The sequence below is a fragment of the Rhinatrema bivittatum genome, chromosome 1 (genome assembly GCF_901001135.1).
Source record: "Rhinatrema bivittatum chromosome 1, aRhiBiv1.1, whole genome shotgun sequence".
In the NCBI taxonomy this organism is placed as follows: domain Eukaryota; kingdom Metazoa; phylum Chordata; class Amphibia; order Gymnophiona; family Rhinatrematidae; genus Rhinatrema; species Rhinatrema bivittatum.
In genome coordinates, this window is record NC_042615.1 from 46,368,296 (window position 1) to 46,610,997 (window position 242,702).

Here is a 242,702-nt window from a genome sequence, read left to right on the forward strand (position 1 = left end):
TCGCTTCTTCTAACCAAGTCTGCCACCTGGATGCTCCAGCCGACATCTAGCAGGCTAAACTCTCCCACCCACACCAGCAACCAGCCTTCCTTCTTTTGAATGTCCTCAGCCAGATCTCTGCCCAGTTCCTCCACCTGAGTCTGGGGTGAGTAGACCGCCCCGGTGTAGATGGAAGTGTCATCTCCCCTTTCCAATACAAACTTCCTTCTTTCCCCACATCCATTCGTTTCTATTGCTTTGTTATCATGTTTTATATAAAGAGCCATTCCTCCCCATATTTTTTCTTTTTTTTTTGTAATCATGTCCTTATTAAACAGATTATAGCCCAGCATGGCCATATTCCATTCATAGGAGGCATTATTTTGTGTCCTGTTGTGTGGAATTTTATTATGGTTATCATTCATGAATACATTAAGCTAACACCAAGAAGAGAAATGTTGGTGGAATGAACTAGCATGAAAAAAAAAAAGCTACAGCTCAAGATAGCCAACTATACTGAGCTACTCAGTTCAGGGCTATAGTGCTATTATATAGTGCCAGCCAAGCTTTGAAGAAAAACCAACCTTCCTCTCTCTCCCTCTCCTCCCCACCCCCGAAAAATGTTACTTTTCTTTGTACAATTTATCTGCCTTCTACAGTTCTCCTAATCCTGCTTTAAAAGTGGGGCATCAATATATCCATTCACTTTGGGTCTCTGTTTACTCAGCGTGTTCTTCTGGGGGGGAAATAGTTAGCGGGGTGGGGTGGAGACTTTTTTGCCTGTCTGTGACCCTCAGCTCTATTTAACATTTAAAATGGAATTTGTTTTACAATTTCAGTTACTGCAGAGTGAAATTAGAATATGAGGTTCAGAATGTGTCCCATCCGGTGTCAGCGGCATCCAGCAATAGGAGAGATACCATCCAGTACTCTCTCTCTCTTCTGATTTCCTGCTGACAGCAACTGCTGATGCAATGTCGTGCATGAAAAACCGTGCGTCCAAACTGGGCGCCTGTTTTTTTTCAGCACGCGCACATCCATCTCCCCCGGGGTGCCCGATGCAGTATTCAAATGGAACAGAAATGAAAAGGGCGCCAAAAAAAATACGTGGTGTTCAAGAAAGTGTGTCCATAGCACTACCCATTTTATTGCATTGGACGTCCATGTTGCATCATGCGTGCGCCATGTGGACGCGCATACATTCTGTCAAATGGAATATGGGGAATGTTTATTAGAAAAATTAAATTTTGAAATTGAATTGTGCACCCCCCACATGACGTCTTGATGTGTAGTCATAATCCTGCCAGCATCTGGAGGCACGGACGAAGGACATCCGGAACATGAAGACGAAGCTGTCAAAGCAGGAGAAGACCACGGAGGACCTGGACCGGTTAGAAGACACAGACAACTGTGGAACCTGATCCAAAGGCCTGGAGTGACTGAAGAGGAATCCTTATAAATGGCTGAAGCAGGAAGTTGTCATCAGGGGGGGCCTGGGGCATATCCGGCCGTGGGCCCTTTAAATACAATGAAGAGGCACACGTTGGTGCCTAGAAGCAAGCAGGAACAGCACCAGGGACAGTGGCATCTGCCTGCACGCAGACGTGAAGGAGCAAGCAGGCTTTGGGGCGGCAACCAGGCCTCGAGCTGCCGTTGGAGCGGCAGCGGCTTTCCCCTGCCGCTCGAAGAAGAGGCTGATGTGCGGCTCCCTGCTGTGAGAGGAGCTGATTTGTGCGGCCTCCAGGCCGCATGAAGATGGTGGCGGCGGCGGCTCTGCCGCAGAGGCCCCAGTGTCGGCAGCAGCAGCACTAGCAAGGCCGCAAAGACGGAGGCAGAGCCCGGCAGCACGGCGGACCAGGCTGCATGAGCTTCAGCGGCTTCCCAGCCACATGAGAGGTCCTGGTGGTGTGAAAGGTGAGAGGCCTGCTCGCAGAGAGTAGCTCCGCGGGCAGGGATTGTAACACTTCGGCCACCAATTGAAACTCCTGGAATAAATTAGAAAACAATTAGATTTTTGCACAATAGCAGTTTGTTTATTCCAGACAACATCAATATCTCTGGGGAAAGGAGAGGGCTTATTGGTATCATTGGTAAGAACTTACATGAGAATTAATCAGCAATGACCTTTCGGTGAACCTCGGAGCCTCGCATTGTGGGGTACACCTCTGCTGCTGGTTGTAGCGGTGGATCTGGTGGCAAGTCATCGCAACCTCCTCTTCCAGCCCGAAGAGCAATGCAATGTTATGTAGCATGCAGCAGGCCATAACAATGCATGCAACCTTTCGCTCAGTGACAGACCCCGTGCCAGTATGTGCCTCGTTGTACCATCTTTCAGCCGCAGTGTGTGTGGCCAGCCAAAGCCTCTGTCACCTTTAAAAGGAATAACCAATATTGCATCAAAAACAATGGTGTGATATCACCCCATACTAATATAGTACTACCAAAATAGTTTAATAAATAATCAGTATGCAATGACATACACCATTTTTTAGGTACAACAATGATCTTGTACTAGATCCAGCGTCCCTCTATCCCACCTGGCTGTTTATAACCCCTCCCCATATCCACATTATTGGTCCATAGCAAGTGTTACTTACTGAGCAACCAGCCATCACAGTATTTCCTCTTGGGAAAATTGGTTCCAAGTACCGAATGGGCAAGGATGAAGGAATCATGGCATTTCCCAGAAAATCTTGACACTATGTTCAGGATTCAAAGATTTGCATCACACACAACCTGCACATTCATGGAATAGAAGTGCTTGTGGTTGTGGAATGCACTCTCCTATTCTGACTCTGGGGTTAGTGTGATATGGTGCAGTCTATAGTGCCCAACATATTGGGCATCCCAGCTGTTTCGTAGAACCCACACTGGATCTCCTGGATTTGCATAGAGTCCTGTGGATAGTAAATATACTGCCTCATGTGCTTCATCATTGCCCTCAAGATTTGTCCCAAGTGCCGCGAGAATGAGGACTGATTCAACCCGCCGAGTCCAACCATATTCTAGAAACTTCCCGTTGTGAAAAAATGCAAAGCGCACAGAAGTTTCACTAACCCAGGGATGGCATGGTTGCAAGAAGCGAGGGGGTCAATGTCATTTCACAGATCCTCATAAAGGGTTAAAAACTGCCTGAGAGTTGAGATGGTATCTTTGCACCGGGTCTGTCTCGGGCAATCCAAGGAGGGTTATCCATGGCCGAATGATAAACTGCCTGCAGGGTCTATGGATGGCTCGGGGCTGTACCTAGGAACATAAGAACATAAGACATGGCACACTGGGTCAGACCAAATGTCAATCACACCCACCATTCTGTGTCCAACAGTGGCCAATCCAAGTCACAAGTACCTGGCAAGTACTTTAAATAAATCCCAAACTACTATTTCATATTGATTAATAGCATTTTATGGACTTCTCCTCTATGAACTTATTCAAACCTTTTGGAAACCCTGTTATACTAAACACATCCTCTAGGAAAGAATTCCAGAGGTTAATTATGCATTGAGTGAAAAAACAATTTCTCCGATTTGTTTTGCTAACTAGTGCCTGTGCAGCCGCATGGTTGATGTGGCCCTCTTGTCTTCAATCGCTATTGTTTGAATGAACAATTACCCTCCATTGTCTGGCAGTCCTTAATCTGGCTTGCACATTTAAGAGAAAAGTCAGCAGTACAAAGAAGTGCAGGGATTCCATGGTTTCAATGGCAGGGAAGCCTTCACGAACAATCAACTATCGTTAGCGCTAGTAAAATAACGCCAAGGACAGGGCTGGTGCAAAATTTCAAAGTAAAAAAACATCGTTATGGACGCATACATTTTGGACGCACATTACTGCATTGGGAGGTAATAGCTAATGGAGTCATTTAAATGAAATTCAAATATAATCGGTGCTATTTGGCATGCGCTAGTTTGCATGCGCGTTATGGACGCGCTAATTCCTTTACCTCATGGGGTGCTCATTTCGTGTGTCCAAGCGCAAGTTAACCAGTGCACTAGACTGAGCACAAGATATTGCATCTGAATGCCTGAGCTTTTGTTTGTGGAGTAACAGAGTTTGTAAAAAAAAAAAAAAAAAAAAAAAAAGGTGATTGTAGCTGGTAAACTGAGCAGATATTAGTTGGGAGTCACAGAAAAGATACAGCCAGTAAACCGAAGGCCTCCCTTTGATGCCCTGACACTTCCACCAGAGGGACTCTTTTATTAAGAGAGCTTTTCCAGATTTTCTGAGCTGCAGTATGTTATCATGTGGCTTCCCAGAGGGTCCACAGGCAGCCTGTAACGAAGTGTGCATTTTGAGTTTTAGGAACCAAGATGTCACAGAAATAGAATTAGTCTCTCTGCTCACAAGCGGCAGAAGCATGGGAGAGGAAACAGCACGGCCACCCCCCCCCCCCCCCCCCACGTGCACAAAGTCGCAGATCACAAGAATGCCAGTTACAGATCAGGTGATGCTAATCAGCAGCAGCTCCAGTTCCTCTCTGCTCTACACTGTGACCCCCATTGTGCAAAGTCAGCGTGTGAACCGTATCCATGACTCTGCTTCCTCTGCCAGGCAAGTGGCCAGAGACAACAACGGGCCCCAGCTTCCCACGGCCTCCATCATGAAGTAGTTCCATCCTCCCTGGCTCAGAAATGGTGCGCAGTCTCCATCCCTGCCCATCAGACCCTGATGCCTGCTCTCCCCACCGGTATCCTCCCATCTTGTTGCCATCTCTCCTCACAGTAAGACGGGTCGTGGGCCTTCTGCTCCGCTGCCCCTGCTCCTCTCAGCCTCTGCCAGCTGTTGCCAGAGTGGAACACAGCTGGGCATGTTCATCTTTTTTTTTTTTCTTTGCTTGTTTTCAAAGGGGGTTTCCTTTGAAGAACCCCAGTGGAAGTTTTATTTACAAAACTCACTTTCTGAAATAGAGAAACACATATTTGAAGCCTACTGTAATTCTCACAATACCATCAAAATAAAAATGTACTACCCCTTTTATTGTGCTTCTCTTTTTCTGCTTCATTCTCTTCTCCATTTTAATTGTCTCCATTTAGTCTCTCTGGTTTCCTATTGGATTTTGTCTTTTCTTTCTCTTTTGATCTCTCTTTTCCCCCGTACATTTTATATCCCCTCCTTTCCCGTCACCTCTTTTTCCCCTTTCTTTCTCTTTCTTCCTCCCTTCTGTGGCTTTTCTCTCCTGGTGGTGACACAGGAATTAGAGGAAAGAGGATCCTGCTCTGGGTGACCCATGGGAGTAAGATTGAAGGCTCCCCCTCCCCTTGCAATTCTAAAAGGCACCTACAGAGGAAGATGTTCCCGGGGTGGGGGGTGAATTGATGACAGAAGTGCAGCACCCCCCAGCAGCATTATAAGGTTCTGAGTGGGTGGGGAGTGGACAGAAAGAATAAAACTACTGCACAGTTGATAGGGTGGAAAGAGAGAGTGCTGGGCGGATAAGGGTGGAGTAGAGAGAGGATGCAGAAGGAGAGCAAAGAGACTGGAGTGATTCTTGTATGCTAGGCATGGAGTGGAGGGGACAGAGGAAAAGAGAAGAGATATGGGGCAGGAAGAGCAAGAGGATGTTGAGCACTATAAGTGGGGGGGGGGGGGGGGCAAATTAAGGGGAATGTTGTGCCAGAGCAAACGCCATCAAAGAAGGGAGCGTTGTGCTGGAGCTGCTGCCCATTCATAAGTCAGGAGATGCAAGACCAAAGGTTCACCTAGGGCACTTCTTCTTTCTCCTCACATGCTGCCTGCAATATCTGCTCCAGCCTCAACCCCTCCCCTCTTGTGAGGATTAGAGGGGAGGAGGTGAGGCTAGAAGAGACACCTCAGAGTAGAAAACAATTGCACAGCTCCCTTTTCCAGCCCCTCTTCTCCTCCTGTTTCTTGCATATTGTCTGAAGGGGAGGGGCTAGAGCAGCCATTAAACCAGCCCTGAGTTTTCTAGTGTCCTCTTGGTAATTTATGCAAATTCGCTGAATCCCAGGTGCAACCCAAAGAGTTCTCAGGTATGCCTAGAGTGTAGTTGAATCAAAGAAAAGAGAACCCAAGGAGAAGAAAACGTAGAGTATTTTTATCTTCACCTTGTATGGCAATTAAAGCCCTACTTATTAAGCAACATATGGCAACTCTCATTCACACTACAGTTACTTCTCAGCTGGATTACAGCAATGTCAGCTCTGTGTGTGCTTAAGCACTGCCAATATTCCTGTTGCTGGCATGGACCCTTAGGCCAAGGAGGAGTTGGCGCAATCTGCAGGGAGGAGCCCTGCAGATCCCCACCATCAGCAGGTGAAACTGGCTGAAGCAGAGGCCCAACAGGCCCGCGGACCACCATTCGCAACAATTGCCTTCTGCACTCTCATGGATTGAGACCTGAGAGCTCTATGCTGCAGAGTTGTGGAGGAGGTGGCTACTGTTCCCACCTCCTCTTGCAGCCCATTGGCTGACTGTGGAATGTCTGACCAATGGGCTGCAGTAGGACCAGAGAGCAACAACAGAGTATGATAGGCAGGTTTCCTAGTCATTGTTCTGACTTGATGTACAGTGGAGATGGGGAGGAGTACTGCTAGAGAGTCTGAGAGAAGGCCAGAGGATCTATGAGTGGGGTGAGAGAGGAGCTGAGAGAACTACTGTGAGATGGGGAGAGGAGGAGAGGGACTGCTGGCTGGGAGATGGAAAGATTGGTTGTAAATGGGGATACGGGCTGGAAGAGAGAATACTTCTGTGAGGGTCTGAGAGAAGGAATAAAAGAAGGAATTCTGGTTGAGAAAGGAACTGTGAGGGGAAGAGGGGCTAGAAAGGGGCTGATAGTGGCTCTGAGAGTTTGTGTGGCTATCAGGACCTGTTTTGCTGTCATTGCAGTTGCTCTTTGCTGCCCCACACAAGCCAACGCCCTGGGTGATCACCTAGTTTGCCTAATGGTTAAGCCGACCCTAGGGCTATGAATAGTTCTGGTACTGTATATCTCCGTGATCACATGTGATGTTATGTGCTGCACATTTCCCTGAGGTTTCAGGAAGCTTCTTTACTCAGTAATCTATCAGTTAAAGAGGCACATTGGAGTTGAACCCATCAGAAATCATTTTCATATTTTGTACCTTCACTCTAGAATAAGCTTCCAATTGAAATTTGTCAGCAGCATAATTAACTTTCTTTCTTCTATATTTTGAAGACCTGCCTCAGCCTCCAGTCCTGCATTGCCTCAGTATCCGGTTCTTGTCTCCAGCCTGTGTTTCCAAGTTCCAGCCTTCACCTTGATTCCAGCCTCAGCCTAAGTCTTGCCGGCCTCCAGATCCCCAGGGCTCAACCTGCAGGGGGAAGTGTCTGGTACAGGCAGATGATCCTCTCTGCCACTGTGGGGGTTCCCCAGCTTTAGCTGGACCTTCTGTTGTGACAGTTATATTGTTAATGATATCTGATTTTATGCTTCTGGAGTGCATATTGTATTATGATTGGAAGTTTTTAGTATGATTGTGAGCCTTATGTTATGCTTATGTTGCTTTCATTGTATTTGAGGATCATCGGTTGTAATGATTATTTTTTTCTTTATGCTGTTTCTTGCCTTGAGCACTAGTGAAAATGGTGAGTAATTGGTAAATAAGAGAAAAGCAGAGCTCAAGGTAAGAGGAAAGAGAAGCCCAAGGAAAGGCATAATATGAAGAGGAGAAGACAAGATTCCTACTAGGCAGGCCTAGCAGCAGATGTTAGTGAAAAGATAGAAAAGCTCACAGTAGCTAAAAGCAACGCTTGCCTGGATATCATGTTTTGCTGAACTGAAAAATGTTCGCGGTTATCGAAATAGTGTGTCCAGTTTGGGTAAGCAAAGGAAAGCAAAAGAGCCAGTTCTCAAGTCCTTTCCCCTTCTAGAACTTGCTGTACTGTGCAAGGATTTGAGTTTTTATTTTTCGCAAGATTCTGGCTGCAGCCAGATCCTGGCTGCTCCTGCCATCTGTTCTTTAATTGACAATATAGTATATGGCCCTGATGCAATTAAAATGATTTAAGTGTAACCTTTCAACCTCAGCGGTGCTGCCTGTGATTCCGACCCTTGGCGACATGGCACTGGTCAGAGGGATGCCTCTGGAAGCAGAAATGGAAGGAAACCAATAAGAGCATCATTTTATTGTGAATCACTGAAACAAATGAAACGGATTAGCGTTCTGTTTATTTTTTGTTACTGTTTTCTTTTAACGACAAAAACAAAAAGTAATTTGGCTTCCAACCATTGGGGGCGTGGGGAGGAGAGTTACATCTTCCCGTGAGTCGGCGACTGCAGCTCATCCTGGTCCGCTGTGGTTTGTTAGAATGGCTCGATTCTGCCCCGTCCGGTGGATGAAACGCAGCTGCCTGCCAAGGGGCCACTCTGAAAGCTGTGCCCTCACAAAGGCAAAGCGGCGTGCAGTGCAGCAGCAGACCAAAAGCCTCCTGCCGCCGTAAAGCATTCGTAAAAGCGGGCTCTGACTGCAGCCGTTATTACCGTTGCACTGTGTGATGCCCGGACTGGCAGCCTGGGTAGCAGGCAGCTCCCTTCGCGACCACTGGATCCGTCCTTCTTATGAAAGGAAAGGCAAGGCCCGAGATGATTTGGCACCCCTCCCTCATACTTTTTGGAAGACATTTTTTTTTCACTCTGTTTGCGATTCCTGCTGCTGCATGGCTTGTGAACAATCTGCCGCCTGTGGCAGGAAGGCCGAGAGGCTGGATGCTCAAAGAGAATCTATTTTGTACTTCGCAAATCATTTCATAAGCAATCACCTTTTTTTTTTTGTCTTTTCTTGAGCAATTGAAAAAGGCAAAAAAAAAAAAAGGTGACAAATTGTTAGAAAAATCTATGCTGGCTGCTAACAAACCCAATGAGAAATCAATAGGCTATTGCTAGTACGCTTACATGTACGGACACAGTGTGATTCGTAAATTTAAACTAGCGAAATGTACTAGAAAGGATTCTAATTATATGAGAGGTTGTATATATCTGTGAGTTAATCCCCCCACTCCAAGTAAACTTACAAGAAAGTGACCTTTGATACCTCCTCAGATGGGCCACCTGAGAGTGAAGCATTATAAGACACGGCTTTTTATACATCATGGTTCGATAGTGAAGAGAGGGCGGGGGAACTGGAATAATTGCAGGGAGAAAGTACAACCACAGATCTGGACACTGTTAGCATCCCGATTTCAGACCAACCAGAATCAGTAATCATCAATTTGCCCAATCCGTTCTCTCATCACCTTTGAGACTGCCTTGTTAGCCAAAGGTTTATCATTTGTACCTTCTGCAGCATATGATCCTCTTCAGTTTTGGGTGGATTTAAACCAGTTCATTGGGACATTAGGATCAAAATGATATTGTCATGAGCATCCCTCTCAATCCTATTCATCCTCTCTGGTCAGAAATCTTTCTAAATGGGGTACTTCTGGGCCAGTGGATCCTGTTCTCTTTTGCTTTGGAGAGTGGATCTTGAGCAATATATCATGTTTACAATCCATCAGATTCTGGTGCAGGTTTCATTTATCTAGAGCTGAAGGATTGCCATTATGACGTTTATCCCGAGATACCTCCAATGTCTTTGCAGCAGCTAATAAAGGATGTGCGATTGTCATCCAAAATTGGTAGGCTTATGTAACAACTGGTTGACCAAACTTATTTATTTTACCTTTTTATAGTCTGCTTTTTGGCACATCAAAGCAGATCACATTCAGGTACTGTAGGTGTTTCCCTATCCCCAGAGAGCTTACAATCTAATTTTATACCTGAGACAACGGAGGGTAAGGTGACTTGCCCAAGGTCACAAGTAGTGAGAATGGGATTTGAATCCTGGTTTCCCTGGGTTGTAGCCCACCGCTGTAACCACTAGCCTACTCCACTTGTTATAAACTTTCACCAGTGGATGCAACTCCAACATTACTCTCTGCATCAATGGCAGGGGGTGGCAGGGAATTTGAATCAAACAGTTACCAACAAGGGCCCTGAACTTGGTGGCTGGGAAACAGATAAGTATGGGAAAATAAGTGTGGGAACTTGCTGGGCAGACTGGATGGGCCAATCGGTCTTTTTCTGACGTCATTTCTATGTTTCTATGCTTCATACTAAATGCTTACAGATACAGATCGAGCACCTCATTTCTCCAGCCTTAGGAAGTGTTTTTTTTTTTTTTTGACAACTCAAGAACATGATTTTCTTAATGTTACTTATCCCAGAATTCCTAAAATATATATTTTACCTAAAATACATAATTTTTGAGAATCCTCCTGGCTGACCAATTATTTCAGCCAATAATTTTCTTCTTGAACCTTTATCTGTTTTTGTGGACAAATTTCTTAAACCATTTGTTTTTTAGGAGGTCCATATAAGGAGAAATTACTACTTACCTGATAATTTTGTTTTCCTTAGTGTAGACAGATGGACTTAGGACCAGTGGGTTATGCTCCCCTGCTGGCAGAAGCTGACATCACAGTATATATACTCCAGCAGTGACCCCAGCCTGCCAGTATTCTCTTCAGAAGCAACTGTGGTCAGACTAGCAAAAAAAAACTTGATTAAAAACAGTCAACCATAACTGTACTCAACCAAAAAGAAACACTGAACTCAAGCAAGGAATATATGTACCCCAGTCTAGGGACTGGATGAACACTTATCAGTAATCCCCTGGAACACGTAGTCCCACAGGAAGATCACTGACACAACCATGCAGCGCCGAGGGTGGGAAACTGAGTCCATCTGTCTACACCAAGGAAAATGAAATTATCAGGTAAGTAGTAATTTCTCCTTTCCTAGCGGGTAGACAGTTGGACGCAGGACCAGTGGGATGTACCAAAGCTATTTCTAAACAGAGTGGGAGGCTGCTCACAGTCCAGTCAACACCACACGTGCAAAGTCTGCATCCTCCCAGGCCTGCACATCCAGATGATAAAACCTGGAAAAAGTATGTAAGGAGGACTACGTTGCAGTTCGGCAAATGTCAACAGGAGACAATAATTTAACCTCCGCCCATGACACTGCCTGAGCTCTAGTGGAATGAGCCTTTACCTGAGTAGGCCACGGCTTTTCAGCATCCAAATATGTGGCCGTGACTACCTTCTTAATCCAGCGAGCTGGTTCACCCTGCTTCCTTTCACCATGAAGGACAAACAGGTGATCCGTCTTTCAGAAAAGTTCAGAAACCTCTAGATACCTTACAACAAATCTCTTGATGTCCAAGGGACGCAGGAGGCAATAGTCCTCTGCATCCCTGACCTTTTAAATGAAACTCCAAGACCACCTTAGGCAAGAAGGATGGAACAGTATGCAGCTGTAATGCTCCTGGAGTCACCCGAAGGAATGGCTCCTGGCAAGGCAAGACCTGCAGCTTGGAAATTTGATGCACAGAACATATAGCCACCAGGAAAACTGTCTTCAAGGTCAATAACCACAAGGAAAGGCTATGCAGTGGTCGGAATGTAGGGACCCTGTTGCGATTGAGGCATTGTGGACCCTTGGTCGCAATGGAGATGACTCCGCCCACAGGGAGGAGCCCTGTGGGGAACCACAGCGATTGGCTGACACAGGTAGCTGACACAGAATGGATAGAGTCTTTATTGTACTGCTGTAATAGATGGTAATGCAGGAAGGTAAGGCACTGATCCACGAGGTGCCAATACGCTCAACAGGCTCAGTAGTGTAGTCTCACCCAGATGTTCACGATAGGCAAGAGCCCGCAGAGCGGGTAATGCTGCAGCTGCTCGGTGGAGTTGGAGCGCCGGTTCGTAAAGGTACTCACAGAGAGACAGCGTCTTCCTGGTGGTAGAATGGTGGGACCAAAGGTCTGTGATGCAGGATATGAAGAGGATAGGCCCTCGAGCGAATATCCAATGGTCCAATATCCTGGAAAGAATTAGCGACAAGACCCCCGAGGAGTGGTTGTCTAGGTTAGTGAGGCCCCGAAGGGTAGTAGGAAGCGAGGGACCCCCGAGGAGCGGGTGTCTAGAGCTTCTGCTGGAGCGAGGCCCTTAGTGATAGGAAGCATCTAAGCTGGCAGTTTAGAGCAGGCAGAGTAGCGAAGTGAAGTCTTTGCTAACTTGTTTAGGTAGCGGAAGTGGAGGCTAGTTATACCCGGAGGTACTGACGTCATGTGGTGGGGCTGCCAACAAGGTTCCCGCCATCACGAGAAACTCATAAGAACATAAGAAAATGCCATAGTGGGTCAGACCAAGGGTCCATCAAGCCCAGCATCCTGTTTCCAACAGTGGCCAATCCAGGCCATAAGAACCTGGCAAGTACCCAAAAACTAAGTCTATTCCATGTAACCATTGCTAATGGCAGTGGCTATTCTCTAAGTGAACTTAATAGCAGGTAATGGACTTCTCCTCCAAGAACTTATCCAATCCTTTTTTAAACACAGCTATACTAACTGCACGAACCACATTCTCTGGCAACAAATTCCTTGTCTCCTATCCCATAGTTTCTCTCAGCAGGCGAGAACCGCATAGAAAAGAAGGAGCAAGGATGGAATACATTGGATTCGCTGTACTGACTTAGAACCGCCCCCACACCTACGTCGGATGCATCCACCTCCACGATGAAAGGACGGTGTGGGTCAGTGTGGTGGAGACACGGCTTCTTTTGAAAAACCTCTTTGAGCGTCAGGAAGGATGAGATGGCTGAGATGGCTTCAGGAGACAAGTTGGCAGGGTTGGCTCCCTTCTTGGTCATAGCAGTTAGAGGGACTGTCAATGATGAGTAGTTTTTAATGAAGGATCGATAGTAGTTGGTAAATCCTAAGAAGTGATGTAATGCCTTCAGGCCTGTGGGTTGAGGCCAGTCCCGGATACTCTCAAGTTTCTTAGGGTCCATTTGAAAACCATTCTTTGAAACGATATATCCCAGGAAGGGTACAGCTTCTTTGTGAAATTCACATTTCTCAAGCTTTACGTAAAGGTGGTACTCACGCAGACATCTTAGGACTTTCTTAACATCCTCCTGATGACTTTGTAGATCCTGAGAAAAGATCAGTATATCATCAAGATATACTATTACGCATTGATACAGTAAGTCCCATAAGATGTCATTCATCATATTTTGAAAGACTGCAGGTGCATTACTTAAACCGAAGGGCATGACGAGGTATTCAAAGTGACCATCACGGGTGTTAAAAGCAGTCTTCCATTTGTCTCCTTCTCGAATGTGCACCAAGTTGTAAGCTCCTTTTAGGTCCAATCTGGAAAATATTTTGGCCCCTTGGAGTCTATCAAACAGTTCAGATATTAAGGGCAGGGGGTACCTGTCCTTGATGATAATTTCGTTCAGACCCCTGTAGTAGATGCAGGGGCGTAAGGTGCCATCTTTTTTCCCTACAAAAAAGAAATCTGCACCAGCAGGGGATTTGGAAGGCCTGATAAAGCCCTTTTGTAGATTTTCCTGTATGTAGGTAGACATAGCTTTGGACTCAGCTACAGAAAGAGGGTAGACTCTTCCTTTGGGAGGTTCTGAATTTGGCTTCAGATTTATGGCACAATCGAACTCTCTGTGTGGAGGAAGCACATGAGCTGCTTGCTTAGAAAAAACATCCTGAAAGGAGGCATATTGTGGAGGTAAGCCAGGTAACGATGGAGTGGTAAGCATGGAAATGAGCGGTGAAACTTCAGCAAGACACCGACCATGACAGTCTGGTCCCCACCGGGGCAGTTCCAAAGTGGCCCAATTAAATTGTGGCATATGGTCTTGAAGCCACGGCAACCCCAACACCACCGGATGCATGGCTTTGTCCAACACTAGAAAGGGAATTGATTCTGAGTGAAGGGCTCCAGTGCGCAGGCCAATGGCCTGGGTGATCAGTGAAACTTCTGCAGGAAGTAGTTCTCCATGAATGGACGACAATAGTAGAGGCTTGTCTATAGATGTGGTAGGAATCCTCAGATGTTCGACCAAGCACTTCAGAATGAAATTACTTCCGGCACCGGAGTCAATGAGAGCGAGAGTCTGGAACTCAAGGCCTCCGCAGAGCAAGGATACAGGTAAAGATAATGGAGGAGTAAGAGAGGTAAGGACCAGGAGAAGTCCTCCTGCAGATCCCGGGCCTGTCAGTTTCCCAGACAAATGGGACAAGTTTGGACTGCGTGACCCGATTGGCCACAGTACAAACACAGGCCCATACGCTTGCGGTGACATCTTTCCTTAGAGGTCAAGTGACTTCGACCTAGTTGCATAGGCTCTTCCTCCTCTAGGGGTGTAGACGGTAAGCTGGAAGCAGTAGGCACAGGTTTTGGACGGTTAGCCCCTACTGTAGACTTTCGTAGACTCTTAGCCTCTTGAGTACGATCGCGGATACGGCGTCAATTCTCCCTGCTAGTTCCATCAGGGCCCCAAGGGATTTAGGCAAATCACGAGCCACTAGTTCATCCTTTATACGGGAGTTGAGACCCTCCAAGAATATGGCACGTAAGCATCCTGTATCCCAATGCAGTTCAGATGTTAGAGTCTTAAATTCAATGGCAAACTCTGTAAGTGGCTTGTTACCTTGCTGAAGGTTAAGCAAGGTGGATCCAGCAATGGTCTGGCCAGCCGGGTCATCAAATACAAACTTAAACAGTTGTAGAAATCCTGATAGGTCATTCAGGCTCAGTAGTGTAGTCTCACCCAGATGTTCACGATAGGCAGGAGCCCGCAGAGCAGATAATGCCGTGGCTGGTGGGTGGAGTTGGAGCGCCGGTTTGTAGAGGTACTCACGGAGAGACGACGTCTTCCTGGTAGTAGAATGATGGGACCGAAGGTCCGTGGTGCAAGATATGAAGAAGTTAGGCCCTTGAGGAGGAGTACCCAATATTCCAATATCCTGGAAAGAATAAGAGACAAGACCCCCAAGGAGCGGTTGTCTAGGCTAGTGAGGCCCTGAAGGGTAGTAGGAAGCAAGGGACCCCTGAGGAGCGGGTGTCTAGAGCTTCTGCTGGAGCGAGGCCCTTAGCAATCGGAAGCGTCTAAGCTGGCACCTTAGAGCTGGCAGAGTTGCGAAGCGAATTCTTTGCTAACTTGTTTAGGTAGCAGAAATGGAGGCTAGTTATACCTCGAGGTACTGACATCATGCGGTGGGGCCGCCCCTGAGGTTCCCACCATGACATGCATTTGAGCATCAGAGATGTGCGCACTCGCGCCCTAGGAGACCACGGGAGTGAGCATGGTGGATGGGGACGCCCATGCTGGTTGGAGAACGCAGAGGCCCGCGGCACTCGGCACCAGAGACAGCCATCTTGCCCAGAGAGAGAGAGAAAGGGGAGAAAAAGAGGTAAGGCAGAGTGGTCACCACCATCTGCGACTGACGGATGCAACAGCCGCTAAGAATTCCAGCACCAAATTAAGACTTCACAATGGAACCGGTAACCTCAAGGGAGGCTGAAGGTGCTTCACTCCTTTCAAAAAATGGAACACATCAGGATGAGATGATAAGGAATCACCATTCACTGGGCCTGTAAAACAGGCAAGAGCCACAAGCTGTATCTTTAAGAAATTAAGGGCCAATCCTTTATTTAACCCATCCTGCAACAATTCCAGAATGAGCAGGATCTTAACCGAATAAGGGAGAACACCTTGATCCTCATACCAGGCCTCAAACATTTTCCAAACTTCACATAGGCCAAGGAAGTGGAGAACTTCTGAACATGGAGCAAGGTAGCAATCACCGCAGAAGAATATCCAAGCTTCAACAAGTGAACTCTCTCAAGGGCCAAACCATAAGACAAAACCGAGTCAGATCTTTGTGAAGGACAAGTCCCTGTTGCAACAGATTCTTAGGTGGTGGAAGACAAAGGGGGGGGGGGGTGTCTCCACCAGGAGTCTTTGTAGGTCTGCATACCACGGTCATCTGGGCCAATCCTGTGCCACCAGGTGTTCCAGCCCCCTGTGGTCTTCGATCCTGCAAACTATCCTGTCCAACAAGGGCCACGGAGGAAAGGCATAAAGCACCTTGTCTTCCAGCCAGACCTATACAAGAGCATCTATGCCCAGGGACCACGGATCTCTCCTGCGACTGAAGAATCGAGGAACCTTCGCATTGCGAGAAGTTGCCAGCAGGTCCAAGAATGGAAGGCCCCAATGATATACTATAAGCTAAAACACCTCATCTGACAATACCCATTCTCCTTGGTCCAGATTCTCCCTGCTGAAAAAGTCTGCTCTGATGTCATCTTTTCCTGCAATGTGAGAGGCCAAGATCATCTGTAGACGTCCTTCCGCCCATTCCATAAGATGGTCTGTTTCTTGCGATACTTGCTGGTTTTGGTTCCTCCATGTTGATTGATGTAGGCCACCATCGTTGCATTGTCTGACATCACTTGAACTGCTTGACCCTGCAGTCTGTGGCTGATCTGCAAGCATGTCAACCGGATCGCCCGGGCTTCCAGGCGATTGATATTTCAGAGGGACTCTTTGGCATTTCAATGCCTTTGGGCCATCAGCTCCTGATTCGCATCTGTCATGAGTATCAACCAGGTCAGGGAGGTCAAGGAAACATCCTTTCTCAGATGAGCCTCCTGCAACCACTATTGGAGGCAAGAGCAGATTTCCATCGGCAAGTGGAGCTGAACTGAATAGTTCTGAGACTGCGGGTTCCAAGAGTCAGCAATGAGTGCTGAAGAGGAAGCATATGCACTCTCGCCCACGGCACTACTTCCAGTTTCCCATCAAACCGAGCACCCACCCATAGATAGTACCACACTGTCGGGTGTATAGTGCTCACCAACTATCGCACCTGAGACATCAATTTCTGAATCCGAACTCCAATGACTGAGAAGGCTGAAGACTGGTCTTGACCAGGTTCTATGGAGCAACCAGTCTAGGGAGTTCCAAGATCCGGTGTTCCTCCAGACAGAGCCTTAACCAGACCATCATCAGGCTGGGAGGATCTAGGCTTAGCGAAATCAGAGGAAGCCAACTCTCCTTGAGCCTCTAAACAAAGCTGACACATGTTTCAGGACACGTCAGGCTGAGATGCCCGAATATGACAGGCAACACAGAGAGAAAGGTGCTTAGGTTTCTTGCTTACCAGCACCATCAATACACAGGTGATGGAGAATGTGCATTCAGCCGGCTGGTGCTGAAAATCTTTCAAGCGCATATTTATGCGCACAAAAATTAGGATCCTCAAGAGTAAGCGCCACAAAAAACACATGCACCAACTGTGTGTCAAAGCTTGGGTGCACAACCATACTTAAAAATTTGTGCATACAGAAGGCGTGCCTAAAACTGAGCACACAACGCGTGCGCCGAGCAGATACACTGCACACATCAATGTCCTTTAGAGGGCAGTAAAGCACGCTCAGAAGCACACAAAAACACTGCCTCGGCCTGCCAAATAGTGTGCAGGAAAAAGGCCTAACTGCGGGGCCTAGCCCTCAAGGGCCGCTCAACCTGCCAGGGTGCCCACTTCCCCTAACCCCCACGGGTGCAGGAACAAACGCCGGATCGGTGCATCGAGCACGGAGACAGAAGGAAGTCCTGCAAACCCTTCTACACTGTCTCTGCCTCTAAATTCTTTTTTTTTTTTTTTTTTAAACTTATCCGAGCTCTGACAGCGGGGAAAGAGGCATGTGCATTCTGTACCCGCAGCTGTATAATCAGCTAAGCTCACGCTGGGGAACCCAGCTACCGGACCAAGGCACACATCTGAGGGACCACGAAAATCACTTCAGGAATTTTCAACTGGTGGAGGGATCATCTGGTATCACCGTAGGAGAGTGGGGCTTTTCTTTTTCAATATTAAATTCTCCTTCCAAAACCTGAAGCAATCCCCATAGGGATCTGCTGGAGACAGAGAATACTGGCAGGCTGGTGTCCCTGCAGGAGTGTGTATATATACTGTGACATCAGCTTGCTCTATTTCCATCTACTGGCAGGGGAGCAAACCTACTGGTCCTGAGTCAATCTGTCTACACGCTAGGAAAAAAAGCATTTAGCCGGCTAGCTCCGCTGTTCCGGGTGCATAAATGGTGCGTTCCAGGTGTGTAACTAGGAGGAGTTGAGTTAGCCAGCTAAGTTATCTGGTTAACTCTGATATTCAGAGTTAGCCAGATGACATACCCAGTTAAGTCTTTTTGGGCCAAAGAGCTGTCCTAAAGTTAGCCGGCTAACTTTAAGGTATTCAGTAGTGTGGCTGCACTATTGAATATACCTCCAAAGTTAGCCGGATCAGTTTATCAGGCTAACTTTGCTATCTGGACTGTGTCTGAATATGGACCTCAGATTTCTTCATATATTCAGGATACCACTCATTTCATTCAGTTGTTACAGAGTTTAGTTGAAGATATTTGAGATTGTTATTTGGTCAACTTGGACATCAATTCTTTGTAAGATAGCAATCTTCAAGATGAATCTTTATTGGTTACTGTGCAAAAATAGCTTTTATTGTGCAGAAAGCATTTCTATGCGCATAACTCATATTTTATACACGGAAAACATGATTTGTACACATGATCGTTGTTTTCTGTGCATAAAATATGAGTTATGCGCATAAATCATGTTTCGCCGTGAGCTAAGCCTTTTCTGTGTGCACACTTTCTGGTTTGTGTGTACTTTTTAACTCTCGATGCATTAGCGTACCATTAGCTGGCTGCATCAGGAGTTTAAAACAAATTAGCTTGTGCATTAAGAAACTGCATTGAATTTCAGCACACAGTTTTACCGTGCATGGCTTTTTGCATCGGCCCCATGCTCTGTGGTGATGGAAAGTGAAGGGTTAAACCTTGTGCACACAGGGGGATGAATGGGTCAAGGGATGTCTCCCATTGTGTATCTGGGGGAAGAGTGCCAGGGACATATGGCCCGTGGGTGTTCCATGTCAGCAGTTCATCAACAGGATGCACCGGGTAAGGAGTGGCAGAAATTGAAATGGCTCTGCAGTGCTACTAGATCTAGGGAATTGGAAAAAAAAAAAAAAAAAGCATCTGCAGCTGGTTGCCCTGGAGACAGATGGGTGGGGGGGGGGGGGGCTGGTGCAGGTGTGAGCCTGCACCCTGGAGTGCGATGTGTTGTGGCAGCCCTTGCAATGACAGATGAGCAGTCTTGTCTTAATCTGTTTTTCATTCTTGCAGGGGTGGCTGACCTGGTGAGCCCACATCAGTGTTTGTTTCACTAAATAAAAGCTGGCTGCTCCGGTGTGTATCTGTGTGAGGAGGCAGTTTTAGGAGCATCATCATTCATCTGAGTTTCGCTAACACCATTCAGTGTGATTTGTATTTACAGCCCCGAAGCAGTGAACAAAAAAAAAAAAAAAAGTTTTCTTATCATCAATAAACTAGGATAAAAGAGAATAAACTACTTTATGCAAAGTCCCAGAAAGAGTAAATGGCAGAGCTGAGACTGTAACCCATAAGTCCAAGGATTCCACATAATAGAAAATACATGGGAGGGGGGGAGCAAGGGGGATCGGGGGGGGGGGGGGGGGGCAGTCGTCAAATCGTTTGTCCAGCTACGTTTGGGACTCTGTGATCTGATTGCCTCCCAGGTATCTGGCTAAGTATTTAACTGGATAAAACTTATCTAGATAACTTGGAGATGTTCTGGAGCGGAATTAAGAGAGCAATCCTAAGGTTAGCTGAATTAATTTATCTAATACAAAACAATCCACATAAGCGAAAGAAGTTATATCAATATCTAAAGATTCTCCTTATAGTGAGTTTAGACTTAGAACAATATTGGTCATAAATCAAACAGTGAAGACCATCATAAATTATAAGATAATAAATCACACTCATAAAAATAGGGCCAAAATGCCTTATGTAGTCTGCATCCTTTAGTATAATCATTGGTCTGTAGAATATCTGTTTCTGAAAGTCTTTATATTATTTTTTAGAAAGTGTTTTTAGTGCAAAAAAAACCCACACTTCACTTATGCACAATTGAAGGTCCTCAACGGCCGTACTGCCACTTGAATGTGCGTAGTCAGAACACGTCTTTCCATTTCATTGACAAAACACTGAGCAGTGTTAGGAGACACAATCAATTTGCGGCGGGCAGCACATTCTGGGTCAGGCAGGCCGAGGCCCCAGCATTGGGACCTGGCCTCCCAGTCGGGTTGCGGTGTTGAGCCTGGACTCGGGCTCTGGTCTAGGTCCAGGCATCAGGACCCCACCTCTGGGTCAGGATGTGGCGTCTGGCCTGGGCTCAGGCTCTGGTCGAGGCCAAGGCATCAGGACCCATCTTCTGGTCAGGTCACAGTGCCGGGCCTGGATCTGGGCTTTGGTCTACATTGAGGCCCCAGCATTTGGACCCGGCCTCGGGGTCAGGTCACAGCATCAGGTCTGGGTCTGGGTCTAGGCTCCAGCTTAGGCCAAGTATCGGCCTTGATTTGGCGAGGCTGCAGTGAGCTAATACAGCCTCAGCCTACACAAGTCCAAGGCTTTGGCCTACTCCTGGCTGGCAGATCCCCACCGAACCAGGTAAATGGGGGCTGGGGAGATTCTGTCCCCAGCATTTTTTGGGAGGGGGGGAGGGAGACCTAGTTTTCGTTTTTGGCTGTTTTGGGGTTGTTTTTTTTAAATGTTTGATTTGTTTTTTTCACACGAATGAAACAAATCAAGCAATCCTCCCGAAAACAAACTGAAAATGAAAGCACGTTTTTTTCCCCTGCACATCCCTAGTATCTGAGTAACTTTTGGTGTGAGCAGTAAGTGGTGCATCATGTAGAGTAACCTTAAATGAATTGCCTATAATAGTTTGCTTTGAGGCCTATGGGTTGGGGGCTATTTCAGGATAGTTTTCAAAATCTATCGATCCATGCATAGGCCTTGTTTAGAAATAAGGGGAGTTCCTCTTATTTGAAAGAACATTTTTCTTATTTTGCATATAGGTGGTGCTTGCAGGGTTTCTGGAGGACTTGCTTCACATGATCTTGGTGTTCTTGCAATGATTTTGAAAACACTAGGATATCGTCCAGATATACCACCTCACGGGAGTAGAACAGATCCCAAAAAATCTCATTAATCATAAATTGAAAGACCATGGGGGCAGTGCATAACCTGAAGGGCATTACCAGTTATTCATAGTGTCCATCCCTGGTATTAAAAGTAGTCTTTCATTCGTCTCCCTCTCAGATCCTAATCAGGTTGTATGCCCTCTACAGGTCAAGCTTGGTAAATATCTGTGCCCCTCTGAGGCGGTGAAAGAGTTCTGTGATCAGTGGGAGAGGATATCGGTTCTTCTTGGTAATTACGTTTAACCCATGGTAATCGATGCAAGTGAATCGTCATTATTCCCCACGAAAAAAAGTTGGGTCTGGCTGGTGACAAAGAAGGGTGAATAAACCCTCTGTCCAGATTTTCTTTGATATATTTGGACATGGCCTCTGTTTCTGGTACAGAGAACGGGTCATCTCTACCCCTGAGTGATACCTTCCCTAGAATTATGTCAATAGGACAGTCATAGGAGCGATATGGTGGCAGGACCTCTATCTGCTGTTTGCTAAACACATCTGCATACTCTGCGTACTGCGTTGGCAGACCCGGTAGCTCCAGGGTGACTGACCGGGCGAGGTGTACAACAGGAAAGACCTTAACGAGACATTGCTGATGGCAGCGAAAGCTCCATCTGGTGATCTGTAGAGGATCTCAATCGATGTGGGACTGGTGCAGCATTAACCAAAATAGACCTAAAATGACCGAATTGACCACTTTGGACAGCACAAATTAAATGATCTGCTCTTCATGCAGGTGGCTTGTCTGCATAGCGAGCGGAATGCTGGCCCTCGTGATATGTCCAGGTAAGGGTTCTCCATGAACTGCTGAGATTCTGAGCACAGTGTCCAAGGGATCAGTCAGGATTCCATTGTGAAACACCAAGGACTCATGAATGAAACTGCCTCCAGCGCCGGTATCAAGGAAAACTAGTGTATCACCATGAGTGTGCCCAAATGAGAGACGTACTGGTACTAGAATTTGTGGAGCAGTACATGTTGACTTAGGGTGGCCTGTCCCACTAAACCTAGGACCTAGATTTTCCTGGCTTGGCCGAGCAGCAATTTGCAAAGTGCCCAAGGGTGGCACAATAGAGGTTCAAGTTGAGGCATTGGTGCTTCTGCTTCTCCTCAGGGATAACTTGAGGCAATCTATCTGCATGGACACCTCTTGTACTGGTCTGAACTACCTAGAACCACTAGGTACTGGAAGCTAGGGGCAAGGTGAATGGGATACCAAGCTAGGCTCCTCTCTTGAGCCTGTTCTTGGAATCTGAGGTCCAGATGTATGGCCAAACTAATTAGCCCCTCCAAGGTATCACAGGCAGATCCCGGCCAGCCAGCTCTTCTTTGATATGCTCCGACAGCCCTTGCCTGAAGACAACTATTAGGCTATCGCTGCCCCATTGCAGTTCAGATGGCAGCGTATGAAAACAAACCATGTAATCTACAACAACCCAGAAGCCTTATCTGATGTGAAGAAGCTCAGTGGCCATGGATGACATGCGGCCAGGCTCATAAAAAATCATGCAAAAATTCTTGCAGGAAGTTGATTAGATCCCCTAGGAGCAGGTTGTCTCTTTCCCGGAAGGGTGAAGCCCAGGCTTGGGTGGAATCACCCATCAAGGACAAGATGTATGTAACTTGACATTATCAGAGAGGTGCTTGCAATTCAAATTGCATCCAGTATTGATTCAAGAAGTCTCTACATTTGGTGAGATCCCCATCATAACCTCAGAGACAGAAGCAAATGAAGCATGAGCATAGTAGACTGTACTGGAGGTGCCAAAGCAGGTGCCACCGGAGCTGGATAGGCGGCCATACCCTGCAGATAATTGGCCATCTTATTCAGTTGGTCTTGCTGTTGTTGTAGCTGGTGAACTAACCCAGCAATGGTGGAGGTCTGGGACAAGTCCATCAAGCTGTTGGCCTCACAGACTATGATGACTGGAATAGATTGTGAGCTCTTTATGCTATGGCATAGTTGACGCAGCCTCATAGGCGATTCTATGATCCTACACTGACAGCTGGTGAACGTGCTTGGAAGTGGTACAGGCTGGAGCTTTGCCTATACCAACCACCTCCCCTGCACATTGAGCCCTTGGGTTCTGGCGGCCAGCAGGAATTAGGTCCCAAGGGCGGTATAGAGAGCAAACGTCCAAGGACATGCCAGGGTCAGGACAAGCAGCAGGCAGGAAATACCAGGACAGGCTAAGGGTCGGGGAAGGCAGCAAACAAACATATTCAGGTGGCAGGCAAGAGGTGAGGTCCAGGCAGCAGGCAAATGTGGTCAGCTCCAAAGCAAGAGAACAGGTCCAGGTGGCAGGTAATCATGGTCAAGTCCAAAGCAAGAGGTCAGCATCAGGAAGTCAGGCCAAGGATGGACGAAGAAGCACAAGAAACACTGGATGAGACAGCTGGGCAGGGCAAGGCTGACGAGACAAGGCAGGGCAGGATAAGGCTGGACGAGGCAGGCTGGGATAGGCAAGGCACAGGAACAAGGAACCAGGAACAATGGGGAGCGCAGGAGCAACTTGCACTGCTCAAGGCAGGAGATCCGTTGCTGAAGTGAGGCAATGCTGCAGGGCCCTTGCTTAAATAGCCTGACCGGGCTGATGTCATCAGGAGGCACTGCTCTGAGTTTCCCACTGCAGGGCCTATATTAAGTGTGCACCTAAAGAGAGGCGGAAGCCTGGCTGGGACGGCTGCATCAACAGTGGTCCGTCAGCATGCAGTGATGGCAGCGTCCTGCTGCGACCGGAGGCCTCCAGCAGCATCGGGAAGCAGCTAGGGTGAGTGTGGCAGCTTGCAGGGCAGTCCCGTGAGCCACCAAACGTAACCCAGAGGAACCTGAGAAACTAAGAAGGACAGACTTGAACTGTAAATGTGCTGACTTTAAGTGTATTAGCTTATTTTGTATTTAGAGTCAGTTAGAAACTGTCAGTTTCAGTTCCAGGCAGGAGAGCCTGAAGCTTTGCAGGTGGGGCTGGAACTCCATAGGAGAGATCCCTGAATCTAGACAGGGGTAGGCGGGATGGAGCACCTCCACGAAGATAGGCTGGAAGGGCTGGTGATATCCATCCACATCTGATCAGCACCACGAGTGAATCAGTGGGCTGTGGACTGAGCCAGCGTCCCCATGGCTATGGGTAAATGCAGCACTGGGAACTCAAAGCAGTGGCGTAGCCAGAATTGATTTTTTGGGTGGGCACAAGGTTAACATGGGTGGGCTGTAAGCATGCAGGTCTACTAGTTGTTTTTTTACTGATAAATAATGCCAAATTATGCAGCATAGCATTCACATCTACGCCTAAGTATGAGGTTTACTTAATGATACAAACATAATTCACGGTGATTTGTGGTACTTTAGCCTTCTTATTATTACGATTTTATACACGGCTCCTACCTGTCCATAAATTTTGAGAGAGCGGTTGTGTTGCTTATATTTAAATTGCTAACATCTCAAAATATAGATATATATTTTTACCTTTGTTGTCTGATCTTTGTATTTTTCTAATCAGTTGGTCCTGGTCTCTTTTTCCCATTTTTTCCCTTATAGCTCATTTCCTAATTCCTTTTCAGTGTCTTTCTTCTATTACTGTCTTCTTCCCTTCCACACACACACACACACACACACACACACGCTTTCTCTCACAGACTCCCTCTCACACACTCAAGCTGTCACTCTCATATGCTCTCCCCCCCCCCCCCCCCCCCACAAGCTCACATTCAAGTTCTCACTTTCTCACCCCTCCCCAGGCTTATATTCTTATGCACACACAGACGCACATCCAGGCACCCATTCTCACCCACACACATAAACCCAGACTCCCATTCTCACCCACAAACCCATGCTCCCAGTCTCACCCACACATATTCAAGCTCCCATTCTCATCCATACATATACACATTTAAGGTACTATTCTCACCCACACATACACACATTCAAGCACCCATTCTTATCCACATATTCAAGCTTCCATTCTCACCCACCCACACAAACCCAGGCTCTCATTCTCACCCATATATACACACATTCAAGCTCCCATTCTCACCCACCCACAAACCCAGGCTCCCATTCTCAACCACACATACACACATTCGAGCTCCCATTCACCCACATATTCAAGCTTCCATTCTCACCCACATACACACCCAGGCTCCAGTTTTCACCCACACACACTCCCATTCTCATCCACACATACACATTCAAGCACGTGCACAGCTTCCGCTTTCTCCCCCAGAGCAGGAAGATCAGCTGCCTCTCCTGCTGCCACCGGACTCCTGCTATCTTCGGGCTTCGGGCCGTACTGCCCGCCGAACTTCCTGTCGGGGGGGGGGGGAGCGGAAGCGCAGCGCACAACGTCCGCTTCCTCCCCCCCCCCCCCAAGCAGGAAGATCGGCCTGACGCCCGAAGATAGCAGGAGGCCGGGGGCAGCAGGAGAGGCAGCTGATCTTCCTGCTCTGGGGGAGAAAGCGGAAGCTGTGCGCGGCGCTTCCGCTCCCCCAAACAGGAAGTTCGGCGGGCCGTTTGGTCCGAAGATAGCAGGAGAACGGGTGGCAGCAGGAGAGGCAGCTGATCTTCCTGCATTGGGGGGAGGAAGCGGAAGCTGCGCCGGCGCTTCCGCTCCCCCCCCCCCCGAACAGGAAGACCGGTTGGCCATACGGCCGCAGCAGCGCTTCCCCACGTGTGCCGTGATGGCGCGCGAGGCGTGGGTTCTCTTGTTCGCTGTCGCGGGGATGGGATCCCGCGACAGCCTTGCAGTTCCGGTGCCAGTTGGGTGGGCCTGGGTCTAAGTTGGGTGGGCACCTGCCCACCCAGGCCCACCCGTGGCTACGCCACTGACTCAAAGGGACTGGGTTTTTGGGGACACAGAACTGTGCATACGAAATAATGTTTGTTGATCCCACCTCAAGCTTAAACCCATTATTTTTTTTACATATTTTCACTAAACCCATGGCTTCAGGAACAAGAAAGAGAGAGAAACCTAAACATGTAACAGTATCTGACTGGTGTAACCCCCTATCCATTGGGGATCACCTTCTCTGCTTTGGGGAGCCAGGTGTAACTCTCCCAAAGTGAGAAAAGTAATCTGGGCTGCGGGCGGTCAAGCTGCAAGGCCAAACTGGGCACAGGGAACACGCACAAGCACTTAAAAAAAAACCCCCACTGTCCACATCCAAATTGTGCTCCAGAAAGAAAGGATGGTTTATTCAAGTGTCTTCAGTTACCATAGAAAAGAGTACAGCTTTCAGCTTCCCAGCAAATCCAGCGAGACTTTCAGCCTCCCACACAGCCTCAGACTCATCAGCCTGTACTGGGCCACACTGTTTAAATTCTCTTCACAACCACCACATTTCAATCTACTCACTTTCTATCTGGGATGGCTGCAAGCTACTTGTTGCAGGAGGAAATGGGAGACTTTCAACCCTCTTTCCAGGATCCAACCAGGCACAGGGTTTTCTTTTCTGATCCCGACTGCTCCCTTCACTGCTCCTTTCCTTTCCACAACTTTTAAATCTTAAATCCAAATTCCAATCACTTCACACAGGCTCCCTGAGACACTGCTGGAGTATCTCTGCCAAGCTCTCTCCTCTTTTCCCCTTGAAGTCCCTGGATAGGGTCCCAGCTGCTGCCTCCTCCTCACACGGTGACTCTGGGGCAGCCCCTGCTTGCTCTGAGCAGGGTATTTTTCCCAGCTAGTCTGTCTGTCCAGAGATTCAGAACCACCCCTTGACCAACAGTTAACCTTTTACCTGCTGGAACCATCCCTGCTCCTTTGCACTCTCTAGGACTTCCCATAGGGGGGAAATCAAATTAACTACACGGGCTGATACAGTACAGTGCGCTCCGGCAGAGCGCACTGTTAACCCGCATTTGGACGCGCATTTTCGACGCGCTATCATGGCGATATTAAGTCGGAGGTCCCGAAAGTTTTAAAAAAAAAATTTGAAATCGGCCCATGGCTCGCGGGTTGAAAACCGGACGCTCAATTTTGCCGGCCTCCGGTTTCCAAACCCGTGGCTGTCAGCGGGTTTGAGAACCGATGCCGGCAAAATTGAGTGTCGGCTGTCAAACCCGCTGACAGCCACCACTCCTGTCAAAAAAGAGGCGCTAGGGACGCGCTAGTGTCCCTAGTGCCTCTTTTTACCGCAGGCCCTAATTTAAATACATTAATTTACTGAATTGCACGCACAGGAGAGTGGCCTGTGCACACACCAGGAGAGAGGGCGCTTGCCCGCTCTCCCGCGATTTTTACTGTATCGGCCAGTACACTCTGCACATTACACTCTGCAATTGTTCCTGTGGCACACAGGGGCCACACTGCAAATAGGGTTCTCCAAACTCTCCTCAGCTACCAGACTTTCAATATCCCCTTCTTGTTTCCACTAGAAACCACTTTCACTTTACGTTGAAAGTTAGTAGATCAGAATAAATGATAACCTAAACCTTCTTCTAACTCTTCACATTTCTCACACGATTCACCTGAATCAGGGGGTTCTGCAAAAGTCTGCTGCAGGCACTGGTCAGGAGCAGGGAGTGCTATGCCAGCTTCGGCTACTGGCCTTCCTATTCCTAGCACACCCTATACTGCTGCTGCAACCCTCCACTGAATCTGCCTTTTCCTTCCCCCCGCACCATGCTAACAACGAGGCTGGGGAGCAGGTGGCCACTCTTCCAGCTTCTCAGTCAACCCTGCCTTTCTAGCTGTTCCTCCTACCCCCCCTTTAAAAATAAAATCCCTTCTGAGCTGGGTAGGAAGGCTCCTGGTCCTCATCCTATGTCTGTCATCATCACCACTTCTATCTGTGCTGGCCCCAAGTCTCTATGAATTTCACTCATTGCCATGTTTGCCTTTTGATGCCCGGGACGTGATGGAATTTATCAAAACAGATCACTAGTGGATATAGGCTTTAAGTTTTATTCATGTATTTAGATTTATACTTTACCAGTAATCCAAAGCGGGAACAATACATTTTGTATAAAGGTTACAAACAGGCAAAACCAACAATTTCACCAAGAATACAATATGAACATAAAACCTGTCACAAACACAACTATACAGTTAAAAAAAAAAAAAGAAATGTGTATCGACCAGCAGTACATAAGACAGAGAATCATCTAAATGTTTTCTATAACAGACAACATTATAGGAGCAATAATAAGAAATGTTTGTACCCCTAGTGTGGACACACACAGACAGCAGACCAGCCACAGAGCACAGTGAGTAAAATGCCTGCTGAGTGACTGTGTACACTAAGGAAATAAGTCAAGCTTAGTGCAACAATCACACACAGGCAAGAATCAGAACACTGTCACACTCACTGTTGGGACTATCCAATTCCGGAAGTGGATCCTTAGGCCGACCCACCAGGAAGGGCGGCTGGGAGGCAGAACACACACTGGGCTGACGAGACTTCACCTGGAAACCCGTGACCCCTTCAGAGGAGCTGTAGGGTCCCGGGTCGCTAGGGCTTAGGAGTCTTCACCCTGGAAGTCCGTGGTCCCCCCAGGAGGAGCCCGTAGGGACCCGGACCGCTGGGACTTAGGCGGAGAACTGACGAAGCCCAGAAAGGTGTACGAACCGGAATCAAGGCAGGCAGCAAGCAGGCGGAGTCGGAGTCACAGGCTGAGGTCGAGGCAGGCGGCAGGCAAGCGGAGACGGAGTCACGGACCGGAGTCAAGGCAGGCGGCAGGCAAGCAGAGTCGGAGTCACAGGCTGGAATCAAGGCAGGCGGCAGGCAAGCGAAGACGGAACCAAAACACAAGCTGAATTTCAGGAACCAGGCGGCAAGCAGGAAACAAGGTCAGGCAGGCAGGATTCAAGACAGGCAGGCTGGAATCGGGAACCGGATGATCAGGACGGCAACTAGCACTTCCAGGAAGTAACCTCGTTGCAAGGCAAAGTCAGAGTTCCCGGGTCCCGTTTAAATCCCCTTACCGGCGTCTGACGTCATCAGGAGGCGGACCCTGACATCCAGGGCTGGGAGCAGAAAACGCCGGTCCTCGCACGCGTGCGTACCACTCCAGGGGGGCGGAGTCTTCGGCAGCGTCTCCCTCATGGAGACGCCGCTGCCACGCGGCTTGAGAGGCCCAGGACCCGGTGGTCTTCAGCCGCTGCCACGCGGCTCGGGAGGCCCAGGACCCGGCGATTCGCGGCGCTTCAGGAGGAGGTAAGGGCCCGGTCACTGCTCCAGTGACCGGGATCGCAACACTCACTCTTTTGCTCAGAGAAAGCAGAAAGACCCCACATGCCACAAGAAACTGATAATAGGGATGTACAGACCCGAACTTTTTTATTCGGTTCGTTTTAACTAGCAATATTCGGTCATAGCCGTGTAAGTTAAAAGCATTCATGCAATCCCTATTCTATATTACAAAATTGTGAGTTATTTTGGTGAATGTAGGATATTTCACCTTGGCATTGAAACCAATGCCCCATTTATTACATTTTTCTTATGGGGCAAACCGTTTTAACTTACTTTTCAACTTAGGATGCAGTTTTCAGGAGCCAATTGGGTCTAAAGTCCAAGGGATTTCTTGCAGCTCCCAAACAATGTGACTTATTTCTGGGACAATTATTATAAGAACATAAGAACATAAGAAATTGCCATGCTGGGTCAGACCAAGGTTCCATCAAGCCCAGGCCAGTATCTTGTTTCCAAAAGAGGCCAAACCAGGCCACAAGAACCTGGCAATTACCCAAACACTAAGAAGATCCCATGCTACTGATGCAATTAATAGCAGTGGCTATTCCCTAAGTAAACTTGATTAATAGCAGTTAATGGACCTCTCCAAGAACTTATCCAAACCTTTTTTGAACCCAGCTACACTAACTGCACTAACCACATCCTCTGACAACAAATTCCAGGGCTTAATTGTGCGTTGAGAGAAAAAGAATTTTCTCCGATTAGTCTTAAATGTGCTACTTGCTAACTTCATAGAATGCCCCCTAGTCCTTCTATTATTTGAAAGAGTAAATAACTGATTCACATCTACTCGTTTAAGACCTCTCATGATTTTAAAGACCTCTATCATATCCCCCCTCAGCCGTCTCTTCTCCAAGCTGAACAGCCCCAACCTCTTCAGCCTTTCCTCACAGGGGAGCTGTTCCATCCCTTTTATCATTTTGGTTGCCCTTCTCTGTACCTTCTCCATCGCAACTATATCTTTTTTGAGATGCGGCGACCAGAACTGTACACAGTATTCAAGGTGTGGTCTCACCATGGAGCGATACAGAGGTATGACATTTTCTGTTTTTGTTATCCATTCCCTTCCTAATAATTCCTAACATTCTGTTTGCTTTTTTGACTGCTGCAGCACACTGAGCCGACGATTTTAAAGTATTATCCACTATGATGCCTAGATCTTTTTCCTGGTTGGTAGCTCCTAATATGGAACCTAACATCGTGTAACTACAGCAAGGGTTATTTTTCCTTGCACTTGTCCACATTAAATTTCATCTGCCATTTGGTTGCCCAATCTTCCAGTCTTGCAAGGTCCCTTCCAGTCTTGTGTGGAAGTGATTATATCATTCACAGCAAACTATATGATGCCCCTTGAGATATATATATATATATATATATATATATATATATATATATATATATATATAAAGATTACCTGGATGCCTGAGAGAGAGGTCCCTGTTGCCTTGCTGTACACAGTATGGAGCAGGGAGCGCCTACTGCTTGTGTAAAAAGTGCTGCGGCATTTGCTCAAATCCAGGACTTACTGGGATTATCTCCTATTCATTTTCGGCTTTATGCCCAGATCAGAGCCTCAAACCACCAATTTTTGAGGGGAGTCGAAGGCCCAATTTAAAGTACTCAGTCCACTTTTCTTTTAAGGATTTGTGAGTCGCATTTAGGCTCTCTTTCTCATTTGTATATTTTTTTATCAAAATATTTCTCCTCATAAAATTTTTGAAACGTTGCTTGGTAAATGGCAAGCGGATATCTCTGAGGAGCTAGATCTACAATTGCTTAGGGACTGCTATCTCTCGATTTATAAGAGCATTAAGAATGTAAACTTGCGAGAGATGCAGATCAGAGTCTTCTATAGAATAGTGCATTCTCCTGCCAGGGCCCACAAGATGGGCCTTATTCCCTCGAGTATATGTCCTAAATGCAGCCATCCATGTGCTTCCCTTATATACTGCTTTTGGCCCTGTGTTCCCAAACAAACATTTTGGGAAGTGGTCCGTAAGTGGACTTTGTTGTGTTCTGCTATGAATATCCAATGGTCTTGTTCACTTTGACTTTTAATTAATAATGCGGGTGAGGTGTGTTTAAATAATGACAATGTGGTATTTTTTTCCAAGGTATGTCTCATTGCAAAAAAATGTATTGTACTCAATTGGTTAAAACCACAAGCTCCTATTCAGGAGATGTGGAGATCTCTTATCACTGATCTTTTCCAGCTGGAATATGGATCCTCCTTTCGTCATCTATCTCCCAAGAAGAAAATCCTCTTCAAAGACACCTGGTTCAATTACTATAAATCTCTGCCAAGATCCCTGCAAGACATATTTCCTTTGGAGTCTAAGACATAAGGTCATCCTTCATATTATGTAGAGTTTATAAGAACATAAGAAATTGCCATGCTGGGTCAGACCAAGGGTCCATCAAGCCCAGCATCCTGTTTCCAACAGAGACCAAACCAGGCCACAAGAACCTGGCAATTATCCAAACACTAAGAAGATCCTATGCTACTGATGCAATTAATAGCAGTGGCTATTCCCTAAGTAAACTTGATTAATAGCCATTAATGGACTTCTCCAAGAACTTATCCAAACCTTTTTTGAACTCAGCTATACTAAATGCACTAACCAAATCCTCTGGCAACAAATTCCAGAGCTTTATTGTGCGTTGAGTGAAAAATAATTTTCTCCGATTAGTCTTAAATGTGCTACTTGCTAACTTCATGGAATGCCCCCTAGTCCTTCAGCTACACTGGATATGGACGTTTAGCATCAGGTGGGGGAGGGGTTTGTTATGGAAAATCGTTTTGGAGTGTTGTGCAATTCTATACTGTATCAATGGTTGCATTTTGCATCTTTATCTGTGTTTATTGTACAGCATTCCTAATAAAAAAAACATTGAAAAAAAAAAAAAAGTGCTGCGGGACTCAGACACCAAGCTCAGCAAAGTATGGGGAAAGTTAGACCATGATATTACCTGAAAGAGAAGCCCAAATGGCAGCTGAGCGCCTCAATGGCAACAGGCCCAAAGCAGCAGGAAGGCCAGGAAGAGGAGGAGACGGCAGCAGTGATGACTGCAGTTGGCTATGGAAGGAGGCCAGCATTGCTGTCACCAGATGACTGGGGCTGGCAATCACGGGAATGGCAGCGACCCAGGTGTGAAGGGCAGGAGAGATGCAACAGTATGGGCCCCATGTTGACGGCAGACCCGATGAGAAGCGGCGTCGGTAGGTGTCGGGTGAGTGCATGGAAGAACAGCCGAGGTTTAAACGAAGCCATGATCAGCATTGACAGTTAGGCTGCGGTCCTGCCGACATCACCGATGATGTTGGCGGGACCTCTGGTTCCGAAAAAAGGGGGGGGGGGGGCATGCATTTAAAAAAAATAAAACAAAGGAAGTTAAATTTAAAGAAAATAAAAGTGGTGACCAAGAAAGGGAACCCTGGCCACCTGACCAAGCCCATCTCTCGACTTACAGAGGGTATTTTAAAAAGTAAAATTGGCCCAGTTAGAGCCATGATACGTTTAGCAATTTAAAACACTTAAAAAAGTCCCTAAAACATGGGGAATATGAATGGTGAACACCAAAGAAGACCTAGAGAACTCCTGTGAAGATGTTGGTTAAGATAAAGTGACAGATTTGAGGAAATAAACGTTATAGTGAATAGAAGGAAAAAGGAAGACGTTCAAAAATAAAAAATGATAGTATTGGGCATGAATAAATCAGAGAAAAGTTACTGATGCCCAGGAAATTATTTTAAAAGCAGGGTGAAGGAGTAACGTTTAAATGGTTGATGCAATGGTAGTCTCCGAATATCCCTATACTCAGTGGTCAGCCCCAAAGCTACCTGGAGAAACTAGGACCACCATGGCAACCAACATTGGGATCAAAGCCGTATCCCGGGAAACATAGCAACAGCTTTCCTAACAGCAAGTAAAGAGGTAGGTGCAGCATCACTTAAAAAGGTCAAAGTGCAAAGAAAAATAGGAAAATTGAAAAAGGCCACACAAAAATTAAGACTAATAAAAATGAAAAATTAGCATTACCAGAAGACCCAACTAAGAAATATAAGCTTTAAACTTAATCTAATGAACAAACTAATGAGTGACAATGACAATTCTCCCCAGTGACATCAACAAAAGCTGTAATCCACTAGGATGTAAAGACAGGAGTCTAGAACTGGAGGAAAAGCCTGGTGAGGTTTGATGCGAGTAGGAGCACGTTACTGTAGCTCGTCCATAAGGTTGCAGAAACACAATAAAACTGACAAGGGCGGTGAGGAAAGAAGTGAATGTGTGTATGAATGAATGAAATGTAATATTTAATGATAAATACCAGTCAAGGTAAGGTATCAATGAGAGATAGTTAATGAGTTGCTGACTCACGAATGCTAGCGCGTCAGCTAAGATAGGCTGCTGTATGAATGAAAGCAGTGACTGTACCAAGAACTATTGAAGACAGAAAAAAAAAAAAGAAACATTGTTTTAGAGTAACCACGATATAAGGTGTCCTTGAAAGGATGAAGGAGACTGCTAAGAAATAAAGGTTACTTACAAGTTATACTAAGTAACTAAAGTACAGTGCTCCTAACAAGCCACAACCCTTCATGACAAGAGCCAAGTTGTTCAGGGTGATTAAAAAGGGACATTTGCACATAGCAACACTCATCAGTTACAGCTTGATTAGAAGAACTTGTAAGAATGGTTGAATGTAGCAACTGGTAGGGACCTGCCCTTGTCTATAGATAGGGAAACAGTTGTTTATCACAGAGTTTCCAATTAACTAGAGGAAGGAGGCAAGGCTGCCCACTTTCGCCGATGTTTTTTTATTTTAACCTTGGAACCGTTGGTCCACATGTTGATGCGACTAGTGGATGAAACAGGAGGTATGTCAAACTACCCTTTCTCCAAGGTTCTCTTATTTGCTGATTACATTTTGCTCTTTCTACCTAAAGCGAGGGAATTCTTGCCCAGAACCCTGGAGTTATTTCAATGGTATGGCAGTTTTTTGGGTTTAAAATTGAATCTAGACAAATCGGAGGTATTAGACCTATGAGGCTCCTTAGAATCCTCTTGGCCAAATTTCCCTCTATGGTGGGCGGTCAATAAGATAAAATATCTGGGGATCCACATTCACAGAGACCCTAGTAGATAGTACACGGTAAATATTCCCCCCTTGATTGACAACTTCCAGAAAGTTTGTGAGAGATGGATGCACTTTCCGGTGTCCCTTATGGGAAGGATAGCATTAATAAAGATGATGTTGCTGCCAAAGTTGCTATTTTTGCTGCAGATGTATCCAATTATATTATCCAGAAAAGATACTCTTTTGATTCTCAAAATTTGGGGAACGTTTGTATGGCAGCGAAGATGACCTAGGCTGGCCTGAGCTAAGTTAATGATCCCTAAAGAGGAGGGCGGGGGAAATCTTCCTAACATTTGGTATTACAATCTCATTTGTCTCCTTCGACACATAGATGATTGGATAAGTGGTAAGGGGCATTACTCTTTCTTTACTTTGCCTTCTCTATTCACCTCAATCTGCTCTCCCGAGACACTTGGCCTCCTCCGTATGGGTGAAGGCAGCTAGGTTAGCCTGGAAAAAGCTTAGGACTCGCCTGTCACTGCCATGGAAGAAATCCTTCCTACTACCATTTCGAGGTAATTTGGAGTTCCCTCCTGGGGAAGTTGGGGCAACATTCACAGAATGGGAAGTAACGAATAAAGCAGTGGTTATGCCATTTATTGATTTATAATCTCAGTGCATATACTCTTTCCAATACTGAATTTTTCACTTGGAGCTACAAAAATGTCATTATCTGGTTTATAGGCAGATTCACAGTTATCTCAAAGCTATTTTTCAGTTATAAACAGTACATCTGATCCTTTTCAAAGGTTTTATAGCTTATGCATGGGGGGCGGTCACACGCTCTCCGCTATTTATAAATTTTTACACGCTATTACCAAATATTCTTTGTTGGCACAGATAGCACAGGACTGGGGAAGGAACTGTCTCTCAGCTTAGACGAGGATGATATGTTTGTTTGTGTCCAAGACAGTTATGCATCTTCAAAAGGGGTGATGTATAGAGAATTGCAATTTAAAATTCTAAATAAACTGTACTACTCCCCTCTGCAGACGTTTCAAGTGGGGGTAACACAGCACAGTAAATGTCTCAAGTGTGGTCACCTCGATGCTACGTTGAGTCATGCCTTGTGGGAATGCCCAGTGATTCAGGTCTTTTGGGCTGAGTTCTTCTTAGAAATGGTACAACGGTGGTCGGCCTTGTTGAAGGGGTCAGCTGAGGTGTGTGTCCTGGGGAAGAAGGTGGACTCTGTACACTTGGGTAAGGCGGGCAAACTACTAGTGTATAAAAGCTGTTTGGTAGGGAAACAATGCATATTAGCTTCCTGGTTGGGAGAGATAGCGCCAAAAATGAAGACTTGGTATAAGAAACTGGATAACCTGATGTGTTTAGAACTAAGGTACATACAAGCCCAATCAATCCTCAAGCAAAGATCTCTGTTGGCTATATGGAAAACATTTTTATGGTCTCTTCCAATGGATATTCAACGTCTTGCTCTCCGCAGTGTAACCCTGGATGATAAAAGGCAGAGGGTTTAAACGTAGTTGGGGATATGGCTTATGGAAAGAGTTTATGTCTCATACTTTTGCGATGCTCACTGATGCTAAGTGATCTATACCATGTTGAACTGGATTGTTACTGAATGGGAAGACTTGGATGGTAAGAGGAGGAAGGGGAAGGGTAGGAGATTGGGTTTGGGTGGGGCTATAGGGGTTGTCTGGTTTCCTACTGTACTTATGTGAGTATTGCTGTGTAATTGATCTCCCTCAGTGGGGGAAGTTTGTATTTTATTGTTTGTATTGTTTAGTGTTTATCTGAAAATCAATAAAGATCTTATGGGAAAAAAAAGAAGAGAAGAAGAGGAAGAGGAAGAAAGGAAGAAATAGCAGATAGATAAGTGTGTGCACACACCACCTCTTCATCACACAGATAAGAGATAAGCACATCAGAATAGAAAAAGAATAGAAACAGAGCCAATTAAATATAAAGATCAGAAAGAAGAGAAAAGAAAGTAAAGAAAGAAATACACAAGAGAATTAAACTTACCAAGGTGACATTTAAAATATCTTGCATACCTGGAGAACCATCCTTTTATTAATAAGTTTTGTTTTATATTGAAAACGTTTTTGTAATTTTTCCACCGATAAATATCATTGTTGTTTTATGATGCTTTTGTTATGTAAACCGTTGTGATGTGCCTTTCGAATGACGGTATACAAAACTTTTTAAATAAATAAATAAAGGAGAAACAAAGACTCAGTTTCTTATGTAAATCTATAGCATTCATAATATTTGAATGCATTTAATGTTTCATGAAAAAGATAAATAAGAAATATTGTATTTATCTGAAATTTTCTCACCTGTAGTTTTTAAGAAACCAGTTCTAAGATTAAAATTGTCAGTTAATACGTGACACATATAGACACCTTACTCTTTCTTTCTTCCCACTCTTCCTCCCTACCACCGGGCGACTTGATTGGGTGGACTATGGGCCCCTTTTTATATAAACCTAATAGAAGAGGAGACTTCTGGTAGTGACCCCCTTGTGAGCAACATCAAGGAAGCCCTACATTTAATAATAATTATCGGCCAAGGACACCATTAAGGCGGCCATGGACATCTGACAAGGCGGTTTACATTTGTACCACTCTTTGTTCCATATCCATTTTTTTAAATTAACAGGATGCTCCAGACCTGGCTGCACTTCATTACATAAATGAACTCAGTGTTCCAATTTCCATTAATGAAGCAGGACTCTGCGTCCATGTTTGAAATGCAGTAAAACCAGGAGTGGCTCTACCTGTCAGTAAGAACTGGAGCCGGCTGGCAACCCCAGTTCTGGTGTTCCTAAAAGCCTCCTCCTGCCTGTCACAATTCTTCTGTCTACACTAACTAGAAGGGATTCTCCTGTATCTCATATATTATCCCCTCCCCCCTCTCTTTTTGGCACATACTTTTTAATTATTTTGGCTGTCCCACCCATCCTCACATGGGTTTCCATGCACATCAGTCATCGCTCATGCTGACTCCGGGCCAGGCCCTTGGGGTGCAGTCGCACACCTGCACTCATCTCGTTTTCTCTCTTCATTTCTCTCCAGGGTTATCACTTGCAAACACCACATTCGGTTACGCCCTGACCGCGTTTCATGCCATTTTTCTTCACTGAGACATTAGGAAGAATGGGAAAACATGTCTGCATGCATTGCCCTGTCTGTGCCTTGTGCAAGCAGCGGGAAACGTGCCCTCCCCATCTCCCAGGGCACTGCAGGTGGTGATGTCCTGCTCGGCATGGCCAGGGGTGGGGTCTCGCCTCAGAGTACCAGGGCGACTGGAAAACTGCAATTTTGCTGGACCTGTGGGCTAGTTTTACAATAAGTAATTGTGCTATTCATTTCTTAGTCACATATAATTCTACATTTCCACTTTCTCCTACCCCTGTCCCCTTTCCTTCCCCTCCCTTCTCATTCCTTCCTCCTTTCTTTTCCTCTTCTTCTCCCTTTTTCTTCCATCCCTCCCATCTCCTCTCCCTCCCCTCCTTCCTCTCCCCTTCCCTGTCTCCTTTTTTCCTTTTTCCTTTCCCCTTTCTCCTTCCCCTCTTCCCTCCTCCTTTGTCCTGCATTCCCCTTCCTCTCCTTTTCTTCCCCTCATTGTCCCCTTTCAACTTTTCCTTTTTCACTTTTTCTCCTCCCCCTTCCCTTCCCCTTCTCCCCCTCCTCTCCCTTCTCCTTCCCCTTTCCCTGTCTCCCCTGAATTTCTTTACATTTTGATTAGAAGGATTGTGTCCATTTTATAGCAGAACCCTCTGGTGTTGCAGCTGGATAAAATGAACTTGCTGCAGCACCCACAAGTTGAATCGTAGTGGCTCCGGCTGCTGCATGATGCTGCTGACTATATGCTCCATTTGCTTCACTTTTAAAGGTGCAAACTATGGATCTCAGTCTTTTTGAGGACCACATTCAAAAGCATTTAGCCAGATAACTCAGAAATTATGTGACTAAATGAATATCTGGGCACTTACATGTCTAAATTTTAACTGAATAACTTAGGGGTATTCTGGGGGCATTTCATGGAGGAGTTACATTAGCCGGATAAGTTATCCTGGTCCAAGAATGGGACAGAAGCACAGCACCTGATAAGCTTTGCTTTTTTGGTATTGAAAATTGTGTTCTCTCCTCTCGGGGTGGCGATTTTGCTCATTTCCTCCTTCAACGGAAGCAGAGATGGATCTATACTTTAAATACTGTTTTTCCTAATAGACTCAGTTCTGAAATGGATTGGTCAGTTTTCATGTAATATATTTTTCTTCTCTAGTTCTTCCTTCATTTTGACACCCTGTGAAGGAGCATGTACGGAACTCCCTCAGAACACCTTAAAAGGACCGGCTACCGCTATCTGTACTGGTCCTCCTTAAGTCCCAACCTAGCAAGGGATTCTGGGTAGATCACTGCAAGCGGGTATAAGAGATCAGGGCCAGAGGGGTGAGGGAGGCCCAGGGAGAGAGACGGAAGCCTTGAGAATACCAACTGTAAGTTACAACTGTTTTTGTTGAACTGAACAAACTGGCTAACTTGTTTTGTTTACTATTGCTTAACAATAAAGAAACTTATAAAGATGGTTGCCAGAGTCCAGCCTGTAGTCTATTGTCTGGATCAGCAATTCTAACCGGTGTGTCGCCAAGCACTGGCAAGTGTGTCGTGGCTCCCGGTGTCCCATTGTCCGGTTCTGCTTCCCTTCTCCCTTTTTCCTGCCCTCATGGACCAATGGGAAGCTTCCCTTCTTCCTGCCTTCACTGGCCAATAGGAAGCCTCCTCCCTTCTTTCTACCCCTGCGGGCCAATTGGAAACCTCCTCCCTTCTTCCTGCCAGTGAGAGTAGGAAGAAGGGAGGAAGCCTCCGATTGGCTGGTGGGGCAGGAAGAAGGGGCATCCCATACCAAAGAAGACGAAACCCATGAAGCAAGGCCTCCATGGGAGCTCATCACCATGACGATGAAGAGGAAGCCTGACCCTGCAAAGCAAGGCAACCACAGGAGCTTATCCCCATGGCAGCGAAGAGGAAGCCCGATCCTGTGAAGCAAGGCCGCCAGGGGAGCCAATCCCCATGGCGGTGAAAAAGAAGGCTTGCCAGAGTAAAGCTGTGGTACAACTGGAGTCCAACCCTGCAGCAAAGGAAGAAGAGGTTTGGCAGTGAGGCCCGGTGCATGCATGTGTGAATGGGAGCCTGGGTGTGGTTGTCTGTGTGTGTGTGTGTGTATATATGTGTGAATAGAAGCCTGTGTGTGTGTGTGTGAGAATGGGAGCCTGGGTATGGTTGTCTGTGTGTATGTGTTTGTGAATGGGAGCCTGGGTGTGGTTGTCTGTGTGTATGTGTTTGTGAATGGGAACCTGGGTGTGGTTGTCTGTGTGTATGTGTTTGTGAATGGGAGCCTGGGTGTGGTTGTCTGTGTGTATGAGTTTGTGAATGGGAGCCTGGGTGTGGTTGTCTGTGTGTATGTGTGTGTGAATGGGAGCCTGGGTGTGGTTGTCTGTGTGTATGTGTATGTGAATGGAAGCCTGGGTGTGGTTCTGTGTGTGTGAATGGGAGCCTGGGTGTGGGTATTTGTGTGTGTGTGTGTGTGAATGGAAGCCTGGGTGCATGAGAGAGAGCTGTGTGTATGGTAGAATGGGAGCGAAAGCATTTGTATGTGATTGAGAGCTTATATGTAAGTGAAAAAGCATATGTGTGATTAAGAGAGAGACTGGTTAGGGAGGTGATTGGTGTGTAAGAGAGAGACTGGTCAGGGAGGTGACTGGTGTATGTGAGAGACAGAGACTGGTCAGGGAGGTGTCTCTTACACACACTGGTGTGTGTGTAAGAGACAGAGACTGGTTGTGGGCCCTAAGGAAGAGGACCATGAGGACAGAGCTTCAGCAGCCACTGCTGCTTCTGGTGAGTGCTTTTGGCCTGCAAGGGAAAGGAGTAGGAGAGTTGCTGGAGAGGGTAAGTAAAGATGGCCTTTTAAGTTTATTTTTCTTGATTGACTGTCATTTTAATTATTGGGTATTATGTGATGTCTGCTGTTTTGAAATATTTTATTGATATTTGTCCATTTTTTAAATAATTTTTATGAGTTTTTAATTGTCTGTTATTCTGTTCAGCAGCTGTTTTGTAACATTTATTGGTATAGCTTTACAATTATTTCTGTATGGGATTCTATAGCAGCTTGCCTATTCTGTTTTCCTAATAGGAGGTGTATTAGTGTTTAGGGCCTGGTTTAATAGTTGTATTCCTTAGATAGGGTTGTTACTGTCTGAGTGTGTTCCATAATGCAGGTATAACTTTGTGCGGGTTAGTTTGTGTGCATTATTGCAGATCCTGGGACTATGTTAGGTGCTATATTTCTCTTTCCATTTCTCCAGGTTTGCGCTGCATGCAGAGTGGCTTTTTTGGGTTTCCATTCCAGTTTCTGTCTCCATATTTATAATTTGTGGTCTTTCTGAACTTGGTGAAGGTCAGTTCTGGGAGTGTGACCAAGGTGAGCTATTTTACTAGCATGTAGGCATTTGTATCAATGTTTTTGTTGTGTTTTCTCAATAGGATAGGTTTCACTGGTCAGATTTTCTCATTTATAATATAACCATATGTGTTGCGATCCTGCCCGCGAGGAGCGCGGGCAGGCTCTTACCTCGTGCGGCCAGTCGGGCCGCTAACGCTGTTGCCGCCGCGCCTGTCTCTCCGCGGCCTCCGGGTCCCCCTCCATCCGCCTTCAGTTCCCTGAGCGGGGCCGACCCGCCGCGAGCTCTCCCTCGCGGTCGGGACCCCCGCTGCTGCTTCTGGCTCTCCCCGGCGTGCTCTGCCGCTCCCGGGGCCCTCGGCCGGCAGGGAGGCCGTCCCTGCCGGTGCCTGCAGCCTCTCCAACTTCCTGCAGCCGGCCATCGCTGCTTCCCTTCGGCCCCGTGGCAGGGCTATGCCGGCTGCTCTGCTGCTTCGGACCCTGCAGCCTTTGGCTCTCCCTGGGCTCTTCGTGGCATGGAGCCGTCCCTGCAGCCAGCTTACCTCACTCCTGCGTCAGTCTTCACGGCTGGGAGCCGCTAAGCAGCCTGCCACCTCTCCAGCTTCAGGGCAGGGCTGCTCCGCTGCCTGCCTGTCTTCTTGGATTCTCCACGTGGCCGGGAGAACGCCACCAGTTATCAGCTTGCCTCTCCAGCTTCCTAGGGCGCGGGCGCGCGCCTCTCTAATGAATCTAGTATTTGGGGATTTGATTGATCAGCCTGGTTATGGTGGGTACATAATATGTGTTTTTGTTCCCTTTATGCTCACAGCAAATTCAATTTCCATAATACGGACAGGGCTCGACAATCCTAGTGGCTGGTTAGTTGGGCTCTCCTCCACTGCAGGGTTTGCCCATTTTCCATTGTTCTTACTTTCTCTTATTAATTTTTTTTATTTTTAACTCTGTTTTTTTGTCATTCATTTTTTAGTTTTATAAATCATCATTCTAGTGGTTGTGGTTCCGCTTCACAGAGGTGATATCAGAGAGGAGGCTGGAAGTTACAGGCCAGTTAGCCTCACTTCAGTGGTGGGAAAATGAATGGAGACTCTGCTGAAGGAAAGGATAGTGAACTATCTACAATGCAGTGGGTTGCTGAACCTGAGGCAACATGGCTCCACCAGAGGAAAGTCCTGTCAAAGGAATCTGATTGATATTTTTGATTGGGTGATTAGAGAATCAGATAAAGGAAGAGCACTCGATGTGATTTACTTGGATTACAGCAAAGCTTTTGATATGGTTCCACATAGTAACATAGTAATAATGGCAGGAAAAGACCAAATGTCCACCCAGTCGGCCCAGCAAGCTTCTTATGGTAGTAACTGCCGCTCCATGCAGGTTACCCCCCTGCCTTATATTAAGGGTAATAACATTAGAAATCAAAACCAACCAACTGTCAAACCCACAACAAAATTACTGCTAGCAATATTTTTACAGGGTGAGAAGCCTTCCTGATAATTCAGACAATGCTGCTCTTGAACGTGCTTTGCTTTTGGACTTGGCCGTAGAAGCAGTCCTGTGCTTTTTCCCTAATGTCGGTGCAGCAGTACCCTAGACCGTAAAAGTCAGGCCCAGCGTTGGTTGTGGTCTGAATCCAATTCTCCTTTTCTCCACCCACCGCTGTCAAAGCGGAGAGCGATGTTGCAGTTGCGTCAAAACCATGCTTGCTAATTGGTTTAGGATAATAATCCCCATGAGTAGTCTATGGCTGTGCCCAATATGTGTTAGTGCCTTTTTACCAGACTGGGCACAGCATTAGCAATAGAATAACTTTGGCCACCAGAAATGTGAGTTTACTCCACAACAGACCAAAGTGTAAGTTCTCTGGGGCTTACACCTACAGCTGAACAAAACATAAGCTCTCTTGGGAAGGTACCTTCAGCTGAATAGTATGCACTTGGTGTTGTGCATCCTGACTTTGAAGTACTGTTCAGCAGTAGGTGCCTGCCCAAGAAAGCTGACATTGGAAATGTACACAGTATTCAAGGTGCGGTCTCACCATGGAGCGATACAGAGGCATTATGACATTTTCCGTTTTATTCACCATTCCCTTTCTAATAATTCCTAACATTCTGTTTGCTTTTTTGACTGCCGCAGCACACTGAACCGACTATTTCAGTGTGTTATCCACTATGACGCCTCGATCTCTTTCTTGGGTTGTAGCACCTAATATGGAACCTAACATTGTGTAACTATAGCATGGGTTATTTTTCCCTATATGCATCACCTTGCACTTATCCACATTAAATTTCATCTGCCATTTGGATGCCCAATTTTCCAGCCTCACAAGGTCTTCCTGCAATTTATCACAATCTGCTTGTGATTTAACTACTCTGAACAATTTTGTATCATCTGCAAATTTGATTACCTCACTTGTCATATTTCTTTCCAGATCATTTATAAATATTGTTCAGAAGGGGTGTTTAGTGTGCCCTTGGGCCTCAGCCCGACCCCAGACACGTCCAGGACCGAGCCGAGGGTTGGCGGCGGGCTCCAGCATGGCTGACAGTCTGACCCCCCGCCAGGCCTGCAAGCTCCCAAAGCCAACACTCGAGGATGTTGGAAGTTGAATGGTCCTCCCACCATTCCGAGCCCTTTCGGACCTGCTGCTTGGAACAGCATGGAGCAGAAGGCCTGGCCCGAGGTTGAGGGCAGACGGAGGCCTTGACACGTAGACAGGACTATGATTGATGCAACGGCATCACAGGCAAAGACACTTGGGTTGATGCAACGGCATCACAGACGAGACTTGGAACTTGATAACAGCGGGGAGGAAGGACACTGGCACTGTCTCTCAGGGCCCCCTACTCAACCCACCCGCGGGAGTGAGTCGCGGACCACCCTGTCCCACTGCGCGCCCTACACAGCCCTAAGAGGCAGGTCACGGACCATGAGGAGAGCGGGACAAGTGCAGGGAAGACCCAGGCAAGGAGGAACTCCAATGACGGAGCCGATGTCATCTGAAGCTCCACCTATGGCTGGCAGGAACTGAGGCTCAGAAGCACAGGGACCAATCTCACCTGCAGGCCACTCCATTCTTGGGCACGACCTCATCCGAGAACCACAGCTCTACAGGAACAGAAGGCTCAGGAGCACCAGATGAAGATGCAGGGAAGAACAACCAGACAGACAGGCACATCAGGACATGGAAGATCATGACGGGATATCAGGACATGGACAGGGACCTCAGGCAAGACATCAAGACACGAAGACATGGTACGAAGGCAGACGAGATGAGGAGCTCCACGAAAAACAGGAGACCTTACAAGGCTCTGGCAGGCAGGAGCCTCCAGAAGAATGTCATTCCGTTGCAAGGCCCAGACAGACTGACGGAGTAGCCCTTTATAGGGCTGAAACAGGAAGTCCACTCCCTAGGTGGGGCCAGCACACTTCCTGTGCCTGGCCCTTTAAATTCAGTGAAGAGGCGTGCGCCGGCACATAAGAGAAGGCAAGAGAGCTGTGCAGGACCGCGGACAGCAGCCTGCACCGACGTCGACGTGGGAAGATGCAGGGCTGGGCCTAGACGCAGGCCCTGATGCCAGCAGCGGCTCCTGCTGCTGCAGGAAGCCCCGTGGGTGGCTCCAGCCGCCAGGAGGATCCCGGGGCTTGCGGCCTAAGCCGCGAAGATGGTAACGTCGGCGGCGGTCCTGGCCGCGCAGGGGACGGCAGGAAGTCCGTGGCTCCAGCCACAGCAAAGAGGAACCTCTGGTGTGGCCTCCGGGCCGCGTGGTGAAACGAGTCCATGGCTCCAGCCGCATAGAGAAGGCCCGACGGCGGCGTCCATGCCACGTCGGAAAGCAGCGGCAGCATGGTGAGTGAGTCTGCTCGCGGGTGAATCCGCGGGCAGCACGGTTCATAACAAATATATTGAAAAGTAAGGGTCCCAATACAAATCCCTGAGGCACTCCACTGCCCACACCCTTCCACTGAGAAAATTGTCCATTTAATCCTACTCTCTGTTTCTTGTCTTTTAGCCAGTTTGTAATCCACGAAAGGACATCATAAGAACATAAGAACATGCTATACTGGGTCAGACGAAGTATCCATCAAGCCCAGCATCCTGTTTCCAACAGTGGCCAATCCAGGCCATAAGAACCTGGCAAGTACCCAAACACTAAGTCTATTCTATGTTGCCGTTGCTAGTAATATCAGTGGCTATTTTCTAAGTCAACTTAATTAATAGCAGGTAATGGACTTCTCCTCCAAGAACTTATCCAATCCTTTTTTAAACACAGCTATACTAACTGCACTAACCACATCCTCTGGCAACAAATTCCAGAGTTTAATTGTGCGTTGAGTAAAAAAGAACTTTCTCCGATTAGTTTTAAATGTGCCACATGCTAACTTCATGGAGTGCTCCCTAGTCTTTCTATTATCTGAAAGAGTAAATAACCGATTCACATCTATCCATTCTAGACCTCTCATGATTTTAAACACCTCTATCATATCCCTCCTCAGCCGTCTCTTCTCCAAGTTAAAAAGTCCTAACCTCTTTAGTCTTTCCTCATAGGGGAGCTGTTCCATTCCCCTTATCATTTTGGTAGCCCTTCTCTGTACCTTCTCCATCGCATTTATATCTTTTTTGAGATGCGGCGCCAGAATTGTACACAGTATTCAAGGTGCAGTCTCACCATGGAGCGATACAGAGGCACTATGACATTTTCCGTTTTATTCACCATTCCCTTTCTAATAATTCCCAACATTCTGTTTGCTTTTTAGACTGCCGCAGCACACTGAGCCGACTGCCGCAGCACACTGAACCGACGATTTCAATGTGTTATCCACTATGACGCCTAGATCTCTTTCTTGGGTTGTAGCCACCTATCCCATGATGCCTAGATCTCTTTCTTGGGTTATAGCCACCTATCCCATGACTTTTTATTTTCCTAGAAGCCTCTCATGAGGAACTTTGTCAAATGCCTTCTGAAAATCCAAGTACACTACATCTACAGGTTCACCTTTATCCACATGTTTATTAACTCCTTCAAAAAAGTGAAGCAGATGTGAGGCAAGAATTGCCTTGGGTAAAGCCATGCTGACTTTGTTCCATTAAACCATGTCTTTCTATATGTTCTGTGATTTTGATGTTTAGAATACTTTCCACTATTTTTCCTGGCACTGAAGTCAGGCTAACCGGTCTGTAGTTTCCCGGATCGCCCCTGAAGCCCTTTTTAAATATGGGGGTTACATTAGCTATCCTCCAGTCTTCAGGTACAATGGATGATTTTAATGACAGGTTACAAATTTTTACTAATAGGTCTGAAATTTCATTTTTTAGTTCCTTCAGAACCCTGGGGTATATACCCTCTGGTCCAGGTGATTTACTACTCTTAAGTTTGTCAGTCAGGTCTACCACATCTTCTAGGTTCACCGTGATTTGATTCAGTCCATCTGAATCATTGCCCATGAAAACCTTCTCCAGTACGGGTACCTCCCCAACATCCTCTTCAGTAAACACCGAAGAAAAGAAATCATTTAATCTTTCCGTGATGGCCTTATCTTCTCTAAGTGCCCCTTTAACCCCTTGATCATCTAACAGTCCAACTGAAACCCTCATAGGCTTTCTGCTTCGGATATATTTTAAAAGGTTTTTACTGTGAGTTTTTGCCTCTACGGCCAACTTCTTTTCAAATTCTCTCTTAGCCTGTCTTATCAATGTCTTACATTTACGGTAACTTGCCAACGTTTATGCTTTATCCTATTTTCTTCTGTTGGATCCTTCTTCCAATTTTTGAATGAAGATCTTTTGGTTAAAATAGCTTGTTTCACCTCCCCTTTTAACCATGCCGGTAATCGTTTTGCTTCTTTCCACCTTTCTTAATGTGTGGAATACATCTGGATTGTGCTTCTAGGATGGTATTTTTTAACAATGACCACGCCTCTTCACACTTTTTACTTTTGTAGCTGCTCCTTTCAGTTTTTTTCTAACTATTTTTCTCATTTTATCAAAGTTTCCCTTTTGAAAGTTTAGCACGAGAGCCGTGGATTTGCTTACTGTCCCCCTTCCAGTCATTAAATCAAATTTGATCATATTATGATCACTGTTGCCAAGCGACCCCACCACTGTTACCTCTCTCACCAAATCCTGTTCTCCACTGAGAATTAGATCTAAAATCGCTCCCTCTCTCGTCGGTTCCTGAACCAATTGCTCCATAAAGCTATCATTTTTTCCATCCAGGAACTTTATCTCTCTAGCGTATCCCAATGATACATTTACCCAGACAATATTGGGGTAATTGAAGTCTTCCATTACTACCGCACTACCAATTTGGTTAGCTTCCCTAATTTCTCTTAGCATTTCACTGTCAGTCTCACCATCTTGACCAGGTGGACGGTAGTATACTCCTATCACTATAGTCTTCCCCGACACACAAGGGATTCTACCCATAAAGAGTCAATTGTGCATTTAGTCTCGGGCAGGATGTTTATCCTGTTGGACTCTATGCCATCCCAGACATGAAGCACCATACCGCCTCCTGGGTGCTCCTCTCTGTCATTGCGATGTAATTTGTACCCCGGTATAGCATTGTCCCATTGGTTGTCCTCCTTCCACCATGTCTCTGAGATGCCAATTAAGTCTATGTCATCATTCACTGCTATACATTCTAATTCTCCCATCTTACTTCTTAGACTTCTGGCATTAAGAACATAAGAACATGCCATTCTGGGTCAGACCAAGGGTCTATCAAGCCCAGCATTCTGTTTCCAATAGTGGCCAATCCAGGTCATAAGAACCTGGCAAGTACCCAAAAACTAAGTCTATTCCTTGTTACCGTTGCTAGTAATAGCATTAGCAGTGACTATTTTCTAAGTCAACTTAATTAATAGCAGGTAATGGACTTCTCCTCCAAGAACTTATCCAATCCTTTTTTAAACACAGCTATACTAACTGCACTAACCACATTCTCTGGCAACAAATTCCAGAGTTTAATTGTGTGTTGAGTGAAAAAGAACTTTCTTCGATTAGTTTTAAATGTGCCACATGCTAACTTCATGGAGTGCCCCCTAGTCTATTATCCAAAAGAGTAAATAACTGATTCACATCTACCCATTCTAGACCTCTCATGATTTTAAACACCTCTATCATATCCCCCCTCAGCCTTCTCTGCTCCAAGCTGAAAAGTCCTAACTCTTTAGTCTTTCCTCATAGGGGAGCTGTTCCATTCCCCTTATCATTTTGGTAGCCCTTCTCTGTACCTTCTCCATTGCAATTATATTTTTTTTGAGATGCGGCGACCAGAACTGTACACAGTATTCAAGGTGCGGTCTCACCATGGAGCGATACAGAGGCATTATGACATTTTCCGTTTTATTCACCATTCCCTTTCTAATAATTCCCAACATTCTGTTTGCTTTTTTGACTGCCGCAGCACACATTTCAAATTTTGTTTTTTGTTTGTATTTTCATTCTGCTTTTTAATTTATAGGGATAAGTTAGAATTTTTTAGCTCAGGTGAGTTTTTAGTTACAGGCACTTGGACTACTTTTCTTATTGGAACCTCACTGTCGGGATGCCCTAAATCTAATGCATCATTAGTATCCTTTGAAGATACCTCTCTCCGAACCATGCACTGCTGAGTGACTGTCGGCTTTCCCCTTTGTTCTAGATTAAAAGTTGCTCTATCTCCTTTTTAAAGGTTAGCGCCAGCAATCTGGTTCCACCCTGGTTAAGATGGAGCCCATCCCTTCGGAAGAGACGCCCCCTTCCCCCAAAAGGTTCCCCAGGTCCTAACAAAACTGAATCCCTCTTCCTTGCACCATCGTCTCATCCACACACGATGAAAACCACGCATCGTTCTAGTTTTTGTTTGCATATTTCTGGTTTTAATTTTTGATCACTTATTTTATATTTATTGAGGGTTATTTTACATGTGTGACTAAGATGAAGTATTCTGCTAGCATGTAATTTCTATGCAGGGATCTGTAGAGTTTTGTTCATTGTGTTTTCCCCAACAATAGATCTATTGGTGTTGTAGGGGCTGGAGTAATATTTGCAGTGCTGCCAAATTACAGGTGGAGTTGTTGTTTTTGGAATCTTGTGAATTAGTGCTACTATATAGTATGGCAGGTTTGCTACATATGCAGAGTTGTCACCCCCCCAGGATTTTGTATTTTATAATGTGCCTGACAGTGGAGGAAATTTGTGCTTCTGTTAGTTAGATGACAGCAGAAGTTTCTTGTATGATGAGGTATAGGAGAAAATATCCTGCTCTGCCCCCATTATTAGAGGGTTGTGCGTGTGTATGTTGGGGAGTGGTCCGAGATGACAAATAGTCACTTAGTACTGACATTTCTGTTAGTAATGCTGTTTTTGTCATTTTCTTCTTTACAATTATATCTGGTTTTCTAGCATCAAGCATTTAATTGGTCTGGGAATGAATAGATAACTAACTAACACCACAAGTAATGTGCAAACTTGGCAGTGGAAATGTGGGCGGAGCTTGGGGGTGAGTCTTGTGCATGGCCCCACTTGGAAAAAACTGTTGAAACCTTAACTACGGATGCACAAAATCCAACACAAGGACCAGTGATTGCAGTATTGCCCTGCCTTTTCTCAGGCAGCTTGACCATTTTTTTTTCAGCCTGATGGGGGTTCTCTCAGACCCTAACCGTTTTCTTTTTTTTTTTTTCATTTATATTTTATTAAATTTTTCAAAATTATAACATTACATTATAAATGAAATACAGGTATCATAGATAGAAAATTTTCATCAATATACAACTTTAACTATTACCAATACCATCAAACCTAAACCTATTATTCCTAGTAAATACGAGCTATTCAAGGAAAATTGAGCAATTACATTAGAACTATAAGGGTCTACTCCCCTTTTCAACAAAGAAACTGAGTTTTCACTGGGTTATATTACTTGCTTCTAACCATTTCCTGTGGTTCCTGGGGCATGAGAGCTTAAGAACTTTTGGAGCTGAGTCACCTCATAAAAAAACATATTTATGATTTAAATGATATAATTCACATCTACATGGAAATTTAAGAAACATTCTAGCATTAATTGCTTCTATAGCAGGTCTAAGATTCAAAAAACTTTTCCGTCTTAACTGAGTAGACCTGGCCAGGTCTGGATAAATCCAGGTCCTTTGGCCATGAAACAATTGTGATCAGTGTTTCAAAAACAATCTTAAAACTGCATCTCGGTCTGCTATAAAGACAAAGGTCACAAATAATGTGGCTCTTGTCTTTATTTCGGTATCGATCGATATCTCCAAAACTTCAGAGAGATCGATCGGCTCCTCTGTTGTTCCCACTTCAGCTGAAATACCAGGTGCAGTCTTAATTGGCATATAATAAATTTTTGCAATTACCGGCATATTTTGTTGTTGCATCTTCAAAACTCTTATCAAATATCTATTAAACATTTCCTTTGCCGATGTCAATCTAATCATTGGAAAAGTCAAAACCCTGAGGTTTTGAATTTTCCAAGTATTCTGACTTTTTATCATTTATTAATTCCACTTTTACAAATTTTTGTTGGAAAACTTCCACCTGTTCCAAATGTTTTTCTGACTTTTCTATATTAATTTTATTCAAGGCTACTGAATTTTCCAATTTAGAAAAGTTTTGTTGTGTATTAATAATATTTTGAGATAAATTTACTATTGCTTTCTCTAGGGATTTTATTGCGGTCCATATAGAACTCATAGTGATCTCAGCTATATCAAAAGGTATAATTCTACTCATCTCCTGCTTAAGCTCACCTTCCCCCACCTGAGGTTGCTCTCCTCTCGTTCCTGAATCTATTACTAAAGATGATAAATTATCTGGGATAAGTGACCCTACTAAAGAATCAGTATGTTCCTTGTTCATTTGCACAGGAGGTGAGGGAGCGTTAGGAGCTCCGGGGCTTAATGATATTGTCTTTGCCAATAGTATTGACTCCCGCTCCAAGTCTGATGCTAAAGCGGCCGTGTCCTCTGGATTTAAGCCCTGTGTAGATGCAAAGAAGGTCGATATCCTTGGCTGAGATGTTACTAAATCAGGTGTAGAAGTCACAGCTTCCCTGATCTTAGCCTTTCTTTTTGTGTGGGGCACGCTTCTTCTAGGCAAGCCCTACATCAACATATGTAAGCTGAAATAATATAAAAGTGCTCCCTTGCAACTTACTCAATTTAATTTAGCTTGTAGGGGCTATTGGAGATATAAAAATTAAGGAAACACAATAACTCACAAAAATAGTTCTCAAATAATTCTCTAAATCATCGCTGAAGAAGAATAGATAAATCCAAAGCGCTTCTAATTAAAACAAAGCCGCGTGCCCCTTTGGCACGCACCGGCGGCGGCTTTGCGCCGCTGGAGGAGCTGTTTTAAAGCTCTTCCGGCTCCTCCCCTTTGACATCAGGTAGGCGGGGAAACTCAACCGGGACTTGAATCCTTACCCGGGAGTTTCCAGCTGGTACAGCGTCAAGAAATGATGCAAATTGCAACACAGGAAATCAAAAGGTAATCAGTTCTCCTTAGCCCATCCTAACCGTTTTCTATATCTCGGTGGTTTTCATCGTGCGTCTTGGGAACCCTGTGGGGTCCTGTTGTTTGCTCTCCTGGTGCTTGGGCTATGAACTGTGGGTGTCGTTTTCCATTTTAGACAGCATCTACTCAACACCTCTGCGCTCCTCTGGTGCTGCCTTGATTTTGTATCATCTTAAATCTCTATTATGTGATTGTTTCTCTCCAAGGGTTTCCCCTGAGAAAGCTGGTTTCAGTGAAACAGGGCCTTGTTGGGGACTCAACTCCTATACCCTGAAAGTCTGATAATTATTGAAAGCAGATTGATATGGGTTCTGACATCGTAATAGTGAGCATGTCACATTCATAAGGGAAACTTTTGTTACGATTCTACCCGTGGCCAGAGCTGCGGGCAGCCTCTCACCTCTTTTTTCTTCTTTTCTTTGTGGTCCGGAGACCGCCGATGCTCTCTTTCTGCGGCTGGAGCCGCCCTGGTGCAGCTCTTGCAGCCTGGAGGCCACTGATGGCGTTTCCACGTGGCCAGGAGGCTACCGATGCCTTCCCTGCACTAGCAGGGCTGCCGGGGGTTCCTTGAGCACCGGGAGCTGCTCTCTCCGGGACCTGCTCAGTGGCTGGAGCTGTCCTCAGTTCTCTCCTTTGCGGCAGGAAGCTGCCTCTAACATCGGGGCCTGTGCTGTGGCCTGTTCCTGCTTCCTGCTTCACTCAGCGGCAGGGACGCCGCTCTCCAAGGACCTACCTCTTCCTCCTTAGGCCACGCCTCTCTTCGCTTCTTAAAGGGCCAGCGTGGGAGTGGTCCTCCTGATGATGTCATTGTGGGAGCTCTCTTCAGCCCTATAAGAAGTGTCTGTCTTCATTGCTTCAGTGCCTTCGCAAGAAGCCAGTCCTCCTTAGGACTTCACTGCATCCCAGCTTCTCCTAGGCACTCTGTTCCATGTTGGAATTCCATGTCTTCGTCCTCATCTTCGTCAAGGTCTCTCGTCGGATCCCGTGTCTTCGTTTGTCCAGTTCCTGATGTTCCAACATCCTTCTCTACAAATCTCCTGATGTTTCATTCTTAAGAGTCCCTGAAGTCCTGATGTCCTATTCTCCTCATGTCTTCTTGTTCAGATGACCTTGTTATGGTTATTGATGTTTGGGTGGATCCTTGGACACTGTGGCAGCTGACCACACCCACGGGGGCAGTCCTGTGAGGGACCACCGTGTCAGGCTAGACTCTGGACACACAAACATAGATTTGAATCTTTATTTAAATAGTTTTGGAAACCACCAGAGATGGCAGTACTGAGTAGTAGATGTTGAGCCCATCTGGGAGAGTATCCCACAAGACGCTGGAACAGCACATCCTCTGCTTGGCAGTTCACAGTGAGAAACATACAGAGTCCCAGGTAGAATAGGAGAAGCTCCGAGACAGGGAGAGCAGGCCCTCGAGGAGTGAGTACCTGATCCCTTAGAGTAGAGAGACTCAGTGGTATTGTACTCACACAGCGATTCCACTAGATGAGAGGTCTGGCACTGGAACAGAGGGCAGGCCCTCGAGGAGCGAGTACCTGGTTCCAGGGAAACAGTACTGTGGAATAGATGGTAGTTGTACTCACAGATGGAAACTGTTAGTGAAGTCTTCCAAGTAGAAAGGGTTGTAGATGCAGGCAGCGACTCAGGGAACATGGGCCCTCGAGGAGCGAGTACCGGTTTCCTGATAGCACCTGAAAGAAGCAGAAGAAGCCCGTGAGGAGCGGGTACCTCATTAGCAATAAGAGTTCCAGATAATGCTGGAGTGGCAGAGTAGCTTCAGTACGGAGAGCGAATCCCATCCGTAGAATTCCAGTTGCTAACTCGATTAGCTAGCAAAAGTGGTAGGCTTAAATATCCTGGCAGCGGGACGTCATCTCAGGGGGACACCCCTAAGGTTTGTGCCAACAAAAAAATAAAGATGAGGGCGGAGTGCGTGTGCATGCCCTATGGTACCTTGGAGGAGCATGGCAGGAAGCAGCACCAAAACCGGTCCGGGGACGCCGGATAGGTCAGCAGACAGACGCCGTGGCAGCCAGTAGTCTGAGGTGAGCGGGAGGAGCTGCAAGAAGAGTGAGGTAGGTGGGGCGAAGCCGTCACAGACCGACAGTCGCAACAATACCCCCCTTCAAGGGGCGGACTCCAACTCTTATACCAGGTCTTGGTTTCCGAGGATGCATGTGGTGAAACTGATGAAGCATCTCTTTATTTAGGATATTAGCCATTGGCTCCCAAGAATTTTCGGGGCCGTAACCTTCCCAAGACAGAAGGTATTCCCAAGTCTTGCCACATCTTCTTACATCTAGAATGGCTTCGACCTTGTATTCTAGGTCTTCTTCTGCATTGATAGAAAATGGTGCAGGAGACTTGGATGAGAACTCACTGAGAATGAGTGGTTTCTGAAGTGAAACGTGGAATGCGTTGTGAATTTTCAATCCAGGCGGTAGCTTCAGACTGTATGTAATGTTGCCAAGATGGAGGACTGGAAATGGTCCAGTGTAGCGAGGAGCAAATCGAGAGGAGGGTAACTTTAGTCTCAGATGCTTAGTGGATAGCCAGACTTTGTCACCAGGTTGAAAACGAGGCGCTTTAGAATGGTAAGCGTCGTAGGACTTCTTTGCTCGATCACCTGCTTTAATTAGCATTTCTTTAGTCTGAGTCCATAGTCGATGGATATCATCAGCAGTGGATTGAGCTGCCGGGGATGACACTAAGAGCTTCAGTGGAAGTGGCGGTGAAGGTAAACGTCCATATACCACTTCAAAAGGTGTTGATCCAGTGGACGATGCTGGATGTGAATTAATGGTGAATTCAGCCCATGGTACAGCTCGGTCCAGTTATTCTGACGGCAACTCACATAGGCCTGAATGAACTGTTTCAGGGTCCTCTTCATCCTTTCAGTTTGGCCATTTGATTGTGGATGATAGGCAGATATATAATCGAGAGAGATGTCAAATAGCTTGCACAAAGCCTTCCAGAATCTTGCCGTGAATTGAGATCCTCTATCCGAGACTATGTGCTTTGGTCGGCCGTGAAGGCGAAAGATGTGTGCGATGAAGAACTTTGCAAACTCCAAGGCTGAGGGTAAGCTAGGCAGCGCCACGAAATGAGCCATCTTGCTGAAACCATCAACTGTGACCCAGATGGGATTCATTCCTCCAGAAAGAGGTAGATCAACTACAAAGTCAGTAGCGATGTGAGTCCATGGCTGTTCCGGAGCTGGCAGCAATTGTAGCAATCCCCAAGGCTGACCAGATGTAGGCTTATGTTTGGCACAGTTGGAGCATGACGCTACAAAGGAGTATGTGTCTTCCTTGATAGTAGGCCAACAGTAGTACTTCTGTAATTTCAGCAGGGTATGGCATTGACCAGGATGGCCAGCCAGCTTGGAATCATGAGCCCAGTATAGAAGTTTCTTTCTGAGGTCTTTTGGCACAATTGTTTTACCAGCAGGCACAGAATGGATAGCCGCCAAGATGACTTTCTTCGGGTCGATGATGTGCTGAAGTTCTTCAGGAACATTCTCAGAGAGGAAAGAGCATGATAGGGCATCAGCTCTGGTATTCTTGCTCTGGGGCGATATTTGAGCACGAAGTCAAAGTGATTAAAAAACAAGGACCATCTGGCTTATCTGTGGTTAAGACGTTGCGCATGACGAAGATACTCTAGATTCTTGTGGTCCATGAATACGGTAATTTGATGTTGGGTGCCTTCAAGCCAAGGCCGTCATTCCTCGAATGCCAGTTTAATAGCCAGGAGCTCTTTATCTCCAATCCGATAGTTCTTCTCTGCAGGAGAAAAGCGTCGCGAGAAGAAAGAGCAGGGATGTAAGGCCTTAGAATCTCCGGTTTGGCTTAACACGGTCCCTACTCCAACATCTGAAGTGTCAACCTCCACAATGAAGGATCTATTGGGGTCCGGGTGACGTAGCCATGGCTCAGTGGAAAAGGCAATCTTTAATTCCTCGAATGCGGAAATGGCCTCTGCAGACCATTTAGAAGCGTTGGCCCCTTTCCATGTCATTGCAGTTAAGAGCACAGTTAAAGAAGAGTAGTTCTTTATAAAGCTTCTATAGTAATTTGTGAACCCCAAAAATCATCTCAGGGCCTTCAGACTAGTAGATAATCTCTAATTTTTGGGGATCCACCCGGAAGCCTTGTTTTGACACAATATAGCCAAGGAAAGGCACAGAATCTTTATGAAATTCGCACTTTGACAGCTTGGCGTAGAGGCGGTGTTCTCGAAGTCTCAGTAATACTTGCTTGACATCTGCTAGATGAGTAGGCATATCCTGTGAAAATATCAGGATGTCATCTAGGTAAACAACAACACTTTTATACAAAAGGTCCCGCAGAATGTCGTTCATCATGTTCTGAAACACAACGGGAGTTTTGCATAGGCCGAAGGGCATTACCAAATATTCGAAATGGCCATCTCGACTGTTGAAGGCTGTTTTCCACTTGTCGCCATCGCGGATGTGAACCAAGTTATAGGCTCCCTTTAGGTCAAGTTTCGAGAATATCTTGGCTCCTTGAAGTCGATCAAACAGCTCTGAGATTAGAGGTAAGGGGTATCGGTCTTTAATCATGATCTCGTTCAGACCTCGATAGTCGATACAAGAACGCAGAGTACTGTCCTTCTGTTGCGACCATCGCTGCCCGACGTCTCCACTATGCCCACCTTACCTCTTTGGCGACTCCCTCTTTGCCTGTTGGAGGTTTGGCTGCTGCGGCGTCATCATGCTGTTCTCCTCCGGCGTCCCCGGACCGGCTAGAGGCTGCACTATGCCATGTTTCTCAGCAGCCTAAGGGCGCGCGCGGCATGGCCCCGACTCAAGTACCAGCAGTGGCGCAAACCTCAGGGGCGTCCCCCTGAGGTGACGTCACCCTCACCAGATATTTAAGGTCTCTGAAATCGCTAATGAATCGAGTTAGCAAGGGCTTTCCTCCAGGTATCGGCAGATGGGATTCGCTCTCCGCATACCTTGCTACTCTTCCTACTTGGACTTACCAGGGGTACCCACTCCTCGGGGGCCTCGCTCTCTCTTTTGCTTTTCAGGTCGCAGTCTGGAACCGGTACTCGCTCCTCGAGGGCCCACGTTCCTGGACTTGCTAAGGAATACCACTTCTGCCAGGAAGTCATCACTGCCAACTACATCAGTGAGTTACCTTCTCTCTCTCAGAGCTTTCCCTGGAACCAGGTACTCACTCCTCGAGAGCCTAACTCATTCCAGCTCCTGGGCTGCTTCTAAGAGACGATTGTGTGAGTGTTACCATCAAGGTTCTATTCCTGAACTCTGCATACCCTGCCTACTCACTATATTCAGTTTCTCTGCAGCTCAGGCATCCTGGGATCGCTGTTCCAGTGCCTGAGGGACTACAGCCCAGCTGGGCACTTCCAGCTCACTACTGCCACCTCTGGTGGTTCGATATACTGTTTAATAAAAAAACTAGTGTGTGTCTGTCTCCATACTCTGAGCCTGACCTGTGGTCCCTCTCAGGATCTTTCCCCGGGGGTGTGGTCATCTGCTACTGGCTCAAGGATCCACCCAAAATTACCACAAACACTAACACCTTCTTCCCCATGAAGAAGAAGCCTGCACCCGCAGGAGACTTAGATGGTCTAATAAAACCTTTTTGCAAGTTTTCCTCAATGTACTCGGACTTGGCCTTGTTCTCTACCACTGAGAGTGGGTAGACACGTCCCTTAGGAGGTTCAGCATTAGGTTTCAGTCTTATGGCACAGTCATAAGATCTATGTGGCGGAAGGATGTCAGCAGCTTCTTTGGAGAAAACATTATGGAATGAGGCATACTGAGGCAGCAGCCCTGGCATCACTGGAGTTGTAGACATTTGCCATGACATTCTGGGCTCCAATGGGAGAGTTCCAAAGTAGCCCAGTTGAATTGTGGCATGTGCAACTGCAACCAAGGTAACCCAGGAATGATAGGGTGCATGGCCTTCTCTAACACAAAGAAGGAAATTGACTCAGTATGGAGGGCTCCGGTGCGGAGGACTAACGGTTTGGTACAACTGGTAACATTGCCCGGTAACGGCTCTCTGTGAATAGACGATAGGAGTAGTGGAATCTTCAAAGTGGTGAGGGGAATCCTCAAATGTTCCACAAGTCATCGTAGAATAAAATAACCTCCTGCCCCTGAGTCCACCAGTCAAAATTTATCATATAGTGATATAATTTAATATTGTAAATTTTATTTCAATTACAAAAAATATTTTAATAAAGATCTTTTCACAATAATGTACATATTGAATATACAAAGGAATACATATTTCCAAAAAACAATTAGATTAAAAAACAGTCACACATTCATCCACACACACATTAAAAATACTTATTGATTATCTCTCTCGTAGTGAAATTATTTTTATCCATTGTTATTATTGAGAAAACTCTCTTTATCCTTCTTTGCAAGACTTTATAATACTTCTGACATGTTTCGCCTTCTCAAAGGCTTCTTCAGGAGAGAATGTTTCATTTCACTACTGGACCCATATCTTTCAAACGATCTTTCCAAGTATCCCCATGTATTTATATTCTACAAAAAAATTTTTTAAAATAACAAACATTTTCATAATCCTTCAACAACATTTTTATAAAAAACTTTTAGTAATTATATATGTTCCCAATATCCCATAAGCACATATATAAAAGACATACCTCAAATCCCAACTTTTATTTCTCAAACAATTCCACCAAATGAGTGTTCAATTCTCACTTAGCTTTTCTTGCTTCTGATTGTTTCCTCTAAAAAAGATAAACACAATCCATATTCCCCAAAAAAGCAACAAAAGGGACCACATGAGAAACTGAAAGAAGCAAATGACTCGCCCTCCAACAAGCTCACTTCCAACTGATGCCTCAAGGGACAAATAAACTCGCGTCTTTGGACAATCCTACTCATTTCTTCCTTAGCATTTCATCGCCATACCTCTCAGGCATTTAAACAAATAGCAAACACCAAAAAAGCCCAACCCCCTATTTAAAGGGCATCAAAACCAATCCAAACTCAGCATTTCAAAAACATGCCGGCCAATCAATCTTGTCGTTAAGCCCAGTCGGCGCCAAAGACTTTAAAAAGAATATCCACCTTTGTTCTGCTCGTAACAGCATTTTATTCAGATCTCCTCCTCTTCTACTCTGCATGTCATGCACAACAAAGAACTGTAGCTCATTGACTAAATGCTGGCTCTCTTGCCACTGTTTCACCAAAGAGGCTGTCTCTGTGCCAGTTCAAATCCTACTACAGTGCTCAGAAATCTGTGTTTTAATTTTTCTTGTTGTTTTCCCAACATATAATAAATTACACAGACATTTTATAATATAAATTACCGATGCCGACTCGCAATTAGTGTGTCAGGCAGGATCATCAAAAACGGATTTGAACAAGTCCATAAATCCGTCAATATCCTGGAGTATAGGATCTTTGCGTTCCCACATCGCGGAAGTCCAAGACAAGGCCCTTCCATCAAGATAAGATAGAATGTAAGTAGTCTTGGCGTTTATGGCTCTCTCAGCCAAAAAGGTTCCTGACCCCTGGCCATAAACGCCACATATTTTAAAATGTAATTCCATGAGAGCCATACAATATGTTTAAAACTAAATATAAGTAAATGTGTGCATTTTATGTAAGATCACACTTTTAAAGTACAATAAGTCTCTGAAAATATTACACCAGGCCTTAAGACACCAATACATCTCCTATTAGGAAAACGGACCAAGTCAGGCTGCTATAGAGTCCTACACAGAAACTACACGCCAGCAGAAAAACTCACCTGAATCACGTGCTGTCCCTCACCTAACATAGAATAAAGAGACCAAAACGCATAACAAGAAGTATGCAGAAAAAAATGAATTGGAAACTGCAACAAGCCAGAGTCTCTGTATGCAGTGTAACAAAGGAAAAAAGAAACATCACCCATCCTTATAAAACAAATCAAGAAAGATAAAATCATCAGCAGTAAAACTGTACTAACAAAAAGAACATATTTCAAAACAGCTGATGAGTGGAATATCCAATAATTAAAAACTCATATAAAACATTTCCAGATACCAACAAAATATTTCAAAATAGCAGACACAAAGATCCAGTAATGAAAAATAATAAGGATACAAAAATTCTTTTGCTCTGCATACCTGGGAACGTTTGATATCCAGGTGTCCTGAGATTGTTCTGAATTAGCAGGAGGCGGGGTGGTTTGCTTGGAACTTTCTCCTCTCTCAGTCACATACCAGCGCTCTCTCTCACACTGGCTCTCAATGACACACCTATACACACATGCTCTCAGTACTCACATATACACGTCTTTCTCTCTCACTTATATAGGCTCTTAATTACACATTTACACACATGCTGTCTATCTTTTCACGCTTACACACACACACAGGCTTTCAATCACATAAATACATGCTGTCTTTTTCTCTCACACACAGACTCATTCACATGCTTACAAACATGTCCTCTCTTTCTCTCATTTACACACAGGCTCTCAATCACATACTCACATGCTCCCTCACCTAAATCAGCTCTCAATCACACACAGACACACATGGTCTCTCTCTCTCATTTAAACACAAGCTCTCAATCACATACTCACATGCTCCATCACCTAAACCAGCTCTCAATCACACACAGACACACATGATCTCTCTCTTACTTATACACACAGGCTCTTAATCATACATACACATGATTTCTCTCACACACAAAGGATCTCAATCATACACACATACTCTTTCACACAAACAGGTTTTCAATCACAAACTTACACATACAGGTTCCCAATGGTAAACTTACATTCATGCTCTCTCTCTCACAGGCAGGCTCTCAATCACAAACACACTCTCTTTCACATGTACAGGCTCTCAATCAGTCACATACATGCAATCTCTCACTCACACACACACACACACACACAGGCCCCTGCCCCGCCGCGGCCCGGAAGAGGAAGTGGAGAGTATCGGGTGCGTGCGCGGCAAGAAGAGGCCACGCTAGTGCGCTCGGCATCGGCCCGAAGAAAAGAAGACTGCAGGGCGGCTCGGAGGAAAATGAAGAGGTTCAGCCGCGGCCGATGGGACTCCGCCTCCGCGAGGGCTGAAAATTAAGAGGTTAGCGTTGGGAGGAGGTGGCTGCTGCCGCGAGTTCCCGGGGTGGGGGAGAGAGAGAGTGAATGAGCGAGCAAACACACATGCTTGCTCGCTCATTCATTCTCTCTCTCCCCCACCCCGGGAACTCGCGGCAGCAGCAGCAGCCTCCTCCCAACGCTAACCTCTTCATTTTCCTCCGAGCCGCGCTGCAGTCTTCTTTTCTTCGGGCCGATGCCGAGCGCACCAGCGTGGCCTCTTCTTGTCGCGCACGCACCCGATAATCTCCACTTCCTCTTCCGGGCCGCGAGGGGAGGGGTGAAGAGAGCACGCCGGTGCCGCTGACTCCAGCTGTCCTGCCGCGTTCCGCCCGGGCTGACAGCATTTTAAGCCCGGGCGGAGGAGGACCGGGGAGCAGCTGGGTCAGCGGGAAAGTGTGGCGACTGTCTGCGAGCCAGATGCAGCCCTCAAAAGAGCCATATCTGGCTCGCGAGCCATGGGTTCCCGACCCCTGGCGTAGGCTGTAGGGAAGTGAGAGGGTTGTAATGCAAAATGCATGCAGCACTGGTTTAAGAAGCCTCTAGTTCTTTGAATCTCCCCAGAGAAACAAACTGGAGCAGCAAGAGGCACAGTAGTCTTTACAGTTATTTCAGGTAACTGACCTTCATTACTGGAAGTAGAGCCTTGATTCTTCTGTCCATGCAGCTGATGAAACGCAGTAGTGAGTTTCTCTAATGCGTCTTGTTGTTCAGCAATGCGCAGGGCCAGGCCTGGGATGGCCTGCAAGGCATTGAGCTGAGCCGGATCCATGGAGTTAGCAATCTGTTATGGTTATTGATGTTTGGGTGGATCCTTGGACACTGTGGCAGCTGACCACGCCCACGGGGGCAGTCCCGTGAGGGACCATGGTGTCAGGCTAGACTCTGAACACACAAATACAAATTTGAATCTTTATTTAAACAGTTTTGGAAACCACCAGAGGTGGCAGTACTGAGTAGTAGATGTTGAGCCCGGCTGGGCGAGTATCCCACAGGATGCTGGAACAGCGAATCCTCTACTTGGCTGTGCTGTAGTGGAAAGAGACTGAGAGTTATAAGTACACAGTGAGAAACATACAGAGTCCCAGGTAGAATAGGAGAAGCTCCGAGACATGGAGAGCAGGCCCTCGAGGATCGAGTACCTCGAGGAGCGAGTACCAGGGAAGCAGTACTGTGGAATAGATGGTAGTTGTACTCACAGATGGAAACTGTTAGTGAAGTCTTCCAAGTAGAAAGGGTTGTAGATGCAGGCAGCGACTCAGGGAACATGGGCCCTCGAGGAGCGAGTACCGGTTTCCTGATAGCACCTGAAAGAAGCAGAAGAGGCCCCCGAGGAGCGGGTACCCCATTAGCAATAAGAGTTCGAGATAATGCTGGAGTGGCAGAGTAGCTTCGGTACAGAGAGCGAATCCCATCCGAAGAATTCTGGTTGCTAACTCGATTAGCTAGCAAAAGTGGTAGGCTTAAATATCCGGACAGCATGACGTCATCTCAGGAGCACTGGAAAAAGACAGGAATACAGGAACACCGGAACAAGACAGGAATGCAGGAACACTGGATCAGGACTGGAACAAGGAAGCAGGAGGAGAATACTGGAATGAGGAACAGCAAACTAGCTACACTGAAGGTGTTGACCCGATTGCCAAGGCGAGGTTCTGGGGACAGGGTCTCGCCTTAAATACAATGCTCAAGTGATGTCATCATCAGGTGCCGCGGACTGGTTTTCCCGCGCTGGGCCCTTTAAAGGGCCGAGCAGTCTGCACGCGTGCACCTAGGGGCGGGGCCAACGTCAAGGAGGATGCTGAGCCCCGGCATGAGGAGTGCTGCGAATCTGAAGGCCCCGACGGACCTGGGGACGCCATGGAGCGTCGCGGGCGAGAGGAGCTGGCTGCATCTGCAAGGGAGGATGGACCAGGACCTGCCTGAGCGAGGGGAGCAGGCCTGGCTGCGGCACTAGCGTGGCCGGGATACGCAACAAGAAAGGACTGTCAGGCCGACCTAGGGGTTATTACAGCAATTGCCAGCCCCTAGGGAACACTGTATCCACTTGTTCACTGACTTCATAGTGAACCTCCCTTTCTCAGTTGGCACCACTGTAATTTGTGTGCTGGTGGATTGCTGCTCAAAGATGGCTCACTTTATTATATTTCATGGTCTCCCTTCTGCTCCAGAGCTTGTACGCCTACTCATGCTCCACATCTTTCGTTTACACGGTCTAACCAAGCACATCGTATCAGACTGGGGAGTAAAATTCATGGCAAAATACTGGTGTTCGCTATGCAACAATTTCGAGATCACCTTGATCGCATATCACCCCAGAGGAATGGGCAGTCCGAACGAACAAACTGAACACTCAACACCTTCCTTCAGGCCTATACCAATGAATTCCAGGATCATTCATTGGTATAGGCCTCCCTGATTCCACCATTAAACCACTTCAAATGCTGTAAAATGCCGCAGCTTGAATACTATCTCTCGCAAATCAGATCACATCACCCCCATCCTCAAAGAGCTCCACTGGCTCCCAATATCTTCCCGTATCCGCTACAAAAATCTCGCAATCATACACAAAACCATACACAACTGCAATACTCAATGGCTTGGCAACTCCCTACGCCTCCATTCCTCCAACCGCCCCACTAGAACAGCATACAAAGGCACCCTTCACACCCCCTCCCTCAAGACCTACTGCCTACTCGCCAAGAAAGAGCACGCCCCCTCGATTGCAGGACCCACGCTCTGGAACCCCATGCCGCCAGACCTTCAGCTAAAGCCATGCACGCAAAAATTAAAAAAAAAACTAAAGACATGGCTGTTTAAACAGGCCTTCCCGGAATAAGTGCCTCCCCTTCTGTCCCTAAATAGTGAACCTCCTCCCCCTCCCTCCTCCTTCCACACCCTTCCCTCCTCCCACACCCTTCCCTCTTCACCCCCCCTCCCCCTTCAGACCCTGATCACCTACCCTTATCAGAGCTATATTTGTAAGATACCATGCGCTATATTGGTAAGATGACATGCATACTTTGTTTCCCTCTCTGAGTTTTTAGCCTGCCTGTACAATTATTGTCGCCTTATTCGACATATAATCAAGTTTTATCTGCAATGTTTCCTATTCCTTCTTGTTTTTTTCCCCCTCCCAGTTATTGCACCCTGTTCTATGTACTTCTGTTTTTAAGTTCCATGTAAACCGATATGATGTTCTCACGAATACCGGTCTATAAAAGCCTTTAAATAAATAAATAAATAAATAAATAAATAAATAAATAATGGGGCCTCCCTGCTGCCCTCGGCAGAATTTTATCTTAATTCTCATATTTGCAGTGCCATTGGAGCTTTGCCTTTCCAAATAGTCTACAAGAAAGAACCCCTGCCTCTGCTATCTCTCCCCGTGGCCATTCCGTCACCAGCAACTCAGGTCTCCTCCCAGGAGCTTCAAAATCTCTGGACCTGTACCGACGACATGATCAAAAGAGCAGCCGAAAAAGCCAAAAGGATCACAGACCCGCACCAAAGTTCAAGGCAGGAGAAATGGTGAGGCTAAGCACATATGCCTTAGAATGCCATCCATGCATCTTGCACCAAGTTAAATTGGATCATTTATTATTATTATTTTTTTTATATACCGACATTTGATCTGATATCACATCAGTTTACATTCAGGTACTGTAGGTATTTCCCTATCCCCAGAGGGCTTCCAATCTAAGTTTTGTACCTGAGGCAATGGAGGGTAAAGTGACTTACCCAAGGTCACAAGGAGCAACAGTGGGACTTGAATGCTGTTCTTCTGGTTCACAGTCTATTGCTCTAACCACTAGGCTAATCCTCCTGCATCAAGTGGGCCCTGTGACATATCAACTGTGGTTGCCACATACTTTGGGTATCCACAACGTTTTCTACGTGTCCTTGCTAAAACCCGTGGTAACTCTCCTGGCTATCCAGAGAACTACCCAGACCTGAAGAAGTGAGCATTGAGGACATCATGATTTATGAGGTAGAAGAGGTCCTGGATTCTTGAAAAAGAGGTAAAAGGTGGGACTACCTCATTTCTTGGAAAGTGAATGGTCCAGAGGAAGACACATAGGGAACCTGCTTCCAATATCCTGGACACCAACCTGTTAAAGGAATTTCATGCTATGCAGCCCAAGAAGACAAGACCCTCAGGGAAGGGGGTTTAAGGGGGGGGGGGGGGTTGTTGCGTCCGGTGCTCTGCGAGGCAGGCCCCCAGAGCACTGTCCTTACTTCCAACCTCGAGCCTGGCAGGTTCCCTGTAGGCGGCAGGGTAGGCCTACGGATGTGTGCGGTTAGCTGCCAGGTTTTGCCGAAACCCCGCCACTCCAGCTGATGATAATGCATGCCTTTCTTCCTGACAAGCAGCAGGCCACCACTCACTATCTGCCTCCGATGCTGCTGCATCCCTGGCTCCCCCTAGGCATACTCGCGCCCAACCTGATTCCCCTTAAAGGGCCTGTAGCAGGAATCTACCCAGCAACTCTCGTTGATGACATCACTATCCTGGAGTATAAGGCCACTCCAGCTCTTGCTCCTGTGCCTCAGCAATAGGTTAACTATCTCCTGGTAGAGCTTATTGCCTCAGTGTGTTCCTTTGTTCTTGATCCTTGTTTCTGAGTCTCTGGTCCTGTGTTCGTTGCTTTGTCTCTAGTCTTTTTTCACTTCTAAGTAGACAGTCTTCAGTTCCTTATCTCTGGTCTTTGTCTCCTCTTCATGGTCAGTCATCAGTCCTGTTCTTCAGCCTTCTGTCTTCCAAGTTTCTTGTCTCCTGCCTGCCTCTCCTGCCTCGCACCTTTTGGTTGGATCTCTGGTTTTGATGTCGGCTTGCCTCTTCACCTTGATTGAACTCTGTCTTCCCACTGACCATTGCCTGGACCAAGACTTTGCTGAATGCCACCTGCCATGACTGCTGCCTATCTCTGGCTCTGCCTGTCTTCAGCCTGCTCTGTACACTGGCCTATGAGTCGACAACTTTGATGGATGTTCACCTCTACTGCACAGGCCCATGCCTAAATTCTGCTGGCCCCGGCATCCGAGGGCTCAACCTAGTAGGAACGAGGACTGATATAGGTGAAGATCCCATTGGGCCTCTGCCAGCCAAGGGTGGGGACCTGCAGGGCTCCTCCCTGCAGGTTATGTCAACTCCATCTCGGTCCAAGGATCCTCGCCCACAACAGTATAGGATTGGAAGGCAGTACTTGCTGTGACAGGGATCCAGAAGGCAACGGATCCTTACCCACAAACTCACACATGCTTTCACACACACGCCTTCCCTCTCTCTCACTCTCAGTCTTTCACACCCACATCTACACCCACCCTCACATAGGCACTCTCTCTCACACTCATACATATTCAGACTATCGCACAGGCTCTCTCACTTTCTCACTCACACTCAGATTCTCACTCCAGGCTTTTCCATCATTTCTGGGCCTCTTCTGTAGACGCTGCAGGATGGGATCTGTGGTATCCACCAGGCCTCTTTAGCCATTCTGGGAAGGGATTTGAGTGGCTGTTAGATTTCTTCTTTGGCTGATGTGGGATGGCATCTATGGTGGCCCTGCAAGATCACTTCTTTGACCATTGCAGAATGAGATCCATGGTGACCCACCAGGCATTTTCAGTCACTAGGCTGCCACTGCAGTGTCACAAAAAATAATCTTGTGTCCCACTGATCTCACATGTGCTGTAGGTTGCCAACTTCTGTTTTAGATATTTGGCCAAACTTGGCTTCTTTTTCAGTATTTTAATTATTAACTGGTAATTATATTTTTTATATATTCTCAGTATTTAATTAAACATTTATTTTTGTGAGGATTTCTAACTATTAACTAGGTCTTGTAATTGCTGTAGTTGGCTCTGAGTTAGGGTTTTTTATATTATTTGTTTTGTATGGTGTTTGCTATTTGGTGTATTTTATTATACTATTAGTGTACTGTGTTTTATATTCATTTGTTTAATATTTATGTTTTTATGTTAATGAGAATTATCAAGGTATTTTTTAAATTGTAAACTACTTGGATTGTCTTCATAAGCAATGCATCAAGTTTAATAAACATAAACAAAAATAAATATGAGCTTGGTCCAGGTTAATAAGGGGTGGGTGCTTTGGAGATGCTAAACTTAGCCTGGCCAGAGCTGTATAATGGCAGCGGGACGAGCAATATGGAGACATTCCCTTCACCTCGACCGATATGCGTTTTGGCAGTGGGGTGGGTAGTTTGGACACACTCCCTTTAGCCTGGCCTCAACTATGTATTGGCAGTAGGGTGGATAGTTTAAAGATGCTACCTTAGCTTGACCCATGCTGTATAATGGCAGAGAGGTGGGTATTTTGAGAACATTCCCTTAAGTCTAGCCGAGCTGTATATTGGCAGTGGGAAGGGGAGTGTGGAGATACTCCCTTCGTCTAGCCTTAGCCCGGGCTGTGTATTGGAAGCAGGGAAGATAGTTTGGAGACATCCCATTAGGTTTGCCAAGCTATATGTTGTCAGGTGGGGAGGGTAATTAGGTGACGCTGACTTCGACTCAGATTGGGCTGTGTATTGGTAGCAAGCAGGGTAGTTTCTCTTATCCTGGGCTGGGTTGTGTATTAGCAGCAGGGAGGATAGCTTGGAGATGCTCACTTGGCCTGGCTCGGGCTGTGTAATGTAAGTAGGATGGATAGTTTAGAGATGTTTCCATGGCCTGGCCTGGGCTGTGTAATGGCAGCGGGGTGAGTAGATTGGAAATACTCCAGTAGCCAGATCGGGTTGTGTATTGGCAGCAGTTGGGTATTTTGGAGATGCTCCCTTTGCCCTTCCCAGGCTGAGAATAGGCATCAGAGCAGGGGGTGGGTAGTTTTCAGACAATCCCTTAGCTTGACCCACACTCTAGGCAGCGGGGCAGGTAGATTGACGACACTTCCTTAGCCTGACCTGGCCTTGTCTGTGTATTTACATAGAGACGGGAAGTTTGGAGACATTCCCTTAGCTTGTCCCAGATTGTAACGGCACCGGGGCGAGAAGCTTGGAGATGCTCCCTTAGCCTGGCCGGGATTGTGTATTGGCAGTGAGGCAAGTAATTTGGAGATGCTCCATTAGGGTGGCTGGGCTATATATTGGCAGTGGGGAGAGTAGTTAGGAGACGTTCCCTTAGCCGGGCCCCGGCTGTGTTTTGGCAGCAGGTAAGTGGTTTGGAAACTCTCCCATAGCCTGGCTGGTGCTATTTTTTTTTTTTTTTGTAGTAGCAGAGGTAGTTTGGAGACACTCCCTTATTCTGGACCGGGATGTGTATTCGCAGCGGAGAGGGTATTTTGGAGAGGCTCCCTCCGCCTGGCCCCTATTGTGTATTTGCAGCGGGGGCGGGAAGTTTGGAGACGCTCCCTCAACCTGGCCCAGGCTATGTATTGGCAGTGGGGCGGCTCCGACTCCCTGACGCCAGCGAGACCGGATCAATCCAGCTAGCCGGGCCAGGAGAGGGGGGAGGGAAAGAGGGAGGAGGGAAGGAAGGAAATAGGAGGAAGAAGAAAAGCAGCTGTGGCAGGAGCAGCCTTAGGGGAGCGTCGGAGACGCAGCACGGAGTGGAGGGAAAAGTTTGGCTGGGCCGCTCTTCTGCTTTGCTCGGTTAGTTTGTCTGGGATCGGAGCTGGAGAAGGGGAGGGGAGGGGACGCCGGGGTGGGTGGGTGGGGGGGGCCCGCTCGGTGCAAGCATGATGGCGCTGGCGTGCTCCCTCGCTCCCGGATGCATAGGGAGCTGCTGTCGGGACGGGGGATGGAGGGGAGGGAAGGCGCTCGCACCTCTGTCTCCGTCTTTGTGCTGCGGGCGCACACGAGGGACTGCCGTCTACTTCTGGCTAATCGTGCGAGTCCTGGATTGCTCCGATTTCATCCCCTCCCCCAGTTATTCTGTTCCCACTTTAACAGCTCGATCAAAATGTTGTTGTTGTTTTCCCTCCTTTCCCTTTTTAATGTGTTTTCAGGCTGCTTCGTCTACCTGTTTTTATGTTTGCTGATTTGGGGTGGTGAAATGTTCTGATCCGCTTTAACCTTTTGCGTGTTGCAATAGTTGTTTGGGCTAAGCCGAGCATGAGACTGTACTATCATGGTTTGGTTGTGTGTGTGTGTATTTAAAAGCAACTTTAGTGTTGGCGTAATTTGCTAGATCTTGTTTTTGTATAAGATTAGAAACCGGTTGTTTCCTTTTGATCAGGAATTGGTGGTGTTTTTGTGAGATTTTCATTTAACGTGCCCTTGCTGTTGTAGATTTTGTAAACCATGAAGAGTGAAAACAAATAATTAAAAAAAAAAGTGTAGGGAAAAGATTTACTTAAAGGGCTCGGAGGTGCATTTTAAACTTCACACTTGCTTTAGGGTTCTGAGGACTGGAGAAAGCTGCTCCTGCAGCTTTAGGGACTGCGTCCTGTGCATCCTCTGCTGTAGAGATCCGCTTAGGTTTCCCAGTCTGGAAGAAAAGGGACATGAGGTGCTCCAGTAGCCCTGGTCCGGAGAAGATGGGCTCAGGGTAGAGTAGCGACCATCCCATGCCTTTCAGTAAGCAATCGGATATGCATTTTACGCGCTTTAGTCTCCACTTGTCATTTTTAAGTCCCTTGATGACCCGATCATTGTTGTAGAGAAGGGTGGCTTTCGTGAGTGGGGGTTGTCTGCCCTTACAAATTGTGATACCCTGAATTCATAAAGCTGGTAATTTATCCCGAAGACGTGTGTGAAGAAAATTCTGTAGCTGAAGTCTAGGTGCATTTTCTCATTAAAAATGAGCCATTTAAAAAAAAAAAACAAAAAAAAACCTTCAAGTTCATTAGGCAGATTGACTTTTAGGGAAAAATTAGTCATGTGTTGGAACTGTACCAGAATGTAGAAATAAGTACAAGTTCTATTTAAAAGGGTCTCATCTGAGTAGCCTTCCAGGGCTAATGGAGGCATGATCCAGCCTTTATAAATAATGTAGTCTGGCTATAATGGGGAGTCTCAGGAGACTGCAGAGAGAGCAGCGTTAGCAGCCTCTGCAGCCTGGTGCTCCAGATCTCAAATTGATTTACAGCACAGAACTGGTGCAAAATGATACATCAGGCTGACATGGGGGGTCAAGCTGTAAAAGTCTATGATGTGAGCCTGTTAGTTCACTCATCGTAATTAAAGCATATTACAGGGGCAGGAAAGCGAAGTGGGATGGGGGGAGGCTGAGGCATGGAGCGCTGAAAGCTCAGACAGGGCATGTCTGGGATATGGGCATCTGGCCAGAGGTGCCAAAGAGAGAAGCCTGCTTCCCCTCCCCCGCCGGCCCCATCTTAAGGACCATGCACCCTGAAAACCCGCTCTCTCTCTCTCTCTCTGGGGTCCTGCCTGTGGTCCCCGAAATCTTAAATCCAGTTCTGAGCCTTGTGAGAAGCGCAGTGCCAGGGGGTACATGAAAAGGCCAGCGTGCTATTTTCAGTTGGTCTGAAAATGTTGAGAGATGTCTAAACTCAGCAGTGCTAAGAGTGTGTGGGGGGGGACCTGTTTGAGTCCCTCGTGGTTGATATTAATACAGGATGATAAATCGTGGGGTGGGGGAGGCTGTAAAAATAAATATTCCTGGGGGGGGGGGGATAAATATGTGTATTGGTTACAGAAGGTAAGGAATAATTTTTTTTTTTTAAATGAGAGGGTTTGATTTTTTTTTTTTTTCCCTTCCACTCACTGAGACCTCCACTTTGTGCCTTGGATGAGAAATTGGTGCATCGATGAACCCGCCCCCCCCCCCCCCCCCCCAGTTGCTGTAAGTGATCAGTCGCCATGGCCACCTCTCATTGGCCAAGGATGCGTAACACAGCTGCCGCCCTTGGCTTGTCCTTCCTACTTGTCCTAGGGGGGGTCCCAGCTTCTGTGATGATGAGAAACAAAGCTAGGTGGGGCAGAATCCCAAGGGGCAGGGGGCAGGAAGGCAGCTAGCTTGCCCCATGCGGCAGGTAAGGAGTGGGAAAGCATGAAAGGTCCAGGTCGGGGGGGCCGTCTAGGCAGGGACCCCAGCAGAGGACTTTTTTTTTTTTTTCTATTTGCCATATACTTTTAGTATAAGGGTCTAGAGCGAGGCGTGTGGGACTCCCCAATCCAGTGCCGCCAAGAAGATCCGGAGGGGGCGGTGCGTCAGCCTGGCCCGGAATGGCGAAAACAGGAGAGGAGTTTGGTCTTCAGTGCGGGGGATGCGTAGCAGCCGGATATTTGTTTTATATTCTTCTGCCTTTCAGCAACTTCAGAGCGGATTATGTTCCGGTACTGGAGGTGTTTTCCCTCTCCCCAGAGGGCCCACAATCTAACTTTGTACCTGAGGTAATGGAGGGTAAAGTGATTTGCCCAAAGTCACATGGAGGGGGCAGTAAGATTTGAACGCCAGTTTCTCTGGTTCCCAGCCCGCTGCTCTAAGCATTAGGCCTACTCCTCCACAGGGGGTGGCCTGAAAGTAAGCCTCTTCTAATGAGCAACCAACAGGACCCGGAAGACGCACGCAGATGTGTGGAACTGGGGCAGCCCGGTGCAGACCAGGCGGAGTGTGCGTTTTAGGTTTTATTTTTTTTTTTCCAGTTACTACCTGAAGTTAGTTTCAGTAGGACAGCAAAGTCCGTGAGGGGAGTAAAGAGGGAGCAGATAAAAATCAGAGTCTCGGGACAGCGAGAGATCAGGAAGGGATGGCACATAACGGCGAGGGACCCGAGAGAGATGCAGGATGGTGGGGGACCAGAGAAGAAGACGGGGCACAGAGCAGCGGGCACCAGAGAGAGATGCAGGATGCAATGGGGACTCCACATAGTGATCGAAACCTGCTAGGTGGCGGTGTAGAGGGCTCTCCCCCCGGCACAGAGATCCAGCGGCCAGGAGGAACAGAGAGCGCGGGTATATAGGGTATGTGTGCGCGTGTATATGCACGCACAGGCTGGGGGAGGGGTAAGAGAGGGATACTTCTAAGATGATTGCCTTCTTTTGAAAGAGAATGATGGCGAGAGCTTTGGGTATATCGATTTGCTGAATGTATGTATTTATTTAAATTCTTTTAATATACCGCTGCTCAAGACAAGGTCTTATCCTACCGGTTTACAATAAACTAGGGGGGTAAACCAGTTAAACCAGTTAACACTGAAAGCGAAAGTTACATTACAACAGGGAATGTATAACAAGGCTTTTTGAAGAAAAATAAGGGATAGATTAACAATTTCTAACTGGTGGGCAGCGCATGTAAGCAGAGAGCAGTTGCTTACATGGTAAAATTATATACAATATATACAGTGAAGTCGATTTAGGCGAGTTACAAGAGAGCGTAATTAGCCGGACAACAGATCCTTTGTGAGGCGAAAAAACAGACGCTACTGAGGGGTGTTGGACCGTGTGGGTTACCATATAGTTTCTTCAAGGAAATGCTTGGGCGAACAGCCAGGTTTTTAATTTTTTTTTCTAAATGTGAAATGACCATGTTCCTGGCGGAGATCTGGCGGGAGATTGTTCCAGTGATGCGGACCAGCAGTTGATAGCGCTCGTTTTTCAGTTGTGTTGTGTATCACTGATTAGTTAGGAGTCTGTAGGGAGTCTCTGTATGCCGATCTGGTCGGTCTTGCTGAGGAGTGTGGTTTGAGGGGTATGGTGAGTTGAGATGATTGCTGAAATATAGTTTTGTGTATGATGGTCCGTGTCTTGAAGAGGATTCTGTAGTGGATGGGTAGCCAGTGAAGCATTTTAAGAATCGGTGTGATGTGGTCCATGCGGCGAGAGTTTGTGAGGATCCTGGCTGCAGAGTTCTGCAGCATCTGAAGAGGTTTGGTAGATGAGGCCGGAAGACCACGCAGAAGCGCATTACAATAATCAATCTTCGAGAATAGTATGGCCTGAAGGACTGAGCGGTAATCATGGAAATGTTAGAGGGCTCTTAACTGTTTTAGGACCTGTAGTTTATAAAAGCCTTCTTTGGTGGTGATTGTAGGAGCAAAGGTGTGCAGGGATTAGTTAGAGGCCTTTAAACTGGCTTTTGGAGATTCTGATCCTGGGAGCTAGGTTAGAACGGGGTAAAATGCATGTAATTTTTGTCGTGTGTGCTGTTTCTTGGGTTTTTTTTTTTTTTTTAAATTAGGTATATTTTACTGTAAACCGCCACGATCTGTGGAGCAAGTGGTCAGAAACAATCCTAAATAAATGAATAAACTGTGGCAGCATGTGGAATGGGCATTGGCAACTAGCCAGGAGCAGTAAAGCAGATAATCTGAATTTGCTGGTAGTGCATTGCATAAGAACCTGTTGTAGATATATGAGGGCCTGCTAATGGATGGGCTCTCGACAGGAATAACAAACTGCATCTTTTCTGTAAGAGAATCTGACTGGTAGCAAATTCACCAGTCAGGGATTGTAGGAAGAACCTGATAACGTCAAGCACCATGGGGGTTTATATTCAGGGGCATAGAGGGTGTATATATATATATATAGAGGGATGTGTAAGTATCTAATATCATGTGCTGCATACAGAATTTACATAGCAGTGATGAGAAGTAACTTTTTTTTTAAAGGATTGTACTATATCCTGAGGGTCCATAGAACTTTATTTCTGGGGCAGCTTCTGACACTTCCTCAATTCTCAGGGTCCCAAGGAATGGGTTCTTTGCTACGGGTGGGGGGATTGACCTTCTGGGCATAAGTGGTCATGAAATCTTCTTTCCTCTGCCTGTGATGGTGCTGCAGGGACCAGACAGGTCATAGTGTTTGGGTGTTCAAGATTAGAGTTTGTGGTGACTTTTTTTTTTTTTCTTTTTTCAGAAAGAAAAATACTCGTCCCAATGCCCTCTTGTGTTCAGTTATCTTCTCTCTATTTCTGTAGGTGTCCTCAGGACAGGCTCCTGGGATAGAGCTTATCTCAAAGAAGTGAGAGAATAAGAGATCCCAGTTGGGGGAGGGGATCCGCTTAGACTCAAAAGCGGACCTGAGCTCAGCCTGTGTCCCAAGGGGTGGAGGCCCAGTCGTGGGTCTCCTGAGATCTTGGCTCCTCTCTGTTACTCTGCTCTCCTGACGACACTTGGTGTGACCTCTTTCTGGAGGAAAGGTCTGATGATGATGATAGGAGCCAAGACTATTACAGCCCAGCTCCACTTTCAAAGTCCAAAATGCCCTCTGAGGGGATGACTCTCTCCACAGATTCTTCCTGAACTGCAAAGGGACTTGAGCAGATCATCACTGCCTCTGGCCACCAGATCTGGGGGTTTACTTTCTCCAGTAAGTACCAGGGCTGATCTCAGTCTCTGGGAAGTACAAAAAAATAAATAAATCTCCAGAATTCTAACAAAAGTCTCTCTTCCAAAACGGGAGGTAGATCCTCGCAGGCAGGGAGTGCACTGAAAGGTATTTCCTCTGTCTGAGTTGGGGCCTACCCACCTAACTTCGACAGAGGTTAAAAAGAACAAAAAACCCCCCAAAAAACAAAACATAACTCCTCATCTCTCCGGAAGCCAAAACCAAAAGACCACACTTGCTGCTCACCTAGCCCTCCTCCCCCCTTCCGGGCTGGGACTAAACCACCACAGTAATTCTCTAAGGGGGGAGCTGCTGTCGGGAATGGTTTCCCCCTGCTAGCTGGCTAACTAAAAGGCAGGGATCTAGGGCTTCTCTACGTAGGCATATTTAATAAACTTTTCATTGTTGTCCTCCAGACCAGTGCAGATGGTTGGGGTTTTTCTCCCCCCTACCAGCAGATGGCGACACAGAAGAGGAGCTTTACTGTGCTGTTGGTAATTAAGTTACTGTGCCACCCGCAGTCGCCCAGCGCTCGGTCTTCAGCGGGTGGTAGAGGTGCCTAACCTGCAGTCGGACTTCGAGAGTAAATTGCTTCCAGGGGTCTTAGGTTCTGATTCTGGGACCAGCTTCCTGGTGGAGTAGAGCAGTGGGGGTCGATTACGTTTGGGGGGGACGGGGGGGGACGACGACAGGGGACTTGCACCCTGTCCTTGAGGAGGCTTTGTTGGCCAGCGAAGCCGGTCCCTTCACTCCTTAGCCTCCGTGCTCTCTCTGTCTCTGGCTGAGTTCTGCCTGTCACCCTCTGAAGACTCCTCCATAGGGGGAAGTATTTCCTCCTTCTTCTTATATCATTTATAGGTGGTGGTGGTTTTTATTTCAAAGCATTTTTCCCTTTAAGAAACTTGCAAAAAAAAAAAAGAGGAGAGGTCTGTCAGGCAGTGTGATTATCGGACAGCTGCAGGGAGTACAAGCAGAATCGGCAGGCCCTGCTGGCGACATGAGCTGGTTTGGGACTGTTTTGCCGTATGGAGAGCTGCAAAGGTTGTCTGTAAGTACTTGGGGGGGGGGGGGGGCCACGTGCTGAAATTGTGGCTGCTGCCGTCGAGCGCAGGAAGCGTTACCTGCCCTGCGGTGGCAGGAAGGACACAGACTGCAGGCCTCGGGTGTATGTGCGCCGGCGTCGGTGGTGGCGAGGGTGACTTGGGAGCTCTCCCTTCCTCTGCTGAGGTGAAAAGCTGACACAGGAAATAGCAGTCCTGGGGTACAGAGGTCTGCTTCGTGGAGGATGCAGGAGCCCTGGGAATGGCGGCCATTTTTCCTTCTTCTCCCAGAGACCGTACTTTCTTGGGGGAGGGTCTGGCTGATCTCCAAACGTTGTCTACCATGGCAGCGGGAGGAGACTCCATTTGAAAAGGAGACGGAGTGACTTAGAGCTGGTATAGCCTTTATAGCGGATGCCTTGTATAGCTTACTTCGGACGTTGTCCGGGAATATGGTATTGGCAGTTTCGGCTAGAAGACTGCTCGGGCTGCATTAACAGGACTGCAGATGTGTGGTCCAAGTCTCCGCTTGGTAATCTCCCCTTTAAAAGCAAGCTGCTGTTTTGGGAAAGATTTGGACCAGTTGGGGATTTGGAATGCCATAAATTTCTGGAGGATAAACCCAAGGTGGCCTGAAAGACTTTCCCCAGTAGAGCTCTGTTGGGGAAATTAAGCTCTGGAATTTGTTGCCGGAGGATGTGGTTAGTGCAGTTAGTGTAGCTGGGTTTAAAAAAGGATTGGATAAGTTCTTGGAGGAGAAGTCCATTACCTGCTATTAAGTTCACTTAGAGAATAGCCACTGCTATTATTACTGGCATCAGTAGTGTGGGAGAGACTTAGTTTTTGGGTACTTGCCAGGTACTTGTGGCCTGGATTGGCCACTGTTGGAAACAGGATGCTGGGCTTGATGGGCCCTTGGTCTGACCCAGTGTGGCATTTTCTTATGTTCTTATGACAGAAGTTTAGGACGCTAGGCATTAGCAGCCAGGAAAGGGTTCTTTGCAGTGACAGTTTGCATCTAATTTGCAGTCCTTTTGAGGAATCACAGGGGGTCTCGAGACTTCCGGTCCTGCTTCCTGGTGGGGGAGGGGCTTAAGAGTTCTCAGTGAGGCTTCCTTGGTCCACTCCCCATGTGTGTGGTGGGGGGAGGGGCGAATGGCCTGCTTCTATAAGGAGTGTGACCCAAGACACCTGACCAGTTGGTTCTGTCTGTGGTAAGCGACAACGATGCCTTAGAATTTGCTCGCCCAAGGGGCAAGGTCCTCACAGTATCCTTGTGTGCTTCAAGGATGAAAAAGCTGGCGATGCAGTCCACGTTGGAGCATTTGGAGGGTTTTTTTTTGTTTGTTTTTAGATGCAGTGGTTCCAGTGCTGGAGCAGGAAAGAGGTCCAGGAAGGGACTTCATTTACTACAAACAGGCCGATACAGTACAGTGCGCTCCGGCAGAGTGCACTGTTAACCCACGTTTGGACACGCGTTTTCGACACGCTAGCTTTACCCCTTATTCAGTAAGGGGTAATAGCGCGTCGAAAACGTGCATCCACCCCCCCCCCCCCCCCCGAAACTAATAGCGCCCGCAACATGCAAATGCATGTTGATGGCCCTATTAGTTATTCCCGCGCAATTCACTAAGTAAAATGTGCAGCCAAGCCGCACATTTTACTTTCAGAAATTAGTGCCTACCCAAAGGTAGGCGTTAATTTCTGCCGGCACCGGGAAAGTACACCCTCTGACTTAATATCATGGCGATATTAAGTCGGAGGTCCCGGCACCGGGAAAGTACACCCTCTGACTTAATATCATGGCGATATTAAGTCGGAGGTCCCAAAGTAAAAAAAAAAATAATTAAAAAAAAAAAATCTGTTCGCGGGTTGAAAACTGGACACTCAATTTTGCCGGCGTCCGGTTTCCAAACCCTTGGCTGTCGGCGGGTTTGAGAACCGATGCCGGCAAAATTGAACATCTGCTGTCAAACTCGCTGGCAGCCACTGCTTCTGTCAAAAAAGAGGCGCTAGGGACGTGCTAGTGTCCCTAGCGCCTCTTTTTACAGCGGGCCCTCATTTAAATACTGAATCGCTCGCACAGGAGAGTGGCCTGTGCACGCGCGCCGGGTGCTCTCCCGTGACTTTTACTGAATCGGCCTGAAATTAATTATAGGTTATAAACAACTTCAATTCCTAGCTCAAAACCTAGTGTACAGAAAGTGGTTTTGGATATGTTGGAGGTTGGGGCCATGTATGGAGCAGTAGAAGGTTGTATGGTAAGGTTGTTCTACGTTTGTCTGCAGCAGGAAAGAGGATACTAAGTGAGAAATTCAAATCCTAAATTTTCATGCATTTAAACTTCAGAATGGGGGCGGCAGGAGGTGGCCAATTAAATTGACGTCACTCCTAAGTGATACAGGAAATGGGAGGAGAAAAAAAAGCAGAAACGGTATCTAGGAAGTGCAGCAAATCAAGGGTCAAAAATTGTAAAGCTATGACCGCAAATGCTCGTAGTTTTGGGCAGTAAAATCGCAGGCCCATAATGGTGGAGGCAGATTTGGACATTGTTGTTATGGAGACATGGTTCACAGATTCTCATGATTGGGATATGGCCATCCTGGGCTATAACTTAAGGGAGGACAGGGAGGACAATATGCAAGGGACATGGAGTAGAGAAGAAGTGTTATGGACCTAATAAATAAATAGTGCATCCATTTTTACTCCAATTGAAACAGAAGAATTGGACAGAGATCTGATTGAAGACATCCGAAAGGTGGGAAAGAAGGAAGAAGTGTTGCTTGATGGAGATTTTAATCTGCTGCATGTAGACTGGAAAATCCCTTCTGCAGAATCTACAAAATGTAGAGAGATAGTGGATGCCCTCTGAGGGACTCTGCTCAAACGAATGATAATGGAACCCATGAGGAAGGGTGTGATACATGACCTGATGCTCACTAATGAGGATAATGTCTCTCATCTCCAGGTGGATGCCCACCCGAGAACCAGTGATCATTAGACAGTATGGTTTGATATCGCAAATAGAATACAGAGAAGTCACATGAAGACCCGAGATTGGAATTTCAAAAACACAGACTTTGTCAAAATGGGGACATACCTGAAGGAAGAATCGAAAGACTGGGAGAAAATGGGGGAGGTGGAACAGTGGGCAAAATTAAAAGGAACTGTTACAAAGGCAACAAATTATATAGATTTCCTGGTTTTCAAGAAGAACCTAAAGACCTGGCTGTTCAAGCAAACATACAAGGGTTGACTATCGAAAATGGATTAAGGCTCACAATATACGCTGAAGCAGAAATAAGTTTCTCTTAGAAGCTTTTTATTTATTTATTTTTAGAATTTTACATTTTAGTTGTATTTATATTTGTGTATAGTTGTTGGATGTTTTGCTTTATAACTGTAAATTGTTATGATTGAATACAGAATGATGGCATAGAAATTTAATACATAAACGTTAGAAAAATGAACAAATGTACAAGGAATAAGAAACCGATCTCAGAGGAGGTGGCTGAAAAATTAGGCAAAAAGAACAGCATTCAAGAAATATATAAATGATCCCAAAAAGAGGAACACAGGGAAGAATACCTAGTAAAACTGAGGGAGACTAAGAAAGAAATCAGGAAAACAAAAGGTCAGGTGGAAGGAAGGATTGCCAAATAAGTAAAGCAAGGTGACATTTTAGGTATATCAGAGAACGGAGGAAGTTGAAAAGTGACAAGGAACAATGTGTGGAGAGAGATGAAGAAATGGTGGAAATATTAAATACTTCAGTGTTCACCTAAAGACCCTGGAGGAAGACCATAGATGAGGGTGGAGTAGATACATTCTCTTCTGTAAACAGGGTTGTATGGGAATGGTTAGGAAAACTGAAAGTGGACAAGACCATGGGGCCCGATGAGGTACATCCCAGGATATTGAGGGAACATAAGACCTGTTCAGTAGATCTCTGGAAACAGGAGTGGTGTCGCAAGATTGGAGAACAGCGGCAGTGGCCCTGCATCAGAAGAGTGGGAGCAGAGAGGAGGCGGGAAACTGGAAAGGAAACAGAGCCTGGGGGGTCACAAAATGAAACTCCAAGGGGGAAGGCTCAGAACCAACATAAGGAAATATTTTTCATGGAGAGGGTGGTGGACACCTGGCATGCCCTTCCAGAAGACGTAGCGAGGATGAAAACAGTAAACTAATTCAAAAGGGTATGGACTAAACACTGTAGATCCCTAAAGGCTTGTAAATGATAACGAAGAAAAAGGTGCATGGTGGAAGAGCGGCAGGGAGCAGCAGTTAGTACCCTTAATAGAAAGCATGTGGGATTAGAACTCTTAACCAATTAGCTTTGATGCTTTTGACGCAACTTCGCTCTCCGCTTTGATTGGGGGGGGGGGGGGAAGAAGGGGTATTGCATTTTGAAGACAGCCAATATTGGGCCCAGACTTTTACGGTTTGGGGTACTGATGCACTGACATTAGGTACAGAGGACAGGACTGCTTCTACGGCTTCAAGTCCAAAAGCAAAGCACTTTCAAGCAGCGTTGTCTGAATTATCAGGAAGGCTGCACACCCTGTAAAAATGTTGCTAGCAGTCATTTTGTTATGGGTTTGACAGTTGCTTGGCTTTGATTGTAATTATTTCTGTCCTTAGCATAAGGCATGGGGTAGCCTGCACGGAGCGGCAGTTCCTACCTTTAAATTTGCTGGGCAGACTGGATGGACCATTTTGGTCTTTTTCTGCCGACAAGTCTGTTACTATGTAGCCTGCAAAAAAGGGCACATTTCGGCCTATCCAAGATCTCAAGAAAATTAAATGCATTCTGTGGGTTACCTCATTTTCACATCAAAACTCTGCATTTGGTGATCACAACAGTCAGGAAAAGAAGAGCTTCTAGCATCCTTGGACTTCTTGAAGGCCTATCTTCACTTCCCCATTCGGGAGGAATATAAAAAATTCCTCAGGTTTGCAGTGCTAGGTGAGCATGTCATTTCGAGCATTCCCTTTAAGGTAGGCACCTGTTCCTCACATGTTTTCCAAGGTAGGAATGATGCTGCATGGGAAAGGTATCCTGGTGCATCCCTATCTGGACATCTAGTTGATTTCATGCAAAAACTAGTGTGAATTTCCAGCAGTCCATTCACAGGGTAATAATGCTATTGCATTCCTTAGCCTGGGAAATAAATTTGCCAAGCACAAACTGGTTCTGGCACAGACCTTGGAATATGTGGGAGCTCAGTTTGAGAGACATATAAACAAGGTGTTTCTTACAACGGACAGGAGAGTGAAAGTACAAGAGCGGGTCTGTATGTTGTTGGGATTATCTGCAGGTCTAGGCTTCATGACAACTACGCTAGATCTAGTCCCTTGGGTGGCTGTTCCTGTGAGACCCCTGCAGACAGCCCTCCTTTTGTACTGGAGCTTGCAGTCAGAGGATTTCGAGATCCGTTTGCCTCTCAGAAAGCCAGATCAAGTCTATTCTGGTGACTGTAGCTGGTCAACTTGTCAAAAGGAATGGAGTTGGAAGTTGCAGATTGGGTAGCTGTGACTACAGATGTCAGTCTGAGCAGCTGGGGAGCTGTTTGTCGTAATCAGAACAGGGCCTATGGACCGGATGGAGGCGTCTTGGTCCATGAATAGCTTGGAGACCAGGGCAGTCAAGAGAGCCTTTGTGTGCTTCCAGTCCTTAGTCAAGGGCCAGGCAGTGAAAGTATTGTCAGACAGTGCGATGGTAGTGGCATCTATAAACAGGGAGGAACCAAGAACCCAGCGGACTCCTTGAAAGTGGTTCTGGTTGCTCAGAGTGGGCCCTGAAGGCTGTGGTTTGCAGTTCTACTGAATCTTGCAGTTATGACTGGACCCCCATCTTCTTGGAGCAGACAGATTTGCTTTTGTCTCATGGCCTCTCTTGAAAGGAGAAGATTGAGAGTAAAAGGATATTTGGAGGAGGTTATTACGACTTTGCCGCAGGCCAGAAAACCTTTGACTGGTCTGGAAGGTGTTAGAGTCCTGGTGTCAGGAGTTGGGTGTCCTTGCTTCTGGCCTCCATTCTGGTGATTTTAGGTTTCTTGCAGAAGGGGTTACAAAAGTGTTTATTTAGCCTTGTATTCTCTCAAAGTGCTGGTGGTGGTGTTGGCCTCTTACAGATGACAGGTGCATAATTCTTCTTTAGTGTCTCATCTGGATATGGTGAGGTTTTTATGGGGAGTTCAACATCTGCATCCACCAGTTAGGCAGGTGGCTCCACCGTGGAATCTTAATTTGATGCTAATGGTCTTGTGTAAGGTCCTCTTTTTAGCCCATTTGGTGGGACTCTTTGAAGGATCTTAATGCTGAAAACCTGTCAGTGAAACGTATCTCTTGAGTTGCAGGCTTAGTGTAGGGATCCCTTTCTCCAGTTTTTGGAATCGGGGTTATAGTGGGCCCCCCCCCCCTTCTCTTTTTTTTTTTTTTATAGTTTTGCCTTTTCCCCTCAGTCAGTCATTTCAGTTGCCTGGTTTTTGGAAGGTGTATTCTTCTCCTGCACACTCTGAGGAATGTCATGTTTTTGGATGTGCATAAGGGACCCTTCTGTAATATTTGAAGGTAAGTCATACCATCTTTTCTTGTACAGTGTTAGAAATAAAGGTGAAAAGGCTTCGAGGGCCTCGATAGCAAGATGGATTAAGAAGGCAATAGCGCTGACCTGCATCTGCAAGGGTTTGCTGGTGAGTCTTGGAGAGCAAAAGCAGTGCCTTGGGCAGAGGGTGTTGGTGTTGCCGCAGGAGATTTGCAGGGCAGCAGCAGCTTCATCCGCGTTACACGCTCTTTCCGAGCACTGCCGGTTGGACGTGTGAGGCCCGGATGTCGCGTGGCGTGGCACCTGCGTTGCGAGTGGGATCTTGCAAGTTCCTGCCCGGTTTAGGAGAGCTTGGCTATGTTCCAGTCGCTGAACTGGTCTGAGGGACAGTAAAGAAGGGAAGATTGAGTGTTACCTGCTGATTTTTTTTTTCTTTCCTTGAATCCCACAGACCCAGTCCAGATTTCTGACCTTGGTTTCTCAGCACGTGTGCGTGCACGTGCTTGTGTGCATGCTCTTGGTGTTTAAACTTAAATCCTCTTGTAAGAGGAGTTTCATCTTTGGTGTTTACCTATGTGTGTGTTTTTTTTCTCCTGCTTGAAAGTAAGTAGCTAGGTTACAAGGATATATATTGAGCAACTGCAGGTGGCACAGTAACTTAAGTACCAGCAGTAAAGCTTTTCTTCTGTCTCCATCTGCTGGTAAGGGAGAAAAACCCCATCATTTGAGTTGGCCTTTGGTACTCAAGGAAAGAAAATTAGCAGATAACCAATTTTCCGTTTACTAAACTTGCCTAGAAATTGTATTCTTCAAGGAGTTAACTTTTTAAATAGCAAGACATACAGTACAAGAAAATAAGTTTTGCTAGACTTGTGGAGAAGGTTTCTTTAATCTTACATTATGACTTCAAGGGGAATGTAAAAACATGTAGTTCTAAAGTTTCTGAAGGAGACTGATTTACATTTATAATACCAGTAGTTTTTCAGTGACTTAGCAGCTTAATTCATAGTTGATTTTCTGCAAGAAAACATTTGCACCTCCTAAAGATTATAGATTGAGAGACCGGCATTTCATTTACAGAGCTAGGTACTTCCTGCCTCCTTTCAGTAACATTGGACAGGTATGACGTCAGCACTTGTGAAGACAAAAGGTTGAGAATAACGAATTCTCAGTTTGGATGGAGGCTCACAACGTGCTTTAGGAGCTAACATGTAAGACTGGTTATACTATTGTATGACAAAAGTTGTTTCCAGAGTAATGCATTGGAGCAGACACAAGAACATAAGAGATGCCATACTGGGTCAGACAAAGGGTCTATCAAGCCCAGCATCCTGTTTCCAACAGTGGCATAGCCAGTGCCCACCCAACCGGAAGAGGCTTGTTGGAGCAAGGCCAGCACAGGATATCCATCCCTGTGTGGCAAAGAGGAGGGCTGGAGCAGGATCCCATTCCTGCGGTGGCAGAAATAGGACTTTGGCTGTACCTAATGAAAAGGCCTTGTGTGTGTGGGGGGGGGAGTGGGGGTGAGATGGGAGGAAGGGAAGAAGACAGTAGGACAATGAAAGGGAAGAAGACAGTAAGTAGGACAATGAAAAGGAATTAGGAAATGAGAAACAAGGGAACAATGGGAAAGAGACCAGGACAAACTGATTAGAAAAATACTAAGATCAGACAGGATTTTTTTTTTCTTTGCTATTTTGAGTTTTTAGCAATTGGAATATGCCATCTTTGGGAATATGCATTTCTTATATTTTTTATTTTGTTCTTCAGTATTCCACTGTTCAGAGTCTGGTTTCTCAGGCTTTCTATTTCGGTTTTGTCTGCATGTTTCTGTTTCTAATTTGTAGTCTCTTAATTGCTATATTAGGTAAAGGTAGGTCTTTCTTGCCTGTGTGTGAGACTGAAGTGCAGTATTTCTGCTCGCATGTAGTTTCTCTGTAGTAGTCCAGCTTGTTCTCTTATTCCAGTAGGTGATGTATTAATGTTCTAGGGCCTGGTGTAGTATTTGCATTGCTGCTTTTTCTTAAGGTTGCTGCTGTTTGAATCCTGAGAGTCTGTGCTGTGACGGTATGGCAAGGTTCTGGATGTCTTTGCAGGAGTTTGCGTTATCCCTCCACTGTTATTTTGTGAAATATTTTTTTTGCTGAGGTGACACCAGAATTTTAATATATATTTATTCGTTTGTTGTAATGTGAATTGTCCTAGCTCTGCTCTGCACCTGTTATTATAGTTATGATTTCTGGCTTTCTGCATAGAGGTTTCATGAAAGAATACATTAACTTTTGTTTTATTACATGATTGGATCTGATTGTTTTTTCTTTGCTTTTTACATGATATACTTGTGCATTTATAAACTGCAATAAATATAAAATGAATACAGATTAATAAGGAATTTTTAATGCTGGTAAGTGCTTGAAATAATTGAGGTAAAATTATTTTAGTTTCATGCATGATGCATAATGACTGTTGCAAACATCTTAGAAAACCATTGTAGGATGGCATTATTTATCAATAGGAATAAAACTGAGGTCTCAGACCTGTGGGCCTACAGCCCACCCATGTTAACCTTGCGCCCACCAAAAAATCAATTCTGGCAATACCATTGGGGGCAGTATATCACATCTTTACCAGCTTTTGCAAACTGGCTTCAAAATTGCCTTTGGACATGCTGTATGGATGCAAAAATTGGAAACTAACTGCACTGTAATAGGGTATATATGACATTTAAAATTTGAGCCGGGATATGTAAACTACAGGAAGCCGTGGAATTTATCAACTTAATGGATGGGGGTCACAGTGTTTTCTGCAGAGCACTGACCAACAAAAGCATTCAAACAAAAGATAATTAACTACTACTTGTTAGGTAATAAAGCCAGAGACAAGAGGCCACATACTAGCAAACAATCCATTGACCATATGCTAATGGTGGTTGGAGATACAGGAGGAGATAAGGATGGAAATAAAGACTGGGAACTATTTTGTATGCAAATGGCAAAACCAGTCAGGCTGTGAAGTTTAAGTGCAAAGCAACATTTGATATTTTAAAACTTTTGGGGGAGATCAATCCATTCTGATTTAGCTATTTTGAGGCACAATTAACTTCTGCTTTGATCTAATGTAGATAGGCAGTCATTATGTTTTATATACTGTCACTTCATGTGAAAATCACTAGTTCATAACGGTGTACAGGTTTGACGTGCATAAATAATGAAAGCATAGGTAGATGAACGTACAGACAGTAAACTAGGGAAACATTTAGAGACAAAGGGAGCATTTCAAAGACTTAAGTTTAGGAAAACGCTGAGTTATAGAGAGGGTTAGGGTAGAGGGGAAAATTCAGTACATATTTGGTTGTGCCAATGGTAGAATCATAATTTCATCTTATCTATTGGCTGTAAGTAAATATACAATTATAGGTACAAAAAAGGCATTGTGTCTATGCATGCATATGTATATAATGCACTTATTCCTTCTTATTTATCAGAATCCACCTACAAGCATGTAATCGGTCTTGTTCAGAGTTGTGGCTACAATTTAGCTACAGGCTGACGATGGGGAATAAAGCCGTCTTTTTTCAGAGTCTGGCATTGGTAATCACAATCCTAGCTGAGCTCAAACTAAGGGCCTTTTGCCGCGGGCTCATAATAGTAGTAAGCTGCATCCTACATGTGAGATAAACAAAGACATAAATCCCATTCCCCATATTCCAGCATGCTGCTACTGCTATGTGAGAAATGGGATAGACGTGTTTTAGAATAACTGCTTGCTTTTTTTTTTTTTTTTTTTTACAGCAAAAATGTTATGCTGACCTGTTTCTAGTTGTCTTATTGCAGGTTACTGACATCTGAGGCAGCGGGGTGAGCCTTGAGGATCCCAGCATGGTGATGGGGTCTGGGATTCATGGAGTAGTAGCACAGAGTAAAGCAGGAAATTTATGGAGGGGCTACTTGGGAAGTCTAGAAAAAAAAAATGTAGTTATTTATTTGGCTATACATACATATGGTGATATAAGCACCTGGGAGGCTCAATCTATTCTTTTTTTTTAATTGAAAGTTTATTATCGCTGTAGCAAACAAACATACATAAACAACAGCATAGGAAACCAGTACAGCCACCTGAAGCAGATATCATTACAATAGGTATATCAGGATAAAAACATACAAGCAACAGGGTATTTAACTTGTTGAACATTGATCCCCCCCCCTCCCCCCCGCATGTCAGTTAAAGTCTAAAGAAAATTGGTTGGCTTATCGCCACCTCCATCACTTTTACTCCAAAACAGTTCCAGACCAAAGGCAAGCAGCTAGATCGGCCCATCACGGCTTGATGAATGTCAAAGGTCTCCATGTGATGTAGGGCTGCCATATTGTGAGAAATTTGGGTAGGCGTTGATATTTCAGAGCCGTGAGACGGTACAAAGTGCAGGTGTTATCCAGACGGCGAAGTAGCTCTGACGCCGTAGGTGGCAAGGGTCTTTTCCAGCGGAGTGCAATTTCCATTTGGCCGCTGTGCATATCTGCTGCACCAGTAGTTGCCCTGACGGAGCTAGAGAGTCCTCTGACGCAAACAATAGCGCCTGGTCCATTGTAAGAGTACAGGGGGGTCTGAAGAAGTTGTGTTAATAAGGTAGAAACGTAGGTCCACAGCGGTCTGATAAAGACACAGTCCCACCACATATGCCGAAAGGTGCCCCTGTGATGACAATTCCGCCAACAGAAGGGATCCAGATGAGGATAACAATGTTGAAGTCTGACCGGCGTAAGGTACCACCGAAATAGCATCTTATAGTTGGCTTCTATGATCCGTGTGGATATATTGGTAAATATAACAGTCCATTCCTCTTCCGAGTAGGGCCTCCCAAGGTCCGCCTCCCACGACAGCATGTGAGGAGATTTGGCAAATGGTCGAGTGGATAGTTGGCTACTCAATCTATTCTGATCACTGTTTTGGTCCCTAGCTATGTTGCCAGTCCCAGAAAAGCCAGGAGAAGTTTCAGTAACTTGGACATATCTACCTTGAAAATATCAGAAATCAAAGCTGCTTTGGGAGGCTATGAGGGTCCAGAATGTATAAAAAAAAAAAAAAAATTAATTAATTTTGGGTAGCGTCTCTGGCAAGTATTGAGGGAGGCATTGGCGAATGATCAGATTATGGAATTAAGGTGGTGGTGTTACAGGTGACTAAAACCAAATGTATATAACAGAATACGGCTGCTAACCTTCACATTTATTCTCTTAAAACAGAAGTAACAAGGCCCGTGGGAAAAGACTTAGGTGGCAATGACACAGCAGCAGTAGAATCTTAGATAAAGTTTTAACAATTGTTTAAACAGGTTATGATGGCCTGGCCAGGGGAAACATTTATGTAAAATACATTTGATCAGACCATGGTAGGAGTGATCTGGTTCTTTGGGGTATTTTAAGGTTAGTGAGACGATGCCAGAAACCAGGTATGCAATTCCTGACGCTAGCAGAAGGGAATGTGCTGGCGGGAGGAACAATCCTGTCGAGGTAGGGCTAAGACACTTCAAGATAGTCTAATACATTGTTATAACCACCTTTCAAAATAAACCTAAAGTGGTTTACAATAAGCTACATAACTAAAATCCAATAAGATACATAACGTAAGTACAATAATAAAATCCACACATAAACAGGCAAAAGTTTTTTTTTTTTTTTTTTGTTTTTTTTTTTATGAAAAATTGCAAACCTAAAAACATGACTTGGGTAATGGCAACATAGTCCAAAATATTAACGAAAGCTGGATGGAGCCATATTCAAGTCATTGGGTAAATGCTTGTTTAAAACCCAGTCATAATTGCTTTTCAAAAAACCATGAAAGAGAGGGGGGGGGGGGGGGGCAAGAATGGTGGTGGTGTTCAGGGAAGGTGACCCCCAAAAAATGCTCAGTTAAGGTGGCCTCTGAGGCATGCATGATAGATAAACTGGCGGGGTGGATGAAGCCCTCGAATAACTAAGGGCTGGAGGAGACCCATAACGAGCACCTATGAGGGAGGCTCTGCTCAGGGGTAGCATGGGATAGTTATGAGGCCAGGTTATTTGGGGGCAGCATTGCTAACCATCAGGCTGATACAGTAAAAATTGCAGGAGAGCGGGCAAGCGCCCGCTATCCTGTGCGCGCGATTCAGAAAAAAAAAAATTATTCAATTTAGGCCCGGCAGTAAAAAGAGGCGCTAGGGACACTAGCACATCCCTGGCGCCTCTCTTTGGACAGGAGCGGCGGCTCTCAGCGAGTTTGACAGCCGACGCTCAATTTTGCCGGCGTCAGTTCTCAAACTTGCTGACAGCTACGGGTTCGGAAACCGGACGTCGGCAAAATTGAGCGTCCGGTTTTCAACCCGCGGGCCGATTTAAAAAAAAAAAAAAAAAAAAAAAAAAAAAAAAAAATTTGATTTTTTAACTTTTGGGACCTCAGACTTAATATCGCCATGATATTAAATCAGAGGGTGCATAGAAAATCAGTTTTTACTGCTTTTCTGTGCACTTTCCCGGTGCTGGCAGAAATTAACGCCTACCTTTGGGCAGGCGTTAATTTCTAAAAGTAAAATTTGCGGCTTGACTGCACATTTTACTTAATCGTGCGGGAATAACTAATAGGGCCATCAACATGCATTTGCATGTTGCGGGCGCTATTAGATTTGGGGGGGGGGGGGGGTTGGACGCGCGTTTTCGACGCGCTATTACCCCTTACTGAATAAGGGGTAAAGCTAGTGCGTCAAACGTGGGTTAACAGTGCGCTCCGCCGGAGCGTACTGTGCTGTATCGGCCTGCGTGTTCTTTGGGGCATTCAGGGCTAGCGAAGTGGTACCTGAAACCTGTTCTGGTCTGGCGCTAGCGGGAGATGTGTATTTGGAGGAAGACCAGGGAGAGGTGCGGCTGCAACAATCCAAAATGGATAGAAAAGAAGTAATACTATGATGGACTTGGACCAAGGCATTATGCCCAGTTCGAAAGATGGAGAAGAACAGTTAACCAAGGATAACAGGGGGGAGGATAATTCCTTAAGCACAAGGATGGGACAGTGCTTTCGAGGTTCCTGTTGCAGAAGGTGTGTCAAGATGTCCCGAGATTGTGGGCAAGGACCCCAGGAGATATGGGACACACTCTCTCTCTCTCTTTTATTTTTTTTATTTTTAGGTTTGGGGGCTGCTTCACTTGCCGAGGAATTGGGTATGAAGGATAGGCAGATGCTAGAAGTCAAGGCACACTAAAAAGCTATGTAAGGGGTGAGCAGTCCTGGCAACAAATATGCTTTATCTTGCGTTTTCTTAATATGTCAGGAGAGAGAACAACTCGTGAACATCGGCCAAAAATGGTGTGACTTGTAGGCTACTCCTTTATACTTTGTGCCAGAAAATGAGCGTCACCGAGATCAGGTGGTGAAGCATTGGGCTTACCTCAAGAAAAGGTGATCGTAAGATGGATGGGGTGGAGAGGTATGAAATATAGGGCCAGCTGATTCCCGGGCTCTGTCAGGTGGCCAGGGGATATGCTGTCACATGTTTGGGGGGGAGGGGATAATGACTTGGTATCGCAAAGAGGAATCAACTTGATAGCAACAAAGAGAGACCTAAGGCTAATTAGAGCTCAGTGGCAGGGCTTAGTCATCATCTGGTCCTGTATCATCCCTAGGTTAGTATGGAAAGAAGCCAAGAGCAAAAAAGTAGAGAAAATAGGAAAAACTGAACAAAGTAATAGACCAGAATGTGAAGGAGCTGGGTGGGGTCCAAATACAGTATGCTGAAATAATGTGAGAGCTTATTTAAATGTAGTATGCTGAAATAATGTGAGAGCTTATTTAAATGTAGTATGCTGAAATAGTGTGAGAGCTTATTTAAATGTAGTATGCTGAAATAATGTGAGAGCTTATCTAAATGTAGTATGCTGAAATAGTGTGAGAGCTTATTTAAATGTAGTATGCTGAAATAATGTGAGAGCTTATCTAAATGTAGTATGCTGAAATAGTGTGAGAGCTTATTTAAATGTAGTATGCTGAAATAATGTGAGAGCTTATTTAAACCACATGGGTTCCAGATCGTTTTGGACATTTTCCCAGTTTAGATTTGCAGACAGCAGTTGAAGCTTGCATGGGATCCTAGAAAAGGGTGGGGACGGGGTTACTGGCCCCTCCTGTGGCAGCAGCTCACCAACCTAAAAAGGGGGGCACCTGTGCTGGTGGTGGATATCAGTGTTAGTCCATTTCAGACGGCCCCCAGGTGGGTGAATACATAACTCAGGCCGGGATCTGGCTGGCCTGGGAGCGTGGCGGGGATGGTAAATGGAAGGGATTGCACAGGGCGACTTGATGAGGGGCAAAGAGGTGGCTACCAGTCTAATTGGTCCAGTTCTGAGATTGATTTTTTTTAGGTTATGTTGGAAGTGAGGAACTTTGGATTTGAAACGGATGCCCCAGTGTTTGTTGGTTGGAGTGGGAAGGATGAGTGGCGCGGTCTCCCTGTGTTATGTTGTCTTATCTCCAGCAGAGTTTGCTCTGCTCATGTTAAGCAGTTGCTTCCTTTGCCGTAACTACCCTAATCTTAACAGAAAAAATACATTGTATTTTCCTAATTCAAAATGCAAAGTAGTATGATAGGCAAAGACTATATTTATTTATTTATTTTAACTTATTTTGATAGTTTTTAAATCGGTGGGGATTTCTGGTGGGGAAAGATTAGGTCTCCTTGAGCAGTATTTTACTGAGGAGTTGTAATTTAATTATGTATCTGATGCCTGCCTCCAAACGTTTTGTTCTCTTATCGAGAGAGTCCTAGGGCCCTTGCCTCTTGAAGGGTCAGTGTGTATGAAAACCGAGCCTAGCCAGCGTGAAACGCATCTGCATTTGACTTGACCTATTCTGTTGCCTCCGCCGACTCTGGGGCTGATGCAATTAGGTGCGAATGGTAATGGTACATTTTTTACCTGCAACTCTAGGGCCAATGCAGCAAGGAGTTTTGGGGTAGATTTTATAATTTTGCGCGAGCGCGTACTTTTGTTCGCGCACCAGGCGCGAACAAAAGTACGCTGGATTTTATAAGATACGCGCGTAGCTTATAAAATCCGGGGTCGGCGCGCGCAAGGGGGTGCACACTTGTGCAACCTGCGCGCGCCACCTGTGCCCTCCGAGGCCGCTCCGATTTCGGAGCGGCCTCGGAGGGAACTTTCCTTCGCCCTTCCCCTACCTAACCCCCCCCCCCCCCCCTTACCTTTGGCAGATTTACGCCTGCTGAAAGCAGATGTAAATCTGTGCGCGCCAGCGGGCTGCTGGCGCGCCATCACCCGACCCAGGGGCTGGTCCGGAGGCCTCGACCATGCTCCCGGGCCCACCCCCGAAACGCCGCATCACGCCCCGTCATTTTCGGAGCGCCCAACACGCCCCTTTTACGAAGCCCCTGGACTTACGCGCGTCCCGGGGCTCATTCAAGAAAATATGGAGTGCTTAAAGGTTTGGCAGTTGAGATTCAAAGCCAAGAAGTGTAGAGTCGTGTATTTGGGATGCAGGAATCCAAAGAAGCTGTACATGATGGGGGGGGGGGGGGGGGCGAACATCTGATATGTATGGATTGGGAAAGAGACCCTAGGTGATAGTGACTGGTGATCTGAAGGCGGCGAAGCAATGGGACAAGATGGTGGCTAAGGCCAGAGGGGATGCTGAGCTACATAAAGAGAGGAATAACCAGCAGGAAAAGAAGTGATGATGCCCCTCTACATTGGTGAGGTTTCATTTGGAGTACTGTGTTCAGTTCTGGAGACCGTATCTCAAAAAGGATAGAAACGAGAGGAAGCACCCAGAGAGGCAATCAAAATGGGGTGGGGTCTGCATCAGAAGAGTTATGAGAAGAAATTGAAGGAGCTAAATATGTATAAACTGGAGGAGAAGAGGGATGGCGTGATATGATGCAGACTTTCAAATACCTAAAAAGTATTAATGCACAAGAATTGAACCTTTTTCAATGGAAAGAAAACTGTAGGACAAGGGGTCATAATATGAAGCTCCAAAGGGGTTGAGTCAGCACCAATGCCAAGAAGTATTTCTTCACACAGAGGGAGGTGAATGCACAGAATACCGTCCCAGAGGAGGCAGCGAGGATAAAGATGGTAATGGAATTCAAAGAGCATAGGATAAACAAAGAGAATATAATAGTGCTGGGCAGACTGGATGGACTGCTTGGGTTGTCTTCTGCTGACATTTACTATGTTATATTACTATGATGGCATTTATTATTACTCCAATGCAGAGAGATGTGCTGGTTGACCTCCTGTTTTCTCAGTACTGAAAACTTAGCTTGTAGAGACAAAGGCACACCTCTTTGACCTCACCCTGGGCTATAAGGGGGGGTGTGGTCCTAGTTGGTTGCTGATAGTCTCTGTCTCCAGCAACTGTGGATCACAAGCTGCCAGAGCTAGGTTCAGCCCTGGCCTAGCAGAGCTGCTTTGCTCCTGGAGCAATGGTAGAAGCCTATCTCCCAGGGGTAACTAGTTTGAGTTCTCCTAAGACTGGTTCCAGCACGCTTATAGGGTTTGTGGATACCATAGAGGAAAAGTTCCATAAGGGCTCTAGATGAGTTAATCTCACTCTCTCGTCACCTCCAGACCAGGGCATGTTTTTTATTTATTTATTTAAAAACTTTTCTATACCGTCGCTAAGTTATGTACCATCGCAACGGTTTACAAATAGGCACAAAATAAGGTATATATAGGTAGTTATCATACATTCTAACAGGTGCCAGATAAGAACGGTTACAATATCATTAATAAAATTAAATTTTTGGGTAGTGATGGATTAATCCATTAAAGTTATTGAGATACTATGAGTTGGTCTACTTCTTAATCGCATTTGTGTATTTATATTATTGTGATGTCATTTACTCTGGGTTTGCCTGATCGGCATGCCATGGACTTTAAAGGATCCTGCACTTCGAATTAAAAAAAAACCCACTCTGCTGCTGGCAGAAGCAGCACTATAGGGAGCAGTTTGAGTACCACAGCAGTAGCAAGCAGCAGAACCACTGTGGGAAGCAACAGTTCCCTGCTGTGGGAGTTAAGCTGCAGCTGCAAGTTAAACCGGAGTGATAATTAACTCTGTTATTTGAACTTCGGTATAGAAAAAGTTATAAATAAATAAGTAGCACCGCAGTAGATGACAAGTAGCCCTGACTCAGTGCCATGTACAGAGGTGTGCAAGTTGCCAGGCTAAGCAGGTCCCCAGCATCATGGGGTCCTTCTGCCCTGTTGGTAGTGCTAGACCAGATCTGGGCTCTCGAGAGGAAGAGGATGCTTCTCGTCCCCTGGTTAAGGAAGAACAGTCAAGAACAGATTCCGCGATTGAACAAGCCCAACCATCATTAGGGGAGGAAAGCGCTTTACCTCTAGGTGGGCAGGTCCCATTAGCTACTCTGTCAGGAGCTTAAGCATGAAAGCCCCTATCCACCAGGGAGGTTTTCTCCTGGAATCCTTGCTGATGATTGGCGCATCAGACGTTTTGTGCCTTACAAAAGCCAGAGGGACCGCCATTGCCTGGGCCTCTGTATGTATATAGTCACTTTCATTTAGGTGAGCAAGGGAGGCACTTAAGATCCCCCCCCCCCTCTCCTTTGGCACTCCTAAGGGAAGCTGCTGGTCAGGAGAGGACTCTGACCATGATTCTCCAGTAGGTTCCCAAGAGTAAGGAGAATGCTCTTCAGAAGAGGAGGCGTCAATGATAGGTCCTGAAAGAAGGGGATTCATCTTTCAGGGGATAAGGAAGCCTTCAAGGTCATTTCCTCCTCACAGCTCCCTAAGGCACATGGTGTTTACATAATGAGACACGTCACAAGGTGGACTTAGAAGAGCCAGGGAGATAAGTGAAATATACCTCCTGCCCCTGGAAGAGAGAGTTTGTTTTTTTTCTTAGAATACTCCAGGTAGACGCTTTGGTCTTTGCAGTACTATGCAAAACAATTTCCATTAGAAGGAGAAATAGCTTTCAAGGACCCTCCGGATAGAAAGATAGAATCCATTCTAAAAGATCTCTTCCACAAATGCCATGATGATTCAGACCTCCATTTGTGGAGGTTATGTGGCATGAAGAGCCTTACACTGGATCCAGAAGCTCCCCGAAGGCACAAACAGTGAAGCTAGAGTCTGGCTTAGCATTCCTGGTAGATGCTATGTACTACTTGATAAGATTGTCCTCCCAGGCATTAGCCTCTGGAGTGGCTCTAGGAGACTCCTCATTTGACTGTGCAACTGGGTGGCAGATTCAGCTTCTAAAGCATACCTATGCAAACTACCCACTGTAGGGGGCGTACTTTCTAGAAAGGAGCTGGTTAAAGATTTGGAGGAATCGAAACCCCGGAAGATGGGTCGTGCTTGGAGACACGGGGACCTGGCTTCCAGTGGTTCCAGCATCTGCACCGATACAAGCCATGCAGTAGATTTCCTACATGCACGACACAAAGTAAGATCCATCCCTTTCAAGGAGCCAGAAAAACAAAGATGGAACCCCCTGCAAAAGGAGGAGGTAGACACAGTGGGTCCTTCTAGAAGTAGTACCGGTGGGCGGCCACCTCTTGCAGTGCTATTCAGAATGGACTAAATTGACAGGCCAGGGGACTATCTACCTCTTACAAATGGAATATGCCTTAGACTGTATGAAACTGGTCCCAAAGACCTGCATGATTTCCCCATCTTAACACAGAAGCAGTACGGGAGTTCTCAACTTGCAGAGCCTCCAGGCTATAATCCCAGTACCTCCAAGGGAAAAAAGGGGCAAGATACCTATTCAGTTTATTTTGTGGTACCAAAGAAAGACAGTTCCTTCTGTTCTGTCCTGGATTTAAAAGGAATCAAGAAGTGCCTTCATATACCCCACTTCCAAATGGAAACGCTAAGTTTGGCCATAGTGGTAGTGTTGAAAAAAAAAAGATCCTGGCTGTTCTGCATCTAGCAGAGGCATATTTTCATATCCCCATTTGAGTTTCTGTATACTGAGTCAACATTTTCAGTACCAGGCACTACCCTTTGGCCTAGCAACAGCCCTCACAGCCTTTACCGTGGCAGCCCTTCACAGACTGGGTATAATGGTACACCCTTATTGGGACAAATCTGCCCAAAGAACAGTCTGACATCTGAGGCCGCAGTTCATCTTCTGTAGCAATGAGGCTGGGGTAATAAACTGTACAAAGAGCAACTTAGAACCATCTCACACCCTGGAATGTTTAAGCACCTAATTCAAAACAGGAGAAGGTTGGGTTACTCTGTCTCCCCCAAGAAGGTCTCCTAACTGATCGATCAGGTATTAGCCTTCCGCTCTCAGAAGGCGCCTAAAGCCTTGGGACTACCTCCTAGGGCTCATGTCGGCGTCTCTGGATCTGGTCCCATGGGCTAGAACTCGCACATGCAACTCTTCAGCGGGCTCTACTGCTTCGTTGGTCCCCCATCTCTCGGGACTACCAACCCAGGCTCCTGGTACCCTCTGTGGCAAGAAGGAACCTGGATTTAGTGGCTAGACCATCCGGCCTGCAGAAAGGAGTAAGCCTAGAATTATCCCAGCTGGATCATTGGTACTATGGATGCTACAGGAATGGGAAAGCCGTTTGCCAGGGTCACACAATTCAGGAGCACTAGTCAAGGGATGAAGTATCCTGGTCAGTAAACAGGCTAGAGACGAGGGCCATCAGACAACATTGCCTCCCTCTGCTAAAAGGAAAGATGAGCTGAGTCCTGTCGGATAACGCCACGCCACGGCAGTGACTTGTGTAAACAAGCAAGGGGGTATCTGGAGCCCCACACTGGTACAGGAAACAGCCCACTTGTACGAGTGGGAGGAGGAAAATATGCACCTTCTCACAGCATCTTTATGTAGTGGGGAAGGAGAATTTCCAGGCCAAATTAGTCATCAGAAACAGACTAGATCCAGGGGAAAGGGAACAGAGCCTGTTCAGAGAATAATAGCTCAGCAAGGTGGTCCAGATGCAGACTAATGACGACCCGTGTGAATGCCAAAAGTTGATATCTTCTTCAGCTGCTGGGTGGAGAGAGGCTCCAGTGGGGTAGATGCACGTCTCTGTCCATCATGCAGTGGACTGGCAGAGAGGATACCTTGGTAGGCAGACCTAATAAGATTGCTAAACAGACCTCCTCTGCCCTCGCCCAGTTAACACGGCCTACTGTGGCAGGGCCCAGTTCCAGTGGAAGAACTCCCTCCATTCTCTTGAAATTCGGGTGTGCCTGCACAGGGGAGAGGATACTCCCTAGGGGGTAATATCAACCATGCTAAAGGCACACAAGACCTCTACTTCACTAGCATGTGTCTGGGATCTGGCGAGCGTTCGATGGGTTCTCCCATAACCATGAATTCTCTCTTTCCCCCTGGAGGTCAGACACCTTGCCGAATATTGAACTTTCTGCAAAGTGGATTACCTCTTAATTCCCTGAAAGTACAGGTCTCTGCTATATCGTGCCAGAGGCCCATAAAAGGCACCCAGGCAGCAGTACATTTTCAAAAGGGGGTAAAGCATATTTGGCCTCCCTTCAGACTGATGGTCCCACCGCACGACCTAAAATCTGGTTTTAACCATTGAGAAGTGTCCCAGTGAAGCAGGCATCCCTAAAGAACCTGTCCTTGAAATAAAACAGCTTTCTGCTCGTAAATATGTTCTGCGCAGTAAGCTTTTTTTTTTTTTTTTTTTTTTTTTTTTCTTTGTGTGTGTGTGTGTGTGTGTGTGCATTTTGTAATACCCGATGCATTAGCATACTGGGTTTTTTTTTTTTTTTTCTGGCATCTGATGCATTAAACTGTTAGCTTGTGCATTAGGAAACTGCATGCTGAATTTCAGTGCACGGTTTTAACACTCTGCTTTTTGCATTGACTCCACCGTCTCTCTTCCTCTGCTCTTGCACAGGGCCAGTGCAATTAATGTGTGCTCAGCAGAGCTTGCACTTTTAAGCGCCGTTGTGCACACATGCTTTGTCCACAAATGTTACTCCAGAGGCAGCAAGGACTTTTGCTCACAAAAATAGTGGGTGTAAAACTGTGCATCCTGCTTGGCGCCCTGGTATGGAAATCCTATCCAAACGAAGGCATTAGTTACTCCTGGGGGAATTCTGCGCACAAAAACGCAAAATTCTGCAAACTTTATATTGGTCAAAATAACACAATTTACATGACAGTCTTTAAGTAATTACATTTTAAATTAATACAGAAAAAATGATTACTTAAAGATGCAGAATTTCCCTAGAAATTTACTGTAAGTGTCTCTTCCTCTCTCTCCTCTGGCCACTTTGCCCTCTCAGGCCCCCAACTCCTCCACCTGCCAGTATCTCTCCCCTCCACCACTCGGCTCAACCCGTTCCACTCTATTGCCAGTCCCAGAGTTTGACCCTGTTCTCAGTACTGCCCCTCACGCAGGCTCCCTCTGTCCCTCCCTCTCTCTCTAATATACACACACACACACACACCCTCATACAGGGCCCTCTCTCTTGCATATACACCCACACAAGCTCCCTTTCTCTATCACACATACACAGGCTAGCACCCTCGCATACACATGAGCTTCGAATCTCTCTCTCATATACACGCTCCTTCTCTCTGGCACCCACACTCAAGTATCCCCCCTCCCCTCTCTCACACCTCTCTGCACACATTCACTCTCACCGGGGCATTCCTCTTCACTGTGAATGGAGCGCAGCACGCCAGGGCCTGCCTCTTTGCTGTGAGTGGAGCGCATCCCATGGCGGCCTTCCTCTTCACCGTGAACGATGTGCGCTTCGTTCATGGTGCAGCAGGGCCTTCCTCTTTCCCACGAATGGCGTGCTGCGAACAGTACATGCTCTGTTTACGGCATGCCGGGGTCTCCGCTGCCATTTTCTGCGCAAAATCTGTGCTCCACAGTAGCGCAGCATTCCCCCAGGACTAATTAATGATGGCCCCCAATGCAGAGAAGTGTCCTGGCTTAAGTCAAGTTTTCCTAGCGCTGGCAGTGTTATTCCTGGTCAGAGGTAAAGTTTCCAGCACCTGTCAGTCTATGGACAGAAGTGGGATTTTTGAAACCAGGATCTAGAATCTGGATTTGTGTGTGTTGAAAGCATTTTTGTGTACACAAATCATTTTGTGCTTGAAACATGAGTTTTGTGCCATAATATGTCTGAGAGGCTACCCCCTACTCCGCAGAGTGTAAAATGTGCATTCAGCCTGCGCTGAGTACATATTTTAACTTGGGGGGGGGGGGGGGTGCATTTTTTTAAACACCCGATGCATTAGCACGTTACTCTCTGCATCAGGAGTTAAAAGGGAAAAAAAAAGTTTAACCTGTGCATTAAGAAACTGTGCTGCACTTCAGTTCATGCTTTTAACCCACACGTTGTTGCGTCAGCCCAGCAGGGAGGGAAGCAGGTCTGGAGAGGTGCTGTGCGCAGTCCTTGATCTGTGCAGAATGATTTTTGAAAGGGGGGGGGGGGTTGGGGTGGGGGGGAGAAGCAGGACGACAGAGGTGTGGAGAGGATGGATGAAGGCGCCGAGGAGGGGCGGGAGATGAAGTAGTCGGAAGGTTTTATTCTTCCGGTGGAGCTTAACTTAAGATCCTGTGTATCTGGATGAAATCCAAGCCACCTTCTACCAGGGGATCCGGAGTTAAAGCCTTTGTTCCTGCTTTTTATAAGAGGATTTAAAGCAACACTACTATCAGACTTTTTTTTTTTTTTTTTAATAGGTACTTTTGGTAGTTAAAATACATCAAATTATTAGAATTCTCCCTTTTTTTTTTTTCTATTTATTTTGGTTGCTTTGCACTTCCAGCTCAGTCAGAACCAATCGTATTCCATTTGCAATATGCCAAGAAGTTTTCTGCTACTTTCTACAGGACTGACCTTGGAGAAGGGGGTCCGGGGTAAATCAACCACAGCAGGGACCTGGAATGCTGAAATTTATAGTATTGGGCAGGGGTGGGCAAACTATGGCCCAGGGGCCAAACCAGTCCATCGCCCCCCCCCCCCCCCCCTTTTTCTTTTTTTGTGGCCCATCAACCTCCACGGCGATCTGTTGTCACTGGCCTGCTGATGCTCTTGACTCCCAGAGTCATCAGCAATGGCTCAATGTCCCTCCCCTACCAGTTGTTGTTTTTTTTTTTTCAGCACCATCCACCATTCCTAAAAAGGGATACAAGGCATTTCTAATTGATGGACAGCTTGTAGAGCCTTCCATGGGTTGCCATGGTGACACGATGCAAGCTGGTGGGGATAGAGCGCCCGGCGCGGGCTCCATTGACGGCTCTCAGTGCACCAGCAAGTACCCGGTCATAGCAAGTCTACGACGGATGCGGCCTCCGCCATAGGGCTGCGCCGCTGGCCCATCACAGGAAGCTGTGCTGGAGGAGCATGTGCTTGCGTCACCTTAGTTGGAGGGGGGGGGGGGGGGGCGGCCATCATGGGTGGAGTTTGAGGGGAAAGTGGAAGAAGGCCTGTGCCCTAAGCCCTCACTTTTGTGTAGCTTCCTGCCTCCCGCCTCCATGGTCTTGTGCTGGCAGTGTTGGGTCAGTGCTGCTGACGCTGCCTCTGTAGCCCGCATGGTTCAGTAAGCTGATTGATGAAGCATCCTGGGCTCCGTGGTACAGAGCACTGTGTGCTCGAATCAGCTGATGGTTGACCTGCACGGAGGGAGGAGAAGTGCCAGCAGCAGGTTTAGTTCGACTAACGCCATCAACACTGTACCATGGAGAGGGGGAGGAAAGAGAAGCATTAGGCTGAAGTTGGGTGGAGGAGGGTGAGGACTCACTAGAATTTGGCAGTGGAGGAGGGGGGAGGGGGAGAGCAAGGATCTGTGGATTGGGAGAGAGTGGAAACTAGAAATAGGGAGAAAAAGAGCTCTGGAATTGGGGGAGAGTGGGAATTTGAAAATCGGGTAGGAGAGGGAAAGTTGGGGGCTTAGGGTTGGGGACAGTGGGGAATTGGATGGATGAGTGGGAGCTCTGGGATTGGGGGAGGGCATGGATTTGGGAATTGGGGGAAGGGAGAGTGGAGACTCTGGGATTGAGTGGAATGTGGAAATCTAGGCATCAGGGAGAGTGGGGATTGGAGAATTGGAGGAGAGAGAGGGAGAAGGGCCATTTGGGGATGGGGAGGGACATGAGTGTATTTTGTGTTTGAGCAAAGGCTGTAGATAGGAAATGTGTGTAAGAAGGGGGGTTGAAGGGTGGGAAGAGACGAGGTCATGTGGAGGACTGGGGGGGGGGGGTGAGAAGCAGTGGGGAAAAGGGGGAGGCTTAACAAGAGGAGAGAGCAGATTGAAATAGAGCAGGGAGGGGGGAGGGGAAGGGCTGAAGGCAGGGGAGGGATAAATCACAAGGAAGGGGATGGGGCTGAGGAGATGAGAATCAGAGGAAACTAGAGGAGGGCTGGTGGGGAATACCGAGGAATGAAATGGGGTACTAGGGAGTAGGGGGAGGGGGAAATGAGGCAGCGGGGGCTGAGATGGGCTAGAAAAGGGGTGAGAAGAGATGGGAAGAACTGGTATGCAAGAGGTGGAAAGAGGGGTGAGATTTGGGTGGATAGACACAAGAGGGAAAGAGCTGAAAAGCAAAGGTCATGTCCTAGTGTGTAGCAGATGGACTCAGGACCAATGGGTATAGTGTACTCCTGATAGCAGTTGGAGACGGATAAGATTTCAATCTGACGTCAGCCCCTAGTACGTATCCCCCTGCAGGAAGTGCAGCTCTCCAGTATTTTCCGTCTCCATAGCAGTTAGGGACTCTATGCACACTAGCACAGCGTTGGAGTAAATTTTACCAAAGAAATCCAAATTAAGAAATCTTACCTCCTACAGACGAGCCCCGCTCTCCTGTGGTGACACCCGTTGGGTCCCTCCCCCAGTCGAGATTCCCAAGGTGATTTCCACGATCCCTCGGAGGTAAGCCTCGGACCGGCAGCCTAGCCCCCGACATCAGGTGAGGCTGAGAGGCAGCGGGTGCAACCTCAAGCGCGGCGGTGAAGGTATTTTCCCTCTTCCCCCCGCAGCCAGAGACCTCCCGGAATGAAACCGGGAAGCGCAGAGACAAGGTAAGGTAGAAATCTATTTAAAAGTCTCCGGTCTCCGAAGGCTCGATGAGACGCACAGGTCGCCAGCTGGGACCAGTGCCACCGAGTTGATCTGCCCTAGCAGGGCTTAGACCCCAGTCAGATCCGAGGGTCCTCCATGTGGAGACCTCTGAGGTGGTCGCCATATTGTCCGCGTGGTCGCTGTCACCGTCACCATTTTGGCCTTGTTCGCTGCTCTGTCCGGCGTCTCGATCTGTGCGCACAGAGGCGAGCCGTGAGCACGCATACCTTGTGCGCACAAGTACCGGGCGCACAAGCGAAGGCATAGCCACGTGCTCACTGTGCCGGATGCATAATTTCGACACGTGCGCACCAACCTATGCGCGCAACTTCAACGCACACCGGAGCGCACAACTGTATTGTATGTGCACAAGCCTTGGCACCACCTGAAAATAAGCTCAAAGCTCAGGGCCTTTTCCCAGCATGCCGCATTAGAGCTGCACAGCATGAGGAGGCCACAGCGCGAAGAGGCCCTAGGGGACCCAACTCATGGCCCACCCCAGCCTCTCGTGCGGTACGCCGGACCTAGCATCACACGGCGCCCCCTAGTCTAGACCCAGCTTCTATCTCCTGGGTAGAATTCTTCAAAGGTCTGCATACCTTCGTCCACATACAACCGGGGCCTCCTACAATGCGGTCACAGGCCCCACCAGAGGACCTCAACATGCCAGGACCCTCTATGTCCAGGGAAGTGATCCCACCACCCAGAAGCCCCACCTTCGGGGACACAGACATCTCAGATGAGGAGTCAGAACCCCTGGAGGAAGGGGAACCCCATTGAACCATGAGACACTTCTTCACCAAGGACAAGCTTCCAGACCTGGTCACACACAGCTTAAAAGAGCTTGCCATCCCGGGCACAAGTGCCTCGGGGGAACCTAAGATGAGAACCCACTTTTGGAGGGACTTTGTCAGACCTCCCACTATTACAAGCTGTCCAATAACTAATTGACCTGGAATGGGATGCCCCAGAAACCATGTTCAAAGGGGGTTGGTCTCTGGCAGCTATGTACCCTCTGGACCCAGCCGCCAAAGATGTCCTGGCATGTATGAAAGTGGATGCCATGGTCTGTGCGGTCTTGACGCGCACTTCTATCCTGGTGGAGGGAGGAGCAGCACTCAAGGATGCTCAAGACAGACATTTTGGAATCTATCCTCAAACAGTCCTTTGATGTTTCCGCTATGTCTTTACAGATCGCGGCCTGCTATGCCGTGGTGACCCGCGCCTGCTTAGCACAGACCAGGAACAACACTCCTGGGGAAGCCCTGTAACCAGATGTATCATTCCTCGTGGACGCCGCTTCAGATCTGGTACGCATAGCAGCTAGAGGAGTCTCATCCACCGTGGCGGCCAAAAGACAAATCTGGCTCCAAAACTGGTCAGCCGATGCATCCTTCAAAACGAGACTCACAAGGATGCCTTTCAAGGGAACACTCCTGTTCGGAAGAGAACTAGAGAAACTAGCCAACAAGTGGACAAGAATAAGAGAAACCAGCGATCCTTCCCCCGGACCTCCAGGGGCAGAGGATCACAGCACTTCAACCCATATAGAAATTCATATCAAGCGGTCCGCCCCGCAGGCCGGAGCTGGTCCTTTCGGAACAAGCACAATAAAAGGGGAGCCAGCTCTGACCCAGGCCCCAGCTGCACCCCACAATGAAAATCAGCCGACCCATCCAAAGGAAGAAGCCATAGGGGGTAGACTGGCCCAATTCTACCAAAGATGGGTCGAGAGAACTTCGGACAAGTTGGTCCTGTCCATCATTCGAGAGGGATATTACCTGGATTTCCACCACCTCCCTCCGGACAAGTTTGTGGAATCTCCCTGTCACGGCCCTTCCAAGAGAATGGCAGTGGAAGCTACACTGACCAGATTACTAGCCTTAGAGGCTATAACACCGGTGCCTCCACAACAAATACTGGCCATTATTCCATCTATTTTATCATTCCCAAGAAGGAAGGAATGTTCAGACCTATCCTGGACCTCAAGGCGGTCAACAGTCACCTGAAGATTCCTCGCTTCCGCATGGAAACCCTACGCTTAGTAATAAGGGCAATACAACCTGGAGAATTCCTTACCTCCCTGGATCTGTCAGAAGCCTATCTACACATTCCGATCCATCAAGAGCATCAGTATTTTCTATGCTTCTTGATCCTGGACAGGCACTACCTTTCGGGTTAGCCACTGCACCCCGGACGTTCACCAAGATCAGTGGTGGTGGCAGCAACACTGAGGAAGGAAGGAATCAAAGTGCACCCTTATCTAGACTATTGGCTGATCAGAACAAAATCCCCAGAGGAAAGCCACCAGGCAACCAACAGAGTCAACTCTACTGGAGAGCCTCGGGTGGGTGGTCAACACAAATAAGAGCTGCCTGCAGCCTTCCCAATCTCTAGAATACTTGGGAGTCCAGTTCAACACCAAACAAGACAAGGTCATCCTGACACGGACAAGGAGATCAAAACTGATGACCCAGTTACGAACCCTGTTGAGCGAACTTCGCCCCACAGCATGGGATTACCTACAAGTTCTTGGCCTCATGGCATCCAAACTGGAAGTATTCCCATGGGCACGAGCTCACATGAGACCCCTACAACACTCACTACTATCACGATGGAATCCACTGTCCCAGAACTACACTGTACGGCTTCAGCTCCCGGACAGAGTTCGGGCCCAACTACGATGGTGGCTACAAGAAGCCCTCCTGAGCCAGGGAACAAGACTATCCTCCCCAACCTGGATCCTACTCACCACGGATGCCAGTCTACGAGGATAGGGAGCACACTGCCAGGAGCTAACCGCCCAAGGGCAAAGGAACAAAGAAGAATCTGGATGGAATATCAATCGCCTAGAAGCCCGGGCAGTCAGACTAGCCTGCCTAAGGTTGTCACAGACTCCGAGGCAAAGTGGTCAGAGTAATGTCGGACAACGCCCCAACAGTGGCCTACGTCAACTGACAGGGAGGAACCAGAAGCCAACAGGTGTCTCTGGAAATAGACCCCCTAATGTCATGGGCGGAAGTGAATCTTCAAGAGATCTTTGGCCGTCCACATTGTCTTTGCTGGCAATGTCGCAGCAGATTACCTCAGCAGAGAAAGTCTAGATCCAGTAGAATGGAAACTGTCAACCACAGCATTCCAATTGATAGTAAACCGTTGGGGAACACCAACCATGGACCTCCTGGCAAACCGGTCCATCGCCCAGGTACCCAGTTTCTTCAGCTGCAGGTGGGAACCCCAGTCCCAGAGAATCGATGCCCTGGTAAAGACCTGGCCACAGGAGACTCTGTTATACGCCTTCCCGCCATGGCCCCTATTGGGCGCGATCATCCACAAGATAGAAAACCACAGGGGGCCAGTACTTCAAGTGGCCCCGGACTGGCCAAGAAGACCGTGCTACGCAGACATGCGAAGACTGCTGGCAGGGAACCCCCTGCTGCTATCTCCACACAGAGACCTGCTCCAACAGGGACTGATCTCCACGAGGATCCAGCTCGATTCTCTCTTACGGTCTGGCCATTGAGAGGGCTCACCTAATGAGGAGAGGATACTCGGGGGCAGTAATTGACACCCTACTCAGAGCACGCAAGTTCTCCACATCCTTAACATACATTAGGATTTGGAGAGTATTTGAAGCCTGGCGCGAGGACCACGACATCATACCACACTCAGTCAAAATTCCTGTGATTTTGGAATTCCTACGGAAGGGCTACAGAAGAGATTGTCCCTCAACTCCATCAAGGTACAGGTGGCTGCATTGTCATGCTAAGGAACCAAGAGTGAGAGCGGCAGCATAGCCTCTCACCTGGATGTCTCCCGCTTCCTGAAAGGAGTCAAGCACATCCGACCACCTTAAAGTGGCCGGTGCCTCTTTGGAACCTTAACCTGGTCCTAGGTTTCCTAGCAGGAACCTCCTTCAGACCTCTCTGCGGCCTGGCTCTCCGACTATTAACATTGAAGACAGCCTTCCTGCTGGCAGTCTGTTCAGCCCGTCGTATATCTGAGCTACAAGCACTGTCCTCCCGAGAGCTGTTCCTCAGACTCGCCCCAGGAACCATCCAGTTAAGCACAGTTCCGTCATTCCTCCCCAAAGTGGTGTCTCACTTCCATCTCAACCAAACCATCTCGCTACCATCGCCAGATGAGCATAAGTATTCGGAAGAGGCCCGAAGTCTACGCCATCTCAACGTCGGCAGACTCCTGGTCAGATACCTGAAAAGGTTGGAATCCGTACGAAAGAAGGACCATCTATTCGTCCTTCAGAGGGAAGAAGCAGGGAGAAGCAGCCTCGCGAGCAACCATAGCCCGCTGGATCAAAGAAGTCATCAAAGCGGCCTATGTGGAAGCAGGCAAGCCACCGCCTTTACAAGTGAAGGCCCATTCTACTAGAGCCCAGGCAGTGTCCTGGGCGGAAACTAAGATGCTGTCACCTGCCGAGATCTGCAGCAATATGGTCCTCCATCCACATCTTCTCCAGGTTTTACCGCCTGGATGTTCAGGCTCGGGAGGACACAGCATTTGCAAGGGCAGTACTAAGTGGGTCACGGGCAGCCTCCCACCCGGTTCCGGAGTAGCTTTTATACATCCCATTGGTCCTGAGTCCATCTGCTACACGCTAGGAAATGGAGAAATTACTTACCTGAATTTCGTTTTCCTTAGTGTAGACAGATGGACTCAGCCTCCCACCCACAGCTGCAGTTACTCATGGAATTCTCGGGGGACATCCTCAGGAGCCAGGTGTCGACGTTTTTCGGTTGAGGGCACTGGCGGTCTCCAGCTATAGCCAATCCAACCAGATAAAGTTAATCAAGTTATGAAGTTATTGAAATTAATCAGTCACACATATCCACAATACTGAAGAGCTGCACTTCCTGCAGGGGTATATGTACTAGGGCTGACATTGAAATCTGATCAGTCTCCAACTGCTAGCAGGAGTACACTATACTCATTGGTCCTGAGTCCATCTGTCTACACTAAAGAAAATGAAATTATCAGGTAAGTAATTTCTCCAATGTCAGAGATGGATATAGGGGAGAAAGTGAACAAGATAGGAGGAGAGAGAAGAAATGGCAAATGGACAAGAGACCCTGGAAAAAATTAAAAAGACAGAGGAAAGCAGCAAAGAGGCTGGGAGCAACACTATTAGAAAAATAAAACATCCAGACAACAAAGATAGAAGAGAAAACGTTCTATTTTCAGTTTTGTGATCGAAATGCCAGCTTTGGGAATGTGCATCTCTGATGTATATTTTGCTCAGTTCAAGAGGAAAAATATTTATTTCTATTTTTCCAATGTTGCACTGGGTGCAGAGTCTGGTTTCTTGGGTATTTGTGTGATATTTTCATATTTCTGTTTCAGATGTTTGGTTCCTTATTCTGCATGTATGACAGGTGAAGCATTTTGTTAAGTTAGTTCTTCTCTACTGTTCTGTACAGTACAGCTTGTTCTGTTTTCCCAGTAGAAGGTATATTGGTGTTCTAGGGTCCGTTACTATACTTTACAGTGCTGCCTTTTTGTAGGCAGGTTGTTGCTGTAGGAGTCCTGAGTGTTAGAGCGGTTTTATATTATGGCAGGTTTGTTACAAAAGTTCCAAGTGTATTTATCAGGGTTGTGTGATGGTAGTGTTAATGAGATCTAGAATCTAATTAGTCTTATCAAAGTAGCACACTACTTTTTTCTTGTTGAACCCTGCTATTTAGCAAGGTAGAAATTATTAAATCGTTTTGATTAAAGGTTAAGGATTGCTTCCATACAGACCCAAGGTGTCCCTCACATGCTGCAAGTTACAGAGACTCTGGATCACTGGCTATGTCTAAAACCTTTTCATAAACTTGTACCTGTGTGATCTAATCATGCTGCTTTTGGTGCCAGTCTGCTCCTCTTACTGTGGTGCTGCTTTCTGGTAATGTTAGGATGTGGTGCCTTGAGGTACCTCTGGATGCTGTTCAATCTCTCTGCCCTCCCCCCCCCCCCCCCCCCCCCCCCCATAGTTAAGCTTCAAGGGGAGCCTTCTCCTGGCCCCTCAGTGCCAACGGAGGCCGTAATATGGCCCCGGCTAACAAAACTTTGCCCACCCAGGGCTTTGGGTAATGGGGCTACCATGTTAGTGTGGGGCCCGGGGCAGTTGACCCTATTGCCCACCCCCTCCCTCCCCAAGGATAACCCTGATTTATATTCTCTCCCAAATCACTTATTTCTGTTGCAGCCATAGTCCTTTGCGACTGGGGCGGGGGAGACCAGAAACATGGGACTCCATTCCCTTTGTCGCTCCCTCCCTTCCAGGACTGGGAATCAAACTGTGCCCCCTCCCACACCCACCAAGATTCTGTGCTGTGTGGTAGGCAGTATAGTCTGAGCCACTAGAGGGCGCTACTTCAGTCTTAATTTTTACATTTAGTTTCTGATCGGAAGCTCATCCTCTCTAGCCACTCCTGCCTTTATGATTGTAAATATATTGGGGAATTGCTGGTTAAAACCCCATTTAGACTTCTGGGCCACATGCGCAGAGTGAGTGTGTGGGGGAAGGAGGTTTGGGGGGGGGGGGGTGTTTTTTTTTTAAATCTTTCTAAATAAAGATAGTTGTGGCCAAAAAGGTGAGCACAATTTTTATTACAGGAAAAGTGAGAAAACACTGGGGGTGGGGAGAATAGTTGAAAAAGCCAAAAAGGAAAGGTGAATTATTAAAAAAAAAAAAAACAGCAAAGTAGTGAGGTGAGCCCAGCAAAAGGGGCAAGTATTTTAGCAGTCTGGCTATTGGGGGGGGGGGGGGTCTCTCAGCCTGAGATGTCGCATGCATCTGTGCCAGGACAGAGCAGCCACTATAGGAAAACAATTATTGGACTGTAGGTCTTGTGGTTAGCTAAATGATCTTTCAAATGGGTGTTTATTTGCGGCTTGCTCTTCAGAGAACAGTTTGCCAAGGGCAAGCTTTCCTGACTAGAAGGTGGCAAGTACGTATTTAGGGTCAGTAGAGATTGAGCAGGATTCCTCTTTTCCCAGTTTCTGAAAAATTGTGTGTGCGCACAAAATTGTTTTGCTCCCTGGCACCTCTAAGTGGCGTGCCTCCAGTCTCTCTTGGCTGAAATTGAGACATTTGCTCTGCTTTGCCGTACGTTTTTTTGTGTTGGGTCCAAGCGCTCTCAGACGGTGACTGCCGGTGTGAGCGCACACGGAGACTTGTGAAAGTGAATTTTTGCAGGGCCTTCCTGTTTGGCACTTGGCTTGTCCTGAAAAGCTCACATAAGTGGGTGGTTTTTGTTTTTGTTTTTTTACAAATTGGCAGGGTGTGCACACCCTACTGCAGCCAGCACAGAGGTTAGAAAGAGTTGGGATCCTGGCAAACAATTGTGCATGGAGGAGGAGGTGCCATCCTAGATAGCTCAGTTAGCCAGGGTTAGAAAGAGTTTTAGAAAACTTAAGTTGCCAGCTAAATCTTGTAGGCACTCTGTGTGGGGGATTTTCTTTCCTGTGGCTCGCTCTCCTCCTCCTGTCCCAGGGCTCCCATTGTTCCTCTCTACCTCAGTGGCTGCTCCTCTTCCAGCCCTGGGCTAGGGCTGCTGCCTTTTGTCCACCTCAGGCCTTCTGATGCTTCTCTCCCCCCCCCCCCCCCCCCCGCTGTGGCTCTTGCTGGCCCTTGACCTTCCTTCTGGCTTGGACGGCTGCTGCTCTGCCTTTTTGACTCCTGACTTTTCTGCCTGCTGGCAGGCGCCAGGTTCTAAAGTTTTTAGTCAGCACCGGGCGCAGGGTCTCCCAGGCCATTTGCAGACCTATTCATTATCCTTCTCGGAGCCACAATGGCCGACCAGCCCAAACACAGACCTGTTTAGTTGGCTTTTTGGAACTCTTGTTACCTGAACATAGTTACTTCCTCTTGATGCAGCAGAAAAGGGCCATAGTTTGCCCACTGTGCTTCAGTTTTAGCGAGTTGACTTCTGGATTTCTAGAACATTCTATCTACTGGAACAGGTTTGTTCTCGTGTATTATTCAGACCATTTGAAGTATTTGAATGCCTTTATCACATCCCTTTTGTCTCTCCTTTCTCTAGTATGCAGCTATTACGGCTGCAATTTTGACCTTTTATTTATAAGTTGGTTAAACAAAAATATTTGTGGAAAATAGGAAATCCTAGCCTGATTTAGCCCCACCCCCCTCCCCTCCTAAACTTCAACAAGATGGCCCTGCTTTTAAATGCAGTATAAAACGTTACTACGCAAAAGCCATTTGTAAATGGCAGTTGCCGCATCGCATCTGAGATCAGGGCGCTTGCTTTAAGAACAAAAAACCCCCCCCAAAAAACTCTGGCCGCCTCTTACCGCAGTGCCTGCAGTTATCGGACGCCAGCGTGCGTATTGGGGCTGGCGCGCAACAGAAGCCGAGCTTGTAAATGTAGGCTCCCCGAGTTAGACGCCCGTCTTTTCAGCTGAATTTAGGAACCTGGTGGTGACAATCGAGACTACGCTCCTCTAACTCTGGCCCCATGGCCCCTCCCCCACTCCCTCTTAGGTTCCCTGAATTAAGCAGCCTAAATTTAGGGACTCAGCCCTAGGAAACTTTCCAAAAGGGCCCCGTTTAGGAACCCAAATCCTTTGCAGACTCTCCCCCCATTGTCCCTCCTGGCCTATCTCAACTCTTTTTTTTTTTTTTTTTTTACTTCCTTTCCATCGCGTTGGTCTCATCTCACATCCACACACGGATTTTTGCAAACCGTTCCCCCCTCCCCCCCCATGACTGCCTGCTCAGGATTGTAAGGACATGAGTGTTGTACTGGGACAGACCAAAGGTCCATGGAGCCCAGCCCCGGGTCACAGGTACCTGGCAGGATCCCAAAGAATAGGTCCAGTCCATCTGGTTCATGACCCAGGGGATTAAGGGGTGGCTTCCTCAAGTCTACAAGGCTATGGTAGTGGTTTACGGACTGTTCCGGCCACACGGATATCGCAGACGAATGCAACGCTCGATTTTATAAAGCAAAGGCAAGTAGAGTCCTTACAAATGTTTCTTGCAGCAATTATTTATACTTTTATTGAAAATGCAGAGCACCGCTGTATTTCATTGGAAATATCCACTTAGAGCATAATTGTGTCCCCCTCCGACATGGACGCTGCGTGTTTCGCCAAACAGGCTGCATCGGGAGGGACCAAAACATCTAATTCAGATCAACTGATTTTACAGGAATTCTGCATTTTTAATAAAGTCAGAATAATTGCTGCAAGAAAGATTTGTAAGGACTATTCAAGTATCTATCACGCTCTCTACTTGCATTTATTTTATAGACCCTGAGACACATACAGTACTTTTCAAGCCATCGTGCTATTTTATCATTTCTCTAAAAGCATTACTAGACCTGGCACTGGGCAGAGCGTCCCTGTCCCATAGATCTTAGACTCTCGTTACACAAGTCATGACTAGACTATCTATAGGCAGTGTCCTTATTGTACAGAGAGGGTTAGATTTTCAAAGCAGCCTCAGAGGAGGCTTTTTAGACTGGATTTTAATATGACCAAGGGAAGTCTGATGCACCAGCTCAGCAGGTGTATGGTGCAGCCAGGTGGAAAGCAGGGCATCAGGAATTTGGCTGTGGAGCAAAAGGGCACAGAGAAGTGGGTGTCTGCTCAATGAATGAAGGGACTTACCCACAGTGAGTGCTCATAGTGTGTATAGATACAGTGGCTTGCAAAAGTATCCGACCCATCTAAAAAGTCAGCAGACTTGTATGGATTACAAATGATGCTTACACAGATTGTTTATTGTAAGCCAGTATGCTCTTAAAGTAAACTTTCAAAGTCACAATTCATTATTTCTCTGCATTTTTTGTTAAATAAAATTAAAAACTGAAAAAATGCTGCTTGCAAAACTATTCAACCCTCCTTCAGACTAGTTCTTAGTAGAACCACCTTTTGCTGCGGTCATAGCTTTAAGTCTGTTGGGGTAAGTTTCTACCAGCTTTGGGAGTGATTTTTGCCCATTCTTGCTGTCAGATTTGCTCCAGGTTGTTCAGGTTGGTATGGACTGCAGTTTTCAAATAGTGCCACAGATTCTCGATTGGCTTGAGATCTGGACTTTGAACTGGCCATTGTAGAACATTCACCTTTTTGTTCATCCATTCCTGTGTTGCTTTCGTCTTGTGCTTGGGATCATTGTCCTGCTGAAAGGTGAACTTTCTCCCAAGTTTGTTTTTTTTTTGTTTTTTTTGTTGTTGTTTTTTTTTAGCAGACTGAAGCAGGTTATCTTTCAGTATCTCCCTGTATGTTGCACCATCCATCTGTCCTTCAGTTTTAACAAGATGCCCAGTCCCCGCTGAGGAAAAGCATCCCCATACTTTACTGTTGGGATGGGGTTTGCTGAGGAATGGGCAGTGTTAGGTGTGCACCACACACAAGGTTTTGAATTTTGGCCAGAAAGTTCCATTTTTGTCTCATCTGACCATGAAACCTTATCCCACATTTTAGCTGGGTCATTCTGATGCTTTCTGGAAAACTCCAGACGTGCTTTGATGTAGTTTTTCTTTAGTAATGGCTTCTTTCTAACCACCTTCCGATGCAGGGCTCTTGATATGGTTGACTGGTGCGCCTCCACTCCACTGAACTCTGTGGGTCCTTCAAAGTGATTGTGGGCCTCTCTGTGGCTTCCCTCACAAGTCTCCTGCTTGCTCTGATGCTGAGTTTTGAGGGACAGTCTGGTCTAGGCAGTGTCTGGGTGGTATGATACAGCTTCCATTTCCTCACAATTGATCCAACGGTGCTCACTGGGATATCCCAGCACTTGGCTATTATTTTGTAGCCTTTTCCTATCTTGTGCATGTCTATAGCTTTATCTTTAAATTTCCTTAGAATGCTCTTTGGTCTTCATTTTCACAGCTTTCCTTCAGATTCACAGTCTGACCAGTGGTACTGGAATTAGGGGGTCTTTTATCCAGAAAAGCCGACCTTTTCTAATGATTCACAGGTGGAGGCCAATTGTTAGGGCAATATCTTTCATCTGTGTAAACTTAGAGCTTCCAAAGCACAGGGGTTGAATACTTATGCAAGCGGCATTTTTCAGTGTTAATTTTATTTTACAAAAAATGCAGAGAAATAATGAATTGTGACTTTGAAAATTTAACTTTAAGAGCATAAACATATTGTCTGTAACAATCTGAGTAAGTGTTATTTGTAATGCGCCCATCTGCCTTTTTTTGGAAAGGGGGGAGTCAAATACATTTGCAAGCCGCTGTATTTCTGTAGTCCACAGTCTTACGCGCACACACACATCCCTTACACCCCTTACTTCATAGTATACATGTATGTCTACTGACAATGCAATACTCATCTTGGATACACACCACCCTACCAAACGGGTCACACAGAGACTGCCAACATCTATGGGGCAAAACACTGGAGCGTGCCACTTGCAGGTTGCAATCTTAGCCGTGGCTGCCACTCCTTCACCAGCAGGAGTTTGTGTTGCTTGGTGTCATTGTAACCTTGTCACTACAACAGCTACTACGCAAACAAACCCTTTCCTTGCCCCAACCCTACAGGTTCAGTAGTAGTTCAATTTAATTAACTCTGATGTATTTGTGGCTATTCCTGCTGGCAGTCAAGCTAATCTCAACTCCAGCCTAGAAGTTTAGCTTTAATTATTTAACCCTGATGATTTTACCTTGAGTTCATTCGAGGTACACACCTGCAAAGCTCTGCCACCAGTTCAGGAGAGTGGTGGCTGTGGGATTGTTCTTGTGATGTATTGCATTTTTATAATACTGCAAAGTAGTAAAACAGTCAAGCTGTTTATAGTTTTAAAATCACATGCATAATATTCCATCTGTAAAATAATAAAACCATGAAAACCATTTCAACTACCATCCTAAAATACACACACCAAAAGGCAAAGGACATCATTCATAAACAAAACGTGAGTAACCGGAGCAAGGTATTCCATCTTCTGTCAACCCAAACAGCTGCACTAATTCTATAGCAAGCCTTTGGCACTACATGCAGTTTTTCTCTACCGATCTTGGCATAGAGGGTACCCTGTTCAGTCATCAATGACAACCTAAAGTGACACGGTGTGCAATACTCAGATGTGAGAGATGCCTGGCTGATCGCTCCTTCGTTGGTTTATCTCTCACAAACACCAGGGTTAGTGTTCTGGAGTATAGCTCTTATGAGATATCTCGGCTGCCCTTCTCCCTGCGTGTGTGATTGTAGGTGTGAATTTGACTTTGTGTATTCTGTTCTTGTATCTCTATTTTTATACCCCTTTGATGGAGAAGTGTTGCTATGCAGTCATGGGATTTTTGGAATGTCACAACTGTGCGTGTGGTTACTGTAACTTTTTTTTTTTTTTTTAAATGACTTCCGATTTTGGCTTATGCTCTCAATTTGCAACCAAAATATCAAGGTGTGTGCACGGATCAAGCTGGTTTTGTAGCCACAGATCAAGTGCTTCTGGTCAGAATCTGGCTTGACAGGGATTCCCATTTTGCACGCCTTTTTAATCGGGGCACCTTCTGTGCGCTCCAGCCCCAGAATCCAGCTTTGCTTTGTCAACCACCTTGGGGGGGGGGAGGATAGGCCATAGAAAGAGCTGGCAGGCAGGTTGTAGTGGATTGTGGCATCGTGAGGCTGCAGCAGCTCTCATGGTATTACCCTCCCCGGCAGCTCGGCTCTTCTGAGTGCCCATCGGCGAGGGGAAGGAATAAAACGTGTGGTGATGGTGGGGCAGAGAAGGAAGGGGGAGACGTGAGAGGGCAGGTAAAGGGATTTCGGGTCAGGTTTTTTTTTTTTTCTCTTCTGGTTCTGAAGACTTGACTTCCATGGCGGAAAAGGTACTGGGGTTGTCTGTCTGTCTGTCTTCATCTAAATCTTGGGGCTCGATACCAGTCCCGGGTTGACGAAACCTGGCTGCAGCTGCTTTTAGGGCTCGGTAGAAACGGTTTTCAGTGACACAAGCACTGGGTAATAAAATCCATCTTGTCTGAGTGCTGTTTGTGATTTCTCGGTAGCACCTTATCGAACTACACTGGCTCCCAATACAATCACGAATTCTTTATAAAGCACTTTCCGTCATCCACAAAAGTTTGCTAAACTCCAACCTCAGTTGGATCAACCCCCCACTCCTTCCCCCGTACTTCCAATAGACCCACACGCCTAACTCTACAAGGAACACTACGTGCCCAATCCATCAAATCATTCAAACCTTCCTCTACCATAAGCAGAGCTTTCTCCCTAGCCGGCCCCACCATTTGGAACTCCTTACCGCATGACATTCGCCTGGAGACATACACACCCATTTTCAAAAAAAAAAACTGAAAACCTGGCTCTTTCAGCAAGCCTACACCATGACGCCCCCTATTACATAAATATCATGTGTATTGTATATTTGCTATCTACGAATATGAAATCGGTTTGAATACGGAATAATCTTTGTCCCCCATTTTGTACATTGTACGTTTTTGAAGTTATGTTTTTTTAGTTATATTATATAACTTATAGCTTATTAATGCATTGTTTTTTCTTTCTCTACCCCTTACCCTCCCCTCCCTTGACCCTCCCCCCAGTTTCTGTTTTTCTCTGGTTATATGTAAGGGCTCCGCCCTATAGTTAATTGTATACCTCCTGTTTTATGTAAGGGCTCTGCCTATAAGTTTTTGTTTATTGTGAACCGATGCGATGTGCGAACGGATATCGGTATAGAAGAGACTTTAAATAAATAAAATAAATAAATTGTGAAGTGTGCCCCCCTCAGCGAGGCTGACCTCCGCGGCGCTCTCCTTTCTCACTTATTTCAAGGGGATCCCTCTCTGTTACCTTTCCCCCAGTCTTTTATTTATTTTTTTGTTCAGACTTCAGTCCTCCCTCCCAACCTCTGGGGCACGGGTAGCTGAGCAGTCTGTGGTAACCAGCTGGAGGGTGGGAATATTTTTTATTTTATTTTTAAATGGGGATTCCTACAGGGTGACAGAGGAGAGTGACTTTCTAGGCTGAAGTCTGCCTCCACCCCTAGTAACGTTGCCTGTTTTTTTTTTTTGTTTGTTTTTTTCCACCTTATCGATGAGTGCAGGGAAGCTTTCGCCCCCATTGGCTGTTGACAGCAGTCGGTCAGTTCATTTCTTTTTTTGGGGTTTGTATTGGTGTGGCTTTCAGTGACCTTAAGCATTATTACCAGAAGTGGGGCATGGGGGAGGTGCACATCATTGGGCCCCAGGCGCTGGAGACCCTCGCTATGCCGCTGGTCGCAGCATTGGCTCTGCCGATCTTCTCGGAGGGCAACCCCAAGTGGGGGGCGCTACCCACAGACATTTTGAACCTCCTGAATCCCGTGCATGGGTCTCAAAACAGGACCGACAGAGGCGGGTCACAGCAGTAGTCCAGAGGAGAAGACGAAGGAGTGGACTCTAATCCTAAAAGTGCTTAGCTCCAAAAGGAGACGGTGCACGAGGTGAAGTTTTTTTTTTTATCATACGCAGCCTAAACTGAGACAGCTGAGTTTCTAACACCAAAGCAGAGTCCAGCCTTTATTCCCAGAGAGTTCACTTTTATCCACCTGTATCAGCTCAGTGTGCAGCAGCAGCAGCAAGCAAATAGAATGCTAGGAGTTATTAGGAAAGGAATGGAGACTAAAACAGAGAATAATCATCATGCCTCTGTATCGCTCCATGGTGCGACCTCATCTGGAGTATTATGTTCTGGTCATTGCATCTCAAGAAAGATATAGCAGAATTAGTAAAAGGTGCAGAGAGAGGTGATGAAAATGATAAAGGGTTTGGAACAGATTCCCCTATGATGAAAGAAGGCTTGGAGAAGGTACAGCTGAGGGGGAGATATGATAGCGATCTATAAAATGAGGCGAGTGGAACAAGTAAGCGCAAATCAGTTTACTCTTTCAAAAAGTACAGAGACTAGGGGACATTCAATTAAGTTACTAAATTGTACATTTAAAACTAATCTATTTTTTTTTTTTTTTTACCCGATGCATAATTAAGCTCTGGAATTCATTGCCAGAGGATGTGGTGAAAGCTATTAATGTAGCTGCATTTTAAGAAAGGTTTGGACAAGTTCCTGGAGGGAAAAGTCCATAAACCATGATTAAGGTGGAGTTGCAGAAATCCACTCCTTACTCTTGGGATAAGCAGCTTGGAATCTTTCTACCCCTTGGGATCCTGCCAGGTACTTGTGACCTGGCTTGGCCACTGTTGGAAACGGGATACTGGGCTTGATGGACCTTTTTGGTCTGAGCCAGTATGGCAAGCCTTAGGTTCTTAAGATATCCGACTAGCTCCCATAATCCACCACAAATGCATTCTGTAATGGGCCCCTCTCCTCCACTGTAAGAATGTCTTAGTTCATTTAAAACCAGTTTCTTCTGCAGTAACCAGTTTGAAATAGTTGGCCTAGCTCCTTTTGAGAGAGTTGGAATTGCTCTAACCTAGCAGGCAAACAATTTGAAAGCCAGCTGTGTAAATATGCAGCCCCCAAGCCATATATCTTGCTTTTGAGGGGCTTTAATATATTCATAAAGAATAAAAATGATGGGACCAGGCCCTGCAGAGCACCACGCTCCAGGGGCTCAATGAATTGGGGTACAGTACCTTTTAGAGAACAGACGGCCTCTGATCTGTAAGAAAGGAGGACAACCAGCTGTAGACTTGGCTTCCTATCCTCCAGGTTCTGGGGGGAAAAAAAAAAATTAAAAGAAAATCATGATCTACAAGATTCAAATGCTGGGTTGCCCTATGAAGTAAGATCAGAAGAGCATGTTCACTCTTATCTACAAGAAGAGGATGCAACAGATTCTCCTGCACTGACAACGCTGTCTCTGTGCCCAGCATGAAAACTATCCTGGCAGACATCCAAACTGGTGACAAGCTGAGAATGAACCGCCCTTTTCAGCCAGTTTAGTCATAGTTGGTATAGTAGCAATCGCTCCATAGCTGAAATGTGTAGAAAAGTCAAGATTAATTGTCCCTTTTTTTTTTTTTTTTTTTTTATATAGAAATAATACAAGAATGTTTGCAATACCTGGAATTTGCCCCTCGTATAACAACCAATTTTTAATCACAGCTTATTTCCTGTCCTCTTTCTGTATAAATACTACTACTTAACACTTCTATACAAAAACACGAGAGAGAGTCCTTATTCAGAGCTTATAGTGTAATTGAGGCAAATGTACAAGCCAAAAGAGATTTTTAGGAATTCCATTTATTGAAAAATATGGTTAAAATAGTTGTCTGTAAGCAGGGATAATTGGGGGATAATATTTAAGTGGCCCTCAAAAAAAAAAAAAAAAAAAAAAAAGGGTTTTTAGACTGGGTTTCAATAAGGCAAGAGAGGGAGCTTGTCGCACCTTGGTGTGAAGAAGGGTATGGATAAGAGAGAAATGCGTGGTGAGGAGCTGCAGTGTGAAGGCTCTTGCAGGTGAGCGAGACTTTATTTGGAGCACCGTGTACAGTGCTGGAGACTGCACCTTCAAAAGGATGTAAACCAAATAGCTAAACCAGAGCGAGAGCTACGAAAATGGTCTTAATACAACAGATAGGGAGGACCTAAAGATCTAAACATGTATGTACACCCTGGAGGAATGGCGAAATACGATAGAGATGTTTAAATATCTCCAAGGAATAAATGCACAGGAGGCAGGTCTCGTTCAATAGAAAGGAGGCTCTAGAATGAGGGTTGTGAGGTGAAAGGGGGGGGGGGTTGTAAAATCAGGAGTTATCGAAGGAAATATTTATTTCTGGAGAGAATGGTGGATGCAGTGGAACGGCCTACCCGTGGGGGTGGAGGAGACCAGGATCATATCTGAATTCAAGAGAGCATGGGACAAGCACAGAGGATCTCTGTGAGGAAGAGGCTGAGCAGGAGGTGTGGGTGGGCCATGTGGTTTTGTATGTGGTGTGTGTTTTTTTGTTGTGTTTGTTTTTTAAATCTGCCATCATATTTTTGTGTTTCTGTAAACTGTACCCAAGTGTCTGTCCATCTCTGAGCGCTTTACCTTGCATGTCAAACAGTGCAAAAAGTCTTCCCTCGGTCGCTGGAATGGTAGAACCGTTGTGGTTTAATACCAGAAAGGAAAACAGGACTCTTTGCATGTCGCTCCACCTTGTAGTTGATCGCCAGGAGAATTCCGACCTGCAGAGAATCCTTTTTTCCTTCTGGTACCAAACCTGACAGCTGTCTTTATACCTCCTTCGATGCTACACTGCGATATGTTGTTTTTTTTTTTTGCTCTGCCTGTGTGAATAGCACTGGAAGAGGAACCGGCTTGGTCTGGGCGGATATGTACTCTTCTTTGATTTTCTTTCAGGCCTCTCTCTCTAGTAAGGTACGCAAGGCCTGGTACAATAAACGTAATAGAAAATATCAACTTATAAAAATACAAGAAAATATTTACTTGAAGTGAGGGTTTCCATGTGGCAAGACATGAAAATGTCCATGTGTTTACATTTTTTATCTTTTTTTTTTGTTATGTTTTGTTTTAATTTTCTGAGACATTGACTTACATAGCCGTCTTATTGCAAGGCTTCGTAACCCCCCTCTGAAATATTCAAACTGAGAGGTCGAGGCAGCAAGGAGTTCTACGCGCACAAAGTGGGCGATCAAACATGGGAGCACTACTGAGCAGCGCCCTGGCATGGAAATCCCCCCCCCCCATGCAAATGGGGGGATTTCCATGAAGCATTACTTCCCAATGCAGAAAGGTGGGCTGGCCCTAATCTAGGGTTTGTTAACGCCGGCGGAAACTTTGCTCCTGAAAACCAGGAGGGACGGGTGAAAACACAAGAAGCGTTTCCTACCCATGTTTACCTGGCTAACCTCCGCCGCTTGGTCGAATAAGTAGGGACGCATCTGGCTGCTGTTGGCCGGATCAGTGCTCCCTCTCTGCTGAGATGTTTCCAGGGGATGGCCCCACACCCTGCCTCTTCCCCCAGTTAAAATGTGCATTCGGACTGTGCTGAATTCGGGTTTTGGTTGGGGGTTGGTTTTTTTTTTGGTTTGTTTTTTTAATAGCTCCTGATGCATTTACATAATATTAGCTTGCCAATTAATTTCAAACTTAGAGCCTGCTGCCTCCAGATACTTGTTAAGTGCCGGTTACACACAATGAAGTTACTAAGTGATGCATTTAAAACTAATGAGAGAGAATATATATTTTTTTTTTACTCCATGCATAATTAAGCTCTGGAATTTGTTGCCAGAGGATGTGGTGAAAGCTGCATTTAAAAAAAAAAAGGTTTGGACAAGCTCCTGGAGGAAAAGTCCATAAACCATTTATTAAGGTGGAGTTGCAGAAATCCGCTGCTTAAAACGTCAAAGTATGAAATGCAGCGTTGAGCGACTATGTTTTCAATGGTTTCCTGAACAGCCTAAGGACTCTCTGCGTTCTTAAGTTTTCAGGAGGGGAGTTCTTCAGGCTTGGCGCTATAAAAGAGAGTTCTTTTTACCAGTCAGCTGTTTATAAAATTCGTAGGCGGGAGGTGTCGTTAATAAGTGGACACATTTATTAACGACGGGCGCGCATGCCTGTTCAATCTGTCAGTGACCACACGTCGCATTTAGCAGTCGGAGTTGTCAGTGGTGTAAAACCGTGACCCGGCTTTTTATCGGCAATGCAGGCTGGCACCCCCCCCCCCCACACACACACACATTTTCCTTTTTTGGGGGGGGGGGGCGCAATGGGGCAACGAATCAACATTTCAACGTGGGATGCAAACCCAAGTTAAAAGGTTGATTTGTTGCCCCCTCCTAAAATCCCCTTTGCATTTCCTTTCGGGTTGTTTTGGTTTGTCTGTAACGGAGTTGGAGTAGGACCTGGAAAAACCGAATCTCCTTTTACATTTTGTGCTTGGGTGGATTTCTTTCTTGCGAGAGGAGGGCTCTGATTGAGACGGTTAGAAAGAGGAGCCTGTCGTTTTTGTTTTTTTTCTTGGGAGAGCAGGCTTTCCCCCACACGCCTGCCGGTGGGTTAAGATGCTGCTTCCTTTTGCTTTCTGAGGATTTTGTGTGGCTGTCTTTTTTTTTTTTTTTTTCTTTTTTCTGAGGAGAAATTACTTTTTGAGTGTTTTGAAAGTTATTCACTCCCGCCTTATTGTGAATTTAAAACAAGTTTCTGGGTTGGAGCATTAAAAAAAAAAAATGGTGTGAGCATACCTTTTTTCTTTGTCTTTTTTTTGTTTTGTTTTTAACCAAAAACTGTGGAGGAGCCTAGTGCAGTGATTGCCAACATCTTCTTTTTTTTTTTTTTTGGTCATAGCACACCTGGCCCAGGGTTCATGTCATCGTGGCCCATCAACATTGTATTCTTTTCTGTTCCCTCGGCCCCATACCCCCTGGCATCACCAGCACCTTTTTCCTGTGTCCTGGGACTGACTGCGCTTACTCGATGCTGCTGCTTCCTCCTCAGTTTGTTGCTAAGGCCAGCAGGTCTCTCAGGACTACAGGGCCCTGTGCAGTTTCAATTTATCCAGGGGCAACAGCAACAACAGAGCCACACTGCTCTCTGACTCCCCCTGCTGGCAGGAGAACATCCTGCAGACCAGGAGGGGAAGAAAAAATGATTCAGCTGTGCCTAAACTCCTTCCTGTCAGGAGGAGTTTAGGCACATTAGGAGTCGTCCCCGTCCCCCCCCCGGGCACATTAGTGAACCACAGCTCACCAGTAGGGAAAATGCTGGCCTAGTGGTTACAGTGGGCCGTGAACCAGGGAAGCCAGGGTTCAAATCCCACCACCGCTCCTTGTGACCTTATGCAAGTCACTTTACCTTAGGTACAAACTTATGTGAGCTCTCAGGGGAGAGGGAAATTCCTCTAGAACCGAAATGTAATCCATTTTGAAGTGCTTGTAAGGCTGAATATAAATGAAAGCGAGGAAAAACCAAAAAGTAAAGTTAGATAACTGTAATGGGTAAGCTGACTTTTTTTGCTCAATCCAGCTGCTACTGGTGCTGGAATTTTTTCCCCGGGTGTGTAAAGAAAACCAGCATTACTACCAGATAGATGACGGGAGGAGCTGGGAGAGTGAGCTTTCCTTTTATGATGGTCTCCGCTTTGACTGTATTGATTGGGGTGGGAGCTGCACGTGTGGAAAAGGTCATTAAGGGCTTGCATATTGATTCTGCTAATAGTGGCTTGGCTTCACCCAGGGGTTCTTCTGAGGCAGACTGGATGCCAGAGTGTTTTTTTGCCCTGTGGGGTAGAGAGTTCAGCTGCCGATTTTTTTTCCCCCAGGCCTCGTTCATTCAGCGCCTTTGACTTGCTTGCTTTCTTGTCTCTGTGGCTTCAGCTTTGCAGGGTGTCCTGGGGCTGCATGCCCGAAGGACCTGTCCTATCCTCTCTCTGCACGCCTCTCCCGAACTCCCCACTAGCTCTCTTCTGCATTTAGTTGCCATATTACCTTCTGTATGTGCGTGGCAAGCCTCACCCCCTCTCTCACACACTCACAGATTTTTTTTTTTTTATTATTATTAATTTATTTTTTAAACATTTTCCTGCCACATCTAGCTGGTTCAGGTCATACTTCAAATGTGTTTCTCTCGTGTCCTGCTGGGACTAAGCTCGGCTTGCTTCTTGTCCTTTTTTTCTTTTTCCTGTTACTGTTTCTTACATCCTCTCTTCCGAATCCTGCACCTGAAATAGCTCAGTCACGTTGACTATAATCCCTTTTTTTTAGAGGATTGTTGCTCCATAGAGCACACAACTAATTTATGTCTTCAGGGGCTACTCTGGCTAACCAAACCCATCCTATGCTGACTCTTAATCCCTGGGGGCGGGGACTCTTTCTAAGCTCTCAGGTGTGGCCCAGATGATGAGAAAAAACACTCAGCGTGGGTGTAGGCATTTAGTGCTTCCTTAGAGGTGAGAGGCTGTAATAACTCAGACAGGACAAGGTCTGGGTATTAAAAGTTTACTGATTACCCAGAAGTGTGAGTTTACATCTGACTGATGGTACGGCTATGATTCTGGGTAAGTAGGTGTCCTTTTACGAGACCTCTGGGGTAGAGCCCATGGTTATTTTAACTGTGCAAACTCTCTCCCAGCGGCTGTGACAGAATCCTAGTGGATGGGTCCCCCAACTTTACTGCAAAAAATCTTACCTTTTGAACAACATCTGAGACCCAGCCTGTCCTGGTCCTGTAGTTGTAGCGATTCGGATGGGGTCACCTGCTCTTGTTTTTCCTTCTTTAAAGATTTTCATCCTTATTCTGCGAGGACAAGCAGGATGGTAGACCTTGCACATGGGTGATGACATCAAATGGAGCCCCACACAGAAAACTTATCTTAGTTTCTAGAACTTTTGATATGGCCAAAGTGAGCATGCCCAGCACATCCTATACCATGCGTCCATGCAGGGTCCCTCTTCAGTCTGTTCTTTTCTGCGGAGTTGCAGCATCGCGGTCAATGAGCCTCATGTTTTTTGGCCTATTTTGGAAAACTTTCTCGCGTAGTTTTTCCATTTTTGTGTTGCTGTAACCAGTGATCAACACCGGGACCCTCTATGTTCTCCTTTTAGCATCTTAAGGTTTTTGATTTGCTGGTAAGTTTCCTTTCGTGTTGATTCCCCAGGGTGGTGGTGCAGTCAGTGCCTGACTGTTATCAAGGGCAGTCACATTAGAGTTTGATTTAGCTTCCCTTTTTCTTTTGTCCTATCATGGCCTCATCCAGGATTAAGCGATGCTCTTGGTGCCCGAGGACCATGTCCATCATGGAACCCCATGATGAATGTGTCCTCTACCTGGGCGAATTCATGATGTCCGAGGTTGCTGTAGGTGTGACCAGATGACCCTTAAGGACTGTCAACTTTGACTCAATAAGATGGAATGTCTCTTTGGGTTGGAGAAGTCCGAGTCATCGGCATCAAGTGACCATGGAGCCGCACTGATGGACACCAAGCCATCAACTTCAGCGGGGCCATCGGTGCCATTGGCTGATAGGAGCACCGGAGACAGACCATCATTGACCTCCTCCAGGCCGAGGACATGAGTTTCTCCTCATTTGCCTCTGCACCAGGGAAGGATAGTGTCAAACACCAAGGGAAGCCAAAGCAGCATCGGTACTGGTCAAAGCACTTGAGCTGGTACATGGGGATGTACCAGCTCATGCTGTGATGACCCTGCGGAGAGCATAGCCAATCCTTGGCACACAGATGCCGAGGGTGTGCCACAGACTCAAATCTGTCCGGTGCCAGCCACCTATCCTCCTCTTGGTTCCAAAGAGGAGCTGGTCACGCCTCCTTCCCAGTAGGCTTGGGCACAGGCAGTGTTCATGGAGAAGCTTGAGAGGCGTGTGCAGCTGGATGTCGATTGGGTGATCTGAGCATCGTTGCCGCAGCACCAACGGTGCTGGCACCGTCCATCTTGGAGCGGCTGCTAGAGTCCTTACACGTGCTTATTGATGCGTTACCGACCCAGCTGGTGTCAGTTCCTGGGATGCTGCTGATTCCCAGTGGGGCACTGAAGCCTCATTCTGTTAATACAGTGGTCATGGCTGGTTCCTCAGAAGGAGGAAGCTCCCTCCAGCCCAGCCACTGAGGTCTGTGGCTCCTGTCCAGTGTCATCTGTATCTGCATCTTTGGATAAAGGCCAAACGCCCAGGGCCCCATCAGTGGTCAGTGACATGATGGATGAGGAGCCTTATGACCCCTGGGTGGATGACTTCAGACCCTTCTCCAGAGAGCAAAGTAAGTCTCCACCTGAGGACCTTACCTTTTGCAGTTGATGGCGGAGGCCATCCCCTTTCAATTGTTAACTGAAGAGGATGCCCATCACAAAATACTGGAGATCCTTCAGTTTGTGGGGCCTCCTAAGGAGATTGTGGCCATCCCAGTGTATGACATCCTTAAGGAATTGCTGTTGAGGATCTGGGAACATCTCCTCACGGTTCCTCCCATGAACATGAAGACTGACATGCATTATCTCGTCCAGAAGGCTGCTGGATTCGACAAGGGTCAGCTGCCCTTCCAATCGGTGGTGGTCGAATCTGCTCTCGAGAGAGCCAAGCATCCTCAGACCCATTCCTCAGCACCCCCGTGGAAGGATCCTAGAGCAATGGACGCTCTTGGGAGGAAGGTTTTTCAGGGAGCTATGCTCATTGCCTGCATAGCTTGTTGCCAGTGCTCATGAGACATCTGGAAGCAGATGTAGGAGGTGACTGAACAGCTGCATCAACAGCAGCAGGACACCCTCATGTCATTGGTGCATATGGGCCTGTAGTGTGGAAAACTCAAGGTCTGCGCAGAATTGGTATGCTGCGGGCCTCAGATCTCCAACTGGAGGTACAAGAAAGACTCACTGATGTGCTGTGCACTGGAGAGAATCTCTTTAGAGTTAAGATGAAAGATGCAGTGGCCCAGCTCCAGGATCACCATGAGACCCTCCAGCAACTCTCTGCCAGCACTCCAGACCTGTCCCTCATATAGGAGGTCTGCGAGATTAGGTCAGAAGAAGCCTTTCTTTCGCCAAAGGAAGCACTATTCTCTGCCCTCTTGCTCCCATCCACAACATTGGAACTCCTTGTGGCCATCCCAGGCAGCAAAGAGCTCCAAAGACCCAGCCAGCGCCTCTGTCAACTCCCGGGACGGGGTTTTGACTGGGTTGTAGGGAACAGAGCCCAGACAACTGTAAATGCAGCTAGGATTCTTTGTGAACCGATGGCTCAGTATAATCTCAGACCAGTGGGTTCTTGCCATTGTCCGTCAGGGTTACCAATTTAAATGTTTTGGATGGCCTTCCAAATTGCCTCCCCCTCTCCCCTGAGCCTATTTTGGGGTACAGTAGCACATCAGGTGCTAGTGCTTACAGAGATTTCCACCCTTTTAATGGCCAGAGCAGTTGAGCCCATTCCAGCAGGGCAAAGAGGGTGGGGTTTTACTTGGGTACTTCCTGATGCCAAAGAAAAACAGGAGAACTCTGTCCCACCCTAGACCTGAGGGCCCTCAACAAATTTCTCCAAAAAGAAAAGTTCAAGATGGTTTCCCTGGATACCTTGATTTCCCCCCCCCCCCCCCTTACTGCAAAAAACAAAAAAAAAGGGGATTGGCTATGCTCCCTCAATCTGAAGGACCCACATATTGAGATTTTCCCTAGTCATTGGAAATATCTCAGATTCATGGTGGGAAAACAGCACTTCCAGTATCTCATGTTGCCATCTGGGCTTGCGTCTGCCCCACATATCTTTACAAAATGCCTGGCCGTGGTGGCGGCGCACCTGCACGGGATGGGAGGGTATGTCTCCCCTTATCTGGATGATTGGCTGGTCATAGGAGCCCTGCTAGACACAGCTCAGGCCATGGCCTTTCTGCCTTGACAAAGGGTCATCAACCTGGTGACCATTGCAGCAGAGATTCAACAGAGCCAACAGGTGTCAGCTAGGCACATGTTGAGGTGGTTGGTCACATGGCCGCAACAGTTAATGCCACTCCTGTGACTCACTTGTTTTTGAGACTAGCCCAATGGACCCTGAGGTCACAGTGGTGTCAAGCCACATAGTGTCTCCAGGATCACTTCCGAGTCACTCGCCCCTTCTGGGACTTGTCCTGGTGGCAGGTAACTTCAAATTTGGAATGGGGGATTTTCTTTCAAAGTCCTTTTATCCAAATTGTCCTAACCACAGATGTCTCCACCCTGGGTTAGGGAGCTCATATAGATGGGCTCAGCACACATGGTATCTGGTCTGCCCGGGAACGCGGTTGCCAAATCAACTTCCTGGTGCTCCGGGTGATCAAATATATGCTATGGGCTTTCAGAGATCGGCTGTCCAACAAAATTGTCCTGATTCAAACCAACAACCAGGTAGCAATGTGGTATATCAACAAGCAGGGAGTTACGGGCAGGCTTGTACCTCCTGTGTCAGAAGGCAATTCATATCTGGTCCTGGGCCCTCTCTCATGGGATGGTACTCTGGGTCATGTACCTGGCCGGAACGGAGAATGTGTTAGCGGACAGATTGAGTCATGCCTTCAGACCTCATGAATGGCCTCTGGACCAAGGGGTAACTAATCTGATCTTCTGCCTCTGGGGGAGCCCGGATATGGATCTTTTCACATATCCAAGGTTCCTCAGTTCTGCTTCCTCTACAGATACGTGACAAATCAGCCTTAGATGTCCTCTCCAAACATTGGGGACAAGGGTCTTCTGTGCGCATATCCTCTGACTCCACTGGTAGCGAAGACTCTCTTGAAGGGATAAAGGGACTATGATCCTCATAGCTTCTCATTGTCTGAGACAGTCTGGAAACCGATCGGTCTTGGGACTTCCCCAGATCTCATCACACTGGATCGAGGTAGGTTGCAGCATCCCAACTGTAAGGCCTTGTCGCTCACAACCTGGATGTTGAGAAGGTAATTCTGCAGCCACTAGAAAGTCCTATGGACTGATGTGAAGGAGGTTTTCCGTGTGGTGTGAGCACAAGGCTTTAGATCCTTTCTCCTGCCCCCCCCCCCCCCCCACACACACACACACCCTTATAGACCTGTCAGAACCTGACTTGAAAACTAATTCCATTAGGGTTTATCTGAGTGCAGTTGGCGTGTACCACCATGATGTAGTTGGTATGCCTATCTATGCACAACCTATAGTTGTACACTTCATGCAGGGCCTGCTTCACTTGAAGCCTCCCCTAGGGCCTCCTGCTGTGTCTTGGGACTCAATGTGGTATTGACTCAGCTGATGAAAGCTCCTTTTGAATTGCTTTGCTCCTGTGACCTGAAGTACCTGACCTAGTGGTCACTTCAGCACACAGGGTCAGCGAACTCCAGGCCTTGGTGACTTATTCACCTTTTATACTAAGTTTTTTTCCATGATAGGGTGGTTCTGCATAAGTACTCTAAGTTCCTGCCTAATGTGGTGATGACTTCCATCTTAACCAATCCATCATCCTACCAACATTATTTCCCAGGTCCTATTCGCGCCAAGATGAACAAGAACTGCACAGTTTGGACTGCAAGAGAACCTTAGCCTTCTATCTGGAGCGGACAGAAGCCCCGTAGACAGTCCACCCAACTTTTTGTTTCTTTTAATAGAAATAGATTGGATGTTGCTGTTGCCAAACAGACACTATTGAATTGGCTAACAGACTGCATTTCCTTTTATGCTTAGGTGGGACTGCATCTTGGGGGTCATGTCAAGGCTCATGCTGTCCGAGCGATGGCAGCGTCTGTGGCCCACTTGTGAGACGTCCTCATGTAGGAGATCTGCAAGGCCGTGACGTGTAGTTCTCTCCACACATTCACATCTCACTATTGCTTGAATAGGGATGGCTGACACAGTAGTAGGTTTGGCCTATCTGTCCTTCAGAATCTGTTTGAGGTGTAGAACCCAACTCTCTCCCACCTAGGGCCCATTATTTGGGTTCAGGCGGTCTCCCCTTCTGTTACCAACAAGCACCATTGTTGTGCCTGTTGCACCTGGTTTGGGTGTCTGGCCCCCTTTTTTCATTTGGGGGGACAGCCTGTAGCTAGGGATTCACTCGTATGTGAAGCTTACCATCCTGCTTGTCCTCGGCGGAAGCAGCTGTGCTTACCTATAACAGGTGTTCTCAGAGGACAGCAGGATGTTAGTCCTCACAAAACATGCCCACCACCCTGCGGAGTTGGGTTTCTCTTTTTTTATTTTTTTATTTGTCAAATTCTATGTTATAAGATTGAAGAGGGGAGTCCCTGTGGATACGTGGTATAGGGCAAGAAACTTTTGACACAAGTTTTCTGCATCGGGGCTCCATCTGATGTCAAGCATGTATGAGGACTAATATCCTGCTGTTCTCGAAGAACACCAGTCACAGGTAAGCAACTCTGCTTTCTCTTGGGGAAAGGTTAATGGGATCAGGCAAGTTCTCTGCTCTGAAATCCCAGTGGGGAAGCGGGGGGGGGGGGGGGGGGATCCAAAAACATCTCCATTCTTAAGTCTCTCACAGCAGGATCCATCGCTGGTGCTTGCCCACCTAGGGTTTAGAGTAGGCTCACATGTCTTTGGTTCCCTGGTGAGAGAAAGCCCTTTTGCCTCTAAAGGGTATCAGGCTTCTGTAAATTAGAAGACAAGCGTGCACTGGGAGGTGTCACTTCTAAAACTCCTTTGGGTGAAGCTGGGAGAACCCCACCAGAGTGAAGAAAATACATCTTTATTCCTCCTCTGCTTCCTCAAACTGAACCCCTTGGTGTATTAACACGGCTGGGCTAAATAGTCTTCGGGCGTCCAATCCAGACTCTCCAGGTGGGAGGGGCTGAGGGCTATGGATGGCTCCTTACTAGAGTATTAAATTACAGGGACAGTGCCATCTGGTGGCCAGACCTGGAAGGTCTGGCTGTTAGCTTGACCCATCCACCCCACCAGAACTGACATATCTTGAAAGATGTAACCTCGTGTCACTCTTGCTTAATAACTTACTTTCTCCACAGCCCCCTTCGCCTTTCTGGTTGATCACTGATCAGAGAGTTAAGTCGCCCGGCGGAGCGCACTGTTAACCCGCGTTTGGTCGCGCGTTTTCGACGTGCTAGCTTTACCCCCTTATTCAGTTCTGGGAGTTAGTGTTGTGTTGAAATGGGAAACTTGTCTCTTGGGGTAAACTGTATTCTTGGCAGGCTGTGACAGCTTTTATTGGAGCTATGAAAGTATTATCCAGAAATACTATATGTGAGTTACTGAGACTATATAGGACCTGTCTTTTTAGATGCGAATGTGTCCGATCTGATATCTGAAGAAGGAACTTATGTAGTTTTAAAAGCTTTTGTACAATATGTTTAGGTACATGATTTTTTATTTTTATTTTACAGGTATTTTAGGCAGCCTTACTTGTCTTGTTTTAGAGCCTCATGTAATATTTTTACTGTTAATACAATGAAGGATAATAAATGATACAAAATATCCTCTCTGACATATAAATGAAAGATATATATATATAGAACATCTCTAATATATACATCTTACAAATTTTTTTTGTAATGTTTTTAAATAAGTTTAATGTAAAAATGCAAAGAGAACTGATGTATAAACTGTTTTAGGTCCTAACCGTGACGGGAATCGGTCCCCAAACATTTTAAAACACGTCGCACCTTTATATTTCCATTCACTCAAACTACCATATACCATACACGCTAATCATATTAAGCAAATACCTATACAGAATTCTGACAAAGTCCTGCTGAACATCCTGACAAAATATTGATGGTATATCCTTTGAACCAATTCCCAAACGTTCAATACAACGTGGCCCGACGGGTTCCATGTGCCTTGAATCTAGGAGAGTGGGGGATGAGGGAGTGAAACTGCTGAGGGGCGGGAGGGGAGAAGAGGACTGAGGGAGCGAGAGTGAATCCCCGCTAAAAATGTCGCCGCACGCCACTGCTCCCACATGGTAGCGAGCTGAAGTGAGAGAGACGCAGCACATCTTCCCTGCGTGTCTGTCTCCCTGCCTGCGTCGCCGCTGTTTTTGTCTGGGACGAGACGCCCGCCGTGAGAGCATCGTGGAGGAGAGTTGGTGACCGAGTGTCCTAAGCGAGTTAGCAGTCAAGAGTGCAAAACCCCAGTGAAGCTGTCAGAATTTGGCTTGGGTTCAGGAGGAATATGATTTGTTAATCCACGTAATCGGGATAAAAAGAAAAAAAACCAAAAACCGCCTGGGAGAGGGAGTTGGGCCACTGAGATGGATCTGAAGAATATCAGATCTAGGAGACTTTTAAAAAAAACAAACAAACAAAAAAAAAAAAAACCCCAAAACCCACCTCAGATTCAAACAGCCCCCGTTCTGAGAAGCGTGGCCAGTGGTTGGAGCTGGTAGCTCTGTATGAATTTATTAAGGTAAAAATAGGGAAATGGATCCCCATGAATGAGAGAAACCTGTTGCTCCTTTCTAAGAAAAGGTCAGACAGGGAAGTGCATTATCTTATTTTGACCTAGAATTTCCAGTTTCACATCAGGTATGCGGTGAGCGAGGCAAGGGCGCATCCGGGCCGCGGAAGATTCTTTTCGGGTGAGGGTAGTCGGGTCCCGTTTTATGTGACATACAGGTTAGGGAGCCGGGTGCAGCATTCCCCGCAGACGTGACTTCACCTGAATAGAGATGCTCGGTTAAGACGCTGAGCTCACCAGCTCCATATCCCGTTCGCCACTAAGCCAGTCTATTCTGATCAGGATTATAGTACGTCTCTTTACATTCCTGAGCTCTGATCACTTATTTTATTCTTTTTTAATTGAAAAGTACCAAAGTTAAAATATTTTTTTTTTATATCGGAGCATAACAAAATGAATAAAATATTAAGTTTGCCAGTCTGTGAACTTTGTATCTCGAGGATTAACAATAGGGGGGGGGGGGGAGGGGTGTCATTTATCAAACAGCGATATTTTACCGATCCGGGAGACGTTTGTTCTGGAAGTCGTGGAATGTAAGATGTGAAATATTGCGGGAGGGTGTTCAGATGATAATCACACACCCCTCCCGCCCTCAAACCAGGACACTATTACAGAGGCTTCACAGTGACTTTTATTATGGGAAAAAAACTCACGATAAAAGATTGCTAGGAATGCGAAAAAACATGCGATGGTGGCCCGTTTTACCCCAGGCCACCGTCACGTTAAAGGGCCACGTGGCCCAAACATGCAAAGCAGCTGATTTCAGTAGGGGACAGATTTTATGTAAAAACATTGCGGAATAAATAGTGTTTTATGCACTGTAAATGCTGTTTTACACATTAATTGCTTATTGCAGCTTTACAAATACTGGGGTACATTTACTATGTTAGTTTGTCATTTATGATAACTTTTTTTTTTTTTTCTTAGAACAAGCTGAAGACTCAATTTCTGTTTTTTCTTGTTAATTTTGTTTCCGCCTCTGCGGTTCCTTCCAAACTCTGGGAGAAACCCTGCCTAGGTGGGGGTTCCCCGATTTATTTTAAAGTACCTGATCAAAGAAGAAACGACTTGATGTAAAGCCCCTAAGAGGTTAACAGGGACTCTGACTTCCTAGAAGCCCCAGCACCTTGCCTTGCCACCATGTGCAGGAGTTCCCTTTTCCCTTAAGGGAAGGTCACGTTTTAGGCCCTTCAAATCCCGGGTTCTGTGGCTTTTGGTGCAGGCCCTGTACCATTATGGGTAACCCTTCTGTGGATCACCTGTTCTTTTGGAATTATGGCCTCTGGAATTGGACACGATACTCCAGGGGAATCTAGATTGTGGCCCTGTGTCTGGTTACAGTATCCCATGACTTGCTTTTGTGCTCGGAGAGTCTCTCTCTCTCTTCGCAGTATTCCAGTGTTGGCTCTGCTGACCGGTGCAGTCGGTACAGCTAGGTCGTTCGTTTCAGGGACACCAGGCCCAGAACATGGCCTCAAGCCCCCTCAGTTTCGCCTATTCAGGTCTGGGTGGCTTATCAGACACCTTTTAGTGTGTTTTAATGCTGGGACTACAGTCGATGGGAGGGAGACTCTGCAATTTCCTGCTGCTCGCGTGGGCTTTCGGCTTGGTCAGAATGGGGACTGGTGCCGGGAAGCCTTTGTTTACAGCTACCCAGGGGTTCTCCCCTTGCCCCATTTTCAAATCCCCCTCCCACCTGACTTTTTTTTTTTTTTGTCCACTGGCCATGTGCCGGGGCTCCTTCGGGAACCCTGCAGCCGTGGGCCCGGACTCTGTCCACCAGTCTTTGCCGTTGTGTAATGACGGAAACTCCCTCCTGCCAGGGCCCGCCGCGCTGCCAGCAGGGGGCGGCCCCAGCCTTGAGACTGATTCTTGTGGCATGGTGTGGGGGTGAAGCAGCTGTCCTGTTTAGAATGTGTGCAAAAATAATTTGGAAAAGGGATTATTGAGTGCTCTGGTTTCTCAAACCCCCCCCCCCCCCACCCCCCTCCCAATAATTCCTACGTAATGTGCAGATGCAGAGAGCGTGCGTTGGCCCGGTTAGGACTGTGGTTCCAGTTAATGTGGTCTCCCGGGAGTGCTGTGGGTGGAAAAGAAGATAAAACTAAACTGTTCCAGTGTATATAAACACAGCGTGTTGCAGCCTCTGCTGTTGATCTGTTCTTGTTTTTCACCTCCGTGTCCTGTTTTGTGTTCTTGGCTAGCACATTACGGACACAAAGCACCGGGCCATTATTTAGTTACAGCTAGTCCTGGTTTCTGTCCCCCTTAGAAGGATAAGGACTGTGCCTTCCCCCACCCTTGTTGCAGAAGCCTAGTCTGTTATTTGTAGGAAAAGTTTAGCTTATCTCAGCCTAGATGCAAAACAGTTCTTCACAGGAGTCTCCTTGTATGTTTCCCAACCTTCAAGAATTCAATCAAGAACCTGCTAGCACAGGGGATGCGTAACATTTCTGGTCCCAGGGGCTAGATTGCAGGCCCGGTCTGGGAGTGGGGAGGTGGTCGTCCCAGAGCACGGATTGAGCTATCGCGTTCTGCTCAACGCTTTCACCTTTTGTGGGTTTTCTTTCTTTCTTTCTGCGCACCTCTCTGTTCTCACTGCCACGGGGCAGGACCCCCCCTCTCCCTGGTGCCAGGGACCAGATTAAAAGCTTCCGTGGGCCAGGTGTGGCCTGCGGGGCTGTGGGTTGCCCACCTTGGTACTAGCGACCTATTCAAGCTTTACTTGCCCAAGCGACTGGCAGTACCAGGTGGGGGTGGTGCCCCCTGCAGTGCTGCCCCTGTCTCAGCCAGTGCCCTGCACACTCCCCTCTGCCTCTCCCTTTCGGTAATCTCTCACTCGCTCCTTCCAGTCCTCCATTCCACGCTGCTCGTGTTTTTTAGGGAGATCAGGACTGGTATTCCAGAGGCTTGGTTTCCCTTAAGACTCCCAGGAAGGAAAAACATGAAAATGTTTTGAAAGATAACTTTTGACATGCTGTACTCAGCACTTCAGAGGTTTTTTGTTTTGTTTTTTTTGTAGGAGCAAAGTGAATGCTGGTCTCATCCTTTTATTTTTCTTTTTTTAAATTCTCTTCAGAGATGCAGATAAGTTCAGTTGGCATTAAATTTGACTCTGCATTTTGACCTTTGTTAGTAGTGTGAAGCTGCAGCTTGCAGGCATCCCGGATGTCTGTTGGAAGGAGACCCTGACTTGCCACAAAAATATCTCCAGTGTCTGGAGAAAGGGTGACAAGTCGCCACCCCCATCTCCACTGTGCTCCCCACTCACTCCCACTACCAATTGTATTTAGCCTCAGATATTTTTTTTTTCTTTAAATGCTTCTCACAGAAACCTCAATGCTCTCTTCGTCCCATAAGATATATTAAGAACTGTAACCAAAGTATATGTTGGTCTGTGTCTTAAGCTCAGAGGTATTCCACGAGATCTGATGAGTACTTATTGTAGGTGTCATGAAAACTAGAGTTGTCTGGGACCCTCAAGGACCAAGGCTGGGGGAGCAGAGGGTGTTTGCCTGTCTGCCACCCTGTATCTGGAAACTTCTTCTTTTGCATTAGAAGAAGACTCATGGCACAGTTAACCTTTCCTAAACATGGTTTGCTTTTATTTAATTAGCTTTGACTGTTTTCTCATTTATTTTGCTCTTTTTTTTAATTTTTTTAACCATTGGGTTATGTTTACTGTTTGGTTTTATTGTTGTTTTTGTATGTTAACTGTTGTGTAGCATTGTTCGGCGGGCAGCATACACATTTTGAATTTTCTCTTACAATGACTGCATAGGACACCAAATGTGCCCACCTTTTTGGCCAGTTTTGATTTTTCTGATTCATACAGCTGTGCTAAGCAGCTGCAAAATCTTTGGGGTTGGTTTTTTTTTTTTGTTTGATTTGTTTTTTAAACAGGGTTTTGAAGATTCATATGTACTGGCACAGATGTGGTCAGGGTTCTTCTTTACACAAGTGCTCAAGCTTGTGTCTTTTGGCCTAGGTGAATTCCATGACACAAGGTCGAACATTTCTTGTCCAGAGCCGTGACCTTGCACTGCTGGGTCTGGGTCATGGCCAAGCTGACCAAGGACATGCTTGAAAGGCTTAACTTAAAAAGGCTATTGCATGCCCAAGTGGCTTTATTGGTGAGGGCTCATCCCGAGAGGTAGGGCCACAGCAGGCAGAAGATGCCCTTGTCAGAACCCACTAGACTCGCCCTGTCTGTAGCTAGGGATTCCCCATGTGTGAGGACTGCCATCCTGCTTGTCCTCTCAGAAAGCAGAGTTGCTTACCTGTAATGAGTTTCTTCTGAGGACGGCAGTTTGTCAGTCTTCTCAAATCCCTCCTGCCTTCCCCTGGAGTTGGGCTTTCTCCAAATCTGAGATGAAATCATGAACTGAAGAGGCCCCAAATGGGAAGCATGGAGGGATAACAGGCTACACATGCCCGGTACAGCATGGTCAAAGTTTCTAGAAACCTTGAAGTCACCTTCCATGCTGAACGCCATTGGATGATGTCAGCCGTGTTTGAGGACTGACACCTCGCTGTCCTTGGAGAACTCCTGTTACAGTTAAGCAACTCCGCGTTCTTCTTGCTGATCTCTCTCTTCTGGGTTTTGCTGGTATTCCCATTGCCTGCTGTGGTTTCCTCTCTGTATGTGTCTCCCATTAGGAGTCTGTTTTTAATAACTTTGTCTTGCACAGTCCACACACTCTGTGGGGATTCTCTCAAGATTCATCCTAGGACCACAACTTTTCTGTTTTTGTCCAGGTCCCAGGTGACTTATTCCCTTCCTAAAGACGCACAGTGTCTTTCTTTTCTCCCTTAAACAGTCTCCTGCTAGCTGTCCTCTTGTCTTTCTTAGGTACAGTCATAGATGTATTCACTCCTGCCTCCTTATTATGAAATCTTCCAAAGCAGAGACTCTGTTTCTCCCTGCTGCTCCTCTTGGACTTCACAGTTGATGCTGGCCCTCTCTAGCCCTCTACTCAAATCTAGGAAATCCGGTATATCTCTTACTTGTTGAAGTTTAGTTTTTCCTCCTGCATGCCACTTGCTGAAAACTACTATCCTAGTCTTCTGGCTGGTCTTCCTCACTCCTCCCCAGTGTCTACAAGGCACTGCGGCACAGATTGTTACTCTAAGTATCGAACTTATTTTTTTCGCCTAACATTTTCCTCCTCCTCCGTTGGGCTATGGTGCCATGGGCGTTCGTTTTGGAGCTATCAGTGGTTTTTTCCCCTACTTATCTTATAACCACCCCATACAGTGCAGTGACAGACCATGGGTGAGGGGACTGCAGGCTGTAGCTTCCTTCAGACCCTGGGGCATGTACAGCCTGCGTCCAGCCAGTAGGTGGCACTGTTAATGAGTGGGACTCCCCTGGGACTGTGAATGCTGGTTTTTGTTTTTTTTGTTTTGGTTTGTTTTTTTAAGGCGCATCCCCAGCCTTGGTTGGCCCATGGAGCAGAAGCCAAACCCTGGAGTTGAACTCCCAATCTTTTACTGATTTGCTGGTGCTTTCCACAGAGCCAGCCCTATCCAGCATTTATTTATTTATTTATTTATTTATTTATTTATTTTTGGGCTGGTTTTTCGCTGCCACGTTTATTTATTTTTTATTTATTTTTTCTTGCTTGGAGTCATCTGTTGACCTGTTCAACCTTCGTCCTCTGCCCCTCCCCTGTAGGAAGGGGGCCATGTTTCATGCCCAGGCCTTCTTGAAACCATTTCATTGCTCATGTTCCAAGAGCCACTTTCTGTCTGGCAAACTTCCAGTTAACACTGAAAGCTCGTCTCCTTTTAAGCAAGACAGCCCCGGTACCTGACTACCTCAGTTACTTTCTTCTGGGGCTGCTACTGACTCTCACTTGGAGTTTGTTGTTGGGAGGCCCAATAAAAACCATAAAACAAAATAAGCGGGTTTCTCCGATTTCTTTTTTTTTTTTTTTTTTTGGATTTTATTCCCTCGTTTCCTGCATTACTGCTAACTTTCAGCCACTGAAACTCAGCTAATCAGTGGAAACCCCCTTATCCCTCCCCCCTGGATTCACACCCATTTTCAGCCCTCAATTTTTATTCATTTACTTATTCGTCACGCGCTCTCAAGGCCGTGGCGGTTTACGGATAAAACGTGGAGCATGTGCTGCTGAGAGCCCTGGTAGCCCTTGGAATTAGCCATTCAGGCTGTTCCGGCCTTTGCAGTCCCTTTTTTATTTGCAGCAGGCTTAGCAACAGGACAGAGGGGCTTTCGCCTCGAACGTGGGCCCGCGGGCCGGGAAGCGCAGTTTAGTTGGGGAGTGTTGGGGCGACTGGAAACAGAAGGGACCCAAATTCTGGTTCACCTGTACAGGAAGCCTCTTCCTCCCTGAGGAGGCAGAGGAAGTGAGTGTTTGATTCTTTTTATTGCTTGAAAAACAACAAAAGAAAAATTCCTGCTGCTTCCCAGAGGGGGGGAGGAGTTGTGCATGGGGCTGGGAGAGGATGCAGGGCCATATGTGTGGTTTGTTTTTGGTTGGTGAAAGGATATATCTTGCAAAGATGTTTCCTTTGATGCTGGCGATGGGGGTGGGGAGGTGTTTCCGCTGTGCAGGCTACCCCCTCCCCCTCTCCGATTTAATTCTGCAGTCGGGAGCTGGGCGGACAGACTTTTGGGTTAGCCTGCCCTTGGGCTGCTCTGCACAGATGTGCGTTTTGGGATGTTCTAATACCACCTGTTTTGTTTTTTTTTTCTTTTTTATGAAGACAGTTTAGAAGGTCAGGCAAGGGTAGGGTTTGCTGATTGAAAGTAGTTTCACCGTCCGGGGGCAGCCGTGTCCCACCCAGATGGGCGTATACCGCTCTGATTCCAGCCTTAAGCCTTGGGCACTTTGATCTCTCCCTCCCATCCACTAAAGGCGTAATAAAATAATTTAAGGATTCTTGTAAGACTACAGTGTGCTGGGAATCTTATTTTGCAGACCTCCCCCCCCCCCCCCCTCTCGCTTTCTAATGCAAAAATTCTAGGCGGGGTCTCCATTAAAGAAATGGTTCAGCATGGCTCCTTTCAATAGAGAGAGAGAGAAAAGTGGTTGCCAAATTGAAATCCTGTATAATATGTTTATGCCCCAAAACTGTGTGTGGCTAGGGTGATGCTTCATCAGACCCCGAACACAATAAGGCCTATAGACTATGCGAAGAGCGCTGTTTTTTTAGGATTTTTTTTTTTTTAATTCTATGGATTTTAGCAGGCTTTTATTATTATCCGCATAGGCCCTACTCCTTGCAGCTGTACACAGCATTGGACAGAGCCACATAGAAGACAGCCTCCCTGCTCCATAGGACGTGCACTGCAGTGGAGTGAAGACGCACACAGTTGAAATAAAAATGTTTCAGGAATGCACTTGCTGAAGTGAGGCTGGCAGTGAGGGGGCAGGTGAAGAATGTGGAAGTCTGGCAGAGATGATTGTGCTTACGTGGGACAAGGTTAACAAGTTCAAGCTCTCAAACAGGAAGGGAAGAAAATTCAGCATGACAGGTTGACCCATCCACTCTGCCCAGTTAATATTCTTGGCCTGGATTGGCCAGTGTTGGAGACAGGATGCTGGGCTTGATGGACCCTTTGTCTGATTCAGTATGGCATGTTCTTCTTATTCTTCTCGGGGTTTCAACCACTTTCAGCATATAAACTTTGTGTACTTAAACCAAGGCCAGTCCCCTTCCCCAACCCCCCCCCCCCCCCCCGGCGAAAAAAAAATATAATTTAGCAGACTCTCATCCCTGTTCCTATCACTGCCCTCTTTCGTTGTCCAAATGAGATGGGGACAACAGGAGAAGATCCTGAGAAAAATGCTCTTCAAATGTTTGGGTAAATATCTGGGTTCATTTTAAGACAGACGGAAGCCAGATCAGTAAAAACCAAACAAAAATAGGAAGTAGGTTTAATGCATTGATAACTGGAGTTGGTGATGGGCTGTAGTACAATACGTGACTCAAAACTGTATGTTCCCCATTCATCGCTAACCCCCCATGATCACGTGTCTGTTTGAACGGTGCAGTAAATGTCATGGTGTTCTCGAGGTTCTCAGCACCACTCCCGAGCCTGTTAGTGCCACTCCGGCTGTGCTTTCACTGCCAGCATCTGGCCTGAGAAAGCAAACTCGGGGATTCCCTGTGAATGAGTTATTTAACCAAGTGCATATAAAGTACACCAGATGAGTACTAGGCGTGTACATTTTATAAAGCAAGAGGATACAAGCCCAGAATTACAGCAGAGAGAGAGAGAGATCCAGTCTGAACTGCACAATAGCATCTGCCTAAAACCACTGGTATGTCATAGTTAAGATTTCTGCTCCATCATAAAATAAAGCAAGCGTTCAATAACTGCTATATCTCTGGTTTGGGCCTTCCAGCAGGGCTGAATTTCCATGCAGCAGCTCTTGGCGCTGCCAGGCAGAACAGAAATGCCTCCTGCCGGCTCTCCCACGGCCTGCTCGCGGCGCAAGCGCCTGTGCGTCACCGCGCGCTATGTTTGAGGCGGCAAAGGAAATGGTGCGGGGGAGGGGGTAGCTGCACTGCTACGAGGGGGGAAAAGCCGGTGCTTGCCACACCAGAGGGAAGGGAGCCAGGTCGGGCGCCTGCAGACCCGGAGTTTAGTAAGAGAGGCGGGAAAGGGATGCGAGCGTGCTAGTGCGGGTAAGTTGCCTCTAACCAGGTGCAATGGTGAGGCAGGTTCTTTGTTGGGAGAGTTTGTGGCACACTCCCCCTGTGCGTCAAATGCTGATTGAATTTGCTCCTCCTAACTTCCCCACGCATCCCTTTTAATAAATACCTTCGGGGGAGCAAATCTGGCATTTTTTAAAGTCCAGAAAACCTGCGATGCTCCAGCAGCTCTGGTGTTCAGAATAAGCAGATAATGCACTTTGGGGCCTCCCGGACCCCTGCTTGTTGAAGATTGGAGTTAGTCACCTTTTCTTCCTCCCTCCCCAGCACACACGGAGGTAGCAAATATCCATTTTGGAAGCAGAGTTTGCGCTGACTGATCCGACCCACACTTTGGTTCTGAGGTTTTGGGGAATGTTATGTGTTCCTCGGTTCCTTCTCCCTCAGCCTGATATCTTGCAGAACGAATCTGTTCACTTCATTGCGGGCATTCAATGTGGGTCATAGACCGTCCTCTGTCATTTGGGGAGATGGGAGGATCAGAAGCCCTGCCTGCCTTATCTCTTTGTAGGTGGCATTTCTCTTGCACTGAATCATTGACTTTCTGAGATGTGGATTGAGACCAGCGAGTCACTGGGGATGGGGGAGAGTTGTCATCTGTCCGGTGAAACACATGCGGCACGCTTCGCCATGAGGTAAAATTGCATGCTTTACCCAAGCCCAGGGCATCGTCGCTGCAGGTTTACCGTTGATTTGGTGCCTCCAAAATTATCCAGGTCAGAACGGTGCAGAAAACTTGTCTGGGGGGGGGAGGGGGGGGTGAGGATTACACAGTGGGGGTGCAACCCAAATCTATGCCAGATCTAGCAGCAGGAGTGTGGTAAGGGGATGGGGGCACGAGTTATAGCCTTGCGGAGGGTGACTGCTCTCTGATGCCCAGCTCTCTCCTGGTCCCGTGTTTTAGGCGCAGTGTATCTGAGGCACCGTCCTGACGAGCATCCCCACTGCAGCACTAGATCCAATTCAAGCCCGTATTTCAGAGGGAAAAACAAGAGGGCGGGCGTGACGAAGTGGTTAGAAGCTTTCTGGAAAAGTGCTGACCTGGGGATTTAAGCAGCACCACATTTTGGGGGTTGGTGTTTTTTTTGTAATTGTTGCTGAACTGGCGGGGTTGTGGTCTTTGGGTTTTGTGTGTTGACTTTTTGCCCTGAATAGCCGTGTAGAACTAGACGTTAGGGTTGCAGTTAGAGCAGGGTTCAACACCCCCTGTTGTGCTGATATCTCTCTCTCCTCTCTCCGCCCCCCCCCCCTTCTCATCTGGCTCTGTGACTAGAACCAGACGTGAAGACTGCCATGCCTTTTATTTTCCTCTGTTTGCTTTAAATGCCAGTTGAACGAGCTGGGCTTTTAGTGCAGGTCCTACTGCTATGTAACGCTTTGTTTCCTCTACCCCCTCAGCCTTGCCCCCAAGGTTGGCTCATCACATGGCCAGTAGAGGGGCCCCCCCCGCCCCATTCTGCGGATTCAGGGGGTGGGAAGAGGTTATGCCTTCCTTCAGCAAAGAATGTGGGTCACACTGTACCCGTAGCTGGTGAAATTAACACTCAAAATGTGCGTCCTGATGTCACAGTGCCGGACAGGGTTGACCAACTTGCAAGGTCAGGCGGGTCCCGTACCTGCCTGGCCCAACGTAATATGGTACAAAATATTTAGACAATTGGTTTCTTGGTCAATCTTTCTATAGTTTTAATGCGCCACATACGTACAATTCAGTACTCAAAATAGTTTTGTAGGACCAATACCAACCGAGTCTGTATATCAACCAGACCCAACATGGAAAGGGCACATTACTTTATTGTTATATCCTTGTAATATTTTTTTTTAATTTTTATTCACTAAAATCAGTCCATATTGCCACGGGAAATTAAAGTATCTCAATTGAGAATTCTCTTATACCTTGATTTGTGCAAACATTAGCAACATTGCAGAACTTAGCTCATAATAAAGTCCCAGTGAAGTCACATGAAAATCAGCAAAATTGCAATACTTAACTCAAAGTGAAGTCATAGTAAAGTCCCGACGCGATGGCGTTTCGGACCACAGGGTCCTGCTTCAGGGGACAATCCTCTTATTCCTCAAGAGCAATACTCAAGTGCACGAAATAAGGGTGCAGTTGTTGATGGTGCAACTCCTTGCTTGGGAGGTGGCGGGGGTCGACGTGGTCTGGGCCCCTTGCTCGGCGGCGGTGGGAGTCGTGGGGGGGGGGGGGGGGGCGGCGTGTTCATGATGTGACTGCATACAGGCTGGGATAGCCTCTGATTGCCCCGTCTTGCTGGTTTGTGACTGACTGGGACGGAGGGGTAATTGATTGATTGTTACAGTGAGCTGGCTCGGGCTCCGGGATGGTTTGTTTAATAAAAGCTGCTGCCTGTTGATTCCCAACCTGTGTTAAGTGTGTTTATTGGTTGTAAAGAGACTGGCATGGGCAGTAGCGTCAGTCCTGGCTACCCATATTATGTGCCAGTGGCTATCACGAATCAATAACGGTACAATAAACCCTTGCCCCAAAGAGCTTCTAGTCTTAAGTGAATTGCTGCTTTAAAAAAAAAAAAAAAAAAAAGCCTGGTAATCCATTTTCGGGGGGGGGGGGGCCATATGGAGTTAAATTTCGATGTATTCTTCCCTTCAGAGGCAGGCAATAATATTCCTGGAAAGAGAGCAGAATTTCACCCTGTACCGGAATCTCAGGTCTATAAATAAATACATCTTTAACCGTGCCTGGTGAGGGGTTTTTTTTTTTTTTGCAGTTATCCATGTTCTCTGCCTTTCTTCAGTGCCTTAATGGTTTGTTTGCGTCGCGCATGGTTGCCTTGCGGTGATCTCGTAGAGCCTGGAGCTCTTACAGAGCGGAGGCCACCCAGGGGCGTGGGGTCTGCACAACTGAGTGCTCCATGAAGTGAGAAACGAGGACCAAAATAGGTTGTGCCCTAGAGAAGAAGGAGGGATCCGATGGACTCTCTCTCTCGCATGCTTGCGGGCACCAGGAAGATAGCGAGAACTAAAGAGGTCGTGGGGATGAGGCTGGCAGAATCATGGATCTGTCTCTCCTGATACAGACCTGGGAAGCCCAGAGAGCTTGGGGCAAGCATGGGAGGATCCTTGGATGAGGCTGGGTATCAGGAATAACGATGGAGGACCAGGGAGAGGAAAAAGGGACTCTTGTTATCCGTTGCCGTGCTCCTTTCCTTGTCGGACATTAAAATTCCTCAGCTATTAACTGCCAGCATGGATCGGCTGAACTCTCCATGCCTTCAGGATAAAAATTCCTTTTTTTTTTTTTCTCCTCAGGGAGAAGTATTGTGGGACGGGGTAGCAGGGCTTACTATACATTTACGTTTCAGCCTTATTCTGAGGGTAGCTAAATATGCAAGTTAATTGAGCAGCCTTCTGAGTATTCTTTGCAAATGTCCTGCACGGCGGCCCTATCTGTGACTTCCAAAGGTTGGAAGGGAAGAGTTAGGGCCTATACTGCACTCTCCTCCCTGCCCTGGTCTGGGAACCAGACACATCTTTTTTTTTTTTTTTTTTTTGTATTTTAAAGAAACTTCATCACGCAGCAGAACAAGACCAGTCACTCTGCCCGGTTCCTCCTGGCTCCATCACTACGGCTGTATTCCAGCTGTAGAAGTCAGACTACGTGTAGGATATTATCTCTTTAAGTCGGTGATGCATCCATTACAGTAAGATCAGATGCCCAAGAGGTTTTCTGTGCAAGTTTGGTTTTTTTTGTTTGTTTTTGGGGGTTTTTTTTTTTTTTTAGAATGTTTGTCATGGAGAAACAGGCAGGTACATGCGAGTGTGCTTATAGACACACAAGGTACAACCTGCACTCTCCAGGCTGCTGCTAGTATCACTGCTGTGAGTGGCCACGAAGAAGGCAGGAAGAAGCCATTTTCCTTGTGTACACAGCCCCTGCGCATGCACAGTTTAAATAACTATTTATGTACATAAGCACTTCTAAGGTGCTGCCATCTATGGAATATGACAACATTACAGATATATGTTTTATTACCTTAGTAGAGAGATTTGTGACTTACTTTACTGACTTACCCTCGTAACATGGATAGTGGCATGGGCACATGTTGGCTTCCCTGGAAGCAACCGAGCAAGGAGACTTGCTCTAACCCTTATGCATGCTGTGGGCAAGGTGTTGGGAGTCCTGTTTCTGGGTTGCAGGCCTTTGCCACTGAATTTGTTCTAAGCTGGCATTTCCGAGAGCATTGTTCACATCTTATAGGACAAATGGTTTCTGGAGTTAGAAGCGGTAGTGCCCTGCCTGTGGTCCGTGCCGCACTGTTTAATCGTATACCACCCAGTATGAGAGTCATGTTGATGATAATTCTTCATGCGAGGGATTTAGAGCAGAGGAATCCTCTAAATGTGTCTCCACAGATCAAATACTTGATTGCCGCTCATCATAATGGCCTGGGTAGCACAGGTAAGACAGCAAAACTGACGCAGTCAGCGAAATCCACATTGGGGGGGAAAAAAGAGGAGGAGACGGTAAGAGAGAAGATCCAGAGAGGTGGAGGTACAGCCTGGCCCTGACTCAGTGAGAGGAGACAGCAGGAATGGGGGGCGCTCAGGGGTACAGAGCGGCACTGGTCCAGGGAGAGGAGACTGCAGAAACGGGGAGCAGAGGGGTACAGAGTGGCACAGGGAGAGGAGTAACAAATTGGGGTTTGGGAAGCAGAGATGAGATGTAGGAGAGGATCCATGCAAGCCCAAGGATTCTTTCCAAGTTAGAGGGCTAAATGTGATACCGGATGGGAATCTGTTTGCGCTGGTGATGAAGGATACTCTTGTGGAGATTCTGTCAGTGAGGAGTTGAGCTCTCTCCAGACTGCTGCCTCTTATGGGCTGCACATTAATTCTCCTCGGACAGTTCCCGCAGCCCCCGTCTCAAGCAGTCCTCTCATCCACCTTTTGATCTAATGCCAGGGTCTTCCCGGCAGTACTTTTGGAACTTGCTCGCTGCATATTAATGCAGGGGGGGAAGGGCGTCGTTGGGTTTCGCTAGAAACCCAAATGCACTGAGAACCAGACCGTGCCAATAGTCGTACACAACTATAATTAATTAAATGTATGTTTGGTTTTTCCCCCCCCGGCAGAGATCAGAAGGAAGGGAGACAAAAAAAAAAATCTTGTGCGATTTCCCTAATTTGTTTCGTGGAAACGCAAAAGTAGCCTGGCTGCTGCTGAAACACCCAAACAAATCGCACATTTCTGCTTTAAAAGCAGGATCCTGCTCCGGAGCAGGCGTCAATTTTGGAGGAGCCCAAAAAGTGTACAGTAAAGCAGAAAATACTGCTTTTTCTGTACTTCCTGATGATATTAAGTCGGAGGAACTTTAAAAAAAAAAAACCAAAAAAAACCCACACAAGTGTGCCAGTGGTCAGGTTTGGAAATGGAGCGCCTGTTTTTCCTAATCGGCTGACAGCCACCTCGCCTGGGCGCCCGCTGCCGAGGAGGTGCTAGGGGCGCCCAATTTCCCCCATGCGCCTCCTTTTTACCGCAGCGGCCCCATTTGCATTGGGTGCCCCGGAGAGGTGGATCGGCGGGTGCTCAGTCACGCGCGCACCCCTTTAACCCACGCCGATATTGCACGAGCCTGAACGTGCCTGGCAGTGGCAGGAGTTTGGGGAGCTGCTGCTGCTGCTGTGAGGTGCCTGCTGGACGTGGCGTGCTATCTGCCCCCCTCTATATTTCTGCCTATCCCGATTGCTCCTGTCGGCAAACCTGAACAGAATCGAAACTGGAATTCTCAGCTTCTGGCGGCAACGTCTGCGCGTGTTAAAGGGGCACTCACGACTGAGTGCCCCTTTAACACGCGCAGACGTTGCCGGCCAGAAGCTGAGAATTCCAGTTTCCCTTAACGCGCGCTGATCCACCTCTCTGGGCGCGTCCAAGGCAAGCTTAGATTGTAAGCCCTCTGGGGATAGGGAAACACCTACAGTACCTGAATGCAATCTGCTTTGAAACGCTGAAAAAAAGTGCGAAAAGCGGAATAAAAAATGTAAATAACAAAAAAAAAAAAAAATCAAACTGCAAAATGCTAATGGGGCTGCCACAGTAAAAAGGAGGTGCCAGGGGAAAATGGACCTCTGCATCTGTTTTGTGCTTAGGCTTGCGTTTTTGTATGTGTGTGTGGCATTATTGGAGGGAGGTGGCAGCCGGTGCCCTGCTGCACTTTTCAGGAGATTTTACCAGAGTGGCTTAGACTCCTGGCCAGGGTGGTGCAGCTCACAGGGCCTCATCTCCGGCTGGTGGAGATGAGGCCGGGTTCTCTTCTTGGCGCCGGGCCTTTCAGCAGCACCATAGCGGGGGCTGTTTGCCATAATCCAGATTTTAAAGGAACCGAATGTGCTGTTTGTTCACCTTGCAAAAGATAAGATGAACGTGGGGTGGGGAAACGTGTTTTTAAAGGAAAAATTTGAAGGGAGTTGCAAGACGGGGCCTCAGCTGGCCCGGCCCGCTGCTGCCGCCGCCGGGCAGTGGTGCAGGTGTGAGCGCCCCTGCGAAAGTCTGAGTCAAGAAGTTTTAACCCGGGGCCCCAGTCGTCTTCACCCCAGTTCATGGGATTTGCCTTATCTCGATGGTGGATTTGTACTTCCCAGTGCAGTTCCATGTTGGGTTTTTCCCTTTTGTGTTAGACTTGAAACTGGAGCAAGGGTACACAGTATATGATTTGTTCATGGCGACACTGATTTGTACCCGGTGCACAGTATCTGATTTGTAAAGCACGTGAAGAAGGCAGTGCCACGCTGGGGCAGACAGGGGGGGGCTTTATATGCCAAACCGCTCGCCGGGGAAGGGGGGGGGGTTTGAACATTTATTTATTTTATTTTTTTAAACTTTCCACAGCAATCTAAATGTTGCTGATGTTTAACAGGATACGGTAGCATTGGTGACTCCTAGACTGGCTGGGTTTCTCCTATTGAGAGGGACCCCCCCCCCCCCCCCATGTGAATACCATGGGGCTAATTTGCACCAGGGGACACCGTGAAGACCTTTACCCATCCTTTTTCAGGTCCTCTTCCCAAAAGGTGCCTGGGTGGGTGCATAGGGGCTGTAGGGCGGGGCTTCAAAACAGCAGTGCATCAATTTTACTTCTTCCTCTGTTTGTTTGTTTTTTTTATTCTCTCTCTGTTTGGAGAGAGCTGCTTTTTAAGAGCCTCTACCCCCCCCCCCCCCCAATTCTGTGTTAAATGTGGAACTTTTGAAAACTGATATCCTGGCAGGAAAGAAGAGCAAGGTGTGTGGCAAGGGGCAGAGGGTAAGAGGTGCTGGGGTAGGGTTGTGATTGTGGAACGAGGTAAGAATCTGGACTTGTAGCGGTCGGGGGGGGGGGAGAGCCGCCTGAGGAAACGGCTAGCGCGTGGGCAGACGCCCTGCGTCTAATAACCAGTGATGAGCTAATTATTGACGGGCTGCTCATAGCAATAAAACGAATTAAAAGGTCCCCCCCCCCTCCTCCCCCGGCGGAGGCTGCACACCCGTGTATAAAGCACAGCGCGATTCTGTATTTTTTTTTTTTTTTTGTACGAGGTCGCGGCGCGAAGAGCTGATGGCGCGCGATGGCCCTCCCAGTCGAGGAGCAGGTCCGAACGCGCTTGGCTGCGTGAAAGTGTGCGGGGCCGCCCTTTCTACCCCCATATCGGTGGACAGGCATCCTCAGCGAGAGAATAAAGTCAAGGGGGAAGAGAGGAGTGACCTATTCTGGGCCAAGGTCACTGAACTGACCAAAAGCAAACAGATTTAACCCTCCCTCGTTTTAATTTGCCATTCTTTTAGTTTTTAATAGTGACTTGGTTTAGAAATTAGTCACTGAGAGGAAAGAGAGGGTTTTTTTTTTTTTCCTTTTAAACTGGGGATGCCTGTCCTCGCTTACGCCTTGCAACACTGCGAGAGAGAATGCGAGGGGGGGGGGAGGGGGAGAATGTCGCTTCCTGTCGACCCTCTGCATCTGGATGGGTGCGTGTTCCGTCCTTCCGCTCCCACATCTGGACGTGCTGTTTAAAAGTGACCATAAATTCACTGAACTCTGAATTTTATTTATTATTTTTTCTCTCTTCCTCCTTCCTTCCCAGGTGCAGCCCTTCGGCCGGGAGCAGCGGGGACACATGGAGACGATGCTTTAGTTGAGCCGGAGCAAGAGATTTTTACCGTTTCTAAAACCGGAGAGACCTAAAAGGAGTAATTGAGCAAGCTCTCCTGCTGCTGGAACAGGATTGTTTTTTTAAACTGGAGATCTTTTTTGGGGGGCTGTGGTGTTCCAGTCAACTCCCTTAGCGTGTAAGAGCCCCCCCCCCCCCCCCCCCCCCCCCCCCCCCCGGACTTGTCGCCATGAACGTGACCAGCCTGTTCTCCTTCACCAGCCCGGCGGTGAAGAGGCTGCTGGGCTGGAAGCAGGGCGACGAGGAGGAGAAGTGGGCCGAGAAGGCCGTGGACGCCTTGGTGAAGAAACTGAAGAAGAAGAAAGGGGCCATGGAGGAGCTGGAGAAGGCCCTGAGCTCCCCGGGGCAGCCCAGCAGCTGCGTCACCATCCCCCGCTCCCTGGACGGCAGGCTGCAGGTCTCGCACCGGAAGGGGCTGCCGCACGTCATCTACTGCCGGGTCTGGCGCTGGCCGGACCTGCAGAGCCACCACGAGCTGAAGCCGCTGGAGTGCTGCGAGTACCCCTTCGGGTCCAAGCAGAAGGAGGTCTGCATCAATCCCTACCACTACAAGCGCGTGGAGAGCCCCGGTGAGTGGAGCGCGCAGGCACACGCGCGCACACACACAGTCTAGACAGCAGCATCAGCGTAATAATTAGATCTTTATAAATGTCTCGCTTGCTTTTTTTTTTTTTTAATTGCCGAAACATTTTATTCCACTGTATTGGTCGATGATAATGGGAGAAAGACATGTCCCTTGTGGTCTCTCTCTCTCTCTCTCTCATTCCCCACCCCTTTCAAACAATTTACGGTTCTTTAATGTGATGGTAAAGTTGCTGAAACTGCTTACAACTGGGTTACAGGCATTTAAAAATTTGCCTTTAAAACGTTTTTCACTTGCAGGTGAGAGCAGGTGTGTAATTTCCTGCTTGCGTTGGATTACCTAAGTGTTCTCGGTGGAATGTGTTGTCAGAGAACGGGGTCAGGTTTAGTAGTATGGGAGGGCAGGCCCTTTAATGATTATTGACAAAGACAGACTTGGGCGTCTCCACCTCTCTGGAAGTGAGCAGCATGGAATGGACTTTTCTGTTGCGATCTGCTGGGTACTTCCAAGTGATCTGGACAGGCCAGTGTTGGAGACGGGATGCTGAGCCTGATTGACCATTGGGCTGACCCAGCATGGTTTTTATTATGTGATGTGGCCTTGCAGATAGTGTGGGCACCTCAGGGAGGTGGGGGTGTGTGTTGAACTTTAACATACAGTCTCTTTGTTAAGAGAAAAAATATGCAAAAACAGGAACAAAGCTAGAAAATAATGGAGAACAGCAACAAATACAAGAGTAAAGGGAAAACTGCACAGATGCACATGCTTATAGAATAGCAATCACATTACACTCATTGTGACTTGAGTCTTTTTAACCGGATGCCGAATGGCATGGATCATCATCTAATCAACAGAAGCTAAATATCCTCACCTACCAATTCACTCAATACAAAAAAGGAGGATGTATTATATTCTTTTTTATAAGTTTTAAAGTGCTAAATAAATTATCCTTATAAACTAATTACATAGGAACGAATACCATCAGTATTAGTGCAAATGGAATTTAATCCATCGCCTCCCGCCACGCAATGGGCCTCAGGCAAATTCAGCGATTATTCAAGCACTAGGTGTATAATCATTTGGTATCGTTCCTCTATTTATTCAAAAGCATTTTTTAATTTTAATCCACTAAAAAATTTTTATATTATTTTCAAAATTAGTTTTAATCCCAAAACCCAAAAACTCATTTATTTGTGTGTTTCTAAAATCTCTTATACTTATTTTACCCTTATCCCTTCCACAATTTGAATGTCCACCGTCATTTAATTTGTTCAATCATTGAAATCCTAGAATAAATTATACTTAGCCCCACTGTAGATGTATTATTTCTCAATTTGTCCCAACATGGGCCATGTTTCGACTGTTTCCAGTCTTCCTCAGGGGATACTTTGTATATTTTAATCACAATTCCAAAAACAGTTTTGTTTTACTGCCTTTCCAGCGCTAGTCATTCAATTTGACCTAGGACATACAAAAAATGTTTTATTAAAAGATTAAAATAAATCTCATCACAGGTTCATATTCATTCACCCTTCCCAAAAAGTTACAAGCTCCCTCATAACAATTTTTTGTAACAATTTCCTTCCAACTATACGATGTTCTTACTCACAGTGTTATTAATGCTCATTCCTTTTCATGCATTAATGGCGCCTCGGCGTTTCTTATCTCCTCCACTTCCTATCCACTTCTTTATACCTATCCTCCCCGGAACTTGATGCTGTCAATCATTTTCAAAACAACTTATTCAATACGATGTTCTTACTCATAGTATCATTAATGCTTATTGTTCTTCATGCATTAATGGCGTCTCAGCGTTTCTTATCACCTCCACTTCCTGCCCACATCTTTTTTCTATCCTCCCCGGAACTTGATGCTGTCAATCATTTTCAAGAACCACTTTTTCAAAGGACATCCTCCTAAAATACCGACCAGTCAATTTCTTTATTCAACCCACTAGGGGTCACTGTTTTAAAATAATGGATCCATTTTTGCTCTTTTTGTAGAAGAATCAGATCGAAATTGCCGCCCCTTTGGGGATGTATCGGTCGTTCTATGACTGCAAATCTGAAATCAGAAAAATCATGTCCCTTTGACACGCAATGCTGAACCAACGGTGCTTCAACCTTCTGTCTTACAATTGAACTTCTATGTTCCACCATTCTTGTTCTCAAACACCTCTTGGTCTTGCCAATGTAAAGCAAAGGGCATGAACACCATATACCATAAATTACCCCCACTGTAGAACAATCTGTACGTGCCTCGAATCTAAAAGAACCCTCCTTAAAAAAAGGTAAAAATTGGCCACTATAAGACTGTTCACATACCGAACATATGAGTAAGAACATCGTATTGAATAAGTTGTTTTGAAAATGATTGACAGCATCAAGTTCCGGGGAGGATAGGTATAAAGAAGTGGATAGGAAGTGGAGGAGATAAGAAACGCCGAGGCGCCATTAATGCATGAAAAGGAATGAGCATTAATAACACTGTGAGTAAGAACATCATATAATTGGAAGGAAATTGTTACAAAAAATTGTTATGAGGGAGCTTGTAACTTTTTGGGAAGGGTGAATGAATATGAACCTGTGATGAGATTTATTTTAATCTTTTAATAAAACATTTTTTGTATGTCCTAGGTCAAATTGAATGACTAGCGCTGGAAAGGCAGTAAAACAAAACTGTTTTTGGAATTGTGATTAAAATATACAAAGTATCCCCTGAGGAAGACTGGAAACAGTCGAAACATGGCCCATGTCGGGACAAATTGAGAAATAATACATCTACAGTGGGGCTAAGTATAATTTATTCTAGGATTTCATTCTAGGATTTCAATGATTGAACAAATTAAATGACGGTGGACATTCAAATTGTGGAAGGGATAAGGGTAAAATAAGTATAAGAGATTTTAGAAACACACAAATGAGTTTTTGGGTTTTGGGATAAAACGAACTTTGAAAATAATATAAAAAATTTTTAGTGGATTAAAATTAAAAAATGCTTTTGAATAAATAGAGGAACGATACCAAATGATTATACACCTAGTGCTTGAATAATCGCTGAACTTGCATGAGGCCCATTGCGTGGCGGGAGGCGATGGATTAAATTCCATTTGCACTAATACTGATGGTATTCGTTCCTATGTAATTAGTTTATAAGGATAATTTATTTAGCACTTTAAAAATTATAAAAAAGAATATAATGGATCATCATCTTCCAGTGCAGTTTGCCATGGACAGCTGTTTCGTATCTGTACACTAAACAGGGTACCACCAAAAAGTCACATTCAACAAGTGTATGGTCTTTCCAGTCACTGAGAATCAGCTGTAAAGCAAAAGGACATCCAACCGTTTACGTTGGTTCATAGAAAGTACAGTCTGCAAATCATGAGAGCGAAAAATAGCAACCCTCTAACTGGTAGTTACGTGGAGAGGAAGAATTCTACTAACAAACTCCCAGACTTGATTCTAGAAAGGGTGGATTTTATCAGAGCCAGAGAGCATATGTTCTAGGGGTCCATCATCTTTTTCACATTGCCAGCACAGGCCATAGGCCCACTCTGAATTTTACAGGGGTCCAGATGATACGACATGTTTAAAAATAAAACTATAAAGTTTGGGGAAAACTCACGGAAAGAGAGACCCTCAGCGTCCGTAGCCAAAAGGTATTCCGATTTAAGGTACCCAGGTTCCAGCAGTAACCCTTTTTCCCCATACTGTGTCCAGCACCGGGATTGAGACAGGGAACATAACAATTTATATGTTGGAGAGACCTCTGGCCCCAGAGAGCCGCAGAGGGTGTTTGAGGGTCGGGTGACCCTGATGGAAAAGGTGGCTATCTCCCCAAACACAAGAGGAATGGCTGAAGGAAGGTTGCTTGTGCTGCCCCTCATGTTACCACCTTGGGGGAGACAGTGCAGTGTTGAATGTGGCCTGTGCCGGCACCACAGCTGGGATCAGAACAAAGAAATAGTTTCTTAGATTGCTCATGAGTCTGCCCTGATCCCATGATTCCTCGGTCCAGAGCCTCTTTCGGCTGAAAGACCTGTCACCTGGGTATTTATCGCTTGGAGATACTTAAATGACTCCCCTTTACCTCCCTTCCTCCAGGGTATAAATCTCTAAGCTAATCCACATATACTTTATGATGAAAACAATTGGCCATTTTAGTAGCCACCCTCCAGACCGACTCGTCTAATTTATTTAACTTTGAAGATGTGGCTTTACCTGTGCACAACCATCACCTTACCTACCTGTTTGGCCACCTTAAGATCATTTGATATGATGATCACACTCTTGTACACAGAAGACCTTCACCCCCGCTAACGTACTCTTCCTTCGGGATTTTGCAACCAGACTCTAGCCCGGGGGTCTCAAATTCCCTCAAGGGCCACAAACCAGTTGGCTTTCCAGGACACCCCTAAGGAATATGCATGAGATAGTTGCACGCACACTGCCTTGGTTGTATGCCAAACAATCTCATGCAAGTTCCTTAGGGGTGTCCTGAAACCCTGACCGCTTCGTGGCCCTCGAGGGCAGGAATTTGATCCCCCCTGCCCTAGATCATTCCTTAAGCTTCACTAGATCCCTCATCATTTCCACACTTTCCAGGATCTCCTCTCTTGCAGATTTTCGTATTGGCAAAAAAAGCAAATCTTTCTGTAAAGCCCTTTTGCACTACCGCTACCGAAAACATTGAAGAGAACTGGGCCAGGGACTGCTCTCTGCGGCACACCACTGGTGTAGTCCACTTTTCCTCGGCATAGGGGTGTGAATCATGTGATCGATCGTCTTAACGATCGATTTTGGCTGGGGGGGGGAGGGAAATCTGATCGTGTTTTGTTTTTTTTTAAAAATTGTTAAAAATCGTAAATCGGGGGAGGGCGGGAAAACCGGTACACCAAAAAAACCCTAAAACCCACCCCGAACCTTTATAACAAATCCCCCACCCTCCCAAACCCCCCCCCCCAAATTTTGTTAAATTACCTGGGGTCCAGTGGGGGCGCCGCGACTGCGTTGAGAGAAATGGCGCCGGTGGCCCTTTGCCCTTATGTGACAGGGCAAAGGTAGCGCCGGCGCCATTTTGGTTCCTGGGTCCCGACGTCACGCGTGCAGGAGATCACCCCCGGACCCCCGCTGGACCCCCAGGGACTTTTGGCCAGCTTGGGGGGGCCTCCTGACCCCCACAAGACTTGCCAAAAGTCCAGCGGGGGTCCGGGAGCGACCTCCTGCGCGCTTGACGTCGGGACCCAGGAACCAAAATGGCGCCGGCGCTACCTTTGCCCCCCCCCCCCCAAAAAAAGAAAAACTACAAGACCCAGCAACCCTCCACTGGGAACTAAATTGAGACTGAAAGGGTGGATCACCTTCAAATCCTAACCCACTTAAACTCATGCGCCCACTCTGCTTTCCCCCCATCCACAACCATATCGGGTAAAAGGAATATTTGCAAGAGATGCCTATGTTAGGAATTATTAAGAAAGGAATGCAGAATAAAACTATGAATGTCACATTGCCTTTGTATTGCTCCTTGGTGAAGCCACACGGTCTGTAGGTCTGGTTGCCACATCTCGGAAAAGGTACAAAGAAGGGCAACCAAAATGATAAAGTGGATGGGAAGATTCCCCTGTGAGGAAAGGCTGAAGAGGTTAGGACTCTTCAGCTTGGAGAAGAGACGGCTGAGGGGGGATATGATAGAGGCCTTTAAAATCAGGAGAGGTCTAGAACAAGTAAATGTGAATCTGTTTACTCTTTCAAAAAAAAATAGAGGTCAATATTCAAAAGGCAGACAGATAACTCACAAGTTATCTATCTAATTGGTCAGTTTTGACACATTCAGCCATGAGTATATTTGGCTATATTAGCCAGAGGTGGTTTAAAACTATCCAGGCTTGTGTGACCGGATATCTTTCTATTTAACTGAATATCTTCAAAGATGTCCGGTTAAGTATTGCTGTCATTTCCCCAGCCCCCCCCCCCCCCCCCAAAAAAAAATTAAGTGCCCGTAGCCCAGATGTCAACCTACTCACAGTTTATATATATATATATATATATATATATATATATATAGCTCTGTCGGGCCTAGCACCTCTCAGCTTAAAAAAATGCCCGATCCCTCCCCCCCCCCCCCCCCCATGGCAACCTTTCCCTGCTTTTATTTAAAAGGATCCAATCCAAATAAACCCCAGGACTTTCAGAGATCCTCCCCCACTCCAGTCACAAAAGAACACGGATCACCCATCCCCCTACCCTCAGATGGCCAAAACCCATCCCTGCTGGGAACGAGGGTCATCCCTCAACCCACTCCTGGTGGGTCCAGCACGGCTTCTGATAGGCCACGCTGAAAGTGTAAACCACAAGCTGTTTATGCTTCCAGCACTGCAAACAAGTGTTTAGCCTTTTTGCTTATTTTTGTCTTTGTTCCCTCAACCTAGTAGGGTTGTGAAATATTAACCATGTAAATGATGAAACTGTAAGTAAGGTCTTGCTGCTTCATCCTTTACGTATTAATGTTGAGGATTTGCTCATATTGCCCTGCGCCTGACTTGCAGGTTCCCCTTTTGAGGCTTGCTGAGCAGCTCTCCACATTGGGTCAGGCTGGGGCCACTGTTGGGGAAGGGGAGGGACACCCCTCCCTGGAGCTGCAGGCTGTATTTCTTGTTTAAATGGTTAACTTTAAATTTAAGTCCATTTTATCAGTTTTTGAAACTGTATTTATATCCGTGTCACACATTCTTCCTTTCCTCCTTTCAGTCTTACAATTCCAGCACCACCCTTCCTCCTTTCCAGGGTGTCTTCATATTCTCTTGTCTAGATTTGCTGCTATGTGTGCATTTCAGATGGGAATTCTGGAGTCCCTCGAACTGACTACTTGGTTTCTCCAGTCTGAGGTTCCTGGTGAAGTTCTCCAAGTCCAACCTGACTCATTTCAAGGGATTCAATTCATAGGACCCTGGATAGACTCAATCGAGAAGGCATTTCTTTCTGTCAAAAGAGCCATGTTACGGATGGACCTAGTGGGCTCTTTTCCTCAGCAGACCGAGAGCTAGCGAGATTAGTCCTGGTTCTTCTGGGACACATGGCTACTACAGTGCATGTAGTTTCCTTGGCTTGTTGGCACATAGGGGGCTTCAGTGGGCCATCTGAAGCCAGAGAGATCAACTCTATCAACTGTTATCCCACCAGCTCTTCATGACTCCTGAGATGAGGGCATTCTTTCAGTGGTGGATGAGCCTTGAAGGTTCTCTAGCTGGATGTATTACAGCACATCTCAGTGCATGAAATGAACCTGTCAACGGACACTTCCACCAAGGGGTTGGGTGTGGACCCCAGGGGTCAAGGTCTGCAGTGGAAAGCTATCTGCAGATCAACCTGTTGGAGCTGCAAGGTATCCATTGTGCATTAGGAGCATTCTCTCATCTGCTGTTGGGCAAGAGAATATTGATCTAGATGGACACCCTGGTGGCCACGCACTGTATGAATAAACAGGGAAGCACGGGCTTTGTATGCCCTCTGTGAGGAAAAACTCTCAATTTAGGCACTGTGATGACCATCCTAGACTATCTTCCAGGAGTCCAGAATCATGTTGGTAGACTGCCTAAGCAGAGTGCTACAACCTCATATGGTCTTTGGATCAAAAAGTTGCGGACAAGTTGTTCAGTCTTTGGGAATTGCTGATAATCAACCTGTTCACCTCAGAACAATAAAAGGGTTGAGTAGTTCTTCTACATGCTTCTGAACAGCTACAGTTCAGCTCCCAATGATTTTGTGCTAAATTGCAGCACCAGTCTACTCTATGTACCTGCCAATTCTTATTGTTGGACTGTCCAGAAGGGCATTCAGGACAAAGTGAGATTGATTTTCATAGCACCAGCATGGCCACGTCAAATGTTTTATCCCTATCTCATCTCTGTGAGCCTGACTTCAGTGCCGGGAAAAATAGTGGAAACTATTCTCAAGATCAAAATCGTAGAGCATATAGAAAGACATGGTTTAATGGAACACAGTCAACATGAATTTACCCAAGGGAAGTCTTGCCTAACATCTGCTTCATTTTTTTGAAGGGGTTAATAAACATGTGGATAAAGGTGACCCGGTAGATGTTAGTGAATTCGGATTTTCAGAAGGCGTTTGACAAAGTCCCTCATAAGAGGCTTCTAAGAAAACTAAAAAGTCATGGAATAGGAGGTGATGTCCTTTCGTGGATTACAAACAGGTTAAAAGACAGGAAATACGGTACGATAAGACCGCGTCTTGAGTATCTGTATAGTAAAAGAATTTAAATAAATAAATAGAGTAAGATTAAATGGTCAATTTTCTCAGTGGAATTTTCAGCACTGGTTCAAGTACAGATCCCTGACAATGGAGTGCGTCGGGGATCTGTACTTGAACCAGTGCTTTTCAGTATATATATAAATGATCTGGAAAGGAATACGACAAGTGAGGTTATCAAATATGCAGATGATACAAAATTAATCAGAGTAGTTAAATCACAAGCGGACTGTGATACATTACAGGAGGACCTTGCAAGACTGGAAGATTGGGCATCCAAATGGCAGATGAAACTTAATGTGGGCAAGTGCAAGGTGCTGCATATGGGGAAAAATAACCCTTGCTGTAGTTACACGATGTTAAGTTCCATATTAGGAACTACCACCCAGGAAAAAGATGTAGGCATCATAGTGGATAATACTTTAAAATCGTCGCCTCAGTGTGCTGCAGCAGTCAAAAATGCAAACAGAATGTTAGCAATTATTAGGAAGGGAATGGTTAATAGAATGGAAAATGTCATAATGCCTCTATATCGCTCCATGGTGAGACCGCACCTTGAATACTGTGTACAATTCTGGTCGCCGCATCTCAAAAAAGATATAGTTGCGATGGAGAAGGTACAGAGAAGGGCAACCAAAATGATAAAGGGGATGGAACAGCTTCCCTATGAGGAAAGGCTGAGGAGGTTAGGGCTGTTCAGCTTGGAGAAGAGACGGCTGAGGGGGATATGATAGAAGTCTTTAAGATCATGAGAGGGACTTGAAAGAGTAGATGTGAATCTGTTTACACTTTCGAATAACACTGGGTAACAAATTTTCACAAAAGTCATGTTACGGAAATGAAATTAGTCAATTCTTATACATTTCCATGTGCTAAACATGAATGTGATTGTGAAAATGCAAAATTGGCTCTAGTTTTTTTGTAATATGCAATAATATAATTACATCTTGAATTGTATGCCAATAGTAGGAGACCTACGGTTAATACCGTTTGAAAAATGAAGTCATAGACTACGTCTTAGATTTCTTTGCTTGTCTCTTGTACACCTGTTCGGGAGCATCTCTGCGGAGTGTCCAGCAGTAGTCAGCCAGCATGAATATTTCAAATGCTCACCTTTCTGACTGGGCTTCATATAGTACACTGCTGACGTCAGCTTACTCAGCAGCAGCATGGCAGTCGAACTGCATTGCATCAGAAAGTGATGTAATAAACTCTGAATGATGTGTGCATGATGATATTATGCAATATGATGCAATATTACATCATTCTAGGCTTATTTACAGTCCTGGATAAATTTACATGACTAAACATAGAAAGTGAACTATATTTAAATATCTTCAAAACGAGAGCCAATAAAAACTTTTCATGGTCATATTCGTGTTCAGCACATCAAGATACTACAGAGTAGGACCTTTTTAGGTCAGTAACACTTTCATTGTTGCCCAGTGTAATAGAAGGACTAGGGAGCATTCCATGAAGTTAGCAAGTAACACATTTAAGACTAATCGGAGAAAATTCTTTTTCATTCAGTGCTCAAAGCTCTGGAATTTGTTGCCAGAGGATGTGGTTAGTGCAGTTAGTGTAGCTGGGTTCAAAAAAGGTTTGGATAAGTTCTTGGAGGAGAAGTCCATTAATGGCTATTAATCAAGTTTACTTAGGGAATAGCCACTGCAATTAATTGCATCAGTAGCTTGGGATCTTCTTAGTGTTTGGGTAATTGCCAGGTTCTTGTGGCCTGGTTTGGCCTTTGTTGGAAACAGGATGCTGGGCTTGATGGACCCTTGGTCTCATCCAGCATGGCAATTTCTTATGTCTATTAACTCAGCCTGCATTTTCACTGGGGAGCTCTCACTTTCATCACACAGGAGGCAGGAAGATCTGCCATCGCTGACCCTCAGCATGGATGTTCAATATGAAATAGTCACTTTACCCTCTGTTGCTTCAGGTACAAAACTTAGACTGTAAGCCCTCTGGGAATAGGGAAATACCTACAGTACCTAAATGTAATCCACTTTGAAATTCCAAAAAGCAGAATATAAAAATCAGATAGATAAAATACATTTCTCCTTCCTAAGGGGATGGATGACCTGGTTTCAAGTAGGAGACCTTCTACCAGAAAATCCTACGGTTTCAAGTTTGAGGTTCTTGACTTAGTATGGGACCAGCTGGCTGGATTCTTTCTCCTGTGGCCTGAAGGACTGACTTCAGTATGATTTCTTCCTCTCATCCTCAAGTCTAAACATTTCTTCAGTTAAAGTTTATCTAAGTGCCATTGCAGGTATCACCAGCAAGTAGAAGGAGCTCCGATCTCCCTCTACTTGTTAGTATCAAAGTTCATGAGAGATTTCTGGCATTCCAAGCTTCTAGTCAGCAAACCTTCATTACTTTGTGACCTCAACATAGTCTTTGCTCAACTCATGAAACCTCCATTTGAACCTCTCGAGTGGGTGGACTTGAAGTTTCTCTTGGAAAGTGTAGTGTTCCTTGTAGCAGTCACTTTGGCTCTAAATGTAAGTGAATTGCAGGTGCTGGTTTCCTACGTACCATACCTGCAGTTTTTCTCAATTGGGTGGTTCTGCGTGCTCACCCTACGTTCCGTCCAAAACTGGTATCTTCATCCACATTAACCAAACGATCATGTTGACTACTTTTCTTTCTGATACCCCATGCACATAGCTGAGCCCTGGAAGTCATTGCCAGAGGATGTGGTTACAGCAGTTAGTGTAATTGGGTTTAAAAAAGGTTGAGATAAGTTCCTAGAGGATAAATCCATAAACTGCTATGGCGGTAATTAATAAACAATAGTAGCTTGTGATCTATGTAATGTTTGGATACTTACGACTTGGATTGGCCTCTGTTGGAAACAGGATATTGGGCTTGATGGACCCTTGGTCTGACCCAGTATGGCATATCTTATGTCCTTATGAGAAGAAAGGGCTCTTCACTCATTGGTCTGCAAGAAAATTCTATTTAAGGACTCCATGTTTTCTTAAAGCTTATCAGCTCTGTGTCTTCTGATTCCCAATAGATTGGTATAGGTAGTTACAAAAAAAACTTTGTCTAATTGGCTAGCAGATTGTATTGTGTACTTTGTCTAGATTCAAGTGAGAGCCATGATGACGTCAGTGGCTAATCAAAGGGCCACTTCCATTGAAGATATTTGGAAAGCTGCTACTTGGTCATCAGTTCACACTTTCATGTGGCACTAACTTTGGACAAGCAATTCAGTGCACCCTCCACTGGTGGGGTCTTGGTTCCTTGTTTCAATAGTTGCTCCACACTACTTGGGACTCCCCTCACATAGCTGCTAATTTGTGCCTGTTGTCCAAGAGAAAGCAAGTTTGCTTACCTATAAACAGGGTTCTCTGTGGACAGCAGGATGAATAAACTATATTAAATGCTTGACAGCCTTGCTGGAGAGTTGACTACCTCGCTAAAGTGTAAGCTCTGGAAGAGAGTAAAGGGCTCCTGAGGCAGTGTGTGCAGGGATTGTCATGTGCTCAGTCTCCCTATTGAGCTATAAGAAATGGGTCTGTGTTGGTGACATCATATGATGTCACTTATCCATAATTATGGAGAGAACCTAAAGGATTCTCTACTAAAAGGACTATTCCAGTCCTTTGAGAGGGAAGCAGCGTGATATAGTTATCAGTAGTTGTAGGTTTTGGCTCGCCCATGTGGGAGATTCAGATGGTATGCTCTAACAGTTTATAAACCCCTGCCACCATCTCAGGGCATGGATTATTTGTTGTATTTCTTGGTTGACCCTTTTAGGAGCAGTATGTCTTTTGCTGTTCCAATTTGTTACCATTATTTTTGTGGGACAGGACTCGGGTGAGGGGGGATTTTTTTGATTAAGACCTGGGTAAAGAATGGAGACAGTGCCTTACCCTATATTTTAGTCGGTGTTTTAGGAAACATTTTTATTTGAAGAGTTTTTTTCTACCCTTTCTGTCTCTTGCTTGGTTTTCCTTTTGGGTAAGATTTCTCCCTTTCTTTTACTGAGCAACTTAAGGCCCAGGGACTCGGGTTTTTATCAACTGGAGGAAAGGGTGGGTTTCAACTAGAAAGAACCTGCAGATCCGTTATTAAGGAGAAATGGATTCATATCCATTATCAGGGAGAAGGAATTTGAGAGTATCATTTAAGGGCATGTCACTACCTACCTAGGTGAGAAGCACTTGGGTGGAGAGGAGTAAAACAGTCCCAACCTGGTACTACTGGGAGGAAGAAAGGAGAATAGAAAAGACTACAGGAGAAGTATGAGAATTAGGGCTTGAGACTCATTTAAGTAACTGGGACTACATTTCTAACCATTTCACAAGGGAAAGAAGCCACAAGTAACTTTACTGATTGGGAAGGAGAAGGAGCTAACATGCAAAGCCATTTAGCTGGATAATTCACAAGTTATCCATCTTAATGGCAAGTTTTTGTAAATTTAGCCCCTTATCCGGCTAGATTTTAGCTGGATAGATCATAATCCAGATAAAGAGGCATTTCAGGGAGGAGATAAGTTATCCACCTACCATATATACTCATGTATAAGTTGAAAAATGTTATCCTCAAAACCAGTTCTTAAAATTGCCGACGTCTTATCCATAGATCAATCCACATAATGCCGGTACCGTAATTCAAGATGCACAATTGAATCGTTCGCATGCTCCTCCTCCCGGTCCCTTAACTCAGTGGTCCCCAACCCTGTCCTGGGGGCCCACCAGCCAGTCGGGTTTTCAAGATATCCACAATGAATATGCATGAGAGAAAATTTGCAGTGCTAGATATTTGCATATTTGCATGCAAATTTTCTCTCATGCATATTCATTGTGGATATCTTGAAAACCCGACTGGCTGGTGGGCCCCCAGGACAGGGTTGGGGACCACTGCCTTAACTCACCCGCTGCTGTGAGGACAATGACAGCACTTACAGTTGCGCAGGCACATCCTCCCAAGCCAGGGTCTGATTGGTGCACTTAGAACCACGTGGTTCAAAGCGCACCACTGGGACCCCGCGGGGGAGGAGGGAGGACACGCCTGAGCGACTGCAAGTTCATTGTCCTCCTCATAGCAGCAGTGAGCATTTGAGTTAAGGAATCTAGAGGAGTTGTGGGGGAGAAACCGTCCTACTGGGACACCACGGGGGAGGCGGAAGGACGTTCCTGAGCAAATGCAAGTTCCATCTTGTCCAGATAGCAGCAGGTGAGTTAAGAAAGCGGGAGGGGGGGGGAAGGATTCAAACAGGAAGGGCAGCCATGGGGGAGGGAGGGAGGGAAGGATTCTGACAACAGGGACAGCCATTAGAATGACATCTTACCCTCAAGAGAAGAAAAAGAGAGCATCTTACACTGCATCGCTGAAACTGAAGGTTATAGAATGTGCAAAGGAGGCCAATTGTGACATTTAGTGAAAAACTCGTCAGAGATTGGAGAAAAATATGAAGAAAAGCTGCTAGAAGTGCCAAAGTGAAAGAAAGCCTTACATTTCTAAAGTGCGCCTTTTTTTGAAGGAATGGAAAAGGATTTGAATGATTGGGTAATGGAAAGCAGACAGAATTGCTACATTGTGACTCGCTCGAGCATTAGGATTCGTGCCCTTTAAATGGCAAAAAAAGAAAAATAGTCGGCAACCGAAGGTCTGAAAGAATTCACAGCATTGTCTGGTTGATTTTCATGGTTCATGAACCGATATGGGTCGTGCCTTCGTCGGCACACACAGATTTCACAGAAACTACCTAAAGAGCTTGATGGAAAAAATCTGCTCGTTCCAGAAATTCATTATTCAGCAGAGAATAAAGAATCATTTTGATATGAATAACACTGGATCACCGTGAAAGACCCATTTCACGATGACCCTGTCTTGCCTGGCAGATGGCACAAAACTGTTTTTCTGCTGGTAATATTCAAGAGGAAAACTGTGCCAAATAACCTAAAACTTCCAGCAGGTGTAACTGTTTGGGTTCATCCTAAAGGCTGCTTGGATGAGGAAAGAATGAAATGGTGGCTGTGCGAGGTAGGCAACCAGGCGCATGGCTAAGAAAGCGACTGTCACGATTGGTGTGGGATATGTTCCATGTGAAGGACGATGCAAAGAAAATGGCGATCACACTAGCAGTGATTCCAGGAGGTCTGACATCAGTGCTCCAGCCATTAGATGTCTGTCTCAACAAACCTTTCAAGGACCGATTGCAGCATGTGTGGCAACAATGATTGGGTTCTGGTCAAACAAAGTTAACGAAAGGAGGGAACCTGATGCTACGAGACACTGATTTGGTAGCAAAATGGGTAAAAGATGCCCGGGGGTCATTTCCACCAGAAATGGTAAAGAATTCATTCCTGAAATGCATTCTTAGCAATGCTATGAATGGATCAGAAGATGACGCCTTCTATGAAGACAAAGGCGCATCGGATGATGATTCAACAGATGTTGACAGCGAAGACGCATTTACACTGATGGCATCACCAAAGTACGGTTCCACGATTTATTTCAACATTCCGATGATGAAGAATCTGACTTGGAAGGATTTGAATAAAAGAGAAGGATTCAAACAGCAGGGTCAGCCATGGGGGTTGGGAGACAAGGATTCATACAGCAGGGACACTTTAAGTTGTTAAATGATGATGTTTCTTATGAGACACTTTATTCTGCTTTTAAAAAATAAGTGATTTTCTGTTTCTAAGTATGATTTCACCATTTCATTAGCCCCCTAGGTTTTACCCTTGACTTATCCTTGGGTGACGGATGATTCTTGATTTTGGAGCCCAGAAATACCCTCGACTTATACATGAGTATATACGGTAACCTAAACTATAACTGGCAAAGTTAGCCAGATAACTTTAGACCTGCTTCAGAGCTGAACTAAAGTTATCCAGACTTTTGTGGCTGGATAACTTCCTACTTAACTGGATATCTTAAAAAAAAAAATCTAGTAAAATAATGATGTGAAATGAAATGAAAAAAAAATTTAAGGGGCCTGTAGCCTGATTTCTTCCACTGCCCCAGAAGTTGTACTGGAGCTTGCCAAGAGCGGTTAAGTTCAGATCCCTCACCTGGCAGGTATTTTTAGGGTTCAGGAGGAAGGGGGGAGGATCTGGGGGGTAGAGGGGGTGCTGCACCGCATTTTTGGACTGGGGGAGTGGGAGGGTCTGGCAGCAGCTTCGCATTTTAATATCTTTAGAAATGGGAAGGGATGGGGAGGCCAGCACCGTACCCTGGGTCACTTTTTATATTTAGGGAGGGGATATAGAAACATAGAAATGACAGCAGAAGAAGACCAAACGGCCCATCCAGTCTGCCCAGCAAGCTTCGCACTTTTTTTTCTTCTCATACTTATCTGTTTCTCTTGGCTCTTAGTAACCTTTTGGTTCTCTTTCCCTTCCACCCTCACCATTAATGTAGAGAGCAGTGTTGGAACTGCATCTAAGTGAAATATCTAGCTTAATTAGTTAGGGGTAGTAACCGCCGCAGTAAGCAAGCTACACCCATGCTTGTTTACCCAGACTATGTAATTCAGTCCTTGTTAGTTGTTGTCTGTATATAGATCCACTTTTCTTCATCCCCCCTGCCGTTGAAGCAGAGAGCTATGTGGGATGGGTGGGGGATGCATGACTCAATAGGGCTTCCATGTAATTTGGGGCTGGGGGAGGAGGAAATAGGCCCCTTTTTATTTATTTTTTTTGTTTATTTTTGTTTCACATTGCTACTTAATCAGGTATCTTTTGAAGATATCTTGTGAAATAGTTATCTGGCCACACAAGGCGGATAACTAAAACACCTAACTGTTTATTGTCAAACATAGTTGGTTAGGTTAACTTACCTACACATAACTGGATAACTTTAGGCTAGTATATTCAGCAGCATCTCTAACCATATAACTTTAGCTGGATAACTTATCCACTAACCGGCTTACTGAATATTGCCCTCTAAATTGTTAAAGAAATTGACTTTACCATCTAAAGACATTTGCTGGAAGATTGAAGTCACAAATGTATTGAGGAATAACATGAGGATCAACTGGACTGTAGAAATCAAGAGCTGTAAAGAAGTTTTCACCAGTTTACATCAGTGTACTCCCCTCAGCCCTCCATCTCTACCTTTAGTGGATAGACAATCAGTTGAACCTTTTTCCTAGCTTCAGATGTGAGAAGGCTCAGTTCTTGAATACCAAGCAACATTTATTAGAATGGTAAAACAGTTCAACACTCACTGTGAATAGCAAGACAAAGAAGAGATGTACGAGGCAGTGCCTGGTTCAGCTGTTAAGAGTCTCTTAAAAGTCCAGTAGTTAGCGGGAGACGAACTGAAGCTGTAGATATTCGTAAATAGTTGAAGAATAGTAAATAGAATAGGAATAGATGAAAAGCGATGCTACTTAGGAGCTTGTAGAGAAGGATTCAGGAAGAGTTTTAGCTTTCCAAAAGCCTTTTTGCAACTGAAAGTCCCTCCAGGCGGTAAACGGTCCCAGCAAGCCATGGGTCAAAGGACCAATAAGAAGATGGGGGGAGAGAGAGAGAGCAAAACAGGAACAGATCCAATAGGAAGTTCCAAAACATTTAACAATAACCAATCAGGAAAATGAGCTCTTCACTCTGCAGAGACTCTAAGGTATGCAATATCATAAGTTGACATAGGGTGGCAATATAATAAACATAATACATTAGAGTCAGAACAATCAGTAATATTGAGTTGGAAATCTGACTTTCTTCCAGTGTGATTATTACTGGAAGCAGGTGATTATATAATAAGTGCCATTTACAATGGACTAAAAGGGGCTAAAATCTAAGCAACGCATTAGAGCCTAGAAGTTGATCTCCACCCCCCTCCCCAGACTACCTTTTTGAGAACTGAGCCGTGAATATCTGAATTTGAGGTGCAGTCCCTGGGCCCTTACTTGGGTCTATCCAGCCCGGGGGGGGGGGGGGGGCTCTAGTTAATTCATCCTGCTGTCTTTGGACCTGTTTTACAGGTAACAAACCTTGCTATGTATGGGTAACATTTGGGGAGGGAAGGAATTTCTCCATGTCGCAGGCTTTAACCTACCAGAACCCACTGTAATTAATCTGCGCCTGTTATTTGGAACACTCAGTGCAAATGGAGGTAGATTTTCTGGCTGCTGTTATATGAAAGGAGGCAGATTGGTTTGGCCACCTTCTCCTTGAGCTCTAGTTAATTCCTTATGCATTGCAAAGAACTACAACCCAAGCAATCTTTAAGCCTCCAGATGGTTTGCCTGAGGACTAAAGTCCTGCAGTTTATTATACTGACTGATATTCACTGTGGAAAATATTTGAATCAATATGAAACACCTGTTTGGTTTTTGTAAAATACTCCCTATATTGTATTGTTGCTGTAATTTGAGGTTGACGATCGGACCCATGTCCTTTGTAAGAGTATACGACCAAAGCATGTTCTAGGGTGGGTGGCTATGGAGCAGGATGGGTGGGACAATTAAGTGGTAAAAAAAAAAATCTTCCGAATAAGCCTATTCCAATGATACTAAACTTGGCCAGGTCTTAGCCGAAAAGCTAACAAAACAGGCAACTAAAACCCCATCACTATTGCTACATAAAACTGATCAAAAAAAATATTGGTCACACCACGACTCCAAAGCAAGAAAATAAGATTACCAATCCTTTAAGTGAAACAGCAGAGTGACCTTGGAAGAGAAGGTGTTTAAGAAAAACAAACAAACAACCCATGCAATGTGGCAATAATATAAGCTCCGAGATCAATACTGGAGAAATGTTTGTCTTGGAAGAAAAAGGTGACAGTGCAGTGAGACTAGTCAGGGACATATGAAGCCGAGCAGACTGATAATTTGGTGGTGGTAATGTAGCCGGGGACTTGCGTGCCTGTAGCAAAATTGTTTTAAAGTAAAGGGGAGAGTTACTGTATCGTGGAGATCTCTGAAAGAGATGGAGCTGAAAACCTGAGCTGCTGAGCACCTCCAGACTGCAGGTCCTTGATGATCTGCTCATAGGCTCCATACCCCGGAGCCCCTGTGCCTGCTTGGGATTGGGAGTGGCGAGCTGACAGAACGGCTTGGGCTGGGCACAAAACTGTGTCCAGCGAGCGGTGAGCGTGACTCTCACATGAGGTTTCCATTGGTGGCAACTTTTTATTTATTTATTTTAATTTATTTGTACTGGATTCCAGCCTTGGTGCCTTCCGATTTGTATGCTAGGACTGCCGATTTCTGAGGTGTAATGTGGCTTTTAAATATCCTGCTCCATAATTAAAAATGTTCTTTTAAAAAAATATTTTTTTTCCATAAAATCCCACTGCTTTCTGTCTGGGATGCCAATCTGAGAGCTGTCGTATAGGCTGGGATTTATCCGGAGGTTAAGTTTGAGAGAGGTAATCCTGTTTTTTTTTTTTCTTTATTAAAAAGCCTGCCTCCAGGAAGTGCATAGGAATCTTCGGAAGCAGTATTTGCGGATAGCATGAAAAAGTAAGAGCCTTAACGAGCGAGCGTTGCAGGAAACGGATGTCTGTAGAGAAGGGATCTTGGCCTAGGGCAGTCTGCCCTCTGCTCCCTCATGCTTTGTAATGTTTTTGTTGTGCAGTGGGAGCTGAAAATGGAAAGACTTTGGTTGAAATATCTGCAAATCCGCTTAACTCTGTGAATGCACAGTGTGAATCCAGATGACTTTTGACCCAGCAGCAGCCAGACCAGCTCTGTCAGGTTTCATAGACTTTCTGCAGTTACTGATTATAGTTGTAGAAGCTGTCGCAGCTCATGCAGATCTGATTTTTTTTTTTTTTCCGGTAAACTAAACTGCGCTTTGCCTTGTGCTCAGGAGCTCCCAACGCCCTCCTTCCCCCACCCCACTTCCCAAGTAACCAGAATATAAGAAGTGCCATGCTGGGTCAGGCAGAGGCCAGCCAAGGTCACCTGACAGCATTTATTTCTTTAAAAGAATTTATAGACCACACAATCTGAAATTATAGGCGGGTGTACAGTAACAATGTACACAATATAAAAACATTAAACAGCAGGATAAACAGACGTAGAAGGAGATCAAACAATACCTCTGGACCAAAAGTCCTACCCTGAGCATCACTTGCAGCTATCAGCGAGCACTCGCAGGCAGCAAAGCCCTTCCCAGCTATTAGCCCTCGATTGATGGATGCTAGCCTAGATCAAAGCCCAGGTTCTGACTGGAAAGTCTGGCCCCGGAAGAAAGAGGTGGCAAGCCCGAAGTGTCTGTGGCTAATAATTAATCTTGTTTAAACCTTTTTTTTTTTTTTTCTTCTTTATTTTCTTTTTGCGTGAAAGCAATTTTGGGGATTTGTGAATGTTCTATTCATCTTCCTGACTGCTCTTTGACCTGCAGCGGGTTTCCAGGAGCCAACCTGAGAAGCTGTAACAGGAACAAGGAGGGCAGAAAAGGGAACAGAGAAACTCCTTTTTACGCAGTGTACCTGGGGGGAAAGGAGGAGGTACTGTGGGCTGTTGTGGAAAAAGAGAGCTGGCACATCTATCTCCACCGGTATGGTGTACCGGATAGAGAACTGGTCAAAGACTCACAAAAAAGGGGAGGTGGTGGTGATGAGAGAGACTTTTTTAAACCTGACTGATATGGATTTGGAGGATCCTGTCAGCCAGACTTAAATTAGAAGTAGAGAGATCCTGGTCTCCTTTCAAGCTGCTCGCCTCAGATAAACAGTAATAGGCAGGAGTTATGCTTAGACCTGCTACTTAAGAACTGAGGAAGCACCTCTATTGCCCACCTGAGCATGGGAGATAATCGGAAGGTGGTCTCTAGCAGTGTGAGTTGCTGGATCTGACAGCAGCAAGGGGAGGGGGGGGGGGCGGGCTGAGAAAACTGAGGGAGAAGAGGCAGCGAACAGCAGAGCTGGGAGACAGGTGCAAGCCACTACATCACCGATAACAGGAGAGCGAAAGGACAATGGAAGGCGCTGCAGGAGGACTGAGGATCTAAGACCACGTTGGGCCCCCTTGACCAGGTGTAAGTGTGGTTGATAGTCCTCCAGAGGCTACACTAGCAAGTCTGAGATCCAGGTCTCCTCTAGAGTTTATTTGGTCAGTTCTGGCAGGTCTGGAATAGACACTTCCCTTGGTGGCAGTTTTGACGATGGAAATTTATTTTCACGGGCACAAAAGAGAAATTTAGCAGCTCACTGGGTGCAAATTAAGTATGTTGAGCAGCATCAGAACATCAGAAATTGCCATGCTGGGTCAGACCAAGGGTCCATCAAGCCCAGCATCCTGTTTCCTACAGTGGCCAATCTAAGTTACAAGTACCTGGCAAGTACCCGAACACTAAGTAGATCCCATGCTACTGATGCAATTAATAGCAGTGGCTATTCCCTAAGTAATCTTGATTAATAGCAGGTAATGGACTTCTCCTCCAAGAACTTATCCAATCCTTTTTCAAACCCAGCTACACTAACTGCACTAACCACATCCTCTGGCAACAAATTCCAGAGCTTCACAAATGCGGGGGAGGGTTTTTTTTGTGTTTGTTTTTTGGGGTTTTTTTTTTAGTTTTTCAGTGCCTGTGGTAGACGGCTGGGAAGCTCAGTAGTATGTGTTTTATGGATTATACTGTATGTCACAAGACCTATCCTCCCTGTTTCTATAGGTTTGGGGGTTTTTTTTGTTTGTTTTTTACATTCTCTGTGGAAATGTGCGCCTCACTGTTCCTTTCGGATCTCACCCCTGATCTTTTGTATTTAAATTTGTTTTAAAGTATACATATCTTAGCTTGAATTTTTGTTTTGCTGATGTATAACTGATACATGAATACCTTTTGTTTTCCCTCTATGTATATTTTGAAATGCTAATCAAAATGTGAAAAGATATATTTTCGTAGACCATAGCAAATTTAAACCTAGTCTCTTTGCATGGGTTTCTAGCATATCGTAAAACACTGTATATCATTTTGAATCGTTGGTTTTGGTGGATTTGGGGAATTATTTGTGTGACTATAATTTATTTTGATTGGATTAGGGGACCTTTGTATGATTTTTTTGTGTCTTTGTTTGTTTTTTTTTAATAGATGAAATCAAGAGTTTTTTAAAAACAAAACAATAAAACCCTCCTTGTCATTTTTCTCTCTCTGTCTTTTTTTTTTTTTTTTTGTTTTCTGCAGTTCTTCCTCCCGTGCTCGTCCCAAGGCACAGCGAGTACAACCCCCAGCACAGCCTCCTGGCTCAGTTCCGCAACCTGGGGCAGAACGAACCCAACATGCCGCACAATGCCACCTTCCCGGACTCCTTCCAGCAGCCCAACAGCCATCCCTTCCCTCACTCCCCCAACAGCAGCTACCCCAACTCTCCTGGCAGCAGCAGCAGCACCTACCCGCACTCGCCCATCAGCTCCGACCCGGGGAGCCCTTTCCAGATCCCAGGTAAAAACCCTGTCGCTCTCCAGGGGGTGTCATTTTGAATTTGCTTTATGGTGTGTGGGGTTTTTATTTGTTTGTTTTTTGTTTTGTTTGTTTTTTTTGTGATAGTAGATGGCATTCTGGATTGGTTTGCTTTAAACAGAAAAAAAATAAAAATCAGAAGTAGGACACACGTGTATGGGTAATCCTGACATGTTAGAGATATTGAAGCAGGGTGGAGGTTTGAACTTCAGAAAGGGAGTAGTTGGATAGTGATCATACCCTTATAAGGCTAACAAATATTTAAAGAGGTATAGTGTCTGGGAGGGAAATGTGTTCCTTGAGAGGCGGGATCTTAATAGTTAAAATGTTGTCTCTTCTTCTGCTGTAGGTGAATGGTGCTGACGTTTACTCTGTAGATCAGGGGGAAGGAGAGGAGAAACAATCTCTGCCTGCTTCACTATGGAGAAGCTGGGTTGTAGATGACTTCCTTCCCACCTAGGGTTGCCAACTTTTAACCGTCAAACTTCTGAACATTTGGAGATGCTGTTTAATATCTTCACTAGGGCTGGTTTTTTGGGTTGGGTAGGGTGCCATCGGCTAAGGGGGTGCCCTCAGCACCATGAGAACAGGAGGGGGAGAGGTCTAGCATGGTCACAGCAGATCCCATCCCACCGCGGTCAGAGGAATCACGTGGCCATGGTGGATCCCATCCCGCTGTGGCCGAAGACGCACCCAGCCTGGCTGTGGTGTATTTCCACCCTGCCGCAGCCGAAGACAGGCCCAACCTGGCCGTGACCGAAGACTGAAATCACGTAGCTGCAGCAGATCCCATTCCCATCACAGCTGAAGAGAAGACTGGGGGGGGGGGGGGGGTGCTTTTCACCCATGGTGCCATTTGCTTTAAATCCCGCTTCGATCTTCACTGATGGGGTTTATGCACATGCAACTTTTTTTTTTTTTTACCACTCTTCACCATTACAAAGCAACAGAAACCTATAATTTGATAGCAGATGAGGATCGATCTAGTTTGCTCAATTACTTTCTGCTGCAATGTCTTAGACCCTAGCGATCTCCGGCTTTTCCCTCGCTTCTGTGCAATTTAATGATCCCGTGCTTTCTTTAATTGTTGTTGTTTTTGCCTCTATCACCTCCACTGGGAGGTTGTTCCATGCATCCAACATCCTTTCTGTGGAAAAATTATTTTCCTAGGTTATCCCTGAGTCCTCCCCGTCCATATCATGACCACTAGTTCTCAAACGTCTTTATTCTGAAAGGTTTGCCTTTAGCAGCCCAGGGGCCAAGTTACTGTTTTGTAACATCCTTTAGGCCTGTGGTTAAATCATGGACTGAAGTCTATGTAAGTGACACACAATAAATATCTCCAACACATTGAATATACAGTAGCTACCAAAGCGCACACTATATTTATTGATTTTTATTTTAATTTTCCTGGAAATGTATTTATTTATTACAACAAACAAAAAAGGGAGGAAATCAATGGAAAAGAATTAGCCTGTTTTTTTTGTTTGGTTTTTTTTTTAACATAAGAAATTGCCATGCTGGGTCAGACCAAGGATCCATCAAGGCCAGCATCCTGTTTCCAGCAGAGGCCAAAACCAGGCCACAAGAACCTGGCAATTACCCAAACACCAAGAAGATCCCATGCTACTGATGCAATTAATAGCAGTGGCTATTCCCTAAGTAAACTTGATCAATAGCAGTTAATGGACTTCTCCTCCAAGAACTTATCCAAACCTTTTTTGAACCCAGTTACACTAACTGCACTAACCACATCCTCTGGCAACAAATTCCAGTTTTCTCAGTTTTTGTTTGTTGTAGTAAACACTGATAAATTTCCAGGAAAAAGTAAAATTAAAATTGAAACTGAAGGTCCCTAACTGCGTTGTATAATTGAAGGGGAGGATCAGATGCTAACCTGCAGCATGAGGGCTAAAACTCAGGACATTTCCGAACACCTTAGACCCCCCCCCTCTCCTTTTTTTTCTGGACAGTACCCCCAAAATCTGCCCAATCCAGAAAAATTCAGAACAGTTGGCAACCCTACCCCCACCCCCAGAGACAGGGACCTTGCATCTTCAACCTCATAAATGTCATCACTGCTACCTGACTGCTTTCTTCTTCTTGTTTTTGCTTTAAACCAATTAAAAAAAAATGGCAGTACTTTAAGGACATGACATTACCCTGCGCTGAAGCCATATATGTGTTGTGTTGTGTTTTACTTAATCAGCTGGGCTGGGTTTGGAGAATTGTTCCTGCCCCATCCTTCGTGTTCGGCTTTTAGCCTAGGGAGTTTTAACAGCTAATTAGGCAGTGCTATATTACATGTGTGTTCCTGTTTCTTAAGACTGACGAGGAAATGCTGGGCTAAGCTTTTAGTTTCAGACAGCTGCATCCTTTTGGGAACGCTGTCATTGTTCTCGTCATGGTGCGGATTAGAAGGTTTTCTTTTTTTGCCCCTGCACATTTGCTGTATGTGTTTTTTTTTAAACAGGGGGAGGGTGGGGAAGAGGAATTGAGAAAAAAAAAAAAAAAAAAAAAAAAAAAAGTTACACTTCATCCTGAAGCAGGGGAGGAAATAGGAAATCCAGCCCCGAGCTGAGTTCATCGGCGGGTTATGCTTGCCTGCGAGAGCCGTGCTATCCCCTGGGGGGGGGGGGGGGGCAGGGGATTTCACTCTTTTTTTTTTTTATTCAGAGGGTGATGTCATGTTCCCTCGCTTGGAGGATGGTCCCCGCGGAGGTCCTGGAAACCTTGGACGTGCTTTGTTTCTGAAAGACCTGTGAGGGCCTTGCGGCTGCAATCGATGTATGCTGCTGGTCGGCTAGACAGAAGCGGCTGGTGTCTTTTTTTTTTTTTTTTTCCACCGGCGGTTTCGGACGCGACCAAGCAGTATATGAAAGTGGGCTCAGGGGCATCGGCTTAAGGACACCGGGGTGGCGGGAGGGGATACCCTAGAGATGTTAACCTCAACATCGAACGAAATGCTTTTTCTCGACAAAAGAAGAAGAAAAGAAAAATGTGCAGAGTAGTAATATATTGATTTACCCTCCAGGAAGACAGAATGTTTGGGGGTGGGGGGAGGGGCAGGATTTCAGCAGCTGGGGTTGAGACATGTGGAGAGGGCTAAATACTCAAGTTAAAGGGAAAGCATTGCCCTGAGAGGACCCGCTGCTTGCTTTAGCGGTTTGGTCCTCTTATTGTGCATTCTGCTAAATTGCTGTGGTTTTTTTTTAAATATTGCCCACATTCTGCTGTTATTTTTATGGTTTTAGAGCAAGGGCTGAGACGGATCACGCCATGTTTATAATGCTAATGTTTCAGACTCTACAGTGACGAAGCACGAAGACCCTAGCTGGGTCGTTGGGGGCTCCTTGTCAAGTCCCTCAGCTCGTTTTAGGAAAACTAAATATTTAAACTGTCTCTTGGGTTCTTGTGTGCATGTAGGCACCACTACTTTTGTTTTTATATTGTGCTACCAGATGTACTGTATAGAAATATGAGAGACCGTCCCTGCTCCATGGAACACATAGCCTAGGCAACACAAATAAGAGTGTTTGGGGAGAGCAAGGAATTGACAATGGAAACAGTCTCATTGGAGAGAAATTGGCTATCGGGTCTTCACTGTGGTCTTCTGAAAATCAACTTGACGGTGGACCTTGAGGTTGGGTGCTGGCCACCTCTATTTTCCGTTGTGCTGAGAGGTAGAACAAGTCTGAGATGGATCCATGTGTGGTTTCTAAAGTGAGAGAGCATTCTCTCCTCACCTTGTAACCAGGAGAACCCCCCCCTCTAACACATCACTGAGCCCCCCCCCCCAAAAAAAGGAATCTGGTTTAAAAATTGAAAAGATGAAGGGCAGGGAAGTGTCAAGTGACCAAACCATATGAGAAACTCTAGAGGTCATAGAGACTTATAGTGAGAGAGAGCTGGTACCAAATTGAGGTTTTCTTTCTGCTTGGTTGAGTCCTTTACAGAGAAGAGCAGTTTTGCTGTTGTGGTCTCTGAAGCATAACTACTGATTGTTTTCTCTTTGACAAGTAGGGCTTCATGAGCCATGACATGTGGGTGACGTCTTCCAGCAGACCCAAACAGACCTCTTTTAGCTAGTAAAGCTTTTGCTCTATTAAGCATGTGTGGGAATACCCACGCAAGCAGTGCCTTGTGAGCCCCTTCAGTCTTTTGTTTGTCCAAGCACCAGTATAGATGTCTGTCTCTCTCTCTCTCTGTTCATTACTTGCCTCAGCAGCCCCCAAACACCATGTGTCTGGTAAGAAGAAAGCCAGTGAGGGTTTTCAAGGATTGTATTTGCAGTAGAATAATGTCCCCTACTGATGAGCATGACCTATATTACCGGTGCGTGGGACTGGACCACAACCAGGCCAACTGTTAAATTGTACACAGGGGTCCCATCATCCACAAAGGTCGAGGGCCTGGACAATGGAGGAACTGCATAAGTCTCTCAGAATCCGCAGAAAGCGGATTCTGAGAGAAGCACAACCTCATCTGTCTCCCTAGGAATGGAGTTGAACAGCAGCTTCTCAAAATTATCTCCCCCATTGGTAGAACAGGCAGAGTCCTCAGGGTCGAGTAAACAGAAGTAGCATGCATCAAAGATTGGGCTTCTTAGTGTGGCACTTCTGAGTCTGTAGTGCATTAGCATTGTCTGCGCATGGCATGCGGTCTACTCTCACAGCACTAGTGCCGTCAACACATCAAGCCTCTGAATATCGATCCTCAGCACTGTTGCCCATTAAATCTGTTCCACCATTGATGCATACAGCTGCAGAGCTTCCCACACTACCATATGCTGGCCTATAGAGAATATTAACAGGGGCAGAAGGATATACTCCTCCCCTCACCAATTCCCAGGGAAACTTACATCAACAAAATTAATGGAACAAGGGCTGGATCCCATTTTCTCTCTGCTGCTCAATGCTAATTTTACAAAGTCTGAAAGACATGCAGAATTCCATTGTGGTGTCAGAAGATGTTCCACCACCCACGCCAGGACAAGAGGGCATATCAGCCTCTCTCGACCAAACAGCACAGGGGTGGCCAACTCTAGTCCTTGAAGGCTATAAACAGGCCTGGCTTCCAGGATATCCACAATGAATATACATGAGAGAGATGTGCATGCACTGCCTCCATTGTATGCAAATCTATCTCATGAATATTCATTGTGGATATCTTGAAAACCTGACCTGTTTGCAGCTCTTGAGAACTGGTGTAGGCCACCCCTAAAACAGCAGAACTGATGAAAGATTTATTTGCCGCATTGAAGGCCAAGGGAAAGGTTACCCTCCTTATAACCTCTCCTTTCCAGGATATCAGATGTACTCCCATGAGAAGGAGTCCTGTTACTCCCAGTTCCTACAGACTCTCCATCAGAACCCCCACAAAGTGATTCTAGTCTACAACATTCACTTGCAGCAGAATCCAACCATCCAGAGGAGGTGCACCAAGAGGGTACCCCTCTGAGGTGGCTATGACTCTTCCTACGTGTTGCGTTCATGCCTGCTTTCACTCTCTCTACCTGTGTGGCGACTCCCTCTGTGCCTGATGGACAGCTTGATGCCACGGTGTCTCCATGCCGCTTGTCCCCCCCCGGGCTGGCTCAACGCTGCGGATCCGCCATGTTCCTGACAATGAAGGGTGCGCGCGCGCGCTCTGAAGTATGTACCAGCAAGGGCGCGAACCTCAGGGGCGTCTCCCTGTATTGACGTCATCCGCTTCCAACATAAAAGGTCTTTATTTTGCTAACAGATTGAGTTAGCAAGGACTCCGATTGGACTAGCTTCGCCTGTCCAAGACTACTTTGCACCCAAAGGAATGCTTGCGGGATTTCCATCGGACCCGCTTCACTCTTGCAGCATTGCCTCTCCGGACCTACCAGGGGTACCCACTCCTCGGGGGCCTCATTCTTTTTCTCTATTTCAGATTTACAGAAAGGAACCGGTACGCGCTCCTCGAGGGCCTATGTTCCTGAACACTCTGAATATTCTCTATTGACTAGAAGCTATTCCAGATACAGATTATTGTGAGTTACCACTGCGCTCTCAGAGCTTTCCCTGGAACCAGGTACTCGCTCCTCGAGGGCCTAACCCTTTCCAGCTACTGAGCCATTTAAAGACCTTATGTGAGTTATCACCTAGTACTGGCTATGTATATCTGCATACCCTGTCTATTCACTATCTACAGTCTCTTTGCAGCTCAGCGACCTTGGAATCGCATTAGATGATTGAGGGGTTAAAGGGGCATTTAAGGAAGATAAGGCCATCATGGAAAGACTAAATTCACTTTATTTCTGTGTTTACTGAAGAGGATGTTGGGGAGATACCTGTTCCGGAAACTGTATTCAGTGGTGATGATACAGGAGAGCTGAAACAAATCGTGGTGAAGCTGGAAGATGTAATTGGGAAAATTGACAAAATAAGAGTAGCAAATCACCAGCTGAGATGTCATTCACTCCAGAGTTCTGAAAGAACTAAAAAATGAAATTTCCAATAAGCTGTAACCTATCATTAAAATTGTCCATTGTACCCGAAGATTGGAGGATGCCTATGTAACCCCAGTCTCTAAAAACGGCTCCAGGGATGATCGGGTATTTATAGACCGGTGAGTCTGACTTTACTGCTAGGAAAAATCATGAGAACTATTCTAAAGAACAAAATCACAGAAATACAGGGCATGGTTTAATGAGACATACTGTAGACAGAATGGATGTACACAAGGGAAATCTTACCTTACCAACCTGCTACATTTTTTTTAGATGTTAATAATCGTGTGGGTAGTGGTGCGCTGGTGGATGTAGTATATCTGGATTTTCAGAAGGTGTTTGATAAAGTGCCCCATGAAAGGCTTCTGAGAAAATAAAAAAAATTCACAGGATTGGAGGCAATGTCCTATTGTGGATTACAAATTGGTTAAAAGATAGGAAACAGAAAGCAGGACTAAATGATCATTTTTCTCAGTGGGGAAGGGTAAACAGTGGTGTACCTCCAGGGATCTGTACTGGGACTGGTGTTTTTCAGTATATTTATAAATGATCTAGAAAGGGGAACGACGAGTGAGGTGGTAATCTATACAATCTATTATAATAATACAAAATTATTCTGAGGAGTTAAATCACAAGCAGATTGTGAAAAATTGCAAGAGAACCATGCAAGACCAGAAGACTGGGGATCCAAATGGCAGATGAAATTTAATGTGGACAAGTGCAAAAGGATACACATGGGGAAAGGTAATCCACCCTACAGTTACCCGATGTTAGGTTCTATATTAGGCGTTACTACTCAGGAAAAGGATATGGGCTTCATAGTGGATAATACTTTGAAATCCTCAGCTCAGTGTGTGGTGACTGTCAAAATAGCAAACAGAATATTAGGAATTATTAGGAAAGGAATGGAGTATAAAATGGAGAATATCATAATTCCTTTATATTACTCCATAAGGCCACACCTAGATTATTGTGTGCAGTTCAAGTTGCTGTATCTAAAAAAAAAAATTATAGGGTGCCCAAATTGATGAAGGGTTTGGAATAGCTCCCCTATGAAGAGAGGCTAAAGAGGTTAGGGCTGTTCAGCCCTGGAGAAGGAGATGGCTGAGGGGGAATATGGTAGAGGTCTATAAAAGCATGAGTGGAATAGAAAAGATAAATGTGAATCTTTTACTCTTTCAAAAAATACAAAGACTAGGGAACACTCCATGAAGTTAATAAGTACCATATTCAAAACAAATCGGAGAAAATTATTTTTCACTTAACACACAATTAAACTATGGAATTAATTGCTGAAGTGTGTGGTTAAGCCAGTTAGTATAGCTGGGTTTAAAAAAGGTTTGGACAAGTTCCTGGAGAAGTTCATAAACAGTTAATAAACAAGTAGACTTGGGGAATAGTCACTACTTATCATTGCATGATAGCAGCATGGGATCTGTTTAATGTTTGGAATCTTGCCGGGTACTTGTAACCTGGACTGGCCACTGTTGGGAACAGGATAGTGGACTTGATGGACCCTCAGTCTTACAGAGTATGGCAATTCTTACTACTTTACCATGGCTTGCATCTTGTCCGCTTCCATTGGAGCATCCTGAATGGCTTAGTTAAAATCACATCACCTACACAATGATGACCACAGTACGTTGGCAGCTATCACCTGCTTGGGTGATACCTTTTCGGACAAAAAACTCAGAATGCTCAAATAAAGGAACAGCATGTGGTGGTCCAGTCTATCTGTGGGACTGGAGCAACAATCAGGCACACTTATCCCAAGAAATCTGGGACCTGAGACGCATCCTGGATTTAAGAAGCCTGAACAAACATATACTCAGGGAGAAATTAAAAATGAATTCTCTCCATGCAATTCTCCCCTTTATCCAGAGGAATAAGTGGATGCACACACTCATCCCTTAGCTCATATTCCTATCCATTCCTCCCACTGGCATTACTTGCGCTTTATGATGGACTCCACCAACTATCAGTACAAAGTGTTCCCCTTCAGCCTGTTAGCAGCACTGAGGGTCTTAACCAAGTGCATGGCTGTAGTAGTGGTGCATCTGTGTCAACAGGGCATCCAAGTTTTTTCACTTACGTGGATGACTAGCTTGTGACAGTAAATTCCCAGGAAATTGTACTAACCTCCCTGCAAAAATCAATTCAACTCCTAGAATAGTTAAGGATTCTGTTGAATTGTGAGAAATCAACTCAGTTTCTTTCTTGGAAAATCAAATTCATTGGGGCGTGGATAAATTCCCCTGCAGGAGAGCTTTCCTGCTTTCTGATCCTTTGTGTACAGGCTGTAAAACATGAATCTGTCCATAGCCAGAGAAGTTTGTTTTGGATTACACAGCGTCCACAATTCGTGTTGTTTCACTAACTTGCCTTCACATACTGCTCCTGCAGTGGGGCCTCCACTGTCAACAGGACCAACTAACTCAACCCTTGATAACCAAAGTGAGAATGAAACAAAAACTGCACTGTGACTAGATTCCTACGTCCTTCAGGAAGGTTCACCACTGTCTACTTCCTCACCAAGTTATGATGGCAATGGATGTTTCTGCAAAAGTTTGGAGGGGCTCAGTCTTTTTTTTTTTTTTAAATTTAAGTAACTTGGTCATTCATAAACAATTTCAGATCAATCTCCTAGAATTGAGTGATAAGAGATGCTCTAATGATGTTCACGTGTCTCTTTCAAGAGAAGAGCATTCTTATTCAAACTGACAACCAAATAGCCATATTCTACATCAACAAACAGGGAGGCATAGGGTTATGGACTTTCTGCCAAGAGGCAATTAAAAAATATGGGAATGGGTATGCAAACATCAAGCTGACCTGCAAGCAACCTACCTTCCAGGGATTTCCCCAACGTATTAGCAGATTGCATCAGCAGAGTCTTTGACCACACAAATGGTCTCTGCAGAAGTCAATAGCCAACAAACTAAGTGTATGGGAACTTCCAGCAATCGACCTATTTGTATCAGAGCAAACAAGAAAACTGGAAGTTCTTCCCAGTGACTTCACATCCGCTCAGAACACATTGCTCAATTTGGAAATGCAAATCTGATGTTTGCTTTTCAACCAATGCACTGATAAGCCAGAACAGTGCAAAAAGTGCTCAGATGGGCCTATCTGATCCTCAGAACTCCAGCATGGCCCAAACAGGCTGGATTCATGTGTCTAGTACAGCAGCCCTCCGATATCTTTAGGGTTAGATCCATCTTTATTAACTCAAGAAGAGGGACATCTGTTTTATCTGAATCTTCCATCTCTTAATTTGATGGCTTGGATGTTGAATGCTCAATGATTGCCAAATTGTCCTTAACCAAGAAGTTTAAGGACATAATGTCTTCCAGAAAATGATCAACCAGAAGAGCCTATAGTTTTAAATGGGAAAAGGTTCTCCACATGGTGCCAATGTAATAACTTAGATCTGTTCATATGTGAACCCAGACACTTACTGAGCTATTTACTCACTTTTTCTGCTTCAGAACTTGGCACCTAATCAGTAAGAGTACATCTCAGTACTATAGTAGCTTACCATACCTAAATCAAATGTAAGACAATCTCCACTCATGCATTAGTTTCTAAATTCATGAAAGGCTTATGGCATACTAAACATCCAGTTGTGAAATCAGCTGTTCCAAGAATACAGAGCTGTGCTCTGCGTAGCCGTTCCCATGTGATTGCCTGACTCTTTTCAGTTTTTGTTCTTGTGCAGCTCAGTCGCAGCTAAATCTCTCTCGTGCCTTTTTTTCTGTCATTTTCTCTTAATTTTCTACACTCTTCGTTTACCCCAAATAGCACTTTTTCAGTTGTAACATGGCTCTGAAAGCCCTAGGATTTAAATACTGTCAGTGTGGCAAAATTATGTCCATCGCAGATGGACATAATTATTGCTGCCTCTGCCTGGGACCGGACCATGACCAGGTATCCTGTCGCAATTGTGGCAATATGTCCCCACAAGTCCAGCGGCAGCAGACTGAAAAAATATCCAGGTTGAGACAAGACCCATCGGGGTTGTATGCTCTAACCCACTGATCCATTCAGTCGTTGCCGGCATCAAAACTCATGAAACCAGTGCCAGGTAAAAAATCTACATTGCTGGAACCTGTGATCAAACATGGCCTGGTGGAAACTCCTAATAAGGATCAGAGTAGGAAGGGTTCAGGAGATAAACCCTCAAAAGACTCTGCTGCATTGTTGAAATCCAGAACGGCAGTGCCGGAGTCTGTTCCCCTGAAAAAATCCAAGTATGGTGCTGACCGCATGGCGGATGCTTGGCACATGAAGTGCCAAGTCGCACGACACAAGGAAACATCGGCGCAGGAAGACCGATGTTGCTTGATGCAGGATTCGGCACCGATGCAGTCCTCATCAATTCATTCGTCGAAAATTAGGAAAAGGGATGACAGCTGTGCATCAGACCGTCCTTCATCGACGCATACAAAGCAAAAGAATGAGGAACACCCCAAACATAGGACCCAGGCCCAGTGGCATCCAGATCTGCAAGTAGTATTCATGCCTGAAGAGCAGGAAGGTGATTCCAAGATGGAACTCCTCAAAGTTTCTTCCTCTCCTTCGTCAAGGGGATAGTATATGTACAGGCCTGTTGCAGGCTATGTCCCAGCTTCAGATATCCTGAAGAACTTCTTTGCTTCTATGCTGGCTACCCCTCAGGGCAACATTCCCTCAGATGAATTGGAGGGCAATTTCTCCTCGCAATCCCTTCCATCTCCCCCCCCCCGCCACCCCCCGGGTGATGAGGGAGTAGAAGGTACCTCCAGCAAAGATGTTAGTCCTCCAGGCTCAGAAGGGGATGTGCATGTTCTGACCTCCCTGCCAACATCTGCTGGATCATCTATGGGGATCCCCTCAGACCCACCAGAGGAGCCACCCCAACCCTCTTTACATCCCGAGGATGTAACATACTTGAAATTTATTGAGAAGGTGGGGTCCTTGTTGAAAGTTGAAAAAAAACTACCAGATCCGAGAGCAGATGTTCATGTAATCCTAAACATTTCTGATGTTGCAGCAGAACCAATGGCATTCCTGTCTCACGCAGTCTTTTGAAGGCCCTGTGAGAAGTTCTGGGCTTCCCCATTCTCAGGACCTTCTAGTTCAAGGAAAATGGACTTAAAGTTTAGGATGTAGAAGTCCTTGTACTATGGAGTGGTGGAGCTGCCTCATGCATCAGTGGTAGTCGAATTGGCCTTGAAAAGGGCTAAGAAAACAACTTTGTATACTAATGCACCACCAAGTAAAGACAAGCAAGTACCTTGACGATTTTGGGAAGAAAATGTTCAAGGCTGCCCTGCTGAATACTAAAATTCAGCAACACCAGTTTTATATAACTCTATATGAGTGTCTACAGGGTTTGAAGCTGGGAAATCCCTCCAGTACCGATTGTCTGTTACAGACACAGATTCGTACTGACATGGAAGGCCCTCTTCGTCACCTCCTCAGAACAGCCTATGAGGCCTTTGATGCTTCGGCAAGGATGTCTGCAGTAGCCATAGTGGCCTACAGAATAGCCTGGCTCCAGGCAAGTGCCATACGGGAGGACGTGCATGAAAAGCTGGCCGACCTCAGTTGCAAGGGAGACAATCTGGATACAGACTGCGTGAAACAGTGTCACAAGCTAAAAGAACAAAGTGCAACAGTTTCTTCGCTCACTTCTCCGACGGAACAGTATCCCTATCAGACCTATAAAAGGCCATTCTACCATCAGTGTCAGTACAGGTCATTTCCTCCTTATCGGCCTCCGACTTAATCAAACCCAGAGGCAACAATCTCAACAGGCACAGCCAAGGAATTGCCCAAAAGCCCCACGACAGCAGAAGCAGTCTCAGGGCCCAAACCAAAAACCGCAGCAAAATTTTTGAAGACGACATGACTACAGCCCTCAGCAGCGGTGGATGGAAGAATTTCTTCCTACTACCAGGAATGGTCCTCCATAACATTGGACTGTTTGGGTTCTCAGTGTGGTACAGAATGGTTATCAACTGAATTTCTGCTTAACCCCCCACCTGTCCCATCTCACTCAGTCTCCTGGAAATCAGCAAAATCAAGCCCTTCGGCAGGAAATACAAGTGCTTCTCGAACAGCATGTCATTCAACAACTGCTGCTGAGTCGGCACAATTGGGGGTTTTATTCTCAATACTTCCTCATCCCAAAGGGGGGATGGGGGGCCTCAGACCCATTTTGGATTTTTGAGCATTGAATAAGTTTGTCTGTAAGGAAAACCTCAAAACTATTCTACTATTCCTGCAACCCAACGACTGGATGTGCTCTTTGGATCTCAAGGATGCTTATGCCCATATTCCCATGCATCTGTCCTCATGGCGGTACCTTTGCTTTCAAATGAACACGAAACACTACCAGTGTAAAATACTTCCGTTTGGTCTATCCTCAGCTCCCAGAGTGTTCACAAAATGCCTAGCGGTGGCTGTGGCCCATCTTCGCAGGAAAGGCATAAAGATATTTCCCAGTCTTGATGATTGGCTCCTGGTTTCCTCAAAACCAAAGATGCTCCTAGACCTTAAGCAGACCATAAATTCGCTCCTAGACCTTATAGACAAAACTTCTGAACTAAGTCCAAAAAGCCTACCAATCAACCTTGAACCCACTGCGCAAACACCCCTTATGGCACCAACATGGTCACAGTTTGAGACTATAGCCTCCACCGAGGTAGAAACCATTGTTCGGAAGATCAACCCAGCAGCACACCCACTTGATCCCATTCCAACGAAAACCTTCAAACTAATCCCGAACTGCCTAGCAAGACCCATCGCAGACATCACCAATCTCTCCCTCGAACAAGGAGTACTCCCGGATTCCCTTAAAGAAACCCCAACTGGATCCAACCATCCTGTCCAATTACCGGCCCATCTCGAACCTACTGTTCCTGGCCAAGATCATCGAGAAGACTGTCAACCACCAACTTTCAGAATTTCTGGAAAACCGAATTATACTGGCTCCCGCTCAACATGGCTTCAAAAAATTTCACAGCACCAAATGACTACTACTCACCCTCACAGACACAATACTACGAGGGTTTGACAAAGGTACATCCTTCCTCCTAATCCTACTTGACATCTCTGCTGCATTTGACATTGTCAATCATAAGATCTTAATTCACAGGCTAAGAGAAGTAGGTATCAGTGGCACCATTCTCCAATGGTTTCAATCATTCCTCACCAACAGATCTTTTAAGGTAACCCACGAAAGTACAATATCTGAAAGAATCCCCCTCTCACAGGGAGTCCAAGGATTCTACAAACGTCAAATCCTTAAACTCCAGCCCCTACTTCACCCCCCGGACTACCGGACAGCAGTGCAATCCCTCCTTTTCGCCAAGATAGATTATTGTAACACCCTCCTAATAGGCCTTCCCGCAGCCACCTTCAAGCCCCTCCAGCTTCTTCAAAATGCAGCTGTACGGTCACTAACAAATAACAAAAAAAGGATCACATTATGCCCACACTCAAACAACTCCACTGGCTGCCGTCCCTTTCAGATCTCAATACAAAACCCTCATGCTCATACATAAAGCAATCCACAGTGATAAAGCTAGTTGGTTACAGGGACCACTGACCCCTTGCAACCCCACCAGGAATCTCCACCCAACTAACACAGGCCTACTCACCACTCCCTCCATTAAGGAAGTGCATTGAGTCTCCACAAGAGAACGCACTGCATCTATAGCAGGCCCTCACCTCTGGAACAACCTTCCACCCTCTCTCAGAACAGACCCCTCTATGCCTTCCTTCTGAAAGAACCTCAAAACCTGGCTCTTCCAGAAAGCATTCCCTCCAGATAAATAACTTCTGCCATCTGCTACCCGTTCCCTCTAGATAAATAATTCTGCTACTCGCTCCCCTGGCTCTGCCAGTTCCCCTCTCTGCCACTGTACATAGTAAGTTAAATCAGAATGTATTACTGTTAAAGTTATTTTTAATATATTATTGTTAGTTAATTAATCTGTTACACTGTATCATGTCACTATAAGGCTTGCCTTAGACATCCTCATGTTGTATGTAAACCGATGTGATATGTCAAATCGAATGTCGGTATAGAAAAATAAATAAATAAATAACCTGCTTAGCGAAATGGGATTCATAATTACGAGAAATCGCACCGAATTCCCACTCAGGTTCTCCGGTTTATCGGGGCGTTGATCAGCACCAGACTCTGCAGGGCTTTCCTGCCAGCGGAGTGGATCCAAACCTTTTTTGAACTAGTTTCTGCTTTGAAAGGTTACATGAAAGCCTCTACCCATCAGATTCTCAAAGTACTGGATCATATGGCAGCAGCACTATATATAATACCGCACACCTGTGATGTGTCATCTACAGTGGGGACTCAACGCAATGGTCTCAGCACAGCCAGCCAATGTCTTGTTGAATTCTCATAATTCACTGTATAATCTTAGACATAGATAGGTGGCTTCCCCCCCCCCCCCCGAGTTCTAGAAATGGGAGCACCATTTTGAAATTCGGAGCCCCACATCACCATGACAACAGATGCATCCACTCAAACCTAAGGGGGTGTGGTCACCCAAGAGAAAAATCTTCACAGAAACCTATTAGAGTTGAGAACTAACCAGAATGCAATCTATACCTTCCTACATATTCTTGCAGGGAAGTGGGTGATGGTCTATAGGACAAACAGGTAGCCATGTTTTATATAAACACAGAAGGAGGGTCTGGTTTGAGGACTCTTTTTGCTAATCCTGGAGTGGGCTTTAAATCACTCCATCCAGTTGCAAGCAACATATCTGCCAGGGATACAGAACACAGAATCTGACAGGCTCAGCAGAATATTCCACCCCCATGAGTGGGCATTGAATCATGAGGTAGTGGACGATCTGTTCAGGAAGTGGGGAACACTCTCTGCGTGGATCTCTTTGCATCAGAGACAATCACAAAACTACCACTGTTTTGCTCCCTCTACCCCAGGAAATACAGGATCGCCCAGGATGCTTTTCTTGTAACCTGGATGGGGTATCCTGTTCTAAGCATACCCACAGTTACCCTTGTTGGGGTGAGTGATACAAAAATGCATCATGGACAAATCAGACCTCATCCTCCTTGCACCAGTGTGACCCAGAAACCATGGTACGCCTACCTCATTCAATTAACGATTCAGGCACTGGTTCATCTAGGGAACCGGGAAGACCTATCACAAGAAGGAGACACACTTCTTCACCCCAAGGCAAGCAATAGTCACCCTGCAAACCAACTCTGCTTTTCTTCCTAAAATATTTCAGCCTTTCACTTCAACCAGACGATTACTTTACCCACGAGAGAGAAAAAACCCTTCATACCTTGGACTGTAAAAGAGCTTTAGCTTATTATATTCAAAGAGCTCAATCCCTGAAACATAGTTCGCAACTGTTTGTCTCGTTCAACCCGAATGCGCCAGACTTGCCAGTCTCTAAACACACATTGGTGAGTTGGTTGTTCCAGTATATTAACTTTTGTTACTCATCACACAAGGATAGACTCCCAGATGGTGTAAAAGCATATCAAATCCGAGCCACTGCAAACTCCATAGCTCTCCTCGGGGAGGTGCTGATTCTAGACATATGCAGGGCAGCCACTTGCTCCTCTCTGCAAATATTCACATCACACTATTGCCTCCAGCAGCAGGCTAAATCAGATGCAGTGATGGGGGAGGCAATATTGTGCTTCGCTACTCATACATAAGCTGTCCGCCACGTGAAATTAATTCTATCGCACACCATTCCTTACCTCTTCAAAGGACATTGTGTGGACTCTAAATTTAAGTTAAAGGTGTGCTCTAGAAATTATTAGCTGGGGACTCCCAGAGAGCATGGCTAATTCAGCCTCCTTATCTGTGGGGAAAAAAAGCAAGTTTGATTACCGTAAATGGTGTTTTTCGTAGATAGGATGAATTAGCCATGCATGCCCACCCTCCTCTCTGGACAGCTTTTTCCTTCATCCTATCTGTTTTTCTCTTCTCCATTTGCTGCACGTACATGCGTTATATTAACTGAGGAGAGTCGGGTAATCGCCCGTGGGAACTGCGAAGCAGAGCATAGCTCTGTATTCTTGGAGAGAGTTTCCGAGTTGGGCCGCCAGGGGGACGTCCCAGAGAGCATGGCTAATTCATCCTGCTATCTACGGAAAACACTGTTTACGATAAGCAAACTTGTTTTCTTTGTAGCAGTTACATCGGCCAGAAGTCAGCGAGCTTCAAGCTTTAGTTTCTCAGTCTTATATGCAGTTCTTCCACAATCGTGTGGTGCTTCACACCCATCCAAAGCTTCTATCAAAAGTAGTATCAGCTTTTCATATTAACAGGCTATCTTGTTATACATTCTTTCCAAGGCCACACACACACATGAAGGTGAGAGAGCCCTTCATACTGTAGAGTGTAAAAGAGCCTCGGCTTACTACAAAAAGACTCTGCCATATCATTAGGCTTTGTAACTATTTGTCTTTTATGATTTATTTATTATTTATTTATTTAAGGTCTCTTTTATACCGACATCCGTTGACACATCGCATCGGTTTACAAAAAACAAAAACATTTGGGCAGAGCCCTTACATATAACAGCGGAACAAGATTAACTTTTGGGCGGGGCCCTTACATATAACCAATAGAGTACATTAAACAGGGGGGTGAAAACTAGCTATAAATATAACTCAATATGAGTAAACCAACTATATACACAGATAGGAGAGTTCAAAGTACAAAAAACAGCAGGCAAATTCTTAGTCTTAAATCGGAGGCATTCATAGTCATAGCTCGAAGAGTATATATTATAGAGGAATTCACTAATGGGGGAAATTCTAAGTGGTAGGGGGGGATATGGAGTAGGCTTGCTGGAAAAGCCAGGTTTTCAGTTTTTTTTTGAATTTGGGTGTATGTGTCTCTAGGCGTATATCATGGGGTAGGGAGTTCCATAAGGTGGGGCCTGCGAGGGAGAAAGCTCTGCTAATAGTAGAGGATAGTTTGAAAGTTTTGATGGGTTGGGCACGAAGGGTTCCTTGAAGGGCTGTGCGGGTGGGTCTGTTGGAGGTGCGGGGGAGGAGGGGGGGGTTGATCCAGTTGAGGTTGGAGTTTAACAGACTTTTATGAATGATGGAGAGTGCTTTATAAAGAATTCGTGATTTTATTGGGAGCCAATGTAGTTCTATGAGTGTGGGGGGCAATATGGTCTCTTTTTCTTGTGTTTGACAGAATCCTAGCGGCGGCGTTTTGCAAAAGTTGCAAAGGCTTGGTATGTATTGCAGGGATGCCGAGGAAGAGAGCGTTACAATAGTCTATTTTAGACAAGATGATAGACTGGAGAACTGTGCGGAAGTCGGAGAAATGAAGCAGGGGTCTGAGTTTTTTTATCGTTTGGAGCTTAAAGTAGCATTCCTTTAGGATGGATTTAATGAATGGTTTAAAGGTGAGATGATTGTCAATAAGGACACCTAGGTTGCGAGTGTGCGGGGGGAAAGTGGTAGATGAGTATGCAAAAGGAATGTCTGGGAGCGGATGCCTGTTAGATATGATTAATAGTTCAGTTTTGTTGGGATTTAGAGCTAGCTGCATGTCATTGAGAAGTTGGTTGATAGAGGAGAGACAGGATTCCCAGTTCTGTAGCGCAGTTTGTAGAGAGTCAGAGAATGGGAAAATGAGTTGCACATCGTCAGCATATATGAAATGCTTGATGTGAAGGTTAGTGAGAAGCGTGGTAAGGGGAAGCATGTATATATTAAAGAGGGTAGAAGAGAGAGAGGATCCTTGGGGCACACCTTGAGGGAGACTGATGGGGTCAGATTCATTGTTGTCCACTAAAACAGTAAAGAAGCGATTTTGGAGGTACGATTGAATCCAGGTGAGGGCATTGCCAGTAATCCCGATACTCTTCAAGATATTGAGGAGGACATCGTGATTGACTGTATCAAATGCAGCAGAAATGTCAAGCATTGCAATCAGGTACGAGGATCCTGAGTCTATTCCTCTGATGAGGGTATCATGTAGGGAGAGCAGTAGGGTTTCAGTACTTAAATGCTTCCTGAAACCGTGTTGGGTGGACGGGAGAATATTGTTCTGTTCTAGGTGATCAGATAGGCGTGAATTAACTAGTTTTTCCAGGACTTTAGCTAGGAGGGGTAGATTGGAGACGGGTCTGTAATTAGATAGGGTGGTAGGGTCAAGATTGGGTTTTTTGAGTAGCGGTTTCACTACTGCTTGCTTAAGAAAATTAGGGACTGTGCCATGCTCTAAGGAACAGTTAAGAATATTCGATAAAGGTTTGGCGATCACTTTGGGTATAGATAGTAAGAGTTTAGAAGGAATAGTTTCAGAGGGATGTGAAGAGGGTTTCATTTTTTTTAGGATGTTCTCAACTTCCAGGGAGGAAGAGGAATCAAAAATGGAAAGGGAGACTGGTGCGTTTATAGAGGGGAGACAGATTTTGAAGCTGTTGCGAGAGAATTGTGCTGTGATGGAGGATACCTTGTTTTTAAAAAATTGTGCAAGCTCATTGCACCGATTTTTTGAGGAAATTGCAGGTTGTTGTGTGAGGGAGGGCGAGGTTAGATTGGCAACCATGGAGAAGAGGGCCTTGGGATTGTGTTGCAGACCATGTATTTTTTTGGCGTAATATTCTCGTTTGGTTTGGAGTATGGACTTTCTATATTCATGCATACGTTGGTAGTATATTGTTTTGGTTGCGGGGGATTGGTGCTTACGCCAGGACCTTTCTGCAGCTCTGAGATGGGTTTTAAGATCCCTGAGCTCAGGCGTGTACCAGGGTTTTCGATTTCTACGGTTTGGGTTTACAGTTTTCGTTATTAAAGGGCAGTGTTTATTGGCGATGCTGAGGGTGGAATTAACCCAGGTGGAGAAGGCGTTGTCGGTGGAGGAGAGATCAATATGGTTGCCTATATCCGAGCATGCTTGTGTGATGGTGTCTATATCGCAGGATTTGCGAAAATTGAATGCTATGGGCTGACTGGGCAGTATAGTAGAACTTTGAGGGAGGGTGAGTCTAGTTTGAATTAGGGAGTGATCAGACCAGGGTACTGCCATGCATGATGGGGGGTTGCTTATGTTGAAGTGGGAGTTGATAAAAATCAGATCAAGAGTGTGGCCAGCTTTGTGTGTGGGCGAGTTCACAATTTGTTGGAAACCCATGGCTTCGAGGGAGGACATGAATGCTTCGCATGCTGGGGATTGTGGGATGGTATCTATGTGTAAGTTAAAGTCTCCTAGGAGAATCGTGGGTACGTCGGGGGATAACGAGTTAGCAAAGAATTCAATAAGGGGGGGATGAATCTTTCTCAAGGAGACCTGGGGGGGTATAAATGAGACATAGTTGGAGTGATTTTGATTTGAAGAAGCCAATTTCATATTGCTTAGGGATGTCACATTTCTGGGCCAAGAGTTGAAAGTCCTTTTTTACAGCCAGGAGTATGCCGCCTCCTCTCTTCTTTTTTCGAGGGATTGAGAAAACATCGTAGCTGTCTAGGGGTAGTTGGTTGATGAGGGGAGTGTCATGCTGTTTGAACCAGGTTTCCGTGACAGCGCATATTTCAGGTTTGGAGTCAATGAGAATGTCATGTAAGAGATGAGTTTTCTTTTGGAGTGATTGTGCGTTGAAAAGAATAATGGTAATGAGAGAGAGACTGATGGCTTGTGTGCGTGTGAGTGTGTGTATTGGGATAAGCCTTCTTTTGTTTTGAGTTGTCTTGTGGTGTGCGGTCTGATGTGTGAAAGCGAGGGGAAAATTAGTGTGGTGTCCTGGCTGGTATGATAATGAATAATTGTCGATTAAAGGAGGCATTGTAGAGCCGTAGAGTAATGCAGGTAAAGATTTGGGTGTGAGTGATAATGCTGCAAAATACAGAGACCCAAATATTGCACATTTAATAGGCAGAAATATGGTTGAATAGGGCTAGTATAGAGAAAACAGGGAAAATCACATATTAGAAAACTGGAAATCAGAATAAATTAGGAGCAACTGACTAGGTTACCAAAGCAGTAAGTGTAGCAAGAAGAGGGGATTTCTCTTGGGGGGTATTAGGTGGAGCGCATAGCTGAGATACCTAACCTACGTAGGTGGAGGTGAGGAATGGCTGGTACAAATTCCATATTACAGGCAGATTACAATGCTGAGAACACTCAGAAGCAGGGTACAGACAAGGTATGGTACACTTCAGAAACGGCCAGGAGCCTGGACGTGCGGAGCGTTGAAAACACAGCTGCGTGAACCGTTGAGTTGTAAAAATATTTGCTGTCAGATACAGTGCAAACGCAGAGGTTAAACTGTGGGCACTCAAGGGTCAAGGGTCGGTGCTCCTTCGGGGCTGCAACGAAGGGGTGAGACAAAGGGGCAAGCCCCTTTGACGCGCTCCTTCGGCGCGTGGCGCCTGGCGCGCGGCGCCTGGAAAGATTGAAATTTAAAGGTACTCTTAGTCTGTGTGTGATTGGCTGCCTTGCAGCGGTCGGCTGATTGGCCGGTTCTCGGTGGGGGGCGGGCTTCGGCCGCGAGGGGAGCGGGCCTGGAGCACTGCTTGTTCTGGTCGCGCTGTCGGCGGTGGCCCCGTCCGGGTAAGAGAAATAAAAGAAGGCCTTACCCCGATGGGCCGCCGGCGCCGATTGCGCAGGCCTTGCAGCTGGAGTGGCAGCGTGTCTCCTCAGGTAAGCCGGACAGATTATGATTATTATTATTATGATTATTATGATTATTATGATTATTATTATTATTATGATTATTATGATCCTAATAGACTGGGCAAAACGTTATCCAACTGGTTAGTGGATTGCATCGTTCGCTGCTATACGCTAGCAGGACTACAAATTACAGACATCCAGTCTCTCATCAAGTAAAATCTATGAATACATCAGTGGCTCATCTGAGAGCCATACTTCTCAGACTTCTGCAAAGATGCAATAGGTCATTAGTACAAATCTTTGTGTCCCATTACTGTTTGGGCAATCTCTAAGTGACAGTAAATTCAGTCAAGCAGTTTTGCATAGCCTGTTCACCCAGTAGTCCACTCCCCACAGTGGGGTCTGGGTTGTTTATTCAGTAAATGCTCCTCTCTAACCCTCAGCTTGGAACTCCCCACATGGTCTGGCTAATTCAGCCCTGCTTATCGACTGAAAAAGCAAGTTTGCTTACCATAAATGGTGTTCTCCGTAGATAGACAGCAGGATGACTTAGCCGTACTAAATACTCTCCCACCTCCCTGGAGAGTTGACAACCTGGCTAGATTTTGCTCAAAAATTGACTGAAGGGGCTCACAAGGCAATGCCTGTATGGGAATTCCTGCACATGCTCAGTAAGGCCAAAGCTCTGCTAGCTGAGAGAGGTCCATTCAGGGCTGCCAGATGACATCACCCACATCATGGATAAATTCACCTTGCAGTCTGTGGAGAATGCAATTTACGGTAAGCAAACTTGGTTTCTGTCCTGAAGGGGCGGGGGGGGAGGGGGGGAAAAGTCCACACGTGCACATACCCCTCACCATTCCCCTCCCCTCAAGGCTTCCTTTGTACTGTGGTGGTTTACATGTGGTTCTAGAGAGCAGAGACCGTTTTGTAACTTTGGGGAATGGATGCCCCGGTTTGTTTTCCTGTTTTCAGCCGATACTCCGCCTCCTGCCTACATGCCTCCTGAAGATATCACCCAGGATGGCTCTCAGCCCATGGACACAAACATGATGGCACCTTCCTTACCCCCAGAAATCAACAGCTTGGGAGGTGAGCTGCATCCTGCTCGGTTTCCGTACAGGCCCAATTTTTTTTTTAATACATTTCATAAAAAATAATTTCTTGTTTTATAATATATGTAATGTTTTCCTTTTTCTTAGAAATGCATGCATATTTTTTGAGGGATGAGGCACTGTACAGATAATGCTAATTTCTCTGTGGGTGCAAAAGGTGAAAACACAAGTCATGGTGAACACCTTGTGATGACTCCAAGGGGAAGAGTATAAAAGGTGCAGGAATGCTGACCTGGGTGTGTTTTGCGGATCTCAAAGCTGTATTCTCTGGTTTCCCAGATCTCATTGTACCAGGTCTCTAGTTGTTGTCTCTCCACAGCTTGATAGAAAAGGCAGACAGACAGATGTGTACACTGCAGGATGAAGAACGGTGTACAGTACTCTCTGAATTAGCTGTTGGGTGAGCCTGCCCGCACCTGTACCCCTTTTAGGGAGGTCATGGTGAGTTGCAAGGCAAGCTGTATGTCTCGACACTTAGGTTACACGCTACAGGAACAATTCGGTTATTGTTCCGGGTGGTGCTAGCGAAGCTGAAGCTGTCCCAGCCAGGAAATGCCTTTAAGCAGCTGGATGGATCACTCCTGGACGGGAGGACTGTCTGCTTTGTTTTACAGTTGTTAAGCTGATCTAGGCATTTACGTGTAAAGTCCTTGAAGCTTATGAAGGCCTGAAATGCAGTATTTATCAGTGTTTATATCTAACTTTGCAAGCCTATGCACATTGGTCTTTCTCTTTCTTTTTTTCCCCAAATACAGTACGGTGTAACTGTGCTGTGGAATTTCTTTTTAAAAGAATGCAAGTCCCCCCCCTTTATAACCAAAGGAAATGGTTTGCATTTTTCTTCTGGGGTTTTGTCTTCCTTTATAATGTCTCTGTTGAAAAGCGGAAACGTGTGCGCTATCCTTTCCCCTCTTCCCCACCCCAGTTCCTTAATATGTCCATTCCTGCCCCCTCCCCTCCCCCCATATCTTTTAGCTGTTGGAGGACCCCCTTGCCTTATTTATGCTTCTGCCTGGGGTTTGCATGCAGGGAATCGGGTAAAAAGAAGAGCAGGAGTAAGAACAAAATCCCCATTGCAAAACTGTGCAGCATGGCCACTGCTTATTCCTTTCGGCGCCTGCCACTTTTCAACCACATTTACCCTTTTTTAGGTGTCAAGATTTCTCCTTTCTAGCTGGTGAGAGACGCCCAAAGGTTCATGTATTTGAGATGTACGTGAACTACCTGTCACATACGTGATGTTGGCGAGTACCTGGGTGCAGGGCTGTCGCAAGGGGGAGGGGAGGGTGGGCAGCATGAGCGACCCGAAGCTCCTGAAAGGAGAGAGGAGTCATCGTGGCGCGACTGTTGGTTGGTAACGCAGGCCACGGCTGGATCGTGTCTCTCTGCTGGGTACCACAGTCCGCGCTCTTGAGCCTCACACCGCCAGAGGCCACAGCTCAGTTGAAAATTCGCCATCATTTTGGGGTGACAGAGAGAGAGAGAGAGAGCATGCGCCTCTAAAACATGTGATAGCATGCACGGATATCGGAAGAGATATAAACATGTTCCTTGTAAAGGGGAGGAATGCCAAAAGTAACCCTCGTCTGGGGCGGCGTTTTGTCCATCAGGTGACCTGTCCGGAAGGCTCCTGGTAATAACTGGCCATCCTGGTCTTCCAGATATACAAAGAACGCTGTAAGCAGTCCAAGTGCAGGCTGGCTATAAAAAAAAAACAAAAAACCGAGGGGAGTCCTTGCTGAACCTTGGTGGAGGAACCGCTAACCTGGGCCGTGCGCTTGGTTTGCCTCCAGAAGAGCTCCAAGCCATCCGTGCCTCGGCTTCATCGGGGGTCTGGCTGCGCTCCACTGCCGTTCCCCCCGCGCCCCCCCCCCAAAAAAACTCTTTTTAACGTTTTTGTTTCACTTTATTTTTTCCTGTAAAATAATCCATTATTTCCTCCTCCATCTTTTGACTGTTTAAAAAAAAAAAAGTTTATTTTGCTGACAGAACTGTCTGTTTCCTCGCATCTGTTTCCCCTCATCCTGTGCGTGTAAAAAGTCCTCCCGCACTCTCTCTGCACACGGGTCACTTTTTGTCCACGTGCGCATGGCTCTGTGGTGCTACAGCCGTGAGGCGCGGATGCCTCCAGACCTCTTGCCGCAGATGCCGAGCAGTGAGATTTGTTGGTCTTTGGAGATTTGGTTTTTAATGAGCCGCATCCTGTGAGGTTGTGTTTTTTTTTTTTTTTTTTTTTTTTCTCTCTCGCTGGGTGATTTCCATTGTTGGGCCCGTGCCGGGAAGGGAGAGACAGAACGCACCTGCTCTTGCATGACTGTAAGGAAGTTTGTCCAGAATCTGCGAGAGACAGATATGATTCACTCAGGAAGAACAGCCAGCTGGCAAGGTCTCTGGCTGGGTTTGGGAGGGGGATGGGAATGAGCTTGCAGCTCAAAAGCAAAGCCATAAGGTTCCTTATCGTGCGGAGCTACGGCCGACGAGCTGGGTGAAGGCTAAGGGCGACGGCGCTTCGGTGAGCAATCTTTCTTGTGACGGTGGGATTTTGTTTCTTTCTGTGGCGCATGTGCGCGTTTGAGATTAGGGGGTAGATGCAGAAAGCTGTCGTGATGCTAATGTCGCGTGTGGTTGCGTGTTGGGGGCAGGGTTCCTCCTGAATCCTGTGCGCTTCCAACTCTGAGGGCCAGGACTGGAGTCCAGTGCCATTAGCTTTCATGCATAACTACCTGGTGATGTCCTCCCCACTCCCCCTGATATTTTATATTCACCACGCATATTTTTGTCTGGTCGTTGCCATGACTGATTCTTGGCCAGGGGCCGAGAATCGGTGCGCCTTGCAAAACTTTGCAGACTTGGACCTTGAAACTGGCCAGCAGGTGCCACCCTTAAGCAATATTTGACTTTCTCCGCACTGGGAGCTCCGAACCCTGCCTGCAGAGCAAGCCCCAGCCCCTGCCAACTCGGGGATTCAACCAGGTACTTTGTGCACGGCAGCTGCCACCTGCATCACCGGGCCAGCTTAGGGTCTTGTGTGTTAGAATAGAACCACACACAGTCTTCCTCCTTTTCATTCTGTGAACGTGACCAGAACATTTTTCTTCTCTAGGCAGACTACTGTGCGGTGTTACAAAGAGATACCTCGTTCAAGGCCACATTGAAGAAGTTTTGTGTTTTGTTTTGTTTTTCCCTTTCCTTCCTCAAGAGTCTCTAACTTAACCACATGATGCTGTAGTTCTTGCTGTGGATTTGCAAACTCTTCAGTCCCAAAGCCGTTTGACTAAAGTCTCTCTTTTTTTTTTTCTCCCACTTCCTTTCCAGATGTTCAGGCAGTCGCTTATGAGGAGCCAAAACACTGGTGCTCCATTGTCTACTACGAACTCAACAACCGCGTGGGTGAAGCCTTCCACGCCTCCTCCACCAGCGTGCTGGTGGACGGCTTCACCGATCCTTCGAACAACAAGAACAGGTTTTGCCTTGGGCTGCTCTCCAACGTGAACCGCAACTCCACCATTGAGAACACCCGGCGGCACATTGGCAAAGGTGCTCCCTCCACTGTGTCACCCTTCCAGACCTCTTGCTTCAGGGATAAAGCTTGTGGCAGCCAAACCATGACAGTCGGCTCTGTCTAATCCAGGGCTTCCCAAACTTTTAGCCAATGTTACCCTATTTTACCACTTGAAAATTCACGTGACCCCAGAGGACATGGGGTCCTAGGGGAGCGGGGGTGTGGTTCATCTGCAACAATCACCATCCCCTCATTCCAACTGATTCTCCACCCTCAACAGTCCATGCTTTCTCTTAACTTCCATTCCCCTCCAGAGGACATCTTCTCACAACTTCTGCCACTCCTAAGCTCCTCTTCATCTTCCAGCTCTTCTCACCTTCCCAGCCCATCCTCTGTCTCTCTCACCCTCTCCAGCCCTTTTCACATCCTCCCAGCTATATCTCTCACCATAACCTCCAATTATTCCTCTGTCATCCTCTCCCTCTCACTCCATTCCTTTGCCCTTCCAACTCTTCGCTCGCATCCCCCAGTATCTTCTATCATTCCTCCCCTCACTTTCCACAGCCAATCCTCTCCCACTGATCCAATCCTTAAACCTTTCTTGCATCTGATCCCTCCTTTCCAACAGCTCCTTCTCCAGGGTCAGCAGCAACATTTCCTTTGGGCCCCGGGTCAAAAGTGAATGAGAAGTAGGGCAACATTTTTCTCTAGGGTAGGTTCAGTGGTGAGTGGGTGAGAAGCAGTGACGGTCTTCACTGGCCTTTGCACACTCCTCTCGATTGGTCCAAAGCCTGAGCTGCAAGTGGCAGCAGAATTAGTAATGAAAGTCAGTACAGATTCTATGAGCCAGTGCAAGGTCACAGGCCCTGCAGCAGCCCCAATCCATTTTCATGCAGGCGCCCTGTGACTACGTAAAACTCATGCGAGGGCGAGACCACTGCTGAACCTTTGAGTGCATGCTGGCTTACAGGCCATCCTAGAAGCACAGTCCAGATGTATTTCCACACATTAAGAAAGGTGGAAAAGAAGGCAAAATGATTACCAGATAGTTAAAAGGTGAAGTGAAAGAGACTATTTTAGCCAAAAGACCTTCATTCAAAAATTGGAAGAAGGATCCAAGAGAAAAAAATAAGATAATGCATAAGCGTTGGCAAGTTAAATGTAAGACATTGATAAGACAGGCTAAGAGAGAATTTGAAAAGAAGTTGGCCATAGAGGCAAAAACTCACAGTAAAAACTTTTTAAAATATATCTGAAGCAGAAAGCCTGTGAGGGAGTCAGTTGGACCGTTAGATGATCGAGGGGTTAAAGGGGCACTTAGAGAAGATAATGCCATCGCGGAAAGATTAAATGATTTCTTTACTTCGGTGTTTACTAAAGAATATGTTGGGGAGATACCAGTTCCAGAGAAGGTTTTCATGGGTAATGATTCAGATGGACTGAACCAAATCACGGTGAACCTAGAAGATGTGGTAGACCTGAGACAAACTGAAGAGTAGTAAATCACCTGGACGGATGGTATACACCCCAGAGATCTGAAGGAACTCAAAAATGAAATTTCAGACCTATTAGTAAAAATTTGTAACCTATCATTAAAATCATCCATTGTACCTGAAGACTGGAGGATAGCTAATGTAACCCCAATATTTAAAAAGGGCTCCAGGGGCGATCCGGGAAACTACAGACCGGTTAGCCTGACTTCAGTGCCAGGAAAAATAGTGGAAAGTGTTCTAAACATCAAAATCATAGAACATATAGAAAGGCATGGTTTAATGGAACAAAGTCAGCATGGCTTTACCCAAGGCAAGTCTTGCCTCACAAATCTGCTTCACTTTTTTGAAGGAGTTAATAAACATGTGGATAAAGGTGAACCGGTAGATGTAGTATACTTGGATTTTCAGAAGGCGTTTGACAAAGTTCCTCATGAGAGGCTTCTAGGAAAAGTAAAAAGTCATGGGATAGGTGGCGATGTCCTTTCGTGGATTGTAAACTGGCTAAAAGACAGGAAACAGAGAGTAGGATTAAATGGACAATTTTCTCAGTGGAAGGGAGTGGGCAGTGGAGTGCCTCAGGGATCTGTATTGGGACCCTTACTGTTCAATATATTTATAAATGATCTGGAAAGAAATACGACGAGTGAGATAATCAAATTTGCAGATGATACAAAATTGTTCAGAATAGTTAAATCACAAGCAGATTGTGATAAATTGTAGGAAGACCTTGTGAGACTGGAAAATTGGGCATCGAAATGGCACATGAAATTTAATGTGGATAAGTGCAAGGTGATGCATGTAGGGAAAAATAACCCATGCTATAGTTATACAATGTTAGTTTCCATAGGCGTCATAGTGGATAACACATTGAAATCGTCGGTTCAGTGTGCTGCGGCAGTCAAAAAAGCAAACAGAATGTTGGGAATTATTAGAAAAGGAATGATGAATAAAACGGAAAATGTCATAATGCCTCTGTATCACTCCATGGTGAGACCGCACCTTGAATACTGTGTACAATTCTGGTCGCCGCATCTCAAAAAAGATATAATTGCGATGGAGAAGGTACAGGAAGGGCGAACAAAATAAGGGGAATGGAACAGCTCCCTTATGAGGAAAGACTAAAGAGGTTAGGATTTTTCAGCTTGGAGAAGAGATGGCTGAGGGGGGATATGATAGAGGTGTTTAAAATCATGAGAGGTCTAGAACCGGTAGATGTGAATCGGTTATTTACTCTTTCGGATAGTAGAAAGACTAGGGGGCACTCCATGAAGTTAGCATGGGGCACATTTAAAACTAATCGGAGAAAGTTCTTTTTTACTCAACGCACAATTAAATTCTGGAATTTGTTGCCAGAGGATGTGGTTCGTGCAGTTAGTATAGCTGTGTTTAAAAAAGGATTGGATAAGTTCTTGGAGGAGAAGTCCATTACCTGCTATTAGGTTCACTTAGAGAATAGCCACTGCCATTAGCAATGGTTACATGGAATAGACTTAGTTTTTGGGTACTTGCCAGGTTCTTATGGCCTGGATTGGCCACTGTTGGAAACAGGATGCTGGGCTTGATGGACCCTTGGTCTGACCCAGTATGGCAAGTTCTTATGTGCTTATGTCCCATGCTGACTTCCACTAGTAGTGCTGCAGGCAGCGTCTGAAGAGCACTGCCTTTTGAGGCACTTGTGACTCCAGCTGGAGGTTTTGTGACCCCATTTGGGGTCCAGACCCACAGTTTAGGAAGCCCTGGTCTAATCTGTCTAATTATTGCAATTGTGTCAATTGTGGGTTGTTTTTCTTTTTTCCTCTGGGAATTCTTACAGTTCCTAGATTTTTCGCTAGGTGAAACCAAAATTGATTTCCTTTTTCTGCTCTGATTTATATTTGATATACGAGGATATTGTGGGTTGGTTTTTTTTTAAAGCATGTGAAAGCTCATCTTATTTAGGGAGGGGTTACAAAAAATCCTGGGCCCCTAAAACTTGGCACCAGGTTCCTACCTCTGTGGCCCTTCAGAAGAGGACGAGAGGAGAAGATTGGACTTCAGGCATGGGGAGGTAGAAGCGGAATGGAGGAGGAGAGAAAGCAAAGAAAAGCCCCCCCCCCCCCCCCCCCCAAAAAAAAAAGTGGGGTGGTGAGAGCAGGACCAAATATAGACAAAACAGGAGCGAAAGAATAAATTAAATTTTCTAAAAGAAAAATGTCCTTTCCTTGGTTCCCTCAAACTGTGGCTGGTTCCAGAGCTTTTCTGACTCTTCTTCCAGCCCTGTCTGGCTTACCCCCCCCTTCCCTTCTGAATGTAAACCCAACTGTTGGTCTGATCAAAAAAGCAAACTCAGGGAAAGGGGATCTGTGTGTTTTAAAACAATGGTACAACACGGATGACTTTTTAGCCCCCAAAAAAGTTGGAATCTAATGCAACTAAAGGAAGCGAGAGACATCTATAAACAAGAAATGAAAGGAGAGTAAGAAACGGCCCTCATGGGGATCTTCTGGGCTCTAGGAATGACGGGTGACGTCGTAAAGGACAGTGAGAATAATTAGGGGTTGATTGGGCTTTGGGAAAGGAAACTTTAGAGAGGGGAAAAAAATGATATATATATATTTTTTTGTCCTCTTCCTCCCCCCCCCCCCCCCCCCTTTTTAGGGTTCTCAGCTGGCTGGTATTTTTCTGACCGGGTCGGCTTCCAGCAGCGTAAAAGCCGGGTTCAGACGCCCCCCCTCTCCTGCTCACTGGCTGTGTTTTTAAAAAGCCACAGCAGCTCTGATCGGAGAGGGAGGAACAAGAGCTGAGGGGGCCCTCCCTGCGGCTTCCCCCTGTTGCCACAGGCATACGATGGGTGGGAACCGCTTTGCAGCTCCCGCTCCCTGTTAGCCGCAGGAACAGAAAAGGAGAAGCAGCCGACACGGCCTCCTCTTCTCTTGAGGCTCCCGGCTCCTCGCTAGGTGCAAAGAGAGAGAGGACTGCGGTGAATGCAGAGCTGGCAGAATCAAAGCTGGTGGTGGTCTTATTCCTGCTGTGAGAGTGGTGGGGATGGGAGTTACGGTCGTGATCGCTCCATCTCTCCACCTTCACAAGGAGTCGCCGGGCAAGCTTTAAATGATGTGGGAGGGAGGAGGATGAATGGTAGGAGGTGAATTCTGGGGCGGTGACCAAGACACGAGGAGGGGGTAAATGCTGCAGAGATTTCACTTTTTCCCCAAATTGAGGTTTAGGGTTCCCCCCATCTCCCCTTTGAGAACAAAAAAAAATCCCTACCCCCCCAGTATCTTCATAATTTGTAGGTTTTGTACAGTCGTGAATCCCTTAGATCTACGTTGGAGTCTGGTTTCACGAGCAGAGTATTTAAATCACAGGGCTGAGCCAATTTACAATTCTAACCCTGCCCCAACAGCCTTTGGTACCTGAGCAAGTCATTTTCTTTCCCCATTCCTCCGTTTTGAACAAGCTGCAAATGCACGGTGAACTACCTTCCTTCCTCTGTCTCCTTTCCTGGAAGCTGTTGTGCAGATTTAGTCCAGATATTTCCTATCACCTTAGCAGTGAGTGGCGCGTGCATTAGCGTTTTCTAACTGTAAAACGAGAGGTGATTTTTAACGAGATCTGCAGTGTTGGTATAGACTGCGATCCTCAGTGCTTGCGCTCCTGATCCTTTTGCCATCCTTGAGGACAGATTTGCCTATTTGGAAGGTGAGCCCCTCGCATGGACTGACGCCCATTCCCCTCTCCCCGCAGGCGTTCACCTGTATTATGTTGGAGGGGAAGTGTACGCCGAATGCCTAAGCGACAGCAGCATCTTCGTGCAGAGCCGGAACTGTAATTATCACCATGGCTTCCATCCGACAACTGTCTGCAAGATCCCCAGTGGCTGCAGCCTGAAGATTTTCAATAACCAGGAGTTTGCGCAGCTTCTGGCTCAGTCTGTGAACCACGGTTTTGAAACGGTCTACGAACTCACCAAGATGTGCACCATTCGGATGAGCTTTGTTAAGGTAGGTGAGAGTTTTCTGCTTCCTTTGGCAATCTTATGCTCCCCCAAACTCCCTGAGGGAATAGATTGGCCACATCTGGGGCCATTGTCGTGCTCATAGCCACCCCTTTACTCTGTTTGTAAAACATTTCATTGGGAATAAAAAAAAATAAAAATAAAAAATGTCTTGTAAGGCTATAGCTGGTATCTGTCTCGATACGTCACTTCTGTTTATGTTGAAATCTGTTTATTAAGAACACAGGACAGAAACACTGTACACTCAAAACTCACGGTGCATATTTTGTTCTGATACATACCACATGTTCAGACCATAATCCAAAAATGACAGCAATTGAAATTAGCAAAACTTACCCTACCCTTCCCCAAACTCCCCCCTGTTCCCAACCCCTTCTGCTATGAAGACAAGAAATAGCAGTACCCAACCAAACTTCAATATTCAAGATCATTCAAAATTCTGTTCTGAGTTCTGTGTGGTAAAGACAGTGTGTAGGGCATCCAAACATCTAGGGTTTTCCTTGTAATCCAAAAGGTTGGAGAAAGCTTGCACAAGAACAGTTCCATGGTCAATAGAGTATGAATACTCTATGGACTATGGGAGGCGCATCCGATTGTCTCCAAACGCGGAGAATAGCTGTCACTGCAGGAATAAAGATTTTATTTATCCACATTTTATGCTTCGCATTTCCCAGGAATGAGTTAGGAAATTTTCCAAATAAAGCTGTTTTGAGGGAGATGGGGTATGTGTAGATCAATTATGGAGCCAACTTAATGAAAAAGTTTCTTTCAGAAGAGCTGAATACGACCACAGACCCATAAAGAATGGCCCAAATGTGCTATACCCTGGTTGCATTTTAAACATACAGCACTATAAATAAAGTTAGCTAGACTGGCCTGGTGGTGTGAGATATACAAACTGTACCGAATTTTATATCTAGTTTCTTTCATTTGAACATTGCATGTAATAGATTGAACTGCAGAGAAACTAGCAATAAAAGCTGATAGTGGAAATTGTCTGCAATTCCTGTTGCCATTTAACCCAAGGAACATCCAAAGACCATGGGTTGAACTTAATGACCAAAGCTTTATAAAAAAAAAAATATCAAGTGCCTACTGAGCTCTTCCACATCAAACCAGTCTAATAAGAATTGCCACTTTGGGTTGTGCAGGCTCACCACATCGAGGGTGCGTGCCTAGTGACTAACTTGATAATAAGAAAAATGGTCCTTCGGTATCAAATGGAACCTGGTACATGGATCAGAAAGAGATAACGACCTGTCTGCCTTAAATAATTGAGCAAAAAATATTATCCCCTTCGAGGCCCAAGCTTGGAAATAGGAGGGGTCCATACCTGGAGAAAAGCTCACATTTCCTAGAGTGTAGCAGATGGACTCAGGACCAATGGGTATCGTGTGCTCCTGATAGCAGTTGGAGACTGAGTCAGATTTCAGTCTGACGTCAGCCCTAGTACGTATACCCCTGCAGGAAGTGCAGCTCTTCAGTATTTCTCCATCTCCATAACAGTTTGGGACTCTACACACGCTTGCACAGCGCTAGAAAATCCAAACTAAAGAGAGAAAATTCCAAACCAAAGAAGAAAACCTTACCTCTACAGACGAGCCCCACTCTCCTGCGGTGATACCTAAGGGTCCCTTCCCCAGTCGAGAATTCCTGAGGTGATTTCCGAGATCCCTCTGAGGTAAGCTTTGGACCAGTAGCCGGTTCCCGGCATGGACTTAACCCCCAGGAACGGAAGTGGCTGAGAGGCAGCGGGTGCAATACCGAGCGTGGCGGTGAAGGTATATTCCCTCTCCCCCTGCAACCGGCGACCGCCTGGCACGAGTCTGAGAAGCGCCGAGATAAGGTAAGGTAGAAAACTTTCTTAAAGTCTCCGGTCTCCGAGGCTCGGCTAGCCGCACAGATCGTCCATCCAGCGTCTGTTAAATCGGGTTGAGCAGCCCCGTCTGGGCTAGACCCCGATCCGGTGCGAGGGTCCTCCCTCGTGGAGACCCTCCGGGGGGGGGGGGGGCGCCATCTTGCCTGTATGGTCGTCAGCGCCATTTCCCCCCCTTGACTGCTGTATTGTCCGCATAAGTGAGCCGGGCGCACAGCGGCGAGCCGGGCGCACAAAATTCTTATGCGCACAGCGGCGAGCCAGGCGCACAGTCTTGTGTACACAGTGGCGCGCACGTCCCTGCTAAATGCTCAAATAGCGGCCTGCACGCACACACATCTTCACACCGGGAGCGCACAACTAAGTCTCCCGGCGCGCGCGCCTACGCACGCACACTAGTTTTGAGCCACTCCACGCGTACAAACCATGGCACCACTGGCCAGGTAAGCCAAGGCAAAAAACAACAAAGGGACTACCTTACACCGTGGAAGATTTTATTAGAGATGCCCGACTCGAACTGAGTTTCGCCAACAAGGCTGCATCAGGGGCTTTATGTTGTAAACATACTCTCACCACAGTAAGAGTCAATATACCAATCTGTAAATTGGTTGTTGCAATAAAACTTTCAAACAGCGTTCTGTCCAAAAACAAATGTCACTGCATTTGTTTTTGGACAGAACGCTGTTTGAAAGTTTTATTGCAACAACCAATTTACAGATTGGTATATTGACTCTTACTGTGGTGAGAGTATGTTTACAACATAAAGCCCCTGATGCAGCCTTGTTGGCGAAACTCAGTTCGAGTCGGGCATCTCTAATAAAATCTTCCACGGTGTAAGGTAGTCCCTTTGTTGTTTTTTGCGTTGGCTACGTGGGACCGCCTTTCGATTTGTTTTACAGGTAAGCCAAGGGACAAGTCCTCTACCCAGCCTGCCAACGGAGAGCTGCACAACCCGAAGTGGCCCCTGCCCTACACCTGCAGTGCGAAGAGACTCGAGGGGAACCGAAACTAGACCCCCCTCAGCCGTAGAGGAATCCGGCTCCACCAATGATAGCCTGGACCTCTGTACCTCCGGTTCAGCCCCTTCTCAAATGGGTGCCTTGGGGAACCCTGCTGGATTCAATAGCGACCCAGGGACCCTTTCCTGGGTGGAATTCTTCAAAAGGCTGCAAGCCCTTTGTTCAGGCGCAAGTGGGATTTATTAGAAAGGGAATGGTGAATAAAACGGAAAATGTCATAATGCCTCTGTAACGCTCCATGGTGAGACCGCACCTTGAATAATGTGTACAATTCTGGTCGCCGCATCTCAAAAAAGATATAATTGCGATGGAGAAGGTACAGAGAAGGGCGACCAAAATGATAAGGGGAATGGAACAGCTCCCCTATGAGGAAAGACCAAAGAAGTTAGGACTTTTCAGCTTGGAGAAGAGATGATAGAGATGTTTGAAATCATGAGAGGTCTAGCTCGGGTAGATGTGAATCGGTTATTTACTCTTTCGGATAGTAGAAAGACTAGGGGGCACTCCATGAAGTTAGCATGGGGCACATTTAAAACTAATCGGAGAAAGTTGTTTTCTACTCAACGCACAATTAAACTCTGAAATTTGTTGCCAGAGAATGTGGTTAGTGCAGTTAGTATAGCTGTGTTTAAAAAAGGATTGGATAAGTTCTTGGAGGAGAAGTCCATTACCTGCTATTAAGTTCACTTAGAGAATAGCCACTGCCATTAGCAATGGTAACATGGAATAGACTTAGTTTTTGGGTACTTGCCAGGTTCTTATGGCCTGGATTGGCCACTGTTGGAAACAGGATGCTGGGCTTGATGGACCCTTGGTCTGACCCAGTATGGCATTTTCTTATGTTTTTATGGAAGAGCAAGACCTTCCAAACCCTTCTCGGACCACTCCCGAGATGTGCCATATCCGAGCAAAAGCCTCCCCTTAGGGGATGCTGACACCTCAGGGGAAGAGCCTGAACCCCTGGAGGAAGGGGAACTCCCTCCAGGGATGGAACTATATCGAACCATGATGTGAAGCTTCTCCAAAGACGAGTTACCAGATTTCGGGCCTGCAAGCCTGAAGACGCTGGCTATTCCGGGCACAAGTACCACAGCGGAGCCAAAGACTAACTCAGTTTTACGTCGGTCTCCGCAAGGCCTCATGCTATTTCCCAAAGCTGCAGGCCGTACAACTGATTGATCTGGAATGTAATACCCCGGAGGCCAGCTTCAAAGGAGGACGGGCCCTAGGAGCCCTATACCACCTGGAACCCACGGCCAAAGAACTCCCTGGTTCCCAAAAGTGGACACCATGGTTGGCGCTATCTCAAAGAGCCCACTACCATCCCAGTCGAAGGAGCTGCACTCAAGGATGCCCAAGGCAGACGTCAGGAATCCATCCTTAAACAGTTATTTGATGTCGCAGTAATGACCCTGCAGATTGCTTCCTGCTGCGCCGTTGTAACACGTGCCTACTCGTTTCTCTCCAGGGACGCAACCACTTCAGCCGAAACATTAATGCCGGCGATATCTTTCCTTGTGGATGCGACCTCTAACCTGGTACGCACCTGAACCAGGGGTTTCTCGTCCATAGTGGCAGCCAGAAGGCAGCTTTGGCTCCAAAATTGGTCAGTCGACACAACCTCCAAGATGAACCTCACGGTCAAAAGTAATCTTGTGTACACAACTCTGTTTCACAAGTGGACTCATCCATGGATAAACCTTCCCATGCTTATAATCCATTTCATCTCTTACAAATGTCATGTTTAATTTTTCTTAACATCCTCCGTGGTAGCCTTTCAACATCGCATCAAACACCTCAGCTGTCGCGTGCATACATATCGAATCTAATACAGACTCCACCTCTGATGCCAGATCCATAAAGAAGAAATTAATAATTATTTTGTTAAACAAATGACTTGTATAAATCATAAGAACACAAAAATTGCCATATTGGGTCACATCAAGGGTCCATCAAGCCCAGTATCCTATTTCCAACAGTGGCCAATCCAAGTCACAAGTACCTGGCAATTACCCAAACATTAAATAAATCTCAAGCTACTATTGCTTATTAATTGTTTATGGATTTTTCCTCTAGGAACTTATCCAAACCTTTTTTAAACCCAGTTACACTAACTTCTGTAACCACCTCCTCTAGCAATGAATTCCAGAGCTTAACTATGCACCAAGTGAAATAATTTTCTTTGATTTGTTTTAAATGACCTAGCTGCTAACTTCATGGAGTGCCCCCTTGTTCTATTGTCAGAGTAAATAACTGTTTTACATTAACTTTTTCAAGTCCTTTCATGATTTTGTAGACCTCTATCATATCCCCCATCAGTCGTCTCTTCTCCAAACTGAACAGCCCTGAACTTCCTTAGCCTTACCTCATAGGGCATCCATTCCATGTCACTTATCATTTTGGTCGCCCTTCTCTGCACTTTCTCCAGTGCAACTATATCCTTTTTTGAGATGCGGCAACCAGAATTTCACACAATATTCAAGATGCAATCTCACCATGGAGTGATACAGAGGCATTATGACATCCATCGTTTTATTTACCATTCCCGTCTTAATAATTCCTAACATTGTTTGTTTACTTTCTTGATTTGCCATAGCACACTGAGCCAGCGATTTCAATGTATTATCCACTATGATGTCTAGATCTCTTTCCTGGGTGGTAACTCCTAAGATAGAACCTAACATTGTATAACTACAGCGAGGGTTATTTTTCCCTATATGCATCATTTTGCACATGTCCAGGTTAAATTTCATCCGCCATTTGGAAGCCCAGTCTTCCAGTCTCGCAAGATCCTCCTGCAATTTATCACAATCTGCTTGATTTAACTGCTCTGCATAATTTTGTATCATCCGCAAGTTTGATCACCTCACTCGTCCATACCCCTTTCCAGCTCATTTATAAATATATTAAAAAGCACTGGTCCAAGTACAGATCCCTGAGGCACTCACTGTTTACCTTTTTCCACTGTGAAAAAAGACCATTTAATCCTACTCTCTATTTCCTGTCTTTTAAGCAGCTTGCAGTCCACAAAAGGACATCTCTGCCTATCCCATTACTTTTTAGTTTTCTTAGAACTTCTCATGCAGGACTTTGTCAAATGCCTTCTGAAAATCTAAATACACCACATCTACTGGTTCTTCTTTGTGCATATAATTATTCACCCCTTCAAAAAAAATGTAGGAGATTTGTGAGGCAAAACTTCCTTTGGGTAAATCCATGCTGGCTGTGTCCCATTAAACCATGTCTTTCTAAATGTTTTGTGATTTTATTCTTTATAACAGTTTCCACGATTTTTCTCAGCACTGCAGTCAGGCTCACCAGTCTCTAAATTCCCGGATCACCCCTGGAGCCCTCTTTATTGAGTGAAAAGTATTGCTTCCTTAATTTAAATGAATGAGATTTAAATATTACTTGAACCGAAAAGAAGGCAAACTCCACTTAGCTTATCGAATGCATGTCAGATGATTACAAATACTTCCATCTGCTGGAAAGGTGTTTAAATAATCCTTCCATCATGGACAGTGATTCAAAATGTCCTTCCGTCAATAGCAGAAGATGCCAAATACTTTTGTTCTAAGATGGAAGGAGATAGCACAGCTTTTAAACTAGATGATGGGGGGAAAGCAGAGGGTGTCTCAGAACTGCACGGTTCGGAATGATGGATCTTATCTTTGAAGGATAACCTTAGGACTTCCCCATAGAAAGATTGTAATAAATGCAAAAGTGGCACAGGTGCTGTTAAGAATGAGCAAACGGAGTTGAAAAACTTCAAATTACCCTTCTCAAATTTCAAATAACCTGATAAGCAGGTTGTTAAACAAAAAACATACTTTGAAAAGACTGTATACAAATGCTATAAGTCTAAAAATAAAAAAATAAGATGGGAGAGTTAGAGTATATAACACAGAATAAAGAGGTACGGTAGATATATAATAGACATCTCAGAGACCTGGTGGACTGAGGATAACCACTGTGATACCAGAGTACAATTTGATCCCTCCTATCACTATGATATAAATTGGTGGAGGGGTGTCACTATATATTAAAGAGGACATGGAGTGAAACAGGATAAAAGTTCTGCAGGAATCAAAATACACTGTAGAATCCTTATGAAAAGAAATTCCATGTGAAAAAGAGGATAAAATGAGCATTGGCCGGAATGAACAGACAATGAAATGCTAACAAATTAGCGGGCCGATACAGTAAGGTGCGGTAGAAAGAGGTGTGTTAGTGCCGGGCGCACCCGCGTTTGCCGCACGCACACTCTGGATCACATACCACTCGATACTGAATTTAAATGGCATGCAAATGCAAGCCGCGTCCATGAAGCGCAATCCATTTTACTGTATAGGCGCTATACAGCGCCTATACAGTGTCCTGAACACCCGGCTGGACGTCAGAGGTCACAGTGTGCACATTAACCTTTTAGAGAATAGGGAGCCATGGGGGAGCGCCCGCTGTCACCGCCGGCTGTCCCCGGGAGGAGGGGAGAGAGGACTGGGGCTGCTCTGGAGCTGTCAGCGTGGGAGATGGACGTGGCCAGGGCAGGTGAGCGGGGGCTGGCGGAAAGTTTGCCCGATTCACTTTGGTCTTGTCCCGGGGAGTTAGGGGGTCAGGCAGTGAAGTGGGGCTGGCTGGGGCTGCTCTGGAGTACATTACATATACTGGTTCACCTTTATCCACATGTTTATTAACCCCTTCAAAAAATGAAGCAGATTTGTTAGGCAAGACTTCCCTTGGGTAAATCCATGTTGACTCTGTTCCATTAAAGTTTAAACCATATCTTTCTATACGCTCTAAGATTTTGATCTTTAGAATAGTTTCCACTATTTTTCCCGGCACTGAAGTCAGGCTCACTGTTCTATACCCAGATCACCCCTGGAGCCCTTTTTAAATATTGGGGTTACATTGGCCACCCTCCAGTCTTCAGGTACAATGGAGGAGTTTAATGATAGGTTACAAATTTTAACTAATAGATCAGAAATTTCATTTTCATTTTTTAGTTCCTTCAGTACCCTAGGATGCATATCATCCGGTCCAGGTGACTTGCTACTCTTTAGTTTGTTAATCTGGCCTACTACATCTTCCCGGTTCACAGTGATTTCGTTCAGTTCGTCTGACTCATCACCCCTGAAAACCATCTCTGGAACTGGTATCTCCCCAACATCCTCATTAGTAAACACAGAAGCAAAGAATTAATTTAGTCTTTCTGCAATGGTCTTATCTTCCCTAAGAGCCCTTTTAACCCCTCGGTCATCTAATGGTCCAACCGACTCCCTCATAGGTTTCTTGCTTCGAATATATTTTTTAAAGTTTTTATTATGAGTGTTTGCCTCTATGGCCAACTTCAGTTCAAATTCTCTCTTCGCCTGTCTTATCAATGTTTTACACTTAACTTGGCAATACTTATGTTTTATCTTATTTTCTTCAGATGGATCCTTCCTCCAATTTTTGAAGGATGCTTTTTTGGCTAAAATAGCCTCTTTCACCTCACCTTTTAGGGTCTGTAGGTGTGTTTCTAGGAACTTAGTGACCCCTGGGGTGTGTAGGGTCCCAGTGTGGACGAGGTACTTGCCCAGCGGCAAGCAGGAACTTAGGGGGCAGGTGGGTGTTTGGGAGCATAGAGCAGGTGCAGGCAGGCCTAGGCAGTGCTTGACAGGTGATTGTTTTGTTTTCATCGTTGTATTATATTTTTATTTGTCGCTAGATGTCTGTGTTTTAAAGGGTAATCCCCCTACCAAGTTGTTCCACCTTAGGCTGAAAATAAATACTTTTAATAATGTGTATGCAATTCAAGCCTCATTCCGAGTCAAGTCAGCATCCCTAGCATTTACTTGAACTATGTGTGTAATTTTTAATCAGATTAAGTTTCATTCTTTTAAAGCTCAGCAAAAGGGTGAAAGTACAACGATAAAGGTAATCTAGTAACCTAAACTGTTAAAATGTGAATTGGAAATGACTCATTACACTTAACAATTAATATCATTTACAAACTTTGTTACCGACCCTAAAATGGCACCTATGTAACTTAAGATACGTTAGCCTCATTTTATGTGCCTTAATGTAAACCGTTGTGATGGTTCCCACCAAACGACGGTATAGAAAAAATGTTTAAATAAATAAATTAAATTTTAAAAACTACAGTGCAGGGGGGGGGGGGTGTCAAACGCTACCTGCAGGCAAGCACAGAGGCAATGAGCTCTCTGGGGAAAACAGCCACAGAACAAACAAACCACAGGGCATGCAAAACCCCTGTTACCAGGCTGCTAGTGAGAAGCCTGCTGGCATTAGTTTGCTGTACACAAATTTCTCTTTAGGGTTGGCTTCCATTAGAATATCATTTGCCACAAAAATGGCTCAGTTTTCTTTTTTTTTAGTTCAAAAAGGTTATTAGGTTATATTCTTTATTATTGAATGTCCTCTTGACACATTGTGTTTGAAAATCCTAATGGAAAACATTTATAGACATTGTTGGAGTGTTTTTTGTTTTTTCTGGGGAGGGCCTAACTTAGCTGAGAAGAACTAACCTCTGTCCTTATTCGTCAGACATGAAATTGTTTTTGGATAAATTTCAGATTTTCCGTCCTGAAAAATGGAGGTATATCCTATTAAGGGTTAAAGCATCTGCTTGGAAATGCATCACTTTCTATGTTACCCACCAGCACCCTGGGGAATTCAGTTCAGATCTGCTTTTTCTGCTGGTTAAAATCGTTTTATGCACACGCAGAGTTAAAATAGCAAACAGGGATGTGCACACAATAACTTTTGGCTTGGTTCATTTTTTATTTCAGCATGTTTTTTCGGTTTGTTTCAGTAGTTTCAATGTAAATGCTATTCTCCGAGGACAAGCAGGATGGCAGCCCTCGTACATGGGTGACATCATCAGATGGAGCCCAATGAGGAAAACTGTGCCCAACATGCCCTATACCATGTGTCCACATGGAGTCTCTCTTCAGTCTATTTTCCACAGAGCTGTCAGCATCGCAGTTGGATTGAGCTCTAAAGTTTTGAGCTTTTTGCCTCATGGAAAACTTTTTTTTTTTTTTTTCACTATCTGTCCCCCCTCCTGTAGTGGTAGCACCTCTGCGCCCATCTTCCATCGACTCCTACTGATATTGTTCTGTCTTTTTCCCATTTATTTTGCCCCCCATGGCTGCATCTGTCTCTGCCGATGTGCCTGAGGCCCATGTTACTGATCCTCATGAGGTTTGCATCCTGTGCTTGGGGGCATTGCAGTCCAGGATTGCCTTCTGTGTGCCCAGATGAACCTGAAGGGATGTCTGCTTCGACTCAAAAAGATGGCTTCGGATCGAGGAAGTCCGAGCCATTGGCATCGGCATTGGAGGACCTCTGAGCCGCACTGATGGTCACCATGCCATTGACTTTGGTGGAACCATCTGTTTCATCGAGGTCACCGGTGGATAGAGGCACGGGAGAACGGCCGTTGTCAATCTCCTCTGGGCCGAGGGAATCAGGTTCGTATTGCTGGATGTCAGCACTGGGGAAAGACAGGGCCGAGCATCGTGGGAAGGCCAAGAAGCATTGGCACCAGTCACAGTCGATACACTGTGCTAGGTATGGGGACACACCGGCTTTTGTTGCAGTGGCCCCGCAATTCCAAGGGCCGTCACTCTAGTGACCATTGCGACAGGTGCAACAGAGTCAGCAGGTATCAGCTTGGCACATGTTGAGGCTGTTGGGTCACATGGCCGTGACGGTCCACGTCACTCCCTTGGCATGCTTACACATGCACAGAGCCCAATGGACCATGAGGTCGCAGTGGCACGAAGCTACACAGAACCTCCAGGATTGCATCCAAGATATCCCGTCTCTCCAGGATTCTTTGTTCTGGTGGCGGGTACTCTCCAATCTGGAACGAGGGATTTCCTTTTGGAGTCTCCCTACTCAAATTGTGCTTACCATGGATGCATCTACCCTGGGGTAGATGGGCTCAGCACCCAGGGACTGTGGTCTGCTCAGGAACATTCTTGTCAAACTAAATTCCTGGAGCTTTGGGCGATCAGGTACGCACTATGGGCTTTCAGAGATCTGCTGCCCAACAAAATTGTCCTGATGCAGACCGACAACCAAGTAGTCATATGGTATGTCAACAAACAGGGAGGTATGAGATTGTGTCAGGAAGCAGTCCAGATATGGTACTGGACTCTGGCCCATGGGTTATGGTGCTCAGGATCATGTACCTGGTCAGAAAGGAGAATGTGATAGTGAACAGGCTGAGTCAACCTTCAGAGACCCTATGAGTAGTCCCTGGACCAGGCAGTAGCGTATTGGATTTTCTGCCTCTGTTCTGCTCCCTGTCCAGGTCAGACAGCAAACCAGCCTCGGACACCCTTGCCCTTCATTGGGGCAAGGGTCTTCTGTATGCATATCCTTCGATTCCCTTAGTGTCGACGACTCTCTTGAAGCTTCGCAAGGACAGAGGGCCTGTGATCCTCATAGCTCCACATTGGCCAAGATAGGTCTGGTTTCCACTCCTGCGGGAGTTGTCCATCCAGAAACTGATCAGTCTTGGGACTTCCCCGGATCTCATCATGCAAGATCAGGATAGGCTGCAGCATCCCAACCTCCAGGCCCTGTCTCTCATAGTCTGTATGTTGAGAGGTTAATCCTGCTGCCGCTTGATCTTTCTGTGGATACGTATCAGGTCCTGGTGGCTTCCAGAAAGTCTTTTACTAGAAAGTCCTACGAACTGAAGTGGAGGAGTTTTTCCATGTGGTGTGAGCAGAAGGCCCTAGATCCGTTCTCCTGCCCCACACAAAAACTGCTTGACTACCTTCTGCACTTTTCAGAGGCTGGCTTAAAAACCAACTCCATCAGACTTAATCTTAGTGTGATTGGTGCATACCACCACTGTGTGGATGGTACACCCATCTCTTTTCCGTCTAATTGTACGTTTCATGCGGAGCCTGCTTCAATTGAAGCCTCCCCTAAGGCCTCCAACTGTGACTTAAGACCTCAACATGGTGTTGGCCCAGTTATTGAGAGGTCCTTTTGACCCGTGAACACCCGTGACCTGAAGTACCTGACCTGGAAGGTCATATTTTTGGTGGCGGTCACTTCAGCATACAGAGTCAGCGAGCTCCAGGTATTGGTGACTTATTTATTTATTTATTTATTTAATTTCTTTTACTATACCGATGCTCAAGACTAGGTCTTATCGTACCGGTTTACAATGTAACTGAGGGGAAACCAATTAACATCAAGGTAGAAAGTAAAGTTACATTAAACAGGGAGCGTAAAACCTGGGCAATGGAAGACAGTACAGAATTTAAACTAAGAAACAATTAGAGAGAGATAAATATATAATCAACAAAAACTATAAGATACATAAACATAGATTTATCCTAGGCAGTTATTAGCATGGTATGCACCTTATACTAAATTTTATCATGACCGAGTAGTCTTGAATATGCACCCTAAGTTCTGCCTAAGGTAGTGACGGATTTCCATCTTACTTAGTCAATTGTCCTACCAATTTTCTTTCCCAGGCCCTGTTAACAACAAGCACTGCAGAGTTTGGACTGCAAACGAGCCTTAGACTTCTACCTGGAGCGGACAGAAGCCCATAGATACTCCACCCAACTTTTTATTCCTTTTAATAGGAATAGGTTGGGCATTGCCTTGCCAAATAGACAATATCCAGTTGGCTAGCAAGATTGTATCTCCTGTTATGCCCAGGCAGAACTGCATCTTGGGGGTCGTGTCAAGGCTCAATTTCAGAGCCTTGGCAGTGTCAGCGGCCCACTTTTGAGCAGTTTCCATGGAGGAGATCTGCAAGACTGCGACGTGGGAGTTCTCACCACACATTCACATCACAGTGCTGTCTGAATAGGGATGGCTGGTGCGATAGTAGGTTTGGCCAATCTCTCCTCAGTAACCTGTTTGAGGTGTAAAACCCAACTCTCTCAATCCTAGGGCCCATTGTTTGGGTTCAGGCTCTTTTGTTACCAACAGCACCAGTGTTGTGCCAGTTGCCACCTGGTCAGGTCTGTGTTGATCCGAATTTTGTGTTGGGATGCAGCCTGTAGCTAGGGATTCATCCATGTGTGAGCACTACCATCCTGCATGTCCTAGGAGAAAGCAGACTTGCTTACCTGTATCAGGTGTTCTCCAAGGACAGCAGGATGATAGTCCTCACGAAACCCACCTGTCACCCCATGGAGTTGGTTTTCTCCTTTAAATTTTATCGTAATTCTATGTTATGAGATTGAAGAGGGACCCTGGTGGATGCGTGGAATATAGGGCATGCTCAGTGTGCCTAGTCAAAGTTTCTAGAAACTTCGACATACGTTTTCCACATCGGGCTCCATCTGATGTCACCCATGTGTGAGGACTAAACATCCTTGGAGAACACTTGTTACAGGTAAGCAACTGCTTTTTATGAGCATAAAATTGAATTTTTGAGTGTAAAAAATGTATGCACATAAACTACTGAAACTATTAAAACAAATGCACGTCCTCAGTAAGCAGCTGTTAGGTGGCTCTCTTACTGAAGACAGCCTATAAAATGACTCTTAGAAAGAGACTAACTTACCAAATAACAGCATCAACTGCAGGAAGTGAACATCCTCCTTTTTCACACTGGAGCATTTCCACCAGTTGTGTGAGCTCCAGCAGGCCCTGCCTTACAAAACTAGTTCACAAAAAATTGCAGTTGTCTTGAACATGTGACAACAAGAAAAAGTACTGTTTTTGTGTGTGCTTTGGGGGTCCACTTGCAAAAGATTATGGTCTCGGTGGCCTCTGCCTGAGGTGGTAGTTTGTGGTCTCAATAGATGGCGGCTCTTTTTTGACTCTGGAAATCGAAGTTGGGATACGTCATAAGCTGGTGTCTAACTAAAGGACCTGCTCCTGCAGGGCTTAGAGCCAAGGGGGACCTTCAGTAGTGTAATTCACTTGGCAAAAGTGGGACCTCTCGGTGACTTTCAGGTCCCATCTGCTCACATGGTAGTAGTGGTGCAGATTCATGCTACTATGAAGTTTTTCAATTGTATTTTTACCATGCAATAACTGTGCAGAGAAGCCTTTCAGGGTAAGAAACCATTACAGTACCTTTTATCACTGGAGAGATGAGACAACAGGTGATACTCTGCCACTCGCATTAATATAACATGGTAACATTTTGGGCCAAGTCTAAACTTTTCTGGTTTTGTTTTTTTTTTTTTCTTTTTTCCTGTGATGTCTCAAAATATTTCTTCTGTTTGCAGGGCTGGGGTGCAGAATATCATCGTCAGGATGTGACGAGCACTCCGTGCTGGATCGAGATACACCTGCATGGGCCCCTGCAGTGGCTGGATAAAGTGTTGACCCAGATGGGCTCGCCTCATAACCCCATTTCGTCTGTGTCTTAATGGGAACGGGGAGCTGTCCTGCCTCGGGGGGGTCTCCCAAGGTCTGCATGTACTTGAAGGATGGAATGAGTCGGACACGTTACAGGACTGGAGTGGGCTTTGATGACAGCCCTTGACGATACTTGACCTTTGTGACCAACTGTCGAATTCAGACATTAAAAAATAAAAAGAGCAACGCAAGACAGAATTTTTTTTTTTTTTTTTTGTTACGTCATGTGGGCATAATGGACTTGTTTTGTTTACATTACGGTGTTGTATGGTAAAATGGATCAGTGCAGCAATTGTGTGGACAGGATTTAATGCAACAGGGGTTGGTTTTTTTTCCTTACTTTTGTTTACAGAGGAATAGAAGAGGAGACCAAGTTCACTTCCCCTCCCCCTCCCCACCTACACCCCAACACAAGGCATCCTTCTTTTCAGATTTGGCACCTTAAGGGTCATTTCCTCGTGTGTGCGGCATACGTGGTTTGTCCCTAATGTGGCTGCTGAGCATGCAGAGCTCGTGCCTGTTCCTCCCCAACCACTTACTTCACCTTCCCTGCTCAACCCTTTACCGCCTTATTCAGCAGCAGTGTTTTTAAAACATACCATTTAGTAATAGTTGCTACACTTTAAAACACAAAACCTGGTTTAACTTTTCACCTTGATAAGAACTTTTGGAATAATCTTCCTGCATAATATTGAGCATACCACTGTTGGAACGATAAAGAAGCCTTTTGCTTAGAGAAATGTACAGTGAGTTTAATTTTTTTAAGGTTTAGTGTATAGGGAGGAGTGGGGGCTGGCCATGGTTGCTGAAATTGTAGGGGCTGGTTTAAGCACTGCGTGATGGGTTACAAGAAACGAAACAAAAAAAACCCCCAAAAAACGCTCAGCGATGAATGAAAAGGTTCCATGTGCTCTGTACGTCTGTTCAATACCGGCTTCATCATTTTGGCTAGCTTGGACTCTCCTTGCCCTGAAAAAGTTTGGCGCTCGCTCTCCTGTGGGACAAATTGCTGTAAACTGAATGAAAGCAAATAATTCCCCCGTGTCGTCCTGGGACTTAGCCCACCTGTTTGTTTCTCATCCAGTTGTATAAGAATGCTTGAATTGTTAAGCAGTTTACCTTACAGAAACTGGTTTTATTACTACAGTTGTTTTGGCCAAATGTAGTGGTCATGTGTTTGATGGGTTAAGAATCCCCTTTTTTCAAACCATTTCAATTTTTTTTTTTTTTAATAAAAATAACAAAACCTTCCCCAGAATACTTTTTACTAATTTTTTTTGTACTATATTTTTTCCTGCTGTGTCTTTTTTTTTGTTTGTTTTGTTTTAATTCACAGTTAAGCTGTAGTGCTTCTTGGAAGTGCTTTTATTCCAAACTTAGTGGGTCTTCTCCACTGAAAGTTTAAATAAACTGTTCATGCTTTATCAGACCTTGTTTTGTGCATCCTTATCAATCAGGTCTTCTCACAACTCCCATGTGTAACTGCCCCTGTAACAGGTGGACTCAGAGGAAATGTACATTAAAGCGATGAGTGCTAGCATGAACATTAAAAGTAGTTAAAGCAAGCAGACCTGCTGGAGGGGAGAAGCTGACGTCCCTCAAGCTTGGAAGCACAGGGTTCGTTATGTGTAACGACATCAGGATTGTTCAATAAAAATATAATCAGTGTTCAGATTTCACAATTGTATATTGGGTAGGTGTCACTTGGGCCACTTGGCATGGAGTACCATTTTGTTTATCTATGTCCTTGATTACATATAGGGAGGTGAGCAACATCTCAATTCAGACTCTGAATGAGGCGAATTTCCACTTGTGCAGAGTTTTGAAAAAAATTCCATGAGTTTTTTTTTTAGTTTGGATTTTTTTTTTTTTTTTTTATGGAGCTCTACAGAAAAAAACCCTATGGAATTTTTTTATGCTGCAGATCTCAAGTGGAGGGCAGGAAAGGGAAGAATCCTTAGAAATATGACAATCCATAATGTGGTTTTCTACAGATTTTGCCAGCGCAGTCCTGTTCCTTGAAAAATAATAAATAGTTATGCAAACCAATTTGCACAGCAGGCTCGGCAGATTGATTAAAGAGCTCCTTTTCATGAAGTTTTCCTAATCCTTAATTATATGCATCTCTGAAAGCATCCTGAAAAGTCTGTTTTCTCTTCACTTTTACCCGTGTTGCATCCTTTCCACTTTAACTGTGCTTCAGACGTTGTGTTGTAGAGTTTACATAAATACATTTAGTAGGTTTTGTCCTGTCACATGTTATAGTGGACCTTACTTATCAAAGAACTTTCCTGATTTGATGATCTTGGAAAAATACACTTTATTGAATAAGGCCCATGTGACATCACTGTTCAGAAGAAATGAGTTCTTCTGTGTCATTTATTTAAATGTTTTATATACCATCATTCCATATGAGAATCACTAGATCTTAACAGTTTACAGGTAAAACATTCATAATTATACTGAGTGTCACAAGGTGGACAAACCTTCATAATAAATGGAAAGATGCATAACATGATAACTAGATTATAAGGGTTTGCGTGGGGCTGGGGTGTTATTGTTCAAAATTTAACCAGATTACCTGAGTCATGGGGAACTGGGAGTTTCTGTAGAGTCCTTCCCTTTTCATTTGTTTATTACAATATTTATATTTTGCTAGCGTCATGCTCTGATTACAATTACATAAAATACAACAAAATTTAGGTAGGGCTGTAATGATATCTCAAAAAAAGATTGCGTTATACACAGAAAACCTGGCTTTCTGGTTGCTTTTTTGGGTTGCTTTTTTGCACACAATTTAATTGACAGTTTAAAATCATTCACAGAATCCGTTTCTGTCCTGATTTGTTTTTTTCTTTCCATTTTTGAAGGAAAATAGAAATTTTGAAGACTTCACTTAACTGGCAACACCCATCAGTAAAACGAGATCCCAGGCAGGTCATACTATTACCCCAATAACATAAAGTGTCAATTCAGCTTAAACAGATGAGCCATGACCAGAGTGAGGAAAGTAATATTTAAAAAAACGAGGGTGTGATCATCACACGAGGTACATAGCATTTTTTCCAAAAAGTGTAAACCTTTATACAGTAAAATACAGCAAGACATAAAGGTCTTATGAATAAGAGCTAAATTAGGAGGACTTTGGATTAAAATTAAGCAGCTTGCTTGTTTGAGAAGTCTAAGTAGTATTTGTACTTTGAACAATGAGGAAAATCTAGAAGACACCAAATTATTTGGTAGAGGGTGTCGTTTCGGGTTTGTGTTCGTTTCATTGTTTCATTTCGTTTTGCTATACAAAGCATACAGTTGGAGGGGATAACTTGATTCCACCATTGTGGGAATGCAGAGGCTCCAAATGCTGGATTTGGACCCTCCACAGTCTATGATGTTCCTGCTCGGGTGCCAAACGGCAAGGTAAGACACGGTGCTCTGGCCGCTTGTTTGAACAGATGCTCTCCCCAGCAGTTGGCGTTGGGCATGGAATACATTTCATTGTGTATACATAGAAAGAAAAATAGCTTTGATAAGCTATTTAGAGAAATGATGTCAGAAGCAGCTGGGCTCCCACCCCTTAGGAAAAGGGTGTTGGTAGATGTGTGCAAGCAGACATCTGGAGGGTGTTGGTCAGGTCATAGGCAGTTTGTAGCAGCTGTGGCCAGAGCATGCCACGGTGTCTTGGAAAGCATAAACTGTTCTCATGCTTGCAGGTGGCCCCACTATAACAATCTACAGGTCTGTCAAATTATAATGGCAGGGAGCTTAAAATGTACTTTCTGTATAAATCAGAACTTTTAAAAGATAGCATGTCTTTGAAGTAGCAATACTAAAGCAGTGGGGGTCTACCGACCTCAGTAAGAATCTATCTGTTCCTGGGCCTCTTCTCTCTTGTTTGGGTCTTGATACAAGGTCTCCATTCTTTTGGTTCAATGAAAACATTTGTTATATTGGTCCCAAGAAAAATGGTATGCTTTGGAGGTTGCAAAATTATTTCTTTTCCCTTGCCTGGAGTAAAAGGTTTGCCATCTTAACTTCAATCGATATGCTATGTTTCCACTTCAGACTTATTAGGATAGTTTTAGTGTAGACCTGTAGAATAACAGGCCCCAATTTATAGAGATCCATCATGATGGGGAGGAGGAATAGCGTAGTGATTAGAGCAGTGGACTATGAACCAGGAGACCAGGGTTTGAGTCCCACTGTCGCTCCTTGTGACCTTGGGCAAGTCACTTCAGGTACAAAACTTAGATTGTAAGCCCCCTGGGGATAGGGATAGGCCCTCTGGGGATAGGGAAATACCTACAGTACCTGAATGTAAACCAGTGTGATGTCTCAATTGAGATCAAATGTTGGTATATTAAAAAAATAAATAAATGGGAATGACAAAGGAGGATAAGCTTTTGAAAATGTGAAATATCTATTCCTGTAAGATATTGGCTAACAATCAGAAAGAAAAAAGAGGATCGTTATTGCTGTGTCTTGCTCTAAGTGATCACTGCATGAAACTGTTGCATCTCCTCTTTTCCCACCTTCCGAGTACATCTTTAGCCCCTGAATTTCTCTGTGTATGGCTTATAGTACAGGCCATGCACCATTTTGCAATTTAAACATTTAATGAACAAACATAGTTACATAAACAAGAAAATAACTTCAGGTGACATATTAAAACGAATAAAACACATAAACCATGTAAACAGTGTTGGGTCTTTACCGTTCACAGGTTAATCTTGGGCTCTCTCAAAATTCTCCCCTGGTGGGGATGGTGCAGAGAGCTAAGAAAGCAGAAATTGGAGTGGCTGTTGGGGGAGAAGGGAACCGGAGCGGGAGAGACGGATGGAAGAACAGCCCAGTGAGGAGGAGATGGAAGGCTGAGAGAGGCAAGTGTTGGATTAGGGAGACCGGGGAACGAGTGTCCCAGGTTCACGTACCAGAAATCTGGAAACCTTACCCCCTCCTTTCCACAAGGGAGAGGACAGCAGCGCTGCCTCTGCTGGCTTCAGTCCTGCCACTGAACCAACGTGTGGGGAACCCACTGGCCATGAACGTTCAGACATCAGAATGAGGTGCATCCAGGTAAAAATAAAAAATAAAAAAACAAACCCAAAATGCTACCCTCCTGCGTGCAGGGCCAGATTTTAGGGGGATGTGACTTGCTCGGTGGCACAGGGCACCGCCGGTCGTAACGCTCTAGGAACGGGGAAGGAGCTCCCTCTGCTGCAGAGGATGCCGTAGTGGCAGTGCCGATGTAAGGCTGTAGCGGCTATCGGTGTGACTCCATTGGGCCCTGCCGCCAAGCTGATTGTGAGCGGCATTGAGATACAGTTCCCAGTGTTCTCTGCATTGCTTCTGCCTGCATCAGGGTTTTATTGCTGAAGTCTCTCCACCCCGAGAGGACAAGAACCGAAATGCACTTCAAGATGAGAGAAGAGACTTTCTATTTGTTTAGCAATAAAAAGGTGGAGGGGTAGATGGCTGAAAGAGCCAAGAAAGGAGTAAACAGGTGAAGGATGAATTTTTTTTCTTTTTTTTTTTTTGGTAGGCGGGTGTGAGATGAAATTATAGATTTCTTTATCACAAAATATGTGTGTGATGGGGGGAGAGAGGAGCTGGGGGGGGGCCTCCAAATCTGGTGTTATATTGAGCCCCAAAAGTTCTTAAATTAGTGCTGCATGGGCACTTCAAAGGAACACCACCATAAGCAGTGCTCCTAGGGGGATGCCCCCTCCTCCCCCAGCCATGGCGTGTGTTGCCGTCCCTGATTCCTGCATAGGGTGCCGCCAGAACTAAAGCAGGCTCTGTCTGCCGGTGGGAAAGTCGTGCAAAATTTGGATGCTGTGACATGGGGGTTATGCAAACTCCAAAGTGTACCGTGAAACACAAGTTGAGAGGCACCGCACTAGTCTGCTATGTGCAACAGCACAACTAAAATAGGGTAGGTTACATCTACTGTGATCATATACTCAAAGAATGCAAGGCAGTTTGTTGGGCAAGATCTCCCCTCTATGAAACCATGATGCCTAAAATCCCGTAACCCATTGGCTTCAAGGTATTGCATTCCTGATCATACCCTTGTTGGTTTTAACTATTTTTCCACAATAAATTAAACTTCCTTATTTATCCTATTTGTCTTGAATAAATTATAAGCTCCTCGGAGAATGGTCTGCCTCATGTGCAACTGTGAGGGCTGCATCTGTGTGGTAGTGGTAGTGGTAGTGAAATGATAAGAAGAAGGAAGAGAAATATTTCCTCTTTGTTCCTATCCTCATGAAGTGATGCTGCATTTTGATTCCAGTCTCGCATCTCTGCTCTCTTGCTCAGCCCCGGACTAATAATAAGCATTGTAGTGGTGGTCCTCTTTCGGAGGCCCATCAAGCTCTCACTAAGGGGGTATAATAGTAGGGATAGATTTGTGTTCATGGCCCATCTCCACAAGGAACTGCAAATGCTCAAAGAGTCACAGGTGGAGCAAGAGCGAGCCAGAATAGTGAATGGAGAAAGGGAGAGGCAGCACATCTGCTGACTGTCTCCATGAGCTGGAGAGAAATGGTAAATTTACTCCTCCTCCTCCAGTGAGGAGAACAGTCAGAGATTCTCCTGGTTGGTGATATTGAAGTGCTGGTGTGGGAGATTCTAGGAAGAACCTGCAGCTGAATCCCAAGGGATAAAGGGACTTATCATCCAGGGAGCTGATGCACCAGCAAGGCACTGTCAGGCCGATACAGTACAGTTTGCTCCGAAGGAGCGCACTGTTAGCCTGCTCTTGGACGTGCGTTTTCCCTTACCCCTTATTCAGTAAGGGGAGGAAAACGCGCGTCCAACCTGCGACACCTAATAGTGCCCTCAACATGCAAATGTGTGATCAAATCTAAGTGGAAGGGCAACCCATGGTTACTACCTACAATAGTACTCCAGCAGCATCTTGCAGAACTTTATAGGGTTGGCTGCTATATACGAGCATGCCCCAGTGTTAGTCAACGTTACTCCATGGAGACACTGCAACAAGCAACATCTCTTTTCAGCCTGCTGCTTTAGAGGAACCCAGCTCCCTCTAGAGCATTTGGAAGCTCCAGTGAGAGAAATGCCAGCTAATTTTCCCGGGACTCCTCCTGCTGAGGCATGGGGCAAACATTCATGTGTGAGTACCATGAGATTATAACAGTTCCATTAAATGTGAATTCTCAGAACTAAGCAGCAAAGCCTGAGGTGGTGTTATTAAATTTCATCGGACAATGTTAACATCTTCTAATGTGCTGGTAGTTCTGGAACTTTAATGCACATAGCATGCTCCCTCGGAACTGGAACCTGCACGCCTGTGTTATTCATGTGCAAGTAAGTAAACGAGGTGGTTGGACTTGAAGTGAGTGAATCCCTTGGTTTTATTTGGAGTCGCACGGGAGCATGGAAGGATCTGGACGGAGAGTATACACAAAGCCTACCCCCTTGGATAGAATCCTGCTGATTTGGACAGATTGCTGGCAGGTTACAGGAGGAAAAGATTCCTGGGTGTTGTTTTGCAAGGTCATGGAAAGGAAAAGAGACCTGCAGGAGCAAAATCGCTGCAACCCTTCTCAAGTACCCTGAGGAATTGGATTGTGTGATTTGTGTCTATTGAAAGCTTTGGACAACTGTTTTTAATTTCTCTCTCTCATTTTTGTACTTCTATTTTGCATCAGTAAAATTGATTTGATTTTGGAACAACAAATTATGTGAGGACTTAGTGATTGAGATCACTTAGAGTGATTGAGATCTGATTCTCATGGACCTAGGATCACTGCTCCTCCTCCACCTTCCAACCATTGGAAGAGCCTTGTCCTGGGCCAGGTTAAGCATTGGATCTCCAGCTTGAAAGGAGAGGTCAAACAGCAGCAAAACAATAGGTCCTGACAGCTACATAAACTCACAGAGCCATCAGCATTTCTAATCACTTTGTCTTCCTTTCTGTCATGTACAGATAAATAGTTACACTACTTTTCACTATGGCTTTGTTTATTTTGATGTGTTCGGTTTTATGTTGTTGGTTTTTGGGGGTTTTTTTAAGTTGTTTGACTCGTTTTGCTTCTACACCTCGGACAGGACCTGAGCTTTCAGCTTTGTTCCCAGGGTTTAACCAGCAGGGAATAGGAGAGGAGGGGGTGAAACTGGAGCGGACAAGGTAGAGAGGAGCTATTCTGCTCCCTAATCCAGCCCCTCCCTTCCTCTCTCAAAGCACAGAAGAGGAGGGGTGAGGCTGAATGGACAACAGAGCAAAGAGGAGTTCAGTTTTTGTTTGCAGGTTTCTGCTTCTCATTTGTGGTTATTTAGTCTATATTTGCTGGGAGTCTGTCAGTGTTTTGCATGTGTGACTGAGGTGAGGTATTCTGCTAATGTATACTTTCAGTGTAACAGTCTCGCTTGTTCTGTTTTCTCAGTAAGAGAGTGCTACATATGTGATGAGTGTATTTTGTGCAAACTTTAGTGTTATTTCACAGAGTACCTGGTAATTAAATATAATTGTCCCTGTATTCAATGAAACTACACCTATTAACCCACTTTTGAGAATTAAAAAATGTTTTCCCTCATTCTCACAAAACACTTACTTGTCTGTCTTGACTAAATTGTAAGTGCCTTTGAGAAGAGACTTTTTTACGTGTATCTGTAAAGCACTGCATACTAGAGATGTGCAAAGCCCGAACCTTTCGGTTCAGGCTTTGTTTTCAGCCCACCGCAGGAAATTTCGTATTTCTCGCAGTTCGGGCCTTTGAAATTCGGTGGAAATTTCGGGAAAATTTGGTTTGGTTTTCGGGTTCCCCGAACCAGGACGAATTAGGCAATTTTGTTGAAATTGCCTAATTCGTCCTAAACAATTGCACATCCCTACTGCATACACCTTATAAAGGTACATAAATACTTAATAACAGTAGTATTGGTATTCTAGGACCCAGTGTAATATCTGCAGCATTGACTTGTCATAGGTAGGGTTGTTGCTGTTTGAGTTTTGGGAGTTAGTGCTGATTTACTATGGCAGGTTTGCTATATAGGCTCTGAGTGGTTGTTTTGCAGGGTTTTACATTAATGGAAGGAGTCTGTGTCACTGTTTGAGGTGACAACAGAATTTGATTTTTTTTTGTATGGTGATGAATAAGGGGAAACATCCAGCAAATGTGGTATGGATTTCTTTTAATTAATCAATTAATTAGTTAACTTGTTAATTTATTTATTGCATTATGTCACAAAAAATCACAGAGGGCACATTTGTCAGACATTGTGACATAATTTCTGAAACATATTTGCATTATGATTTCTGTATGTATACATTGAGGGGCAGATTTCAAAGGGGTACGCGCGTACCTCCCCGAAAACCTGCCCCAAGTTCCCCATGCACGCGCCGAGCCTATCTTGAATAGGCTCGGCGGCACGCACAAGCCCCAGGATGCGCATAAGTCCCGGGGCTTTCCTGGGAGGGGGCGTGTTGGAGGGGCGTGTCGCAGTGGCGTGTCATTCGGGGGCAGGGCCGCGGGTGTGATTCTGGCCTGGGGGCGTGGCCAAGGCCTCTGAAATTGCTCCTGGGCTGGGGAATTGTGCACCGGCGGCCGGCCCGGCCCGGTGCACGCAAGTTACGCCTGCCTTGGGCAGGCGTAACTTGTCCAACAAAGGTAGGGGGGTTTAGATAGGACTGGGGGGGTGGGTTAGGTGGGGAAGGGAGGGGAAGGTGTGGGGGGGTGGAGGGAACAGAAGCAGGCTGCGCGGCTCAGTGCGCGCAGGCTGCTGATTTTGGGGAGCCTTGCGTGCGCTGACCCAGGATTTTAAAAGATATGCGCGGCTACGCGCATATCTTTTAAAATCCTGCGTACTTTTGTTTGCGCGAACAAAAGTACGCGCGGGCGCGGTTTTTTTAAAATCTACCCCTAAATGTTGATGTATATTGATATATATCTATAGATATTAAACCAGCGCTTCCCAATCTGTGAGTCAGAACCCCAAATGGAGTAACAAAACCTACAGCTGGGGAGGGATGGGTCATAAGTGCCTCAAATGGCAGCACTCTTACTCATAGGCTCTGCCCTTGCATGGGTTTCTGTGGTAACAGGAAGCCCTGCATGAGAAAGGACTGAGGGCCACTGCAGAGCCTGTGAGCTTGCACTGACTCATAGGCCCTTTCATTACTAATGCTGCTGCTTGCAGATTACCATTGGGCTTAGGACTAGCCATAAGGAGAGGGGAGGACAGAGTGTGCTTTCGTCAGTGGAAATTGCCACGGTTCCTCTCTCCTCACCCACTACTGGACCAACCCAAGAGAAATATGTTGCTCCTATCATCAGCCTGCTCTCTCTTCTCATCAGTTGTCATCTGCTTTTGGCCCAAGGAAAATGTTACCGCTCACCCTGGAGAGGGGGATGTTTAGAGAAGGGACCATTTGAAGGGCATGATCATATACAGGAGGGGTTTGAGGGTTGGATTGACTGTGGAGGGTGAGAGAAGAGGAATGAAAGATTGACTGGAGATGTGAGAGGAATTAAGGGGGTTGAGAGGTGATCAGCTAGGGGGATGTTAGAGGAAGGGATGGAGGGGAGGGAGAAGATGAGGGGTGAGATGGAGGTGATGACAGAGGATCAGTTGGGATTGAGTAGACATCCAGTGTTGTCCAATTTGCTAGTCATTATCGAGGAAGGGATATCTCTCTCATTTTCTCCTGTAATTTGAGATCTGGGCTAAGCTTCCTTCTAGACTCTGCTTTTGGTTTAAAGCCCCATCTTTGAGCTGAAATCAGTTGTTACAAAATGCAGCTGCTCATTTAATTACCTCCTGCCCTCTCAGGGAACGTATCTCTCTTGCACTTTGCTGACTTCAGTTGGCTTCCTGTCAAGTACAGGATTCAGTTTAAGTTAATGAAGGTTCACCTTGTACCAGCTCTGACCTTGTCTCTGGGCCGCAGCAAGTTTTTACAGGACTCTGCAGCACCTGAAGGTAGCCCTTTGGTCTACACAGGGAGCACCCTGTGAAGGGGGAGTTACATTTGAATTTCAGGCAAGTGCTTGCTGCAGGGGGTGGACTGACAGTTCTCTGGGCCCCCCCCCCCCCGGCAATAGGGATCATTGGCCCCTAACTACCCATCTGAGGCTAGAGGAGAGTGCTGTGGGGCATTGGGCACTGCCCTATGGCGCGAATTGTCAGTCTGCCCTTAGTCTTCAGGAAGGTTCCTCATGGCCACTGATAGGGACTGCAGCGGATTGCCCTAAAACCCTAAAAGTCCCATGAGAGCTCCACTGTTGAAAGCTGCAGCGAGAGGAGCAGGACTCCACAAAGTGGAAGGGAGAACACCATCTTCCAGAAGTCAAGCTACAGGATCACTTTTATGCTGGTTTAATACCCGATAATATTTCATTCTCTCTCTCTATTCTAAAATATTAGAGGCTTCGGAGGGGATCATTGGAGAATGTGCCCGCAGTGACGTTGCCTGGAGCTGCTGAGGGCAGGGCCACCACCTCAGACATTAAGGAGAGGAGCAAGTGCAGTGGAGGCGCACCACAGGCTTAGAGGGAAGGAAAAAACAGATGGAGGCGGCAAGGCTAGTGGAGCTCCCTGGGCCTCACCAGCCGAAGAAAGGCAGGGCTCGTGGTGTTCCCCCGGCCGCATTAGGGGCAGAAAGCGGCCAAGGTGCAAGGGGGGTAAGAGATTGAGAGGAGAGGAGGCATGATGGGCGTCAGAGCTGGCCCTACCAGCCAAAGGAAGCGAGCTAAGGTGGAGGAGGGAGAGAAAAGAAGAGCAGTTGGATTGGAGTGAGTGAGGGCCAAAGTCTGTAATGAGTACCAGAGTGGAAGGCAAGGGCTGAGTGAGAGGAAAGAAAAGGAGGGGAGGGGAGGGGGAAGACAGGAGTGCTAAGGGAGAGGAGAGAAAGTGCAGACACAACCCCGCCCACATACCAGCCCCCCACATACAGGCCCCTCCCACAAACCACACCACCACTAAATATTCCCCCAGAACAACCATACATGATTGCCATCCCTCCACATACACACATCTCACACACAGTCGACATCGTCAACCACACACACACACACACTTCACACACATAATCTCCAATTCCCACCATTCACACACACACACAAACATCTCATACACAGCTCTCACACACAATCACCACCATCAACCACTCATACACACACAATCTCTACAACCACCCTCCCACACACACACACACAATCACCACCACTAACCTCTCACACACACACACATACATAATCACCACTGCCAACCTCCCCTCAAACACATACACATCTCACACACACAATCACCACCAACCACTCACACACACACACACACACACACATAACCACCGTCAACCCTCACACACATACACAATCACCATCACTAACCACTCACACACATAGATATCAAAATCAACACCAACCACACACCCACATCCAACATACAACTCTCACACACAATCACCACCAACAACCCCTCACACACACAAATACACCAACCTCTCACATACACACACACTCACACACACCACCACCGCCAACTACTCACTTGCACAATCACCACTGCCAACTACTCACATGCACAATCACCACCGTCAACCCCTAACAAACATCTCACACACACAGATGTCACCACCACATCCCGTCCCCCACACACACATCACTCACACACAACTTCTACTACTAACCATCTCCCCCACTCATACACACCACTTCCGCCAACCCTCCCCCCTACATACACACCACCACTGCCTACAGCCCTTTACCCCCCAGACACACACACACACATCACCACCACCTTTGCCCCCCCCCCCAACCCCCCCACACCTCTGCCACTTCTGGCTCTACCCGCCCCATACACATACCACCATCACCACCAGCTCTCACCCATACATCTCTCACACACAACCACCATTTCCACCCCCCCACACACACACACACACAACCACACATCTCATACAAAATCACAACCACCAACCACACACACACACACCTCTCACACACAGTCACCAACAACCACCAGATACACACAACCCACCACTGCCCACTTACACACAATCACCACTGCCAACCCCTCACACACACACATGCACACACACACAAAACCACCACCAACAACTATTCTCACACAAAATCACCAGTGCCATCTCCTCACATACACATCTCTCACACACAATCACCACTGCCAACCCTCCCCACCCAAACACACCACCACCACCTCTAGCTCTTTAGCCCCCAACCAACACATCACCACCACCACCACCACCACCCCCCCCCCCCCACACACACACCCCACTGTCACTTCTGGATCTGCCTGCCCCACACACACATCATAGCCACCTCCATCTCACACACAAACACCACCGCCCACTTCCCCCCCCCCCCCACACACAACCATACATCTCACAACAACCACTGCTGTCTCCCCACACACACAACCACACATATCATGCACAACCAACACCGCCAGGGCCCCCCTACACACACAATCAATCACCACTGCCAACCCCTCAAACACACCGCCACTGCCAACATTCCCCTCACACACACCACTGTCACTAACCCTCCCCCCACATACACATGCCTCTGCCACCAATGTTCCTCCACCATACACACCACCACTATCTCCAGCCTTCCCCCCCCCCCCCCACACGCCACCATTACTTCTGGCCTCCTCTCATAACACCACTGCCACCTCCGTCCCTCCCCCCAAACACACATACCACTGTTACCACCATCAATCCTCCACATGCACATACATATCATTGCCACTGCCAACTCTCTCCACACACACACACCACTGTTGCTGCTAACCCTGATGACCCCCCCCCCCCCCTCCCCATACACCACTACCATGGCTCCACACGGGTGAGGAGATACGGACAAAGTCGAGAGTGCAAGGAGAAAAGAGTGCCCCCTGCCATACATACAGGCATCTCCCATTCCTCTTTCCCCCTTCTCTCACACCACATACACACCACCCCTTCACCCTCTTCTGCACATTTCCCCATTGGGTTGGGATAGCGAAGCAAACAGGGGAGCAGGACCTAAAAATGTAAATATTTGCAATCTGCACAAGTCATAACTAACCTGGCAATTGTATTATTACAGCTAACAGCTTGTCTATAGATGGAGATCCCCAGACGAGCAAAAACACAGAAATGAAAATATTAGAGTAGATTTGCTGCTGTCACTGGGCTAAAAGTAACTAACAAGCAAAACTTCAAAATACAAAAATAAGCAAAAGTCCCACAGTGGAAACGGATAGCCGTCACTTATTTCTGGGAATGAGATCTGCCAAGTGTGCCAGGTGCCTCAGCTTGCCCATCGTCGGAAGCAGGATGCTGGACTTGATGACCATTGCTCTGACCCAACATAGTCTGTCTTGTGTTCTTGATTCAGTTTGCTTTGTCCAGCCTTGAAATAGCAGATTTTTTGGCCAAGGATTTCATTTCTTGCACTTTCAACAAGGGAGAAAGTCCACAGGTAAAAAAAAAATAAAAAAATGCTTGGCAGCAAAATCTTGTGCAAAAAAGCAATGAGGAGCTTACCGCTGAAAGTGCTAAATGTAAGAATCACGGGAAAAAGCTCCACCGTGCGTTTTGCACAAGCTTTTGCTTGCACGATTACTTCCTCCCCCCCCCCCCCCCAACATGTAACTTGTTTCCCTGCCATACGTTCCACACCAAAGGCACAGCAGGAAACGCAGACCTGCCACCTGCGGTTATCATTCTTGTCCCTCCCCGGCCCCCATCTGAGAGCATCAGACTCTTAGGGCACGAGCTACAGAACTTGACGCACGAGTGCAGAAGAATTTACGGGCAGTGGGGTTTTTTAGATGAGATGAGATGATGCAAAGCGATGGGGCCAATTCGCATCTCCCTCCAGCCTGGGAGGCAGGTGCCAGAAAGCCATGAACCCGATTGAGCAATGCAGCTTGTTCCAGCACATCTCGCCCATCTGTCTGAGGCAGATCTGCTGCGGCCCAGCAGTTTAGAAGCAGGGCATGGGCAAGTGATGGACCTCTCGCTCTCCGCTGTTACTGTGAAGAGGGTAGGGTTGGCGACATTAAGGAGTTCAGGCACTAGCATGTTTGTTTATTTGGCTCACTTATAATCCGCAGAATCCAAATCCTTCTACATAGCTACATGACCCCTCGTTAGGCTAAAAGAAGCCTAGGTCACAGAGACAAAAATAATCCTGGTCGCCGAGAAAGTGATTTGAGCTGAAGGGAGACAGAAACAGAAAACCAAGAGGGTTTGCTGAGGACTGAGCCGATGGGGGCGGGGTGTGTGCGTGAGAGGGAAGAGTTGGCGAGCATCAGAGGGGGTTACCAGGTTTGCAAGTTGTCATTTCTCCCCCAGGTCAAAGAATCCGCCTCCCACCACTTTTTTTTAGGAACCCGTTCAAGAGAAGTTTGTTTTTTGCCTTGACTGACAGCAGTTACTTATTTGCATAGCTACGGTCACAAGTGTTATACTCCAAAGCGGAGACAAATTTCAGGCTGAGAGGCCACAGTCGGGCACTTACAGTGGGACCTGGTAATTAGAGAGCTACTCCCCGCTTTCCACCTACATCACAGAAGGATGTTTGCATTATTCTAGATGCAGGAGATGCAATTAAATCTGTGTGTGTGGGTGTGTGTGGGGGGGATGGGAGCCAGATATAAATTTGCAGGGGCCTATTTAAGATAAAACAAAGTTAAAATTCCTCAAGCATTCATAAGCCTCTTCAGTAGCCCAGGGCCACACGAAAGGGGAAAACCACAAAATGTACTTCAGGCCCCCTGATCTCTCAGTTCCCATATAAAAGGATGACGTAGTCTGCGTCCAGCTTTCCTGTAAAGGCGTTTAACAATATCCCTTTCAAACACAATAGTATTTCCTTTTACGGGACGTCATCCTTCCCTTCCCTCTCTGACATGATCACTAGATAGGAGGAGAGTGGTTTCTTTAGCCAGGTTGCTTTAGAAAGCCGGCTTACGTTCTTAATCCTAATTCTAAGAGAGCAGATCCAGCGCACAGAGCTTAGGCGAAACAAAAACCTCTCGGAAGTCTCCTGTGGACAGGATGTTGTGACAGCCGGCACCGATCGGGCAGAAAACAGTCTGTGGCCCTTTGCCTGCCAGAACCCTGACCCTGGCCTATGCTCAGCACGTGAACGGTGATGGTGCACAAAAGGCTCCTACGCCGCCTCCCCCGGTCCCGGTGCAATGCCTCTGACATCGCGCTACCGCCCTTTACCGCTAGTTTTACCCCTTATACAGTAAGGGGTAATAGCGCATCGAAAACGCGCGTCCAACCCCCCCCCCCCCCAAAACTAATAGCGCCCGCAACATGCAAATGCATGTTGCGGGCGCTATTAGTTTTGGCTATTAATTTATTAATTTAATTAGTTTTGGCTATTAATCCCAACCTGGGGACATTTAACCTGGGGACTCAAAACGTGGCTATTCATGAAAGCCTTTCCCGAACTAAACTGAACTATTCCATTATTAAAAACGGAACCTATTCCATTATTAAATAGTCGCTCAGACTTTGCCTTAATCATGGTAATTAACATCCCTACCTCATAAGGGCAATTCATTAATGCTTCAAGCACATTGTCTGACATATATACTCTCTCTATTTAATCCCCTGCTTCTTTTTCTATGCTCCAAGTTGTATTACTCCCTTGTTTTATTGTAACTGCATTCCTTAGCCTTTCTCTTGTTTAATGTGTTAATGTTTTATCATTACTGTTATCATTATTTATTACTATTATTAGGATCAATGTTATTTTTTACCTTTTTGTTCCCTATCCACTTGTTAAATGTAAACCGGCATGATGCGATATTTATCGCGAATGCCGGTATAGAAAAACTTAAAATAAATAAATAAATAATAAAATAAATAAATTTATTTTCTCCTGCCCCGGGAACACCTCCATTACCATGGAGGGGTAGAGATCCCTTGGATCCCTGCTAGGAACAGCTGTAGGCGCAATCCACTTTTGTGTTGGGAGGAAATTAACAATGGTGTGGGTGTAGAGCTCCCCCGTGTGGCAGAGAGTAGATGGTGCATTCCTCTGCTACACGCGCTCTGATTTTAGTTTATTCTTCTGCATGAAGACTTTTATTTTGGAGATGGGAATCTGTCCATCCTCCCTATCCCTTTTATATTTTTATGGTGATTTGTTCAAGTGCTGAATACCCCATTAGCCAGGGACTCGCTTATTTTCTTTACCACTTTAACATCAAAGAGAAAGGTCGCTTCCCTGAGAAGGAACCTGCGCTGTTGTCAATATCCAGAGGAGAAGGAGCGAGGGAAGGAAGGAGTTGGATTGAACCCTCATAAAGCCCGGCATCATCTACTAAAGATTTTGAGAGAGGAGGAGAATAACTTGTGCCATTCGGGTACTGCGACGAGAGCACGGAGAAGTAGGAGGTAAAAGACATCTGAACTGGATTACATCTTTATTATTTCACCTGCATTGGGAGGGAAGGTTAAAGTTCGCCCTCAACCAGTGGGATGGGAGAAACATCAGATTAAAGAATGAATCCATTGGCTTTAACGTCTTATAAGCACTTACAACATTGCTATTGAACTAAACTTCTGTAAAGAGCATCTTCATCATTTCTCCCCATGTCCGTGAAAGTACTGTTGGAAGCCAAAGCCGGCTTCCAGTGAATGCTTCTGCTGCAGAGTGGTTAGCACTTATCAGTGCCGTAGACAAGAATTGTGAACTGAGTAATTAAGTGTTGCAATGTGAAGGGCCTCGAGAGTAAGCTTTCCCTCCGCCCAGGAAGCCCTGCATTTTAACAGTACGAGTAGTTTACCAGCTGGAACTATGGTACCACCATCCGGGTACGACAAGCCCAGGAGTTACACAAGTAAAAAGCACTTACTTTATGGAACGATGAGCGTGCTTGTGGCCACATAGATGGCGGGTCAGTATGAAAGTGCCCATTTCAGTGGGTAAAATGTTTTACCCATGGAAATCACTTAACACATTTTACCCATGGAAATCACTTAACACATTAAGAATCTAAATATGTACACCCTGGAGGAAAGGAGGAGCAGAGGTGATATGATACAGACTTTCAGATACTTGAAAGGTTTTAATGATCCAATGACAACGACAAACCTTTTCCATAGGAAAAAAATCAGCAGAACCAGGGGTCACGATTTGAAGCTCCAGGGAGGAAGATTCAGAACCAATGTCAGGAAGTATTTCTTCACGGAGAGGGTGGTGGATGCCTGGAATGCCCTTCCAAAGGAAGTGGTGAAGACCAGAACTGTGAAGGACTTCAAAGGGGCGTGGGATAAACACTGTGGATCCATAAAATCAAGAGGCCGTCAATAAAGAGTGGGTGGCTCGCCAGAATGACGGCTACTGCCTGGAGATAATACCCTTATTCAATAAACATACACATGGTTACTGTGACTCCAACATCACTCTAAGCTACAACAGCAAGAGGAAATGTGGAAAAAAGGATTCGCACTCACAAAGTGGGGAGTAGCTGGCTTGTTACGGCGGTTACTACCCCAAACCAAATAAGCCTGATACTTCACTTTCAATGCATATCCAGCATAGCTCTCTGCTTCAACGGTAGGGGAGAAGAAAAACTGATACTTCACGCATAGCTCTCTGCTTCAACGGCAGGGGAGAAGAAAAACTGATATTTCACGCATATCCAGCATAGCTCTCTGCTTCAACGGCAGGGGAGAAGAAAAACTGATACTTCACGCATATCCAGCATAGCTCTCTGCTTCAACGGCAGGGGAGAAGAAAAAAGGATTCGCACTCACAAAGCGGGGAGTAGCTGGCTTGTTACGGCGGTTACTACCCCAAACCAAATAAGCCTGATACTTCACTTTCAATGCATATCCTGCTTCAACCGCAGGGGAGAAGAAAAACTGATACTTCACGCATATCCAGCATAGCTCTCTGCTTCAACGGCAGGGGAGAAGAAAAACTGATACTACACGCATATCCAGCATAGCTCCCTGCTTCAACGGCAGGGGAGAAGAAAAACAACCAATAAGGGCTGAATAACACAGTCTGGGTAAAACAAATAAACATGGGTGTAGCTTGCTTATTGCGGCGGTTACTACCCCTACTACCCCTAACTAATCAAGCTTGATATTTCACTTGGTTGCAGCTCCATCACTGCTCTCTACATTAATGGTGGGGGTGGAAGAGAAATAGAACCAAAGAGCTAAGAGAAACAGATAAGTATGAGAAAAAAATGTGAAGCTTGCTGGGCAGACTGGATGGGCCGTTTGGTCTTCTTCTGCCGTCATTTCTATGTTTCTATGTTTCTATGTTATAACTTCAAAATCCTCAGATGAGGAACAAATCCTAAATAGTAGTTCATGCACAAAGTCATTTTTGTGCTCTGCAATCACCTTTAAAAAATATTAACTCTGTGACACTGTGAGCAGGCTTCGGCCTGCTAGAGGACAGATTCAGTCTGGACTCTGGATATTCTTTTGCGATTTTTATTCATTACAAATAAAAGGAAGAAACACAAGCCTGCCGACCTTAGCACTGCTGGAGACAAAAAAAACCGCAGCAGTTTAAATCATTTAGCAAAGTTCCTGCTTTCTCCTCTTCTTCCCTCTGGGCCCTGGCTTCTTATCCTGTCAGCTGTCTTAAGGTGGACCAGGCTAAATGCCTGGTCCTGGGGGCTGTTGAGGAGGGTCTGATGTACACTTCTTTCCACTGTACTCCAAATTTCTGAAGCCCTCTCTGCCTCACTTCGTCTGAAGTCCTGTCCCATGCATGCACAAGCTGTGCCTCAGCTTCTCAGTGGCCTTTCACCACTTGGTTCCACTCCTTTGTTTCCCCCCTCCACCTCTTCCTTGCTCTCAACTCCCCCAGCTTGATTTCTCTCTAATTGTCCTTCCATCCCCAGTCCTCCATCTTCCCTTCTCTCTACTTTTCACCCCTCCTCTAGCTCCTTGCAAAGGTACTCGAGCAAGCTGTTGCGTTCGTCACTGCTCGACGCCCTCACTCCGCCCTCTTTACCTCTGTGGCGACTCCCTCCGGGTCTGATGGACATCTGGCTGACGCAGTGTCTCCATGCCGTCTCCCTCCGGTGTCCTTGGACCGGCTTGACGCTGCAGATCCGCCATGTTTGCCTGATGACCTAGGGCGCGCGCGCGCTCTGACTGAAGTACCAGCAAGGGCACGAACCTCAGGGGCGTCCCCCTGAGATGATGTCATCCGTTTCCAATACTTATAGGTCTCTTATTCATTATCGAATTGAGTTAGCAAGGAGTGGAGAAGATACGGATCCGGATCCGGCTACGTTTCCTCCAAGCTACTCTGCCTCCTCTGACTTACCAGAGGTACCCGCTCCTCAGGGGCCTCGCTCTTTTCTTTACTTTCAGATTACAGATAGGAACCGGTACTCGCTCCTCGAGGGCCCATGTTCCTGAACATTCTGAAGATTCTCTACTGCCTGGAAGCTATCGCTGCTACAAACAATTGTGAGTTACCATCGCTCTCTCTGAACACCTGGAACCAGGTACTCGCTCCTCGAGGGCCTAAACCTTTCCAGCTCCTGAGCTCTATTGAGACCTTATGTGAATTTATGTCATCTAGTTCTGTTCATGAACTCTGCCTACTTTGCCTACTCACTTTTTACAGTTTCTCAACAGCTCAGCCATCCTGGATCTCTGTTCCAGTACCTGAGGGACTACAGCCCTGCCGGACATATCAGCTCACTACTGCCATCTTTGGTGGTTCCATAAACCTGTTTAATAAAAGAACTAATGTGTGTCTGTCTCCATACTCAAGCCTAGCCGGTGGTCCCTCTCGGGATATCCTTCCAGGGGCATGGTCATCTGCCACCGGCCCAGGGATTCACCCACTACTATATCAGATTCATTACAGATTGCTACTCCTAGCATCAAAATCGCTAACACAAGCTTTTGTTTTAGATTTTATATCTCCCTTTTGCACATTAAGCCCAAAGCAGGATACAAACAGCATAAACTCATAATACAACATATAATAATGCACAATAGCCACAATTATTTATTTACAGATCTTCTATTATTTATTTATTTATTTAGGCATTTTTATATAACGAACATATCATATACACTTCACGCCGGTTTACATAAAAGCCATTAATACTTTATCCCAAAAAATAAAATTAGAATGAAATTAAAAATTAAAACATAATTAAATTAAATTAAAACCCCGTAAGGGCCTATAGATTTATATCTCCTAATAACATACTTAACTATAAATTACAAAATACACCAAAGGTTCTGCATGGATTACAAATTTCACAACTATGAAACAATCACAACTATGTCTCACAACTGGTGATGTGGGTGGCCGAGATCATCTGTAGATGTCCTTCCACCCATTCCATAAGTTGGTCTACTTCCTGCTCCACCCAAGAAAAAACAGCTGGGTCCAGACCAAACCCCAAAGGCATTGGAGCGGGCCCAACTGAACTGCCATTTCCTGTGGAGGAGCCAGTCAAAGGAGTACCGAGATCTGGCACACTTCCAGCCAAAGCTGTTACCAGGCCATCATCAGAATGGGAAGATCCAGGCTTAGCAAAATCCGAGGAAGGCAACTCTCCTTGAGCATCTGAACAGCGCTGACATACGTTTGAAGACAGGTCAGGCTGAGAAGCCCTAATATGACAAGCAACACAAAGAGAAAGGCGCTTAAGTTTCTTGTTTACCGGCGCCATGAGCAGCGGTAACTGTACACATTCAAATGGCTCATGCTTAAAAATGTTGCTCACACAAAATCAAGGTGCCCCACAGCCAAAAATGTTGTGCGCACAGCGCACCCAATGCATGCACAGAGCCAATGCACTGCGCACACCGACATCCTGTAGAGGGCAGTAAGACACGCACAGGAGCACGCGAAAACGCAGTCACAGCCTACCATGCGGTGCACCGAGAAAACGCCTACCTTGGGGCCTAGTCCATCGGGGCCGCTCAACCCGCCAGGCTGCCCAGTTCCCCTAACCTCAACGTGAGTGAGAACAACGTCGGAACGGCACAAAGACCGAAGGAAGGCCTAAAAAACACCCTATTTATCTCTGTAGGTAATTTTCTTCTTCTTTTTTTTTTTTTAAACTTACTGGAGCTCATCACTTACTGGTTGAGTACAGAAATGGTCTCCAGCTGCGGGGGAAGAGGGCATGTGCTGTCACCACCACGCTCGCCTCCTGCACCCGTTGCCTTTCAGCTGCAGACGCAGCAAAGTCTACGCTGGGAATTGGCTACCAGACCAAGGCACACCTCTGAGGGACCATGGAAATCACCTCAGGGTTTTCTCAACTAGGGAAGGTTCCTTTAGGTATCACTGCAGGAGAGCAGGGCTTTCATTTCTCAATTTAAAATTCTCCTTCCAAAATTCGCAGCAATCCTCATAAGGAGATGCACGTCCACCATCTGCTGGAGACGGAGAATACTGGCAGGCTGGGGTCACTGCAGGAGTATATGTACTGTGATATCAGCTTGCTCCGATTCCATCTGCTGCCAGGGGAGCATAACCCACTGGTCCTGAGTCCATCTGTCTACACACTAGGAAAATGGTATTTTCAATATTTATATTTTTGATGAAGTAAAACATATAAACTCATAGTGTATTTACAGTATGCCAACAGGTTGATATATAAATGCATAAATACAATAAATAAATATTGAAACCCCTCCCTTGCCACATTATACACAGAAACACCTTCCAGCATTACTCAGTCCAACTGGGAAAAGTTCTGACTCTGAAAACTTGATTGTGAATCTTGATACAGCAATGTTCTCCCTCAGCAACTATATTTTTTAGCAAAGTTTTGAGAGAAGCCAAGAGCGCAAAGACAGGAATGGAGGGAAAGAAAGTAAGGGCAAGAGACGGAAGGAGAGTGAGAGAAAGCAATAAAAAAAAGAAACAATAGGGACTATACATCCTCAACATAGCACCTCTACCAGTATCCCTTCCCAATCTTCTTTCCCCCTGCACAATGTTCCCCCACAGCCTCCCCATTGTTCCCACCCCCACCCTCGCTCCAGGCAGGGCACTATCGGGTGTGCATACCATGCGCTTGCAAGGGGTGGATTATCTGAAGGGCAGTGGCAGGGAATTGCAGAGTTGGCATTGGCTCCCTGCAGGGCCGACGGGCAGTAGGCGGCACCTTCAGGCCGGTAGATCTGATGGCAGTGATGGGCCACCATGGGAAGATCAAGAAAAGTGCTGGGCTGTGGCACCTGGAGCTGATGTTCTCTTCTGAAGAGGCGTGAAGACCAATAGGGGGCGAGAAGGAGCGAGCTTATGAGGGAGTGCACATGAGTGAAGAAGAGAGCATGTGTGAAATGGGTGGTATATCATTTTATTAAAATTAGAGAGAGGAAGAGAATGTGTGTGTGAATGAGAGGAGTGTATATGTGAGCATGTGAGTGAGAGAAGGAGTGTGTGTGTGTTATAATTAGTGAGGTTTGGGTGGACCCTTGGACACTGGCAGCTGACCACGCCCACGGGGGGAAGTCCCGTGAGGGGCCACAGGTCAGGCTCAGCTTAGGACACACAAACACAGAGATTGATCTTTTATTAGACAATGTGATGAAGCCACCAGAGGTGGCAGTAGTGAGCAGTAGAAGTAGCCCGGCTGGGCTAGTATCCCTCAGGTGCTGGAACAGCGACTCCTCCGGAAAGAACTGAGAATAATGAGTGCAGTGGAATATGCACAAGCCCCAATATGGAGAACCCCAGGATAAGGGATAGCAGGCCCTCGAGCAGCGAGTACCTGATCCCTGAGAGCTGAGAGGCTTGAAGGTGATGTACTCACACAGCGGTTCCACGTAGGAGATGGCACCAGGGCTGGAATGGAGGCAGGCCCTCGAGGAGCGAGTACCTGGTTCCAGGGAACAGCTCTATACCCCTTTCTTAACTCTATCCTCCGAGTTTTCAATATACATTATCTATATTTGTATTAACTATGATTCTCATGTACGCTAATTATAATTGTATTTAACTATGTTTTTATGTTAACCCATATGTACAGTATAACCTTGGTTTCCCACACCCTTTAATCCCACTCCCCCCCCTCCCCGCCCCCTCCTTCTCCACCCCCTCCCTAGTTTATTTTATCAGGTTCATTGTAAAGCCCTGTTGGCTTTTTATTGTTCTATGGAAACCGATGTGATGTTTTCTTAACGAATGTCGGTATACAAAACGTTCAAAATAAATAAATAATAAATAAAATAGTGAAGATGGTAGTACTCACTGGTGTTGAAGGTAGCGAATCCTTCCAGGCAGAAGAGAAGGTAGGAGCAGGCAGCGAGTCAGGGAACATGGGCCCTTGAGGAGCGAGTATCGGTTTCCTGATAGCGACCTGAAAAGCAAGTGAGGCCCCCGAGGAGCGGGTACCCTGTTAGCGTTTAGAGTCCAATGGAATTGGAGGCAGAGTAGCTGGGTACGGAGAGCCAATCCCATCCGTAAGATTTCCCTTGCTAACTCAAAGGCTAGCAAACATTGTAGGCTTTAAATATCCGGGCAGCATGACATCATCATGGGGGGACGCCCCTGAGGTTTGCGCCAAGTTGGAAATAAGAGTGAGGGCCGTGCGGCGCTCGTGCCCTAAGATACTAGTGGAGCATGGCGGGAGGCAGCGCCCAAGTCAGTCCGGGAACGCCAGAGAGGGCGGCAGGCAGACGCTGTGGCAGCCAGGCATCCATCCGCAGCAAGAGGAGGAGCAAAGAAAGAAAGGTAGGCGGAGTGAAGCCGTCGGGAAGGGACGGTTGCAACAGTGTGTGTGTGTGTGTGTGTTAGAGAATGTGTGGGTATGAGAGAGAGAAGGTTTGCGTGCCTGTCTTCCCTCCCTTGGGGGGGTCTCAGGTTGTTTTTTTTTTAAATTTATTTATAAAGAATTTACTACAGTAGCATTACAAATACAGTTGAAGAAAAGTCAGTATAATTAAAAAAAATAATAAACAAGATAAACAGGAATACATAACATTAAAAGAAAAAGAATTATTGTGATGCAAGACTCCCCAAGAGGGATATGATTGGCATAACAATACAAGGAAACAGCACAATACATGCTATCAATACTTAGCCAATAAATTCAAACCAGTTTTTAAGGTTTAGATAGCTGAAGGGAGCTGGGCTTTTACAGGCCCAGGACAGAGACTGAAAGGTCCATATTCAGTCACAAGTTAAATACCAACCTTTGAATATGTTTATTTATTTAGAGTACCAGCTCATGCCTTTTCTGTTGCGCCGGGAGGTGGACCCTTGGCCTGGTGCAGGATTGGTAGGCTCCCTGGTCAGACCCAGAGAGAGCCTGCCACCAGGAGGTGGAGCACAGGAAGAGACAGAGGCTAGCTGGAGCTTCACCAATAGCAACCCGGGGTTCCCTCAGGTTGAGCCCTTGGTTATCCGGGCCACCTGGTCTTAGGTGGGCCTTGCAGGATCTCCAAGGGATAAAGTTCAGGGGTATACCCACCATGAACAAGGGTGCGCGGTTGATGTTCAGGTCAGGGAGTCCAGGAGCCAGAGGAGGCCAGAACAGAGTCTCTGAATGAAGAGCGAGGATCAAGGTCAGAGTCAAGGATAGCGTGGTCAGCCAAAGCAGAGGTCAAATACCAGTGGTGAGTCCGAGGATGGTCAGTCAGGCAAAGGTCAGGTTCCAGGCAGCGAGCAGACGTGGTCAGTGTTCAGGCAGAGGTCAGTTCCGGGCAGCGTTCAGACGTGGTCGAGGAAACAGGCAAAGGTCAATCCAGGTGGCGGTCAAATGTAATCAAGTAGCAGGCAGAGGTCAGTACCGGGAAGACAGTCCGAATGGTACTACCTGGGGAGACGCTGGAACAAGGCATATGAACAGGAAGGCAAACTTGCTATCATAATGTGATCGACCCGATTACCAAGGCAAGGAAGTGGGGTCAGACCACTTCCTTTTAAGCAGCAATCAATCAGGGCGCGCCTCGGAGCTGGGTCCTGCCCCTGGACCTTTAAGAGGCCGGGCGGTCCGCGCGCCTAGGGGCGGGGCCAACAGCACAGAGGAAACCGAGCCCTGCTGCGAGTCCTGGTCCGGAGCGGGAGCGCAGGGGAACCGGAGACATCGCGAGCTGGAAGCGGCTGAGGAGGGGACGTGCCCGGAGCTCGTAGACCACATAGCGAGGTGAGCAGGCCCGGCTGTGGAGCGTACGCTGCCAGGAAGCGCAACATTTTCACTGTGGCACAAGGTGAGTTACATTCTAGTATTGTAGATATTTTCCCTCTCCCCAGAGGGCTCACAATCTAAGTCTGTATCTAAAATAATGGAGAGTGAAGCAACCTGCTGTTGAAAATCTGCTATCTGATGGGAGGAGCAATCAGATAGGAGTTAGCAACCTGTAGTATTTAGGAGAGTTGTGGGTGGATCCTTGGACCAATGGCAGATGACCACGCCCCCGGGGAAGACCCCGGAGAGGGACCAACAGTCAGGCTCGGAGTATGGAGACAAACACCCTAGTTCTTTTGTTAGACAGTATACTGAACCACCAGAGGTGGCAGTAGTGAGCTGGAATGCCCGGCTGGGCTGTAGTCCCTCAGAAGCTGGAACAGCGATCCCTGGAGGCTGAGCTGAAGAGAAACTGAAAATTAGTGAGTAGGCAGGGTAAGCAGAGTTCATGTACCAAACATGATGTAAGACTCACACAATGTCTCATAGAAGCCCAGGAGCTGGAATGTATAGGCTCTCGAGGAGCGAGTACCTGGTTCCAGGGAAAGCTCTGAGAGAGCGATGGTAACTCACAGATGTAGTAGGCAGTGCTGACTTCCAGGCAGAAGTGAATTCAAAGAAGTCCGGGAACAAGGGCCCTCGAGGAGCGAGTACCGGTTCCAGACTGCAATCTACAAAGTAAGAGAGAGAGAGGGTGAGGCCCCCGAGGAGCGGGTACCCCTGGTTAGTCCGAGGAGGCAGAGTAGCTTGGAAAGTCGAAGCGAGTCCGTAGTCATTCCTTATCCTCGCTAACTCGATGTGTTAGCAAATTCTAAAACCTTAAATATCCGTTGCGGGTGACGTCATCTTCGGGGGACGCCCCCGAGGTTCGCGCCATCGCTGGTACTTCAGTCGGGGCCGCGCCGCGCCCCTAGGCCTCCAGGAAACATGGCGGTTAGCAGCGTGGAGCAGGTCTGGGAACGCCGGAGGACCTCGGCAGGAAGACGCCGTGGCAGCCAATCTTCCCGCGGCCGAAGAGGGAGGCGCCAAAAAGGTGAGGAGGGTGGAGAGAGGGCGTCTGGAACCGACGGACACAACACCTGCCCAGGGTCACAGGGAGCGGAATTGGTACTTGAACCTTGGCTTCTCTGGTTCTCAGCCCACTGCTCTAACCCCTAGGCCTGCTACTCCACTCCAGCAGAGGGTTTCCCAGCCCTCTTCCTGGAGGCACACCCAACCAGTCAGGTCCTCAAGATTGCTACAATAAACATGCATGAGACAGATCTGCATGCCCTGGGTCTGCAATGTTTGCAAATCTATCCCATGCATACTATGGATACCCTGAAAACCCAACTGGCCAGGTATTCCAGGCCGTTTCTGGAAGGACTGAAGTTAGACGGCTAACTCTGATATTCAGAGTTAGCCGGATAACTTATCCAGTTAAGTCTGATCATGCCAAAGAGCTGTCCTAAAGTTAGCCGGATAAAATTATCAACATATATTAAGACCCAGCCGTCCATACTCAGTATCCAGTGGTTTTGTTTTATAGGTATGTTCTTTTACAATTTTAAAGTTTTGAACATATTTAAGTGTTCATTAGGAATGTTTACATTAGTTGCTAAGGAATCTTTATCATGCTTTTATTAGTTTATTTTAGCAGCGTTTTTGTATACTGAGCTCTTTTATTGTGAAGGTACTTTATGCGAGCTGCTTAGGGACTTTAAATGGGTTATAAATAATGAAACCGTAAACCAGCAAGCTAATCCTCAATCAGGCAAAAAAAAAAACCAAAACAACTTATTCCCTTAATCTTGCCTCTTACCTCTGTTTCCCGTTCCCAAGCAGCAACTGGGTTAGGGAGCTTCGGCAGGTCAGCAGCTTCGTGTTCAGGATGCAGATGAGGGGAGAATTCAGCAGGTTCAGGGGTAAAAAGCAGAAGGCTCTGTTTTCTCAAAAGCCGAGACGCAGCGTGCTGGAAGAGCTCTCCCTCTATGCAACCGCATTCACCTTCCTCTTCCTTCCATCTTCTGCACAGTGTTGCCAGCTCCTGCTTGAAGAAAGTCACTAGATCCACTGTGAAAAGTCTCCAGATTTGTTAAAATGTAGCTAAGACCATGTTGTGCAGTGGCATCAGCACAGCTGGTGAGCCTAAGTCTGGTGGGGAAAGAGGGGTGGATCACACTCGGGCACATGCTCTTGCTCTCTCGGAAACTGACACACACACACTTCCATTCTCTCTGTCACACACACTTCCTTAGACACGATCAGACATTGACACACTCTCTCAAACACTGACCCACATGCACTGTCTCAGACACACACACTTTCTCTTTTTCTGATACACACACACACATACCCTTCCAATATTGCTCATTTACTCACTTAGCAAGTGTCCACTCCCTTGAACTGGCTAACCAAGGGCACCACACTAATTACATAACTATATAAGATTTGCCATACTGGGTCAGACCAAAGGTTCATCAAACCCAGTATCCTGTTTCCAACAGTGGTCAATCCAGGTCACAAGTACCTGGCAGGATCCCAGGGGGGTCGACAGATTCCATACTGCTTATTCCAGGGATAAGAAGTGGATTTCTGCAACTCCACCTTGATAACAGTTTATGAACTTTTCCTCCAGGAACTTGTCCAAACCTTTTTTAAATGCAGCTACACTAAAAGCTTTCACCATATCCTCTGGCAATGAATTCCAAACCTAATTATGCAGAGTAAAAAAAATAATTCTTTTTAATTTTAAACGTATTACCTAGTAACTTAATTGTGTCCCTTGTTCCATTCCACTCATTTTATTAGACCTCTATCATATCTCCCCTCAGCATCTCTTCTTCAGGCTGAAATGTCCTAACCTCTTTAGCCTTTCCTCATAGGGGATTAATTCCACCTCCTTTATCATTTTGGTCACCCTTCTCTGTA

The 242,702-nt window shown here is 46.1% G+C and overlaps 1 protein-coding gene and 1 long non-coding RNA gene across 4 annotated transcripts; one reads left to right on the forward strand and one right to left on the reverse strand.

Annotated features, from left to right (window-relative positions):
* Positions 1-57,451: 57,451 nt before the first annotated feature.
* LOC115079876 lies at positions 57,452-58,201 on the reverse strand. The gene is made up of 3 exons (XR_003853428.1): positions 58,052-58,201; positions 57,865-57,951; positions 57,452-57,742 (listed from the first exon to the last, which is right to left on the reverse strand). It is a non-coding gene; the product is annotated as an uncharacterized LOC115079876 (long non-coding RNA).
* An 8,890-nt stretch (positions 58,202-67,091) lies between these two features.
* Positions 67,092-215,077, forward strand: SMAD1 (SMAD family member 1). Of its 3 annotated transcripts, none has more exons than XM_029601189.1 (7): positions 67,092-67,497; positions 145,847-146,502; positions 167,896-168,153; positions 190,263-190,379; positions 193,718-193,939; positions 199,124-199,380; positions 213,518-215,077. In XM_029601189.1, exons 2-7 carry the CDS (start codon positions 146,103-146,105, stop codon positions 213,659-213,661), a joined length of 1,398 nt encoding a protein of 465 aa, XP_029457049.1. In that variant the 5' UTR covers positions 67,092-67,497; positions 145,847-146,102; the 3' UTR covers positions 213,662-215,077. The 3 variants fall into 3 exon arrangements, with proteins under 3 accessions (XP_029457049.1, XP_029456958.1, XP_029457136.1); XM_029601098.1 differs by lacking the exon at positions 67,092-67,497 and adding an exon at positions 67,782-67,936; XM_029601276.1 differs by lacking the exon at positions 67,092-67,497 and adding an exon at positions 137,672-137,729.
* Positions 215,078-242,702: the final 27,625 nt, after the last annotated feature.

Bases quoted from the DNA above. Each gene is read 5' to 3' on its own strand.
- SMAD1 (XM_029601189.1), top strand. From the start codon at position 146,103: ATGAACGTGACCAGCCTGTTCTCCTTCACCAGCCCGGCGGTGAAGAGG. The intron at 168,154-190,262 runs GTAAAAACCCTG...TCCTGTTTTCAG, and splicing joins GAGCCCTTTCCAGATCCCAG to CCGATACTCCGCCTCCTGCC. The intron at 190,380-193,717 runs GTGAGCTGCATC...CTTCCTTTCCAG, and splicing joins AGAAATCAACAGCTTGGGAG to ATGTTCAGGCAGTCGCTTAT.